Genomic DNA, 288358 nt, shown 5'->3' with positions numbered 1-288358 from the left:
CTGTTAGATTTTGCACATCTCTATAAAGAACCCTGACTTTGTGTTCAAGATTCCTGGACATACATAACTACACAAAGGCCCACTGTTCGTACACACCTCTTTTTAACAACAACATCATAGATCCCATCCTGCTATAAAAGCTGCCAAGTTAAACGCAATGGATGTGATTTATGAGATGTTTGCTTTTCTTTACATTTCTGAGCATATTTTACACACACACACACACACACACACGCATCTTTATTGATTCCAGTAGGTTCATTTTGCTGGCATGAACTCTTGTGCAGGCCTTGCGTGAATGTGAATATCTGCCTATATTGTTGGATGCATAAACATGTTTTCTCTGTGTAGAGGTGTGATAGGTGTAGGTGTAAGCATGTCAGATTTATACCTTATCTGTAAGAGATGTAGAGAGGGGGGTGGGGGTGGCGGTTGTTCTTGCGGTTCACCAAAATCCACAGCAGACTGTGTTGTGAATAATGCAGTGCCCTAGGTAGAGATACAGCCTTGGGCATTTTTTTATTCCTTGCAGTGTGAGTATCCCGGGAATTTGCATACCAAGCAGCTATTTTGGTGTGAATTGTGAATACGCTACAAATTGGAGTACTTGAGTGAGTCTGGCGCTCTTAAATAGCTTTATATTCTGTTCTAATATACAGCAGGCTTTATCATAATATTACCCTCGTGTTGCAGAACGGATTGATGATAGTAAACCGAGACACAGGTGCAACAGACTGAAACATGCTCCAGGTGCCAAACTCCAGTCAAGGTAGAAGCTCTCTCGGCCCTGCGTGTAAAAAGGCATCGGCCCTGCCGGGGGAACGTCCAATCACACTTCTCACAATGGGAGACTGGATTCGAATCAAAGAGCCTTGAAGTCCTCTCATCCTTTGTGTATTGGACGCCTGAATATGAAGCTGCATAAAGAAAAAAATAATAAAAAAACAAGCCTTTTTGCTCCCCCTCCTCTTCTGATGCAGTGAAGAACATGCCTTCAGCAGTTCCTCAGAATTCAGAGGAGATTTCCGCTGAGTAGCTCGACCTCACAGCCTAATCACCAGATCTAAAACTCTCGCAGAGCTCCAGGCCGCACCAAGAGGGATAAAGCCCCCTCCTGCTGTTGCTTCCTCCGGCCCCACATGCTAGGACACAATTAATTCATACTGCTGGCAGTCTCAGAACGTCCCAGTAGTATAACTCCCATCCCTTGCGCTCATTTTCTGTTCATATTTGCATAATATCAATTTGGTTTGTAATGGCCTATTAGGGAACACAGTCTGCAAGTTTGCATAAATAAGAGCAAAAGAAACTGCAAACACCTGGCTTAAGTGACGCTTGAGGTCTGAGTACAAAGTGACAACTCTCATTGTTCTGCGTGGAAGTGAAGGAGAATGCGCTTTAAGTGGCAAACTTTCATTGAACTTGGTGTAGCAGAAGTTTTCTGTGTGTGAAGCTATTTCTAACGGAGACGGAGCAGGACCTCTGAAGGCAACTCTCCGAGGAGAATCATGTGTGTGTGTGTGTGTGCGCGGGAAAACAGAGAAAATGTTGATAAATTTAATCACAGATAGGCAAACTGGAGGTGTGCTGAGCGAGGGAGCGAGCGAGCGAGCGAGTAAGCAGGAAAAAAAAAAAAAAAAAACTTGCCGCTTTCCCCTGGATGAATAATCATACAGTCCTGCCACTCCGCTCCTCCGCGAGTTACTTCTGAGGAACACGCACACACAAAATAGGAGAGGGAGTCACAGTCAGAAACCGAGACAGACAGACAGAAATAGAGAGATGAGGAGAAATAGAGCGAGAATGATGAGATGGGAAGAAACAGAGCAACAGCGCCAAGGAGAAGATTAGGTGAGGGCCAAACTAAATCAAGACAGCAATCCCAAGGCAGCCAGTCACTTACAGTGGAGCCAGAATCTGTATTAACAAAGCTTGTAGAGATGAGTACAGATAGGCTCGCAGTACGTTGCATGACTAAATATAAACCGGCTGCTCTGTTCGGATTTAATCTATACCAATAGCAGCGAGACGGGAGGCAGTGCGGGGAAAAAAAAAAAAAAAAGAGGAGATGATGTTCGACTCTCTCCATTTATCGTCTTTTTTAAAACCGGAACTCATGCATCTGTATGCCAAGTCGTGTGAATTGGAGGCGTGAGGCTGGTGTGTGTGTCTGTGTGTGTGTATTGTGATGAAACTGATCTCCCCTGGGACTCCCTCGCTGTGGGAAGAATAATGAAATGAGTGGGGTGTGACTGATGCATGAGCGACTATGCAGAGCACATTTACAGACGGCGAGTGTTTCTGGAAATGTGCGCTGACGCCCAAAAGGAGTAATCCTCTTTCCTCTTGTTGCTCTTCCACAGGGAGGTCAGAGATCAAGACCTTCCCCCTCGGGATGATTGCTCCAGCCAGGAGAAATTTAGTTTCCTGCGCACAAAACACTTGAGATGCTTGTTGATTTATTTTCCCTCAGCCCAAATGAGCAGCAAATACTTTCTCATCAACATTCCCTGTATACAAATACGGTCTTAATAGACTGACTGCAACTGAACCGAGGTAGATATTTATTTTGATTGAAAACACAGATCTGTCTGTGTAGGCCTGGGATTTTATTTTTCTCCTCGTGTGGATGTTTCTGCAGGTTTTTTTTTTCTTCTCCTTCTCCGACCACTTGAATAGCAGCTAGCAGTTTCCGTCATGTATCCATCAGTGTTGCCAGTGTGTTTCAACCTCTCGGCTCTGTATTTTCAAAGTACCCTCAGTCTCGTCTCGTCACGATTCTGTTTATATCCCACTGAAGATCAGGCTCCATGCTGCGGTTTCGTTGAATGACAAGTGTTCCTATCCTGAGTCCTATTTGTGGTTATGTCTGACAGCAAACATGCTTTGTTTAAGCTTAAGGAAAGATTGTGGCTTTGGTTATACAAGACACAAGTCATTTTAATGTCATGTTAGCAACATTACATTTTGCTGCATGTATAAATTCCTCATTGTTCTTGTACAAACTTACAATCAGAGTGGTTTTGCCTTTTCCTTTCACAATGTGTTCGCAGTTCCAAATTAGTTTCTGGCAGACTGTGACAAATGATGCTGTCATGAAAGGTATAATGAAACATTTCTAATTATTGAATGTAATACAGATTATTACTGGAATTAATTGATTAGTCTTTAGGAAGCGATGAAGTGGTGAGCACCGTCACCCACACTGTGAATATCCCCGGGTAGTACCTGCTGGGTGACGGGACCTGCTGTGTCGCCTGTGCACGCTGCACTGCTGTTGGTGGGGGTGTTTCTCCAGGAAGTCTGGCTTCCTGCCACAATCTAAAGACGAGCTTGTTAGGCTGATTGGAGACTCTAAACTGGATGCAAATGTGAGTGTGAATGAGAGAGTGGCTGCCTGTTTAGTGTTGTTATTATGTTTGTTTTCTGCTGCTCCCAGACCTCACTGAGTTTGATTCCACCCGCCTGAGACCGTCCTTTCATTCATCTGTTTTATCAAACTTCATGTGCGAGGAGGCTTTAGTTGCTTCTGGGGAAACCAACACAGACACATGGAAAACACGAAAACTCGACTTTCACACATCGGAAAAGGCACCTGGAAGCTTTGGAGTGGCTGATCAATACACCAGCATGCTGCCAGGAGCCTGAAGTGACCTGAACACTGTACGGCTCTCGGTCTGCATGCAGCACATCTGCAGCCTCCGCCTGGCCTGCAATGGGTCAATAAGACATTAAGAATGGACTATTAGTACAGATGATACATGCAGTACCACGGCTTTACTTTAATTCTTCTCCACTATTTGTATCGTGCTTTTATCTGAAGATAAGAATTTAAATCATTTTTATCAAACAAAACACATGAAGGAAAAAAAAAAGAGCATTGATCTTGTATGAAGGATACTTTGCATTCATCCTGAATGGAACTGATGTTATGGTTTAGGAGTGGAAAATGACCTGCCCGAACCTGATCTAAAAAGTCTCCCCATTTATTCATTAATGTGTTTTCAGATGATCTGAAGTACTCCTTGTGTGATTTCCCATCTCCTCCCAGAGGATAATTAGGTCTGATGTACTTCACTTCACCAGGTCACCTTTGATCCACCTTGTTTGCGGCTGGCTCACGCTAAACAACGCTGCAGATGTTTGACCTCCAAGCTGAATGAGTGTTTGTAACTTCTCTTTGGAGCTGTTGGATAAGCTTCCTCAAATCCCTCTTGTATATTTGACAGTGGCAGCCAATATCCTGACTAAACACTGGTAGCCGCTTGCTGATGCAGTTACAGGAAGATCAGATCAAAGCTTTGCTTGCATATTCAAAATATGCAAATGAGCACAGTGTGGTGGTGCATTTTCATATGAGAAATTACCTATGCTAATTAAATTACTCTGGTGTGTGTACCAGATTTGCAAGATGGCTGAATGAACACAAAACATTCACAAACAGTGACTGAAAATCTACTTTTATATTTTCCTGTTTTTAGATAATTCAGGAAAATGATATTTTTTCTTTTTCTTTAGGTAGAATTTGAATCCACCACAAAAAAACAAAAAAAAACTGTGTACATCTGGTCACCCAGCGTTCTGCAGATTTCTGTTTACAGTCTGCACCTTTTGCTTTGCTTCTCTTTGTTTTTCAGAGTTCCCCAAACACGCTCATGCTATGAGGATCACGAACTCTGTGCAGTCACCTCAGTGTGCTTCTGACAAACTGAAGCTGAAAACTCCAGTCACACACACTTATATAAGGAACTGCTGCTTTGAGAGTTTTGGGATGTCAATTTAATACGAGACTGTTGTTGTGAAGATCAGAGGGCAGACTCCAGTGAGGTGACTCACCTTGGATACAGGCAGAAATATGAAGTAATGAGGCTCATCAGCACAAGAGCAACAAAGTAGGAGAAAAATGTCACAAGAAGACTGCACTCGATATAAAGTTTGGTTTTTGTTTTTAACGAAGACATTAAATAATGCAACTCTGTGAGGTTTTAGAAAACAGATGGCTGAATATTGATAAACTGTGTGAAATATGATGTTCATTCACTCTGATGTGTGGAGCGTCGTGATTAAGATTCATACTTATTAGCGAGAGGAAAGCGGTTTGCACCCTGAATGTTTTGGTTCCACTCTTGTTTCACAGTGAGAATTTCACTTGTTTGACTCCAAACTTCAGAGATCTTTCTGTAAGGAGTTTGCATGTTCTCCTTGCACAATGGCTCCACAGAGCATACGTAGTAGTAACGTTTCCGTTGTTTCATTTTCCCCTGTGTCCACGGAGCTGGAGTCGGAGCATTTTCAAAAAGTTGTGTTTTCAGTGACTCTGAGCAGTGTTGTCACATAAACGGAAATCTAAAAAGTTTCCCAATTTCACTTGAAAATGTTGTGTCAGTGGAGCCTCACTGTGTAAGTTTGGCCACCTGCCTTCATTGACATCAGTTTGCATCAGCTCCAGCTTCAGCACAACCCTGCGCTGGGTAAAGCAGGAATGGATGATGGAAGGATTGATTTCGCATCAAAATTCAGACAGGTCGAAAGTATCGGGAAGTTTTTTTTTTAATGACAGCTGGGTGGATTAAAGTTTGGCGCAGATGTTCTTATTGCTGCTCACTATTTTAATTTCTGCCCGAGCGTACACATCCCCATCTGTGCTGGATTTAGCTTACAGGAAAAATGTTAAAAGATGAAGAACATGGTAAACATCAACATGTCTGTATTGGCACAGAACACGTCTGCTGGTGGTATTTAACTCAAAGTTGGAGTAAACTTCCTGCCGGGACCTTGGATAAACCCAGTCTTGACTTCCAAGCTTGCAACACTTTCTGGATCCCTCGCTCAGTGACTTTTCGACGACCTTTAACTTCCCCGTATCTTTTTGGCTTCTGAGATTTAGTTAGTAACCAAACAACAGGGCTAACTTTTCCCGAGTTGGGTTTGCAGCCATCGCATTTTCTGTGCTACTCATGTGGAAGTGAGGAAGACGGCAACAGAGTGCCACACAAAGAGAGAAGAACACATGAGGACTTCAGTGTTTTATTCTGAGCAGATTTTTTTTGTCCCCTGGCTCCTCTTTTGTCAAATCCTCTTGTCATAGCATTGCTTTTAAAGATCTTGTTTCTGACCAGGAGTTACAACAATGTTAATAATAACCCTGTGCATTGTTATCATAACCCCGAGTACTTGAGGCCACAGATTTCCTCTCCTCCTGTCCTATTTCTTTGGTGTTTTCAAGCAATTTGCTGCTGGGACTCTGCAAGGCAGCGCATAAGAGAAGACAGGCGACAAAATGGGCATAATGACTGACCTCAGGGGGGAGACAGAGAGAAAGAGCGCTGAAACTGTTAAGACAGTTTTAACCTCATCAACAGCGAGGCTACGTCCGAGGCAAGCGAGGTGACTCGCAGGCTGATTAAAAGACAAAGGTTACTCAACAACTTGAGTGCTGTCTGACACAGAAATACAAACAAAAGCAAGAAAATTGCAGTTTGACTGAGATAAGAGGAGTATCTGAATGCCAAGGGTGAAAAGAGAATTGCTGCCACTGATTTTTTTTTTTTCCAGTGTTTTGATTAGAGTCTGATATATGGCAGTCATCATACACACGCCCGCCTACCCAAGGGGGGTTGCAACATCGTGACCTTTTTAATAAACTACTGAGCGTATTCCTCCGACACATAAAGCACTTCACAGGCGATATGAGTCCCCCACATTCAGTACTGCGATATGCATAAACGTCATCGCCGTGATGCATGGATGGAAGAGGTTTCAGAACATGAGACGGTATACCTTCCCACTCAAACACGCAGAGTTCAAAGGATTATACTCATATTCGTGTGTGTCCAGGCCATACATTTAGTTTTCTTTCATAATGAAAATGATTAAAACAACCCAAAAGTGTAAAAATGAATATTGATGTTAGTCACATTAGGAATTTTTCCTCCCACAATTCATGCAACATAAGCGCATATAATGCAAATACACACAGATGGACCATACTCCCAAAGATCCACTATATTTGTCAAGTTAATTCTGTTTTACTGTGCCGTTAATCTGCAACTTGCTTTTGTGCCTTCTAGGTCATTTGGAAATATATTTAGATATTTATTTTGACTTGCTTGACAGACTTTTTCAGTCATATGTGGATGAAGGACCAACTACATGTAATTGCTATTGTCAATGCCTATTGTGCATAGCCAGTATAAGGCAATTACCGCAATTTCTCTGTACAATTATGGCTAAACCCACAATGAGGCTGCAAGAATTCTGATATTTTGCTCACATCAGAGCAAATTGCTGCACCTTGTAGGTGTACATAGATGACTCACCCAATGTATTCGCAAATTTCTGCATGCATAAATGAATATATAAAGAAACATCAGGTGAATTATTTACATGAAAACATGCATTCAGAGGGACAGAAAGCACGCCTGCAGCCTGTTTCGCACATGAACGTATTAATGCGGGTGCAACACTTCCGTCGTTCATAGACACACACGTGCCTGTGCAAACAAATGCTTTGTGGAGTGGAGATAAGATGTGACAGAACGTCTCTGGATTTGTCGCATCAGCTTAAACGTCCAAAAACAGGCACAGCAGATGATGACAGGATGAAACAGGCCAGAGACGTCACACTCTTACAGTATTTTTCTCACAGTTCCAACGACCTGCCGCTCCTCTGCTGCTAACTCAGATATCAAAGAAATAGACCATGGTTTCCGTTTGATGTTGAGAGATGTGTGAAAGGAATCAAAGGCTTTTCAGTATGCCAAGATCGGTTTGCAGGCTTTACGTCCTGCAGAATAGAATTGTTGGAAAGGTGTAAGTATGTTAATAGTTAAAAATAAACATGTTTGCTAAAAGCTGTGTGGGGATTTGAGCGAGTTTTGTGTCATTGAGTCAGAGCATGTCTGAAAGTGAAGCAGTTGGAGGTTGTTCCTGGTCAAAGTATATTAAACATGGCAGAAGGAAGGGGAGGTAGTCACATGGCGACACCGTCATGGGTGGTGAATGACGATCGATGGGTGTGGGGAGCGAAGCCTGGCCTGTGTGGTCGGAGCCGACAGACGAGCTTCTGCAACCCAGACGGCTTCAAAACATCGTTCTGGCTCTGATTGTGGCAAAGTGCTGATCCAACAAGACGCCACCATGCAACCTACAGGACGAAATTGATCACACTTGCAATGCAGAGCCTCGTGTTTTCATGCCCCTTTTTCACATTTACCATCTTTGACTAATTCTAAGTATAGCGGGTGTGTGCTTGTGCAACAGCTTATTTGTGTGTCACCCTGGAAAAAGGCATCTAGTTTTCCCAACGCTTTCTTGGCAAGGGATTTTAATAAAGTTTGGGTGTGAACTGCCAGACATGTTTCTAATGAAAGACACCCTTGACCAAGATTAGTAGCACAGCCTGATCCAGTCGTTTTGTTCCTCGAGACAAAATACGTTGCAGAAGTTGTCAAAAAAAATGTTCTGATGCTGCCTTGGTCTTCTCGTATTCGTGTAAGGAAATCAAAAAAGAAAAGAATAAAAGATTTTTAAGAACCTTACTGGATATTTAAATAGACTCGTCCATCTGTGTTTTGTGCCCCAACAACTTCCTTCGACAAGAATTGCATCATATATAAAAATGTCGTCCTGCTAGTGTCCAGACATGTTTAATGACATCGTGTTAACATGCAAGGCCTGTGATTGCTTCCTTTTTTTTATACGCCACTTGGAAAAGTAGATCGACAATTTTAAATCCTGCTTGTTGGCCGTTAAAATTTCACTTGAAACATCCTCCAGAAAAAAAGGTTCTTTTTTTTTCATCCCACTTAAAGCCACACTTTCCAATATCACTATTTTGCCCTGAAAGACTAATAAATACAGAGTTAATGGCAATTTCTACAACTCCAGGACTTCTGCCGCAATAATGTGACCAAATGAACTAACTGGCAATTTAACGGCGTGGTCCAGTCCTGCAGAATGTACTGTAAGCACAGTCCATGAGGGAATAGCTAATGGATTCCCTCGAACGGCTAAAAACGAAAAGGGTGATGTGAAGGTTATTGGCTCCGGCTCCCTTCTTTAGTTATAGTCGTAATAAATATCTCCTAAACAGAAATATATATGAGCACCAGCAGCTCAATAATTCTGGTTCGTCTCTGGGGAAGCATTGTCTCAGCCGGGTTTAGCTGCAGGCGTTGTGCTTGTCATAGGAAAAGGGATAACATATGCAAAACCAGGGACCCCATTAGTTGACTCTTCTGCTCTCCCTTCCCTGTGGCGTTACACATCTGACAGAGAAGAACTGCAGTGGTACTTCGATCAAGAGTCAGCCAAGCGAACAAATAAGGCTTGGTCATCGAACCTACAACTGAGGTTTTACAATTTCAGATTCATTATAACTTTTAGTATGGTAAAAACACAATCATTTATGTATTTAAACTAGAATGCAGTGAAGTGAGTGTCTTTGTGGAAGAGATTTACAGTGGTCACAAAAACCTACAGAGAAGTCCATTGTTTGGAGGTAAAAACCCACAGTATTGTCACTATGAGGCACAGAACTGCAGGCAGACACAATTATTATCTCACTGCTGATTATTGCAGAGCATTCAGCAGCTGAACAGTCACACCAGTCCCTCAGGAGTTGGCACACATTAGAAATAGAACTAAAAGGCTGAGTATTGTTGTCAGGTGGTCCAGCCTCCACGTAAATGACAATGAACCTCAGCATCTGCCAGATACATAGCCGTTTAACAGAATGAGGGGGAAAAAAAATACAATTCAAGTTCTTCTTTCCTAAATCAACACAAGTGGTGCTCATAATCACACCAGAATCTATTTTTGTCAAAAAACATTGCAGGGTTAGCCGATATGATTTATCAGACACATAAAAATGGGTGTGCCGAGAGTGTTGAATATTTAATATTTTGGTATGCGGTATTCACAATGGGGGATGTGATGTTGCAGTGTTGACCACTGTGCCTGCCTGCAAGAAGCATTGTGGTGCTTGATGGGATTTTTTTGGTTTTGAGCTTGCATGTTCTCTCCGGTAATGCAGAGAAGGGTGTCAAACATATTTTAATTCAGGAGTCACACACAGCCCAGTGTCATCATTAGTGGGCTTCACTGGTAAAGCAGTGCCATAATATTGTGCATTTAAATGTTAAAGTTTTTCTTTTCTGTGGTGCAGAGTGTGCATAATGAAAGTGTCTGCTTTTATAAAACTGAATTTACTGCACAAAATGACCACAATCTCAACATCAAGCAAATTGTGTTATTTGCTGTTGAATAAAGGAGATCACAATATATCAGCTTTTTTAAAAAATTCTTGTCAAAAGAGTTCAAAAAGGAGGTTGATACCGTGATTAAGTAGATATTTTCAAAATCTGCATTTAAGTTTGATTTCTTCATTTTGCTCTCTAAATTTGAAGACAAAACTCTGAACACATGACATTCTCCTCTAACCGGCCAGTTGCTTGTTCTGATCTACGTCTGTGATAACTTGATCTAAGAGACACTGAGAGGAAAAGGTCGACGGAGAGGAGAAAGTGCAGAGTCGATCTATAATTTCAAGAAAAATACCTGTTGTGATTTGGACGAGCTTCCTGTTGATCAGGCCTGCTTTTAAACAGTATGAAAAGCACCAAAAGTTTCACAGAGCTTCCTAATAGCTAGTCCTGCAGGGCCTTTATGTATTTTTCTGTTTTTATTGCTCACAGTTTCCTGCAGTTTTACATTAAAATCTAGTTTATAGCCTTAATTTGTCCTCATTACATTTATTATTTAATGTTTGACCCGAACACTTCTCTTAAACATTGCATCTGCACATTTTATCCAGTAACTTAAATGATGTTCTTGCCCTGAGTGTGCACCCTGCTTTCACACAGAGATATGGATAATCATGCTCTCTCTCTCACCTCACCTCCGCAGACATTACATGAACCACGCTGTTGTAATGTTGGCAGATTCTTTGGTCAAAACATTTGTTTTACTTGGTTCTGGCAGTTGGAGGCAGGAGTGCAACTATAAATGAAGCAGGCCTTATAGTTCACATGTCTGCATGAGATGGAATAAACACACAATTCCCATTAATCTAATTATAGTACCCTGAGATCTGTGTCAGGCAGTTGTGAGAATGGCTATTTTTAAACCTCTCCTCAAACATTGACAAAGTGCAGAGATGATATCGAGTCTGCCAGATGAGTTTCGACTCAAAAATAGATCCTTTGAGGAAATATTGTCTCTCCTCGTAGGTTTTGCCTGAAATGTCCTGCAGAGGCTGTGCAGCTGTTAACCCTGTGCTGGTTCCCTCTGCTCTGTGGCATCAGCTGGCCTGTGAGATTCCTCCAGCATCTCTCCTGTCTGAGGAACAAAAAGTTTCAGTGATTTTCTTCAGGGAGAAGTTGGGCCGAGGCCCTCAGAACATCCTGTTTTCTCTCTAAACCAGAAGGTGACCGGGGTCACTGCTTTCCTTGGGTTCATTCGGAGGCTCTGTTGGACTTGTATTGACCGTGTCCTTCTTTCTAATGAATGTGAAGGCCGTTTCCTCTCCACCACTGCTGTACTGGAGGGTTTCACCAGAGTGAGCATGCAAAGACAGGAGCAGACTGACTTTCAGTTCCGGCTGCTCGCGGGGCCTGTAGTGTTCAGAGGACATTTGGATATTCCTGCTGGCTGTGCCGGACAGACTCCGTCCAAATAGTTCCGCAACGCCAGAATTTCTGCCTTGAGACAGGTGGTGGACCTGAACGCATCCCAGCTGGACAAATCCTGCCGGTCTGGCCGCTCGTCTGGGACTCAGATTCACACGGATCATAAATCAGTTACTGAAACACAGGAAACATGAGCCGACATGAGCTGATTGTTGTTTGCTGTAGAATATCATTAATCTATACGGCTGATCGTCACAGTCTTTCCTCACGCTGGAGAGAGCGTATAACATTTAACTGCCTCTTAACATGATCCCTCAATCCAGAATGAGCTGATGTTCAAGACTTAAATATAAACCGATAAGGCACACGGACGGTTATATGGGGCGAAGTGTTAAATAACGTCACCACGAGAGCTGTGACAGTCGTCATTAATGAGTTGTTATCTTTAATTTGTTGCCACTCAACCTCGCCATCTTGTAACTTTCACTAATTATAGTTACATATTGCGATCAGAGACATGTTAGATGTGTGATCACTTATGAAGATGGAGAGGAGGATTGTATAAACCACCTGCCACTCTATCGGCTCACATATTTAAGCCTCAAAGGTAAAACTAAGCTGCTTTTCAATTACGTTTCAAGAAAATTTGTGTTTGGGAGAAAAAAAACAGACATGTCAATAATTGTAATTATGTTACATACTGCACAGGAATTCACTGTCTCAATGAAATGCTTTTTTTATTAAGGCCACCAATCAGCTGCGACTGGAAATCAATAGGATATTAGCCTTTATGCACTGCGGCTCTGCAATAATCTAAAATATTTAACTGTGCACTTATGCTTTTGTGTGACAGCTTTTTAAGCGCAGGACGCATCGCGGATCCAGAATGAAGTTCACTCAGTTATAATTTCGCTTGAATTAAATGCTGAGGCTTACAACAGGCCGTTTAATAAGCTTGTGGTATCTGGTTGTTCTAATGGATTCACTTTTTTTTTTTTTTCTCTCCGCCATATGAGCATCAATCAAGTTGGCAATAAGAGAGAGAGAGAGACACCTTAAAACGCATTGTGTGCATCTGGTCTGAATATAAATGAGACTGAGCGAGTGACAGTAATCATTTGTGGCTGTAATTAATTCCTGTGTTCTCAGATTATAGCAGCCCTGTTTGAATGCATGTTTCAGTAATTTGGTGCACTCTGGTCTTTACGTCACCGGGAGAGGTTGCCATGGAGACAGGTCACAACAGTTCAACTAGCCAATAGACCCCAATTACACAAAAACAAAGCAAACCGGAGGGTCATAACAGGCCGGGCTTGTCGTTACCGCTCGCTGTAGATGATACAGAAACTCAATTCAGAAATGATCGTGGTTCAGCAGACGAGAGAATGGAGCAGCTTGTGTGCATGAGTCACATTATATAGTACAGTAGAACTCACATCAAGGTGCTGACAACCGCACAAAAATACCTGTACAACATGCATTCATAAGAACTGCCTGAGAAATGGGTGCAAAAACGTCATGTCCTACACACAAAAAATGTATTCAAGGTTGAATGATTATTTTACTAACCCACTCAGTAAAATAAATGTAAGGGTTCTTTGATGTTCTTTGGTGGTCCTGCCCCTGATGCTGCTGCTGCTGCCTCCTGCCTGTGGGGACGGGGGCAAACAGTGAGTGTGTGAGGTGGATACACTCCTTCCAGATGCAGAGTGTCCTCTTCCAGCATCTGCCGGTGTAAATGTCTGTGGTGGAGGGCTGCCTGCTCCCCACAACCCTCCTGGCAGCCTGCACCACCCTCTGCAGAGCCACTGCTGAGGGAGGAGATGATGTTGTGGATGCCGACAGTCTGTGATCTGTGGGTAGGTGGTCCAGGACCGAGTCGCAGAGGGAGGAGCTCAGCCAGGATGGTTCCAGTTTCTCTAACCAGGGTCTGTGGGATCATGGTGTTGAAGGCTGAGGCAAAATCCAGGAAGAGCAAGTTTGAAATTCTTGCTCTCCAAGTGGGTGAGGGCTGTGTTGACCACGGATGAAAAGTCATCATCAGTGTAACGGTTCCTCCTGTAGGCGCACTTGCTGGGGTCCACAGACTCCTTTATGTGAGCCATAACCGGAATCTCAAAGCACCTGATGACTGTCGGGGTGAGGGCGACCAGCCGACTGTCATTCAGGCCTGTCACTGTGGGGATGATGGTGGCAGACCTGAGGCAGGTTGGAACAGCTGAGAGGGAGGTGTTGTAGATATCTGTCAACACCTCAGACAGCTGATGAGCACAGGCCTCCAGTGCCTGCCCAGACATGTTATCAGGAGTGTAAATCGGACAGGTGGTGAGTTCAAATATACATCTTTTTTTATGTGAATCACAGAGTAGCTGCTAATCAGTGCAGCGATTGTAGCTTAGAAAGAACTTGGATTAAGGCTGCACTTGTCTTGTCTTGATGCTTCACCAAAGACAGTATGTGACCACAATACTGACAAATGTTGTGTCTATACTATAAGCTTGTGAGCAAGTTTTTGTAAAATGTTTCATTTTTTTTTTTTTATTACAAAGCAACACCCAAATTAATTTCTGGCAGCGTTGCCGACGGGTAAACTAGAGACCGATTCTCATTGACTTTTAGCTTGAGCTGTTCAAATCCCTGCCAACTCCCAGTAGGGATATCCAGGGTCTTAGCTGCTTAATGCTGGACAATGTTCACCAGCTTGTTCTCATTACTGTGTGTCCAGTCAGTGTTTGGACACTCAACATTATTTCCACATGCAGAAAGCTGCTGGGAACATTTCAGGGTGAAGCCCCACAAATAAGAACCATCCGACGCTTGGTGAGAGCCGACATCGAAGGATCAAAAAGGGACGTGGATAGGAACACTTGGCCGCCACAAGCCGGCCATCGATCATCTGATCTCATTGAGGCTTTATGCCCACTCTCATATCCAAGGATATGAAAATCACAGCTGCTCCCAGGGTATTTCCACTGCATATTGTACATTCAGGTTCATATTCTTGTTATTCTAATCTAATGCATCTAATCTATATGCTCTCTTAATTTCAATTTCAGATTCCAATTTCACTGTTTCTTGACCTATATTATTTAATTTGTTGTTGTTATTCTATTTGTGCGATATATTTCTAATTTTTAATTTACTTGGTGATAGATTTTGGCCGATATCTTCTGTTTTTATTTTTGAGTAATATACGTTCACACTGCGGCACTGTAGATTTCCACTCTACTGTATGTCTTGCATGCGCAGCAGTAATTGGCGATACAGCTCACTTTGACTTTGAAACTCAAAGTAATAACAAAAAAATGACCTGCAAATCTTTGATCTTGGAAAGTGACACGCTTCATCACAGTGCAGTGCACGTAGGCCTACTGTACAACACGTTTAGACCGGTGTTCGGGACAGAAATCTGCGAGACACCTTTCAGAAACTGATGCGTTAATAGATTATTTTTTTTTCATCAACCCGGCGCTAATTACAGAGGTATTAAGGAGATAAATCCGTATTCGGTGTGACCACGCTTTGAATACAAAGCAGTTCTAATCAACACATTAGCACACAGTATCTGAAGGAAGTTACATGAAGGTTGTGTTAAAAGTAATCTTCTGTGAACGGAGTCTGGTTCAGATCCTGCTGTCTCTTCATGTGAACTCAGACATGCATAAGTTAAGATCTGAGCTCTGTGGGGGGCAACGCTGCGCAGAACTCCTTGTCCTTTTTCATGTGGAAGGTACTTTCTAATTAACACAGACTGGACATTTTCCTATCGGTGTTATATTACTTGTTAAAACATCTATAAAAAAAAACATACTTTGTCATACTATTGAATGCTGTTATACCATTTGTTCGCCAAACAGTGAAATTAAGAGGATTAAAACTGAAAGAGAGAATTGTAGCACAAATATAGACTTAAGTTATTTATTTAGTAGGCTTATTACCATAATTGCCACTTTCTTATTGTGTCAAGTAATATTGATCCCAAGAGACACAAAGGTCAATTATGTAGGGATTTTAAATGCTTTGATAATAAATATGTGATTGAAACAACAAATTTTAAGCAAATTTCAGGGCAAATGTCTCAATTTGTAACACCACTTTGTCTCACAGCAGTTTCTTCCAAACCAAACCAAACCAAAAGTCACCTCTCGTTTCTGTGTATAATACTTGAAATAGTTTCTTTCTTTCATGGATTTGTTGAGCTTTGGTGACAGTCAAATGCATCTGTGGTGCAGAGTAGTAGCAGGGCTTGACTACACAGACTTTGAAGTCTGATCAGTTATTTTTAGTGCATATATACATTTTTTTTTCTGGATGTAGGATTTGTTGACAACAGGAAAATAATCGTGTCTCTGCATGAATGCGATGTATGTGGATTTTTTTTATACTTGACGCTGTTTCTCTAACGTTTGTTCTCCTCTATTTGATATTTTCTCTGTCTCCGTGCTTCTTTTCAGCTCCATTTTCATGTTTCAATTGATCTGTAGCCCTGGAAGCAATCTTTTTTTTTTTTATGCTAAAGAGACTGCACGAAGAGCAGAAAACCATTTTTATAAAAATGCTTTTTGCCTTTTTGATATCCTTTTGTGTGGCACGGCTGGCTTGCATCCTTCAGGTGCTTCCCACATGCTCCTGACATCCCACATTCAGGTTATGCTCACAGAGCTGCAGAACAAATTGAAAAACTGGTATTCACATCTTAAAACTGACCTTGTCATTGCCCTGTTCAAAATACTTTCAATTCCACAAAGCTCAGAAGTTGAGCAGAATATATAAATTAACAAAAAAAAAAAAAATCTCTAAGCCTCTAATCAGACCTTTTTTTTTCAGAGGTTCACAGAGACTCACACGGCTGTTTTTTCTGTGACAGATGTCACACACCGCAGCAAGCCACCAAATTATTTTTCTCAACTTAGCAGCTTTTTCACAACTCTACGGAGTATTTAATCTGTAGTCACTGACCTCTTTTCAGCTGCAGCCGGAGGCGGTTTTCTGCTAAAAAAGACCTGATAAAACCTTAGTGTGACACCTGCTTCACATCAAACTGCCGACAAAGTCAGTGATCACAGGGGCTTTCAGGACAGTCACATTTCCATCTGAGCGGTCACATTTTGGACTCAGATTTTCAGGAAAAAAAAAACATCCTCATATCAGCGAGGATGTTACACCCCGCTTTCTGAGGGTGCCACTATTTGCAAACACATAACAGCTTAAGGTGTAGAGGAAGTGTTGGTATGCCAATGTTACGTTTGAAACTTTTCCCAGTCTCCCCACGAGACTTCATGTCTGCGTGTAACGCCAAAGCAGCGGAACATTTTTTTTTTTGTGCCAAGTGATTTTGCTGTGTTTTCTGATGAGTTTGCTCACAGGGCAGTAAGGCATAAATATTAGCTCATGTACTAATGGAGTCCAAAAGCTTATTAGACAGAACTCTCGATAGTGTGGGGAGATCTATCTAAAGCATATTTCCAGGGTCTTATTCTGGTAAAATCTAAAGGAATATGGAATTATAATGCGTGTTTTGGAAAAACCACAGAGAAAACTCCTGCAGTCCTGATTTAAGTCTGTGATATTCTCACTGTGCAAACCACATCACCTCCATACCGCTTCATGTTTTGGATCACGGGGTTACAGCATTTCATTCACTTGCTTCTTTACTACACGTGTTAAAACGTTTAAACCTGCAACATGTTTGATGACTTCTGCACAAGTGTAGCTTATTATGGCTTGTGGGGGTGTTGTATGCGCGATTTATCTGGCTGATGAAGACCTAACCCATCACATTTGATCTGAGGAGAGACTTTGTAGCATAAAAAGCCTCGGGCAACACTTTTAAGAAGAACACTTGTCTCGCTCTCCGATTTTCCATATCTGTCTCACACACACCCGTACATATATTCTTCTGCTCCAACGAAGGACCTTTCTTCAAAGGTTCAAAGTTTATTGCGGAGACTGTTTGATCACATTTTGATCTGCCTCATGAAAATGGAACGAGGGAACATATAATTTTCACTTCACTTGCTTTGACGGCACAAGCTTAAAACCATAACCCATCAACAGGAGACAAAAGTTTATTTTATATTCCCCCCACTGGAACTCATAAAGTTTTCAAGCTTTGAGGATGTGAAATGTAATCAAACCAGTCAATTGTTTCTATGTTTATTATTTCAGTGCATCACAAATTGCTAATGAAATCTATGATCTGATAAAAGACTCCTCATTAACAGCAAATCAGAAACATAAAGAGGAGACCTTGTTTCAAAAAACCCAGAATGTCTGTTGTTTAACTGAACTAAGTAGTCAATGGATTAACCCCACCAGGTGCAAAACAGCCCATCCATGTGTTTCACATTGAATATGACAAGCCTGTCCGTCAGCTGGCTGTGGGGTGACGGAGGGTGATGCAACCCGAAACAGCGCCACATGCTATTGTGTGTAATTAAGTGTTGTGATCTACCAGTGAGAATCTCTCTCCTCACAGCAGCCAGTAATGACTGGAGAACCGGGAGAGATGTGTTGAAGTCTCCTGACTGTGTGGGTGGTGCTGGTGAATATTTTCACGCTTGCAGACATTATAAATTTTGTTGATAATTCATGTGCAGTCAGAGCACAATTAAAACGATGTAACCAGCCTACCGGGTAATGTATTGTCAGACCAAGAGTTGTCTTTCCACGGTTTAAAATTAAATATTAAAGTAAATGATGGACGTCAAGCAACTCTTGTTATTGCTCCCTCTGGCAGATGAACTCATTTGTGTTTCTGTAAATTAACATAGCAATGCTCATCAGGTAGGCAGAGGAGCATTGGATGCATTTCCATCAAGAGTTGTTCTTCATTCCAATTAATAATTAGTGAAAATTTGACAATATTATGATGTGGAAATTAATAAAACATAAATTATATTTTATTGATGGACATATCTAATCCATTTATTAATTTGAACAGGCATAAATCAACCTGATTCCCTGACAAGAATGTCAATATAATTCTGTCCAAATCACTGAAGATGTTTGTACCCACTTGCTTAATCTGTAGCCGAAGGCAAGTTATGGGGGATTTCATGAAATATTTGCAATAATGACAGCTTTACACTACTTAAAACCGGCTGATAAATCCAATTAAATGAGTGTAGCAATTCAAGACCTTTTCATTTCATGTGTGCTGTATGTCATTCAATTATTCTGCCATTTATTGAATGGTAATATTGAGCAGTGATTTGCGTTAAAGTTCACCTTCAGGAAAGAATGTATGAGTTGGATGAGAGGTTATTTGTGTCACGCAAACCTAGAGAGATTTTTCTTTTTTCTACGCAGTTGATTTTAGTTAAAGTACAGTTGGAACTTGTTCCAGACCACATGGAAAACGTTCTCCAAGCAGTATTAACAGTAGATGAGACAATGATCAACAAACAGGAGAGCTTTGTTCGGACTGCCGGAGAGTGATCGGCGTCAGAAATTTGACGGAACCGGTTAATTAAAAGGAGTGAAACTAATTATTTTGTCCGAAAGCAGATAATTACTTAAAAAACGCAACCTCTAAACTACATCATATTTAAAGTTAGCTGTATCTTGATGACAACCCACCTGATGATACAATGACAGTGCCATGCACTTTGTACTTGTTTAACTGAACCAGGAATCATTTCTGAGGCTGTTGCAGCTGCATTAGCAGGACGTCTGTAAGATCAGGAAGGTGGCTGGTTGACTGCCTTTCCTTTTGGAGATGCTGTCATCATTCCAGTTTGGCCTTTTTCATACTCAGGCAAAAACTGAAGCTTGTTCATTCTTGCAGCTTTTAGTACTTCAAGGAAAAAAATGTTCAGTTTTGATGTCGTTCATGTCACTTTAGTCATAATATTTGAACTGATTGGTCTGTATGAGAAAAACGAATGTCTTGAATTAAATAGAAAACAATAAGCTACTTACTTCAAAATGATGTCGAGCAGAAGCGGAATAGAATCCAGTCTCATATTCAGAGTAATTGCATATTGTATGCGTATTAATATAGATTGATAATCACTGATGCTTTAGAAGTAAGATGTGCTTTTCATGATTGAAAAAATAACATGTGCTTGTTCTCTGGGCACTCCAGCTTTGTCTCACAACCCAAAGACTGAAATATATTTTCAAGTATGTGGTGCGATGAGCCTGTCTGGGCTGCGCTCTGCTTCTTGACCTTGTTCGAGCTGGGAATGTCTCCAGCTCTTTGGTATTTATGATAAAGCGTGTAGCATATGGACGGACAGGTCGCACCTGTAAATCCGTTCTCTATACATTACACTTTTTTTGATAATTTAGGGAAAAATAATGTTTACAATTCTTCCTCTGAGTTTTAGTTTCGGTGCACCCTCATCGTGACACTCCAACACCTCCTGCATAACCTGACTGGAAGGTGTCTGATTTGTTGTGAATGCAGCCTAAAGCCACTATGGGAACCAGGTGGTGCAGAAGTGAGTGATTCTCCCACCCACCACACTGATCTTCACACCCTTACGTTCCACCTTAGCACATGAAGAGCACACTACTTCCCACACTAGTACCCAAAACTGTATTCTTTTCTCTGCCTCGGAGTCATACTTGCATCAGCTGGGTAATATCAGTTGCTTTATTTATTCTTCACCAGAGGCATGTTTTTTTTTGTGTGTGTGTGTGTGTGTATTATTTTTATTGGCTTCTGAATATCCTGACATGTAGCAGAGGGAAAAGGACAGATGTGAACATGCTCATGAATGATTGCTGAATTCCATTCATCTGCTATATTTTGAGGGTCTTTGGTGTAACCTGTTCTATTTCATCCCTACTGACCGCCACATGCAGTGCTGAAAGCACTGGAATGTTCCCCTTGTGCACGCGCAGTTCGAGTATGTATACCAACAGCTTCACTTGTGACCCCTGGGTGACCCAGGAATGACCATACGTTAAAACAATGATGTCAGAAATTTCGTGTTTTAAAAAAGTAACTTGTATTTGTCACAGACTGCCAATAACTTCATCACTCTGTAGAGTCAAAAAAACAAACAAACAAAAAAAAACATTAATAAGCTGAATTATGAAATACCTGACAATAGCTGTCTGGAGTTAATGTAGCTGCTATCTACAATCACAAACTTGTTACACAAACTGTCTTTTAAGACAAGAATGTGTATGAAGTGTGGAAAGTAAATTCGAATAAATGATTATAATTCTGTGTTGTCAACAATTTAGGACCATTTCAATATTGTGAATGATCACTTTTCCTGAGAAACAAACATATAGAAGCGCTGACTATGCATATTTTCAAATGTTTGTCAAGACCTCTGATCTGAAAAGAACCCACTTGGACCGAACCTGGACTTGGACACCAGAACTTACAGTTGTTCCTGGGTCACTCAGGGGTCAAAAGTGATGTTATTGGTATACATACTTGAACTGCGCGTGCACGAAGGGAACATTCCAGTGCTTTCAGCACTGCCTCTGGCAGTCATCCGGGTTTAGTGGAACCGTAGTTACATTTGTAACTTTTGTTACTTTATATAGTGTGAAAACTATAAGGAAACACTTGGATGGATTGTTCTTTGAATTGACTGGGATTTATGAAAAACATTCTATACTAGGTAGCCTTGTATGAAGCCACACCTCCCTCTCCTCTGTATGTGCTGAGCTTTAGGTATTGTTGATTCTATTAAGATTTCATTTTCATGCACGTTTGCCTGAGTTCCTGTTTTCTGATGTTTTGCTCGTGCAAAGAAGAAAAAAAAAAAAGAGTCACCTAAAGGATCTTACCTGAAGGTTTCCATGTGTGTACCCAGTGATAAAGCTTAGCTGGAAGAGGGCTGGAAGGAGCTCCAGACCTGTGGGTACATATTTATATGATAAAATGGACAGATGAGTTGAGTTTCTGGAGCAGCATATGGATTGTCAGGTCACTTCAGCCGGTAAGCACATGGCTCCTCAACAGAGTGCGGACACTTGGTGGGGGTGGGGGTTGGAGGCGCAAACACATCCTCATTCTTAACACATTAAAGCTTTTAGCTACCTATAAGCTACTGTGCATTTATAACCCACGATTTTCCACATCTCTTTTTGGGGAATAATAGGCGCATAAATTATGTCTGCACATACAGTCATGGTCACACATTTGGGCGCAAAGATAGTCAACCACTGCAGCCAAAAGGGGGTCTCTGTCGGTGGCACCCGGGCGGGTGGCGGTGCAAGTCTGTCAAGTCAGCCGGAGCCCAGGGTGCAGCGCTGCACAGCAGAGATAGCAGCATGCGCGCACACACACACACACACACACACACACACACACACACACACACACAAATGCATATATACAGATCCCAGTGAGTGGCTGACCTCCGCCGAATCTCTTGCTGAACTCGAGCGGGGTTGACACAGAAGGGAAGGGGAGACATATTTAACGCGCCACTCTGGATCACTCTTTTTTCGGTGTTTTCTGAGACTATGGTTCCAGTAGCTGTTTTTGTTCCACCCCAGGTGGTAATACGACTTAAAACAGCACAGCCTTCAACTTTAGCAAAGTGCACCATTTGGCAGCAATTTTGCGGAGACACTTGAAAAAGACCACTCCAGTGGTTTTCAGACATTCCCTGTCATTAACTGCACCTCAAAAAGGAGAAAATAGCAGTCCTGTAATGTTTTTTTCTAAATATTCCTAATTTTGATTTGTCAATAATTTTTCCACATTGTTAAAGATTTTAAAACACAATAATCATCTAACTTGAATCATACCTAGCGTTTTCCCTCACTGGCACATTACTTCGACACACTACTCTCTCAAAATTGATAGAGATTAACTTTTTAAAATTGTACCTTTGGTGATTACACGTTTGACTGATGTAGTCACTTTCATGTTTTTTATTCCACTTCTCAAAAATCTCTTGTTCATAAGTTGTTTTTTTTTTTTTTTGACGCTTTGTTTGTGCCCACTTGAATTTAGAATCATTTTACTGATGTGAATGCACTTTTCTCTGTCTTCTGTTCCCACTTTAGGCACATTTGTACAACTTTCTTTTCTTTATTTTTCCACACAGTTGTGTCCTTGTCACCCATTCTTTGCCTAGAATGCAAGTCACACTCTTGATTGTTTGCCTCGGAAAGAATGAAGGCTGACAGCATTCTGCATTTTAGTTTTTGGGAGAAAAATCCTGCGAATAAGATACAACCTGAGATACACGAGTTAGAGCTACATCTCCAAAAAGGTTCAAACTCCCTTGGGATACATATTTTGTTCTCAAATCTAAGTTGTATGCATTACAATACTGTTTTTCTTTTTTTTTTTTGGCAAATGTTACTGAAACAGAAGCGATTTGTGTCTAACTGTAGAGAAAACAATAAATATGGCGGTCTTAAGACACTTGATAACACTTTTTTTCAACCTTTGTGACAACATGGCTCCAAACTATTGAAATTATAGATCTGTTGTTGTCAACATTCTTTTGAGCATATTTATCATTGGCACATAAAAAACATCATTACAGCAGATGTACCAAAGAATGGTTAAATAATGTAGCAATGGTGTACATGTAATACATTATTGATCCCCACAGAGACGTTATCTGCAGGTCGAGGTTAGCCACGGAGCAGCAGCTGTCTGAGGAGATGTACAGCTTAGCTCAAGGACACCAGTGCACAAGGAAATTTACTTAAATCTGTGATCGAACGTACAGGAATGGATCGACAGTTCACATCTCTGCAAGTTACTGTCAAACTGAGCATGTGCTGTCGAACGAGCTTCATCCTGCAGGGACCCATTCTTTTATTCCAGCTTTTATTGTTTTCTTATATCAAGGTTATATTTCACCCTTTTTGTCGTGATCTCAGTGGAGCCGAAGCTCAGCTCGGCTGGGTTAATACCCCCAAGTGAAAATCAGATCTTACTTTTCCCCTATGATTCATTGACAGATTTCCTGATGCATTCGGTTCATAGTGTTTAATCTGCAGTCCCAAGCTGCATATCAAGCCACAGATGGTAAAAAAAAAAAAAAAGGAAGAAAAAAAAAATAACACATTTCTTCCTCTGACTGTTCTTAACTTTTTGACTGATATTCAAAAAAAAGGAAGTCGTGAACTGGATCAGTTGATTCTCTGCGGTCTGCAGAGACATTTCTGAAAACATGGAAGCTCTGTGGAGACTGGCTTGCTACCCTGTGCAACATCTGCTACTCCCGTTTTGCCAGCGTGAGGCTTTTACAGTGTTACAGCATGTTCAAGACCGACTCCATCACTTAAGCAAGTGAATGCTGCTGAAGCATTTAGAGCTCATATTAATTCTGAAAGGATGTTTCCACTCAGCCCTTTACCAGGAAGGACTGCTGACATCTCCACTCTTGCGTCACTCCTTCATGCCTGCCTCTGTAGAATCCACTGACCCCTCTTCTCACGTTGCCTCGCCTCTTTGTGGGTTTTTTCATCAACGCTGTGAATGAGCAATTAATGTGTAGAGATGGATTTAGAGGTAAATGCCTCGCCTTGTCTGCTCGCACCCCAATGACTGATGTTGTATTGACCTTGCTTCTGTAATGTGCCGTTACTTGATTGATTTTTGTTTTTCCCGGGTTTCTTGTTTATTTTAGGTGTCACAGTGGTTTGATGGTGTGAAGCAAACACGGAAGACACGTTTCCAGATGGACTAATATAGATTCTCATTACAGCTCATATGAGAATTCCGTTTTGAAACCACCTTGTGCTTTTTTCCCCCATTGCTCCGTCTTTCCCGCTTGCTCAGTTTTCACTCAAGAAAGCCATAATCAATTTAACCTTGATCCAGCTGAGAGACCTGTGAGGGCCAAATCAGTCTGCAGTCAGCTGTAAAATGCAAAAAAAATGATCAGTTTTTGTACAATATCTGGAAGACGCCTTTACTGATGTGAAGCCGAAGTAACTTATAAAAAGTTAGAAATATGGACTTCAGAGGTAAATGCAGTAATAGGGATCACTATTACTGCATTTACTTCTGAAGTCCATATTTCTAACTTTTTATTTTACACTTTTTGTACCATCCGATGTTTCCTTACTTTTGCTTTATGCATACATGTCTGTCTCTCACACACAGGGAGGACATGCATATGTCTGTATATTAGGCCCAACCCAAAAAAACAGAACTGGAACCGGAGCTATTCACCTCCATATGTTGAAAAAGGCCTTGGAAATTAAATATCCACGGTTGCGAGGCACAGCGCAAACCTGAACGGTTAACATTTGTCTGAATCTAATTCACTCGTATCGACTGCTTTGTCCACATTAAAAGTTATTGCTGCTGGATGAAGAAAGCCATGCACAGCCAAGTATTTTACTCCGCTGTTCCACAGGTCATGAAACAGCAGCTATCAAAACAACAAGAGCAACTAGCTTATTTAAGCCTTTTTAACTCACTTAGGATGAAAATGTTAACGAGGTAAAATCAAATTACTCTGAGAAAATCATATCATATGAGACTGAGGCAGATGGTGGGGTGTGTGTAGTTATTTTTCTGTGTGCAAAGTCCTTGTGTCTGTAAGTTTCCTGTCTGTGCAGGCTATTTAAAAAGTATAAAAGCCTCATCATTTTTAAATGCACATTGAGCTTGTCATGCGGAAAACACCAAACAGTAACTCATATTTATATTAACAATTGAAGAACATTATAGCTCTGTGGGTCAGTGCACCACGCTGATCCAGACTGAAACAAGCTTGTTTCGACAATTATTGAGTGGATGGCCATTACATTTTATCCAGACAGTTGTAATCATTGCTCTCCTGTGCTGCCTGATGGAATGTGTCAGCAGCTGCCGGATGCTCCTCCCACTAATATTTTCCCTCATGATAAACTGTGACAACTTTGCAGACTCTTCACGCTGTGATTAAAGTCTTTAAGGTGCTAATAATCAGATTTTCCCACTCTTCTGTCTAAAATGGTCCCAGAAAGTTGCACCTAAATGTGTCTGGGTGTGTAGTTGAAAAATCAAATATCACAAAAGTCTTTATTTTATCACCATGATTGTCGTCATTTTATTGTAGTAGTTCAGTTCAGGGTCTACAAACATTGCGGTTTGTTGATTCTTATTGTTGGGGCTACTGAGACTATTGACACATTCAAACTAATATGAAAACACATTTGTTCAAAACCAGAACAGGTTGCCTGTCCATCACTGGGCAAACACAGAGGGCTCTATTTTCACGGCGGGGCACAGGGTGGCGGAGGGTCGTGCACACCGAGCTGTGGTGAATTGACTGGCGCTACACCATGCAAAACTACCAAGATGGGCGTGGTGGCGCACCAGGGGGAGGTGTCGACAGATACAGCACGGCGCAGCCATAGTTTCATACGCTGAAGGAGAGCTGAAAGCTTTCTACTTTCACCTTGGTCTATTCACGGTGCAGGCGGAGTGTGCCCGGGCAAGTGGTTGAAAGGCGCGCAGTGTGCACATGTCTACAGGACCTCACAGGTAGGTTTCCGGAGTGTTAGTCTATTCTTTGTCACATGTTACACAACATAGTCTTACACTATGGATTCCACTTTGACCTCATGGAAGAGACTTGAGATGAAGAGAGGCTGAATTGCACACAGCAGAGTGCAAGGGAGACAGAGCACCTCGCTGCAGCTTTGTCCTTAAATGTGAGTATTAGGCTACCGTTTATACACGTTTTGGAAACAGTTTACTCAGACACATTAAAGATACGCAAAATTATCCATGACACCAATACATTTTATTTAAACGTGCCTCCTTCCTTTTCGTCCTCACAGGGTTGGACTGCTGGTTGGAGAAGGAAGGGGGGAGCCTGAGGAGAGCTATCCTCCACTGGTCCAGAGTCTCAACGGCAACCTGCGGCAGATGGGGGAGCATGGATATCCCCTGACAGAGGAGGCACTCGGCTGCATCCACCAGTCTTACGAGGCTGGAGTCAATAGAGAAGAGATGGAGCTCCATGTCGCAGAGCCAGGGTTTTCCTGCCCTTGAGCCGGGCATTCAGAGTTTCCAGCTGCCTCTCCAGCATCTAGAAGCCCCCATACTGGATTCCAAGAGAGGTTTAGTCCTCGCTCTGAACGCGGACCCCTCTGTCCCGAGAGAAGCTGATTCCCTGTGCCCTCCCTCTACTTGGTTCTTGGGTTGTCCACTGAGATTGGATGCAGAAACTGGTTATTTTGCACATGAACAACTTATTCACCTTATTCAAACTTATTCACATCTTTGTTTTTGTGTAATCAGGAGTTACATGCCAAAATGATCATGTGTTACTCTCTTGGTCCATGATTGTGACGACATGAAATAGCATTGCACTTTTGTCCACAGCACGTTTAAAGGTGAGGAGAGGTGTTCATCTCATTGGTCATCATGACAGTCGGCCATTTTAAACCCAGTCATGCCGTCTCTCGTTCCTCTTTGCCACTTGCGCTGGTGGAAGGGATGGAGGCATGGATGCGCTGGTGTGCGCCAGACTGCTCCTTCCCCCAACATTGCAAATTGCTCTGGACACACCCTGTTGGTGCAGTGCAGGGCAGGTGTGCTGTGCTTGCACCTGGTCTCCGAAAATTGAGCCCAGAGAGACAGACACTCATATTCACACCTAAGGACAATTTGCAACCCCATAAAGAAATGCCCTGGGCAGAATTTGAATCTGGACCTTCTTGCTGTGAGGCAAGAACACCAAAACCACTGCTGCAAGTCGTCATGCAACGTAAATAATGCTATTTTTAAAAGAAGTGCAGTTATTTGAGGATTAAAAGGGGATAAATCCTATGGCCATTATGCATTTGCTGCATTATTTCTTCACTGTTGAATGAGACATATGCATTTGCGTGTAAGTCAGTGTATGTTAATTAGAATATGGAGATTCTGGATGGTGATTTGTCTGCGAGTTAAGCATTTGCATGATGGGCGACACCAGATTATTAGACCAATGTGTAACCTCTGAAGTCAATAAATCTGGCTTTATGGTCACTTGTCAGGAGCTGTGGGACATGGGTGGTGGTGGTGATGGCAGTGGCAGTGGTGGGGTGTCTTATGGCCTGGAGCCTCTTTAAACAGAAATTGAGGGTACAGTAGCTGTCTCCTCTCAGGGCAGGAACAGTATATAAGAATATGCATGAGTTCTTTTATAATCTGTCATGTCCTTTGGCAGAAAGGTAAGACTGTGCTTATCTCCTCTATGTTCTTTCTGCTGCCCACAAGACACCTGGTACCTAATTTGTTTCTGCCAGAATGGCCTTGACAGGTGAAGCCAGATTTGTAATGGATGCAGAGTTAATCATATGACCGGACAATATTCCATGTGGAAGTCTACCCTGTTGGTTTCTTTTGTATTTGGAATTCAGAACACGAGACGAAATTTCCCTTTGGGGAAAAAGCACATATATGGGATCCTTCAGCACTGAGTGGACATAATAAGATATACATATGTCTTTTAAAAACACAGAGCACCATCATCTACTATATGAGCTTCTTCGTGTCATTTCATAGTGTAAAACTTCAAGTCAAAATATTTCCAGGCAATATAATGACCATCAAATGCTGTAATTTCCAAAGGTTTATGATGTATGCAATATTACATGCAATGATTTAACATATCCAAATAAACAGAGACAATAAAATGCCAAACAAGCTTGTAAATAGTTATTGGCTAACAATAGGGGCGTTGTAAAGCAAACATCTGTCACAGACAGTATGTCACAGCTTGGCGTCTTGGTGTTTTCACAACATTACTCGCAATTAACAACATATTTGGCCGGCAGTATTTGGAAATCACTTCCCTAAATGGTGTTGAAAATGATACATAAGCTGCAGGAAATATTCTGTGCATGACACCCATTGAGAGTTGGCCTGTTAGGCACCTGACCTCAACGTCTTTGCTCTATTGTCCCGCCATTCAAGGGCTCTAAAAACACCAAATACGCTCCACTGCACTGAATGATCACCTCTAAAGCAAAAATCAATGAGCTTTGTCTCGTTTGTCACTTTTCTTCCTCCTCCCTCCTCTCACCCTCTCCCCATTTACCTCTCTGTTTCTCTTCCACCTAATGGAGTGATGATTTGGAAAGTATTATGTGGCTCAAAATCGGCTCAGTGAGCTGCGCACAACTGCACGGCCAGCTCTTTGATGGATACCCTTGTTCTGATTGCCTGAGCTTAGTCCTGTATGTGGAATAGCTTGCCTGGGCCCCAGCTTGACAGAACTTCGCTAAGATCAGGCTATCTGGCTACTGTAGGGATCAACGGCTGGATAATGAACCTCTCTCACAACACACACACACGCACACACATGAAATACACACACTTAGACACACATTCAACTGGTCCGTGACAGATCATCTTTTCTCTCGCTCTCTATTATGTTGCCAGGTCAAGAAATAGTGATAGCAGATGTTCTGCTACGTTAGAAGAGAGAAAAGTTTACATCAAGCTAATCATGAAGAAGATTCTCATTGTTCCGTTCCTCTGGAATGCTGTTTTTTTTTTTTGTTGTACATGTCAAAATCAGAATTTTCCAGAATGTTTGGCATTCATGGTGTTGTTGTCATCGTGCTTCAGCTGGATTTTTGCATCGTTACATTAGGCAGGTTGGACCAGGAACAGGTGTAGCTCGAGTTACCTTTAACAATTAAACATTTTGCCAAGTAGGACCAACTGGAGCTTGCTCTGAGTCCGCAAGAGCACACCAGCTCACCAGCCATGTGGAGCCAAGGCTACTACCCACTCAACATGTTCGCTATCCACAGCTTCTTTGTTGGCAAATTAGGTTATTATGTCATGAAGATCTGCCAATCTATGGATTAGCATTCCTGCCTGCCTCACTTTCAGATTTCTTATTTTTCTTTTTGTATTTATCCACCTTGGATGAAAAGCATGTTCAATAAAGTTTTTACAGCTGACCATTGTCATCCACTCTCTGTACCACTTGGAAAAACAGCTCCTGTCTAACATAACACTCAAAGGTCCATCAGAGTCTGACAGTTTCAGGATGTATCGCTTGTTCTCATCTCCTCTTGAAGGCAATGGTCCTGCAACTTTCTCCTCTTCCTCCCAGCATCCTCACGCCATGGATTGACATACAGTTTGATGATCAGTTCATGTGGTCCATTTGCCCACTAACAGGAGATCTGTCATGTGAATATGACACGCCGCTCAGAGTATCTGTGATACCAGGGCTGTTGGTGGTCTGAGCCTCATTGCGCCTAGCAGCTACCCGCCAAAACCATTTCCTACTACATTTGTAGATGTTAACGTCGAATTCTGCTTATGTTTAATAATATCCACAGTATTGTCAGTTTACAGAAAAATGGTCATTAATAAAAAGATTTCCCCTAAAAATCAAGTGATGACAACATCAATCAAATCAAGAGACAGCTTTGGAACTGATTGTCCTGCCTAAAGGGAATAAGACACACATAACACGGATGAAGGGTGTAAAACTGAGTGCAATAAATGCTTTAATCTGACAGAAATTCCAATCTGTGCTTTTGGATTGCCATCCTTCTTGCAGTAAAAAAAAAAAACAAAAAAAAAAAACAAAAAAAAAACATTTTCTCATGTGAAAGTTCATCAAACTGTGAATAATTAGAGGGAAGCAACAATAACAGCCAGAAGGAATCAAAGCAGTTATAGGTTGTGTGTTTCTGCAGACATATTTTATCAGAGACTGTTTTTTGTTATGCGTCATGCTTCAGTTGTCAGCTTTGGTGCGAGGTGGTTCAAGTTAACAAGGGTCCGTATCAGGCTTTGCCAGCATACGTCTCAGGACATCACCACGATGATGTTTTATCTGTTTGGAGAGACAAATGAACACCTACATTCATTCACTTGTTACAGCTTGTATACACTTGCTTTTCTTGCTCAGGTTTAATGTAAAATCTCGACCAAGACAAAATGGTAAGGTGTGAACGTACACATGCACACACACAGCCAAACACTCATTTCACTTTTTTCATACAGCACATGTAGCACAAAAAGCTTTACAGTTAAATATAGTGAAAGTAAAAATACAAAGATACACACACACACACACACAAACACACACGACGGCTTCTGGTTATTTTCTTTTGAAGGCAAAATCTTGCTTTGCTATAATCTTAATATGGGGAATAAAATCAAGCTGTGACTCAAAGCGAACGTCCAGGTTCCTCACACATTGCAAGGTTTTTCAAATCCCACTCTGGTAGTGAAAGCTTCTCTCCCTGGCCTTCAGAACTGATAACTAAAAGGTCAGTTTTGTCCTTGTCGAGGTGAAGGACGTTGTTTGCCATCCATACTTAATCTTAAAATGTAAAAAACAGTTGAAATGGGCATCTATTTCATACTGTGTCATCAGGAGACACAGGAATGTACAGCTGTGTATCATCAGCATAACGATGACAGCTGATGCTGAGCCCTCAGAGGATGTCTACAAGTAGACGCATATAGAGGTCAAAAGCACTGGACCTGGAATTCAACACTGGGCAACTGCATAACTACTTTCATGGGTTCTCGAGGAGCAAGTATCCATCCTTACAAAAAATCGACAATCGGAGAGATGGGAGGTGAACCAGTTTAAGGCAGTGCTGGAGAGTCCTACCAGGTTTCGAATAACAGACACAAGCACTCTCCTAGCCAAATTGGTAAATCTAAATTGCCTGTAGATGTGTGTGTGTGTGTGTTAGTGTGTGTGTGTGTGTGTGTGTGTGTGTGTGTGTGTGTGTGTGTGTGTGTGTGTGTGTGTGTGTGTGTGTGTGTGCGTGCGTGTTGTTCTGTCTGTATTTGCCCTGTGACAGAGGAGTGACCAGTTCAGTGTGTACCTGGCTTTCAATCCCTTTATTAGCTGGGATTGGCTACAGCACCTGCAACTCTGAATTGGATAAAGCTGTCTTGGAGCTGGACAGATGGTTTAAGAATAAGTTGTTTGACATATAGTTGGGAATGTCAAAAACAGTATTTCCCACTGTCTAGGCTGCGGATTCTTGAAATTTCAGCATTGTACAACAAAAGGTCCACACTCAAAATGTTTAGGGTATGACGAAATACCTTAATTTTATCTAATCAGCTGAGATAAAAGCATAAGGGAGATCTCTGATATTGGCATTCATTTGAGATTGGTGTGCTTTTGGCTGATCTTAAATGAGTTGTAAAGATTTCTTTTTTTTTTCTTTTTAAATTTTATACAGCTGCATCAACCCAAAGGGATTTCCCCCATTAAATACACTTTCACATATATGGAAGGTAGCGGCCATACTAATGACTTTAACGCCCTACACTTGGCAGTCTTGTTTTCAACACCTCAGTAGCTCAGCGGAGTGACTGGTAAACTTTTGAGCGAAGAACGTGATGTCTTTCAAAAGTCAGCTCATTTGCATTTTATCTCAAGGGGAATTTTCAAGAAAGAAAGCAAATGAAGCACAGCGAATAATAAAAAACAAAAGAGCAATGGGTGAGAATACACACACACACACACACACACACACACACACACACACACACACACACACGAACACACACGCGCACACACACCCACACACAAAACCAAACAAATCAAACAATAGCGGAAAATGAAGAGCCATTTTTCTTAGCGATGTGTACTTTTAGACCCATTCAGACAAGCTCTTTTTCAGTAACATTTAATGGCATCACTCACAGCAGGGTAGTGATTGACAGGAGTCGGTCTGTTTTCTTTGTCGTTGTAGTAGCACAGTTGGTATTTTTCTTTGTAATCAGAAATCAGACAAAGGACTGTAATCGGTCTTCAATCGAGCTGTAAATCATTTGGAGTGCAGATGCACAGCAGCCGTTTGAGTCAGCCCACGGTGTGAAGTAACTTCAGTCTATTTTTTTGTTTTTTTTGTAACTTAATAAGATTATGCATACACTGGCAATAAAAATGTTGTTTGAAGATGGATGTTTTTTTTTTTTTTTTTTTCTTTTCTGTAGATGTAGGATTTTTTAAAAAACTTCAATTTCTACATTTTCATTTTTTGGCAATATTAGGGACCTTTTCTGTGCACTCACCTTATAACCAGACAGTGGCGACATGCTGACCTGTCTGGAATTTAAAGCCACGCAGTTGAAAACACATCAGAACAACTCTTGATCTGCATCATACGTGATTCTGCAAGCCTCAGCTGGACATTTATAATTGTTTGCTTGCTGATAATCAGTTTTCAAGAGCATATTTCATTATAATTGGGAAGCTATAGAGTCTGTGTGTGAGTAGAGGTTGACAAATAAAGGCATAAGTAGAATGGCTGTATTTACATATTCTCAAGTAGCAATTACAGGTGTGTAAGGAACTGGGGGTTTGAACTTGTGACTGGAGGCAGAGAAAATGCACGACTCAAAGGGAGAGATTATTCATGACTCGTGCCACGGCCAAGTAATGCAACAGAGGCGACGCAAACAAATGTGTTAGAGGTGTGTAATAACGAGGTGACGCTGTGTCTGAGTGGAGATCATGTCAGCAAACTGTGCTGGTTTTGGATTTTGCCCTGCTGGATAGTAAGTCAGGCAGGGTCAGTCGACATCCGTATATCAATTCATCTTCTCTGCCTGTAACGGACGAGGGTTACGGAGATCACACTAAGCAAAAATGAAAGGGCAGACTGGACACCCTGCATGATCCGTCACAGTTTTAACAAATAAACAAGCACAAATCCACACAGCCATACCTTGAAACTTACCCAAGCAAAACAAATGTGACAGTTTCACAAAGAGGGAGCCTGACGGCCAGCAGACGAGCCAGCGGCATCCTGCTGTGAGGCAACAGTGCAAATCACTGATCTATTGTGCTCCGTGTAGCGCCGTGAAGTTAATATATGGAAATACCTTATTTTCCCAGTGCGTGAGGTGATTTCAGCAAAAGCATTCCCATGTTAGTTGGCCTTTGGCTTGTCAGCCCATGTATTTTTCCCCTTGATGTCTTATTCGGCTGTGGCAATTAGGCTCTGCAATGTGTTGGGCGATTTCTACGTTGGCTCGACCAAAAGAGAGAACAACTTAACTCGTCACTGTTTGAATCTGGATGCTCGAGTTTAGTTTTATTACAGAGAATCAAGATGCATTGAAGAATCAACCAAGCCAATGGCGGTGTACTAAATACAACAACATCAAAGTTCAGCAAGGTGCCGTCCTCTCTCCATCACACCAGACATCAGAGATACACATCCAAATTCCAACTTTGTACAACAGATACAGTGTGTAGAGCTGGTCCCATCAGCCTCCTTCTGGTGCCAGTAGTTGTAGTTTTGTTTTCCTTACAAAAATCAATTTCTGTTGATCTTTGAGACATGGTGAGTATTGATAATCAACAACTGACCCAGACAGACCCTTATCATTTAAAATTTCCATCACAGTTGTCTTTTTTTTTTTTTCATTCTGACAATCAACAATGATCAATTATTTAAACTGACAATTACTTTCCAGCACATTGTTTGAGCAGAAGCTCAGGGATTTGCTGGGATTTAACACATTACACAATAAACTCCATGTCCTCTGGAGCTTCGCCAGTAAAAATGACAAATGGAGGGTATTGATTACGACACCTCATTATCAGTTCAACTGTCAAAGCTGCCTGAATGTGACAAAACCGTATCTGGTGGTGGAAACAGGTGAGACTGGACAGCTGCAATCAGCATTATCACAATCATTCATTTTACTACCACTATTTCCATTAATCCCAGAATGAGTGAAGAGGAAGAAAAACCTGTCACGAGAGAAACATTCCGACCCAATAATGTCACACACTTCTCCTAGAGAGGCCAAAATAAGGTCCAAAGACAACTAATTTTTCTTAAGGGTATTCAATTCACCCCATATAACCAGAGATAATAAGTTCTGTCCATGTGTCGTTCAAGCAGTGTTGATAGTGACAGTTACCTCTCTTTGACATTCATAAATACCGTATGATTAATAAGCAAATAAGTTCCAGTAAGAAGCCGTTCCTGTGGTGGGAACATAACCATGCACTTGATTGCCACAGACTTGTAACAGTCATGCATGATTACCCCCTTCACTGGGAAGGGAAACTATAGCTTCAATCACACGTTTTTCCGCAAAAAAAAAAAAAAAAAAAAAAAAAAAAAAAGGGAGGGGGGGGGGGGGGGGGGGGGGGGAGTAATGAACCCGTTCCTGATTCTGATTCTTAGAAATAACCTTCTACTGCATAAAAACAGATACAGTGACAAACCTTATGGTTTGTTGGTTTAGAACCATCTTTGTTTATTGGCTCAACAGATATTGTGGGCTTTGTGTAATTACGCTTAGCCCATGGTAGATGTGCTGTTTTATAAAAGCTGATGTCTGCATGCCCACTTCAAACTAAACTGACTCTGTATTTGGTAGAAGAATCCAGAAAGTGTTTTCCCTCACACAATGTGAAGTTACTCTTGTTTCTGTTCAATAAGTCATTAGTGTGCATGCCAGTGCATTCATTAATATAACAGCAAAAATGAAATTATAACAAAAACTTACAGTTTGATAAGTGTACATTCAACAATAGCTCATTGAGGAGAGGGATCAAGAGAGAAAATAAATAGCACAGATGCTATTAATGACTATAAGACTCCAATTTGTAAATGCAAGTAAAAGATAACTACACTATAAAATAATAAAAAAAAAATGTGCATTTCACTGATGATAGCACAGCAGAAATTATTTTTACTCTGGTGTGCAAACAAAGACACTTGACGTCATATTTTAATTTCCAGCTTGGAAAGGGAGCAATGCCATTTTTCATCAGGGAACCATGACCTTAGATGTTTTGGCGCCGACTCTCATCCTGCCTGCTTCACACTCCGCCACAGATTTCTCCGCCGCATACTGGATATCACGATTTGATGAATCCGATACTATCACATTTTCAAACGGCAGTGCAAGGCACGTCTGCAGTCTCCTGAACCGTTTCTCATATCTGCGGCTGCGCCTTGAGATCCGCTTGATAAAGATCAGGAGCAGGATCAGAAAATTGGGACGGCCCTCGAGGCGCCAAACTCCCACTGCTGGACTTCCAGCCAGGAACGCGACAAAGGTCTGACTCCTGTTACATAATAACTCACCGGCTCAGAGCGGCGTGAGCAGCACAGCCATAAACCTTCCCCACACGTGTGATGAGATTTATGGTTAATTGAGATTTTCTTTGTAGCATTCATCAAGCAAAAATCACTCTTTTTTTTGCTGTGTTTGTGTGGAGTTTACAACCGATCCATTGTATGGGGCTGCTACTTCTTTTGAAGCTTTGCATGCACATATAAAATTTTCAAGAAGAAAAAGAAAGGGCTTTGATGTTGTACCTTGACATTCATTACTGAGTCTATTTAATAGGATTTTGAAAGACTTTGTGCGTTTCTGTTTTCATTGTTAATACTCTCCCCCACAGAGGAGTTGGTGATTAGAATCTTTCAACTGCAACATAAAAAAAAAAAGACTGAAACAAGTCAGATTTTCTTATGCAACACTAATAAGAAACTTATCTTCCTGCAGCTGCCATCAGACCACCTTTATTCCTCAGTGTACCAATTAAACACAACAAGGTGTGTGTGTGTGTGTGTGTGTGTGTGTGTCCTGCCAATAATTCACTCTATTTGTATTATTGGCCGCTGCAGACTGTGGTTATGATTAAGCTGCGGCTTAGAGAGTGCGCCATTGTCGACCTGCACAGAAAGTTGTGTTTCCAGCCCTTCAGAGGAGGAAGTCACACTGCCCCACATCCATTACCTCAACCTTAAATCATGTCCTCGTCCTAAAATTTAATGATTCACATTGTGGGGATTTGCTTCTTTGTCCCTGACAGGAAGGCGAGCCTCCTCAATGTGATTGTGTAAACAGATTTATGGTCCCAAAGCATGAGTAATAGACACACAGCAAAAAATATTGGAGGCGGTTCATCACTCCTAAAGGATAAATTCAAACGTCGTAGGGGTGGAGCACGAGGGTGGCTCAGGACCGCATCGGTTAAAGATGTTGCAATGGCGTCGTCCACTCACCCTCACACACAGACGTCCATTACCCTCTCCGCCACAGAGAGAGATCTAAAAGCTGGATCATTTGGGTGCTTCCTGTTACTGCTTAGCAACATTCAAATACATTCTTTAGGAAATATATCTTTCTGAATATCTTTTTATTCATATTAGATGTAATTTATTTATCTAAAAGTGCATACCGGATATTATCTCTACTAAACATTTTTCGATTGGGTCGAAAGAGCCTTCAGGTCAAGCTTAGCCTAATTTGGCCATTTTCAAGCCAATCGAAGACCCATTTATACTATTGATTATGTGCCACATTGTGACTTGAACCGAACTCTCACATATTGCCAATATATTTCCTGAAAATAGTGATCAAACTGTTGTCGCAGCACTCCAGTTAAAGCAGGACGGGCTTTAAACAAATTTACAGCATAGAGGCCTTTTGAATCAAATATTCCCCTGGGCATAAGTATAAATGAAACACACACACACAGCACAGAGACACACACACACACACACACACACACACACACACACACACACACACACACACACACACACACACACACACACACACATCCGTCACAGTCATTGTGAATAAATGCTGTTATCATCTGTCAGCAAGAAGCGAGTTGCCTGCAGCTAAAGCAGACATGGCGACAAAATAAAATATTATCCTCCCACAAAAAGCCTTGGGCAGGCCAAAAACACAAGGCACCCATGGTCAATTACTGTGTTTAAATTGGTTTTATTAACAGCAAAGCATTTGCAGTCGTGACCGTACTGCTATTATATGACTAGGATACACACTAGTTGTCTGTGTTTCATAAAAGCAGGTTAAAAAAAAACTGGATAAACATTTTATCTGCCAAGATTTATGGTTCTTCCAATAACGGCATTATCCTGGTCTTAGTACGTTTGCCAAGTATCTCTTTCTGTTCCTGCCTCGATACTCTTATCTTTGGCTGGAGTGTTGTTGCCTGAAAGTTAAATAACGTATGGATGGACTTAAAACAGATAATGAAATACATGTAGTGAACTGCACCACCAGATAAACAACGAAAACACATGACCATCATACTACAACACAAGATTGTTTAAGCACTTGTGAAGAAGTGTAACGACTTTGAGCTCCACAGAGAAGTTCAACTCTTCGACTCTCTGTGAAGAGTTTGTGTGTTTTCTTGCTGTACAGGTACTCCACAAATCATGCATATTAGGTTATTTGATGACTCTATTTTGCATGTAGGTGTCAATATGTTTTGATAAAGCTGGTATAGAAGATAAATGAATATGTTCATTTTTTTCACACTGATGCGGAAGTTCAACTGTCACTGCAGTGTTTTGATGTCAGTGTTCGTTCCACCATTGCAAGGAAATGAAAATCTGGTCAGAGAAGCCCTCAGAGTGAAGGTGAAGTTAATTGTTCAGAATGTCAGGATTTATTCGTGGCTTACAGGTAGAAATGAATTTCCTTCACAGCCTTACAGGTTGGGACTAGAGGTTTGAAATTGCTGCAGCAACGAGCCAGCACAGTGGTGTGGGAGATCTCGAGCTCCACCGCTGCCATGTTTGCTGAGAGGATGGGTAATGATCGCTCCCACTGCTCAGATGAACTTTTCCCCCTGACAGAATAAAAACTCAGTCTTGTACAGCATGAGCTTTATAATGCCGAGCACGATAACCCGACTTGGTTAGGAGCAGATGAGTGTATAACCACCATACATGATGGCATGAGCTCATATGCCATCATGTACATATGCCGTGGTCACACACGGTTCACCTACCAGTGCACTCATTCTGTGGTTGACAGATGGACATGTTTAGTAAAGATGTGATATTTCTATGGTAATTATGAAAAAAAAGAAATAGACCACACCGACCGAGGAACCCACTTTCCATCTGCATCAGGTCATTTACATTTATCAAAGTTTTCATGACTTTGACGTCACTGTTAACTCTTCTCAGCCTGCATTCATTATGATCCAAGGCCTTCCTCAGCGTGATAACAACCTGCTCCAATCATGTTTGTGTCACAGAATGGATGTCTTGGCTCCTTGTCATCAAATGTAGGTTGACGGTTAATGTAATATCCTCAAAACACCAGACTATACCATACGCCAATTAATTAATCCAGTAGAGCACAGCTAGGCCTATTAAAGCCTATTCTAATTAATCAGATGTGACCAGGATACTCACATACTCACAAACCCCAAATTTAAAGGATAATTACCCAATTGGGTGTCAGTAATATGACTACATTCATATATATATATCTGCATTTATGTAGGGAAATGAGGGCTATTACTGAATGATTTCAATATCAAAGAGACAGACTGACTGTGGTGCCAATAAATCCAAGTGTCTGAAAGGAAACATCTGCACAGGAACTCAGGTAACTATCAAGATAAGTTTCTGAAGTAATGCAGTAGGAAGCATCTATTTTGGAGCTATAGCAAGGAAATCCAGTTTGGTTCCATATCAAATGATGCTTATTGTGCTACATTTTGTCATTAGGCTTAAGGCTCTGACTTCTTTAAAGCAGCTTCATGTGCCAAATTGAAGAGAGAAACCCCATCGAGTTGAAATAAGAGCAGAAACCGAGCTGAATACTAAGACACTTGTCATATCTGTACTTCATAAATGCAGTTTGAGAGAGAGGAAAAGACCTTTTAGATATATCTGTGAAGACTCAGTCAGAGGATGAGAGAGAAAAATGGGATGTTGGAGCCTTGAAAGTTTGGCAAAGGAGAGGGGGAAATTGCAGGAATAGATAGACACTTCATTAGTTCATTACACGGGGCCAACTTTCCAGAGTGCTGAAATCCATCCCTGTCGACTTCTTATCGGAATGCAAGTCAAACTGTTAACCCACTTAGACACAAGCTAAAATCTCCAACTAAGGAAATGTATGCTTTTCTGTTTTATCTTCTTTTATTAAACATTTTAGAGTCTATTTTTACTTGTCAGTTTTTTTTTATTTACTTGTAATTTTTTTTGTGCATACCAAAAACATGCTTCCCTCATAAAACCCAATGACAACACAGGCAAATGAATTTGTAATTTATTATTGAACCAAAATGTATTTTTATGCATCCGTACTAGAACATTTATTGTTTTGATGACATCTGAACATAAGTATCTATAATCTCTCCTCATTTAAGTCCAAACAAATTCAAAATTTGATATGGAATTTAACAAATAGATTTATGTGTTTACTTGTTGCTTGTCTCTGTCTTATTATTTTATCTCCTTCTGCCCTTTAACGTCAAATAGTTCTGTAGAAAGTCTCCACCTCTGAGCCTGGTTCTGCAGACTTTTTCTTTTCAAAAGGGACTTTTTCTTTTCCATCTTCGCTTATGCTTGCTCATGTGGCATAAAAGTGCCTTGAGACGACTCTGTTCTATTTGGCACTCCAGAGATAGAATAGAATTGAACTGACTGAATTTATAGAGTATCACTGGAATTACAAGCAAGAGGATTAAATTTTTTTTTTAATAAGGCTGTCAGTGTTAATTGCATTAATTGCGATTAATTAAAGAAGGGCTTTCAAAAGATTAATTTTCATAATCGCAATTAATCACAGAATTAGAATGGGCTGGCAACTGACAAAGAAAAGAAGAAGTGGAGAAAACTTAGCACTCAGACAGATCTGATTGTCATGACTTATGAATGCAGTTTGTTTTTCATTTTACTGTCGTTGGAACATTGTTTTTTTCCTCTTTGTTCTACCCCTGTGCAGTTCAGGTGAATTATGAGGATAAGATTCTTCATTTGAAGCTTGAAAATGTTACAGATATCCTCCTGTGGCGTCTATGTTTTGGACTTGATATTTATCGAAAGCGAAGAACAAGTTTTGCCCCAGTGTTACAGATCACTTGCTTGCTGTTATTCCAAGCTAAGATGAGTATGATTGTTTTACTAATGGTGCCATTATTTACTTTTGAAGTAGCATCAGATATATCTGATATACTGAATCTGTCAAAGTAAGCACTGTTCCTTTATTCCTGTTAGTATTTGAAGTTGTTTCCTCGCTCTAAGTCATGGTTTCATGACCACACTGTTGTAGCAGTTTGTTTAAGATGTATTTTTGAAGAAGACATGTGGGTGTACATGGTAATCATGATTAACTGTGGAAATCATGCGATCAATCACACATTAATCTTTTGACAGCCCCATTTTTTTTCCCCAGACTCAAAACTAAATCAAGTTGATACAAATTGAATTAGTGAATACACACTAAAAAACATTGTGTAAAATGCATATATGCATACATGTAAGTATATGATACTTTGTCCAATGTCTTTTCTTACAGAAGCACAGTGTCTGCAGTCATAATTAAGAATTAGGGTACTTTTGCCAGCTGAATGATATTGAGCGCGAGCAGACGTTGTCACCTGCGGAGCTGCTGCCACAATTATCTTCGGCGCTCTGTGTGGTTCTGGTCGGCATGATAGTAGTTTGTGATGATATTTTAAATGTATGGACGGAGGAGCATAGCAGGCTGCTGTCAAAGCAATTTATCCAACACCTCTGTACTGGATTGCTTTGCAAAGCACAGAAATGAAGAACTTTCATAAGCTTTTTAGCATAAATATGGTTTGAAGTTACATTTCCCTCGGCATGAGGCTACAAATAAGGATAATTGAAATAATGGATGTTTGCAGGGCAGTAGCAGAACTTTTTAAATGTTAGAGCTTCTCAGTGCGTCACCATTATGTTTGCTCTCTTGTTACCTTTGGTAGTTTTTCTTTAATGCCAAGTTCAGTAATAAATCTCACCGACCTGTTCTTGAAATCTAAAATACTCAAAGGATTTTGTTCTCATTTGTAAAGGATACCTCGTCGCAGGTAGATTTCTGCATGTGTATCTGCTAATTGGCTCCCCTTTAAATAACCCCATTCGCTAATGAGTGTCTTGCAGGCACAGCTGGAGTGAAATGTAGCTGACACAGGCGTTGGGTTCAATAACACTGCTCCGGGCACCCAAAACAAATGGCTGAACAGTTGCTATTAGCTGTATAAATGGTCATCAACATCTCTGCAGGCGAAACTAGTGTTTAGCAGATTCTGTTAATGCTCGATAATAAGGAGTCTGTTGGCTACAATAACAAGGATTTATTTCATTATGAATTCATGAGCAGATTTTGCTGGAATGCTCAGATCCTCAGAGTTGCAGGTGGTTTCATTATTTTTCTTTTTTTTTTTTTTTAGCTCTTCCGAAAATGCAAATATATGGATATGACCAGCGCATACTTTCGTTTGTTTTGTGTCCTCACTGACTGGACACTAACAACAGAAAACACTGACTTACATCTAATCATCGTCTTATATTTTTTGATAGTTGTTACCGTTCTATCTGCTGTCAATATCTTGACATAAAGCTGATGAATGTATCCTGAAGAGAACTCAGCTTCTCCCTAATAAATTCAAGAAATCATTCTGCACTTTTCAAACTGCAAGTATCATTACAAACGGTCTTTTCTGTAGAATATAGAATACATACGCTTTCTTTTCTAAACTGTTTCTGTATTGTTATTTTCTCATATGGTCCATTATGAATAGGAAAGCATCCATATCGTATGAGCGATGGAAAGCTTTGAAAACAATACCTGGGCTTGGTTGTGACTAATGCTAACTACAGATCAAATCCAAAAACAAGCCTCGACCTTGTGTGTAACAAGCTTTAAATTCATGAGCGAGTCCACGTCTGAAAGCTGGCTGAATCCAGAGCTATCTCTCAGCTGGGAAAACTTACAAAACCTACACCCATGGCAGCTGTCAAAGTTCTTGACTTGACACCGGCACAGATCGACTTTCTGTTCCCACCCTTTCAGACCTCATGTCCACCGGTGTATTTTTTTTCCTCCTTTATGATCATTTATATATTTATTATGGCGTACATATATTCCACTCTGGTTTAGAACGGTGTGATGTTAAAATTTTCCACATAGTCAACAATTCACTCATTGAAATTCTGAGTCTGTGATGGAGGTTGTGCTTATTCTCCCATAACATGATTAATCTATAATGTTACCTCAGGCTGTGTATTTGGAAGAGAGAGCCTTGCTTATTCACCTCTACTGCTGCAGACACTTATTGCTATTCCCTGCACATTTCTGCTTGACATGAATGGATTTTCAACTTGTCTGGGATTTAACCCTCCTCCAAATTGGTGCAGGGGTTTCACATAACTACATCCAGGATCACAAAGAGATGGACGGAGCCCGTTGCCCAGTGACAGACCCTTCAGTCAACTCATATTTGCAAAGAGACGTCTCCAGCTATTATTCTTCAACAACCACATTATAAATATGCGAGCCTACTTCTGTTGTTCTGAAGCTTTGATGCAACACACTCTTGATTCTTTATTTGTTAAACGATAAATATTAACATGCTGTATGCGTGCCAGCGGCAAAAATAACAAGCCTAATTTTGTTGACACACAGCGTATCTGATTGCTTGCTGCTGCTGATGTCCAGTCCTTTATGTAGACTGTAGATATGTTTAGCTACAGACTGAAGTGATTAAGCTCCAAGTGGTTGAACAGCACAATACAGTAATGGGAACTCTCCAGGTAGAAGCATGAATAAAAATACCAATGTGACAAGAAAAACTTCCTTTACTGTGTTTAAATGAAACACTTACGCACAAGTTAATGAAGTGATGGTACATAGTTAGAAATACCAACCAATGAAGCTGGAAGCCGTCTGCACAAAAGAGGACCATGTAAATAGCAGCCATTGCACAGACAGCCTCCAAATCATGCATATGAAAATAATTTGAGATTAAACTGAGTGATGAGTCTCACTTGAATGCAAATAAACTCCTGTGTGGATTAAAAAAAAAAGAAAAAACCTGTGCTGTATTTTTTTTTTTTTTTTTTTTGGATTCTAAGTCTATTATTATGGGAAAATGAAAAACAAGTTTTTTTCACAGAATATGATATTCGTGAGAGGTCACTGTGCAGCTGTGGTACTTATCTATTCATGACTAACAGCAGTTTTTTTGGTTTTGATACTTCTCAATGTGACAGTCTTTTTTCACCAAATTCACATCTTGGCCTTGCTCCAAAAAGGAGGAGGAAAAGTCTGTCTTTTTTTTTCACTTCATTGCTCATAGCCATAAACATTAATGACTCAGGTTTGTGTGACAATGAAATTCCACCTTCATTGCTTAGAGCAGGCATGACCTGCTCGCCAATGTCTCAGTGACTGTTTGAGGCACTTTTGAGAGTAACTTATGTTGACACCCGTGGAGATGCATGAGGTGCACTTGTGAACTCCACACTGAGGAACAAAACACCCATAAACAATTTCTAAATTCCTAGCCTAGTTTGAGGCTGTATTTGGACTAAAGGCTGCACAGGTATGAAAAAAAAATGAAAAAAGAAAAAGAATAATGAATCTACAAAATTGGTGATTATTCATTGCATGGCCTACTTTCCATGAAAAAGAGATTCTGTTTATCTCTTCAATCTTCTTACCAATGCATGGCAGTCACCTACTCTTTTTCTATCCTGCTTTATTCAAATATTTGTCCATAAGTAAGGATTACATATTACCAGACATACATTATTTAAAACATTCCTGTCTCATATGATAATGCATATCATATTTTTTTAAATTTTACTCTGCCAGCGAGAGCAGCTAAACGTTTTCTCAATGTTTCTTAAATAATGATAATGACTGCCAGAATGTTGTGTTCCGATCCAGATTTTGATGCATGTATACAACCTGACAGCAAGGACATATCCCCTTTAAAAAAAAGACTCACCTACAAATCACAAGTAAAACATCACCTGATAAAATGTTTATTTTTCATGCTGGACCACAGAAATCATTGAATTATTAGCATCATGTCCAGTAAATTGCCTTTTCCCCCCTGTTCTTGAAATACATGTGCATGCTGTTACTCAGCATCACTCCACCTTGTTGTTGTTTAGCACATGTTTATTATTCTCATGCTGTTTTTGCACAGGTTGCACAACATGTATTTACTTTCTTCAGTGGGAGTAAAGAGAGAATAGAAGCAAATTTACACCACAGGCAACAACAATAAACACGATACCTGCGTGAAATGTCTGTTAAGTCACCACAGAAAGTGAATTGATGAAATCTCTGCAACATATTGCTTCATAGATCAGTGAAATTAGGTGATTTATTCCTCTGCCGGGATGTGATGAATTTTTGATGGTGTTTTGGATGTCTGTCAGCTTAAATCCCAAATCTCTAGGTTAATCTTCCTGTTTTGATCCCCATTGAAAAGGAATAGATTGATCTACTGTGGTGCAGGGACTATAGCTGGACAATGATCCTTCCACACTGCATGTTTCACCCCTTGTTGTGAAATTATATAAATTTCCCTGGATGGCAGTAATATATGGGTTGGATTAACCAAATATCCACAAATAAATATCAGATGTTATTCCCACATTTGAGACATTCTGAGTGTAATTGGCACAGTTTGTAATCAAAGGCAGTGTGTTGTAGTGTGTTGTAGAAAGGCTTTTCAGCTTTCATCTCACATGTCTTATGCAAATGATGCAGAAAATGATGGAGTAATTTAACTCAACACCACGCAGGAAAAACAACAAGAATCGTTATGAAAAGATGGAGATGTTTTGCGCAATCACAGCTGCAGTATCCATGGATGACCAGTGGGGGTGGTGTGTGATTTCAGAAAAACTTTGGTGGCATTTTATTCCTCGGCTTCAGAAAATCCACAGAGTGATACAGAACGTGTGAAGGCGAATGTGCCGAAGGGCTGCGAGGTGTGTCAGGCATTATCATTATTATTATTATTTTCCAAGTTGTGTGTTTTCGAGTGTCCTGAGGAGGGAAACACACAAAGAGTTGGATCGCTGGCTGCTGGCTCTACAGTTGTTTGTTCTCAGGTTGGAGAAGGAGCTGTCCACTCCCCGTGGTGCTGAAAGTTTAGGCTCTGCGCTTCTGACAGACGTAACCAAACAATTAAGAGATATTTCCGTTTTTATTCCAGCCACGAGAAATATCCTTTAATTGTAAGATTAAGCCCATCTAGAAACTCCTTTGGTTCTTCTTTACAGCTCTGCATACGCCGCGGCAGTGAGTCAACATTGACACCCAATAGGAATTACTTGCACCTTGGGGATTAATTCACAAACATGCATACCCTTGATACTGCCTCAATATCACGTCCCCGTGATTGAAAAAAGAAAGAAAGAAAGAAAAAAAAAACACGTTCGTGGATCGAGTACAGAAACCAGCTATCACAAAATATAAACGCATTTCGGTGTTTCTTCCGCTGCAAAGAAAGAAAGAAAAAAAAAAGCGGTAACTCCGTCCAGCTGTTTCCCGGTTCAGTGAGGCGTTGCGGCTCCTGTCACGTCTGTTCCTCATCCATCAGCCCTCGCCGAGCATCACGGCGTGTAAATCCTTTTCTCCGCCACATCAGCCGCGCTCCGTCGCTGCTGAAGTGCGCGGCGAATGCGCCTCAGTCGTTCCGCTCCTCCACGTCTTTCCCCCGAAAACGGAAACTTCTCCAAAAAGTAAACTGCCTGTCGACTTCATGCAACCCGATTCGTACGTTTTTTTTTTTCGGGATTGATCGTTTTGCCTCGTTGTCTTTTCGTGTTTCTGTGCAGGATTTGGGGAAGGGTTTTTTTTTTCTTTTTCTCGTCCTGAGAACCTCCGATCGTGTGCTTAATTATCGGCTCTCCGTGCGTCTTTCTCCGGCTCGTCCAAATCATTTCTACCCGGCTTGTCGGGACAGCAGCCCAGTCGTGAAGTCTCTGCAGTCACGTGATTGAGACAGGACCGAAGAGTGCGTGCTTTTTTTCTGGAGTGTGTATGTGAGTGTGTGTGTAGTTAGAGGGGTGTCCCTCCTCCGCATTTCTTTCTTTCTTTCTTTTTCTTTTTTTCTTTTTCCGTTGCCGCTTGCCATGCTTTAGACGCCGGAGCGCAGGGAGAGAGGCGAGAGTGAGAGAGGTACCGCCGGTCTCTCTCACCGGGATACCTGTCTTTTCAGTCTTACCTCGGGTCCCCGTCGGTTCTTCCTCGTATTTTTGAGCCCACCTTCCTGCAGTCGGCTTGTGTTTTTGGCTTGGAGGAAAAAAAAAAAAAAAAGAAGAGTGGTCATTTCTGTAGGGTTTCACGTCTGCCAGGAGGAGGATCGTGGTTCTGCTTGGCTCTGGGTTTTGATCATCTTTTTCCCCCCTTTTTTTTTTTTTTTTTTGTCTTTGGGTGCTCCATTTGGACAGTATAGGACAGTCGAGCAGAGCTTGGATGAGCTGCCTCACTGAAATCCCGAGATGGAGTTGCTGCTGATCTGCCTTTCCCTGTGGATATTGCAATCCAATTCGGCCAAAGCGGACTCAATCATTCATATCGGTAAGCGTCCGATATAACAACATGCTGTTTGGGTTAGGCAGGTTTAAAGGGGTGCGGGGAAAGAGCTCAGCCTGCTCATACTGCCTTGATCACAGGATTTTTCAGTGAGAGGGCGGGATAAATAGTGTATTCAGCTTGCATCCTGTGTTTAAGTAACACTTTGACTCTCAAATGACTTGAAAAGTTGGTGTTTTGTAAATGTCCATGACCCCGACCTTTGGTGGCAGGGCTATTTTCATCGCATTCATGCGTAAAACCTAGTCTTAGGTGTTTTTCTTGCGTAGATTTCCTTCACTTTTCGATGGCAGATCACTGCATTCATATTGGCTTCAGATCTAAACCTCTCCGCTGCCGGTGGCCTGTAAATTGCGGTCTTCTTTAAATATAGTATATAAAAAAACATCGATTTCAAAGGGCAGAAAACCTTGTTGCGCTGAAGTCTTGGCTAAATAAATGTCCAATAGGCAAATTGCTGAGGCTTTTTCATCACCAAGCCTCCTCTTGTGTACCCGACAAGCCTCAACTTTCACCGGAACGTGACTGCAATGTCAATACGAAGACAGAGGGAATGTCAGTGGAGTTTCGTTTTAGAGATGCAAACCGCATAGAGCCTCTTTGTACTCAAACTTCAAACCAGAGCTGTAGAAGTGAGGGGGTGCTTTAAAGCCACTCTGATGTTCAAACAATCCAGTGTTTGTCCTTAACCGTCTCGTTACGTTTCATTTCTATTGCAAGTTTTGCAACACGGATCCGTTCTTTCTGTTTTTTTTTTTCTCGTTACGCACCCTGAATAATCGCCTTCATTTGCGCCCCCCCCCCCCCCCCCCCCCCCCCCCCCCCCTACCACCTGTCCATTTTGCAGTCAGTCGCGCACAAAGAATGGACCTTCTAATCCGAAATAAAAATGTCAATGTCACAGTGAGCAAATTTCGTGTCGGTGCTCTTCCGCTGCTGCTGCTGCTGCTGCTGCTGCTGCACAGTTTACTGCAACAGTCTGGCAAGCAGCAGGTGCTCAGTCACTGGCTTAATACATTGGTGGGACTCCTTCCAGATAATATTGGCTGATGCCCCGCATAGCGTTAGGGTACCCCAATTATACGTCTCGGTTCCGGAAAACCTTTTTCCGTGATGTATGTGTTCTCCCGATAGCAGCTGATGCCATTTTGATAAACAGGGGAGGAAACTGGGAAAAGAGAGAGTCAGTCCAGCCTTCAGCGTGCCTTCCAATGCAAGGCCTGCAAAGCTCAGTGAGAAAGATGCAATTGATCTTGTTGACAGCAGAGACATTTAGTTTTGCCTAAAGAGATCAAGTAATGGCGCTTGTGCAGCGAGGCCAGGTCGCTCTCCGTGGTGCTGAAATCCCATCAGGATGCGCTGGAAACACATGCATGCAGAGAGAGAGAGAGAGAGAGAGAGGGAAAAAAAAAACATGCAGTACAATCCACTCTGAAAGAACCCTTTGCAGACAATTTTATCTATTGCTCAGTGGGGAGATCCATTCACTCTGATCGACTTCTTCCACTTCCAACTCCATGCAAAGTATCACTCCTGCAGAGTTTCCCCCCTGGGCCGACTCTCCAAATGACTTTTTGTTTTATTCAACAGGAGCCATATTTGAGCAAAACGATGGGCGAGATGACGAGATTTTCCAACTTGCCATCTCAGACTTGAGTCTGAATGACGACCTTCTGCAGAGTGAGAAAATCACACACTCAGTAAAACTTATTGAGCCCAACAACCCTTTCCAGGCTGTGCAGGAAGGTAAGAGTGACCCCCTCCTTTTTCAGATACATATTGAAGGATATTTGCTTTTCTGTTCTGTTCCTGTCTGTTCTTCTTGCAATCAGACAACAGGTTCTGAATGTACTGGTCTTTGAAGCCCCGAGAGAATGCTGCTCTTTCACATTTGCTGCTTCATCCAGTGGAGCAGCCACTGGTGATGCTTCGCATGTCTATACGATTGAGGGAAATGGCTGTGCGTGAGTGCACGTGAGAGTGCGTATGTGCGTGGAAGGTACCACCTGCACAGCTCTATACCTCTTGTACCAAAGCAACGTGTCATTTGTGGTTGAAAAGCTAGGTGGAAGCATTGAGTTAGAGCTCAGCTGCTGAAGATAAGATGTTATGTGAAATAAAAATCACTTGGTATGATCAAATGTAGTTCCAGCACCGATTTTCCACTTACGTAATGAAAGGAGAGGGAAGTATTTTCAGTTCTTTAATGTTTCTCTGAATGTTTTTGTCTATGCAAATGTATTATCCCACAACTTTTTCCTTGAAATGTTTTGTCTGGCTCATTTGGATTCCCCACTGTAAGTACACACCTCTACACGTCAGAGGGAAGAGTGGCAATTAAATTATTTTAGCCAAGGTTATCTCCATCAGACTTTTAAAGGTAGTCCCATATACTATTGACTGCAAAAAGTGATTAAAGACTCTTCAGCTGAAATGAATCATTAAGACTTTAATAGGTTTCTGGAGACCTTCAAATGCTGTTTATGTCCCCTGCACTTAGTTACTGGCCTGTACTTTTGTCCCGAGTTACACAGAGGCCTTGATGAGTCATTGCTATTCATAGTGCCCCTGACAGGCACAGAAAGATGATAATATGTCTTGCCTTTTGCTATAATTATCCCATGTCATTTCGTTGTGGTCCTTAGCAATGTCACATAAATCCAGAATTCCATTTTATATTTTGCTTCTGTAAATTTAATTTCTGATGAGGCTTGCATGAGGCTGAGCACTCATTTGGATTCTCTAAATAGATCCAAAGTGCAGAGATATTCTGCTAGCTGCAGAGATAAGGAGGGGAAAAAAATGCCTCAGAGACATGCATGAATTGTTGAATGTATCAGTCACTGATGCTTGAGATTTAGTGGTTGGGTAATTAAACTGATTGGCTAGCAAATTATTTGTTATTTGATGAGTATGAACGACCTACTACTTGATTTAGTCACAGTGGTACGGTCAAAGAGGTTTACAGCTACACTTGGTGATGAATACACATACATGGACTCAAAGTAATTACCCAAACAAAGGTTTCAACAATGCCCTTGAGAATATTTGAACACAGTGCCATTTCTGTACAAAGCTCGTGTACTCAGAGGTTGTTGATGATGCACAGCTTGTTGTTTCTTATTGAAAATTATCCACTTGTTTTGTTTTGTTACTTTTCCCCCCCCCCTTCGTCTGAATGAAAAGCCTTTTGTTAGACTTGGCTGTGTGTCATTTAACATGCTTAATTATTGTTTGCAGCAAAGTTCCTGATAATCAGATATTCACAGAAGTGGGTCATTAGGGGGCTCTCAGTTTGTGAGGGGAGTGGGGAATAACGTGCAGTCGGTGACGTGACGATCAGTGGGTGGCCTCACATTCTTGCGCTCGACACAAAGCAGGGTGGTAAGAGTTGAGTGACAACTGGGATAAGTTAACCTTTTGCTTTGCTCTTTTGTTCACTGCCATCCCACTGTGAGTGGCAGTCGGGACCTTGCCATGGCATGTCAAAGAGGGAGGAGAGGGTAGGCATAAACAGAGAGGGAATGAGAGAGTGAGTGAGGGGAATAGGGATGAGATGCTGGAGGTAGACGATGCTGCTGGAGAGGTGAGGGGACGCTAAAGAGATTGAGGGTGAGAAGAGGAATGAGGAAAAGCTTGTCCGTGACTACCAAAAGCAGGAGTGAGAACGCTGAGAAAAAAAAAATGGAAGTGCGATTAAGGCCAACCTGAGTCGACAAAAGAGTTAAAATAGCAGTGATGTGATGAGTAGTAGTTGCACTGTCACTTTTGTCCTTATTTACGTTCTTTTGCCCTTGTGCTAGTGGAATATATATTAACAAGGATGTCACATAGACGTAATATACGCGGAGACACTCAACTATTCAGCTCTCCCACACTCTTATCGTTTAAAGATGACAGCTCAAGGCTCACCAGATATACCGCCTGACCACACAACTGGCAGATGCTGTCCTATTTATAGGCTGGTGCAACTGGCGAGAATGAACAGGGCAATTTCAACACCGGGAGCCAAAAGTTAGAAGAATGCCTGTCTCACAAGTATTGATATCTGTCAGTTATGATTTTTTACAAGCTTTCAGCCGATGATACTGTCACAAGTAAAAATAGCTGTAATTTCAGGGATCAGAGCTAAGCAATGGTCCACAGATGTGAGAATTGCCCATAGCACTTGGTTTAAGTTGTATATAATTATAAAACACCCTATTGGTAGGTTGAATTGAATTCTGTGAAAGTATGCAAGTGTAACTGGATTTTTAGATCAAGTGACATTATAATTATTAACATCTTGAACATACAGCTGAATGTTTCATATATGTAGTATTTCTGGGGAACAGCTCAGGGAAAGCCACAATAATTAGAAGCGGAATGAAGTTAGTACTAACTTTAGAAAACAGTTATTTTACTTGTTGCTTCAACAAAAGTAACCAATTACTTCTGAAGTTGCACACTGCTTTTAATTGTCGCTCTTATCTTGGAGGTCTTCAAAATGAACTACCAGTCTAATGAGTCACTCCTGCAGTGTAGCCGGACTTACATCAGTGAGCTGGAAGTCAGTGGTAGTCACATGCTGTTCTGGTCTGGCTGAATTAACCCTTCATCACTAACAGCTGGTATGTTTAGCTATATGCGCTCCCACAAAGGACGATACAATCCAGCAGTGATGCAGAACTTGGCATAACACTTGTTATGTTGTCTTGAAACAATCTGATTAATGAACACAGTGACAAAAAAGAAGAGAATACAACCAATATGTAGACAACAGCAGAAAACAAAAGCAATAAAGGTTTAATTAGGACTCTCAATAGTTTGGTGGTATGGTCAGTCTGCTGTTGGCAAATATTGAACCTTACAGCTGCTGGAGGGAAAGAAAATGGTTGTAGTCTACTACAACAGTAAAAATAAACAAACTTGAATTGAATTCAAGTGAAACTACTAATTTCATGATGATAATTAGTTATTGTCCCATCACTGCTGATTGTAGTTGTGTTACAGTCGTTCCTGATTCCCACCTCTCTGAGGAATGACATTCATGAATGAAGTTGTGAGAGCTGGGAAAAGTAGCCTAATGTGCATTTTCACTGGTTTCTTCCACATTGAGATTTGCATCCCCAGATTTTCCGCTTTGATTTAAAAGTAGAAGCTTGCCCTCAAAGACTACATAAGCACATCCATAAGAAACAGATCTTTGAAAACTTTTTTTTTTTCTCTTTCGCATTTCATTCAGTGGAACTGGCAGAAAGGGGACGACAAAGTTGCCACCTTGCTGTGTCATTATGTAAATCCCAGCATTTACATATTTCAAGAAAAGTTTCACTTTGTAAGGTAGATTTCCTTTCCCCTGTAGTTTGCTGTGTGAGCACGGAAGGGATATGCAAAATAATGTAAACATCTCATAAAAAAGGCCATAATGTCTGAAATCACTATAGCAGCAGATGCACGGTCAAACCTGCATGCTTAACAAAACGTAAAGTCACACTCACAGGCTGACTTTTGGCACCGGGGTAATCTGAAACAATTGCATGTTTCCTTTTAGTTGATTGTGTTACCTTCCCAACATTTGTATAAGAAAAGAAGAAGAGTTAGGCCTTTTTCCTACATGGCAATGTAAAGTACATTATACCACTTTAACGGTCTTGATGTGCTTCAAATGATGAGCCACATTCATCCACTCACACAAAATCTTTCACACATTCAGGGCAGCAGCTGCCACACCATCTTGCGAAAACTTAGAGACTTCATTGTGTTGTCCTAACGCGGAGGCATTGGAGAAAATGTTTGGCTATGACCAAAGTGAATAAGATCAATTTGTAAAAATATCTGCTTGTGAAAAAAAAAAAAAGAAAAAAAAAACTTGCCAACTCGTCTGGGCCAAACCATGCAGCGATGAAATTATATGGTTTGCATTTGAGGGCAGAAATAGAAGCACAGTCTGAAAAATAATGACAGCCCACGACCAGATGAAACTAATCAAAATGGATTTCTTAGACAAAAGGGGTTATAACTTCAGCTTAGCTGACATTTAGTGTGCCGTCTTTGTGGCTGTAGCTTGAAATAATTATTGTGAGACTCCCGTGTTATTTTGGTAGAGACCCTGCAGCTTTCAAGTCACCTTTTAAAAAACACATTTGGTTCATCGTGAGGAGAAAAAAGTTTCCAGCCCCTCTAATGTGCTGTAATTTGTTGAGTGTTTTGTTCCACTGAGTCCTTGTAACACTCCACACCACGAGTGACCCTCCCTTTTTATCCAGCCTCTGCCAAGGTAGTGGCAAGGAGGACTTAATCCTTTGCTGTTTAAATGCCTGTAAGCCAACAGATATCGAAGAACGTGCATTGCAGCACTTGTCTTCTTCTCCGATTTTCCTTTCCCCAATCTGCAATGACAAAAGTGAAAATAATCTCTCCTTTGAAAGTGTTGGGGTGTGTAATATAATATCCACCATCAGGTTCTCTACGTATGACAACTAATTACTTGCTGTGCCCTAAATATGATCTAACGCTGCCCTTTCACTATTATTGTCCCAGTGAATTTAATAATGCTGCATAAATCTTAGTAATGGATTTGTTTGTGTTTTTATGCCTTTTTTTTCCAGCCCCACACAGAGGGAGGATGATCAGGACATTTTACCAGCCCTGTTAATTACCCAACAGTTATTTTAATCCATCATAAGCTCTTCATTGGTCTGTAGAAAGGCTGCTGGTCCCCCTAATCAGCTAAGTGATGTTGTGGTGGAAGTATACCTTTCACTTAATCCCTACACAATGTGAGGGTCACTTCTCTGCAACCATGTAAGGCCAAACTTAAAGTGATTGCTCGTGTTTGCATGAAATCTACACAAGTGCTTCACTCCATGGTGCACAAAGTGATTAGCCAGGCAGAGTTCAGCTAATTTCAGCCACTGCGAATTTATTAATGAAAAATCCAGTAATTCCCAAATACACTGTAAAATTAACAAGCTAGTTACACCTCCAGCAATTTATGACCCCTTTGCCTCAAAATGCTGAATCAGACCAGCTAATTAAAGCAGTTCATGCATATCTAGTGGTACTGTGGCTCAGCTGGTGAAGCTGATCCTTTCCAAATCTTGAGATCAGTGGTTTGGTCTCCAAACCTGACGTGTATTGGGAAAATCACACAGGGTTTTTCCCCCAGTGGTGTACAAGCTCTTTCTTGTAGCAGCTATTCCCATTGGTGTGTATGAGATTAGTCACGTAAAGCACTTCAGTAAGAGAAATGCATGTATGTAATAGATCTCAGATAATTGAACTGTCATTTATAAGTTTGAGCTACACAGGCGAAGCTGACAGTTTACTCAAGATATTTAAAAGTGACTATCAATATCACCAAACATTTGATTGAATCAGCCTCTGTCTCTCAGATGACCGTGTTTTTCTCCACATTTCAGTAGTTGGGGAATTATTAAATAATAAGATACATCCAACTGTTGGGTCATATCAGGCTGAAAGTTTCAAATAGGTATAATCTTGAATCTTGGTTTTCTTTCTTTATCTTCTTATGCAGTGGTTGGGTTAGGCTGATATGGAGTAAGTACCAGCATGGAAAATTTACATCAGGATTTCTCCCACTGCTGAATTACTTCTGTCTCAGCGGGAAAAAAAAATCTGTCCTCTGATCTCCAATAGTTCTCACTGGGACTTCATTTCAAACAGTGTTGCTGCTCCTCAACGTGTAGAGTCTAAAAACTTCTGTAATGAAAATACTGCAGTATTCATGACCTGTCTGTCACGCCTGTCAGTTCATAGCCGCATTCCGCTGTTTACAAATTACAGTTGTGTGTCCCAACAGTTGTCATCGACACAAAATGATTGTGATGAGTGTCTGTGTTCACAGCTGGAGGATGCCGCTAAGCCTTCATCATTTATTGAGCAGTGAATGAGTGAACAAAGCAGTCTTTTTCGGATTGGACAATGTGTTTGGCCACCAGCAGTTGGCTTCTGTCAAACTTTCGGTTGCTAGTAGAAGCCACTTCTGGCTGAGATCCATCGCGGCTTGACTGACATTGTTTAATCCACCATTTTGTCACTTCTGTGTTCAGACAAATATTGACAGGCATCCACTGAGGTACTGATTTTTTTATTTGGGAGACTTTGTATAGCCGACTTGGCGCTAACAGTGCTGCCTCCTGTAGCGAGTGAGCAAATGTTGAATTAAGCTACTTACCAGATGGATTAGTTTGTTTTGTCTTGTAACTGTTTGACTTGTTTTTCCTCATTTAAAAGTCTCTGTCACTGGAATCTTTTTTTGCACTTTTTGCAGTTTTAGCATGCCTTTCATTGTCGTTTAACCTTTTCTGAAATCTCATTGCATAGCGGTTGCATAGTTCACACGGTTGTTACAGACAATGTGGCATCGGATCCGAATGGCAGTGCTACAGCACGCCGCATGTGCCAAATAAAACCTACAGCAAATACAGTTTTGAAGAGGTGGTTTAGATTTGCGTACATGAGTGAAATGACACATTCGCACACGGTGAGAATGAGAGCTTCCCCGACTGATGCAGACCGGAGGATTTTTATCTTCAGTTTATGTCCTCCGGCTTGTTTTGAGCTGAAAATCATAGAGAAAGAGATTCATACATTTCCGCTGGATTCCTGTGGATTTCGCATAACCGATGGCAGAGCAATAAAGAATGTGCAATTAACAGCGGATCAGAGAGGTGTGCTGGGAAGCGTTAGTGTTTTTAGGGATGTGTGTCATGGAGCTGCATGCTCTTTGCTCTGCTTGTCTCATTCTCAGCCCACTGCCGCAAATGTACAGTCGTTTTATTTATCTTCATTTCAACTCATTTCTGAAACAGATTTGAAAGGTAAAAGACTACTTTCCTTGCACAGATCATCTTTTCTCCACAACACATCTGTTATGTTAAAAGGACCACACGGCCCTGTGTATTATACACAACTGTACCTCTATACCTGATCCATTCATGGTCACACAGTGTGGATGGCACAGAGCAGGCCCTGTGGGACCTGCAGGCTCACAGTCACGCTAAAGAATATGCATTCCTGAGGCTTTTCTGTAGAATAGCTAGAGTCAGCAATGTCTGGCAACTGCTGAGCAGCACCTGCCAGAGAGAGAGCAGAATACAGAGGAGGAGAGACACGGAGAGGTCAGGGCTGTTAAATGCTCGGTAGGCCTACAGGTTTTGTCCGCACTGGTGGTGAGGAACAGCTGGCCAGCAGTGCCCTCTGACTGTAGGTTGCTTTGAAATTACATAACCTCGACATCTGTAACAGATGCCTCATTTGGCAGATCGCAGAGTCTTCTTGAAATGAGCTCGGAGACCTTCGTAAGTACCCAATTATACAAAACAAAAACCTTGAGGAATTTGGTAGTCATTTCGGTTTTACAGTTAAAGAACCTAGTTCGCTGATTAACTTCAGGAAAAGCTTCAATTCACTTTAAATGCCACATCTTATCTGTATTCAAAGAAATCATCTGCGGCATTCTAAATGTCACCATGAGCAGGGATTTTGGTAATCTTTTAATTTGCGTAAACAGAATTACATTTTTGCAGTGTCACGGAAATAAATACTTATATAGACTAAGAGATATTGAGGGAAATGCACTGCAGACTTTATGGTAGGCTTTTCAGGAAATGGGGGAAGTTATGTTTCATCTGCAGTGCAATCAAAATGACTGTATTGCTGTAATTAGAGTGAGTGACGCATGTGTTAGGGCTTTGTTCCTTTTTCTTTTTTTTTATTCATCAACACTCTCCGTGTTTTCTCATTGGCAGACAGCTGAGGGCTGACTTCAAAGTATTCTCGATGCTTTTCACACTGGCATGTTTGATTGAGGATGTTTTCGGGGGTCATTGTGCATCAGGCTGACGAATGGCTTCTGGGTGGTATGATAGCTGTCGCTCCACGGAGGACAAATGTAAGGAAAAAACGCATTTGAGACGGGGTACTTTTTCACAGGAGAAGTACATAAAAGTCATCATCAATGTCTGACAGTTTTATCCTGCCGGAGTATTGCTAAATTCTAAATTACAGGGCATTATTTGGGTCATTTTGCACTGTCAGAGGGCGACTTCAAACTGGCAGGAAACATTTGTCCAGGGTGTCATCTGTAATTGTTGGAAAGTAATTTAGCATCCACACGGATTTTCCAATATGACAGCATCAGATGTATGAGGAATGGTCGAATGTGCCAAAAATGTATGTCCTTTTAGAACACCTGCACATGCGCCACACATAACTCATGGGCCTGCCTGTTATACATGCACATTTACACACAACATATGTTTTCCCGACCACAGGTCTCTCAGCCCCATTTCTTATTCATGTTCCTACCTTCTCTGGTGTGACAGATTTATAACAAGCTGCAGAGAACACTGTGACAGATGTTAGTGCTTTGCCACGACCCCAAACAGCCCCCAACCACCACTGGGGATTTGCCATCAATACTACTCTACCTGTTAGAATGAGAGAGAATGAGTGAGAGGCAGACACGGAGAAAGAGGATGAAGGGAGGGGCCGGGTGGCCCAGAGGAGATGTCCTGTCCAATCAGATTGATGCTGATGAGGCTCTCGGCCTCCGTCTGTTGTAATATATCTCTGTCCTGCATGTTACCGGCATCATTTCTCTTTTTACACGGTGTTATGTTTTGACGCTGCTGAGTTGCCTAAAGTATGCCGAGATGACAGAGATAGGATGCAGAGGGGCAGCAGAGTGGGAGTACAAACGCTGGGGGAGGATTTGTTTGTTTGTGCTTCGTGGCATGAATGTGTGTCTTTATGTGGTGTTGTAATGTGCGAGTGTCTGCGCCGGTCTCGCAGATGCCAATTTGTGTTTGTGGATATGTTTGAAATGTGGTTTCTGCGGTTTGGTGTGAGCCTGTGTTGGTTATGAAAACAGTTCGGTGATGGAAGCTTGTAGCTCTTCCTCTCACTCACTTCTGACGCTGACTAGCTTAGAGGGAAGCGTGTATAATTTACTACCCACCACCTGCACCATTGGCTGCTAGAAGACTTCATTCCAGCATGGAAGACAAAGAGCAGAAAATCAGTCGCTGAGTAAATCCTATTAGAGGCTAAACAGGAGTCAGCCAAAGAAATGTTGTGCGGCTATCTGCGGCGCCGCTCTCTTTGTAGACAGGAAGCAAAAGGTGGGGGCTGGTGGAGTGGGGTGTTGGGGATGAGCATGAGAGTCTTGGTCAGAGTGGAGGGGTGACTCGAAGTGAACTGGTGAGCCGGCATGACGATGAGAGGAAAAAAAAACAAAACAAAAAACACAGAGCCCGATGGAAATGACTGAATACAGAAGGAAGAGATTATGTGGGGGGAAAAAAACACGAGCAGAGGCTATGAAGTCTACGGCCGTATGGAGGACAAGAGGGCTGCAGTCATTTGAAACTGCAGCCTCGGTTCACTAGCCTCATTGATGAAGAGATGCCAGAATGTATTTGGGAGCCATTGTTTGCATTACTGCCCCGTAGACACGAATACCAAGTGGAGCCATCTGTCATGAGAAACCCTCCTCAGTCTTCCTCTGACTCTCAGCCTCTCTCTCTTTGCCATGGGTCCTCTACGATGCCCAGGCAACATGGATTTTATCCAAAGATGAGGCTAAGCTAGTGTGTAAGCTCTCTCTGAGTGAAAGAAAAACCCGGCTTAAACCTCATGAGTGAAAGCCTAAAAGAGTTTTGAAGGCGAAACATGCAGATATCACTCAAAAGTGGGTCAAACATACATATATTTATACAAGTATACATCAATCCAGCTGATGAATAAAATGTTTATTCTGCAGTTAGTTGCATAAGGGTTGCTAAGTAGATTTGCTCTTGATTGATTATTTTTGCTCTTCATTCATCACTTTTTACATGGCTTGATCCATCGTGTCAGCTGAGAGTAAGCTCCCCTCTCGAGCATGAACTGGTGAATATATGATTGCATGTGTTCAGTCAAAAGGAACCTCTTTGGTTAATTGGCCTGATGACACAGGAGCACAATGAAGCACTTTCAGATAGAAGGTAACGGATCGGTCTCATATGCTGTAAATAAACCACAGATGGAGAGGTTTTTAGCTTCTCAGATGCACGCAAGTTTTTTTTTTTAACTTCACCTACACAGTAGTTCAACAGGTCAAGTAGGATATCATCATCCAGAGAAAGAGGTGCAGAAGAGAGCAGTATTAATGAGCTGTTTGCGTGTTTAAGTCTTTTCAATGCCAAAGCAATGTGAATGATTCATTCTTTCAGTGGATCGAGACAGAAAAAATACATTATCTTACATTATCATGTCACCTCGAGATACACAGTTTGCCTCAAGAGAATTTCACTCTTTCCAGTCACTTCATGTTTACTTTTCAAGAAGAAAAAAAATATAATCATAAAAATAATAAATAATGGAACTGCTCTCATCATTGAGCATTTAGTTAACGTCTCAGGGTCTGTATGTGTCCTTGTAGGTATGGTATATCATTGTCTGCTTGGACATGAATTTATTTGCTTTTGTGTGCCATTATAACAACCCACAGCACCTTCTCTGTGGGCCCAGTTCAAGTGCAGACAGTCTTGGTGCTTGAATAAACACAACCTCCAAAGGTCGAGGAGTTCAGGTTGATGCACTCGGAGCGAGAGCGCAACTGGAAGTACAACCTATTGTGTGGGAGGCGGGTGCGAGCAGGGTCAACAACAGTGTTGTGAGCACAAACAGGATGCCTCACACACAGGACGGTGGCCCAGCTGTTTCGTATTTACAATAGCTATACCGTTTATATTGCTTGAAGGACAACAATGCCTGTCCATCTGTCGACCACTTTGACCTAAACCTAAATAACAATGATGCACTGCTGTACCGTTTTATAGAGATGTTTATGGCTCCCAGGGGTGAGACATATCAGCCGTCGCCATCCGATGGTATTTAGACTTTGAATGTAATCATAAGCTGGTCGTTATTATGATGGTCACACATTCACTTTCTTATAAGTACCACATGTTACGACATAGATGGTCCTCCAGCCACATGCTCGCATATTATTTTGACCAAATCACAACTTTACTTCCAGGTTGGGACGGTGCAGGCAATATTGCAGTGATGGGCAATCTTCATGCTTTTGAAAAAAACCGAGGGTATATTTCTGGATGTGAGCTTCCCATGCCATTGGCAGTCATGCTACCACATGCCATCAGAGATGCTGGCTTTTTGAACTGTGAACTGATAACAAGGAGGATGGTCCCTCTCCTCTTCACAGGACACGGCCTCCTTGGTTTTCAAACTGAATCTAAAATTCTGATTCATCTGACTACTGAACAGTTCTCCATTTTGCCTCAGACCATTTTGAATAATCTGTGGCCAAAAGGCGGCCGTGGAGGTTTTGGATTGTGTTCACATGTGTCCTCTTCCTCGCGTGATGCTGTTTTAACTCAGCACAGTGAATTGAACAGCAAACTGCCCTCACTGAAAAGGTTCTGTTGGTGTGTTTCCGTGCTCATGTATGTGTTTCCACCACATAATCATATCTGTTCTTGAGGCAGCATGTGATAGTTGCTATCATCTAGTCGTGACTTTCTTGATATAACTGAAAAAAAGGACGCTTTTTCAAGGTCTATAAAGTTTTACATATTCTGAAAGTGTTCTCTCACCCTTTGGATCGGTGTCGGCCTGGATCATGATAGAAATTACCTTGAGTGTACAGCATTAACACCGTGGGGGGAACAGCTGGGGTGGGGGCAGTTCCCAATAGCCATCACTTACCATGATAATGTCCATAAATGTGCAAACTATATATTTATGAGTTCAGGATGTGAAGACACATGATGATTGGATTTACATATTTTAAACATTTGCTTAAACTCCCACATGAAGCTGCTGCATAATGCATTCTCTCTCACATGGCATGAATTTCATGTATAAAATAATACCTTCACACTGTTACCACTCTTTGTACTGGTCCTCTTTGTAGCACTTGATGGTTTTTTTTTTTTTTTTTTTTTGGAAATTGTTGTTAGTCTTGTAAAAATGCACCGACCAGTGTCAGCTAATTATATTTTCGTCACGCTCTCATTTGTGAAGTATGATAAGCTATTCTACTTCTTTTGGTGAGACGGGAAAAAACAAAACAAAAAACTGAAAATTTAAACTCTTATGCATCTAAAATATGAAAATCGAGCATTAAACCACAAAACCGCATCACATTTAGTGTGGAAAAACTGCTCTTTTCTTCATTTTTGCCCATTTGATACAGCCTTTTTGCAGATAGATTAAAGAAAAGACTAAAAAAGGGAAATTTCACATGTAACTTCCAAACGACGGCGTGACCAGCCTGGTGTGTGGTGCGTTCAGGAGCAAGGTGATTGAAACTATATTCATATACACACACAGCATTATAAATAGACTTGGTGCAAGTGATTTTTTTTGAGGTTTTTAGCACCTTCACCACTGGCCACGAGAGAGCAAATATTGTGTCTTGTTCAACGAGAAGGAAATGTAATGAAATGCTGAGATGAACCGCGGTTTTTAAAAGGTCATACAAGGAGAACACAAAAGTAAGTTTCAGTGTGTTGAAGCTCATCCTTCCTCATATACAACAGTATTACAGTGAGGAGGAGATGCCTAAAGGTGCCATGAAAATATACAAAGTGTTAAAAAAAGAGTAGGAAGAGAAGAGAAGCAGATTGCCTCAAGGGGGAAAGTAGAGGAAGAGTGGTGGAGGAGGAGGAGGTGGTGGCAACATTTCAGATCATGTCTCTATTTTTTCCTTTTCTCCCAGACAGCAGGAGGATGTCTATCAAGCCGATGTCATAATTTCTGGCAGTGCTAGCTTCCTCCTAGCAACATCCTGGCAGTCCGTGCAACCAGGAAGAGATGGTGGGAAAATGAGGCCTATCCCCATTGAACAGTCGTCCCTCACTGACTCACGGCATGCCCACTCGCTGTCATGACAAAGCCTCTCTTTAGCTCCACAGAAATGGAAAATGTTGGCCACAGTCACGTCTATTTCGGCACAAACAAAATATGTATTTGCTACGGGCTCGGTGAAAATTCACCACGTGTGTGTTTGTGCATGTACAGCAAATAAAAAGGCTAACCCAGCTTCAGAATGTTAATGAGCTGCAATTTTTCAAAACCCTGTAACAAGATGTCCAGATACTCCGGCCAGTAAGGACTGTTCTCATATCAAGTCTGCTGCATGGTATTTTTCAGATTGCACTGGGAGTGTGCAGAATAAAGCCATAATACAATGCATTAGTCGACATCGCGACCGGCCCTTACTCCAGATAACAGATCTTCTCTTTTCTACCTGTTGACAAACAAAAACCAGACAGTGCTTGTGGCATGAAAGGGATTGTATGAGAGGTTGTATTTTGAGAGCTGATCATAAAATCCAACTGTCATCCAGCCTTATTTGATCTTTATTTTTAATCTTTTTTCTAACTTGCCAGCTTAACTCAGCTTTTTATAATTTTTGGTTTTCAAATGCTTCATTAATGTCCATTGATCCATATCTGCATCGGTATTTGTTGTGTTGGGGCCACATTTCACGGACGAGCCCCCAATATGTTGCACCCGTTGAGCCAGGGTGTTCAGGCCCTATTTTCACCTGCCGGTGTTACGCAGAGTTCTGATGGATGTGATCCACGGACACCTGAATCAACCAAAGAAACCAAAGTTATGTAGAAGGAACAGTGACTTTGTGATCGTACCAGGGGGATAAAAGCCTGCTGCAGGCGCGTGGATGTTGCTTTTAGCAAGCCGTTCAAAGGATCTGAAATTCAGGCATCTCGAACGCTTTCAGTGGCAGAGAGGATGATACACTATGGGAGGACCAGAGAGCGAGGATAGCTTGAGAGAAACTCGTGTGGGTGGAGATGTGTGCGAGGAATAAGCTGTGTGCATCAGATAGTGTGTAACTATTGAGTTTGGCATTTTTTGCTCTGTTACGGGTATCTGTGTGCGCGCCATGTAAAAAAAAAAAAAAAGGGGGGGTCATCTTTTAATCACAATCTCATATTTGGAACAATATGGTACATGAATCAAGTCTTAATTTATTTGAGGGGTTTAGAAAAGTCATTAGCACTTTTTCATCATCTAAGAAGGAATGGGTTTGAATCGGTGCCAGTTTTTCTGAGGAGTGTGCATGTGCCCCCCCCCCCCCCGCCCAATGTATGCGTGGGTTTCCTCTGGTTCTCTCCAACAGCCCTAAGACATGTATGCAGTGACTCTGAATTGAGTTTATGTGACTGCTATGAACTGGCAACCTGTCCAGGCTGGACCCTTCGTTTGCAGATAGCCGACTTTGATCGTCTCCAGCTCCCTGCAGTATTTCAGTATCTTAAATTCACTACTAATCCGCCTGTGTATTGGTACACCAAAGAAACATGCAGTAAGACCAGGGTGATTTTTGAAACATCTGCCATGAGAGAAATGATTTTTCCCTCTCTTAGCAACTCAACAGCCACAAGATAACCACCAGTCTCTTGAATGGGCAGCCTGGACATAGTTTTTAAGAGCTGAGGCAGAATCACAGGGAATTAACATTCTGTCTGTCAGGGAGGCAGCGCAGTGAGCAGCGGTCCACACTTCACATTAGCCAGTCTCGTCTCACAAAGGCTTGACATGGCTGAACGCTGCTCTGTGGTGGTGTGCTCAACAGAGGGGATTGGTGGAGTGGTGGAAGGAATATTCACTTTAAATCTGTGTCACAAAAAAGCAAGAGAGCGAGCACTAATGACCACGCTCAGTTCTCTAACCCTCTGAGCCCAGAGGAGAGAAAATGCATCAGCCTGAAAGTCAAAGTTGCTGCATGGTTGTGGGCAGCTGGGATTTTCTTTGTTTTTTTGCCGCCTCTCCCGGGATGAATGGTGATGGAATCATTTCACTCTGGGCTTATGTGCTTTCTTCTCATTTCACCATGTCAGGGGTTCCTCTGAGATTGGCCTTGCTTTCCATTAATTTTGGAGAGTTTGAAATACATATGTGTCTCTTGAGACTGGGCAGTTATTTTGGATTTCTAGTTAGTTAAGCAGAATTAAGTGCTTACACTAAACTGATTTTTTTTTTCATTGTGGTAGTCTTTTCTGAAATTGTTATGAACAATATTAATGTGATTTCTCCAGGATCCGAATGAACCTTAACACCACTTGCCAATACCTTCATCTACCCACTTAAAAAAGAAAAAGAAAGCATCCTCTATGCTCAGTCGTTTTCAGAACAGACTGTGACAGTGACTCTGGGAGCATTGCGACCAACTAGTTTGGGAACATTTTAAGGGATTTTGCTTTGTATATTTAGACAAAAAAAATGGTAATCCCTGTTTGGCATTGAGTAAATTGTTTAGAGCTAATAGCAACTTTAGCTATGAGCCAAATCAGGATTGTGCCACTGTTTATATTCATTAATGTGTACACAAATGTTAATACGTTTGTCTGGTGGTGCGCATATGCTTCACAGAGGCTCAGTGTCATCCTTTAAGCGAGGGACAGGCTCATGGCTTTTAGGATTTTGCTTTAAACTGTGCAAATCTCTGATTAAGTGTTCCTCTAACAGAGGACAAGGTCTCAATAGGACAGGATCTTGAAATGTGACATCAATAATCTCGGTAGTCCTGTAATGCCTCTCAATCCTCCATTTTCTCTGCCATCAATGCCTGTCCTGATATCGCAGTTCCCCTTTAAACTAACCCACACCACAGCCGTTATTACCGTTTCTAATCTAACGGCCTATCTTTGCTTCTTTTTTTTTTTTCTATTGCATTGTATTGTCACTCTTCTTCAGTTTTGCTCTCAGTGCTTGCAATATAAATAGTTTACCCGGCTGCTGAAAGGAAAGAAAAAAAAAGACTAAAACTTAAAGGGTGCTGCTCTCAGCAGTAATGGGTTACCTTTCGTTCCAGTTCTGGTGCCAATCAATGTTGTGCTTGAGAAGGAGGGAGCTGCGGTTCGAGGGTGCACGAGTGTCATTCGATGTTGTTTGACCCTGGATAAGCTGGGCAGTGTCAGCTATTGATTAAAGTTGATTGTTGCTTAACCGCAGACCTTGAATTTAAACAGAGGTATTAAATATAAAGTATGAAGGTCTCCTGCAGTGTTCCACTGCCGGCAAACTGTAGCCCAATAAATACTGTAGAATGTGCATTGTTTGTTTTGGATGCACGCCATATTTTACACAATCTTCTTTGTTTTCAGAGCACATTAATTTCCATCAGGGCCAGGGAATCATTGTCTTTTTTGTTTATTACTATTATCACAGTTTCAGTGAAATCATTTGACCATTTTTTTGTTGTTTCTGTTAACACACCATATTTCTTTTTTTTCCAAATCAATGATTCATAGGGAGGTTTCGCCATTATTTTCTAGCCCGAAGATACAATAGACTAAATAAAATACAGCTACTTTATTGACTGTATCCAGATCAACATTAAAGCTGCGTTTAAAGCCTCTGATGCCTGTTAGTGTCTACAGGGAAAGTCAGTGTTAAAAAAAAAGCTGGTTTTTAACCCTGAAGACAAAATACGAGGTCAGATCTTTTGGATTTGTCTTGTTTTGGTCGGGGACGGGTTTCGCCTCGTCGCTGGCAGGACCAATCCCTTTCCAGTTGTGGTTTATATATGAGACTCTGTTACTTAAGCCACAAATTTACTTTGGCTTCATTGTAAGCGCAGTGGCAAACAAAGCTAATTTAGTTTGTCTCTAACTGCTGAGAGACTGAAGGTGGCCTTGGATGGCAGATAGTCCACGACTAGTTTAATGTGTCGCAAGCTGCACAAGTGTAATTTCAGCTCCAAGAAAATGGAGCAAATGTGTGCCTACTCGCAGCGTCGCAGTCGCCTGTACTCATTCATGTACTGCTGTGCATGCAGAAAGGCTGGAAATTTAACTTTTTTTTTTTTTTTTTTTTTTTCAACATTTTGGTGAAACAGCAGCACAGAGTTTCCGTATATTCCTGCGGGGATCGGATATCTCACAAGATAACTCTGTAGTCACTGTTCCCCAGACTTTTTGTTTTACAAAACACTCACTTTTTAGACCTCTGTGCTAAAAGTCATACCAGCAGCCGCCTCTGCGTGAAGGAGATCCTCTTTCATCTGCTTTCTCTGCCTGAGGATTTCATCTCAAGAGCTCAATTCTTGAACCTTAAGGCTACCGCTGACTCTCTAATGATGTGTGCGTTTGCTCTTTGTACACAGACTAGGTTAAGGCCGGCAGCTCTCTGTTCATGGAGCCTGGAGAGAAGTTGGTGCCCGTCGGGAATAAAGTTCGGCTCGCTCTCACCTCGGGTTGCCCCGCCATCATTGGGACGTGGTGTCAATTCTGGGCTCATTCCTGGACTCGTCATTGGCTCGCAGCATAGCAATGCTGTGATTAAGTCTGATCAGCAGTGTTTGAGCGAAAGGATCTGGCCGCGCCGTCTGAATTGATGATTCCCCCCCGTTTTGTTCCCCATGGGGTTCTGGCTCCTAAATGACCTCACCTCCCCTCTCCTAATGATCAAAGGAAGCCATGTCTTTGAATCCACTCAGCAAAAATCACTGCAGTCCAGAGTTCAGGCCACACAATTAATACAGATCCTTTGAAGTTCCATTTTATTACATATATGATATTTGAGGAAGTCATTACAGTCATCCTTGATCATGAATAATGAACACTGTCCATGTGGAGATTGGGACAGAGAACGTTCTTAATGGGAGCCCTGTGTGGCTTTCTATTGCTTTTAACAATACAGTATTAAGAAAAAAACATTTCTGTCTTTGACTTTACAGAGGAGGAAAAAAGCTTTGTAGTGGTCCTTAATCAGATTTAGAAGGAAGTAGGTTTATTCTGTAGATGTTGGAGAAATGATGCTATATTGTAGTCTTGCATTCATGTATTTACAATGTAATCAATTTTCCTCGAACATTGTTGGAAATAGCTGCATTAGGAAACTTTAGTCTAGCTCATCCTTATTATGAGTCACTGAGATTATTGCCGGTGACGGTCAATACGGTGACCTTAAATGGGTAATGCTCAGCTCTTTTATACAAGCACAAGAGCAGGACAGTGATTTTCAGTCTGGGAGTGTCTCTCAACGTGTGCGGTTTCGTACATGACCACAAATGATCAGTAGAAAATGGAAGAAAATATCTAAAAGGAATTAAAAAAAAACAGATTAATCACAGAGTATGTATTTTAGGACATTGTTGTGAGAATCCTTGTAAGTCGAGTTGATGAATGGACCAGAAGCATTTGCTGAGCGTAATTAAGAAGGGGCAGCGCTTTCTCAGTTTTTAGCTGCACACTGAAAATATAAAAAAAAAAAAAATCATAGTTTGAATTCACCTTCTCATTTTTTAATAACATATTTTTAAGCGGCAAATCAAGTCGTCTCTAATGCATGAATAGAAAACAGCAGGTGATCTCTTGAGTCTTTCTCGGTGTCAAATCTTTAGAAACACACTAGTTACTTATTCACTATTCAGGTTTCACAGTCAGCTCTTCTGAATTAAATGTTGCTATCGTTTAAATGACAGGTCATTTTTTGTATTAAAAAAAGTCTTTCATATGAATAAAAAGTGGTTAAAAGTTACCTTAATGTGACAGCCTGCTCATTAACCAGCAAAAATAATATTTTTTTAGGTGCCCCATCAATTTTCTTTGTTTGTGCTGCAAGTAATTGATGTGAATTAATCAGTGTTTCAAGAGACAGTAATTCTGGGCATTAATGTCTTTTTTATATTTTATATTGTTTTGTACTTGTTGTTATGAAACTGCTTTAATATAGAACTATCTTTTTTAATATTGCTTTTAATCCAAGAATCCAATTGTTTTTGTAATGTTTGGCAAATTAAATAGAATTTAATGGTGAAAAACAAAAATTAAACTTCCCACCCACACTTTATTGGACTGAAGCAGCTTTAGTTTCTCGGCCATGATGATCCATTCGCGTTGAGTCGATGGAGATACAGCCCTTCTGGTATTTACCTCACATTCCTCATTACAAAGGACAAGATATAACCTGATGAGTGTGACCTTTCCATCACACACGGTAATTGTGCCAAAAAGGGGAGAATGACTTTTACTTTCGTCATCAGGAGAGTGGATTAGTTGCCCAGAGGCCCCTTCTGGTTCTCACACGTAGAGAACAAACTTGGTAATGGCAAACCTTGGTTGAGGCTCCAACCTCTAATTTGCAATCCTTCATCTGTGTTACTGAACACCGCTGACCCTGTCGGGAACAGAAAAACTAAAAAGCAGCGTTTCTTTAGCTGCTGATGTGGTCATGGATGGTTTTACATTTTATACTCCTTTGTTCATGTTCAGTCTCAAGAGGCAATTTCAGTATCGAGGGAAAAAAGATTCTGTTTCTCTTGTTTTCCCATGTTTTTCTGTTTTAATCTCTGTCTCGCTGTGTGTCCCTCTCAGTTCCTTTTTCCTGTGCAATGCTGTGTTCTGTTTCTGCATTTTCCCTCATCATGTACCGCTCTGCTCATATGGATTAGTTCTAAAGTCGATTTCCCCAAGGGTTGAGGGAAAAGCTAAAGACTGCGAGAGGTCTTACACAGATGATAGCCCTGCCGCTATCGCATACATCAGAAAACAGGTTGATGCTGAGTAATTTAACTGTGTGTTGCACATGAACTCCGTCTAATTCACAAGATGCCCGCTTTTTCTCTGTCTGATGCTGATGTACAGCCGGCGCAAATACCTGCGCCCCTTTCTGCTTTCAAGGGAGAATAAAGTACTGGTGTCGAGCCATAAGCTTTCCCAACATGATTCATTAAGGGATATATACACCCAGAATCTTACAGTTTATGTCCAGTAAATGTGTTCAGTTCCCCAAACCCAGCCGGTGTGTTGGGCACAGAGACAAACACACTCACATTACACTTTTACACACTTTTATAGCATGGTTTTCAGTCTAAAGGGGTTTCATAAAGCGATTTTACAACATTCCACCCTCCGACTCGGCCCCTCTCATGGAGCCATTATTGTGCTGTTTGAAGCCGTGCTAATATTTGCCCTGGGTTAATAACCTCGGTGTAACATTCATGAGGTCTCAACCTTGCTATGCGTGCTCCAGTTTTCAGCTTTTTATCTGGCATTGAAGATATATCATCACCATACCAAATTAAAAAAGAATAATCTGTTTTGAAAATACAGATCCAAAAAAAACGTTAACATGTAGTGGACCAGATTTATTGAAGGTGCATTTTATATTTCAAATCGGTCATGAAATAATCTAATCCAGGGCACACGGGGGTTAAAAAAAATCAGATTGTTCCTGCGTAAATCCTGCCAAAGGGTAAAACCATGTCCTTTAGGGTGGGAAATGAGTAGTGATTTATGTACAGATCATGCAGCCATTTGGTATGGGCTATTATCCTGCATATGATTATCATTATTCTCTTTTGCCTGTTAATCATGGCAATCTCCCAGGGTATGTTGGCAAGGTGATCACATTTAATCTGGCTGTGTAAAGACCACTCCACAGAGGTTGTTTTATCACTTAGAAGAGGAGGCCTGCATTATCCAAATGAAAAACAAGCTGGAGAAGATGCTGATTTGTCACAGGCTGATTAGACCTCTCTCCGGCACTCCTCTTTGCTCCTGCAGGAGCTCTTCAAGGGCATGGCGAGACACTCGGAGGCTCTGTATACACAACACTGCTGTTTATTTCCACATGCAAACCGACAACCCTGAACATCTCCCACCCACCGAAGTCTCCATGTCCTCTATGATTGCATTGCTATTACCATATGCTCCTTTGCTTCGCTTTGAAGTGCACAAAATTATGTTTTGAAAGTGTTATGTCACCATGAACTAAGGTATTCATGTTGAGACGAATAATACTTTCATGGAAGCTTTTAAATGAAGAGGCTTGAGGGAGCAGACAGAGAGATATCAAATAAACAGCACAGTGGGTGTCAGACATCAAAATTCAAAACAACAGGCACAAAACAAATGGTAAACGAGAGTGTAAGGAAGCATCCATTCTTTTTCACTTATTTATGAATTGCACAGAGCTGTCAACATGCCCATGCTGTTCCTCTGTTTGTCTTAAGACGCTGTGCTGTGAGAACGATTGTCATCGCTCACACTTTCATGTGCGTTCTATAGAAACATGACCCCAAAGATTGACGTTGTTTATAATGATTATGAAGGGTCGTGGCGGCGTATGACTCACAGACGATGTTTATATGTCTGTGTGTGTGTTTTCAGATGAGCTCACCCAGTAGGACGAGGACATGATCTCACAGTATAACAGGACAAATTACCAGGTTGCATCCTGCATGAAAGGGCATCTCTGTCCTCCTTCCCTGAGGGCTTGATGCTTGCATAATCCATGAAATATATTATGTTGGAGGGGGTCATTTTTCTCCCTGGAGCAATCACAAAGCTCAGCTGCACTAATTACTCCTCACCCTTCTCCCTCATCACTCACCAACAGGTTGTGGAAATGAAGCCCCCATTCTTCCTAGTCTCCTTTTGCAAAAATGGCTCACTGGAGCCGGAGGAGTGAGGAAGCCACTCCTCATTTACAGGTCTCTGATTTTTGTCCTCACATGAGCAAACATCTGCATCTCCTCCACTTTAAAATCCTTGAACAGACACTAAGAGCCTGAAAGATGAGCACGTATTAGACTGGAGCTGCTGATCAAGCCAACACTCCAGTTTGACGTATTTACGAAGTGCTGGCAATTAAGACTTGGAAGTTTCTGTTGAGATAACACGTGAACGCGGTGACAAATATCAAGGGGTAAACTTTCAACCGCTCTTGACATCAACAGATTATGTTTAAAAGTGTTAAGCACGGTAGTAATGTGACACTCATGCACAAATACACACAGTGGAAGTCAACCGTGATGTTTCAGGAACGGTTGTCATGTGAATGTTTTTCTAATGAACTAATCACTTTTAGACAATAAATAGTGTCGCCTGTCTTTTTTTTTTTTAAATTTATTCCAGCAAGAAAAAAAAAAAGGCCATTTGAAGAATTGCTGTGCGCCTTCATTAGAGATGAAGCGATTATTCAATTAGCTGAATAACACACGCAGTGATGAGTCAATACCAAAAAAAAAAATTGTTCAGCCATTCCCAGCCTGAATTCTTTGCGTTCATCCTGTGACCTTCTACCCTCTATAACTACATCAGCCTCAGAAAATAATGGCGAGGGACGATAATAACCTCCCTCCGGGGAACCTTGGACTCTGAGGATATGGGTCGATGCTGGCAGGGTGTAAGAGCTTATGAAACTCTTTATGCGGCATCTCCAGCGGTGCTTTCAGATGAGCAGTGCAGTACCAAGTAAAGCAGAGACATTGAGCACAACACTTAGAGCGTCTATTCACTGAGCTGAAGTGAACTGAAGCTGTAACAAGCTCCATAGTTCTTTTCATTCTGAACATGTGATTGTGAAATATAAAGGCATGCATTTAAATGTATTAGTCATACGAGTGAGGATTACTGTTTCAAAGTGAAGTGCGAACAGTGAATATTTGCCACATGGTGTCATCTAATGGGGATCCAGTGCGATCCAACGTGCTCAACTTGATTACAACAAAAAAATCTATTCAAAAGCAATTAAAGCAAAATGACAGGCTGCTGCTGAATCTCTGGACTTTACTTTACAGCTGACTTCAGATTATTAGTGCGACAGCAGTTTCTGTTGTAAGCAAACCACTTTCGACCATCAAAGTGAGCTGAAGAGATTGCCTGTTGAGTTGGGGTCTACCTCTGCTGCAGCTGTGAAATAGAATGTGCATATCTGTGTTCCACTTGTGCTTCTTCCCTGGAGTGTTGTTGCTGAAGCAGTGGTTAGTAGTAGAGTGAAAATCTGGCCTGGATCTGTTCAGTATATTTACATGTTCTCCCCATGGCTTGTTTTCTTTAAGTGCTTCCTTCCGCGCTGAAAAGACCTGCACGTCACGAGCCTAACTATAGTCGCAGGTGTAAATGCGTGTGTGAATATGTGCTCATTGTCAGATAGGTGAGGCTTTTTCTACTCACTTTGCTAGTTTGGCAAAGGAAGGTGGAGATGGAATATGCTGCAAATGCAAAAAGGCTTTTATCAAATGACTGCAGGCTCAAACATGACTGTTTACCACTGGTGTTTGATTTATAATAGTGCATTTATTTTAAAAGTATTGAAGATTGGTACATTTTCACACATTTTTTGAACTAGTGGTGTCATATTTCTTGAATTAACCAATCCGTGCTTTATAGCACTTTATCTAATTCAGGGTCAAGTGAGGTTGGAGCGGATCCCAGCTACCTGTCTGTGATTACTATTGCAACAACACATCATCAGTAGGGTAAAACTAACCTGTCTCACGACGGTCTAAACCCAGCTCACGTTCCCTATTAGTGGGTGAACAATCCAACGCTTGGTGAATTCTGCTTCACAATGATAGGAAGTCACCAGTACACTGCAAGGCAAACTCACACACTCATATTCACAGTCTCAAATGACTAGCAAACACTCAAAACCTGTTTTTGGAATGCTTGAAGTGCCCGCACAAGAAGTAATTGTTGATTGTGTCAAGAAACCTGTGCTGGACAGTGAACAGTGGAAGGATCAGGTAATGCAATTCCACTGTTTCAGGCAGGGAGGAGGGCCGTGCCACAGCTTGGTTTCCTGGAGCGATGGGCACTCAGGCGAGTTTAAGTATGCAGTGGGACGTCAGTAGAGGTGGTCAGAGAGAGAGAGGTGACCTGAGGGGATCCACACTAGAAAAATATGTAACACCGATTTGCTGTGTCCCGATCCCTCTTCACTGTTTTCATTCCTTTCGCTCACGTCATGCTGTTTTTCTCTAGTTTGTCGTCATCCCTCTCTCGGCAGGTGTGCTTTCCAGCTTTTATTTTGCTATCGAGTTTCTTCTGCCGATCCCCAGAAGCTCACTTTCTCCCATTGAGAAGATGACGGCTTCTATTTGTGGTCCTGGAACAGTTGTTCAGGTGGCAACGAACCATTTTCTTTCACACATTTCACAGTAAATATTCGCTTCACTCGTAAAATTGACATACTTCATTTTCCCACTTGGTGGTGTTTGCACTCCTGCAGAGCCTCCACGCATTGATGGATTTTAGCAGCAGTGGACTGCTGGTATACGGTGAACTCATTCCTGGGTTCCATTCACAAAACATTAGATGACTAAAAGTCGCTGCAAACTCTTGAAATATTTTACTTTAAATATGTAAAATCTTTCAGTGTAAAAACACACCAGAAAGGTAAATCTGGCCTGTCGTACACCTTATTCTATGTGAGTTTGGCCTCATCTACACATTTTCAAATGGAAATGGGAAACTTTACTTGCATTTTAGAGACCATTTACGTGGTCAGAACCACTGAAAATACAACTTTTTTCAAAACAGCTGGTGGAATTATTTGAAAATACTCGTAGATGGCAAAATGATGCTACTGTGCATGCGCACCGTAGTTAATAGTTCCTCTTCACTTGCGCGAGTAGATGGACAATAACAACAATGTTTTCCTCCAGAATGTCATGAGTCCTTGTTCATGTTGTCCTGTTATGGCAATCCAACTTGGTCTTCAGTCCATATGCACAAACAAACAACGGCACCCATTAGTGGCCCAACATGAAAAGTACATTGATTTTAGCTTTCCTGCAATTGCCAAAATGGCATCCTTTTCAAACTTGGCTGCAAAAATGCTAGATATTATTTTGTAGCGTAAACGGGGCCTCAGTGAACAATGACGCATCTGCTTCACAGCGGCCAGAAGAGCAGATCTTCAGAGGCTCATAAGGTGACGTCGCTAGAAGAGCAAAGGCTTTCAGTGCAATAAGAAGCCAGTTCAGAAGTAAATTAAAGCAATCCAATAACAGTGTTAATGAGTCTATTAAAATTGATAAATAAATCAAAAAAGCTCTTCAAAGCCTAGTTTCACTGGCACTGTGTATAACACACAGCCACATCAAACGAAACAAGCCGAAAGAGTTCTGGGGCCGCTGATCGATTGCCAGATAAATGTGATCCTATTTGAAGCTCCACTCAGTTAAAGCACGAATATTTATTTGGTAAGTCTTTAAAGCCTCTTGGGCATTGATACATTTGCGATATACTGCTTTACAGACACAGCTTTTACTTGTCAAGCAATCACTGCGGACCTCTTCATTCATGAAACATCATCTCACCCACTAAGCTGGGACTCATCCCCACCCCTCCTCCAAGCGTGCCCGCCGTCTGCATCTCGGCTCATATGTGGAAAGCTCTTAAAAGAAATCTCTCAGCTGGGAACTTTTAGTGTCATTTAGTCTTCCAGTGGTGAGATAAGATCTGCCGCGGAAATGACCCAAGGATATTGTGAATTGTCAATCTGGTACCATCTTAGCTGTGATTTCTCAAGAACTAGAGAGGCTGATGCAGACGGGGGGGCAGTAGGTTAGAGGGTCTGAGGAGATTAGAGTTGATGGAGCGCAGGGACAACAGCCATGTGGTCGTGAGTGTCAAAGCCATTAGCCAGCTTATCGCCTCTCCTCTAGTGTGATTAGCTCAGTTGCTTTTCCACCTTCTTTTGCGAAGACCTTCAAAACCACTTGTAGCCCCACACACACTTCAACACTTCTCTTTCTTTACCTTGTCTGAACTGAAACCTACAAAACATCGCTGCAGAGACAGGAGGGGCTGTTTGGGTCTGAATTCACTCTTGAAGAGTGATTCTTGGTTCTGATGCCATCAATTGATGCTGTAGCTCTAACTGCTGATGCTGCTTTCAGAGTGATGCTTACGGTATGTTCTTGATCTCCCATGGGTCTACTGCATGTCTATTGTATGTAATATAAAGGCATAGAGCAAGGCTGTGGGCTAAGATGTCTGTGATGCTGCCTTGAAAGATAGCAACAACAATGCTACTAAACTAACATCAGCCTCAAAGCCGTGCTGTTAGTGTGAGTTTTTAAAAAAACATTCATGCAAAAAGTTTTTTTTCCAGCATCATTAAAATTGTTATCTTGAGATCGCAGCAATTTTTTTTATTCTAATTGTTAAAATTTGTAAGTTTTTCAAAATGTGCAGTCTGCACCACAACAAAGAAAACCTTTGTTGAGCGTAAATTTCAAGGTTATTATGACACTATTATACCGGTCTGACCCACTCAAGATGAAACTGGGCTATTTGTGGCCCATGAACTGAGATGAGTTTGACGGCTCTGGCATCAAGGCTTCACTTGGTTTTGCAGTCATTTGTGTTTTATCTTTGTTCCGAAATTACATGCATGCATGAAATGCATGAACTCTGTCACCCCCTAAGGGCATCTTAATACTTGGAAGGAGCCTGAGAAAGTTAAATTACTCTCAAGCTGAATAACTTCAGCTTTCAACACTTTTTATCTAAGTGCCAGCTATTTCACTGCTCGTATTGATGGTGCACACACATACATACACATGCTTACATGATAATGTTGAGAAACGTAATAAGAATGATTTATTCCGTGAATATGTTACAATGAATTGGCACAAAATATGCATCTGCTGCAGTGCTGATTAGATAATGGACAATAATGAGTTATTGTGTATTAGAAGCATTTGTGTACGTGCCAAGGATTCACTTACATAGTTCTTTGTGGGCCTGTAATGTGGGATCGTGTAACTGAATGTGTGTGTGTGTGTGTCTGTCTCGCTGACTGTGTTCTGCTGCCGAATAAGCGACTGACGACTTTAAAGCCTTTGACTGTGAATCACCAATTGGCTTTCCCTTGACACAACGATAAGGCTGTTTATAAATTAAAAAATGAAAAAAAAGAAAAAAGAAAAGAAATGCTGCAGTCCCCTTTGCTCATTTCTGCTGCTGTTCCTCCCCATCCACTGGAGTCCACTCTGACTAGGCTGAAAGCAACACGATCTGAGGAGCCGACTGCTTATGGCTCATCCCACCCTCTATCTCTGTATTGATCACTTTGCTGCATGAGACCCCCCAATCATTTAGATGGCTGGATTTATTTGGATTAAAGTGTCAACAGGCAATCCCACTGGTGTACAAGCAGGAATGTGGACATTCACACACACACACACACACACACACACACACACACACACACACACACACACACACACACACACACACACACACACACACTCGATTAAAGGTGTTGATGCCCGTCGGAAAAAAAAAAGAGCAGATTTTCACTCTTAATGTCAGCAGGATAACTGCACCACACAATACTCTGCCTTTTGAGATCTGACAGATTAGATGTCTATCAAGGCAGAAATACTTGTGCAGATATATGGCGCGGTAATATAGTTTACTGCCAGTCTCCAGGTGTTCGAAAAGAAGACACCAGCAAGAAACTTTACTGTTCCATCTGTCTGCACAGAGGTTGTAAAATGGAGCCCAACTCGAGGCAAAACAAATTTTATCCACGCACATTTCCTTTTGTCGGGACATCACAAGGTGTCCTGGCTACACTTGTCCTCTGCTGTAATGTACTGCAGAAGATAAAACAATAACACCTAACGTTAATTTTCACTGCACTTGGCAAGTAAGTCACCTCGTAAAAATCGCACTCATAAGTTGTTTAAGCGACTCTCCTATCCAGACTTGCGGTTGTGTTTTATAGCTCGGTGACCTCCAGCGGTGCACCAATCAATCCCAGCAATTACTAAGCAAAACAAACCTTTTGCTGTGTTATTGTGACGTTATAGAATGATTTCTTAATTATTTATCTGATTCCTATCAGCCTGTACTGGTGTGAGTCTATATGAGGAGGTAGAATAAAATGACTGTTTAACTTGGATGGCTGTTCATCAGGGACATTATTTCCTAAAATATCTTGTCTGAAGCAAAGTAAATATGAACAATCTTGTTGTTTTGTTTGTTTTTTTAAACTGTGTCATAACTCATTCTCTGTTTTGTATCTTTCTCTCTTTTCTAATTCTTTTCAGCTTCTTTTTGATTGAAATTCCACTTAGCTTCAGTGGTTTCATTGTTCCGCGTTTGTTTGTCGGTTGAGGCACAGTTTACTTACTGATACGCTCAATAATTGAAGGAACTGTTTGACATTTTGAGGAATAAAGGCTTATTTGCTCAGTGTGTATATGTAAAATACACACGCATTTCTCAAATGTCAAACACTGTTTGACATCTTTTTAAAAGTCAAAGAGTTGGCTGTGCCAAGGAAACTACATGCTAAAAAGTTTTGACGACAGCAACACTGCAGGATTAATTTGCGACAAATAAAGTACGAGAACAAGTATAGAGAGGCGATATTTCCTAACCTACCAGCAACAACAAAGCGGACTAAAGATTGGGATATGTTTCAATCAATTAAATTCTGTAAACACCCACACAGTCGTCAGTGAAAATCTAAGCAGGCTACTGAAGCGAAAACACCAGCGTGGGTTTAACATGGGTGTAAATGATGTTTAAAACCATTCAGTCGACATTGTTATTTGAAGTCCTGCTCCTGAAAAATCTAATTTTCTCCATAGCCAATATCAAACTTAGGGCTCTGATTTTAAGGGCACCAATAAACCTCAAAATTTAAACTGTGTGAAAAAAAAAAATGACAGGTTAATCAGAGCAAAAAACAAACAGAAAAATAAGCATCCAGCAGGGAAAATATGCAACCTCCGAATAGAAAACCTCCTATAGCAACTGATAATGTAACAATGTTCATTAACATAACTGCCAGTAATTAATATTTTGGCCATTTTGAATGTTATAAAGCCAATGAATTGTAAATAACATAATAAAGTCGCTAACATTGTTACATCCAACAAGCATTTTTCTTCAGTTAATGAATGGGACAACTCTGCTATTGCCAAGACTTCACTTTGTTGAGCTCTAACCTCTGCATTGCCACACATGCTTTTTAATGTAAACTGGAGAATAGCACACAGCCTGGAAAGTATTTTGAAGGCTGTTTTTTTTTTTATCTTCATCCATGATTATGATCCCCCATGCCACATTATGCCACATCTCAAAGCTGAACCATTTCTGTATGCATTTTCCAGGTCGTATGTTACATACGCGAGACAGAGAACGGTCAGGTGACAAGCCATCCTTTATATAGTTTTTAATAAAGGAGCAAGGGGTTGCATGAATTATTTATAAAGCATGAAACTTGCGCCATGTGGATCAAAAATGTCTGAAGTGGAGTGCAAAAAAAAAGGGATTAAAATGAGCTCGCGTGCAGGGCGATACGGAAACATGGTGCCGTCTCTCTCTCTGCACTCTTCTCTCACATACAGACACAAGCATCGGAGGCTGAAGTCTGTTTCATAATACCCCCCAAATGTCAGAGAGCAGCCGATGACAGTGATGATGGCCGTGATGTGATTGTCACGGTGATGATAAAGCGATCTTTCACTGCGACGCACCTTTACTGTTCAGAAGCAGACCCTCCTTTTAAGTGTTTGGAGCTGTTATTGAATACCGTAGCTTTAAGGTCATAATCCTGCAGACATTCTCGCTGCCATAAACTATGTGGATCTCTGCTGTTTTACTGCATATTGTTTGGCCGTATGCTTATTGTTTTATATCGTATTCCTCGTGCCCATTGCTTTGCCTTCCCTGTCTAAGTAAAACACTGTCATGGGACAAATAAAGCTCGACACAAACAATGCATCACTTAATAGGCACTGTGGCATAAATGTTATTGGCCACTCCGGTGGAAGAATGATCTGTCAGAGGGATCCTTGTTAACGTACAATATGTGTCACGACAAACTATTATAACAAAGTGGAGGAAATGTGTCATGTGTAAACAACATCCAGAACTGCAAGACACTAATTAAAATTAATTAGGAAGTTACATGAAAGCATGAAAGTCAACCGGTCAAAATAAAATTTAGTTGAATTTATTTATTTATCTGTTACGTTTCGGAAGGGAAACATCCATCTTTAAAAAAGAGCTCTCGTTCTTATGACCCTCCATTTGCCTTTTTCCTCTACGCGTTTCCACGTCTGCCTTTGACCAACTTCTTGTGAGTCATATCCTTCTTCCTGGCACAAAGTCAAGCCTTGAGGTACTGCATCACCCACTGTCAGTGTGGGTGGGGGGCCGAAATCAATCACTGTGCTCCTAATGCAGTGCTTTTTGCATACAACGACTGCTTTAAGGTTGATACAGTCCATTGGGAAATCATGGAATGCACTATTTATAATGGCGGTACCTGTGGCGTGTTTCCCAGCAGTTCTTTTATTTAACTTATCTTTTGTGATTGCTTTCATGACTGGTGTAGTATTATTTTCATCACACAGTATGCATTCAATGGAGCGGGAGGAATAAAAGTTAACCTTTGGAGTGTCTTTATTATTAACTGTCAATGGCCAATGGATTGGAATCGCTGGCGGGGGCGGCCCCGGCGGGCCGTGCGTCAATACCTGTCTTGTGTTTATTCCTGAAGTCCGGCAACTCCCCTGAATTTACCGGTGATGACATTCATCTTAGTTGTGACCTTTCACAACATGGCCAGTGAATCAGATCATTACACTTCAAATCTCTTGTGCCTCCATGCTGATAAATTACGAGCCCAAAATGAAATTGTCATCCTCCTCAACGCCCATGCCCGTGTTTTGTTAGAGAGCGCGAACGAGATGGGCTGTGTACCGCTCCCCCGGGGATTCAGCCCTTGGAGTAACAAGGCTGTCTGATCAGGAGAAATGAGTACTTTTTTTTTTTTCTTGGAGGCTGGACATTATCTGAGTTTCATGCCGTTCTCAATCATGATCACTCCGGCATATAGGGTATGTTTGGTGTTTACATTTTACGTGCCAGCCTCATACCACGTATAGGCCACTCTGGCAGAATGAACTTCTAACTTGTCAATTATACAATGGATTGGATAGAAGGCTGTCTTTTCTCTATGGATTTTCTGCTGCTTGCAGGAGCTCGGATTGATCACATCCAGCAGTTACTTGGAAACGGAAGCGGGAACACGGGTGCTGACAGGCAAACAGCCGTTAGCAAACATACACACATGTATAAATAAAAAGAACCCCTGCATGCACGCATCCACAAGCAACGCTGTCAGTCTGCGTGAAGTGGTTTTAAAAGGTTATATTTCTATTAAAGGATTGAATGTTGCGGATTAACGTCATCTTTTCACAAAAGCGGCTGAGGAATAAACTCATAGGAAAGCTCTAACTAGTTGCTCGCGCTTCAGCAGCGACTGATGCGTCGTTCCTAACCTTCAGGCATCGCCTTAAATAGAGAAGCACAAACTCGGCAGGTCTGTGTTTGCTGATGATATGTCAGACATTTGTGTGCTGGTCCATTGATTGTGTTCACGTATAGGCTTGCATATGCATAGATAATTCTAAGTGTCAAGCAATTACGTAATTATCCAGGAGGTGAAAAGCAGGGCAGGCCAGCCATGCTCAACCCACTGCAACATACACACTCATCAGTGATTGCAAGTGCTTTCGTCAAGCCATTACGCTCTCATCACTGCGTTGCATTTTCTGTTCCATTTTTTTCTTCCTCAGTTGTTATTTTCTGACCCTCCGCACATTCTTCTCAAAAACATCCAATGCATTCTCAATAGGTTGTTTTTTTTCTTTAGTTCATTCAAAGGAAGGCTACTCCAATTATTTATGTGTTTATGCTTTGGACAATAGATTTATGTCTCCTGAATGGTTCTAAAAATCTGAGATTTAGATGAATGGTTGTCAGGAAAGGTTTCATAAAGCAACAGCAGCAGAATTAGCTGCTAATCAAACCTCTTGACAGGAAAGTGGTGATCAACATGTCCATCTACGGGAGTGTACTGCATTCACAGCAGAAAAGAAACGTTTTCTGAATTAACACGTTGAGGCGTGATAGCTGCATGGGGCTCCAGTGGTTAACACACTTTTCTCACAGTGGAAACATTCCCATGTTAAACCTGTGTGTGGTTATATCTGCAAGTTATTAGTACTTTTTATGAGGGGTTTATTGATCGCTTTTGACATTTTTTAAGGACTAAAGATTCATCATAACTACATGCATGCACATTCATCCATGTGTGTGTGTGTTTCCTTGTTTAAAATGCATACATTTATTATCCAAGGTGAGACTTACTCACACACCTGCTGCCTGAGGGTGGCTTTGCATAAAGAGTAGGTACCGCCCACTCTGTCAGTGTGCTGGCCTTTGAAGTGATTCGAGCGTCTGGTTATTCCCCCTTAGCCCAGCGTGGCTTCTCGCTGTATCTGCCTGCACCTGATGAAAAGGCTACACTGCAGCGGGTAATAGCATGTCTAGACCCAGCTGAGCTTTTTTTTTTTTTTTAAAAAGAGGTAGAGAGAGTGAGAGAACGGGAGATGTTTAATCACCTTCCCCCAAAAATCACTACTTATTTATTCAGCCCGAGATGACTTTTGTGGGAAGCGGGATGTTGTCTGATGTTCTCTGACACGAGCAAGAGGCACAGGCAAATAAGATGAAAAGGGGTTTGCTTCAGATGTTCAGGATCAAACTACTCAGATATTTATACAGTGAATACACAGGTAGCCCAATTAAAAACAATGTATGACCTGCTTTAGATTTAACTGACAGTAATTGGACGGTCTGAGAGGAAAAGTTTGCTGTTTTTAATCAGATGACAAACCTTAACAATAAGATGCAAATAGACATTTGGTTTAAAGGTTAATGAAAGAAAAACAAGAATGTAATTCTCACCTCTAAGAAATAAACACTATCTGCGGTGAAGCAATTTGATACCTTGACTGTAGGATCAATAAAGCCAATCAACTGAGGGGAGAAGTATTAATGACATTAACAAACTAATCAGTAACAAACTCGCATCCTCGCCTTAATAGGCCCTGGCTGGTCGAACTTCCGAGTGTCTCACAATATATGAATATGTTTGTTAGTGTTTAATTATTGGTGGATCTAGTTAAGAATACAATCAGGCATTTGTTCAGCTTTATTGTGAACCTTGAAGCTGCTGCAAAATAATCAAGAGGTTAGAAGAGCAGATGAGCGCTAAAAATACAGTATTTTTTAACATGCAAACAAAACATTATTCTCTGTAAATTGAAAAACTTACTTTAATTAATAAAACCTTCTCTGAGTGTTAATTATCTGAAACAACAAACACACTGCAACAGTGAAAATATAGATATTGTTATCGTGTAAACCCTGCACCACAACAGAGAAATCTTTCAAATTTAAATTAAACTTGATTGCGGCACTGTTCAACCAGTTCGGTCCACTCAAGATAAAGTCATGCTGTATGCAGTTGTTTGTTTCTGATCGGCTCCAATACCCCGAGATGTTAAGTCGGATGAATTATTAAAGACAATAGATGGATGTAAAAACTCATCCAAATGTATCCTCAGCTTAATGGAAAAATGTCTCTGCCTTCAGTGGCAGAAATGCTTTGATTGAAACTATAGTAAAAGCTATTTTTCTTCAAGAGCCAACACTCACAATTAAGTTTTATTTTATTTTGAAAATAGTTTGGCTTATCTTCAAACTTTTGCTTTTCCTTCTGTATTAAAAAAAAAACAGATCAAGGAGGTCTCAGGCTTTGTTGGCTTCCCGGCGCTGGTTTGCAGGGCAGCGAGACCTGTGTGTGCAGCGGCTGCCTCTGTTTTTCATTGACCTATGCCTCTAATTACAGTGTGAAAATATCAGCTGTCCTCTCACGTAAATGCCGTCCCAGAGCAAGCAAAGTTTAATCGAAACAGAAGCCCTTGCCTGATCTGACACAGAGGTTATGAATGCTGATGGCAGTGATGGGCTGGGAGGAGAAAGTGTCCACATCATTTTGTCCTCCCAGCGCAGAGAGAATCTGCATTAAAACATTATTCATGAATTGTAAGGAAAAAAAAAAAAAAACATTAAGATATGTTGAATTTCAATGAATTTTGTGTCATTCAAATGCTTTTAAGTGACTTCCAGATTAAGCGTGATTGACTGTGATGTCAGTCTGTGCAGAAACTTGGGGACTCCCACTATGTGCTTTTCCCCCAGTGTGGAACGTATTGACAGTCTAAATAAAAACCCCCCGATGCCACTGCAAGCGACTACGCTTTCAATGGTATGCCGTGGAGCGCAAATTGCTTGTCAAAATTGCATAAGAAAGCTGAAGGTTTTACATCAAGTAGGATGTCTTGTCAGAATTTACATTTAGAGAGATTTTCAGTGAGTCTCACATTGATATATGTTTTTTTTTTCACTGACGAAATCTCAGAATATGAAATATGCAGTCTGACCTGTATTCCCACACGAGGTTTTGCACTCGCACACTTAGCAGGATTATCTTCTGATGTTGCAGCTCAATCAGAGCAGTCGTCCTGATAACAACACATAAAGGCCTGGGTTTCTCGACATTTGACAGCCCCACAAATCAGCAGCCAAACAAGCCTGCTGCTCTGAAAAGAATTCACTTAGCATGAAACCAGGGTTTTCTGTCCAACATATGAGGAGATTACTGCGGCACTTGAAATATATGTATGTTCGAGTGTGCCTGGCCTGTTTCTACCAGCAGGAATATAATCTAATCTAAAAAAAAAAAAAAAAACTTAATGGTTTCATGTCACAGGTTTCAAAATGTTACTTTGCATATCAGCCTCTCTTTCTTCTATCCATTTCTAACTCTGCAAACCCAGCATTTTTCCCCTCTCTTTTTTGAGGAGGTTCTCATGCATATCAATGATATTACAAGCTGAATTACTAGATCGATAGTGTCTGTCATTGTTTGAATATGCTTAAACAAATGTCACCTACCTTAGTGCGCACTCTCTTGTAAAGAGCATGGGGCTTAGTCGTGAGATGGTTGGAGCACCAAATTCCTCTGTAGTTTCTGTGTGGGAGTTTGTGTGGTGAGCTGGTATAAAAAAAAAAACCAAAGCTCATAAATCTTTCCAATCAGTGCTTCTGCTATTACAGAAAGCCCTCCTTCACCCCTGGACGGCCCGCTGAATCTGTTGAAATGCTTCTTCTTGATAAAACTGCAGCGCGGCCGATGCACTCGGGGAAGGAGGTTTTGAATGTAAATTGAGAAAAATATCTGATGCTGCACAGGAGCCATCGTGGAAACTGATGAACTTCCATACAGAGGCATTAGTTACAGCTGCAGTCCTGCTCAAAGTGTGATGAAAATCTTCATCTCTCCAACAGCAGCGTGCTTATTGATAATGTACCATCGTGCTTCAGTGGCTCCCACTCAAACACCCAATTAATTCCTCAAACAGGCTCCATGGCATTTTGAGCATAGCATTTTCTCAATACAATGTAATTCATCAAAGCTGTAACTGGTTGTGCGCTTACAGCTGAAGGGGAAGAAAAGCAATTATCCCAAGAATGGATTTTAGTAATATCAGCTGTTTACTTTGCATATATTATTGCATCATGATGAAAAAAATAAAAATAAAAACCCGCCACCTTTGACTATCCTTCCATCTCTTTCTCCTCTCAGCTCTGTCCTCCTCCCACCCTCACGCATTTATCACTCCATCCCTGCCTTTCCTTCCAGGGAAGCGTGGCCTCACCTGGGGGCTATGATAACACAAGGCAGAGTCATAAAAGGCTGCAGAGTGAGGATGGAAATCAGTAATGGTCAAGCGCTTCGCGAGAGGAAATGCAGCAGTGTGTGTCGACTGCCACAGGGGCAGGTGGAGGTCTCGCTGGTTGATTTCACTGAAGTTCGACCTTTCTCACGAGGGAGCGCGTAGCGCCGAGTGTCTGCTAACCAACTAACACAGCTAATCCCCCAAGATCCACAAACACCACCCTGAGCGGGAGAGGCTCAGTCACATGAAAAATGTCTCATGCTGAGTTGACACAGCCGCGTTCACACTTTAGTGAGTCAGGCACTGGATGTGTTTCTTGCTTACACAAACACAGTGTACAAGGTATCATGGGTATTTCTGGCTTCTTTTCCTGTCTCATTCATTTGTGGGTTTTCCCCCCCAGTTTTTTTTTTTTTTTTCCTTCCCAAACTGGGATACCAGATTGTGTGACTGTTGCAGTCCTGCATTACTACAGACCCTACTGTCAGCCCGAGGTGGGCTTCAGACAGACATCTGCTCCTTCTATGACACATGGCGCTGCCAGCTGCTTCTTTTCACCTGCAAGTGATGAGCGGTGCCGGGAGGATGCCCCAACCGTCGAGTGGGCGCCAGTAGTGCAGTGACAAAAACTGAGAACCCGTGGCGTTTGCCAGGAAGGATCCTCGGGTCTTGGCAGTAGTGGACAGGAACTTTACTCCAGTGCCACCTGTAAGCTGATCACAGCAATTTCCAATTCATCTAACTCATTCTGGCGCGTCAAACCAGCTTTTCTTCTTCACGTTGTGACACTAACAAGTACAGCTCCCGAACTGATAAAGCAGTGTAGATTCATTCAAAGTTATCCTCATGACCAAATAATCCCACCTGATATGTGCTGCTGCCGGCTGGTTCAGGCGATAAAGTTGGGAAATGGCAGTCACGAATAAATGATTGTAACAATAGCAATGATAAAGTGTATTTAAAAAGCACTGACAGGACCTGCTTTACACGACACAGTGAAATAACAAGAATGAAAGAGGAATGTCTAAAAAAAAAAACATAATGAAATAACAATGTAACACTATTGGTAGCTGTATAGATTTAAGGCTCAGGGCCAGTTTAAACACACACACACACACACACACACACACACACACACACACACACACACACACACACAGCTATACAAAAAAACTAGAATGCTTTAAAAAGATTTAAAAGACAGAAATAAATCAAACCCACTGTAATCATAGTGCTGTTACAGTATTTGTTTACATCAGGCGGCTCAAACATGCCACTTACACAACTACAGCAACTATTCAAGCAGGGGAAAGGAGAAACATTACGGAGCTTTCAGCAAATGTTGACAGTAGAGATATTTGCATTATTCTGTATTTGTTGGGCAACAAGGCAAGAAGTGCAAACTGTGCTAACAACAAGGTTTTTTTTTTTTCTGTCTTCGTGTGGGTTTGTGAGCTGCAAAGGAAAAACGCCATCCCTGTTGGAAAAAGTCTGGAGAGACGTTGGCTTATTTCAGAACTGTATCTACAGTATAATAAAGTAAATTATTACATTTGGTTAAAGATAACACTGCTTTACAAGTAAGAATTGGCTGACTTTTTTTTCCCTTTGTGGACAAATCAGCCTTCAGACCATTATCAGGTTTTCGGTATATTTTGCCTTGCATGAAGTCAATATGCTAACCTGCTGTATGCTAACGAGTTCAGATAACAGCTCGTGTCAATATCGCGGTCCAGCTGTAATTCAGGTTCGATGTGTCATGATTTTCAATAATCCGTCACTGCACAGATATGTGTCGAGTTCCTTCCCGTTTCCGTATCTAATCACATATTTGCATCAGGAACAATAGTTTGCACATGAAATAAAAAAAAAGTGAGCACTCTCACAGAAGCACACTCGGGCAAACACAACCTTGCATGTATATTGTATAATGTCTCGGTGACACCACTACAAGTAGGACATTCCCTGTAGACTAAAAGCTTACTGATGTTATGTAAAACAAGCTGATGAGAGCAACATGGAAAAAGGGAGAAAAAGAGCGGAGGAGACATTTGAAAAATGAGATTCAATTCCCGGCTCACGACGACACTCAGCTTCTGGTTTAATGCCGCTTTCTCTTCAGTCTGTAAAAGGAGGAAGATGCTGTCTGTTGTGCATGTGGCTTTAGATGAAATTATGACAATGGAGATTTCCTTATTTCACTGAAGCAGGAAAGTTGATGTATGAATGGAGTTAGTCTTCTCTTCTCTTCTCTTCTCTTCTCTTCTCTTCTCTTCTCCTCCCTCTGCTTTCTGTCACAGCTTTGGCTCCTGCTGAAGACAGATAACAGGAACTGGAGGTTTATATTTGCTTTATTGAGCGTTAGATTCACAAGTGTGTATACAGTGCTGATGGATGTTCCTTATGAGCCGTGGCCAGTTTGTGTGTGTGTGTGTGTGTGTGTGTGTGTGTGTGTGCGAGCTGGGGTGTGTGTCATAATGTGTGTAGGTTGTTGAAAGTGATCTGCTTAGAGTATAGAAAGCTGAGGGTGAAAGGCAAAAAATAAAAGCAAGTGGGAATATGTTCGTGTGTGCTCAACATAGGCAAATGTGTCCACAGAGATATAAATGACAGGAAACTGGCTTGGCTAATTTGTTATGTAACAGGAAGATATCAATGACATCATGAGGGAAAATTCAATTTTTATCCTGTTTCACTATTTTCGTTAAAGTATCCCCTGGCTTGACTTCCTCTCATATGTCCTCATCTATCTGAGATTAGATAATAGATAATCTTCCATCTCATTTTTACGAACAGTTCGACAAATTTACATGGTCTTTAATTTTACAAGATAGCCTTTCTTTTATTTCTGATTAAATCTTCCTTCTGCAAGGAATTATTCATTTTCTATAAGGAACCAATTTCTCTGAACATGTTCTGTCACCAAAATGACGGTTAATTCAAAAACTCCTGCGGCTGATCAGACATCGTAAGTCGAACGCACTCATTCATGCCACACATCATGGCTGCCATCTGCTCGGACATGCCTGCTTGTTTTAGTGCCTCTCCAGAGAGGCTACCATCACTCTACTTGGCGCAGGTCCTTAGTGGTGTAAGGGCTTAAAATGGTAATAAAATATGCAATGCGCGCTCAATAACACAACACATAAGGCCCATAAGGGAGTCCGTTCAGGGCTATCCATCATTTGCACTCTTCATGTAGCTCCATGAAAAAGAAGAAGAAAAAAAAAGCTGAATATACATAATAATGAACCATAAACACCGGCGGTGAAAAAAAAAAAAAAAATGAAAATAAAACATTCATGTGTGCAGGAAACTGCCACAAAGCAGCTCTTCAAACACATCTGAGAATAAACATTTGGACAAGAACACTGACAGCAGTACAACACCGGCAGGGCAGAGTGGAAAGTCAGCAAGCGGAGGATCAGATGGCGTCCTATTATGCACCATCGGATGTCTCCATAAACCAGTGATCAATTGCATGGGTTATGGCGCCCCGCTGGGTATCCTGTACACCTGAATACGAGCCACTGCCAGTCGATGGGCTTCGAGTTCTGTCAGCTTCAGAAAGCCCTATTGCAGCGGTACAAAATAAAGCGGCATTACCGAACGTAACTGACAGCGAACACTCAACAATACGTAAACACAGCTCGATCCCGTCCTCTGCATTTGTTATTCATTCAGCGTCAGTAGACAGTACCTGTGGGTGGTCGTCACTGAATGAAAGGAGAGGATCTGCCTTTTATGTCCAGGTAGTGGGGGTGGAGGGGGTACACAAAATCTGTCTCCCTCAGGAGAGAGTGATTTATGGTTCTTTTCCAGCAAATCGAGCAATGACATCAAATAATTAACATAGAAAAAAATAAAGTGCTGCATCCTCAGCATTGTTGTTCATTTTTCTATAAAGATTTCTTCAGTTGATGTTAGCTGGGGCCACTGTCTGAACCTTGCGTTTTTTTAAAGGCTTTTATGTGGATTTTAGCCTTCAAACAGATTTATTTACAAAAGCCTGTCTGCAGCTGAGTATATTAAAGATAAATATCTGTAAGACGCATTGCAAAAAATCTCATGACATCTTGGGATGTGTTCACAAAACATCTTTGCCCTAAATTTAGGGACATTCCTGTTGATGAAGGCTGACCCCCTTCCTAATGTCTAAACCCGAGAGTAACACACACTGCATCCCAACACCAACGTTAGCGCCCGTGTCTCTGAGAAGTGGAAACTCCTCAGGAAAACTCACAATCACTTAAATTCAGCAAGTAATTAGCATTTTCAAAAAAAACAAAAACGGCAATAATTAACTTTTGAAAGCTACTTTGATGGTGGCAACTTCATATAAATTTAATTTTTCTCACCAACAAGTATAGACAGTTCAAAGCCGCCTGATGATTTGCACAACCTGGCACTAATAAAATCAATCTGAAACACTGGAGAACTGCTGCCATCTGTCAGAGTGATTGATTAAAACAAAATGCATTGCTTAGTGTTCAGTTTACCTGACAGAATATGAAGCGTGGACCACCACTGAGGTAGTTATGTCAGTTCCCACTGCTAAAAATGATTAATTATTAGCTGCGTTTGCACGTTCAGTTGTTGTTGGTCAGTCTGACTTCTTTCAGATTGAGAGATCAGATTGATGTTCAGGTTTATATACACCTGATCAATCTTATCATTATTTTTCACTTTTTTCTAAATTAAATTACACTATTCCTGCTCTTCAGTGTATGATGAGGAAAAGACCAGCAGGGCTTTTTCGCACGATGTAGATATATTTGTCTCTTGCATTCCAAAGTATAAAATGAGTTGTCCCTTTTGCGCTGTTGTATCTTTGGCAGACGTAAGGCGTGTGAAACTCAGAGGGCTCGTTCGCAGTCAGTTTGGATGAGAATGAGAAGCCGCGATGTGATGGAGATAAACACCGCGCTGAAGAAAAACTGAACAAAAGAGACAACAAATACTTCTTGATTGGAGCTGACATACACTTTGTGTCATCCTGTGCTCTATCATCATCAATTGTATATTTCCAGTTGTTTGCATAACATTGTTTTTGTGGACATGCCGGATTTCATAAATGAGTTTGGAGCAGTTTCACGCGTAGCTGTTGAGAAATGCTGGCAAGAAGAAGAAGCGAGATACGAAGAGACAAACATTCAGATGATGTTCAGGCTGTGGTAATCCAACTCTGTGAATCAGCTTCCCATCTCTGGTGGGTTTCTCTGGGATAATCTTTTAATAATTACTTTGACAAAGATGCTGAGATCTCTGAGGGCCACATTGCACACACCTGCTGCTACTGTTATATTTACATTTATATTTGAATTTTAGCTACTGCATTTTATTTATTTATTTATTAACTTAGGATTTGTCTTGTTGTGCATTTGCACTTTTTACTGGTGTCCATGTTAAACGCATAGGGATAGTGAGAAACGTAATTTCGATTCCTTTGTATGTCAAGTACATGTGAAGAAATTGACAATAAAGCTGACTCTGACTCTGACTCTGACTCTGACTCTGAAAGACATTTGAACTCCCTGTTCTCATTATTGAATGGCTTACATGTCAGGCAGAGACATGCGCCGTACAATTAACGCATTTGGAAACTCTGGTGTGACAGAAGCCCTGGACTTCAACTTTAAATCCATCTCATTCCTTCTCCCGTCCCTCGTAATGGTCATTATGTGACTGTATAGAACTCAGCTTCTTTAGATGAGTGTTAAAAATGTTGTTAAATGTCTGTGAAAACATACATGTGCAAGCTAATCACCAGCAAATCTGTCATGTTTTAATGTTGCAGAACGCACTGTATATTAATAATAGGAGAGACTGGGCTCGGAAAATGGTTCATATGTATCTCTCATGAAACCGTGTCATGCAAATAAGAAACTAGAAGTCAGCACAATCCAAAAACACAGCTGTCTTCTTTTGTTTGAAGCATTTTGAAAATGCATAAAAATTTTAAAACTCTTGCAATGACTCAACATTTTAAATTCTATTTCAAACGCTGAAAACAAAGTTCTGTTGACACCAGCTTGTTATCAGCACTCCGCTCAAAAGAAAGGAGAGATCTGAAAGTAACATATTCTCCAATTCGGTGAGAATCTTCAGAGAGGTTTTACTGTAGAAGAATCCCAGTTATTAACAGACTGTCTAAGATAATCCAGGACTGGTGAGGAGCTGAAGATCAATATCAGACAAGAGCAGGTTTCTCCCAAAAAAACTCCAATAACTTGTCTTCTCAATTCATTAAGATTTACAGACTGTTGTTACAGAAAGAACAAAATGATAAACAAGGATCTGGCCCAACTTTTCTGCCACGTGTCGCTTCCATCAAACAGAAAATGAACTGATGCTTTCAGTATTTAATAAGCCATTTCAGTTGTGAGTGAAAATAATCAAACAGAATGTGTGTCATCATCTTCAGGATTTGCAACATCAATTGTGGTAAAAAAAAAAAAAAAAAAAAAAACCCAAATAGCATGCAGTTCTGTTCACGTCTAAGTAATCCTCCCAGTAACGTCACAGTGTTGTGGCAGAAGCAATAAGGCTGATGAAAGCAAGTCCAAAAAATGCAATTTTCTCTATAAAGTAAAATAGAAAATTAAAGGCAGAAATATAAATGAATAAATAAACAAATAAATAAATACATCTTTTTTTTCATGTTCCATGACTTCAGAAAAACATTTTATTTTGTACAATTTCTGTTCCATTTTTCTCAGCATAAATAAAATAAATACAGTAAAAACTTACTTAAGCTTGGACATTCAGATTTATACAGAAGATCGGAAGATATTACACATGCCCTGATAGCGTTGTGACGGCACAGCCCACAGCTAGCAGTATTTCCAAACAACTTTATAGAAAAACAATCTGTAAGTTGTGAATGATATCAGACTTGGCAAACTGTGCCATTCAGATCATAAATGTGAGGCACTTTTTTTTCTTAACGCTGGATCATAAGTGACTGCTTTGCCCAGTTTTAGCTCTTCTGTTCTTTACAGGCGCTTGTTCGTCAGACTTGCTGCAGTTTTACTCTCTGTTTACTTTTTATTTCAGTCCAATATGCAAACTTTGTGGAACTCATTATCTTGAAAATGCAATCAAATTGATCAGTAATTATTTTGTTTTTGTTTTGTGACTCATTGAGGACATGCTTATGTTCAATATTACAGTTTTTTTCTCACTTCACATTTCTGAGTATTATTTTTTTTTCTGCTGAATGGTTAATCTCCAATGAAGTCTATTAGAATATAAACTAATTAAAATAAATTTGATTGTAGGCTTATGCCGTTATGCTATGAAGTGAGAGAAAAGCTAATAGTGAAATGAGAAATTATAATGTTGGCAGGAAAGCGCCACGATCAGTGTAGAGTTACGTTGGAAATAGGGCAAAACAATGATGAAAAACCTACTTCTTGTCAACTTCAGTTCACAAAACGGGAGAAACCGAGAAGTTGAATAGCAAGAGACAAAAGAGCAGCACTTCAAGAGTCACATCTGCATCATTCTGCAGGCTTTTGTTATCTCTGAGTGCATTTCATCTTGGAAAGTCAATGCCAATGCTCACTCTACTTTTTACTCAGAGCCAGTCACTTTCCATTTTAAGCCTACGGCTTTCTTGTGTTGGTGAATTTTCTCTTGATGTAACATTTTCTGATCCCCTTTCTCAGTCTCCTCAGTTGTTGCCAAATGCTCTTGCAAGTTTTTTCTTCTGATTGGTGAAGATAAAACCGCCAAAGTGGTTAAATCGTTAACATCATTTCAAGCAAGACTACAAACTACATGTCAGTCATTTTTTAAATATAACTTTAATAAAGGTGGTTTCCTTCACAGTTGCTGGAAATCATGTGAGATGAAACTTTTACTTTGAAACGCTATAAGCTTGCGGAGTATTTATCGAGGCCACTTCATATACAGCCATAGAGACTTGAGCACGCCATAAAAAGAGGCAACTTCAAGGAAATAAAAGTGTTTCAGTGCAACAACTCAAAGGCTCGAATCAGAGTCTGAAGAAACTTACTCATGAAAGCCCGCCTGTGCCCGCTGCACGAGATTTCGCCATGGTTACACAGCGGGGAGGAGCCTCCCAATGACAGGATCTGAACGGTTTCTTAGCTTGACTTGGTGAAACACGAAGTGGAGACCAGAGCGGTTTTCCTATAGCGGGGCAGCTGTCCATTTGTCTTGCTACATTCTCAGGCAAAATGTACGAGGTGAGCCGAATTTCACGAAACAATGCTGTTTTCAAAACTGCATAAAGATGAAAACGGAAGAGGATGTGAAACAAAATGCAGTCATAGAACTGTAAAACTCTCCAAATCAAGTCACAAGCAGCCTTCATACATAAACAGTGACATCTTTCTCTCATGAATGGAGGTTTGCACTCGACAATAGCATGTTAGAATAAAGTTTGCAGGTCTAAAACTTCACAAAGCTCATTTTAAACCTAAATCAAGTCGGATTTTTATTTTTTTTTAATCTACACCTTAAATTATTTTTTTAATTCAATGATTTGCCTTGTATAAGCTACGGCTGTTTGAACAACCACATAAACTTTAACATGGTCTCCTAATTAAAAAAAGATTAGTGTCAACCACACGTAGCTCAATAAAGAGCTTTATCTTCTGGAAATTATACACTTCTGTTCATCCCTATAGAGGATAATGGTGATGTTGATGTTCGCATTTCATCCTTTCCTCATCATCTAACTTTATTCTGCAAAGTAGCCTTGAAAAATGTTGAAGATTCAATATTGTGTTCCAGTTTCCCATTTGGCGGTTTTGCGGTTCACACTGCAAATTCTTCACTGGACATGAGTCTGTGAAGAAAAAAAAAAAAAAAAAATCACAAAACAAAGAGCTAACAAAGGAAAAAAGATGTGTTACAATTGTTCGAGTTTTAGCAAATGTGTTATTACAGTTTCACACAGTTACTCATGGCCAGTGTTGGCTGCCAAACACATCGAGTATATAAAGATTACTCAACTTCCACTGATGTCTTCATGATAGCAGTCAAACTGAATTCACTTTATATGTCTGTAAGCAGCCGGAATTATTTAATAATTCTGTGTAACTGAATAAGTGCAGTGAAGCTGGATAAAACGTGCAAACTGACCTGAAAATAGGAAGTTATGCCTTCGGTGGAGGTAATACCATTTAAAACATGCATGGAAGCAGCCTTGTTCTTTGATGTTTGGTTGTGTAACACTGCTAAAATAACGGCCCACGCGCCACAAAACTTTCTCCTCACTTAATAAGTTGGCTGCGCCGAACAAATATGAACAGCAAATGGTATCTCTGCTTGAAGATCACACCTCAACAGAAAACTGGCGTGTCCACCCATTCGGAGCATAATCTCCCTTCATCAAAAGCATCTGAGGCCTCTCTGCACCTCAGACTGCCTGCAGCACTGCCCCATGCTGTGCGATGCAGCTCTTTTATGGTCACTGCAGCACAATTATACACTCCACACTGTCCAGTGTGTGAACGACTCTCATTTGTTTTATTCAAGAGGCATCTGACGAACCGGTGGTTACAATGAAGTTGCAAGACGCAGAAAATCCTCTGTACACAAAAAATGTTTGACTTCAACTAACGCTGCCATTGTGTGACAGTTATGCAATGTCATGTATGATCTTTGATCTCAAAATAGGCTGCATAATTTGTACAGTTTGTGAATGAATGGCATTTTGGAATCAGCTTTTTTGTTTTTTTGGGAAACCTGAAGACGTCTGTTCCCATGGGAGACGTCTCCAGCTGATTGTTGCGTCACTGAGCCTAAGAAACAGGTGACCTTTGTCTCCAAACAATGGGCCTGATTGGCTGAATACTGAGCTGTACCCCAGGGACGCCCTCAATCAGTACAGACGGAGATCAACGTCACGACTTCGGGCTGCTGATGTGGCGCCTTGAATTCATTCAGTACATGTTATTTCTGCCTGTAGATGCTATTAAACACATGGAGAGACTTTTGTATTAGTCACATTTGGACAACAATAGGTTGATTATATAAGTGTATGATAATTTCCAACAAAATGCTGGCATTTTGAGTTTCTGACCATCGTATCTATTTAATGATTGGTTGCAAATGATGCATTATTGTACCAAATAACTTTGGCACAGCAGCCATGAAGGCACAGGTAATTGTTGCTTCTGCATTTACCAGCCATATATTAATTTTGTTGAATAATAATTAGGACTTTTTGCTATTTTTGAGAAATGTGTTCACTGTATGTCCGTTTTCTAGAAAAAGCCATGTTTGATATTTGAGCACCAACATATCAGAAATGTAACGCTGACTCTTCCCTTGAGCAGTTTGACAGTTTGTTGGAGAATAGCATCCAAAGGTAGATTTAAAGCATCAGACTGTTTGATTCTTCATGTTTATTTATTTTCCTACCTTCTGTTCTGTTTTCACATATTTATCTTTTGCACTCAGGTTGGTCAGATTTTCACATTTAGTGCCACTTTTTATCCAGGAGCAAATCCTTTTTTTTTTTTTTTTTTTTTTGCAGAAAAAACATCACTGGTTGATTTACGGTCAAAACAGACGTGTACCTGTAACACACACTGTACTATGCCCCCATGAAAGTGTAGTCTCTGTGTCTTTCTTCCATAAAACACCTTAAGTGACTGAATGGAGAATATGAGCCAGATAATGGAGTTTCCAGGTTACTAATGGTGAGTAAAATTATATTTTTAATGTAGTCTTGCTGTGAAATAGAATGCATCCCCTGCTGCTTTTGCTATGTATGCACAGCAATACAATAATAAACAAATTACACACTTCTGATTGTGTTGCTTGAGGAAATCGAATTCACTGAATGATTAACTGAGTAAATCTGGAGATAAACTTTTTTTTTTCTCTCCATATTGAACTACCTTTTCCAGTTCACAGAAAGGGTTCGCTGAGATAAATCATATCAAGTGGAGTCCGTAATATTTTGTAGCCATGATGTAAATCCTCCCGAAACTCAAGAATGCTTGAGTTTCCTCGCTGAGGTTCTCCAAACATGTAAAGGAGGCCCTTCGGTCCCACTGGATGTGATCCAGTAACCTTTTACACGCCGAGAATAACTTTATGTCACCACGCGGTAAAGTGCAGAACACCTTTCTAACACCACTTGTTTATTTCTGGTTATTTGACAGCTCATTATTTTTAATCAGCCCGACCTTGTCCATTATCACCGGCTTTACAGAGTTTGCGTTTGTTTGGGCATCCGTTTGTGCTGCCAGTGACATTTAACACGACCCGCCCACATGGTCTGAATATGAGCTGTTTTAGCAGCTTTGGAGAAGCGGAGATTTGAAAAGCCTCGTGGGCGACGGAGGAGAGCGTAATGGATAGGAGAAACCGTGAAGGCAGAGCTTCCTGCAGGATTGTCAGAAGTGGTCACTGGAGGACAAAGAGCATTTTTCTTGGCGGCGAAACAAACCGTCCCCTGTGCGATGAGCTCTGTAACTGCAGGTTTCTTGCCTCTGTTGCAAAACCGCTATTCGCTACACAAGTGTTTGCTGCCTCTCTCGAGATGCAACCGGTGTCCGATTTTAGCGCCTCTATTGCTCCTCGGCCATATGAGAACACCAGATTGATGTGTGTGAATGTGTGTTTGGCGTGATTGGCGTTAAGCTTCCTTCACCACAGAAACTCTCCTGTGGTCCATTTGGGCCTGACGGTTGCTGATTGGGTTCAAGTGCTCCTCGACTGCAGATGCCATTTTAAGATTGCTTTTATCCCCCCTTGAAACACAAGGACAGATAAGAAACAGACTTTTCTTCTCTGGGGATTCAAAAAAGGAGAAAAACACTCTCGCACGTAAACAGAAATACATGTACCCAACACAAGTTTTCCTTTACCTCTATTCGTTCTCCCTTCTGCCATCTGTCAGGTACCGAAAGAAAAAAAAAAAAACACATGCACACACCTAGAGAGAGAAAGTACTGCGACTTGTATTTACTTATGCAAAGGTAATTCGTTTAATAAAGAAAGAGATGTTGAAAACGATTGGTCTGGAAAGCCCTTTTAACTCCCCATTCTTCCACCGGTCCGCCATGACACCTTATCTTTCCCATACAGCAGCATGCTAATCAAAAGCGGCCGCGCCCTGCTATCTCGCCGGGATCGCCGGCTTTGTCTAAACCCATTTCATGAATTAAAAGCAACACCTTATAAATTAGCGCAGGTGTTGTGTTGGCTTTGAAATCTACTTAACATGCATCAGAAGATTAGCCGTGCTGCCAAAAAAATAAAGTCCCGCAAGTGACAAAACAAATCCTTTTTTCAAGGTGTGAGAATGGTGACCATTATGCCAAACAGGCTGCCTGCTATAAAACTTTCATCCCCATGAACAATGTGCATCTGTTAAGGCTGTTCACTGAGCTACAAATCTGACACCACCATTGTAATAGAAATCACCTCTTGTAAGCTCGGGGAAACATCAAGGCTTACCAAGAAAATCCTTTCTCGAATGAGCTACTCAATGAACCAAAATATGTTTTATAAGCTTGTTTCAGAGAATATGATCACTTGGAATCAAGTCACCTTTAAGATGTGGTCATTCGCGACTCGGGAGACGAAGCAAAGCAGCTGAAACAAATCCCATCAATCCTCAATAAAGGACAAACATTCTCATGTAAACTGAGCGGAAAAGCAGGATTTATACTCGAAAAAGCTTCTTTGAATGATGGAGTGACACTGTGTTATGACTATCCTTCAGATTTATTATTCTGATTCAGCCTCACACTGACGTTTTTATTTCACTTAAACCTTCCGAGCAGCCTTAAATGAGATGTCTGAAAATCTTTTGTATTCATAATACCCAAAATGTGTTCAGGATTTTTCAAATTTGAAGATATTTTCAATTTGACTTTGAATCAATGTCGGAGTCTGTTTTATTTGGTTGTTTGTGATCACATCATGTTCACTCTGCGGCAGACTGGTGCTTTAGAGAGTGAGAGGGGAACTTGGCGAACCAGCTAACCTGCGCCACATCATGTCAAATCAATTTTTATTGGTAATAAAGTGTAGCAGGATTGAATCCTAAAACCAGCAAATAAACATGGTTCCACTTATGGTGACTGGTTCTAAAGGTAATAGAGTTTTATATTATGTTTTTTGACAATCTTGAAGTTTTAAAAGAAATTGCAGGGGCTAAATTATACTGCAGAATTTTACTTTCATCATCTTAGGGCACAAAAAGTATCCTTCCTGCTGATATTATGGAGATCTGGGTTAGTTATTTGACACAATATATTAGCTAAATGCAGGATATTGCATAGTGCTCCAACTCTGGTAGCAGATGGTGGGAGTTTGGTAAATCTGCATATCTTATGACTATGGTGTAGCTGTTTTTTTATTTACTCCCGTCAACTGCTAATAAGCTTTAAATATCTAAAATCTGTTCATATACCTTGTATTGCTGATAAAAATGTCTCATTTATCATCAACAATCCAAAAGCTAAAAAAACAAAACCCGTCTATTTACTCCATAGGGAACGTTAGACAAGTGGCAATTAGATGGATAATGTTTAAAGTGATACTTCAACATTTTGGCAAATTGGCCCATTTAGTGCAATTCCTTAGTCATTTCAAACAGCATACTTACTTTTTTTTGTGAGGGCGAGCTGTTGTTTATTGAGAGGCGAGTCGGGGAAGGTTTTCGGGACGGACACAATGGAGGTGAACGGTATTTTGTTCCCTCTCATCAAACTCATCAAATACACAATCTAACAACCCCAAAACACTTTGGTGGACACGTTATAATCTGCTCAGTCACTACGCTGTGAAATATTAATGAAAAATTCCGAGATTGAGTTGTTTATGCGAAGATTGCTAAGACGGAACTACTTACTAAACATGGTGTCTGGGCGTAGTGATTTCAAATGAAAAAGTAGTTCCCAGTATTTGCTTCAGTGTCGTAACGCTACAATATTATTTGTTGGTGTTCCACAGCGTAGTGAATGTGCGGATTATAACGTGTCCACCAAAGTGTTTTGGGGTTGTTGGATTGTGTATTTGATGACTTTGACGAGGGGGAACAAAAATTCCATTCACTTCCATTGTGTTCATCCCGAAAACCTTCCCCGACTCGCCTCTGAATAAACAACAGCTCGCCCTCACAAAAAAAGTAAGTATGTTGTTCAAAATGACTAAGGAATTGTGCTAAATGGGCCAATTTGCCAAAATGTTGAAGTATCGCTTTAAAATCACATAAAACAACAACAGCAAAAGAGCATTAAATGCAATATTTGCAAAACTATTTACATAAAAACTAGCTTTCTATATCGTAATACCTAGTTTGTTGAATAAGATGAGTAAACTGTTGTTATTAATATTATTATTTTTTAACCTTTAGCATCCTGCAGAGTGGTAATTGTGTTTATGCTACATAAATGCGGTTTTACTTTGGAGCTTTTTCCACTTCACTGGACTTTTTTTCTGACGTGAATACTCTCATGCAGCATGGATGCCGTTTGATGAAGCCCTACTTTTCTCTCTCTGGGTAGACTGTGAGAGAAAACTCTCGACTTCCTGCAACTTTGAAATCCCACGATGTTCTTAGAGGGGATGCTCGTCAAAAGAAAAATAGACCACCCATGACACTCCTGGGATTTGTAGATGAGCGTTCAACAAGGTGTTGGCAGGCGCCGCAGCACTGTGTGTATATCACACTATTTTATATTAATAAAATCCGAAATGCTTTTCAGGCAACTCTCACCAATTCCCAACTGCGGAGCCTCAAAGCAATAAAGACAGTCCACAGGTGGGTGAGTGGAGATGTTGGTTAACACATCAGTTTGAAGGGGGGAAAAAAAAAAAAACATCTTTCAAAACTGCAATTCAAATTCACCGATATTCAAGAAGGTGTTGGGAATATCTCTCTCTCCTTACTCAAAAACAGCTTGTCAAGTTGTATGACTTTTTGATAATGCGGTATTTTGTGACTTGAAAAGCAGGGAAGAGTGATAATGGGCGACACGTCGAGAGCCGGGAGTGGAGAGAAGTGTTGACTGGATTCCAGAACATCTGTCGTGTCAGGAGTCAGATATTTATGAGGAATACATTTCAAATGAGCCACACGCACTTTCCCTGCGCGCCCTGTATACTTCTGTCTTGTCCCCATTTTATATATTTATCTTCCGGCTCCCATCGCGCATAATAGCATGCATGTCTTGAATTTTCCTTCTCTTGTTCTATTTTCTTCGTCTGACTGTTTTGCATATGTTTGTTCTGAACCAGCCTCTATCTCTCATCTTCATGTCTTTGTTTCTCTTGCTGCCGTCCTAACCAGTTATTTATAAGTCTTATTGTTCCACTGCATTATCCCATCATTTCTCTTTACAAGTCCATCTCGCCCTTTCCTGCCTATTTTATCTTCCCTTTCTCTTTTTAATAGCCCCCGGATGTCAGCCGCCTCTTATGGCTATCGTTTTCCACTCTTTCCTCTAGATTTTTTTTTCTCTCTCTCTGCCTGTGCTCTATACTTCCATCAATGAGGATTTATGCCACTGCTGGGAGCGGCACGTAGGAGATAGCCGGGGAGAGGGCGGGGTGAAAGTGAGAGGAGAGATCAGAGTGACCATCAGATGCATGAAGTGCCGGAATGCAAGGGTGAATAGTAAACAAGAGAGCGGTCCCAAGGCCGAGCTAATTGAATTCCACTCTGCCCTCTGCGTTCGGTTAACAGCGGCAGTCGTAGGGAAATAAGAGAGCGGGGAAGATAGAAGGAGAACAAGTTGGAGAATGGGTCGAGAGATTGAATAACAAATATTAGAAAGAAGAAAGAGGGAGAAAGAGAGAGATAGCTCCTCTGGCCAGACTAATTGAATTCCGATTTTCCCTCTGAGATTGGTTAGCAGCAGCAGGCAGGCAGACAGGCTGCCCCCAGCATGGATCAACTCTATCCAACCAATCACACTAATACAGTGTTTATGTCCAATCCAGTGCAGCCCGGTCAATAGCTTCTTCTCCAGCGCAAAGCCAAGAGGGAGTTTACAGGAGCCAAGGCCAACTTAAAAAGGGATACATAATTGAAAAGCCCCGCATGTCAGGTGGAGCTACGATTTCACTTCCAAATCATCTCCCCTGAAAACAAGGTGTGGAGGGAATTGCCGGACTTTTCATTTATCCGGGAGACTGCTCGAGCATCAAGCAGTGGTTTGGAGCAGCGGTTTAAACCACAGAGAGAAGGTGAAATATCTTCATCGAGGTCAGTATCGGCCGCCTCTCTCCCTGGAGGCTGCGGCCAGTAAGAATCCAATCTCTTGAAAATGTATACAAAACCATTTCACCTTGGTCTTAAAGGATAAGTATGGTGATTTCCTCTATTTTTCTTAAGGTCAAGGATCCCACATAAAGACCAAAGTTGAACTCACTGCGCTGACATTTACAGTTTGTTACCAAAGCTTAATAATAATAAAAATCTGCTCTGTAGCGCTCCATTGATTTTTAAAAGCCTCAACAGTTGTATCAGTTGCTCAGTGAGACCCACACTCTTTTTTTTTTTTCTAGAACAATGAACTTGGAGATTGCAGCTTTTAGAGCTGTTTGAACTGTTGGGTTGGTAAATGACTGTATTGATGTTTGTGGTATTTTCTTGGCGAGCCTTTAACCGTCTGAAAGCGAGCCGGTTTTTCTGTTGAAAATTATACGTCCTCAAATATAAAGTGTACGTATCTCCAACCGCAAGGTATTGCAGTTTCACGATGAAATGACGGAGCGCTGGGATCTGAAATGATGCCACAGGAACTTTGGTATTTATTAATGCAGCTGGCTAGCTGTAAAAATAGATTAAATATATTAAATATATTCTTGAAGATGAGGTTCTGTTACTTTACTTATGACGTGTTTGAAGTGAGCTTATGGGAAGAGTCCACCTGTGTCACTTGTGTGTTTGTATATGTGTGTGTGTGTGCGTGTAGTTTATAAATTTGCTTGCACACGTGTGTTTGCCGTTTCCTAATCGTGCATTTGCATTTGGGAGTCTCGTCTGCTCCTCCGCTGTGTGCCTCCAGCTGCGTCGTAAAGCACGAGGGTGTCGCTCCCTATGCTCATTATTTGCCTCTTTTTCCTCGGACTCCTCCATCTCCCTCACTGCTCGACGTCACTACCCATCACCACTCAAGCTTTATGAATATTTAACTTGTCCTCAAGCCTCTCTGCTCTGCTCACTTCTCCTTTAATTCCCATGCTTTTTCTCTTATCCTCTGTCATACCTTTTTGTTGCCGCTCAATACATTTGTCTCTCTCTGTCTCTTGCTGAAACTCTTGTAAGTCGCTCCTTCCTTCCTCTCTTTTTAGTCCTACTTTTTTTTCCCCGTCTCTATCTTTCTTTGTCTGCCTGTCTCTATCTGTGTTACAGCACATCATTTGCTCCTCTGTACAGTGAGGGAGGAAGCTGCTGCTACACACCCTGCCCCTTAACGCCCAGTCGTTGTTTCTTATTTAATCTGTTCCGCTTTATTGAATTTAATTATTTCTAAATGATTAACTCAGAGTTCAGGGTTGGGTGGGGGTCCGGAAGGACATATGTTGGGAGATAGGGTGGAAGGGCCACTGGAAGAGAGATAGTGGGGATTGTGGCGTTTTGTTTTGGAGCCAGGCAGAGTAAATAGCCTGGTATGCACACTCATCAGTCTTTGATTCCATTACTGCGGCGTGACTGCAAATGCATGCCCCCTCTCCCACCCGCCAGCTCTCCTCACCCTCAACTGCACCAAACACAATAGCAAGCTGCACGATTGTGTGTGGTCACCAGAAAGAGAAAAGGCAGCATTTGCATATATATTTTTTTTTTATTCTATTATTTTTGTTTTGAAATAACATCCCGCGTGTCAAAAGAGTGTGCAGATTTCCAATAAGTCTATTTCTCAGGGTGTCAGTGCACGTGTTTATTTGTGTGTTTCTATGTGACAGATGCAAAGGAGAGGCAGCTACTGTTTACCTTCCCATGGCCATACCTCAAAAAGAGGTATTCATTACAGTGCCAGGAGGCACTGAAAGCATATCTGTAATGGTGCTCAGTAGGCTGTCAGCTCTTTATATGAAAATGTGACTGGTGGAGAAGCAAAGACCAGAGTGATGGGCTTTCACACTGCAGCAGCACCCCTCCAATCACAGTGGAAATACATAAATTGAGTTGCATCCAGCACACACAGAGTCAGGGACAGGCATCAACATATTTCGGCAGGCTAATGCGTACAGTGCACACCCCTCTGGAATTACATTCGTGATTTTCACCCATAACATTTACCAAATATGATGTACAATTCTAACATAAAGAAAAAGGGGAAAAAAAGAAATCAGACTAAAAATAATCAATGTGTGTGTGTGTGTGTGTGTGTGTGTGTGTGTGTGTGAGACACATGCAGCATTGGAGATTTTGGATATTGCAGATGGGAGACAGACAACTGTGACAATTATTTTTGGTTATAGCATAAAATATGTGGTTTGATGTTGTACAGTCAGAGAGGTTTGCATACTGCTTCTGTTACACTCACATGACAACACAATTCAGTGCATTCCAATTTTATCTCCATAGTGCCAAATACACCGTAATCATTTCATTCTGTTCTATTGTAGAAGAGAGGCTAAAATTGGAGTGATGCGATCTCCCCTGATAGTTCCTGCCAGTAACTGAAGACCTCATAAGCAGTGATTATGACACCCTGGTAATAAGGGATTACAGCAGCCTACTCTTGAAGAAACAAATTTATGGATTAATTTTTCCGCATCACTCTGAGTCAACATGTTTCTAATTTTAGAAAAATTACACCGGTGAATAAAGGAGGTTCTGCAGACCTTTTTAAAGTGGGAGTTGAAGGATAATTCCTGGTCCAAAGTAACTCTTAGGTTCCTCACAGTGTTACTAGAGTTATGGTGTTAAAGTAACGCCATCCAAAATCACTGTATCCTTAGATCATTTCTCTCTCAGATGTTTTGGGCTAAATATAATAACTTCTGTTTTATCTGAGTCCAAAAACATAACATTGTTGCTCATTTGGGCTTTCATGTCTTTAAAGGTGCATTAAGGAGTTTGCACGTTTTATGCGAAACAACGACCCCTGCAGGTCTTGGGCATAACTGCAGCTTAGTGAAACACTGGTGCCTGTGGCTTGTGTCCATGTACATGCACGGAAGAGAGGAACTCCTTCCTCGCTCTTTAAGCAGCGCTCGAGTAAAATTTAAGCTTCTTTTACCTGCTGGGGTCTGTGCTGGAGCTGTGGCAGTGCTAGAAGCCGGTCTTTTCTTACTTTCTGGAAGCTCCATCCTCAGTACTGCTCAGTTTATGCTCGCTAAGCATCTGGCGGAGTAATGGCGGACAAAACGAAACTTAAGGAAATCAGGCCAATGGGAGCGCGCATTACGTCACCTCATCTCAAATTCTCCCCAAAAAAATTCTGGTGCCGGACCGGCACTGCAACTTTCAAGTGACAATTTAGCGCTGTTAGCGGTACTTGCGATGAATATATCAGAGCACATTGTACTCATCATTGAATATTTGTAACATATTTATGGTGGAAAATAAGTATTTTTAAAGTTGAAAAACTCCTTAATGCGCCTTTAAGATAAGTTTGCTAAGACACGTTTGACACGTTGATCACTATCATCTGGTTTCAGACAACCTGAGATCATCCTCTCTGAGATTAAAAAAAAATTCATACGTAATTTCATGAAATACTCTGAGCATAGCGTATCATGATATCCACTCATAATAGATTATTTAACCAAAACGAGAAAAACTGTTAATTTGGGTTGAGAAGCACATTTCTTTTCTTGGCAGTTATTGGTTGATAGATCATTTGTTCCTGGTCCTGATAACCACTTAAAGGTTAGACTGAAGTGCCATTTTCATCAAGTTCTCTTGCTGTAACTGAGGAAAAAAAACAAAACAAAAGAAAGTGATATTTTTGGATGATAACACGAGTGGGAGGAACGCAACAGGTGCGGCACATTTTGTTAATGAGTGGGCTTATGGTTGCTCGAGAGCGAAAAGTGTTCTTTTAGCTTGCCAGACTCAGTGGTTGAAGCAGAAGGTACTGTGCTGTAAAATTGCAAGCTCGAGAAGATAACAGAGGGAAATTGAGAAAATTAATAGCTAACAGGTGTGGCTTAAACAAGGTAATGATAAATGAGGGAATAGAGGAAATGATGAAGTGTTCTTCTGCTCTGTCTTTTCATAAAGTGCATTTATTTATTTACCCCTTGTGGCTCTGCAGTGATTTCACATGCCGCTTCAGTACTAAACATACACTTAGCTTCCTCGAGGAACGGATCGGCCAGTCGATGATGGCCAACACTTGTTACGTGTTATTTTGGCTGTGAAGACTCGTGCAAACATGGATTTTCAACTAGCAAGGTTAGACGGGAGGAAATTATATAGAGCTGCTGTCACCTTGTAGCAGTGGACGACTTCATGGTGCCTTCAGCGCCTGCAAAGAGGAGAAGAAGTAGAGGAGGCGGTTTCCTCGTGACCATCCTCTCACCTTGTGAAAGATGTTCTGCTTTGAGTGGAACGCTGAGAAATATGACTTTGCACAGACAGATATTCTCACTTGTCAATATTTTGTGCTGTTTCTTTAAAATATATCCTATAAAATATATTAAAATAATCCCTATCATTGTCACAAATGAACTAATAACCTAGGTATAGTTATAACATTTGAGGCTTTTATTAAAACTTTTATGCAAGTAATGCAACTGTATCTAATTATGGTTTTTGTGGAAGCAGTCCGTCTTAGGTTAATCCTGCAGTCAGCGCTTCAATTTCTCTCTTTAGACTTTTGATTTGGATTATTTGGTCATGTAAACTGGAGCCACACCAGCTAACTGCCCTGGAATGACAGGATCGTCTGGTCTCGTTTATCTTCTCCAGTCCTGCAAATAACTCCGAAACGCCTTTGATTGCCGCAATGTAAACAGAAGGTTGCTGACATCTTGCAGCCTGCGGCTACTCAAGCTGACACGTCAGCTGTACGCGAACTCAAACAAAACAAGAAGCCTGTAAGAATATGACAACCCACAGATTCCTTTTTATTATTAAACCTCGACCATAGAAATGCTACCCTGCATGATGTCTTGTTTCCTACAGCGATGTACAGTATTTTTATTGATGTCTGCAGCCGTCGGATGCCACCTAACAATCAAAGTATGAAGGATAAAACCCGAGTGCATGTGGCATTTCACAAAAGATAGTTGATAGCAAAGTGTATCTCATATTTCTGTCATAGTGTGCTGACTATGGATCTTTGATACTACGCCACAGTTGAGCATCTGTCTCATATCTAGCTGCCAAAGTCATATCATCGCCTCTATTCACAGTAAAAAAAACTACGTGCCATGAATAATATGTGTTGAATGTTCAATTTTCATGTATAAGTAGAAAATTAATATTTTGCCCTTCAAGTTATTGTGTTACAATTCACATAAAAAAAAAAGGTCAAGCATGAAATTTTGAGCAGTTTGTCAGAGTTCAACAGGGGTTGAACTCTGATGCGAAAATAACATTTCAAATTGGGCGGCACTCACCTACCATGGCTTAAAGGACGAAAGTGGACATCATGTCTCGGCAGCAAAAGGACCAACTAACCAAGCGGTCATAATGTAACGGCTGATGGCCAATATAAAGAAGTTGAAAATGTCATGGATGTTGCTCGAACAACAGCGTCCGCTCTGGTAATTCTTCTAACTGGCAGCGAGAGCTCGATACGTGCACAGGTATGACTCAGAGCGGTCATTCTTCGTGGAAGCGGGTTTATCGTTTGTGCACTATATCTCTATGTCAGTTAAATCAATCCAGTGAGTGGCTTATATGCCGTTGTTTGTGTTGAATCAGGATTCAAAGGATTTTAAAGGCCTAAAAGAGCTGCAGACACGTCGGGTTAAGGCTGCAGTACTGCGGGTGAGAGATTAAACAAAGGCCATGTCAACTCGGTGTGCTGATTACACTCTTAAGCAGAAGAAAGCGCCAAGGTCGGTGCCCCTGTTTCAGATGATCACAGTGTTTATTATAGCTTCCTCCGCGTGGAAAGAGGCCGCAGCGTTCTCTGTATTTCTGCTGATCTGAATTTGCTGAGGCCCAAAAAAAATCTTGGTTGTGATAAGCTTTTATTGCATTCTGTTAGGAAGCATTTATTTATCTGTATCAGTTGCAGTGACTCGAAGATGTTAAGTAAAAAAAAAAAAAACAGAAAGAAAGAGAAGACATTGTGAGAACGAGGGGATTTCACTCCTTAAGACGATAACCCATTGTGAGGGCTCAGTGTCTCCACACAACCCCATCCATTATAGATTGTTATTGAGCTGAAGATCATTTTTCACCTGAGATGACACAGCGGGGATTTCTCAAAATGTCAACAGCTCAGCGTGATTGCTCAGTGTGACAGAGCCCCCCTCATTTCATAAGGAGCCTGGACTTACAGCGGTGCCGAGCCAAGACTCCCTTTTTAAAGTTGCTCCGATTTATAGAATGAAGATTTACTTTTGATAGCGCTAATGGAAAGGAGGTCCATTCGAAGTTTAGCATGTTTTTTTTCTTTTTTTTCTTTTTTTCTGCACCTCTCGGCCCTGCCAGAGGATACAGCCACTTACACAGAGCTACGCTGGCAGATATATCCACTCGCAAGCCTGCAGTGAACTTAAAAACCCCATGGCACTCAGTGAACCTCCTTAATGCAGTTTCCTCCCTGACCACCACTGCTTTTAATCTCTGTGCTTGATCACAAATAAAATTCAGGAACATGTAGTTAATCACCACAGCAGGGCCGGCGTGCTCTCCCCTCACAGAGCCTGCTTATTGACTCCGGCAGCACCAACAATCATCGAACTAAGCTTTTAATCTAAAACACAATTACCACCTATGACTCGATGGTTCCAGGCAATAATGTTTTCTGTTACTCCATGGAAATGCTTCTATGGCCCTAATTTGCACACTCCATTGGCCAGTTAGGCTAATACGCTGAAAGACGGGGCAAAAATTTATGCAATCATTTATTCGTGCATGTGTACATAATAAAACCGTCCCTTTATAAGCAGCTCTGTTGTGATTACGTACTGAGATAGACAAAACAAGCATTAATAGATAATGCACATATTGCAGTCCAATTGCCCTGGGTACAATGTGACACAGTAAAAGTGGAGTTCAAAACAGAGTGGTTTCAGTTTGGAACACTGAACTACTGCTGACAATCACAAGGATCTTGAATGCATCAACAGTCCCAAAACAAGTGGTAGTTTTAACTGTTATTCTGAATTGATTGGCTTGGTGGTGGGACAGAACAACACGGCACACACAATAAAAGATTAATAAATAAATGAATAAATCAAAACAAGCTGCTTTAATAGGTCGAATCATCATTTTATGCCATTTTCAACGGCTCGCCTCGGAAGGGTTTGCTCAGGCGGCTGCAGAGACGGGAGTGTTTTTCAGAGGTCTTGTAGTTATCTGTGAGAGGTTGCAGGGCAGATGGGAAGTCAGATAGTGCCACAGGTAGCGCCTACATCCTCCCTGCTCTCGCCTTGATCCGTCTTCCACACATTTTATCGTCTTATCTCTGTGGGAGCTGGCCCCCCTGCCCCATCTCTCTCGCTCCATTTTTTTTTGTTGTATTCATAGTGAGACCTCATCATACAGTATAGTCACTGGTCAAAGATTAGCGCAGTGGCCCTCTGGACTCCAAAACCTTGGAGAACTGTGGAAAATAACCTGTCATTAAGCATGAATAAATGCACGTGACACACATTCACAGCCCGCCTGTGCACGAAAGTAGAAAGCGCTGCACTAAAATTCTCATCATATTAGAGAGAAACTTCATTTCACTGCACGGTGAATGAACTGACTGCTTTCACAACATCATAATGGAAATTTGAGGAGGTCTTGGTCTTTTTGCGGTCCCTGACATGCCTGTGTGAATGAGGTTAATGAGATTTTCATCATGCTTCATCTGGAGCAAACAGAAAATAGCTTTTTACCATCTCCAGACATACTTTCCCCATCCCATATCAGAGTTAAGCCGTGTTTGGACTTATATTTTTGGGCCAATTTCTAGCTGTCACTTAGCGTTTACTGTCTTGCCCAAGGACACGCTGGCAGAAGTTGAACCCCGTGAGCCCTGTTGGGAGGACAAACCACTCTCCCACCTGAGCCACAGCTGAACAACTGAAGGGATATATTATATTTTACTCTTTCAAGAACCTTCAAAGAAAACAGTCTTCATAATCGTGGATGTCATCGGTGAATACTAAGAATTCCAAATCTGCAGTTTGATTTTTCAGACAAAAAAGAAAGGATTACGTGAACATATTACCGTAATTGTAGCAACAAAATATTCTATTTTAAAAAGGACGTTGACGTTAATATCTTCATTTCAAATGATTTGTTGTTTAAAAAAAAAAAAAAAAAAATCCTTTATTTTTATACTCCAGCATAGATGTGCTCTCAAAGCATCTGAGAAAGGTCGTTTCAAGTTGTGGCACACAGATCATGAACTCTCAGGTGGAAAGCAAAGTTTCTCTTTGAAAAACTGTAGAATGGAAGCGTGGGTTAAATCCATCCCACACTGAACAGGCAAACTCAACACTTTTCCATGCAACAACCGATAATGTTAAAATATCCTTGAGTGCAATAGCTGTAAATAACAATAATTTCGTACATTTTCAATATAGAAAAGCTAATCATGCAATAATATTCCAATAATGTTATGACGTTGTCAATTTTTTTTTCTTTACAAACATGATCAAGAAAGTACATATCCTCATTGAATAACTCTCCCATCCATTACAGCTTTTTTCATAAACACACAGCACAAAGCCAGTAATACGGACTCTTATTTCCAAGAAATGTAGCCCTTTCCATGTATTATTGCATTATAAGCTCAAGTTATTCCATTTTGAAAGTATATTTTAATGGTACTTCAGTCATGTAAAAACATATTACATTACTCGAAAATAATATCACAGTAATGGAACCAATGCCTTATTACACCACTGGCCATTCATTCTGGCATGTTTTCTTTTCTTTTTTCTTTTTTTAACAGTGAAGTAGGCCAGAATTATGACATTATTGGTTAAAGTTTAACGTTTGTTCATTTTATTTAAGCAAGGCACAATTACCAGCATTACAATTTCTTTAAAAAAGTTTGTGAAATTGTTTGTAGAACTATTTATTGATTCATGCTTTTATGAAAATGAGTTTGCATTGCAAAAGGTTGATTCTTGTTTTGGACACTTAAATGTGGTCAAAATGCAAAGAAACATTCATAAAGCTCTTAAAAACATTTTAATCAAATCCCACCACCCTTTTTAAGAAATTCATCTTGATAAACAGCATGTGTCAAAAAATGTGTTTGTGACTAACCGAACATTAGTTATCTCAAGTAGAAGAAAAACATAAGGTGCAAATAGATTTCTTCCTGAATTCCTCTGTGGCCGTGCTTCAAAAATAGACTCCTTCTAAACAACATGAAGGTGCACACAGTGGAAATTATTGAACAGCATGTTTCCAAATTATATAATCTGATCATGCGCCATTAAAAAATAAATAAATAAATAAATAAAAACATTAACTAATTAAGTCCATCCTTCACGTTCCCCATGGGTGGATAACTGGGCCCACAGGTGTTCCCTGACAGCGGTAAAGTTGTTTTTGACAACCTGATAAACATGTGTGGGAGTGTAATCGACTCCTGCTGAATACAACAGGTCGTGCATATTTGTCAAGACTTAATCTCTCACAAATAACAAAAAAAGAAAAAGAAAAAAAGAAAAAACCCCATCCTGAAAGCAGGATAACGCTGGGGGCAACAAAGGATGCATCATGGTCACAGTCACAAGCTGAGCTGAAAAGAAAGGCGCTCTCACACATTCACACAAATAAATACTTGACTTACTCATATCTTCACAGGCACTCACATCAACATCAATATAAACTGCCTCTGAAACCAGGGGAAAAAACTAAGTAAGTGAGCTGAAGAAGGCATGTGGCAAAAGTATTTAGATTTTTTTTTTTTTTTAATCTTTAATACAAAACAGAAAAGGCAAACGGGAAAAGAAAGAAGTCGTAGAGAGGAGAACAGTCTGATGCGAAACCACCTGCAATAAAAATTCTTAGCTTAGAGGCTCGTTCTCTGATTAAAATTAAGTCAATAAGCTGCTCTGGCGGTGTTTGTTAGTTGATAAAGTGGGTCTTTTGTATTCAATGGATGCATGGATCCATCAAAGGAAGTGGAGATAACTGTTCTCATCAGAGATCATAGAAATCTTTAACGGAGAGAGGTGTTTTCATCATCTGGCTCTTCAAACTGATCAACACATTTGTTCCTCACACTAAGACACGGGCGGTGTATCAGCAACACAATAGGCTTCATGAACATTAAAGAAACTCATGCTGTTTGAAAGGATGTTTCATTGAATTGTTTTATGTAGAAAAATGCAGTTGTTCCCACCTTCTGTAAATCCCGTTTAATGTGCTTATAATTTCACATTTAACATTTGCTTTGACAAAAAGCTACTTTGAAGCTGCAGTGTTCCGTTACTCAACATTAATCAGCAGCATCCTTTAGCCGTCCAAGTAAAATTCAATTTGCTGTTTGCTTAATAGTGAAATCTTTCCTGGACGTGGAAACCCTGACTTCTCTGTGCTGAAAGATAAAGTCACATTTAAGCCGCTGCTTTTTAGACTAAGCTCTACAAGGGATGTTCAAAAGGTAATTTAGGCCATTTGGGAGGAAGCCTTTTGTTATTATTAATTTTTTATTGTTATTTTTTTTTTTTTTTTTAATCCATGATGTGTGTCAGTGAGTTTGCGGCTCGGCCCTGGAGAGCAGTTGCTCTGAGTCCTAATGAAGAGCAGTATGTCACCGGCCATATGGCAGGAGTCATGGTGTTGGTACAGCCGCTCGGTGCCAGCTCGGATATGTTGTGGTGACAGTTGCACACGTGTGTGTGTGTGTGTGTGTGTGTGTTTGTGCTTCCATGTACAGTATGTGCACCGAGCACAAGTTCCTGCTTGTGCCCTTGTTTGTGTCTCGTTTAAAGCGCACACGTAAATGTGCATGCATAGTTGGCAGCGGTCTGCGCCGTGCGCCAACAGGCCTGGATGGACAAAGCTAACAGACGGCCTGGTTTTTTATCAGCAGGGGTCAGCGGCCGAAAGTAAAACCTTAGAGGGCCTGCTGGGGAGACAGACTGTCAGCCGCATCAAGTAGACAAATGGGGCTGCCAGGAGCCTGGGGGCATCCAACAAGGTCAAGGGTCATTAACTGTACATAGATGCATGTGAAGTGGATAACTATTACCGATATATTTGCTTTATTTTATTTCTTTTTTTTTATTGTGAATCTCCAGCTTCGACTTCAGGCTTTTTCATTATTGATGAGCATTTCAAGAACTAAATGTGACATCCTAAATCTTAAAAAAAAAAAAAAAAAAAATTAATAATTTTACATGGTCAATAATTCCCTTTGAAGACAGTTTACTGATGCTCTTCACTGTTGGGACTTTTACATGTTGCATCTAAGGGATAAAGGAGATGAGCAAGAACGTTATTTAGATTTAGAAGAGTAAAACCAAGCAGAATCTGTAAACACACTAATCTCCATTCTTTTCAGTATTGACTGAATCTGCATCAGAGTCACATCGGTGCAAGATAAAGAAAGAAAATGACACAAAGAACAAAGCTGTTTGTTACATATTCAAGTGCTGCACATTATACTTGAGCCTCTGTGTCATAACCCAGGCATTGCCTGGGTGTATAAAGGACATAACAAATCGACTGTAATGCCCTAAAAGACATTAACAGTAATGACCTTATTCATTTGACACTATTACAATTACTTAGCCCGGAGGATCGGCGGCTCGTCTCGGCTCCCCTTCTCAGTGTCTCACTTTTTTCTCTTTTTCTTCTTCTCCTCACTCCATCTCTCTCTCTCTCTCTCTCTTGCTGTTTTCTCTCTGGTGCTGCCTTTCAACTCTCGGCTTGATTCACGGGGGCTTATGGAGCATGCATCATTCTCCCAGGCTCCATGTGTCTTCATCAGGCAGAGCACACCGACAAGCATAAACGCGCACAAACGGACAACAATAACATGGACACATTCATCTTTAAACACCTTTTGAGATTTGAGGATGAGCCGTGAAAGCAACTGCAGTGAATGAGCACAAAACTGGGTAGAACTAATTAGCTCCTGTTTTGCTGAGGGAGGACGGAGGAGAAAGAGCATGAGAGATGAGACGTGTTTAACAGATGATCTATACGCAGGGTGCTTTGCAGTGATAACCCCCACTGAGAGAAATTATTGCCATAAACAGAGGCTTGCATCTCATAAATGTATCTACATTCATTTGACTTGACGGCAGGCCTCACGATGCCATCTTTGGCAGTAGGCAATATCTCTCTCTCGGTAAGAATGGAGTTAGTATTGATTGGCAACCATGATGAAACTGAGAAAAATGAGTGCGGCGACCAGAAGAAAGAGGTGAGAACGAGTTTGCCATCTGGCGTGAAGACAGAGACCAGCAGCACCTCGACGACCTCGGCGTCTCTGCGTTCACTTATATTTGTCCAAAATGCTGCGTCACCCGCGGTATAGTCATAGAGAAACAGGAGGGAGGAAACGACCATAAAAGCTGACGCCAGGCATGCAGTGATTATGATCCGTCCTATGAGAGTGATTCCTCCATAATGTTCACACTGCTCCAGGATAAGGTTGCTAACCATATGTCGAGGTCTAAAGTTAGCTTCCTGGCAAGAGATTTCCTGATATTCTTATGAGGATTTGTTCAGTTACAAGTTATTCTCGCACTTCCCGTATTTTCTTAAATCACACAGTTATTTACTGTAAGAATCAGCTCATACAATAGAAACAAAAGAGGCTTTCAAACAGATGTGTGAAATCTGACAGTCAGCAGCTGATAATGGCAACGAGAAGAGAAGGTGGATTTAAGGCTTCACTAATATGAAAATACAGCTTTCTGTGATAGCTGATGTTGTAGACATCTTTTTGAGGTTGTTGTTTGTAAGAGCCGTGAATGTTGACACATTTTCTCACTGGATTATTACATTGGTTCAAATGCTGTAAACTCAATTTCATTCATAACAAATTTATGTCTGTTAGAGAACCAAAGAAAGGGAAGAGGGTGAAGAACTGAAACAGTTTTAGGCTTGAATTCATGAACGACACCCCCACCCCCTGAAAAAGAGAGAAAAAAACATTCCAAACCCATGTGCAGCGAGCTGCGGAGTAGTTTTCTTACACCTTTGGGACCACACCATATGGGTCAGTCTTTGATCCACGGGGATGTTAATGAACCGTGCACACCTACAGCTTCTTCAACAGCGCAACGGTTGGTTGTACTCTGGTGGAGAACCTTTAATTCTCATACTGTTCAGATTTTATGCCTCCACAAAGTTGACTCATGCAAATAATTCTCTCACTGTAGACATTATTAATATGATCATTTAACTCTGAATGTACAGTGTTTCTTATAGAGCGTCAAGGATGTTCATTTTTATTCTTTTTTTAATTTTATAATCATTAAAAAAAAAAAAAAGATCAGCTATCACAGAATAACTTGACTTGTTCAAAATTGTTAGAGAAGAGAACATAAATGTAATTTCAGGATTCCTGGAGTTTATTTTTTCCTTTATTTGACTCACAATAATCTTTTAAATATATATTAAAATCATGATAAAATTTCATGTTCAAAAAAGACACAGTAATGCATTTTTTCTGCTTTCTGCTTTTTTTCAGCATCATCCATTTTCCCTGATGCCAAAAAACGAAAAGTAAAAAAAGATATGATCCGACATCCAGCTTTACCTGGAAGCCCGCCAGTGTTGAAGGTGGTTTTGTTATCAAGGATAATCAGTGTTGTTTCTTTTGTTTTTTGGGTTTACTTTGAAGCGCAAAAACCAAAGAAACATTCTCCTTGTTGAAAAGTGAACTTGTCTCCTGATCAACCAGTTGGGCTTTTTCATCACCATGTTTCAATCCAATAGTCCCAAAATAATCTGATAGAAATGTTGACATTACATTTGAGTAATGTGTTTAATTGGATTACTTATGATCCATGGAACCACAGCTATTCAGCTCACGTCTGATGTTTGCAATGAGTGTTCTTTTTTTTTTTTTTTTGAAAGCGTTTTGTGGATCATGCTGAAAAATCAATTACTAAAAAACAGGGATTAAGTGTACATCATCTAATGATTTATTGATTTGTTTTAGCCTCAAAAATAGCTTTAATTTGGTATTTCTTGTAAACAACTTTACCTATATTATAATAAACTAACATTACGTGTGTAACGTGTTATAGTTTACAGCAGAAAACCTTCAAGTTCTGAGGCATTGATAAGTTAAATTATTAATTGCATCGTTCTTTTCACAAGCTGACCACAAAAGAAGTTAATTCATGCTTAACTCAGCTTGCTGGAGCCATGTTATCAAAGACATACCACAACAGTCACTAATTAGCTCTAATGATGACTGACACTAGTCTTACATGCGACACAGACACACATGCGCTATGAGAAAGACTAACAATGCTCTTTTATTTCAGGCCCACAGAAGCTACAAAGCCCCTGCTGCTTCCGTTCCACAGAGCTTTAATCGAGTCTATTACTGTTCCTACTGTGGGATTTTTTTGCTGGCATAGCAACCTGGGCTTCAGGGAGAAGAATGATCCCACAAAATTGTGAAACTGGCCTGGAGGGAAGTGGGATCACAGTTTTGTAGTTGCAGGGGATTGACAAAGTGTGCCATTATCTCTTTGGATCCCCCTTACTGGTTTCTGCTTTAGTCTTGTCAGCATTATAAGTAGACGCAACTCCTTCATACAGATCGTCGTGCGAACTAAAGAACTGAAGAAGCAGAGGTAAAACACTTCCTGCTGATGTCAGTGCGATGAAAGTGACGCTATTACTGGAGTCAAGGAAATAACTAATGCGCGGCGGCCAGTCTGTCTGATGATGACTTTTGTTTTGCTGTTCTGTCTGTGTGACATTTACGCTGGCGTCTCAGGAAAGATCTCTCCCGATGCACATGTCTGATGCCCGATGCTGTTTGCTGGAGCGCAATCTGTGGAGGATACAATCTGGTTGCCAGTTATCTTAGTTCAGGGGTGTCAAACGTGTGGCCCGCAGACCAGATCTGGCCCACAAGAGGTTCCAATCTGGGCCACAAGATTAAGTTGTCCAGATATAATGAGTTATCACCTCAACTGCAGTATATTTATTGGACCCCCAGGGGCACACAGGGGCATATCTTATTTTCTTTCAACTTTCGGTTGTATCATGTGGTGAAGCAGTTCAGGTGATCAGGATTACTCTGTTGAAATATGTCTACGTGCCAAAAGTTTCGTGCCTTTGAAGATGTAAATAATGCAACAGAAATCTGTACGAGTATGTTGTAAGGCATGTGATGAACTGAGGCATGCTATTCTTGAAACGACTGTTCTTTTATTCAGATTTCAGGTTTGTCATGTGTTGTTACGGGATGGATGGATAGATGGATAGATAGATAAAATAACGAAGAAAATATTTAAATCATCAAAGTGTAGTTTTGTTCGGTCTTGTCAAAAAAAAAAAGATATTTTGTTTTTAATCATCAGTGACCCATCATTCCTTGCTTCAGCCTTGGACCTCCCCATGAACCGAACACGTAGTGTGTAAAGCTCCTGTATCAGGACCAAGGTTTAACTACACAAAGAAGCTGGTCTCTATTATATAATTCTCTTCAGCTTCTCTTAATATTTTTTCTCAGAGAAAAATAGTCAGCCTTATCAGTTTGAGCAAATTTTACCATTTTAAATATTTACTTTAATCATTGTTTGCTGTGTCATTTATCACCAAACTGCACAAATAAAGAAATAAACCAGACTCCTATAATGAGGAGACAAACAAACAAGATGTGAGCTGAACAGTGCAATTGTTTGAGTACAACCTCACAAAGAGCAGCCTTCACGACAACTCTGGGTTTAGTTTCAATTAATTAGCAATTCAGCATTTCACATAAGAATAATTAATAGTTGGATCATAAAATACCATAAAACTGTTAAGCTTGTGTTTTTACTGTCTTTACAAATCTTCCAAGGCTGTCTGCACAAATACATCTCCGTGCATCCAGTGGCACAGTATACCATGTTGTTCTGTTTCTGAATAGCGGGAATGAAAGCAGGAAAAAAAAAAAAGAAAAAGCAAGAAGACACAGACACAGATTATTGACAATCCCTTAATTGCCTGTGTCATCTCCAAAAATTAGTCTTGACTCATTTCTCATTCCGTTTCAATTGCGAGATAGCTTCGTGATCTCAAGTGCAAACGAGATAATCAGACTAAATATGACGCGGGAGATCATTTGGGAGTCGCTCATTTCCATTCAAATCCACCACAGAGTACTGGAGGCAGGCTTGGCTTCAACTTATGGCTTTAAAATCAAGCAATGTTTGATCAATCTTTAATTTTTAATTACTTCAGTTATGTTCATCTTCATCACAGACATCTAGTTTGCTTTTTTCCCACTTCAACATATAGCTGAAGTTATTTTGTCAAGCCCTTTATCTGAAAGCTGCGCCGTGCAACAGACTCACAGTTAAAGAAAAGAAACGCTTGAAGCTCTTACAAGTCAGCACATTAAAGTAACATTTAACAGTGACGCTACAAAACCTCAGTTTTGCTCTAACTACTGCATAGCACACTTTGACAGATTGTTAAAAATGACACTGTGAGTTTTAGCAGCTGTGTGGGAAAACAGCTGCTCCACAGAGATTTTTTTTTAAACTCTGTTCCTTTGCCTGCACAAAAACATATGCACAAAGAGCCAAGAAGGTCTTTCAAAGTATCTTTACCCTATCTGCAAACAGCTGGCCAGCAGCTGTAAAGGCACTTGGAAGTCAGAGATGGCTTTCTGAAATTCAAGATACAAAAAATACCAAAGAGAAAAACACATGGTGACGGGATAATACTCTTCAAAAAACCATTCAATAAAGCATGAAGAATAACTATAATTATGAGAATAAATCATAATTTCCAGTTTCTATGAAGATTATGGCTGGACTAACCATACATTCCGTGTTGTCACAACTCTTGCGGACTGTAGCTGAAATATTTGAATAGATTTACTTATTTTCTGCCACTGTTTGGACCTTTTATCTAAGACCCACTGATGTATGAGTCAAACACTCCCCGTCGCTGCTCATTTGCTATATTTTAAGAAGGAGCCTCTATTTTAAGGTCTTTGCAGAAGCACAGTCCTGCCATCCCAACCCCAGCGCATGAGGTATAAATGATATAATTATGGTAATTTTTCCTAATGCGACTTGCCATTGTATTATAACTGAATCACAATGCTTGAAGTGAGTATGTGGAAATGCTTTACGGACTTAAGTTTTGTTTTGCAGTGCGACCGCTCGCTAAGCGCTGCAGCAGCGCGCCCTAATAGAAAGAGTGGTCATTTTCTAAGCAGAAGAGGTAATTACCTGCAAAGGATAATCACGTCAGGAAGGAATAATCACAGCTGTCAGCTCTGATATTGTTGCATTGTGGTCACGGTAAATTAGTAATTGGGTTTAAGAGGGGATTGTTTGAATACGAATGCCGACTGGTGTTAGATCTTATTGTTAAAATAATTTCAGGTGTGGCTGATGACGCCGCTTGCTTCCTTTCAGGAATTCACTCTGCATTTCTCTCTGTGTTCAGTGTGTGAGTAAGTGACAGAACACTTGATGCCTTGCTTCGCTCTTCATGTCTTTTCGAATTGGCTCAGACAAAATGGACCGGTGTGAAAGTGAAACAAAATGCCATTTACTGCTTATGCTAATTTGCTAATCCACAGTTTATGTGGGCACACGGAAAGTACATTTTTGCATCATATGTGTTTGTGCGTGCACACATAATGTTTTTTATCCATGTGGCTGTGTCACGCACAGGCATTTTTATGCATCTGTGTAGGTGGCTCCATGTGTCTGCTCGAGATTAATCTGATGGTGGGAAATTCAATCAGACCCTGCTGTTGAATGCACCCTGTGAAGATTCATCAGGCAAGCAGGGGACATTTACTCAGCAGCAGCGAGGGGACATTCTTTACAGCACAGACAAAGGGGAGGAGGAGCATGCCGGCACTCTGGACTCATTTCAGAAGCCCCCATTTGTGCAGGCATGGTGCTGCGAGCAGAGAGCGCAAAGAAATGACAAAGTTAACAAAAACAGTCAAAGTCACAGCACATCTATGTGAAATAATGCATGTCATTTATTCATAGTGCTCCCCAGCTTTGGTCATGCTTTGCTCCTGGTAAATTAAAAGGCCTCACTTGTGCTGTCATGTGGCATTTTTATTATTTTTTTTTTCTCTCTTTTTTATCTCTGGTGCTTTTTTGCCTCATTCTGTGCTCTGCCATCAGTGTGGAATGGATAGTCCAGTGAAGTCAAAGAAAGACTGATAGAGAGCGAAAAAGGTTAAAAGAGACGCAGTCATGAGAGCCGGTCGTTCTCTCATCTTTTCAAATACCAGCTGATAATCTCACTCAGAGACGTAGGGCATTATTGAATAAGCCTTCAAATTCTCTCAAACGCTCCTCTGCTGTCTATTAAGTTTGCAGAGCACAATAGAACGCACTCAACCAACAAACCATCTCTGTGCTTGATAGCTAATCCTTTAAGTTGTGATCGACTCAAATTTTGAAAAAAAAAAAAAAACCAAAACAAAGATTTGACACCAAGAAAGTAATGAAGGAATATTGGCCCATTGTTATTTCAGTTCAAAACATTTTTCCCCATCTGTGGTTTGTTGTCTCCGTTCAAGCATTCAACACGTAGATGATGTTTCAGGTGAGATCTGGCTGCCTGCGTGCTTCCTCAGCTCCGACACGTGGAAGTGCATAATGTGAAGTAGCTATATGTAAATGTGATGGTTTTGTAATCGCTGTTGAGATCAGCGATTAGATGTTTAATTCGTCATTTACGTTGCGCTTATCTGGTAAACTCCTGGCAGCGAACTGCTGTTGACCTGCGACATGTTTTCACAGCTGTCATTATGTTTTACTGACTCTATTCCAAGCTATAGCGCCAAATTCTACTTAATGCATAGACATCCCTTACGCTTCCTCATTGCCTTTTACCATCTAATTTTCTTCGCTTTTTTAAAATACTGTACACAGCCAAGCTTCTTCAATTTTTTTTTTTTTTCCCTTGCAAAAGTAATCGGGTCATCTTCGTACAAGTTCCTGCAGCAGATAATTAGCTTGCTTGTCAAGTGAATATAACTAGATGAACATGCGGCTCCCTGCAAATGAAATGAAAGTGTAACCATGGATATCGCTCTATGAAATCAACTTCTCGGCCAATCAGTCAGCTCTGCCATTTAGTGGCGGCTGCCGGAGTCGACTTTGCTTCAGCACTCACTCGTTCGGGACCACGTCGTCGCTGGAGTACAAGGGACACAATTAAATCCCAATGTCGTTGCCATTAATGATGCTAATGTATTCATCTATCGGGAGATCTCCTGGCCTCGTCCAGCTGAGGGTTAGCCAGTGCTTTGATCAGGCTGCGATGGTGAGGGCTCTGCACATGAAGGTAGCATAAGTCAAAAGCTTTTGATGTGATATAATATGCATGAGGCAGGCATATGCAAAGAGTAATACAAAAAATCCAAAATTAATGTTGATCGTATTTCACCCTAAAGCATTAATCCCATGTTTTTACCGAGAACATGACTTTTAGCTGCAGTGTGCGGATGACACAAAGCCTATAGATTTCCAAAGAGGCCGGTGCCTTGAGTGGGATCCAGATAATGCTTATGTAAATGTTTCCTTCCAGTGCTATAGGATTAGGATTATTCAAATGAGCTTGTTTAAGACCCTGCTACTTTTGCCTGAGACATTGCACAAGTCAGCGAGGGAAGTAATTGAATTAACAATGTGAGAATCATTAAGCTATCCCACAGTAACGTATAGTGTGTCGCGCTGTCATCAGTATGCGGGGAACATTCATGAGCGAGCATCGGCTGAGAGAAGAAGAAAAGGTGAAAACAATAGGCACCATCTGGGTCCAACTTTGGTCCTTGTTCCTCTCTGCTCGCCTTTTCAGTCTGAAGGTAACGAATTCTGGGAATTAAAATCTTCAGCAAAGGCAGACTGAGGAAAAACAGATGATGAGTGGGAATAGGTAACGCTCGTCTCATTAGTCTTCCCCTTGCCTCTCTTCACCTTCTCGTGAATGCTCAAGCCGCCCTCTGTTTCTGCGGCCAGTTTCACAAAACAACTGTGCCAGGTACATCAGAAGTCGCTTAATTGCATTTGTTTTCATTTGTCTCACATGAAAGCAGAGTCATTTTGCTCCCCAACCCCGTTTCTCATAGAGTCCATGGGGGATTGGTCACAGAGGGTTTGTGCCCTCCTCTGAACAAGCTATAAAGTCTGTGCCGGTCAAGCCAAAGTGCCCGGTGAGACATGAGGTGCTGGCTTTCAATCAGGCGCTTCTTTGATTAGAGAACCTGTTTGATCACAGATTTCCAAACAAAGCAGGAGAAAGGCAGGATTGAGTGGTAAACAGCAGCCTGCTCTATTGAGACATTAGAACTTTGTAAACACATTTTCAGTTGGATTTTTTTCATCTTCACACGGTAGAGCGCCGGTTTATCTGGTTTAAACAAACTCAGCCTCATGCAGGGGCTAATCATCAGGGGCAGGGTAATTCAACACCATTACGCTAAACTCCACAGTGGTAATTGTAGATTCAAACAGTTTTACAAATTAGAGTCTTTTTTAAGTTATAGTTAATTCTCATGGTTAATTGACTTTGTAGGATGTGTATCTTATTGTGTCAGTCTAACTGAACATATTTAGGTGGCTACAACTAGTGAGCTACTATTAAAGAAATGTATCAATGCTCGTATCAAGGCATCATTGGCACATCTATCCATCTCCCATACCGTTTTCCCATACCTCGCTGACGATAGACAAGGTGAAGTACAAAGCAGACGGACCACCAGTCCAGTGCCAGACGGTCTCAGACACACCAACATGCAAAGCTGCTATAATTTAGAGTGAGCTGTCATGAAATTCATGCATGTTTTTGGCCTTTTGGAGGAAACTAGAGTGCTTGGAGAAAGCCAGTGCATTCACAAAAGATTCTGCACACAAATTGAGTTCGCTCATTATCCAGCAGGCTTCATCAGTTCATGCTGTTCTCTCGACTAGACTGGCAATATCCGAGCCCAGAAAAGCCCCCGAGTCGGGGCTCGAACAGTGAGGAGAGAGTCATCAACGTCTGCAAATCCATCGAAGTAAAGATAATTAGAGTCTCAAATGCAAGTGATGGTTTATGTTTGTATTTGTGGATGAACGTGTCTGTATGCAAGGCCACGCCTTGAGAGAGTTGAAGTGTTTATCACTCTTTCCAATGCACATTTTGCATAAAGCATTTTCCCTCAGAAGCATGAGAGGTGTTCTTTTCATGCCTTTTCTGCTCACAATCATTTCTGCCTCTAACTTTGAAAATCTCATAATGTGGTAGTCAAAGCAGGTTATTTGCTAACCCGTTATTTTCTCCAAAGTTTTCTTTTCAGTCTGATAACCTTTCTCCAGTTTGTGTTCTCCTAACAAATAGGATTCAAATTGAATGTGAATGAATTGAATGTGGCTGGAAACACGCGGTGACATTTGATGAATGTTAGTTGTGCTCTGAAATTCCATATATTCTTTTTTTCTTCTATTCTCTTTAATCGAGTCATGCTTTTGCACATTCGGTGCAAAGCAGGCAGGAGGTTGGAGATAACATCATCATGAGCGGCTTATTTTTCAACTTGCTTTGAGACTCTTTGTAAATGACAACATGATCAGCCCTTTATTCTTTGTAGCTTCTTTGAATTACTTCCGATGCTGATTTTAACTTTCTAAAATAAAGATGTTCTGTTGATATTCATTTACAAATACTCGAAAGTCATTTGCAGTGCAAGTTCAGTCACACCCTGGCCCTATGCACCTGCATTCCTGTTGCGTTTGTATGTTGTTTTTGCAGCACAGCAGTTTTGCCTATGCTCATTTATCACTTTTTTTGAAAGATAGTTTCTGTTCTGATTCTCAATATTGCCTTTTTAACCTTTCTACCCTCCATAAAATATTTTTCTCTGACCAGCGCAAAGCTGTTTCTGCATTCTGCAATAGAGGGGCAAGATTGTGTTTGGCCATCAGCGTACTGAACAAAAAATCTTGTTATATTGTAAATTTACATCATTGAAGTCATAACTAATAAAAATGTTGTCATTATACTAAAGCTCTCATGTCATTGTTGAGATAATGCTATGAATCATAATTTTTATGGAGACATTTGTGATATTGCTTTGTTGTACTATTCCCCTACAAACATTTATGACAAATCAGGTTTATCTTCATCAACTTTATTTATAAAGCACTTTATTGAAAAAGTGTTTCACAAAGTGTTTTGACAGAAAAAGAATTAGAATGGAATTAGGAGGTAGAGAGATATAAAAAAGCACGGCATTGTCTAAAAGCTCGCCTTTTAAAATGAATCTTTAGAGCGTTTTGAGGGGACAGTGCATGTTCTGCCAGACTCTGCTTATCTAAACGGGAAAGTTATTCCAAAGTTGAGGGGCAACTATGGAAAAGGAACGGCCACTGTTGGTTGTCAACTTCACATTTGGGACAGCCAGAATGGCCGTGTCCAGCGATCTGAGGTTGCACACTGGCTCACATTGGGTCAGTATCTCAGTGCTGTGGCCAGCAGCTCGGCCCAGACATGACCCAAACACTATTAGTGGAATTTTAAAATCAGGTCTAAAATGGGCCAGAAGCCAGTGCAGTGAAGCCTTACCCTTACTTACCAGGGTCATGAAAGTTATTAATAAAAATATCGATGCACTTTTTAAATCTTAAATGGCCATAATTATTGGATATAGCATTACATGGCTGGTAAACAATATTGCTTGTACACAGCACTCCTTCGTGACACCAGGACCACATTCAGGAAACGACCTGAAGCAAAAGAAGCTATTTTGCTTTTAATCAAACGTGTTCACTGAAGGTCAAAATAATGCTGTTCTGGATCATTTACTGCAAACCTCCCTCTGCTGTCTCTTCACCACATAAAGTTATATGTCATTGCCGAGCCACTGACTGAACGGATGTGATGTGCTCTCAGATCAGCACAACCTGTATAGATCCATGCATGTGCCTTAGTCTTGATCTTGGAAGAAGAGGTCGGTCAGGGATTGAGCATCACATCAAGTGGCTCTCCACTCTCACTCACCCCGACTCGAAACTGCAGCAGCACTCACAATGTTTGTCGTCGTCATCCCTTCCCCGAGCATGGTAGATTAGTGTGTCAGTTACTGAAGAAGTCATCGCTATTGACACTGTTATCTCTGTAAAACATAACATTATGAGACGGACAACTCTTGTGGAACTCTTAAGAACGATGGCACAGATGATCTATCTTCTCAAGAACATTTATGACAAGCATAGACCGTAATTCCACCTCACTTATAAAGTACAACTGCTGTCTGGCGGATTCAGAATAGGGTGTGTGAGAAGTATTAAGTGCATAGTTTCTCTGGAATTTCATTATTCTAAAAGAAAGGAAAGCATCCAATGAAGCCAATGTCATCTTTGCTATTTCAAAGGGAACTTGGCACTGTTGAATTTCAAATGGCCAAAGGGTAACACCAGTGACAGCAATTACAGGGAAGATGAATTAAGGAAAACACAGCAATTAATGATGCGGTGCCCAACAGGCACTTTCTGAATCTATCTATCTATCTATCTATCTATCTATCTATCTATCTATCTATCTATCTATCGATATATATAAAACTTGGAACTCTAATACTGAGCCTGAGCCAACAAGCTGCTTTTCATTTTCACGTTTCAGCTTAAGGACAATATTTGTTTGTCAGAAAGAGTGCGCCTTTTGTTTTTCAAAGCATCAAAACAATTTCAGGCAGTTTCTTTCTCTTCAGCTTGTCAAGCACATCAAACATGAAATCAAGCAAAAACAGCACAGCAATCATGTCCTGCTTCGATAATGATATGAACAAACAGTGAAAAGCATAATAATCCATTCCCATTCATTATTTTCTTCTTTAAATGCACATGACAGTTCAGCGAGGCGAGCCTTAAGAATATTTTGATGGGACAAAGTGAACCTTTTTTTTTTTTTTTTTCTTTTTTTTTCTAATTTCCCTCAGGGAGTATAGGAGTTTTTTTTTTTTTTTCCCTTAAACTGGTGAAAAATGTCAAGCAGTAACCTAGAGAGCCGTGACACTGGAGATCTCATGGCGAACTCTGAGGAATGTAGCTGCCGCCTGCCACATGTAATTACACATCATTGTGTGACACTTACTGTAAAATTAGCAACATGCAGCTGCTTCCGCTCCGTTTTCACTTCCGCCACGTTCCAGCCTTCCTGGGGTTCACTGATGAGGTAGTGCAGCCATAACTAGACTTGCGAGTGTCTTTTTTAGATACTCTCAGACAGGTAATGTCCTATAATGTGGACGAGACAGCGTGTCGAGTGATGCGATAAAAAAATGTGCAAGTTAGAAAGTCAAAACTAATTGTCAGGTATTCACATTATGAAAGCTGCTTTGTAGATGTAGAATGCCCTTTATATATATATATATTTTTTTTTTAACACATCTTTACACTTTGCACAACCACGATAAATCACTGATGATTTGAGGGCGGCTGTCTCCCAGCAGTCTTGTGAGGATTCTACACGGACTGTCACAGGCTGGCAGTCAGCCAGACTGGAAGGAATCCGTTCCTTTATTTCCCTTGTTCATTTGCTTGTTCATGCCCTTTTCCCCTCTGCGCTGGGATAATCTGGCCTGACAGAGTGGGTGTAACATTACATAAACCCTTGAGCCATTCTGCCACTTGCTAATTAACTCTGCCCATCAGCCATTGCTGTATGAGGAGCTGCATCCGGCGCCATATAGAGAGCCGATGATCACGATCAAGACCGCAAGATGGATTCTACAAGAGGCGCACGTCACGATCGCTTCAGTCCTACTTGTGGCTGATTCAGAATGGCCAAGCAGATAAGCCTTTTTTATAAAAAAAAATACATAAAGCCAAGCTTCAAACCAGCCTCCCTGTCACACAGCGCTCAGACTTTTCAATGACACTATACCTCCTGTTGTTTAGGACCCATTTACAGTGAAATGACCGATGCACACACACATCCATCCAGCCTCGTAACACTCCAGCGAGGGGGTGTGATGAACAGTGCTATTGTTGCCGCCTGTCGCCTTTGTTAAAGAGAACCATCACGGCAGTATTAGTAAGCATTCGCGACCTGAAGCGCCATTTAGGAGGTTCATCATAATTAGTTGGGAGTGTTGTGGAGATGACAGTTTACAGAAATCTGTTTTTTTAAGGATTTAAAGTGTTCGTGTAGGTCGAGTTGTACTCATATCAGAGAACACCGGGGTGTCGGTCATTAAGGTTCACTCTGCAGAGGAGCTGTAACAACTGGCTAATTAAACATGACGTTGAAGAAAAACAAATACGGAGGAAAGAGGTAACCAGCAGCTACGTATTTAGCTGATTGTTTAACTGTTGGGAATGAAAAACTGGGTTTTCTAGCAATATCTGTTAATAAATTATTCATTGACTGCAGCGTAAATACAGTTCACAAATAAAATTCATGTATGATCATATGTGAATTTACATATTATATTTACACTCTGGTAGTCAGAGAAACGATCCATAGCTCTCATTAGTTCTGTTTTGTCCACAGATATTGAGTTTATCAGAATGCTACAGTAAGAGAAAAATAAGGCTGTTGTTTTCTTTTGCTGTCTGTCATTCTTGAGCCTCTGGTTATGCTTATTTTATTCATTAGCTGAACCAGACGTCTTATTATCACATCCAAGTGTTATTCATGTGAGATGTTTTTTTGTTTTTTTTTTTGTAAAGAATAAACACTTTCATCTCATCACACTTTTGCTTCCAGATCTGTGCCCAACATCTCGCGAAAGAAATTGGACAAGTTCACAGGCCACAAAAGTTGGAGAGCCAAGCCACTTAATTACACAATGCATCTCAGATACTTTAGATTTAATGTGTTTGCCAATCACAACCACCCAGTTTAGAGCTTTATGGAAAAGTTTAGGAATGTAATAAAAAAAAAAAAAAAAACAACCCCACTCAATAGTGAACCACTCGATACCATTTGAATACGGTGTATTTACAGGAGCTACCTGCTTTGATGAAGTGATTCAGACACCACAGCATCATTAAAGAGCACGCCACAAAAGCTTCGGCAACACAAACACGGCGGCTTCAACACAGACGAGAGGGCACTTGTGCAGGAATGAGCTGAGTCAGCGCAGTAACCGAGTGTTGGCTGCTGTCCGAGTGCCTCAGCCGAGGTTGCTTCACAGGTAAAAAGTGGTGAAAGCTGCCATGGCCGTGTCTCCATCTCTTTGGAAACACTCAGGAAGAGTGTGACTCAGGCTGCCTCGGTCTGACATGCACAGACGGATACCCTGAGGCCCTGTCCCCTGCTTGGCCCATTGTGAGACACTGCTTACGCTGGTAAACACCTTACAGTAGATATAAATAGCATTACAGTCAATAACTTTTTTTTTTTAGGTTTTTTATCCTTACATTGAGATATATGCAATTGTATTTGTGAAACAAAAGCTATTAATCTTTTCTTGGAAAAATGGAACGGAATCAGCAAAGCATTATCTAATTAGATAATGTGTTGTTTTTTATTCTTACTCTATTGAAGAAACAAAAGAGGAACTTGATGAGCAGAAACAGACCAATATGCAATTCCAGTACAGATAATGCCACTTAATTGTCTCTTTGTTTTGCATGTATTTTTAAAATGTTATTGTTTTCCTAATTATGAATTGTGAATGTATTATACTTTTTTCATAATAGGTTCAACTGTGGTTGACATGCATCTCTATGCTGCAAAAGCAGAATAATGTGACACTTGCATTCATTGTCTTCATGTAAAGTAACCCAAACCGACAGGTTGCGCACACATGTTTGTCTTACCTTTGTATGTCGTGTTCCGTTTCCTGGAAACTGAGTCGCAGCATGTGCAAGAAACTGTCTGACGCATAATCAATTAGGCTTACCCATTAAGTTAACAATCGATCCCTTTTAGTTCATTCATAATGATTGGATATTGTCTGTACATGAATGTCTAAACTGTGTCGATGCTCTAAAAGTTTCTTCATGTTCCATGTCTCTGAAAGCCCCGTGTGGGATGCATAAGCTGTCATAGAGAGGTGAAGAGTGGGCTCTGTGAGCCTGGAACATGGAGCAGCTTCTCCCGGAGTCAGAGGTCTCCGGTTTGACAGTGGTCGTGTTAAACATTATTGGCATCTCCAGCCGCTGTTGGCACAAAGCAGCAGTCTTAGTAAAGTTGGCAGCATAAGAGGTGAGGCAGCTTTAAAATAATGAGCTGCATGAAATGTAAAACATCCACTATATGTTCTGTCACATTTATTCCCTCCCAGCTTCTTTTGCTGAGTGCTTTTTGGGTTTTTGATCCAATTCGATTCACTCTTGTCATGAACGCTCAGGAAAGAATATTATTCAGTGATGAGTGAATTAGAAATACTGAATGGCTCTAAAAGTATCAGTAATTCCTGCAAATGACTAATAAGCAGTCATTGAGACAGCATTTGCTTCTTTGAAAGCTGACTTTTCGTGAGGTTGACATTGGTTGTAACACTAGAATAAAAACATCTCGTGCCTTTCGGTAAGTGTCCTTAGTTACTGATCTCTAAAAGAAATGTGAAATCTGTCATGTAACTGTTTGTTAAATTGTGGGGAAGATAAAGTGCATATATATTTGTGCCTTAAGCCTGACAACACAGGTCAGTCCTTTTTTATCAAACTGGTTAAGCTACAACCAGCGTAACTGAGGAAAATAGACAAAAATCTGAGAATCATATGGCAGGATAATGGTGAAATCATGCATATGAACCATTCATAAAAAGATATGTTCTTCATTTCAACGCTTCAAATCGACAAATGATTTTTTTTTTGTTTTGTTGATCTAAACAGCTGTCAGCAACTATTACTTATAATATGAAACATATTGGGATTCACCTTATTCAATCAAAAATGACTGCTTGGCATGGGCCAAAAAAAACAAAATAAAACAAAAAAAAACATGTTTAAAACAAGGTGTTAGAGCAGGGCTGTCAAACATAAGGCTCATGGGCCAGAACTGACCCACTAGAGACTTCAGTCTGGACTGTCAAACCACCAAGCAAATTGTAAAAATGTCAAAGAAAACATTTATTTATTTAGTACATATTTCTTAAAAGTATCTGGCAAAACACAACGCTGAGATGTCGCTGTGAATGTGTCACTGAGCCAACTTGCTCGAACCACAATCTTTGGACAAGTAACCAGGAAAATTTACCAGTGAGCTTCATTTGTCAGAATTTAACCGCATGCAAATAGATTTTTTTTTTTTAATTCTAATTGCACATTAATAATAAGTCAATAGTTGAGCATTTTATGTTGTATCATGTCAAGGTACTGCAAAAGGGCTTTTTTTTTTTTTTGTAAAAATAAATTAATCAGTCATTAATATGCACACGAACACCCCAAAATAATTACCAAGCTGAACTGAGAATCATGGGAAATTCGTGACATCCTTCATGATACCCACATTAATCTCGGATAAATCGCTGTTCACCTCGTTTTTTTCAGTTTTAACTGAGATGTAGACACTGCTCATCCAGATTTATTATTTTATTTTAATAGTCTCAGCTTTCAGCTCATCAAGGGACATACTTGTCAAAATTAGTTTAGAGAGCTTAAATTGTATTCATCACCCCGGATTGAAAGATTAAAGCAAAAAGGAGACGACGTATACATGTACATAAATCTCGATAACTTGTGCAAGTGTACTGAAAAATGACACGCTGTTGGCATTATCTGAGTATTTTTACATGCTGCAGATTAAAATATATTTAACCTTCAGAATCCTTCAGAGAAAACATGATATCCTCAAGGTGGAAATACTATACAGAAAAACCGTCATTCTTGTCGGCTGGCACTTGAATTTGGTCTCTTTCTCTATTGTATCTGCAGTCAAATAAAACTATGAAAGACTTCACACTCGACATAATCGTATTCTCCAGTATGAGTGAACACCTGTGAGACAGTCTCAAGATAACGATCGCAGAGTTTATAAAAAGTCCAACTTAAAAGTCCCAACTGAGACGCTGAACCAGATCTGTTCATGGTGTCGGATCGTGTTGAAACACGCCACCCTGACTCATCTCTGCCAAGGTCCAGCCATTTAAAAGACAAGAAGCTTTTCAAAAGCAGAGTAATGTAGGGCACTCATTTCAGATATCAGCGAATCTGATTGTGCACTTTTGTTGAATATTATAGCTGATAAACTAACGGCGGGTGCGAAAAAACACTTCAAAATAGGATTCTTACACCCGTCTGCTCGCTCTTCATAACTATGCTGTCAATTTAGCAGAGAATGCGGTCTGCAATATCAAACCATTTCAAAACAAACATACACATCCGCTGCATGTAGTAATGAATGTGGGTAATACTTTCCAAATTGCTTTGCAGATCAAAAAAAACGTCCAAACATCCTTCCGATGCAGAAAACTTAGCAGAGGTAATCTTCCATTCATCAGAATCCAATCATCATGTAGTGCATAAAGCTTTTCTTTTTTTTCCATTCTCAATCACACTGAATATAATTTGATTTTTTTTCATTCTAATACAAACAAGGTTGTCCATTTGAGTTTTTGACTTGTCTTCCTCTCAACCTGGTAATATATTCACAGTGTCGTCTTTTCACATAACAGGTGAAATGCGTGCATGCTCACAAATACATTAGGAAACACCCTCTCCAATCCTTCTCCATCGTGCCTCTCTAATTCGCTCCCTGATCAGTATATTGACGCTTGATTTTTTTGTTTTTTTTTTGCCTTTCTGCTTGGCAGCGCTGACAGTGCCGTGCCTATTCAGACCAAGGCAGACTGCCGTTACGGGGGTGGTCACAGCCCACCCCGGTGCCTCTTATGACAACCTAAATTAGACTGAATGAGCATAATCTGGGAAGCCTGCAAAGGGACAAGTAGATTTTTCAATCTGTTGAATTAAACATGGAACTGGCTATAGTCCATTTCGTGCATGTGGTAAATACCTTCTGTTCCTTCCCGATGGAGGTATTGATGGTGCCGCTTGTTTATAGTTAATTCCTCTTGGGGAAATACCAAAGATGCAAGTAATTACTGGAAAATGCAGACAGTTTGACTATAAATAAACTTCAAGTTAGAATGTTTATAATGTGTGAGAAGCTGAACCACAGAAGCACTCAAAATGATCCGGGTTTTTCTTTTGCTTTTGTTGCCATTTAATTAGTTCATCTAAGTATTATATGTCATGTAATGTTTTACATGATTTTTAAGCATTATTTGTGAGGATCCTCTCATTTTTTCTCTCAAATTATAGCACAAGGCTATAAAAAAAAAATCCAGTAGCTTGTCCGACTTTAAAAACATTACACATTCTTTTAAAACCATATATTTTTTTAAATAAGTCCATCCAATGCAGTGCCTACTTTATAAGCCGTGACTGGTTGTTTTTTTGAAGTTCAGTGTGCTTTAATTCGACAGAGTATTTATCAGACATTTCCCTTTGTACTCCAGTGATGAAGAAAATGACTTTGCTGCTTATTTGCTGTTTATTTCTTTTTTGTTGAACCGCCATTTAGAAAAATAAAGAATATCACATACTTTACCATGCTTTCCACATGCACACACATAATGTCTTGCGATAAGTCTCTGTGATCGGTCTGTGACATGAAAAGAACCGTGTTGCCATTTTCCTTCAAAGCCTTCCTGCCTGTAATCATCTGAAAACATCTCACATAATTAGCTATAACAGCCAGATGATTACACACAGGAAGGCAGATAGCATATCTGCTCAGAATATGTTAATCTATTTTTACAATGCCGCTGAAAAGTATTTGAACATGTAGAACTCACATGGACGTGTATATTTTACATGAGCCGAATCTAGAGAGTGAAGTTTTTGTCCTTTCTGAATGATATTGGATAAAGTGTTACATGATCCGTCTTGTATTCACACCAACGGAGGCTCATCATTGTCCTGTCCACCCTCAAATATGATCCATGACTATCCTCCTCTGGCTGGCATTAGTGAAGCTCCGACAGGTATTGTGCTGCTTTATTGCCGATGATGAATGTATAGGAAGTGAAAAGGGGGAAACTTTTCTTAAGTATTTGGCTTGGGTTGCACTTCTTTGTTCATGGACATGCTCGCGTTTTAGTTGATCCATGTGTTTGTCATGCTGCTGGCGCTGGCTCGTGTTGTGTTTTTGTCATTTTGTTAATTATAAAGGGGGTACAATGAGAGAGTGAAGCAGCCCACAATTACAAATATCTAATAGCTGTCCTTGGCTGAGGCTCGCTACCCTTGTGGCCACATGTTATCCATTTAAATTGGCACGTTGTACTGAGCCTGGCTTTAATCATCAGCTTTATCCAAACGCTGCTATAAACCCAATATTGATTGTTTACTTTGTAGTCAACCAGTATGAAACTACCTGCCAAAATAGGATTTTCTGGACATTTTCAGAAAACGATTCACAGTTTAGTAATTAATTTTGTATTGTCATCATTTGTCGTTTAAAATGGTAGCGTCTTCACTTTCATGGTTAGAATCAAACTGTGACAGCTTGCAGTGAAGGGGTCAAAGGTGAGAGTAGCTACAGAACAAAATCACGCTGAACTACTGGCAGGCTCAAGGATCCACACACACAACAAGCTTAATGCAGAGCCGCCCAACACAGACGCTCACGCGCTATTAGCACATAATTATGCTCTAATTGTGATTAATCATGTATGCATCTCAAAGTGCATGCACGTACAACTGTGTGTATGTGTGTGTGTTTGTGGGCACGTGTTATTGTGCGTGTGTGTGTGTTTTCTTTCATTTCGTCAGGCTAGACAGCCGAAAACGAAGGTCAAATTCAAGGTGTTTCGAAAGGCCCGATGAAGGGAAGAGAAGGGAGGGGAAGGAAAAGCTTCATGGGGCTGGATCCGGGCCCCACAGGACCTAATTGAGCACTGCAATGACAGGGCAAGTGGGGAGAGAGCAAAGAGCACTTACTCTCAGGCCACCACTTTTAAAAGTGGTGCGATCAGATGTGCTGATAAGAGCAAACAGAATAGCGTGGCTCAAATAGGAAGAGCGTCTTATCGCCTCTCAGAGGGAAAGAGTGAACGAGGACGAGAGGAGGGGAGGGAATTCTGTTCAAGCCAATTTACTTTATTATTCACAGAGGGAAATTCAGATATCCCACAATGTCTTCAGAATCCAATGAGTTATTCATGCTATAAAGTGTGCATGCTGTGCTCATGGCAATGTTTCAATATATTTGAACATGTAGCTTTTTCCTTATGTTAACATTTAGAGCAGATATGTGTTAAGGAGAGACTCGGGAGCCACGTGAGACCATTTCCACATTCTGTGTAGCCTGTGATGGACTTGTGAGATGGGAGGAGGCCTTTGACCAGATTTGATCTTGGTATTAATTGTGATTACTGCCTAAAAAGGGGCCGTGGTCACATCTCTCACATGCTGTAGCTTTTGTCATTGTCTGAACACTCCAAGTGTTTTTCACGATCCACACAACAGTGCTGATAGAAATAAAACAAGCCTTTGTTTTCCTTCTTCAACTGAGTTTACAGTTAAATACAGTGTGTTTGAGTCCAGCTCTAAATACAGTCTTTGGTCCATTCTACCCAGAGGTCCTCCGTCCAAATAAACAAAAATCAACAAGCAGATGTGTTGCTGGTGGATTTCAAGCTTTTCCTGTGTGCTGGCAAACTGTGACCTGAAACACTGCTCTGTCAACTGGACTGACTTTGCACACAGGCAAGAGATGAGCTAAACTCAGCATATGTTAATGTAGGAGAAGGTAAACAAATACACAGATGGTAAGGGAGAGACAGAAACAATATTTAAAGAATGGGTGCAGAGACAAGAGGAGAAGCTGAATCTGCTCTGAGGTGAAGATCCAGAAGGACACAAATGGAAAAAAAATCATCAACTGTAAACAAGAGAAGGCAGAAAGACAGAATATTTTGAGTCAGAGAGTTGAGAAAGACATGAGGTGTGCATATCCGTAATTAAAGAGCTAATCCCCAAAATATTGACACAGTAAATGTATGGCTTGGCACTCTGGTGGGTCACTGGTAGTAAATACAACTTTGAAAGAGGACAGTGGAGTTTATGGACCGAATTTCTATAATGTCAGCAGAAAGATGGAGGGGGCTATCCATCTTCTTTATCATTGTCTACTTAACCAATTCAGGGTCCTGGGGATGGAGCGGATCCCCGCTACCAGGTTGTCAAGTCCATCACAAGATCACAGGGCAAACAGAGAAACACACACACATTCACATTTACATGGCATGTCTTTGGACTGAGGCAGGAAAACAGAGTAACATGAAAAAACAAACATACACAGGGAGAACATGCAGATCCTACACAGACTGGACTCGGTTAAGACTCAAATCCATCGTCTTCCAGTTGGCAGTATTTTCATTCTTCGTAAGGACATTTCACCTTGCTTTGGAAAAGAATTGGATGTTTTTGATTCTCGATACGAGACTTGACAAAATGGCAAAGGACAAAGATTGCGTCTGTCGCAGACCAGGCTATCAGTCTGATAATTTCATGATTCCCCAGGTTGAGCATAATGATTTCGTTTCCACACTCAAAATCTGCACCGCCTATAAATCGAACTGGCTCTCCAATCACCTGCATCCTGCAGAGCTCCAAGCTTCATTAGATCATAAAATATTTGTTACCTGTTGTCGCAGCGGTCTGCTCCATTCTCCTTTTCAACAGGAACTGTGGGAGGGTTTTGCACCAACCTATTTGCCTTATTACCTTCAAGGACAGTTGAGGCTTCCTTTATCATGATGCAAAGAAATGGTGCAAAACGCCTGCAAGCAGGTGCATCATCTCATGTGAAAATAAAGCAGTTTAACTGCACTCTGCACCTTGTTATTTTCCGGTATCCTCATGAGTCAGGCACCGTGAAGCAGCAAACAGGCGTCGTATCAGCTGAGACTGCCAGATTTTCTGTGATGTGTGCCTCTTCCCAGATGCGCGGTGCACCTGAGGAAGAGAAAGTACCTGTCATTTATTTGAGCAAAAAAGCCTCTTCTTCTGCAATTTGCATGAACTTGCAAGTAATCAGTGAGGTGCTTATTTCACATCCATGCATGATCATATGAAAAATGATTGTGCAAAAACTGTGTAATGCAAATTTATACTCGGCTTTAATGTTCTGTACGGGAAGCTGGCGGTAATTGTGTGCAACCAGGGTAGTTTAGAAATGTTCTCTGCGGCATTTAGAGTGATGGAGTTGTCTCAACACATTGACCTTAGATGGTATTTTTATGCCACCAATATTGCAACTCCCCACTGGATTCAGTGCTTCGGCTCTGACTGCCAGCCGGGCTATTGTACCTGTTCACAGTACCTACAGATCCAATAAAACACAGTACTTGCAGAGCACTGTTTGGAACTTAGGAAAAACGATTTCCACTCCGCTGAACAGGGTAAAGATTGCTTGGTTTCGGACGCTTGTTTATTTGAAATTTTAGCAGTTGTGAAAGTGCAAACATCCTGTTGCTTTGATTTGTTCAAATAGCGTGTTTGCTGGACAACTCATCTCAATACACTTTGTAATTTCATATGTGCAATATGTTTTTATCTTTGTTTTGTGGTCCTTTGTTTTTATACGACAAACTGATTTTTAATTCTAACATTTCAGCCTACCTTCCAAAAAAAAAAACAAAAAAAAACTGGAGCAATCGAATCATTGAAAAGCTTAAAGGTTACATAAAGATATTATAAAGACAAAATACGTGCCAACCCTTTCATTTTTTAAAAATGTATTTCTTGAATAAAGAAGGCTTCCTCACTACCTTAGATGTATTCTACAACTGAAAGGCAGCGTTAAATCAGTTAAGAAAGGGCTTATTTCTGACTGATCATTGTTGGAAATTAATTTTCTGAGATGATAACCCCTCAAGCATTTTAACTCACTTCCACATGCCTCTGATTCAGCTTCCATCAGAGGAAACTCCCTCCTCCAACATCTGTACTATTAAAATTTATGATGAAGTAGTGCTACTTGTTTTGTTACAGGCAGACACTCTTTAAAACAGTTCACACTCAGCAAATGTTCAATATTCAAGACACTTCTCTGTGGCAATAAGGGAAATTAGAATTTTGAAATATTCACTTGACCTTTTCAAGTTGAGCTGGAAGTACAAAGCAGACTGGGTGAGAAACCGTAAGAAGACATACACTAATTTCAGCTGAAAGCATAAATTACTTTTCAGACAAGTTAAATGAAAATTACTGCTGTAACTCTGTAAAGTCCTGAGCCTGAGGTGATTAGTTAAGTGTAAGTTTTCACAAACGTCGGCTGGTAGTATGAGATTAAAAGAAGTTTTTTTTTTTTCTTTTTTTTCAAAGTTCTAGCAAGGTGTTCATACCAATTATAATCAAGACTTTGGACTACAATGTGCCATTATGGCTGATATCAGCCTGGACTAAATGATTAATGACTGTTGAAATATGAATGTGGGAACATTGACATTGATAGATGTCACTTTGCCAGTGACGATTTAAACTCATAATAGATTTGGTACAGTGCTTGACTAACTGCGCGTCTCTGTTTTCTCTCCTTTTCCCATTATCTTTCCTTCCACTGCTTCCCTCTGATTCGCTGCCATTATTCTACATCAGGTAAGACAGTTTTAAAGTTCTCTACACATGCACACACACTCTTTATGAGACTAGCCTGTTCGCAGTGCAGAAAAAAAAAGGAAAGGCATTGGTTTTTCCAGTGCTGCTGCAGAAAAAGACATCATTTCTACTCTTGGACCTTTTGTTTGCCCATCCGCCTTCGAAGGTCCACGCACTCACCAAGGCAGCACTGCTGTTTTCCCTGCTGATATGGTTTCAATGGTGAATGGAATCACATTGGCCCACTTTGTCATAATCCCACACTAAGCCACAACACTGCGAGGAAGGGGGGACTCAGGCTCTCCCCATATGTGCACATAATTACATTTTTTTTTTGTATGCCTAAAAAGCAGTGTTGGTTGTTTCCCGGTGTTTAATGAGATGCACAGCCTTGAAAGCAGGTGGGGATTGGAAAACAGATGCAGCCATACATTATGGAGGATCGAAACATACCAGCACGAGTGAATGTTGGTGAGCCACTTTCTGTTTTACCCCCTGTGGTAAAGTAAGCAGCTGCCTATCCGCTTTTGGTTTTGGACGGTATGTCATGTGGTTCAGTAAAGAATCAAGGGCGTAAGCACAAAATAAGATCCGCGGGAGATCTGATCCGGTACATGGGGACTGTTTGCACTGGTTTGCAAAGAAATGGATGTTTTTCACTTGAGCCCACAGTGGCATCCCACTTCAGTGAGGACAGAGTTTGAGCCCATATTAGGCGGAGCATATTCTAGGGGAAAATGTGTTCATGTTACTCTTCACTCCGGATTAAGGGCTCATTGAATAAGCTGTGGACTCTTAATTGAGATGGCAAAGCTTGAGGGACTGCTAAGTCTTGCTTAAGCTAACAAGCATTTAGAGATAGTGGCTAAGAGGGAAATGAGGTGAGTGATAGAGATGGACAGTGAGACGAGGTAATATGCTAGGTAGACGAATCTGAAAAGGATTAGATAAAGAAGTATTTACTTGTGGGAATATTGACCGGGGAGGGAAACAGCAATTCCAGAAGTCAAGCATTTTTAGAGTGCATGAATCAAAATGATAGAAAAGGCCTGAAATGGGAATGGGTAGATCAGGGTTAGACAGTGAAGTGGAGGGAGGTTTGGGGTTGCAGATAGAGAGATAGGAGCTATTGGAGTGTGAAGACTCTGGATTTCTCCATCAGTATTCTGTCTCTATGACTGAGCTCAAGGGGCCTCGAGCAGCCATGCTTCCACTTCTACTCAGTCTCTTTCATACATACACATGTGCACATAAGTATGCCTGCAAACACATCAATGCCAAAAAGGAAAATCACACACATCCACACACTTAATACACACCCTTTTGTAGTTTTTTCCCTTTTACAACTTAACTCAAACCACTAGAGCACAGAATGCACTCTATATTCTGTATAAATGTAAGCCCTGAACTACACTGCGATGTTTTTTTTTCTTCTTAGGATCATGCCAAAGTGAAAAGGCTGTTAGCTAAAGGCATAAATAATCTTACGGGTGAAGATGTACTGCCGAAAGTTTGCAACTAATGGATTTTAATGGAAACCAGTTTTTGTGCTTTATGTGGACAATAATTTTTAAGTGTGCCCCATTCGGCTGTATAGTAGCTTGCTTTTAAAAATCCCCAGATGCAGGAAATCACGTCAAAATTCTCCAGTGGACGTGAGCATACTTCCTATCGTGTATACATTCCACATTCAATTTAAGACCCCCAGTCCCTGCTTACAGTGAGGAAAACCTGAAAACTGAGATTTTTTTTTTTCGCTCAGCAACGAGTGCAGACCACGACACAGGTCCCATTACACTGAATTTCCTGTGGGTGTTTTCTTGTGTAATGACTTGGCAATGCTTGGCTGCAGTGTTTTTATTGCTTGTCTTAATTTCTTATTTTGATTAATGCGCCATAACCATACCATTAAACCAATAAAAATGGCTTAAGGTTTATGTTGGAGGAAAAACTCCTACTCCTCTGTGGTTTTGTGCTTCAGATTTTAATTTTTTAGGTGCGAACAAACCTTTCTTGAAAAGCCAGTTCTGATATGAGACACATTACATGAAGACTTTTAATTGATCTTTGTGTATCTCACCCTCTACAAACTCTGGCAAAAAATAGCACAACTTTTCTTAAATTCCTTAATTTACGTTCCAGATTCAAGTCTTCGAGTGTGTGTATTTGTGTGTATTCAAGGTTATTTTGAGATTTATAAACAAATCCCTGCTGCTGGTGTGAATGTATATGTATTGCCCTGTATTTCTGTGTTTGCTCTGTGATATACTGGTGACCTTTCCAGGGTGTTTCCTTCCTTTGTCAGCGAGAATTGGCTCAAGCACCCCGTGGCCATAAGTTGGATGAATGGCTTTGGAGGAAGGACGGATGGATGTTTGGCTGAAATGTACTGAAAAAGCAATGTGTACGGCCACCTACTCTTTCTTTAAATCGCCGGTAGAAAACCTGAATTCCCTGCCATGTAGAAAACTCCGGTCTCAGTGGTTATGTTGTTTACTGTGTTTTGTGAAACTACGTACTTGGTGTGACACAAAGCTCACCCAACAAGCCGGTGCTGCTTTTAATAGACTAAGTGGCATTGTGAGTCAGGGCAGGTACAGCCTGACAACCTGCACTTGTCAGCAGCAGACTGTGGGCAATATCATTCAATGTAGGAAATTGTGTCCGGCTTGGTTTTGTATTTTGTTGTATTTACTTTACGTCATTTCTTTTCATGCAGTGTCAGGCTGTGATTTCAATGTTGTGGATCTGTGAAATATGGGCGGGTGTGGTGTTCAGCATGTCGCATATTGGGTGGCCACTCATTTCTTCATAAAAACTACATTCGGAGATGATTTATTTGTTTTCCCAAACCTTTCCCCGTGAACATCAAGGATATCTGCTGATACAGGCTGGACCAAAGAAAGTGGAGAAATAGTTTATATAGCTTTAGATTAGAATCTCTCACTGGTATATCTTTCAAACATCTTCTGGCTGTGAGTTCAGTATAACCAAGGTGTTATATGCTGGGAATGATAGCAGGGAAATACCTCCCTCTCCAGTCTTTCTCTGTTTTTTTACTTTTTGCTGTTTCATCTTTAGACACGTCAGTAAAAATTCTCATTTCTTAAGTGTTGCTATCGGATCCATTTGCAATGAAATTTGATTTGTGTGCACAACAAATATCTATCTATCTATCTATCTATCTATCTATCTATCTATCTATCTATCTATCTATCTATCACATATTCTTTGGTCAATCCTAAAGTGTAAGTTAATGCATCTGAAAACATGCTTCCAGTGAAATTTAGGCATTTTTTCATTCCCCAACATGAGTTCTCGATAGCAGCTACAGCATCACTGAATCACTCAGTCAGATTGCTTAAATTCAAAGCGTATCGACACACAGATGATTAATTGTTGCTCCGGTAGGGAAAATCGGCAAAACAAGCTCCATTTACCATCCAGACTGGATTACTCACAGTCATGTGCAGACTGATGAACAGTGACTAAATTCAAGACATATGACTGAATTTATGATCATATATTGGCATGAAGATAGATGACTGAGGCATTTTCCTGGATGTAAGTATCTGTGATGTGTTGGGAGGATGTGTGTGAGCGTTCTGCCATGCACTACAGTCTCTCTATGTGTGTGAAAAGTAGAACAAAATGTTCCAGTTGGTCCAGACTGACAAAAATATGGGCTTAAAAAGTAGGCTACTCATTTATCTACTATTGCTGAATAAAAGATATGATTTCTAAAAGCTGTGTGTCACAGTCGTTAGTGCTCTCACCTCCCAGTGAGAGGGTTGTGGGTTTGAATACCGACCAGGCCTCCCAGGGCAGAGTGTTTATGTTCTCCGTGTGTGTGCTTGGGTTTCCTCCGAGTCCTCTGTTTTCCTTCCACAGTCCAAAAACATGTATGTGAGGTTAATTGTTAACCCTGTGTGGTTGTCCGTCTCTGACTGGTGACCTGTCCGGGGTGCTTCTTGCCCTCACCCAGCTGGAATGGGCTCCAGTAACCCGCAACGCAACGCTGCGCAGAATAAAGCAGAATAGAAGACGGATGGATAGACAGCATGAAGCACTTCAAGCCTGCTGAAGCTGTGAAGATGTGCTATATTAATCAACTTCCTTTGCTTATACTGAAAGTAGATTCAATAGCAATTATAATTAATTATTTGACAAGTTGTTTACAGTTTTGTCTGATTCATGTTACTTTGACATACTGTACGTACTTAACATATTAACGACGCTTAAAAAAAGAAACCAAAACATTTTGCAGTCATCACAAATTATACAAATCGCACTGAGTTTAACAGCCATGAGCTGCACTTTCTCCATCTTTCTTTCTGCCCACAGACTACTTATTTGCACCAAAATGCTTGACAGCGTTTCTGTTTTTTTTTTTTTGGTCATGTATTGTTAGCTTTTAGAGTGATCCTTAAAACACACTTCAGCTGAGCTGAAAGTTTGTGTGTGTGTGTGTGTGTGTGTGTGTGATGCCATTTTAGATTGATCTCAAGACACAGGGCAGTACCTTCAGTTAATCTGAAAAACAAAAAAAAAAAAACAGTAAAAAGAAGCAAACCGCCACAGGGGGTTAAGAACTACGAGATTCGTTGCTGAGAAACTGGAACCAATTCTCAACATTTCAGCCACAACCAGGTCCCCTAAAAACAAGGTTGAGCTTTGAATCAGTACACTATGCTGGAATCATTATAACAGAGATTACAAAGAAGGGATGTATGCACATGAACTTTACCAGGTTTTATTTCTTAGAACAAAAGAAAAGAACAAAAAAGCAAAGATAAAAAAAGACTAAAAAAACATTTGGAAAAAAAAAGTCTTGTTCTCTGCTTTCTTTTTTTTCTCAAAGGAACTGACGACCTTATTGCACCTGGATATGTAAAATGGACTAACATGCCAAAAATACCCTTGATCCCCTTTTCACCGTAACGCCGTGTGATTGACATATCTCTCACTGTCAGCTTCTAATGCGTGCTAATTGGAGTGTGAAACGCCTTCAGCGTATCCGCAGTTATTTACATGATTGTTCCTTTGACATATCAGCGTGCATTAATAAATCAGGTGTGTTTTTCAGTGACCTGCCATAATGTTCACTCAATCTCTGGGGTGCATGCAGCAGAAGAAAAGCATTTAGATGGAGCCATTTTTATTCAGCACACCATGCGTGTAATTGACCTCTTCCTCACTGCTTCCTAATTTTTTATTTTTGCATTTACTTCATTTCTTATTTTCTCCTTGTCACATCTAATGAAAACACCTGACTTTTCTGAGTGAAATTCAATATATTTTAAATATATTACACATTCTAGGAAGCATATGGAAATTTCAGCTAAATTGATATTGACGATGACTGGACTGAGTTTGAATAGTCTGGATTTTTACATAATGACTAAAAGTGACTTTGCGTCTTAATACGAGGATCATGAGGGCAGAACCAAGGTTATCTTTTTATTTGACTTGAATTATATTTCTGATTGCAACTCAGATTTGATTCCTATTTCGTCCAGCAGCAGATTTCACCTCTTGCCATGGCTCAACTTAATTTTCCAGCCAGTATTTTTTTCCTATATCCTTTTTTTTCCCCTAGAGAAGACGTATGCCATGATATGTGCAGCCTTGGGTGACCTCTTGTGCAGTTGCTTGGTCATGAGAGTCAGAGAGGTCTATCGAGCTCTTCTTTCCTGCTCTGGATTCGCTTCTCGACAGCGACCCATGGCAGAGGTTGTCACATACTTTAATGATTAATTTTTCTCTCAGAAACCTGTCTTCAACAAACAAAACCAGACAGCTTCTGCTGTACAGAGGATTGACTTAGTCGGTCACTATTGTAGGCACAGCGAATAGAGTGAGATGAAATTAAAAAGACATTTTTTTGACATTGCAATTAAATACAAGTTTACATTTCTGTTATCTTCATTTTTTCTTTAGAAATGTTGTTTTAAGCTCTTACATATGTTATGAAGGTCAGTTCAGTATTTACCCTCCCTCTCTGCAGGCCGATTGCTCACTAAATGCGTTAAAATTACTCAACATGTCGACGGCGTCTCTCGTCTGCAGCGGCCGCTCGCATGCAAATATTCATTGTGTGTTCTCCGCTGGTGACACCCGTCCTGTTGGGGTAAATGAGGCATTGAAGAAGGGGTGCCGCCGACTCGCTGCCATCTCACCCACCAGATGAGACGGCTTCAGGAGACGCTGATGGGTTAATGAGCGTTTGGCAGCTTGCTATCACTGTGTGCAAGAATGTGTTTGTTCTTTTTTTTTTCTTGTTTACCAAAGCCGCTGAATATTTTTTGGAGGCTTTTTTTTTTTCTTTTTTCAAAGCAGCCCAACGCTCTCGGTATATGTCCTTTGCAGAAATTAAAAATAAAGAAGGAAGCGTGGAGTTGGTCCATTAGCACAGTGGGATGCAGTCATGCCCCCACCAGGCTGGACACACACTGCTGAGGGTTAGGTGTGGCGATGTGCAGACTTTTCAGTGGATGCTCATTATACTTGTGGTGTTGACAAAATACAGATCTGACCCTTATGACAACTTTTTTTTTTTTTTTTTTTTTGGGCTTTGTAACACCATTCAGAATTGTTGACCCTGTGAGTCAGAGTCTTTCCACCACGGCCCGCAAAGGACGCGTTGTGTGACCGTTCTGCTGGGCAGCTTGTTATCCTCTCCGCTTTGCTGGATACCTTGTTAATACTGGTATACAAAGTTTTTTTATGACGCTATTCAGCATTGCCCGTCCAGACTGCGGTGTGTAATGGGTGCAGGGTGGAGCTTTGTGGCCAAATCCACCCGAGCTTTGAATAAAACCCGTTTTGTTGCTAAAGTGAAAACTTTTAAGAAAGGAACACCTTTGAATGTATGTCCCTATCTGTCTGGGATTTAAAGTCTTCGTGCTTCCACCTATTGTTTGTGATCTATAACAGTTTATTGTTATTTTTTTATAACATTGGATTTGTTCAAAATATTTCAGATTTTATACTTGACTTATACCGCTCGACTTATGTTCACTTCCTGCTGTGTTGAATCACATCCTGCACCGTACCGCAATTACAGGAAGGACTGAAAGGTGCTAAATCAATCTGATGTGTCAAATGTGAATGTTGCAGAATCATTAGCTATAAGGTCATGAGCTGAGACTATTGTTAAGATGTGCTTCGCAGCTTTTTTCTCCAGGGTTGTTTGTTGGATCGGTGTAAAACACCTTCATCACTTTCCTCTAGATCTGCTCCTACAGTTCAATACAAATCAAATCTTTTTCAGAGTGACTATATATTACGTTATTGTCCACTATTTATTACATGTTTTTCTGCGTGATGCAGAGGCAATTGCCGTCTGCTCTGTTCTGACCTTTTTATTTCCATAGTCATTAAGATAAGTAATATTGTGTTTACTACATCCTCTGTGAACCTATTTCTTATTTTGTCTAATACAAAGCAAGCAAGCAAATTGGTGTACGCAACTGCTGGTATGGAAGAAAAAAAAATCTATCATTCGACGAAAACCTCAGTCTGAAACAATCAGACTTTTGCAGAGGATGATTTCAGATACAGAGGCTGGATCATTAGCAGAAAATAACTACATCCCTATTCCAATATGGGCTTTTGCCACATTTTCACAGCAAGTATTTAAACCATCCTGTTTCAATCTTTGATGACAAAGACGGCAAAAACATTAATTAATATTATGAACAATGTTCCTTATTTTCCTGTCAGACATTTCTGTCTTGTCTTTGGATTCTTTGACAATTTCCAACAGTAAAGTTAGGGATTTATTGATGATACAGCTAGAATACACTTGCTGAAGTTTCATATACTTTTTTTTTTTTTTTTTTTTTTTTTTTTAATATAAATGCAACAATCAATCATCATACGGGTTGAACTGTGTGAAATGTCATCATAATGTGACTCTGTCCTTATGGCTTCCAGGCCGTCTTCCTCAGCTGAGTCCCTGAATGACTGTCTTAAACTAATCTAAAAGTCATCTACTAAAATTAAGAGATTATGAGTAAGCCAGCTGGACCACTGGCTCCTCTCCACAGGTTACAATACCATAAACAATCGCGGTCTCTCTCTTCAACTTCCCAGTCTCTCCTAACAACCGTTAAAACAGGTGGTTCCTCATTTGCATACAAGAATTCTGCAGACAGAATTCTGACAGTTTTAAACATTACAGATTTGTTTTTAAACCTCCAGATCGTTTTGGCTGCACCCTCAGGTGCTTTGGTGTCATGTACACTGTCAGCTACTCATTGATTGCTAACTGGAACTTTTTGCACTGCTGTGAAGTGACGTTTATCCAGCTGTGTGATGTAGAGGTCTGTTAATGAACCACTTATTAAAGCACTCATGGGGCGAGGCAGCCGATTTGGCTTTTTTTTTTTTTTTTTTTTCACAAAATCAAAACCTTTTTCTTCATTTTCAGCAGCCTCCAGTCTGAAAGCCTGGTATTCTGAATTGTTTTGTCACGTTTCGCTGCAGCGGTTTACCACTGCTAAATCGTATCTCTGCGTTAAAGTTGCAGCCACTGGACCTCGCAGCCATCTTAAAGGGTATTGGCCCACATGCGATTCACCCAGAGCTGCAGGTCATGGCTGCTTGGGTCCAGAGACTCTCATTCTTTACAAGGCTGATCTCGCTCCTGTTGGATCAGTGATAGATCTTTTTGAATCACAGCTCTGTTGTAAAGGCACAGGGCGTGCGTTCTAAAATTCAGTTTAACCTCTGTGTAGCGTATATAGCGCCGATTTCACGAGGAGAGTTCAAGACTTTACAGTAAAATAAACGTAAACTTAATGATTTCATGAGGAACTCTTTAGAACAAAGACCCCGAGGAGAAGCCCTGAAAGAAGTCATTTCAGAGGTGGGTGGGCGTTTGCCTCGGCTGAGTGTGGAGAGGGGAAAGTGACAAGGGAACAGAGCCACAAAGAGCAACAACAAACAATAACTAATCAAAAGAGAACAACAGTACCTGCCAATGGCTGACATTACAAGCGCTCATTATTAACCACAGGCTGTCCCGGCGCTTTTGATTTCTTTTTGTTTATTTTCAAACGGGCCCATCGGTTTTCACATTGGTAATTTTACTTGAGGATTTAAAGAAAGGCAGCCCTCCCTCAGCAACAAAGGTGGGAGTTTTCAATGCCTTGAAATATGAGGGTATTAGTCTCGATGGGATTTCAATTATGGAGAGTCAGTTAGTTTACTTAATCCCTGTCACTCCCATCCTGTCACCGCTGACAGAGGTTGGCATACATATCTCATAACATCCCTCCTCGATTGTTTGTGATCTTGATAAATAACAAAAAGTGCCAGAAGGAAGAGAAATACATGTGACACACAAAATAACCAGGTTTCGATTTCATTGGGATCGTGAATTCAGTGCAATCATAATATCGCCATCATAATATATACAGTATCGAAAACTATCGACAGAACTGTGATGAACTTAATGTTTGTGAGTACTGTGTATTCATGCTCTGCATGTAATGATATTTGTTCAATCAGATGGAGTTTTGTTGTGTGAGCAATAGATATTTTAGTTATTTCAACACATCTGGTGATAACAAGCAAGTCAAAAAAACAAAGCCTAAAATCAATACGATCAACAGCAGTTTTTTTTTTCCTGATGGAAGGTGCAAATGCTCATGTTATTAAGCACAAAAAAAACCTCTCAAACAAACCTATTGTTATATCCTAAGATTTCCAAATACAAAGGCATTAACATCATCTACAGATTTATTTTATCACGACTGAAGTACTCCACATTATTGCATGTAACATCAGAAAGTGAAGCATTTGTATTTAAAACTATAATTTAGGAAAATAACTTTTTATCACTGAACTATATATGAATTATTTTAAGCATGGGGCTTCTGATTGATTCTTGTAGCAGCGGCTCCGTCTTTTAATGTAGGTTTTTTTTCTCTGTCGTGATTCTAACTGGAGTGGGCTGCTTAAGAGCGGATGCCAAAGGTCAGCTTGACAAGTGACTTCAGTTTGTGAGTCAGCAACACAACCGGGATCTGCGCTGATTTTTCTGTACTGACACTTTCTGACAAATATCTGATTTATATTTGGAGTAGTTTGGTTTAATGCCACTTTTTAAATGGCACCGTCATATGAGTTGAGTAATGTTCGCACAAACACAAAAATACAAAAAATATCTATGGCATTGGCAAAGGGGAAATTAAATGAACAAGTGTTTACTCTCCTGATAATGAATCTAATTTTGAAATGTGAACAAAACAGCATAAAGAAACTGAAAAGAGCGCTTTGAAACATCAAGGTTACTGAAAATGAAACTTTCCCTTTTAGTGATCCCAATTATGAGCTTCCACATCAAGAAATTCCTGATGCACTGAATAGCTTAACTTTGCCTTGCCTTTCACACTGTGCAGCAAAGGCTAACCTGTGTTGGCAAGGTGCGATGGTTTCACTCTTCACTGCACCTGGTGGGCAGCCCTCCGCGTGCATTTTCTCCCCCTACTTCTTCACAAACAAGGCTGACACTGCTTCAACACCCAGCTATTCATCTTTGCTAATTAAGTCGGACAACACGTTAGTCACAGTTATGCTGACTATCAATCACGGCGGAACCCCATGAAACTGGGGGGCGGGAGGAGAGGCGCATGATGAATGTTATGTCCTGAGTGTCTCTTGGTTGGTCAGGATGTTTGCGCCTTTATCTGGTCCCTGTTTTGCAAGCAGGAATAAATGCATGCTTTAGAGTAATGAGACTTTTTTGTTTGAATAAAGTTTTTGCTGTCAACTTTTTTTTTAAACTTCCACGTTATATTATATCATATGCTAAATAATAGAAATAGAAATTATTGTGTGCGCATGTAGAGATGCGCTGATGTCTATTCGGGTTGTCTGTGCTCTAAACCCCTCTGAGAGAAACATTTCATTTGATATATACACATGCAGGAGAAGAAAAGAAAACAGCTGATCAATGGATGATTCACATTGGGTTGGCATGTTAACACCCTATTGAAGCAGTGCAGAAGTGCAATAAATAAATGCACAATTTCCATCCATCTATCCATCCTTGCTTGATAAAAATCAGGTTCACTGGCACTGCAGGTTGCCACAAGGTCAACAAAGCGATCAGCACATCCATCCACACCCATACACCTTTACGCCTACAGACAGTGTAAGATCAGCGGTTAGCCTCATTGTCATGCCTTTGGATTGTCTGGGAAAATCGAATTACCTGAAGAAAAGCCCACAAATACACAGAGATAACACGCAAACTCTACACAAATAGAAAATAACCTTCTAGTAAACCTGGTTTTTATCATACTTTAGGGAGATGCTCACTACTGCATCACTGTTCAGCCATTTGTTATTGATAATAGCCACTGAAGCTCATAAACCAGACTTTTTTTGTTTTATTTTCTACTAATGTGACATGAATGAATAATTGATCATATTAATCTAGTTTCTTTTGGTTTGTTTGGCCTGTAATCACAGTCTCATTGTACAGTGTGGCCTTTAATGGCACAGTGGAAGAGTGTGAAGAAGCAACAGTCTGATGTAAAGACACAGAAGTTATGCATTTCCCATAAAACATTAGAGGAAAGCCTCAGGTGTTTTCACGCTCAGCCCCTGCGCTGAGTCTCATCACAACTGTTGTGCTTCATCCGGTGGAGAGACTTAGTGAGAGAGAACCTGTCAACAGCGGTTGCTTCCTCTTGGAGCGCTCGATTCCCGTCTGGATGTTTGGTGGATGTGTGCAAACAAATTTACAAGCAAGTAGTGCAATTGAGGCACAAATAATGAGGCACATAAGCAAAATAAATATTCCATCTGACATTGTCTGAAGATACCATCTGTATGCTTGAAATGAATGTTTTTCCCTTTAATGGCAATTCTGTCCAACATATGCCATCTTGGCATATCTTGCTATGGATATGTTTTTAAACAGTTTCTACATTCACCACCCACAGCCAGGATAATTAGTGAAGAGTGTTCTCTAGATGAAAGCATCAGTGTGAATCTGGGGAATATAATAACACCTTGCTCTTGTTATTCACACGGCGGCGCTCGAGCCAGATGGAGGCAGTTAAGGTGAAGTCTGCTGGGAAAGTGAAGGGTCAAAGACGGTCATGGATCATATACCCTTCAGCATGCTTGGGAGACCTGTGTAGAAGTTCATATACAGTTTAAGATATGGTCCAATTCAGTTATTTAAAGGCTGAATTTTTGTCTTTGCTTTCACTTCAGTTCCAAGTGTTTTTTGATGGACAACAGTACAGGTTGTAAAATGAGGCCTGCTTGTTTTAATATTGACTGCATTTTATTTAGATTTATTAGCGTTCAATCTATTGATTTGTTTTCTTTTTGTGTGTGTTTTTCCATCTGGGAATAAATTGAGTATGTTTTCAATCACGGTAAACCTTTATGGCTGTGTGTGCATGCAGCATGTCAAAATGCAGAACTTCATACCTGTGTCACACCTGTCACCACATTATGGACCAAGATTCAATGTGAAGACTGATGAGCATTGACATTTATTGTGCATGAAGGAAGCTTTAATTGGAAATGATGTGTTGGATTAGGGGTGTCAAATATAAGGCCAATGGTCCAAAACTGCCCTACAAGAGGCTCTAATCCAGCCTGCCACAAAAAAAAACAAAAAAACAAAGTGAATTGGAAAAACTTTCACATAAATCACATAATTTTTTTTAAACAAAATTGTTATGAGCAGTGGACAAAGCAACAGACTGACGCCTGAGGTACGACATCGGTGACGCTGCCATGAAAAATCACTTCCTCGTTGCTAGAAAATTAGCATTAGCCTCAGAGCCATGCTGTCAGGGTGAGTTTATGAACACATGCATAATGCAACAGTTATAGGAGACGTTAACTTGACATTTCAGTGTGTTTCGCACCAGAAGGTACCATTAAATTTGAGATTGTTGTCAATTTCCTTAGTAATTGCTGGTTTAGTGAAAATATTGACATTTTCATCGCGAACAAACTTTAAGGCTTCATCTAAAAGGTTATTGTGAACTTGTTTGATGAAATTGGGCTGTATGTGGCCCCTGAACTAAAATGTGTTTGACACCCTGGTTTATATAAAGAGTAACCTCATTATTGCATATCAGGTAAAGGCAAGGTGATGTAGAAAAAAAAAACAGTGCCCATAAACTGGAAGGCATTGCATTGCATGTGTGGTATTCAGCTGAGAGGCCTAAAACGATACACGAGTACTGAAAGAAAGGATAATTACTACTGTCTATCAGTGCTAAAAGAGAGCCATCATCACCAGAGTCACACAGAGTGGTTATACGGGAAGTGGAGTGTCCTCCTGCTCTGATTCTTTGGTCTGCAGGTCTTGCTTTCATTTATATCTCTTCCTCTCTTTCCATCTGAGCCGCAATCCATCTTCCCCAATCAGCTCAAGGTCAGTCCATCAACACAGCATAGAGAGGCAAAAATGGGGAGTGAGATTGAACTGAGGGGAAATAAAAGAAGCAAAGATGTGTACTCGTAAAGGCTAGTGTAGCCGGGGTCGAGCAGTGATAATATTAACGGGGTAAAAGTGAAACTAATAAAATGACAGTACAGTCACGCCGGGTCACACAGCGATGTCAGTGGTTTCTCCTTGTCCCTTTGAAAGTGGGCTCATCATGATGGCGGATTGACGCCCCCCCCCACTGGTCTAAAGTGTAGGAGAGGAACCCCCACTTACACTGTATGGTCTCTGGGATCTGACCGCAGGCCATGTGATCTTTGCTCTCCTTCGTTTCAGCTCTCAGCGGGTCGGCGGGGGCAGGTCGCCGCGGTGACATCACAGGAGGTGGGACAGTCCCGCGCCATCCATCAACGCTAAAGTGCCTATGAGAGCCCTTTAATATTTTACTAATTAAGATTGCTGAGTGCTCAACTATCATTTACTCAGGCTAAAGTGGGCCAGGTTCACTGGAAAGTGTTAAGTGACATTGATTGGCCCACCACGGCCTCCCCTCTGTTATGGCTTTCAGGTGATTCACCCTTCTCCTCCGCCGCCTCGCTGTGGTTGACGGGGGAAACCATAGCCGTCTACTGAATATGTAATGGATGTAGTTTGTTTCGATCCACCTCCTGTTTGACTCTGACCTTTGGCCTCTCATTGCAGCAGGGATGGATCGTGTCCTCTGCCGGTTGCCTCTGAAGCAGGATTTTTCTCCTCCGTTATCTATCGGGTAATTGATTTTGAATGGCCTCAGGTGGTTCCAGCATAGCGTCCGTCTCTGGGACTGTTAATTTTGAGGCTAACAAGCTCGGAGATTTGACATCGCAGGACCGTCCGGTCTCCTTTGTGATGACTAAGCAGTTTCTAATGCAGAGGCCTCCTTCTTGGAAAGAGTCAAAATGCGATCACACACTGAAAGCACTAAGCCAGCTTGGCTCAGCTAAGCATGGCTTTTTTTTTTTTTCCAAAGGATCTACAGTTCATACACCCTCCGTTTTTTTTACACTCAAATCCTCGGCTTAGTTTTCACCTCTCAGCCTTGACACAAATAACAGAACAAGCCAAGATAATGCAGCTCTCTAGTGGAGGGGGGGATTGCTTGGCAAACCAACAAATGCATAATAACAAATTTTGTAGTGTTTGGAGGGGGAACAAAGGGGTTTTTTTTTCTTTTTTTTTTCGGAGGGACCAGTTCTTTGGTGTTTGATTCCTTTTGCTGAAGCGGGCTGAATGTAAAATTGGGCTTTAAAAAGTTTATGTCAAACTCCATCTGATGAGTCAAAGCTTTCAGCGTTTTATGTGTTTAATTATTAAGACCGGGTCATGGGAGTAATTTGCTGATGCATCATTCAGGATTTCTGACTGCTTGAATATATAGCCAATATTAATCACTGACGTCTGTGTCGGAGATCAGGTCGTAATCCTCAAACTCTTTTTGCAACAATCTTCCATTAATGCTGCAGAAATTCAGTCATGTTTTGATGCTACTTAATTTTTTTTTACGTCATGGTGCATAATTTAAATTAAACTCAAGACAAACATTAGAAGTAAAGACAATGACAATGTTCACTTTATATTTGTAACTCCTCATTTAGGATTATAAACTTGTCTCTTATACCTTACACTGTTTCTCATCTAGTTGTTTTGTAATCGGGCTATGAAAGTGTTGGGTCAATTTCATGTTGTGGGTTATAGAAGAGTATTTGAAATGCCGTTTAGTCGTGGATGCATGAAGTGGGGATATTCCTGGCAACGCCTGCAGTGGAGCCAATGGATTTACTCCATATCTGTGAGCACAGTTGCAGTGGAATTATACCAGTGATATAAGTCTGTCAGCATATTTCTGCGGTTCAGAAGGAATGGGGATTTTTGCCTTCACAATGTGGAAAAAAGAAAAAAAAAAAAAAACAAGCACATGGATCACTTTTGTCACATTTTTCAGGACTGAGAACTAATTAAAAGAGAATAATTGCATGGAGCTAATTTGTGTTGTAATAGCCAGACTTCTGATTCCCCTCGAATTACTGCATCTTTGTACTTTGATGGACAGATAACCACCAGCTTCTGTGTTCCCGTTGGCCCGGATCACTCGGCGAAATAGGTGCAGGAGGATTGATGGCAGGAAAGTGAAGAACGAGAAAGTTAAGGATTAAAAAGGAAAAGGAGGATTAATTGTCTGTCGTCCTAAGATTGGCTTTCAGCTGGCAGCTCCGTGTTGCACAATTTCATAATGTGGAGATGAAAAGGAGCCTTCATGTCCCACATTCATTCCCGTGCTGATGAAAATGACCCCCACCCTCAGAAAAATGTGAAAGATATTGAAACCCGCAGTGACGCCGATATGGAAAACTGAAAGTCTGATGGAAGCTCAAAGTACAGTCAAGAGAGGAGTGAAATAAAGCTGGAAAAGGATTACAAAATGGACGAGCTGGAAAAGAGTCTAATTTCAGTCCCCACTTGACCTGTTCAATGAACAAGAAAAAAATATATATATTCTGATCAAATTATGAGGTACTGGCTCACAGTTTGTGAAACGTTCCCACTAATCCCTTCAGCTCTACAGATTTCTTTCTATTTTAAATTATTGTAATCTTGTTGGTACAGCTTGTGATATGTGACAGTCTACTGAAGGCTTTCCCCCCATTGTGTGACTTTGGAATTACTATTGAAAACACAGAAGTACTTGAGTGAGAAAACCATGTCTGTTAAATCCTATTGGGATTAATTCCCACTAAGTGCCCCTGTCCAACCAGCTGGTCGTTTTTAGCGCTTCTCAAATATTGTCCGGACCGATCTTGAGCACATTTCTGTTCTGTGGATCATATGGCATCGATACATTTCTTTTTTTTTTTCAACCATTTTTTTTATTTCTGTACGCAGAAATTTATCATGACGACATGGTTCCAGTGTTATCTACATGTGTGAGGGGGGAAAAAAAAACGGATATATGTATAAGCAAGGTAGACAGGAAAAGACATCAGGAGGCAACATCCAATAACACATCAAACATTTCTTAATGTTCTTGCTTTTATCTCTTTTCAAAGGAATTATTCAAATGAAATCAGCAGCAGAGAGAACCTGGTCTGCTTGAAGAAATGCAAGGAAATGTGAGCGAGTGTGTGTGTGTGTGTGTGTGTGTGTGTGTGTGTGTGTGTGGTGGACGGAAAGTAGTCATAAATGCACCTTATCAGAATTCTACCGTCATTTATAGTTTGAATGGCAGCGACATGAACATATAAATAGCCGGCGGTGAGAGCTTCTCACCGATTACTCTGAAAAATAGGAGAAATTCAATTATAGCTGTTCATGCATGTGTGAAAGGGTTTGGAGGTGAGGCATTCTTGAGTTGTTTCAATGGCAGCAGTGGGTTTAAAAAATTCAAGCTAAGTTCTCCTTAAACATAAGAACGATAAGAGAATTAGGAGAAAATGGTACATATTCAACAATCCTTGTTCGGAACACAGAGCCGTCCTCAGAGTATAAATTTTATTCCAAACATCACCTTTTCAGGCTCTTTAATGACGTTTCAAGTGATTGTCCAATTCAGCCGTCCTACATCTCACTCATTTGTACTTCTTTTTTTCTTTTTTGTTAACTTGTTATATTTCAGCATTGTAATATGCACAATAAAAGACTGGAGACAAATCCTTCCAGTTTTATGGGAGTGTTATTTCCCTCACTTCTGAGATACTCATTTGTGGGCAGTTCTCTTGTTGCTAATAGTCTGCTGAAGTGTATAATCGGGGACTCAGCGACCTTTATGAGAAACTCCCAACTCTCTCCTCCTATACAGCCACACACAGGCACACACACGCGCATCAGTGTGAGACTATTAATCCAGGGAGTTAGTATGTGATCCTCTTATGCCACCTTGTTCATATTTTTCATCTTCAGGTTCCATTTATAGATGAAACATCAGATTTTAGGCGCCGATGTTTGATGTTGAAAAATACATCGATTCGATGAAACCTTTTACTTTACTTTTTAGAATCAGTGTAATAAAGCATCGTGATTTGGTAAGTTTAGAAAATCCAAAAACTCTGGAAAAATAACTAAAAATCAATTTTAATCTTTTAACACAACTCATTGATCACATCATGAATGGGGCTCTCGTCTGCAGGTCATTCTGTTGAATGGTATTGAAATGAAATCGCCTCAAGCCTTTCTACTCGATGGGAAGCTTCTTACAGGCCAGAGAATCCTCACAATAACTTACTACAAGTATAAAAACGGGAATGACTTTTCATAACTTTGCAGTTTTTGTCTGCAAAATGACTCATCATGAGTGACTGAGGAAAAGCCAAACGGCTTATTGAGCCCACCTTGCCAAACAGTGGATTCTTCTGCTCATTTCAGCTTTCATAACATTTTCCCATTAATAGTTTAATTAACTCAACTTTGATAACTCCAACAGTATTATTAGAACGTGTCGATTCAATTAGAACAGTTTCTTAACTTTCAAAGTCCTCATTTCCGACTGCATACAGGAAACTCAGTCACGGAGAGGTAACTTTAGCCACGCTCTTAGTCGTACCTGTTGATATTAACTGCTTTAAATGCGCAATTGAGGAACTTTTACTTTTGCAAAAGTACAGGAATTCTGAAACCAAAAACCAGTGATGGGTTTTTTTTCTCTTGCACAGTGGAAAGTAATCCAATGCTTTGATACAGAATACAGAAGACGTGACTTTGCAATATAACAAGATATATGAAATGATTGACATGTACCAGGAATATGGATATAGAAGGTAATTTTAATGTGATGAAAGAATCCAGTTAACAAAAAGCCAACAAAATAAGACAATTGATTAGTTTCTCCGATGTTTATTACTGAGGTAACACTGAATGAAAGGCAGGGAACAGTCTATATATTAGCATTCTTGTTTGTTTGCTGGAAGAAGCTGACTCCCCAGAGAAAACCCACGCAGGCACAGAGAGAACATGTAGACTCCACAGCAGTGCCAACTACTGTGGACTTTTGTCCGCCTCTGCTGACATATTTCTGTGTTCTTTTATCTGACCTATTCATACCTGTGTGTCAGATAACCTCGAATGCTCTGTAACAAATTTTGTTTGCACGTCTGAGTTATTTCAGATGGCTTCTGGCCACGGCTTCAAAGGGGCTCCATGTGTGAACTTCTGCTTCCCTGAAAGAACGGCGCTGACTTTGAATTAAGCCTCGCTCTGTGTGTGCTCTTTTAGAGTTAGAGCCTCTTCCGCACCCACACAATCCCTCTGCTTCCCCCCTGCGTGTCCATTGTTGTTTCTTTATAGTTAGAGTCATATTGGTTCAGTTGCATGCGTTCACAAACATACACACACACACACACACACACACACACAGATATGCAAATTTACATATACACACATTGCTGAACTCTGTCACTGCGTTTCTTGCCTGGATGACTGTGTAATTGAGTTTTGGGGATGCAGTCTGGCACTTCCTCCTTATGTGCAGCTCCCCTCATTACAGAAGCCTAATTGGGATTAGTGCAGCATTTTGTTTTGGCACTGCTAACGAGGGCTGTGGTCACTGCCAGTATCTAGCTCGGCCCCCACCCCCCCAGCTCCAGGACCAGAGCCCTGTTGTGTATTCGTGTGTGTGTGTGTGTTTTATTTTTTGATTTTTTTTGGGAGGAGGTGAGCATCAAAATTCTCCACCAAAAAAACTGCTTTTGTGCTTAAATGTCAAGAGTTCACCTGACCTTCAGTTTGCTTCAACTTTGATTTTTCTGGTGGTGAAACTGACTGGGAAGACAGAACGACTTCTTATAATTACATTCTTAAACCAAGGCTTTCTAGTGTGGTTCAAAACAGTTACACCCTCACTGCGACTTTTCTTGAAATGGCATAGAGAAATCTTTCTTTATACAAGGCAAACGTGTCAAACATAACACCCAGGGGCCAAAAATAGCAGTATTTCACCAGTTTGGCCCACTCAAGATGAAACCGGGTTGTATGTGGCCCCTGAAATAAAACGTATTTCACACCCCTAATATAAGGACATGTAAGGAATTTATAATATATCACATATATTTTCGTGATATACATTCACATTGAAATGGACTGCTCTCTCATAACAGCAACAACACTGAGGCTGTCCATAATGCTGGGTGCTTTAGAAATATGATGTCTGGTTACATCAATATTTAACTTCCTAAAGTTTAAAGAAAGAACGAAAGAAACGTAACGAAACTAATCACAAAGAATGAGATGTCATTAGAACGTGGCTGAGGGGGAGGCACCTCCGCTTCATTTAACCATCATAAAAATATCCAGGGAAGTGGGAAGAGTTGTCATCTTAATGAAGCTCCTATCATCGCTGTCACATTACTCTTCCTGGCCTGTTTAAGTTAGTTTGCTTTATTCACCTCTGAAGTTAATAAGTACTTTCAGGTGTGTAATGAACCTTATCATGCATGAATGTACAAATTAGAAGACTGACCTATTTCCCACATTGTGTTCATGTCATTGAAACTGTGAAGTCTACATGCTCAAGAAATGTTTAGTTTTGGCATGGATATCTTCGACTGCTAAAACTTTCAGAAATATGGAAAACATATTCTTTTTTTTCTTTTTTTTTGCTGCATAGAGGCCAGGGACTGAAAATGGTTGTCACAGCCGCAGAAGCCGTGTTCGACGTTCAGCTCTGACCGAGGGGCTTTGTACTGTTCCTCTCATCTTTCACCCTGTATTTTTTGTCAGCTTTTGTATGATCCACTGTCAAGGAAGGAACTCTGAAAGAAAACTGTCATTTCCCCCCAAAAAAAATACTATATCTACCAGCTAATGAGGTTGTGTGAAACGCTTTCTCTGGGCAACACTTCCTTTCTGTTATTTTAGCAGAACATGACTTCGTTCTGTCAGTTTATTCATCCAACCATCAGTTCAGTGTTCTAAACACCAGTTGAGCTGCAATGCTGTGTAGTTTGCTTTTTGTTTTTCCTTTCCTTGTGCGTGCATCGATTGATAAATAGAGCAGATGGGGCTTGTTTTTGGCGTTGCTTTGATCCATCACTACAGAAGAAGTGTCGCCTTCCAAATGAACTCCTCCAACAAGTGACGAATCTTTGCTAAAAAAGAATAAATATATAAATAAAAAGTTATTCGGCACCACAGTATGCCTACTCATTACTTGTAATGAGATTTTACCCACAACATTAGGAGTTACATCTCATTTTAGACAATAATGACAAACATGGTTGAGGCATCAATTTCACATTTTTTTGAATCTGTACTCAAATGAAGATTTTTCTACATCAAGGGTATAGACACACAGAACACTCTGGCTTTAAACTAGGTTTTGTCTCATTCTGACCCCATTTGGGAAAAAAAACCTGGATTATTATCAGCAGCTTCGTCAACAATTCCTTGTTAACTGAAACCACTTGAAATGACTCGGAAATTGGATTTGAAGATATTAGGATGTCCCGGGATCAATTCTTACCACAGTGTTATATTCTGTTGGACAGAGATCAATGGTTGTTAGCCATTTAAAGGTTGGATGAGGATCAATTTGCAAAACAATTTAAATGCACATGACAGGCCAGAATACTGACAACTGATATCTGCAAGTAATACCCGCGGAGAGTGTGAAATCCAGGAAAAACTGAAGTTTATGCTCATCCGTTGCCAAGTTATGTGCTAGTAGCTGATTGGCTCTGGGGGTTTCTTTTTAAATCCTTCACAAAAAAAAAAAGTTGGGCTTTTTCTCCTGTCAGTCTTGTTATTTCTGAAAATGAGACGCTGAGACCTCACCTTTCTCTACACCTCCACGACATCCTGAGCCAAGCAAGGTTTTTAAAGCCGACTGATGAGAGAACGAAAAACCTTGAACCTGCTCATTACTGAAGAATCTCACCAACCAGCGAGCTAATCAAAGAATGCTCCAAATTGACTCCCTAATACCTCCGAATCAACACCGACATGCCTCACTGTCCTAATTTACACCAGTGACATACACTGTCTTGGAATTAAACTTGGCTTGCACACGTGGCACGCGATTGGTAAAAACATGCCACGTCCATATCTTCACTTTTTGTTCTTGTCTTTCGGGAAATAATTGTTATTATTTATTTAGAACAGTTTGATCTTGTTGGGGTTCAGTCTGTGTGTGTGTGTGTGTGTGTTCATTATATTTGGCTCCCTCACAGAAGAGTAACTGCAAAGTTGAGAAAAAATCTCACAAAATCTGCTGAAATCATTCCCGAAGTCGTCAAAATAGTGCATCATTCCATTACTTAAGTCTTATCAATGTCTCTCAGCGGGTCAGATTTCTTGCAAACAACCCGTATGTGCGCCTTGTTAACAGCAAGGTTTTATCACTGCACCTCATTGATTTGGTTTGCTGTTTGCAGATTTGCTCTCTCAGTAAATATTGCCATGAGCCCACTTGGGATTTCAACAGGTCTGTTTTTTTTTTTTTCCCCTGAACTAATTTACTTCACATGCTGCTTCTTCTATTGTCTTTTGAACTATGTGATGTAGATTTTGCATTGCTTCATGCTGTAAAAAATATGCCAAAGAAGCTCCAGGGGAATAACCCCTTAAATCCTGTGCAAGGAGCAAATATCTTTACTTGGCACAGGGGGGAGTGAACCCTGTTGAGAGCATGATGCCGTTGTTGTTTAGTCCGGTAGTCTGAGCTTCTCTCCCAACAATTGAGAAGCTATTTCCAGAACGGTTACTCCTAATGTGTTTTGAAATAGCCCATTTTGTCAACGAGGAGACGATAAGAATGAGAGCAAAGTACATGGTTAAGACATTTTAGCATGCAAATCTGTTCTGCCACTCGATTCCTGCAGAGTAGAAGGGTCATGCAGAGAAGGCGCCGTGCTTGATGAGGTTCTCATAGAAATATCGATCACTCAGAATGACAAAACTTAAGTTCATCTGTTGGAAGAGAGCAGCAGTCTTTTATGATAAACATTTCAGCTTTCTGGATCCCCCACATAAGATGTCGAGCTTTTGGAATTGGAATGGCTGAAAGCACTTAATTAGACCCTCTAAAAGTCACATGTTGCACAGCCGAGCTAAAGATACTATTTGAAGAGTTGAAAATAGTGCTGTCATTAAATTACCCAACCGAGTCCATTGTGACCTCGAGAATCCAGAATTATCCTCTTCTGCTGAAAGTAGGCACAATTTCTTTTCTTTTCACCCTATTCAGACAATTCAACAGAATCAGAGTGGACTCGTGTTCCTTTCTGATAAGTCACTTACTGGGACTATTTTGTCCATCGCTGCTCAGTTGTGTGTTGTGATTCTGCATGGTTGCAAAATTCAGCAAGTCCAGGTTTAAAGTAAGTTACTTTTCTTTTCTGTGTCCATGATTCACAGATAACCAATCCTTTTGACTTTAAAGTGCTTAAACACATGGCTAAAACTGAGCCATCAGATCGTCCAAACAAGCCTCATAGTTTTTGGACACTATTTCTTAGGAATTATGCAGGAATTACAAGGTTTACCTGTTTGTCAGAGCTCTATCAGTAGCTGCCTGACTTCCCAATTCATTTGGTGCAAAACTAACAGTCAGCATGTTTCAGGCCCTGAGAAATGTGTGTTTCACAAAATTGGAAGATTGTTTTGCAGATATGAAAGATTTTCACCAGTTTATTGTAGGATCACTGTAGTCACAAGCCGTGTTGATGGCAGTTTGAAACCAACAGTATTTCCTTCCAATGAAAGTGAATGCAATGGACTTAATTGTTTCAGTGTACTTAAAAGTTAAGACTGAGGTTAAATTGTTTGTGTTTTTATTTTTATTTATTTATTTTTTTTAATGAAAATTGGCATTCTAGAGCTGTAATAAAAAGCTGTCTCTGTCTCACCATTCATCTTCCATACCCACCAAACTTGACTACAACTTAAGAGTAGGGCCATTGAGAGTTGCGCAAATTGGGCGTTCTTATCTTGACTCAGATCATTTTATCGTCACCATGTAGAATATCCCACGCTCAATGCCAGCATGGACAAACAGTGTAATAGAGACCAAGTTAAATGGTTACTCACACCAATGGCAAGGCCTATAACTGCCACAGTTGTGTTTTGAGTAAATTAATGGTTAACTTTGCAATCACAGTGGTTTCTAGTATCTTTGCACAGGAAAAAGAAAATTATTATTCATCTTTTCAATTTCCAATGTGCAATCGAAGCCTCAATTTACACAGGGCCTATACTGAGCAGTCCATCACAGGGCTCACAAAGGCTGTCAGATAATCACACACATTCACATTTACATCTACAGACACTTTTCATGCCATATTACAAGGGCAATTTATATTTCTCAGAGAATGCCCTATTAGTCAATGCATTGAAACCTCCTCCACTATTCACCTTCTCACTCCTATTAAATAGACAAATGTATAAATTTGGTCTGAGGGTAAAATCAGACACAGCATTGATACTTTATGGGATTTTGTTTCACTATTTCATAAATATATCAACATTTAGGTAACAGTTCAACTTATTTTGGAAGTTCTTTTTCACCTTGTCAACAAGGGGTGGGGATGTAGATCTGTTATGTCTCCCATTCATCTTGATATAACTTTGTTTAAAACGGAAAGTACAAATCACATAGCCACATTTCCCAAAAATATCAATCTGTCACCATTAGGTGTAATACATCTGTAAATAGTACACTTAATCTTACTATACACTAATTACATGGAACATTTTCTGTTTTAGTTCATTAAATCTTTTTGCCTGAGAACCCAGAAGAAAATGATGACCACAAGAAACTGCAGTAGATTAATGTACTCGCATTGAGCTTGTGTGTTCTTTTAGCCAGTTCAATCCTCAAGAGCCCATTAGGTTTTTTTCCTGGTCCTGCCAGCGGAGTCCTGAAGCATTTGTTTTGACCTAGCAAATTAAAATGTCTGCTCTTATCAATGCCCTCGGGGCTGGAGGGAAGGTAGAGGGGGATGTCGTTGTCTGTCCTTGTCAGGTCGGTGGTCTGTCTTCCATCACTCCAGTTACCACAAACCTGCTGTCACACAAAAGAGTCAGTGCGTGCTTCTGATTGTGCGTGTGTGGAGTTTGAGCTGACGTAGAAGACAATGTTTCTGATGGGAAATCATTTTTTCTCTGAAAACAGAAGTACTGGTGTTTCTTATGGAAATCTAATTTATGAATGACACATAGAAAAGATCTCTATGTTCTGCTTCTTTACATCTTCAGATACTCAGACGAGTCCGTCACAGCCATAACAGCCGCACTCTGGCTTTCGGACTCTCCTCTGCTATATTTTCCAACTCTCTGGGCGGTGTTGGACAAGAAACTACTTCTGTATGCTATTTTAGTTTCAATGTATTCTGGCTAAAACTGTGTTATTTTTAGCCTTATTTCTGGGTTTTTGCCTACTTGCGTGCATTTTTTACTGCCAGCAAAGTGGCATGCCACTGCGAATGTAACTCCTCCCAACGTTTTGTGTGTGTTTGTTCGTGTGCGGCTCTACTGATGTATGTTTGGGGCGGCAGCAGGACTCCTAATGAGGATGTATGGCCCTCGGTGCAGAGTGCCATCCGGCTGCCCGGCTGCAGAAACGCATACAATTTCACTCACAGTTCCCTCTCTCTCTCTCTCTCTCTCTCTCTCTCTCTCTCTCTCTCTTTCTCATTACCCCGTCTTCCATCTGCCACTCCTCTAACTCTGTGGTTTTCTGTCTCTTTCCTCCGTAAGGTAACATCCTTCGATTTTTTTCCTCTCTCAGCCCGGTGTTTTTTCTTCGTGTTTCACTCACAATCATCCTCCTGTTAGCATGTGCCTTGGTAGTCGGTTCATGTGGGTGGAAAATGTGCTGGAGGTCGGTCAAAGGTGAAATACCCGCGCTACATATTAATAGACTGGCTGCTGCTGGCGCCTTGACTACCTCATTCTGAAAAGCAACTCCCATACGTGTTGATTTGTTCCTTTTGCATTCATCGTATCATTTCTCCCATCATTTCATGTTTTTCTTTCACCGAGCAGCCATTCGATTCGCGAGAAGCCCCTCATTTCCATCATCCTTCAACCTTTTTGCTTTAAAGCCCTGTCATGTCAGCGCCGTCTGCTCGGTCCTCAGCATCTCCCTGTAACCGTCTTCCTGGTCGGATATTGTTGCTCTCCCTCTCATCCTTGCTCTGTTTATTTTAGTTCTTTCTCTATGCGTCTCCCAGGATCGATTTAACAAAAATGTGGAGTTGTGCTATTACCCTACGGGGACGGCCATTTGACAGATCCAGTTCCTGGCAGCATGAGTCGGGCAACACAATGGAGCAGGGATGAGGGGAGATGGTCACTGACAGCTAACAAATAGGCCCAAGGGACTCCGCAGGATAAGATGGGCACGTTCTACAGGCGTTAAACTCCTGATCTGTTCACTGATAGTGAACGAACAGGAGTGGCAGTGAATGAAACAGATATGAGTCTGATAAAGGAGGCCATTGTGGTGTGTTAACCAGACGTGTGCGGCGCACTTCTCCACAGCACATCAAACACGTCAAAAGTATTTTTTTTCTCAATTTGTATTCTTCTTTTTCTTTTTTTTTTTTCAATGATACAGCTATCAATTCCTTTGCTTTATCTCAACAAAAGATCTGATTCAAAGCTCTGGGAAGAATGCCTAGAGCGATCGATGTTTCGAACAGGTAGGCAAAATACAACTTAAGAAGATGTAAAGCAAAACCCCAGGCAGTAGATCAGAAGGAGTCTGAAATAATCGTAAACGTAATCCTCTGAAGACCTCCAGTCGCAACACAAAGGAGTTGGAAAGTGACAAAGACTTGAAATGCAAATGGAGAAAAGGCATCGTCAAATGATAGCTTTTGTTTACACGTTCAAATGAAGCTATAGCTGTGGTCGTTAATAACAATGAACTGTACAAACACTGACGTTTCAATGAAGCAACAATATTCTAGTCGAAATAGGTGCACGGATATTCAAATAGAAAGTTTAAGAATCAGTGTCTTTTACATGTGGCTCTCAAGTATGAAACGACCAAGTCATAGGAGAATATGTGTGTGTTGATAACTCCCAGGCTCAGTATTATTCACCGATGGATTGTTTCACACTGAGTCTTAAAATTGGCTAAATCAACCAACTGATCTTGATTGAAATTGAACTGGGACTGTTAAACTGGAGACTGAAGAACTCGTTTGTGCACCAGGCAATCACTGAATTAAATGTGGCACTCAAATCCAGATCAGTTACTTGCAAATAGACCTGCCTGTGTCTGTCAAAAAAAAAAAAAAATCTAGTCCTGTCTGACCATTAGGCAACGTCTTCATGATCATCACCATCGTTACCTTCATCGTCGTCATCATCAGCACCATCTCTGATCCTCTCACTGACTCTGTCTTCCAGTATACATTCATCATTATTCATTTTTCTGAGGTGATTGATTCTGACAGGTAGATATAACGTTCTGTCAATTAAGCATGATTTTGCTGCCTGGTTTATTCGGCAGCATTCAGGTGGTGTCAGCTGTCCCCCTTGGTTTTCTTTAAACCAAACGCCTTGCAGTGGGAATGTAAGGAAGCTGTTCTCCCCCCAAAGGGTGGGGGTTGGGGGGCTGTAATTTTCACCCATTAGTCACAGCTGAATTGTGCACCAACAGGTGCCTGGCATGTAGGGGTGTGTATTGAAATACTTAGGTTTGAGTAGCCGTGCAGGCATGACTGAGTCAATCATTTTCCGTCCATTAGTGGCGCCGATGCAGCTCAGATCTTGCTTGCAGTGTCATCAGCAGCTTGTTAATCCAGGCCGCCACTTCATATTGCATCAAGGCCTAATGCATTGTTTTATCTATTTTAAAACTGAATAGATGACAAGTTCAAAGATGGAAAGTATCAGTATTCCGTATGAATACAAGGTGCAATTTTCCACTAAGATTTCCCACAAGAGTGAAATTTAGTCGCATAAAAAACAATGCGTTTCAGGTTTGTAGTCTTATCTGCTGAGCATTCAGGAGGGATCAGATGAAATATCACATGTATATGATGTACAGTACATCATAGGAGGCTTCAGGCTACTGTATGGGGGCTGAGGGCCATAGAGGTGAGGGACATTTTCTTTCATCTTTAATGGTTAGGTATGAGACATTGGATTCTTTTCAGGGTTCACGCTCTACTTGTGAGAGGTTTTCAGTACAGAATGTCGTGGGATTGAAAAAACTGGCAACACAAAGCCTGTACAAGAGCTGCGTGGAACTAGCGTATAAGAGCGTGACCAGTAAGTACACAAATGAGGTAGCAGCTGTTTGATGGAGTGAAGAATAAGGGTTGTTGTGCGACTGGTCCAGTACATCTTGAACCTTTGTATCTGAATTGCTTATTGAACGTTTATTGTATGAAATTGCGTGGATGCAGGTGCACGACAATACAGTAAGATGAGCTATTCGCGAAATGAATTCACATACGTTTTCAGTGTTTTTACCCAGTTTGAGGGTGAGTTGAGATTCTCCCAAGCAACAACAAAAAAAAAACACCAAAAAAAAAACAATATAATAGCAAAATAGCAATAAGTCCTTCTTAGGAACCTCAAAATGGCGTATTTGTTCAAACAGGGCAGTTTTTTTTTTCCTTGGGACTCATCCAGTCTCCTCTGCTGAAAATATTCCATATATTTCGTCATCATGACGATTTGTCTCATTTGATTGTATGTGTGGAAAGACTCGTGGTTTGGAATAATCCTCTGAACCGTTGATTCCCAGAAGATTTAACCAATTCAGCTGATCTCAGGATCCTTGGGTCTCTCCGCTCTCCCTCTCCTCTCACTTTGAATTCAGGGCTAAACAACTACAAAGCCAGTGGGAAATTGAGTGTAGTCTCCCTTGTTGCACTTATTTGCAATACAGAGGGAGGGAGACAGAGATATGCAGGGAGAGAAGGATGGAATAGAGCAAATGCGACTTGCAGATGAAGCCAAGAATTGAGAAGTACACTCACAGGGAGTACAAGATATAAATCTGCAGGGTGAATCGTTGTTTTCCAGCCCCAGTCTCCTGGGACACACGCCCTGCATGTGTTAGATGTTTTCCCTGGTTCAGCTCACCCTGGCTCAAATGAAAGGCTTGTCATTATGCTTTATAGGAGCCCGTTAACGACACATTCCGTTAATTTGATGATTCATTTCAATCAAGTCAGGAGGCACAGGGAGACCACAGGGAAATACGATGTGCGAGGATTCCCACGGAATAGGATCGGGGAATACTGGACTCTGGAGGGAGGACATAAAGGAAAACGAAAGGCAATTTTAAAAAGGGGGGAAAAAAAACCTATTGTAGATGTACCTAAAGTGTCTCATCTGCCAGGCATTATGTATGTTGAAAGCAGAAAAGCAGAATACTAAGTCAATTTACCCATGTCCTGTAGATTTAAAGACTCTTTGCTGTACTATCTGCATACTTTCAATTATTTGCAGACAGAAAATCACGAGGTCAACTTGAGACCTTCATTAATTCCCCTTAAAACCTTGAATACAATATTCCAGAGCTGGCAGATAGCATGCAGTCAGTGCATATAGAAGTGGATCTCATTTAGCTGTGAAATACTTCAAACATTTTCCAGGGGAAATATGTCCACAATTTATCTGGTCCATTGCAGCGTGGATAGAAAGTATTGAAGGACTGCTGGTTGAGAGACAGATCAGTTCACAATAAATTAGGGAAAAGAGACACTCCAGAGAAGGTGCAGGTTGTGTATAGAAGCAGACGGATTCTAAAGAGCGGAATTTAGAAACAACACTTGAAGATCTGATCCGGGTCTTCAGCAGATGGCACCACAGGTCTTCAGGGTCATTCTGTGACCACTGAAGCAGAGTCAAGAAGTGTGATTCAGCAATACGCCACCTGTGTCTCACACTCCCAAAAAATGTACGTAAAGTGGGCAGCAGGCAAACAGTCACAAAAAAATAACAGATTCAAGAGATTTCATCGGTTTCATTCACTGACACGTTCAGTCACTACATGTAATTGTTGGTATTCTGCCCGGTTGCTTCTGAAAATATCTTATAAGAAACTGTTTTATATTGATTGATAGAATCAGAAAAAAAAAGAGCATATACAAAAAATGATTGTAAAACAGACCTTGGTTTACTTTCCATTGAACCGACAGCCACAGAGGGGCCCTGACCTCAAACCACTGAGTCTGTCTAATGGGCTAAAAGCCTTCCAAAAAACACCATTTGTGACATTTCTGCCAGTTGCTGCAGCACCCTAAGGCAAGAGTGAAATGCCCGGGGGGTATTAAATGAATCTTATCACTACTGGAGGTAGTGGGCTGAAAGGTGCATTGGAAGAATGGCTGTGTTATGATTTTAATCAAGGCAGAGTCCCCGGGGCTGAGCAGACGAGAGAGCAGCCTTGCAGGACGGCGGTATTAGTTCACCTCATACTGACACTTCAAAATTGATGTTATCAACATGGTAATAGACCTACTTTTGCCAGCTCCCTTCATGCATTATGGGGGATGACAGCTTACTTAGGGACAACATAAACTAAATCATATTTCCCCTATACTCTGTCTGCTAATGTTTACCTCAGCACCTACAAGCAGATGGGCTGACCTGTGTTTCTAGCAACGCCGCCGGTGGAATCGGCATGCTGAAAAATACGTGGCATTGAGTCCCTTTGAGCAGCACCGGCATGAAAAACATGAGAGACATTCAAGTTCGTCTTCGATTAGAATAAACGGTTCTATTATAGCAGTGACGGAGGGCAAACGAAGGGTGAGAAACAAGATATGACGGTAGGAGGTGTTTTAGTGAATTTCATCAGTGGTATGGGGTAATTAACTTTGAAAGTTGTCGTAATTACTGGCTTGTACGCTAAATTGGAGATGCTGTATGGAGGATGAATAAAACATGTTATGGCGCATGTTAAAGTACAAGTGGGGAATGTGTATGGTGCACTGTGAATACTTTTAACTGCTGTTGTTACAAAAATAGCACAATTTTAAAGCATTTTATCTATTAAGGAAAGCTCCATAATTTTTTATTAATGTTGTTTTGATACATTTGCCAGGGTTTTGGCCCACTAGTAAAAATTAATGCACTCTGTAATAGGCTTATATAACTTTCCATCTTAGCAAACACAAAACAAGAAATTACTTTTTTTCTTTTTTTTTAATAAATTGCAAATTGAATGGGTGACATTAGGTGCAACATATACGTACAATGTAAATTACACTGATCAATACCACTGATTACAGCTCCGGGTGTTGACACTAAGGCAGGACAAACCCTCCAGTGAGTGAACGCATTCGGTAACGTCAGCTCGCTTAGTTCTTTTTTTTTCTTACACTAACACTTCTAAATTCATTGTAAGTGGAAAAATCCGGCTGATTTGTCATTCTTCACATTGTTGTTAGTTCTGTTCTTCACTAGCTGTTCTCCAGAGTGATGCATTTAACTATAAAATATGAATCTGAACAATGAACAACAACTGTGCTTTAGTTAAACACGGTACGCATGAATAAATCTTTCACAGATATCGAGCGATGAATGTGTGAATCTTAAGCTAGAAGTGGCAAGATGTGTGTGATTTTGTTCAAGATAAGTCTTGTAAATGTCTGTTCTGTTTTTTTTTCTTTAGTCCAAAGACATTTGTGCTGTATTAATATTTGATTGGAAGTTTTCATATGTAGTGTCGACTGTCTTGTGCCACTCAGATGAACTGATGCATTTGGAGAAATCTCCAAGTTCATTCTGCATGCACTTTTGACTTTCAGCTGATCGAAATCACAAGCTGCTCAGTGGGGAATGTTGCCCATTTTCTGCATGTTATTGCTTGCTCAAAGAAACAGATTTATGGAGTGATTACAATGAAAAGCAGCAGCAACAAAACGGCTGAGACAAACTACAAAACTACACAGATGCTGTGTTCATAGTTTAATGTTTCAAACATCTTTCATGCTGCTGTCAGGAGGAGTAAATAAATGCCTGGATTAATAATTGTTCCCATCCCCCAGTAAACAGGTTTCAGTGAATGACATATATGTAGCAGAGAGCAGGTTTTACGAACATTTTATAGTGTCTGCAACAGTTTGACTGTTTCCATTCAAGTCACTGTGAGCGATCACTAATGGTTAAATGTTGGAGGAATAAAGTTAAACTCTTCTAAAAATGCAGATGAGTTATCGTGAACTTGAAAAAAGCACATGCATTTTAACTCTAGACCAAACGAATAAACAGCATAGGTGTACAATAAGTACAAAAGGTGCAGCGCAGAGCCAGGAGCCACCATTTAATGACGGTCTGCTCCCAGTCAGACAAACACCATCATTTTTCTCTCCCTGCTTCTAAACTTTTTTCACATTAGCAGGCACTTGCTCGTAAACAAGCACAGAAATACGATTATAATGGAACATTCAATGAATCATTAAATAAAATGTCTTCTACACTTTCGAAGGTAACGAGCACAAAAACCACTGACATTTTAGTAATTGTAATTGCATTACAGATTTGAACAGGTAATAAGTTGCTGAAAGTATCTGGGCTGCAGTAACACTGAGCTCTGAGAGGCATTATTACCAAACCTGCGCACACGTAAGAAGTCAGCAGATGCGTTGATGGTGATGAATTAGGAATTAAAGGAGAAATAACGTGCAGATGCCTGTTTACGGTAATACAAATTATGGGGATGGGTGTGAAATGTTTGTGTTTTTGCCTGTGAAATGATTAAACCTCTCTTTACAAGCACACGCAGGACGTGCAGTTGCTGTGTGTGAATTAGTATGCATTCAAAAAACATTTGCAGAGAGAGAGAGAGAGAAAGATGCAGAGAGGGAGTACATCTGTTTGTAGCACCTGCTTGTGCAATGTCCTCTGCAGGACTATAATATGAAATCGTGTCACATTTGCTGTAAAAATACCACAAAAATGTGTTGTGACGTCTGTTCAAATATGCTTTAATTCATATTATTTTCTCTCGCTTACTGAGTTGGCCGTTTTCATAAGGGCAACTTAAACACGTCCGATGATTCACTTGTGGTCAAGCTGTGACTAAAAAGAAAAAAAAAAAGAAAAAAAAATATTGCTCAGAGGCGGCAGGTTTTGTTTAGCCAAGCATCTTTCTAATAAATAAGTGTATTATCTTCCAAAACAGTGTCGCGACATACAGGAAGACACACTCCCACAGCTCCATCCATAAAAGTATGGCTAGCATCTTGAATGGGCCTGTTACCAGGGAAACAGCTTCTCAAGTGGTTGCCAGGGAGTTCCGGCATGTTGTAAAGGTGACATCATGCACACCCATGTCAAGTTGAAGAGGACAAAAATAGAGGATCTATGTTTTGGAGGCCATCTTCACCCACCGTCGTATGTAGCGTGCAACAGGAGAGTCTGAATGCAATCTTCCACCTCCCTTCACTGTCGGCGCCTACAGGAGGGCTAAGCTCTCTTTCATTTCATGCATGAGGGACCTCCCTTCCGCGTTTTGTTGTTCCTCTGTTCACTACTCATTTCCCAAAAGAGGAAATTAATAAAAGCTGGAGTGCAGAACACAACAGAACAAAAAAAAAAAAAGGCAGACAATTAGGAAATTGGATCCCAATTCAAGAATTGATTAGAAGTTTGTTATGTAGGATATGAGACAGCGGCAACCACTGAATGTACTCAAATAACTGCATGAGCAGCATACAAAGGTTACAGGTTTTAGTGTTAATAGTTTTCAATAAATGTTTTGTCATGGCCTCTGTAATGAAAGATCATGAATAATTAGTAACCTTTAACCCACTTCACTGATAAGCATAAAGTACATTTCTGACAACCTTCCCACATTCTTGACACCTTTTAAGGAGAATAGTACCACATGCTACCAGAACGAATGTCTTATTGAAAAGTGATAATTATGACATGGCTGTCTGCGTGTCGTGCAGTGTGAGCGCACAGAAAGGAGAGAACGAGGTGCTGCGACACCTGTGCAAACGCATTATTCGTTTGCATTTGGGAGTTAAAATGACGTTGGTTAACATACAGCATCGTTGATCGCATAGAGGACCTTGAGCATGCTCAGCAGTCATGCAGATGCCTGCACAAAAACATAGCAAGGAAAGCACTTTTGGCTCACATGTCTACTAAAGCTGATCCCTAATGAACTCGGGAAGGTGTGTTGGTGGCAGCGTGATGCACGCTGTGTCACCTTGGCATTTATCTACAGATGTTCATTTGAACTTTAAAATCCTGCTGGTTGTTGGGTGTTTTTTTTTCCCCTTTTCTTTTTTTTCCCCTCATTGGACAGTAGTGTGGTGCAGTAATGGACTTGATAATAGGGATCTGTCTTGTGACAGCCATTACTGGCTGAGTTTAATGCGCACTCTCAAGGTAGGATGTTGACATTTTCAGCTTGGCACAACCAAAGGCTGGGCTCGTCACGCATGCTGCTCCTATGTGCTCAGTCTTTCAAGGATAATGAGCTAATTTGTTTTTCAACAGGACAGTGCTAATGTTAAAAAGGGAGCTGATTTCTGGGGAAAAGTCTGTTCCTCTTAACAATGAAAACCCATTTCCTTAATATGACAAAGAAATCGTCAAGATTCCAAGTACTTATCCAGCAGCCAGATTTGTGGTTGACTGTTTGGGCTTTACGATTTGATGAGACACTTGAAAGCTCATTCGGTGATGCGACGAGCCAACATGTTTAGTTGTGTCACACAACATTGCTAAACAGTGATTTGTGAATGCTTTCATGCTTCAAAGGAAATGGCTGATATTTGTGCGAGTGAATTGATTTTGATTGGCAGGCACTCATTGATACCCTCCGCTAGGAGGATAAGCAACTGAAGATCGTTTCTCGAGGAGCTGACATCTCACATAGTGCCAAAGCACACCAAAGCAAATTTACTCGAAGTTGACTGAAAGGACAAATCGAGGCAGGAAAAAAGTACACAAGCAATAAGGACAGCAAACTGATGGAGGAAAATGGAGGAGCCTCAGTGAGGATGTTCAAGGGCTGGAATCAGTGAATGAAGAGCCACAACATGCAGAAGTGTACATGGAATGAATTACAAGTGTAATATTCCTCTTGTTAACCAGTGGCAATGCCAGGAGCATCTTATCTCTGCAAGAAAAGAGAAAAAAACAGCCATTGTTCAGTGCGCCAAACTCCTCTTCACACATGGAAGTGAATGTTGCATTTCATTTGCTGCGCAGTGTCCACAGTCACTGATGACTGTGTGAGCAACATCATTTGCTGTTGTTGGTCCAGTGCTTTTCACCAAATCCAAAGTCAACACAGCAGTCCAGGACACTTGATTTGAAAACACAAAAGGCTCCGTCTAGTTCCTTTTCCAGCAGGATTTGGCACCTGCCCGCAGTGGCAAAACCATTCTGAGCTGCTCAGCTAATCATTCAAATAAATGGTAATAATACTTTGTCTTTCAGTGCATTTTCACCCAATACGTATCAACACTGACACACAGCAGTTGCAGCAGCTGCCATGCAAGCTGCTAATGCACCAATGGCAGCGATTTGGGGTTTCGTGCCTTGTGCAAGGACAATCAGACACATGGGAAGGCAGAGAGGGAGAGCAAACTGCAAACCCTGAGTCAAAGACAACCCTCCCTCCCAGAGATGCATCGCTACTGACACCAGTATGGGGTTTTGTGTGCTAGGCTTTATGGCATGTAATAAGTACTTTTCTCAGTAAGTTGTTCAAAGTTAATACTTGTCCATAGGAAAAGTTGCAGGTTTGCATCCCTACTCAATACCATCAGAGCTAAAGTGGCCCCTATTGAGCCACAGCAGCTTCCCCGTTATAATCCCTCAAAACGTACCTCTAACAAGCAGCAGGAAAAGATGATAATTTAGTAAAAAAAAAAAAAAAAAAAAAAAAAAAAAACCTCCAAAATTTTTTTCTGCAATAATGAATTTGAGTATGCACAATTTACTTAAATCTCCCAGAACTGCTTGTGTGAGGGCAGCCTTTGAAGAGTGTAACACTGCTTAGAGTGGAGAGCAGGTTTAATAGATCCTTTTCTCACGCGCTTCTTTGTTGTTTGTTTACTGTTATTCAGACCATTAACCTCATCTGAAGACCTTACTTGTGCTAATTGGAATTTCATTATTATTTACTTGTTTCAAAAACTCCTAAGTGCTCCAAGAGTTTAGAAAAAAAGTCCCACAGGAAAAAGAAAAGTATTTAAAACGCACTGTGTAGATTCTGTTTGTAAAGAGACACCTAAACTCAACAGAGGTGATAAGAATCGACATGAATAGCTCTGCAGTCTAAAAGCAAGTGGCTGACAACACCCCTCAGTTCTCTGTTTTTTGTTTTGTTTTTTTTGTTGTTAAAGAACTTGACAGTAATGTGGTGAGTTGGATCTTTAGCAGTTGGGAGGCTGCAGGAAGCCCCTTACTGTCCAGTTCTTGTGCCAAAAGCCTCATTACTCAGGTCTTGTCTGTTCACCAGCTTGATCTTTTATTTCTGTTTGTCTAAACTCAGCAGAATGAATCAGCAACATAAGGCCATCCAGCTGATTTAACACGTAAGGCGAAGGCTGTTCCTCACTATGAGTCAGGTCTCAGTTAAATGACGGTGGTGGGTTTACTTTGTAAAGTAGGTGGATGTCCATCTGCCATCAGGCTTTTATAAGAGCACATGTCCAGCTTTGTTCAAGCTGTGGGAACAGGTGGCTGTGATCCTGTGTGCCAGTGTGAGCTTCAGTAGAGCTGGAGGGGTAACACACTGTGGAAGCTGCGGTCTCTGCACGCTGAACTGCAGACACCAGTCACAAGGTGAAAATACAGCGAGTACAGATACAACTGCTGTATAGCATTGTTGTATTTTAAGTTAACCTGTAAGGCATTCTGGGACACGGCCAGATCAAAAATGCTTTCATTTCCTGGATTTATTTATTTATTTATTTATTTTCTTCCGAATCAAGGAAGAGCAACACAAAGTGACCTCGATATGGAATATTACACTGCAAGCTTTCCATCTCAGAGAAGTAAACATGCACACAGCAGAACTGAAACATAGCCACAGTCCAGTCTGTGTCGGTTTCTGCTTTTACACAGATATTGCATCTGTTAGCACAGACGCAAGTAAGAAAGTTAAAAAAAAAAAAAAAAAAAAAGCATTAGTGAAATGTGGTGGGCAGACTTTCAACCACTTGGTCATCACTTGGTTGTATTTCAGTATTTCTAACTACCTCTTCATATTGATATTATATAAACTGTGTTAACAGAGTCTTAACAAGTAGTTTTCTGACACATTTCACATTTAAACTGGCAGCAGGTCAGAGATTTCATTTGGTTAATTATAATAGAAACGCTTTGGGCTTGCACTTTCAGAATTTTAAAACCTATCCTTTGTTTAAATTGTTCACTTTATATTTTTAATTCCCCCCCTGAAGAGCTGGCACGTAAATTTGATCATCGTTGTTTCATGTGTTCATTTAAAAATATATTTGGAAAAAAAAGAACTTAATATAATTACATTATTACGTAGATTCATATCCAACTACTGCAGCACAGAGGAGGATGGCATCCCTAAGTGAACCTATATTTCGTTATTCATCATGTTTCAGGCCTTGCTTGAGGTCTGGATGGTCACACAGAGACATGAGCAGGTTACGATAAGCAATCGAAAGAGAAAAAGAAGGTGTCGACACTGAGGAAGAGGGTGAAAGCCGAGAACTGCGGCCAGAAAGACACAAAGGAGACAATGTCGGAGCAAGTGACACATTACCAAGCGTGAGCGTGAGATGTTTCCTAAATCCTCACAGTCTGTCGCTGCTCCAGTGGTGAGGGAGTTGTGATTATCCTCTGAAAAAGCTCGCCAATCTTTCTTGATAACGCCATCCAAATCAATCATCTCAAAACCCAAACACATGTCTGCCAAAAAAAACCCAAAAAAAACAAAACAACTCCGCTCCCGATAATTCACCTGTTTCAACATTCAGCTTACTACAGCCAGTCGAGTACCCAGTCCCAAAAGGGAATAACCGGATGTTAATTATAAGAAAACTAATCAGTGTGCAAGTAAAAACAAACGACAACAAATGTCCATATCATCGAATACACAAAGAACAGTGTGATGCACAGTAAAGTGGCTGCATTAGTCCTCTGAGAAGCAGCGGCTGCGCTAAGTTGATGGGAGAACAGACGACAGAGAGTCGAAAGCACTCTGCAAGGGGGAGAAAAGGAAGCAGGAAGAGAACAAGGAAAACAAAGTGGTGGGGATTCATTTAAATTGCTTAATATAAATGCAAGTTTTATATTCAAACAAACATCAAGATGCTTGAAGTGAAATCTGAATCTTTGATGCTACAGCCGGAGACTCCCACATGCGTCTGCTCTGTGATGTACATCAAAAAGCTCAGCGCTTTGGGGAAAAGGGTTAAGTCGCTACCAATTGTTCAACAGTTGAAACTGATGCCGCAAGACATGGCAGCCAGTTGTATCACATTTTTTTATTTTTTTATATCATAGTCTGCTGGTATCTGATTCACTGTGAGAACAGCAGAGAATGAGTCAGCACTTTCTGAGCGTGGGTGCGCTTTCCCACTGTTGTTTTATCTTTAACATACATTTCCTCTTTGCTTGTTTACAGTGTTTACTGAATGTATAAGTAGTGAGGGGCAAAAGGTCAAACTCTTCTCCCATGCTGCGGGGAATTACACTACAGGCTTTTGTTTTTTTTTTTGTTCAGTTAATATCCCTCAGGTGCCAGCTGTTAAAAAATATCCCCAAGCATGAATTTCACAGTGCACAGTACAGCGGCCATGTCATTTTGTCAGTTCTTGTGTCATAAATAATAAGTGCAAGCTTTCAGATTTATTTAACCGGGAGACACTGATGAGGGAACATGAATGGACTGCAGAAAACACTACGTTTCATTGTCTATCCCAAAACCATTCACATTTTTTTATTTTTTGTACATAGACGAGTGACTTAAAGACAAAAATCGTGGGCAGAATGAATGAAAGAAAAATCCGAAATGAACTGTTGCATGTAAGGCTCCATTAGACTTCACGTGGAGTCATTTCTCCTGCGAGCCACTTCAGCCCTTCTCTGTGCAGTCAGGTAACAATTGTAAATGTTTACGCTTGTGTGTACACAATCAGCGTTGAAAAATGATTTTTGAGGTCAACGACTCATCTTTTCACAGTCACATAGTGTGCTGAACAGGAAAAGAAGAAAAAAATGTTGTTATAGAGAAAAATAGATATGCGACATTGTTCAACACAGAGGAAACCGGTCAAGTCTCAAGTCACTGTCAAAGTTTTGCCTGAAAAAAAAAGCATACGACAATACAAATGCAGCTCACTGCAGTGAAAAACAAATGTTTCCATTATGACACCAGAAAGTTTCAAATATATCTGCTAAATCAAACTCCAACTTGCACCGCGAGCACAGAGCTCCCAAACGGAATAAATTAGCAGGGCCATCAACAGAATATGAAAATAGCTATCATTTTATCAAAGTGCCAGTATGCATGAAATTATGGTAAACTCTGTTCAACAGCTTAAAATTCAGTGTGTGCAGATAACCAATTATAACCAATTACAGAAGGGCTGAAGAAAAGAAAAGTTTGTACAAAACACTGAAGAGCTGGAATGTTTCACCATGATGAGGGGACGGGGGAGTTGTTCGTTTGTCTTTAACTGCTGAGGTAGCTGTAGGAAGCTGGTGCAGTGGCAGGATTTATGTACAATAATTTAGTTAAAATGAATGTTAATCCATGGCCAAAGAGCAAACAGTAACAGTTATTTGAATTTCAAGCTCAGACTGGACAATGAAGAAACAATGAAGGAGAGGATGATGAATTTTTCCAGCCCACCTCTTCGACCTCTTGCATTTGTTTGGAATTAATTAATTTCACTGTTTCATAATGCCGAGATACACACACACACACACACACACACACACACACACACACACACACACACACACACACACACACACAAATCAAGTGAAATTTTTTAACTTTTGTTGAATTTTAGCTGTCGTGCAGAGTGTAATGTTTTCAAACCACTGTCAAAAACAGGGGAACCACAATTTTGCCGAAATGGACCTTCACATGTGCATATATCTGTCTGCAGGTGTGAGTGGATCAACAAAAAAAGAGTCCAGCGAATTTGTGCTGCTTCTCCAGTGAAATGCACCTTTGCTACACCATCATCTGGGTCATATCTGAACACGTTTCACACTAGACACTGGACCTGCGTGAGGAAAAAAGACCAAGTGCAGAGCGAGCCTGAAAGTTTGCAAATTACAGGTGTCTGCAAACAAGCACACGTGGTTGTTCTACAAAAATACAGTAGTAACTACTGGCCTAGCATCCAAACTAAAGGATCTCCGAAGCTTCAGATGTGCAGGGTGCCGATTTCATTTCAAGAAAAAAATCAATTTCTTTTAACTTTAACTGTCTTTTTTCAGGATGTAAAACTTTTTCTCTGTTAAAAGTTCAGAGTGTTTATATTACAGATCTGCTACCATCCCATTGAAGCTGTTAATGCCATCTCAGCCAAGCCAAATTGAGGACACTCTTGTTAGTTATGGCAGAATTTCTGTAAAAGTCAAAAGCCATCGTCCAGTGAGCTCTTGCTTTGGAGTGGAAAGTTGATTCGGTTTTCAAAATCAGAGAATATAAATCTGAAGAAGTTGAGTAGCACTATGAACTTTGGAAATAAGTCCGCCTGACTTTCAGAGTGTTAAAGGTGTCTCGAGCCATGAGATGTCTAATCATACGTTTGACCTTCAGATACATTTAAATGGAACATCGTGGCACGCTATGATGCCGTTCCTGCTTTTTTAATGTGGAGAATATGTCAGACGACAGCCTCATGATTTGAGTCTCGTCCTTTGACAGGGACAGTGTAGATGTGGATTATTTTAGACAGAAGTTGTCATGGTCTTTCATTGAATTGATTCCTGAACTCTTTGAGCACATGACTTTCAGTGAGACCATGTCCTTGCACCTTAAAGAATCTGCTTTAAATGTCACCACCCTTGGAAATACATAGCATCCCTGTCCACTTCTGCTGCCTGTCATTTGTCTGTAGGGTATAATTTACAGCAACAAAATCCCAATCACAGCTCAGACGACATGAGCAGTCTCGGCGTCGATAGTATTGACTTGGATATGTACCCTTATCATCGTCTGACAGCAGGAGCGAAGGCACCGTGAAGGGGCCACGGATGTTTATCTTTCCAAAAGAGAGCACAAGACGGTATTGAGCGGCTGAAGGAGTGGGAGCGATGCAGAGGTGATTCATTCCAGAGGTGCAGTGTTGCCGTACACTTAAAAGTTGAAGTAAGCTCAGGTCCAGCTGCCACACTGTAGTGATCTCTCCCATTTCTTTCCTCCTGTGTGGTGAGGAACTGGTAAAGCTGCCAATACCGTCGTGTTAAAAGCCAGTTCTTTGCTGAATATGACATGGATCGTTCACGGCTTTTATGAATCCGAGGATTAAAAAGTACACCGTGGGGTCAGTTTTCCCTGCTGGAATGTTTAAAAACCATCAGTGACTAATTTATCAGTAGGATATCTCAATCTTTGCACTTCATGCTGTTGTCAGCATTTGTGAAGGGTTTAATTTGAACCTATTAATGTAAATGTAGAGTAGATGTTGAATTTATTCAACTGATGAGCAGGGATATAACGTTGCCAAAGCCTTTTAAAACGCGCAGTGATTAATATAACAGACGGCATTTCATTATGAATCACAAAGTACAAGTTGTCTCAATTAGATCAGCGTTACACCATTGTCACTGCAGGGTAGAGTGGTGTTGACAATATTGCAGCGTTTATCTCTGTGGTGACTCTCTCCTTTGAATGAGGGGACTGCGCTCAGAGTCAGAGCAAACTAAATGAGACCGTCTTATTTAGACTGTGAAATCACTGAGACAGACCCAATTTATGCAATATTCACTACAGCAGTGGTGTGGTGGTTTGTTCCATCCCTTCAGATTACATTGGTAAAATGAGGGCAAGACACTGATGACATCCAGTTTTCATGGGAAAACAGATTGTGTAGCAAAATGCTGTAATATCTTTTTTCTTTTTCTTTTTTTTTCAGCCTGGTGTCTTGATGATAATTTTCTTGCTCCCTAGCCCATCTGCGCATAACTTAACTGGTCTGATGAGGCGAGGACTCGAACAGAAAAATGCCATGTGCTTGTGTTGATCAGCCCTAATCCACATGCCAGATGTCCTTTAAAAAAACGGTTTCAGTTGCCGGCACAGGAACACGACAGATACGTCTTGCGCTTTCGCAGTCTTTTCTCTGGTTCGCTGCTAGTTCGTGGAAAATATGCATGATCTGAGCTATGCGGTGTTGATTAAAAGTAGAAATTCATACACCTCTTCCGAATTCATCATTCACTGATCAACTGCGCCATCACTGAGATCGAATAATGACTCCTTCTAAAGTGAGCTCGGAGGATCATCTCACTCTCCTCAAAGAAAGCAGCTGTTGTTTGCTTCACCCTCGTCTAATAATTTTACCTCATAAACGCCTTCAGAAAACTGTGTCGGTTTTCCTATATCCATTCATTAGTTGAAATGAATATTAAGACAGCATGATTTGAGCAGTCATTATCCTGGCAGAGCTGTACATTTATGATGCATGTGTAAGAGCAGTCCTGTATGCCGGCGTGTCTGATAGCTTGCACGGAATGAATGATGGCCACTGTCCATTTCAGGGGGAACATTTAAGAATCATTATTCCACCATTATCATCCTTGCCAATGACTGTACAGCACTCCCCCGTCCTGTCAGTTGGCTGTCTGCTGTATAATGGGCCTGGGGTGTCCATTATGGAGCTAAAATGGCTGCAGATGCACTTTAGCCACAGCCTGCTAAAAGTAGCTGAGGGATAAGCGGAAGGGGCCACGGCTCTTAAAAGAAAAGTTTTAGCAGCAAAGAGCTCATTTTGCACTGGCAGGCGGTTCGACATGTGAAGTAAATGATAAATATGATATTGCGCCAGTGTTCAGGAAACATTAACAGGCACATAATGCCAGGTATCAATCACTCTGACTACAATCTCATTTTATTACAGTAACTATGGCAGAGTTTCATCTCACTGCACTCTGGACTGTCATCACTAATTATAACACTTATCAATCCCTCCAGCAGATGAGCACTTCTAACTTTTTTCTTTTTAAATGGCGTACTTCTCATTAATGTTCCTGGCCCTTTGCATGATCTTCCTGTCTGATTTAGCTTTCTCTGTCTACTTTTGCGGGTTTTCCCATAAAACCTAAAGCAGGCTTGCTAGCTTAATAGTTTATTCCAATTCCAACATCGATGTGACTTTGTGGTTTAGGTTCACCAGACATTTAGAAACTGGCAAACACAAGCCAAAGACATGAAGTAACTCAACTTACTGACACTGTTATCCAAAAGTAATCAGTTGAACTTACATGGAGAAACTCACATTTATTCATGTTTCTTGCACATAGTAATGGAAAATTGACGAACAACAGAATCTGACAATCTGTACATTTTAAATTTGTGATATATTTATCATTATAACAATGTCTGATCTCACGTTTGCTGTTTATCTGGCAGTGGAGCTTCTGTAGTTTTCTGAGTAATAATAATTCTTCTGACTACTTTTTCTTCAAAGTAAATCCCATTTTCTTCAAAGTCATAGTGAAATATTTGTGGGATTTCACAGATAGAGAGCTAGATTAATACATTCATCCATGTTCTATTCATGATCCAACTTTAATTGTAGTTCGGTAATTCTGGATTCCTAATACTGCCAGTCCTACAGTTTTCTATTGAGAAGAGCTTTTCCATTTCACAGTGCTCCACAGAATGTATTTGCCTAGTGGGCTGTTGCACTCGTTGGCGTGCATGTATGCTTTTTTCTGCCGTCTCACGTGCACATAAAAACCATAACACACTCTGCCCTGGAGAAGAAAATTGCCATTCTAGCAGTCTCCAGAGAATTCTTGAAAAAGGCTACAAATAATCTCTTACATCCCTTCGCTTCCCTTCCCTGACTTTCCAACCAGCTCCAAAAACCACAGCGCATCTCCATCATCTCCGAAGGTCTCAGATCCCCACTTTCTCTCTCCTCCTCTGCATGTTATCCGGCTTCCCTGTACTCCCATCACTCATGATTTATAGTGCTTTAATGTACTCTTCTGCCGGCAGTCAACAGATGAAATTGTCATTTTTCACATTAATAGTAATTCCCCTCCACCCATACATTCAAACACACACACACATAAACACGTTTTTTTTTCCCCAGTATCTCTCCATTTAGAAACCTCCCTCGTCCTGCTGGATCATCCTTGCCCCGTGCCTCAGCTCTTTCCCTTTTCCCTAATGCCGAGTTGTCCTCTGCCACTTTCAGTTTTCATTACTCATTCTTTCAAATCCCAGGTAATGGAGGATTTAGCATCATGTGAGATTTTGTACATGTATATTCAAGACGTGTCCATCCTGTGGTGCAACGGTGTAATCATCTCAATTCGGTCTCACAACTGCAGAGCTGTAGCCCTCTGCTAAATTCTGCAGATACGGTAGAAGGCTATATAATTAGGCAGGATTATAAAATGCAGTGAGAGCACGTTTAATTGCTGTTTTGTACAATATGCCGAAGCCGTTTATGCCGAAATTATAAGGGCCCCGCTGTGTGAGGAATAGTGAGTTGAATTTTAAAGCCGTGGGTTGCTGTAGCCAGTTCTGTGTCACATGCAAAATTAGACAAACTGTGTAGTTGATGGTTATGCAGCTCACAACAAAGGTAGAGCTAAAAAGTAAAAGTCAATGGAAATTCAGTATTATTCATTCAATGGCTTTGAATTCAATTTCATATCACTTTCTCTTTTGCAACACTTCCCTTTCTTTCTTTTGCTTTTTTAAAGAATGTAAGGTTTAAAACTATCATGATGCGTTCTTTTTGAAACATGGCAGCAAAAACGATGATTATGGTTGAAGAGAAGAATCTTTTTTTTTTTTTAACCTGATTGTTTTCGTCAGCCCTGCTTATCAGCAGTGGTGTGTCTTACCCACATACACTCAAACACTCAAAATTAGGAATGTTGGGAAGCAGAGCTTTAGCTTTCTCATTTTGTGCTTTTAATCATTTATCCTCTGTCATTAGCCATTTATCACCACTGACACAAAACAGTCTTTCTTGTTCATTTCAAGCTTATCAGAGATGTCGAAGGTGACATTTTCCCCTGGGAGATATTTGGCATTTCATTCGACCAGAGGTCTCTAAGAGAATATAAACTGATTTTACCCAAATTGAACATGTAAATAAAAATGTAGGGATGTTAAAACCCATCATAGATATTCAAAGCATGTGTCTGCAGCCTTAATCCCAGCTTGTCTATAGAATTTCATTATCTCTATGCATGGAAGTAAGAGAGTGAGAATGAGGGATAATGTGGGACACTATTTAGATAAGACCGGTGCAAGGAAAAATTCCCATTGAACCTTCTGTCCATCTTAAATACAACTTTTTTTATATTCCTGGTGGATTGAACAAACTCATTTACCACTTGAGGTCTTTTCTTGACCCTCGGAGAACTGTTCACCACCCCTGAAGCTCTTTGATTTGTCTGCTGTTTTCAAGTGGCTGATACCTTCTGCATTTGTCCCTTAATAAGCCATTCCTGTTCCCTCCTCTAGTATTAGAGGCAACCCCCCACTGGATCTTTCAATGCAGCACTATACTTTAACTTTTGGTGCCAGCCCCCTACATTGTGCTTTCAACTTCTGCGCCTTAGACTTCATCTTTAGCAGGAAACACAAAGAACATTCTTACATTGCTAAGCCTCGTTGAGTGCACTTTCTCATCTAATATGCAGTGGTATTAAAAGTTCTTTATAATGATTGTGTGAATTATTAACATGTTGGCAGTGAATATATGTATATACATATATTTTTTTTCTTTTTTTTTTTTGCTCCTTTGTCTTTACATTTCCAATTCACTCCTTGGTCATAATTCCTTGCTGCTTTATGTTTCCTGTGTCCAGCCTGCGAGCTGATGAACCAGGGGATCCTCGCTCTGGTTACGTCCACCGGCTGTGCGGCCGCCAGTGCCCTGCAGTCCCTGACGGATGCAATGCACATCCCCCACCTCTTCATCCAACGAAGCGGGGATGGCGCGCCCCGCACCGCCTGCCAGCTCAACCCCAGCCCGGACGGAGAAAGCTACACGCTGGCCGCCCGTCCACCGGTCCGGATCAGCGACGTCCTGCTCACCCTGGTGTCCGAACTGCACTGGCAGAAGTTCATCATCTTCTACGAGAGCGACTACGGTGAGTCTCAGACAAATGACAGCGGGCTGATTGGCAATTGTCTCCTCTAAGCATGACATTTGTGTGTGAGATAATCTCCGTGCGTTCATTTAAATGTAAATACTCAAGAGCCATCTCAAGTGTCAGGGGAAACTCGGAGCCGAGGAAGCAAAACCGAATTAACACTGAGAATTCATCATGTTGAAAAGAATAAACCAAGTGGGTGCTGAGATGAAAGAAAGTCATCATTCCCACGCACACACACTGTTCTTGCACACTCCTAAAAAATAAATCAAAAGTTCAGTAGAAATTGGGAGAAGAAAAAAAACAGATCTCGTAGCTGCATTCACCATTAGCAGCATCTTCTTGAAAAGACAAGTCTCAGCATAATTGGCTCATTTGTGACACCCTGGTTCTGTGAGGGTGTGTCCCAGCAGGACTGTCTGTATCCTCAGACGTTCCCCGTTTGTTTGGTTATTCTCATCACGGTGCCCTTATGGAGCAGACCTTTCCTGACCCACATTTGGCTGAAGGCACTATGGATCAGGACATGATTGTCAAGGCAGTACAGGAGCAGGAAGATGAAGAGACTGTGTATTGCTGCATTGCTGTTTCTCAGATACAGACTTTACCTCTGCTGGCTAATCCTTTTTACTGCTCGGAAGTGTGCAATCTAGAAGGCAGTATAAATCTGTTTTATTTTCTCAGAACTGGAAACAGCGTGATATAGTGTAATGTGAAGCTCATGCTCAAGGGAACACAGCCGCCCACCAGCCCCTGCAGGTTCCCGTACCGGTCTGTACGTCCCAGCGCTCCATGCTGTGTTCGCCTGTCCAGGGGTCTGTCCTTGCATTTGTTTGCGACATTGGAACTCTTTGTGGAAAGTGCACGGTCAGCATTGAACCGGATTGATTTAAAATCTCACCTATCTGTTTGTCCATGTCAAATAAACTGTCCTTCTGCCTACTTCCCCCCCCCCTTCCTTCCATCTGACTAGCTGTCTCCCTGACTTGCTAGTTCTTACATGTCTGTCTAGCTCGGTCACCACGTGTCTAACCATCTGTTTCGCAGTAGACCTTCCTTTGTGACTGGCCTGCTTCCTATCTGTACGACTAGCTGTCTTGCTAACAATCTTTTTTTGTTTTTCTGTGTAACCTGGGACAGAGTCAATAAAGTTCATATCAGGGCTCTATGGTGACTTTACCATCTGTTGCAAGAGTTCTTTTTTAATTTTTTTCCCGAGTCGCTGAGAAAGCTTTCTTATGACTCCGGCAGTATGTTTGGGCTTGCTGTCAAGCGACAGAATGAATATGGGACTAATTAGACACCTGGTGATAGAAGATGGACAATAGTACAGAAAAAAAAATCCAAAGTGCCTCAGAGTTTTACACTGTAATGTATGTCGAACGCATGAAGGCTTGGTTTAACAAGCCAATGTTCGTGCTAAAAAAAAAAACCTTTTTTAAATCTGCTAAATTAGGTGCTACAAAGTCAACACCATTGACATTTGTGTTCATGTTACACTGTTTAACTCTGCACTCATTTAATTAAGGAATGTAGCGGCTAATTAGGATCCTCATCACAGAAGAGCCAAAATAGATGTGGCGCCTGCCTCAAAGCGGGACTACAGTGACCCGCAGCTCGACTCAGAGAAAAAGAGCGCTGTCTAAAAATCTGTCCTGACACCTAATAAGTTTTGAATCCATACTTGCCACATGAGAGCAGAGAGCAACAGCTGCAGCAGTTCACTCAGTCCGCCTCATTTATTATATATTTTATGCGGCAGTGTTTGTCACAACACTGCTATGAGTAGAAATGCAATAAAAATGTACTTGCGCAAGCTTCACTTAAGTTATCATTGCTTTCTTTACATGTGGTGTGTGATCCCCCCCATACCTGACTTTAAAAAACAGTTTTTGACAGTTTGCCTCAAAAAATAAGTTTTTTTCTCAGCAAAAACTCAGAAGTTCCCGAATGTAAGCTGTAACACAAGCAGCCCCACATGAACTTTATCATTTTGAAGAGTTTGACTGAAATTGGGAATTGTTCAAAGACGTTAAGAAGATAAGAAGTCAGATGCCTGATGCCAGATTTGTGCATGAAGGCTTTCAGAATTTAGGCTGTTTAATAAGCGTAATTTGGTTAGGAAGCACTAATATCAATGTTTACAGGCGCTGCACACCCATGCCGTTGCTCTCGCTCTGTCTTGCTGATTAGTTGTCCTTTCACTTTCAGATCTGTTAGAAATCTACCGTGAAATCTAGGTGACAAAAGTTTGAGTACCTAAAAGATTCATAGAGTTAAAAGGAGAGACCGAGAGATGACTGTGTGCACACGCAGGGCTTCAATGACCATCCAAAGGAAATGTTTAATCAAAAGACATGCAAAACTTCTTTGATGCGGTCCAACATTGGCCAGGGGATTGTGATCAGGGACTTGTTAAGGAGCTGGAACTGTTAAAAGGCTAGCAGTTCTCAAAAAGTAGATTCAGAAACAAAGTAAGCTCACCCTCATTAAATTCATTATTGTCTAAGTAAACAGCAAAAATTGCTAAAATATGCATACGCCAAAGTTGATTTTTTTACATCATTAGAATAATAGTCGAGGATTTATATTGACACTACTATTAAGGGCTTTCCACTGGGGTTCTAAAGAGATCTACCCTCAAAGCTGCAGCTTTTCCAACATGTCAGTCCAGTTCTTAAGCGTGTGTCTCTCCTGGTGTTTTGAAGTAACATTAAAAAACTATTTCAAGGTTGAGGCTAATAGGCGAGAGAAAGTCGTGACTTACTTAGTACATGTAGATCAGGTGGGCTTCATTTGCAAATGTAGCCCGACAGATAACATGAGGCGGTTTGTCCAGATTATGCGGACACTCAAAATGATCCAATCAAATGAGTATATTTATTTAGGACCTTAAAAAATATATAGCTTTGGAGAAAACTTTATTAAGCAGGTGTGCTGATTATATAATCGTCCAGAAGCAGTGGTATAAAGCAATGGGTACATATCCTTATATTTTAGGTTAAGGGGAGGCACGTGCCGGGGTTCCCCTCTCAGCCCTCTGTTATTCTGTCTGGCAATGGAACCAAGGCAATAGCAGCGTCCCAGGAGTGCCGTATGATGGTTCTGTCCACAGATCGTTTATATAGGTTGAGACTATTCTTTTGACGGTGTCGGACCCTGTTATGTCAAGGCCATCATTGTTAAATGCATTTTACACCTTTAAGTTCTCAGGATAAAAGGCAAACTGGGATCAATCAGACTCTCTGCCCTTAAAGTTTTGTCCCACTGCACTCTTCCAGCCTGGCAGATTCAGATAGTCCAAGGAACCTTAGTATTCTCTTTCCCTTGTATTGGATGATGTTGTGGAGAAGTTAGGTATTGATGTAAAATGTTGATTATCACTATATTTCTCATTATGGTAAAGTTATTGTCAGCAAAATGAACTGTTTCCCCAGAATTAAGTACCATATCTGCTTTAATCTCTCCCATTAGACAACCCAGGCAGTTACTGGTAAAAATAAAATCATATGTTGAAGGAATTTCTCCTGGAATGGAAACAAACCATGTGTGAACATGGGAAAATTACAGAGGCCAGTCAATGCCAGTGGCCTAGGGTTCCCAAATGTGTTATATGACACAAACTGTGATCACAATTGAAAGGACTGGAAGAAACCCTTCTTTACAGGGCTGGATGACTGAAGTGGGCAGAGCTGCTGCATACGAATGAATTAGATGCTCGACAGAACAGAAAAATATTATCTAAAATGGGGCTGGTATAATTTAGTTATTTCATCAGTCAGCTTATTCATAATCTGTGCCGTCTTCTAGAATAGGTTGAGATGTGGTCTGTATGTTTAACATGTTGTTTATGTTGATTTTAAACTAATAAGTGAATAAATATTGCAAGTTATAAAAAAAAATATGAAAATGTATCCCAACACATTAGTACTTCAGATATTGTTTATCGCCTTGCCTATTACTGGTTATATAATGATGGCCTGCAAACTCTTCCAAACTTTAAATTGCCAGAAAGCTTTTTCATTACTAAGCGATGACTACCTATAAAGCAAATGCATCCTGCAAAGCATTAAATAGTATTAAGTAGCCATTTAGTTAACCACCTTGTGATTAAAGCCTTAACTGTACCTCTTTTAAAATGATTTTGTTTTCATTGTACCACCTACATTATCGAAAGCAATTTGAGTTGACTTTAAAGATGCTATAAAATAAACCGTTTCCTTTCCTAGGACAAGCATTTTCTTTACTTCTTTAATTATTTGCCTGTTGTGAGCCCACCCTGCGTGGAACGTGCAGCACAAAGTTCGTTCAGTTTGCTGAGCTCATCATAAAATAATCCTAACGTATTGGACTGAGTTTTTGTTCGATAAAGTGTTTCCTTGGTAAATGTTAAGAGTTAGGTTTTAAAACTTTTCGAAATTTTCAAACTTTGATTTCTGAGGTCCTTTTATCCATTGGTTGCACTGATATGAGAGGAAATCTTCATCTAACACTATTAGCATGTGGTGATCGGTCAGGGAAAGGGCGATGTGACTTGGTTTTGCTGTATTTTACATACTTTTGTAGAGAAAATTGCATTTTAGAAAGTTTTAGCTCCGGCTTTAGCGCCCATCGCTGCCAAATCTCCTAAGACCCGGTCGGTTTAGAACATCGCATCCCTTCAAATGCACGCTGTCAGATCAGTGATAACTGATCAGTGGAAATGAGATTATGTAACTTCACTCACAGCACAGGAGCTCAGATCAGGTTCTCAGTGTGATCTTGTCAAATCCTGTCTTCTCTCCTCAGCTTCGCCTCTGTTCAGCATGCAGAGGGCAGGAAGTACAACTTCCCAGCATCCCCTTGTATTTGTCACATTCCTCACCCATCACCAGTGATTGAAGCATATCTGCTCTCATGCTTGCGCATCTTCTATATTATTATGTGTCAATCTTTTCAAATTGTACACACAGCGGTGACGTGCTGAATAAAACACCATTCTGAAACGTTTACCAAGGACACCTGCGACAAGCAAATACAGAAATTGTGATGCAGCTGCTTGGAGCATTTGTATTAGTGAATCAGATTATTTAAATAAATGTGAAGTTTAATTTCACACTGATGTGATTATTTTCTAGTTGTTCTGAAAAATCATAATTTGTCTTCAGCTGCTGTCCTGTTCTAACAAGGCCTGTAGTTACAGCGCTGAGCAGGTGTGTGAAAGCTTTTGACAAGCAAGATGTAATTATTTATTGGTCTTTAATTGAAAGGACACAATTGAAACAACTGTGGCAACAAGGCTCATTTGTACATTAAAGCTGTCGGTTCTATACACTATTTGTTTTATGTACACACAAAGGTAAGCAATTAAGAAGTAGACACGGAAAATAGGGAGAAAGATTTCATTTATTTCTCTTATTGATTGTTTGAAGATCTAAAATTATATTTGCTGCATGATCTGCTGCATTTCAAGATCTAATTAGCCTTTCCTGCTATTCAAACAGTTTATAGTCTGTCTGCATGTTCAAAAAGGTTTGTACTCATTTTTGTGATTATTCATGGCATGTTTCACTGTTTTATTCCCTTTCCTCGAAGACGACATGCATAGAAATGATATGTTGATACGCTTCAAGAAATAATGGACAGATTTGCTAAACACGAGTGAAAGTGACAGCTGTAGCTACTGCGTAGTAAATAATCACTTTATGTATGACAGCTTGCATCTGAAGTGAAGAAAAGAAGACCGTATTTTCTGTTGTTTGATTCCGACTGATCCTGTTCACAGCACTCTGATAAACCCAATTCCACTTTTAAATCATATCTGCTCACTTTAACAAAGCACGTTAAAAACCTTCCATAAAAAGTTACAGATATTGTTTTACAGCTTCTGAGCCACCGGTCATTCTGTGTATATATACACAGCTAAAAGATACGACAACACTTTGCTGCTGACTCACAATGTTTAGTTGGTTTGTAGCAGTGACTTTCCATTTGCTGAAGAACACACTGTGAATACCTCATGTTTGCTCCCACACATTGGGTCTTCTGAACATGAGCAAGTTTTATGTATTTTACCCGTTATGCTTTTATTTTTAAGTATCATATAGTTCACTATAATAGATAAAAACCATATAGAACAAATGCAAGCCAAGCTATCTTAATCTAGCAGACATTTGACTTGTTTTGTCCGTTGTAAGATAAGGCTGAGGATTCATAATAACATTGCCTAAAGATGTGGTAGTATTTAATAAATTAGACACAATAATGCTTTGAATTAAAAGAGAAAAAAAAAGCAAGGCAAACAAAGGCACTGCCAAAGGATCTTTTCTCATCCACCATTAGACTTTCCAATTGGCTGTGACTATGACAAAGCACTGTGGTAATTTAGAAGCATCTGAGCATTCAGTCCGCTGTATCTTATAAAACAACTATCTCCAGTAAAGAGATTTCTTCAGAGGTTTTGAAAGATCGGGCTGTTCTTGTATTTATTCGTCTTTTCATCTTTCCTCTTCTCCAAAACTCCTCACTAAAATGCACTGTAGGAATGAACACGATGAGAAAAGAAATTTAATTTACCAAATAATGAGAAGTATGATTGCAGCACCAAGGCCATCTTCATATGTGAAGTGGGCGTGATGGTTCAGTGATGGATTTCTGGATCCAGCTTGATAAGGTTGTCTTTCACAGGGTGTCTGTGTCATCAGTTGTTGATGGCGCATTAATCTGTATGAAAAGTGCCCTAAATCTGAATATTGCACTTGCCTGCAAATTGGCAGAGTAATTTGTCATATTTTTTTTTAAGGCTGGGCTCTCGTGAAGTGACAGTGCATTCAGGCTGTGCAGAAGGAGATTTTATTTCATGACAGCTCAGACAACTGGCCGCCTTGACCTTGAGGCCATAGTATAGCTCAGTGTAATGAAGTGTGTCATGGTCGCCAATTCATTCCCGTCTCCACCAATGCATCAGCTGCATTAAAAGCACATAATGTAAACAACTCCTAAAGCCTCGGCTCTTCTGGTCCCATTTGTCATTGTGCATTTTCAACACATAATTTGATTCTCTGTTGTGAGGCAGCATGTTCCATAATTTCTTTTACAAGCAACAAACGCAACCTTATTCCCGTGCTACTGTAGCTCCATAAGAAGCGGGATGACAGTGTATTACAACATAAAGCATCCTTGTGCCATTTTACCTTTTATGCCTTCAGGCAAATAAGAGAAAACAAAATTACACAACAATCCCATAACAGGCCATTGGTATCAAAAAGACTCTTTCAGTTATTACTTTTGTTGTTGTTGTGGTTTGCTCATTGTTAACCCCTTCCTTTCTGCCTTTCTTTTCCACTTTGTTCCATCCATCTATAGTGAATCCTGTTTAACTTCCTTTCAGACACCTCTGCTTCTGCTGATGTGAGCTGCGCTCGCACAATGCTTGAACTCCTTAGAAAGGACAATACATACACTGTGCAAGCTAAATCCAATGAAAATCTATTGCTTCTCGTGAAACCTGTGGCTTCGCCATCAACGACCAGGCAGACTCTTGTGCATTAGGAGTATTCTGGAAGAAGAGGGTTATTCCTTCTGTGGCAATTGTGATTTCATCTCATGTTATTTGATATGACCACGGCCTCACGGTCAACACTGGTCCACACTGTGCTCTCTGGGTTGTGACACAAAGCAGCTATGCTACAAAACTATTTAACTCAGGAACTGTTTAGAAAACAAATACCCAAATGAAAGCAAATCACAGAAAAGTGTTGTTGCGAAAAGGATATCCATTTGTGGCAGAAACCCTGAAATCACTGTATGTTGGGCCAGTAGTGGATGCTGTTGGTTGTTTTTTCAATGAAACCACACATGAATGCACAGAGAACAATATGCTATAAGCACTGACAATGGAGAGTGCTCATTAAAGAATGACAGATGACCAAGTTGGCTGCCATTGTTCTTACCACCCGTCTTCCTATGCATGTGCAGAGAAATATTTACTACGACTATGGTGTGCATTTGTAATAGCAGCGTTTTCCAAAGGTTGCATTTTTCATGGAGACTGAGCATTATTAAAGAGTCGTGTTTTCCCCTGTTTCCATGGAGATTGAGTCTGACTGTTTTCTACAAGTTCCACTTTGGGAGCAATTTTTAAAAAGTTGTGTTTTCAGTGGCTCTGAGCGCTGTTTTCATTTTGGGACATTCAAAATGCAACTGAAGATTTCCATTATTGTGGCAACAGGGCCAGGGTCAGTGATGCCAGTCTTTGTCCGAATCCTCCATATTCCCGTGTATCTGCAGAGACTTCAGTACAAGATGATGGCTTTTCCCTCTACGGTTAGTCATTAGAGACCTACATTCAAATTTAACTATAATCCTATTAACGTGAAAGATGCACCGAAGCACAACGGGACTGTTTGTGCTTTTTAGTTAAATGGCTTGTAAGCTTTGTTTGTATCGCTATTAAATGTGATACAGTATACAAATGCAAAGGGTGAAGCTCAGTGACCCACATGAGTCCTAAACTAACGCTAAGGGCTCATGTCAAGCTCATGTTAAGATAATAACTGGTGACTTTAGAAGTGTAGGTTATCTCTATATCTTTTTAAATCTTGTTTATGGTGTGCTTAGCAGAGCACTTGCCTTTGCTAGTACCTAAATGAAGGTCTGCTATTGATCCTGAGGGGTGGGTGGACAGTGGACAGACTATCTGCAAACAAAGGCTTGGATAAAATTGCGTTGTCATTTTATCATAACAAGGAGAGCACAAAAGACGACTGAAGCACGCTTATAGGAAATCTTTAAGAAGGGTCGATTTTCTTGAACATCAGTGGCCCTCTTGGCAGGTCTGTCGGAGTTAACCTGCACTTAGTAATGACTGTGAAGCGGCTACATCTGTCTCTGTCCTCCCTGTGGTGACGGTCTCTCTGTTAGAGCAGGGGAGAATTAGGCTGGTATTAGGTGTGAGATTGATTAATCTGCTTTCGGTGCCAAGTAAGAGGTGGTTCCTAATGTAACACATGCATTTATACGACAGACCACGAGTGAACACAGACAAACACAAGAGGGTATTTTCTGCTCTTTGCAGATCTGCAGTGTGCAAACTGAAAGTGGCATATTTCAGACGGTGTGCTGAAGATGTGTTTTGTGATGGCACACTCTGTCATGCCTTTTTCCTCTTTTTGCTCTATTCCAATGCAGTTCAATACAGATTTTGTGCAGAAAACTGATTCAAAATGTCAAATAATTTCACAGCTGGATTATACATGGGACCTGAATTTAATTGGCTTTTGTTAAGAAGAACATAACAGAAAATGGATTAGAGAAAGAAAGGTGCATGATATAAAAAAGATTTCTGGAAATAAAGGACATAAATAAGAAGTATAAAGGTTTACCTCTTATACATGTATTGTTGAGTAAAAAAGGGCACATATTAAAAACAGGAAAATTACAAATACATTTTTTTTAAAACAATATTTCCCCATTTATCTCAAAATGAATAACTGGCTCAGTTAAAACACGGCCACATTGAAAATGAAGGGGTTACAACCTTAATAGAATTAAGTGAATGTTTGAACGTAGTGTTGAAACTGTAGCATCTGGCCTGTAAATAGTAGAGGCATTTGTTTTGAAATAAAAGACTTTGGTCATGACCCGTTCTTGCAACATTCAGCCAACCAAGAACATTGCTTTATTACTCAGCCATTGTTGAATGTTTGGGTTTGAAGCTCCAGCAAATATTGTGATTGCATCCAGAAAGGGGGAAAAATAAATCCACCCGAGACTCTTTTTTTTACAAGGCAAGTTATTCAGTGTATTTTTTTTCTTTTCAAAATTGTATTCTATATTATTGCCAATTTCTATCAACATACTTTCTTATCGTCTCCATTGTGGCATCCCTGACTGCATTCCTTGCAACCACATACAGTAGCTTTGTATCATCCCAAAAGCATGTCAGCCAAATTTAAGTAGGGCAATTAATTTTATTTCCCTCTTGGATTAAAACTCACACGGTGTTGCTGCGAGCCAAAAAAATGAATGTTCTGCACACTATCTTTCGGACCATTCACGGCCCAGACTGCGATAATAATTCAGTCCAACCTCAGCCAGCTCTGCACGGCCGCAGCAGGAAGCTCGCTGGAGACGTTCTGTTGATGGTGCTCGCCTTCACTTTCTACAGGTTTTGACCAACTGAATAAAATGTGAATCTATATACGCATGGTCATCAATAGTCTAACAGAGGACACAACAGCTTTCTAGAAATTGCAGGCACAACTAACATAGCAGTGAAGATTTTTATATCACAAAACGACAGAACTTTTTCATTGATTGAGGTATATTTTAGAACACGCTTTTTCTTGTTATATTTTTGATATGGAAACCTCTTCATAAATCATAAATCACAGATCTTTGCCAATAATTTCTCTGATCTGAAGGCAGATCCTCATACTGATGCCTGTGAAAGCATCATTGTGAGGAGTTACCATGGTTACAGGTGGTACTCTGATCTCTGGCAAGGTTAATGGCGAGGCCTCGGTGTCGCTGTCCCTCTGCTGTGCAGTCATACAACAGATGGACCCTCGGAGTGGAGTTAACATTATCATTCCCTCAACTGTGAGTTGATCCGCTCCCTTCCCCTCACCCGCTATTAGCATTACCATTTGAAAAGCTACCTGCTCCCTCATTTAACACCAGCATCTTCCAGAGAAACTGGTGTAGTGACTGATTTAAAAGATTTGAAGCGAAATCATTCAACGACATTGCAAAGAAATGTATTCGAATTTCAGCAAATGCTGATAACAAGCTTGTGTATTTTCTCTTTTATTTCCACAATTATATAGAATATTATAGATATTACACCACATTTTTGTTCATGCTATATATCTCTTGTGCATCATTCATTTATCCAACTAAAATATAAATGACATCCTAACAAAGTCTGTGAGCACATGCACATGATCAATGACCTGTGCAACGATTGACCTAATTAGTGTTCCAAAACTATTCTTAAATAAATTATTTGCATGTATTTTGCATGTAGGTGTGTGTGAGCGGCCTGTGTCATTGTTATATAAGACCTACATTTGCACTTTTTGACTGAGTAGGAATTAATTTAGAGAACAAAAGATGTAATACTGTAGTCCTGAAATTTAAGAGAAAAAACTCAACTGTGCAGCACAGCTTCTTTTTGATCATTTCCATTACTTATAGACTCTCGTATGCGTGGTCTGTTTTCTGTTTGCATATATGTAAGAAATCTTTATATGGTGTTAATGGTATCTGTCAGCTTCCTATAAAAGCAAGAATCAAAAAGAGAGAGCATATGTCAAAAACTTGCCTGGTAGGTCTATTTCAACAATGAAAAAATTCTACAGAACAGACAGAAAGAGCCGATCTGGCAGATGTTAATATAAGCTGTGCATTGGATGATATTGCCACTGTCAGACTTGGATTTGGCAGAAGCTTTGAGAAAAAAATAATCATTAACAGATTCACTGTTAAGAAGACATGAAATATGGCGCTAATAAACATACTGTAATATATTTTTGTAATGTAGAGTTTTTGTTGTCCTTTCAGCGGGAGAATATCATATTTGTCTTAAATCACTGACACAGAGCTCAGAGTTGTTTTCAAGAAAACAAAAAAAGCACTGAAGCTCAGGCAGTCATTTTTGTGCGGTCTCATGCACGTCACGTGCTACTTTAATTAATTTTGAAGCAGTATAACATTTGAAAAAAAAAAACCCCAAAACAATAATATATGTTGCATATAATTAACTTAGGTTATACTTGCTAGAATAACAGTGATTACTTCAACAGAATTGCCTCGATTTAGAGTAAACAGGCTGGCAGCGCAGTCATTTCTCTGGCTTTTCTGCTTGAATTGCAACACAGCTTGACAGCTCAGTAAAAACCTCTGAGCCCTTTGATCATGATATGCTCATTTCTGAATCGCTCCAATCCAAGAGGGAGCCCCGCTTTAGTTTCAACGGGAGCAAGATAGTGCTGAAAAGAACGTTAGAGCATCTTCATGGGGCATTTCTCAGTCTCTCTCAATCTACCTCAGCTCTTCGCTCTTGAACAGATACTGTTGAGCCGATGATGAGTGCAGGACCGACGGACGCCAAGAGGAGCGGGCAAGCCACCAGTTGTAAAAGTGAGAATGAGGATTTTGATGGAAAGGACCCAGAGAAGGGTTGAGTTTTAATATCTAAAACTTTCAGAAGCAGATTTGTGTTCAGAACTGACGCTTGGGTAAACATGTCCAGAAATCAGACCTTTAATTCCACGTTAATCCTCTTTTCTGCAGGGCTGTCCATGGCTGACACGGCTGCCCCGTGGAAAAGCCTGCTATGGGTTTGGAACGCTGACTTTGAAGTCCGGTGTTTCTATCGGAGTCCTAGAGAAGTTATCGCTTGATGGTTTTCCCTCGGCTGTTCCTGGGATTAAGAAACTTTTGTTTATTTGTGACAGTGTTTTTCATTTCATTCGAGTTTTGACCCGGCAGAGTTTGTCACTTGTTGGAACTGTTGATCACTCCGCTCGATCTCCCATTCCGTTGATCCCATGTGAAGTCGTGAAATAAGCCTACATATTGTATCTGCACTGAAAACGTCCCTTTTTTTTTTCTTTTTCATCTTGCAAGGTTTAACTCTTTCCTGAAGATGTGTGCAACATTCTTTCATGTCCAGTCCAAACTGTTTTCCATATCTCCGGCTGCACATCAGTCAGCAGAGTCAGCTGTGCTTTGTGGATGACTAATAAGACGCCTCCGCAGCCTTTTTATTTATGTGTGTGAGTTAGTGATTTGTTTGCCTACTGAGTCACCAGAAATTCATAAGTGTACCCATTTATAGCCCCTGGGTTTTATAGAAACGAAGCAGGCCACACTGAACAACAGTGCCGGGTGGGAATTTGTTCATATCTTGCTACAGTCAGAGGCAGAGATCACAATAGATGATCTGATCACGAGAATCCCAACGCCTGCAGCAGCAGCAGAGAGTGGAGAAGGCATCAAAGTCTTTCTTTCACTGTTCATATTAAACGTCAGTATAACTGATCTCTCAACACTGTGCTGTCATGAACTTGGATTGTGTTTCATTTTACTACCCGGTTCAGTGTTATGAGGTCTGACAAAAGAGATTTTATGATCCCACTGACATGACTAAACAGATGCCTTCCTCTGCATCTAAATACACATTTACCAATACAGATACCGACCGGGCACTTCATTAGATAAATCAGTTATTGACGGAAACTCAGTGTGTTCAAGCTTATCTGTTCAAATCAAGCATGTGAGAAGGGAAAAGAAAAGGTGATTTAGTTGACTTTGGTTGCTGGTGCCAAACCCGCTGGTCTGAATATTTCAACTACTGCCGAGATTTTCACACACAGCCATCTCTGGGCTTTCAAGAGAATTGTCTAAAAAAGAAAGAAATATCCAGTAAGGAGCAGTGGTACAGACCAAAATGCCTTGTTGAAGCCAGAGGTCAGAGGGGAATAGCTGGACTGGTTCAAGATGATAGAAAAGAAAAAGATAAAGCGAATAGCCTCTGGTTTACCAGCGCAATATGCAAAAGACCATCTCTAACCGTGCAACATTGTGAACCTGGAAACTGATGGGCTGTAGCAGCATGAGACCATGCCGGGTTTCTCTCCTGTCTCATAAGAACAGGAAGCTGAGGTGATAATGTTCAGTGATCTTTCCTTTCTATGATGAGTCTAATTTTCTGCTGGTCGGGCCAACATTGATCATGATCGATATGAAAGCTGAGATCCATCCTGAGGTGTTTTTCTTGGTACACTTTTGGCTAATTAACAGTCACTGACTATTGCTTAATTTATGCAGTTTACCTGAGTAATGTTGACCATGCACTTCCCCCTTTATGACCACAGAGTATTGAACTGATGAATGCTTCCAGAAGAAAACGCACCATGTCGGGAAACTTAAACCACATCAGAGTGTTTTTCTGAATGTAACGGCGGGTTCACTGAATTCAGAAGGCCTTCTCAGTCACCAGACTTCATTCAAATGACAATTTTTGATTTTTGGGATGTAGTGGAAGAAGATACTGGCATCGTGGATGTTCAGCGCAGGAATCCACAGCAAATATGCAATGTTGGCACAATGTTGAATCAGAAATTTGGATCACAGTGACTGAACAGAAACAGAGAAAAGATGATCATCTCTGTTAACTTGTGTGTGTGTGTGTGTGTGTGTGTGTGTGTGTGTGTGTGTGTGTGTGTGTGTGTCTAAGCAATTATATAAACGGAAGTATTTAGTTCTAAGAGTGTGTTCTGCCCTTTGGCTATATTTTCCAATGTAGATTTTTTTTAAATTATAAAAAGAGGACATTGTGGGTCACGGCATTTATAGCCCATTTGTCATTTTAATAAAAGCCAAACACACCCGCCCCTATATATATTTAAATAGATAGCTAGGGATGGATGAAGGAACAGAAAAATAGCAAATTCAGCTACACTAAAAAAAAAAAAAACAGTCTGGCTTTACAGATTTTTTTCTTAATGTCATGCTTTAAAAAATGATTAGAGACGTACCCAGGCAGTTTAGTTGTACATAAGTTGAGGCGAGGTCAGTGTCAAGTGCAGTGAGCTGAGGTAAGATATGAATGTATGAATGAAATGTATAAATGTCGAATAAACCAGAGAGGAAAGTCTAGACCAGAGCCAAACAATGCATCTCAAAAATATAGAAACCAAACTGCAATGGTAAGGAAAGTGAATTTGTTATTAATGTACAAAATGCATTTGTCCTCTAACTAAAGGAGAGATTTCCCAGAGCTTTTTACCATTGTGTTCAAAATGCACCACTGAGGGAAACCATTCCAAATTGGGGACAAAAGGAATTGTGTGTGTGTGTGTGTCTGTCTCTGTCTCTCTCCATTTCTGTGTGTGTATGTGTGCAAGGAAAGACTTTTCAAAACATTCCACAGTAAGAGTTTGGCCACGCTTCAAAATGATGAATGATTTAATTTCATGTTTTGTTCTGCCCTTTGAGCAGTTTTACTCAGAAAAGATTCCAACTGCAACTGTGAGTATTTATGCTGCCCCCAAAATAAATTGCAACACTACAATTTCGGGAAAAAAAAAAAAAAAAAAAAATCAAACATTGCATCTAATTCTTATGATTTGTTTTCCACGGTACTTAGTCATATTGCTACCTCAGTTCGCTCCAAGGTAGAGGCTGAGAAATGGGGAGCGATGTACCATTGCGTTGCCTCTGCTTCAACCTGGTCACGGGTTTTCTTTCTGGCCTGATTTCCCGTTTTGGCCTTGAGCACTAGAAATATGTGAAGTTTCCTTTTACATATCTTCTCAAGAAAGCTGTGACACATCTTGACATTGTGCGCTTATGCATGCATGTGCGAGTAGTGAATTGGTGTATCTATAGCCCGTTTGCCTTTTCTTGACTTTGCGTATTCTATTATATATTCTCAGCACTTAAGCGCTGGAGCAGTTGATGACTCATCAAACCTTCAGAGATCCAACGGGGGAGAATTTACCACACTCACACACACACACACGCAGGAGCATCCATTGGGGATCAGGAAGGCAGCCTGGCCTTAACAATTTTGCCTAACCTCTCCTTAACAATGCAGCATGACTTGGCACACGCTGGGCAGCTGTTCCCCCGGTGACTTCAGGGATTGGTGCACTTATTGCGAGTGCTCCGCTGCACATCACCTTTGATTTGGGAGTGCAGCGCAGGCTTTTTAAAGTGGTTTCCTGTATAGTGAACGCCGACACACACACAAATCTCTGGGGACATCAACACCTGCCTGCAGTCTCATATCCTGTAACCCCCAGGAAGCAGAGAGACAGGGCCGCTTGTTGTGTTTTGTCACGCTTTAGAACAGGAGCACGCAACGAAACCTGCCTTGAAGCCTTTGGAACGAAGCCTAAAAGTATAGAGTGGATATGCAGGTGTTGAAAGTGCATGTTGTTTACCCACGATTCTGATTAAATTCTCCAGGAATAAAACATCGTGTAAGACAGCCCATGCCTGAAGTGTTATCCTTTCTCCATCGCTCTGCTCGTGTGTCACTGCCCATGTCACAATCTCATGCGACTGTTTTTTTTTTTTTTTATTGTTTTTTCCTCCGCTTCCATCAGATATCCGTGGCTTACAAAGCTTCATGGACCAGGCATCCCGGCAGGGTCTGGACGTTTCCCTGCAGAGGGTGGACCGCAACGTCAGCCGTGTGTTTACGGACCTCTTCAGCACAATGCGCACGGAGGAACTTAACCGTTATCGAGACACCTTACGGCGGGCTGTGCTGCTCATGAGCCCTCGAGGAGCCCAGGGTTTCATCCATCAGGTAGGTCATACTGCTTTTTGTCTTTATTTCACAAAAGCGAGGCAGTAAACAAGCAATTAAATAAATTATAAAATAAAGCTCTAAGCTCTAATGGCGCACTGTCTCAAGAAAGACAGCATCCCAAAATAATTGCGTAATGGAGATAAACTGCCTAACTCTCATCACCCAAGTGACCTTTCCCTTCAAAACTGATGAAAAAAGATCCACAGGCCTGCTTTGCACCTGCTTTGAGATCTGACACCACCCAAAGCAGATGGCAGGGATCAGACTCGAATGTGTTTCACCTTTGATGATGAGTTGGCCAGAAAAGAAACAATATTCCGCATCAAAACTCGCAGGAACATCTCCGGACAGCCAAAATGTTGTGAGCGCAATAAAAGATTCATTCATTTCTCAATGCATTGCCTGAAAAGGCAGTTTTGAATCAGCGGCGCTGCATATGACCTCAGGCAAAGTAAAAAAAAAGTTAAAGTAAACTGTACGCAGCCACAAAGGATCTGTACCTTCCTTAGCACAGGCCAGCGGACACCATCCGGTTTGAGAGGTTTTACTAACCTGTCCTGCATTTGCACTTTTCACAGCAGCTTTGCTAATTATAGCAGGTGGAATCAGGGGTTTGTGTGCTGAGGAGAAAGCATCGTTTTCCCTTTCATCTCACCTTGCAAAGTTCACTGCTTAATTAGTTACCCTTGTCTTACAACATTTTAAAGATGACACAGCTCTGTTAAAGTATCAAGCAGGTTTGTCTGTTTTTCTCATTAGGACTATTAGAAGTGGAGGATTTGCTCCAGACCTTCACAAGGTTTTTCTTCATAATAGCCACTTGGTCGAACCATGTTGAATTATTGTGCGGTGTAGAGCTTTGGCATTGTTGGAGATTAGGCATGCGTGGCATTGGCAATGTTGGAGACAGAGAAAAATATGGCAACATAAAAGTGAGCTGAGTGGCTTGTTCTGCCCAGCAAACACATTACAGTCGGACACTTAATCTTCAGCTCATCTGGCAAGGACAGTGAAACACTGATTACAAAAAAAAAAAACATAAAATAAAATACACCAAAGACTGTCCAACCCAGAAGAAAAATGTGGCCCTCAATCGGACTGATAGACAAAGAAATGTTAGTGGCATTAGATAACACAACATGTGTTATCATTTTGTTATTTAAAAAAAAGAAAAAAACTGAATCAGAAAATATGCCACGTTACTCAATATTCTTTTAAATCATGTCTGTGAAGAGGAGCAGTCCTCAGTCAAACTCACTTTGATATGTCGCTTTGCTCACTATTGAACTCATTTCGACCGAGAATGTAACTACGAAGACAGCCAATATGATATGTATTTCGATCATACAGAAAGTGGCTGATTTTTTTTTTTTCTGCCCTTTTATATTTGAATGGATATGATCGCGATGTTTCCAGAATGTTCCTGTTCAGCAGTGCGGGTGCACACATCTTTAAAGTTACCTTCAGTGTGAACAGGGCAACAACAGCGAACCTGGCTATTATGTGATTGTCTGGATAAAAGAAATATTAGTATATGCATTTTCATTTCAGCCTCCAAGCTGGCTTCATTTTCTGTCACAAATGCTCTGCACCTGGTTGAAAGGTTAAAACATAATTGACCAAAAACACACAAGAGTGACTACACCTTATTATTTTAATGTTTTTATTGTTTAAGAGTAATTACCTCAAATGAGGAAACCCCTTAGAAGAAGAATAGATTTCGAGTTTCATAATAGCTGCTTACTTACTAGTATTGTTTGCTAAGTGTTACATATTATTAAGGACTTGTTGCTTGAGAAATAAGAGAAATTTTAATAAAAAAACAAAACAAAACAAAATGACAATTGTTTTCCAGGCAACAGAAGGTGTGAAATGTCTCTGCGTAGGAATCAGATCAGCGAAAGAAGCACTTTATCTTTTGTTCTTACAGTTTGCCTATTTCCAGGACACCATGCTAGATTTTTTTTTTTTTTTAGTAGAAACCTTTTTCATATTTCCTTCAATAAAAGGTGCCTTGAAAGACTGAGCCTTTGTGCTGAGTGATAACTTTTCCACAAGCCACAATAAGCACATTTATCCATGTTTCTTGGTTAAAGATGAGACAGAGTTGGAGAACAGGTAGAGTCCGTCAGAAAACCTTGGTTGATGTTTTGGTTTGGTCTAATAAAGAAATCCTCAGAACTGTATAGATCCATATCTTTTACTTTTATTGCTTTTGCACCTCAGCTTTGCTTAAAGATACTGGAGGATAAGAGAGAATCCCTCTGAGATATGTGAAGCGACCATGCTCTTTATACTGAAATCCAGTTGCTCACATGAAATCAGCGAGGTATTATGTGCATGGCCTAAAGCGTGTACAACTCTTACCGTTTCAAAAATATGGTATGAAGTCTAGACCATCTCTGTATTTCCACAATTTTCTGCATTGAACAATTCAACCATTCAATCTATTGTAAGCAAATATCACAATTTAAAAAAAAAAAAAGATTAAAATTGCATTAGATATAAGACTTTACATTCCGATTAGCTTTTTGTTGGTTTCCTGCTATTAATCTGAAAGTGAAGCATCAACAAATAAATCTCAGGTTGTGAATACACTCCAGCTTTCAAGTTTCCTTAATGGCGTACTGCTTTGATCTTCTCCTGTGTGCCCATGAATCCTCCTTCAGTGCCGGCGCTCGTGCACGTACCTGCATGCATACGCTCGCTCTGCCGGAGACACTTTCCCTTCACATAAGATCTCATTTAATTGCAGACAATTACATGCCTTATTTTTACCTTTATACAATTAACATAAGGCATCTTTGGGATGGAGAATTAAGCACGAATTCACATTCAGCGCGGCCCCGGTCGCTCCTCTGAATATGTTAATACATTAGAAGTGGGAGAGATTTGTATATTCATCAAAGCTTCATTAGTATCTCGGTGACTGTTGTCACGGAGTGTTCCCACTCCTTGCCAGAGGACGCAAAAAATGTAAATATGCTCAGATTCAGAATGGAGAATGAAGATGAGGCCTTGGGGAATTGGGTACTCAGGAAATGCAGGATCAAAAATTTGTCACTGTGATGTACATATTAAAAGAATGTGGTCAACGACTCGCCGGGATTAACGGTTTCAATCATCTCAGTGATGGGTGCGTGCCGGTGTGAAAATGTGTGGAGAAGCAGTGGAGGTGCTGTTTACTTCAGAGACCTGCTCTGTTTCAGGCTGTTGCTGACTTTGTCGTCAGTGTGCTCCAGAGTTTGTTGAGCTTTCATTATTATTGTGTCCTCTGCTCTGCTGTACCCTGTTCTTATTTATTCTCACCGCACACATACATGGCTGGGTTATTGAACAGGCTCTGAGGAGTGTGGAGAACAACTGCAAAGAGATGCAAAACAGAAACCAGATACACAAAGTGTACAGAGATCCAAAAGGACTTCAGTGAAAACCGAGATTATTACAAACGGCCGAAGATAAAGGCTAAAGGGCCACAAGGAGAACCACGATAATTACAGAGATGCAAAACAACTACAAAGATGCCCAAGACAACTGCAAAGAGATACGAGATCACCACAAAGAGATAATGTAGCAATATAAAAAGACCCCAAAGGGCTATGAAGAGATGCACCGCAGCTACCACAAGGCACAAGACTCCAAGAAACAGGTTCAAACTATACAAAACAGACATGCAAGCGGACTGTAAAATGCTGGAAAACTCTCCAAATCGCAACAAATGATCTGTCATATTTTGTTTACTTATAGATGAGCATAATTAAATATCTCACTTTGTATTAAGCGTATTAAAGGGCGTTTTCGGCCACACTGACTCTTTGTAGCCCCGGCCACATAAACTTTGTTTCCATGCATATGAATCAGCAGAAATCACACATTCTTTTCTGATCTACACTATTCTTAAGCTGCTCTATTTCTTTCATTTTCCATCACGAGTCACTTGTCACTTGTCCTGTCTCCTCTTGGGCTGCAGTCATTCCTCATGCCATGAACAAGCCGCATATGTCATTGACAGTGACTGCGGTTTTTTACGCCGCAATCTCGGGCGCTTGTTTTCTCTCGGCGAGACAGTTGCCATCTCGTCTCTCGTTCACTTCAGGAATAAGAGGATGTAGCGTCTTGTGTCAGTTTCAGTGTCGCCTCGTTCCTGACACCCAGCCACTGTCTGTTCCTTTGAGTCACGCAAGCCTTTTAGAAGGCCGTGAAAGTGAAATTTTAAGCATTCAATGGTCCTTTTTCTGCGTCCTTGGATTGTATCTGTACGCATTTGCTGAATCACTCACTTAAGATGATGCACATTTAGGTGCAAAATCTGACACATTTTATGAGTTACCAAAGTCACTCACCAATTAATTGTCAAAGGAGAAGCTCCAAGCTATATATCTTGGAGACACCCGAATTAGATTCTTGGCTCTCTGAGCTTGGGCTTTGAGACATAATCATTCATTTCCACCAACACTGATTAAAATGCTTTAAGCAACTGGAATACCTGTATCGAATGTGAACTGTGAAAATGACTAATGCGCCTTTATAGTAAAAATAATATCCGCTTACCTTAAATATTACACTGATGCCAGCATGTATTTGCTGTCTTATCTTCTCAAAATGAGGAAGGTAGCGACTAACTCTAACTCGCAGTTATGGGCCTGGGAGAAGTTTGATCTGACATTAAAGAAATGGTGTTTTTTTTTTTTCTTTTTAGCCTCTGTAGCACTTTATGCTGCTATTTTTATGGCGGTGGCCTCCTAAAGTTGTTGATGTGAGAGAAAGCAGAATAGGTGGTGTCAGCTGCCATGCCAGCTCCGCGGGGCAGTTGATGGATTGAGCGGAGGGGCAGGCTGAGGTGTAGCCCGTGTGCGGCGCCTACACCGAGCTCCGAAAGTGACAAGCACTGCTGCCTGCTGCCAGGTAACGTGAGAGGGAGAAAGAGATGCCGCTCAGGGTGGCAGCGGGGTTAAAGGAGGAAGACAGGAACAGAGAGAGAGGGAGAGGCAGCCCGCAAACAGGAGGTGCACAAAGGCAGCGGGAGAAATTAAGGACAGGAGGGAGATGGATGTAGAAAAGAAAGGTCAACAATGAGAAAGAGATGGAAAGCTACAGAGGGCTGCTCCGACATAATAAAGCAACTCTGTATGAAACCGTAATGGTTGAGTTCTAATGGAAGGGATGGGGCCGTGGCAAGACAAAAGGGAAATGTGTTGAGAGTCTGTGTGCTCCGCGATGAGCACTATCCATTGAAACTGCAACCATGTAATACCAGGATAAAAAAAAAAAAAAAAACAAATAGATAGGACATGTTAAAGTAATGGAGTTGGGCAGCTTTAAACATTTTTTTAATTTATCACATGACATATAAATATTTCAATCTGACATTAAAACAGATGGAAACAAAAAAATTGATATTGATGTGAAAATCTGAGAATCAAAGGGTCAAAGTTGCTTCCAGGGCAAAATCACAACTGCAAGATAATATAAAACATGCAAAATCATCCACACAAATACCACAAAGACCGTATAACTCAAAACTCCCTGGAAAAGCAGCATCATTCCTCCTTCAGCACATTTCTAATGATGCACTTAAATTCAGGGACAGATAATAGTTTTCACAGCTTGAGATCTCTTCAAAAAACGTTCTATGACCAACGCACAGATCATCAAAGGACAGTTTTTCTACATTCTGCTCAAACTTTGGCTACATTGAAAAGTAGATCAATACAACTTTACCTGAATCACCGACATCCAGATGGTCACAATATGAATTACTGACATGAAGCCCAGAAAATTTCACAATATATTTCAGTTCTGCAGACATGGTGGTTCTGTCTCAGTTCGTAAAGGAGGTCCTCTTCAAATCCCAAGAGCATTGTATTCAGTTCTATCTCTATTTCTGCCTTGTCTGTGTCAAAATGCCCTGAGGGGAAACACTCCAGGTTGCATCCATTGGTGGGAAAGCAACTTGCTTGGCAGCTGTCGCCATTGGTGTGCATAAATGTTTGCCAGTATGCCTGAGCTTTTAAAGTGCATTGAGACAAATGATTTGATTTAAAGGCAAAGTCAATTTCCTCTTCTACAGATTACATGAGAGGGATTTATGTTTTCGGGCAAGAATGTCCAGCTAGAGTCTGAGATGAGTTTAGACAGAAATGGAAATTTCTCCTGACTCAACTGTGCCATTGCGCCACAAAGCACCTGTCTTTGTACCCAAACATGATCATTATTCAGCTTTGTCACAGAAAAGCAGATGTCCTCAATCTGTCACACTCCTTTTTTTTTTTCTATATTGGATTTCCCAGCTTGGATAAAAGCTGTGTTTAAAGTAAATACGCCCTTTAGTGTCAGTGGGGCTCCATTTGAACTGCCAAACACTTTAAGACTTGCAGTTGTGACCTTCACCTGCCAGACTCCTGGTTGTGGATTGCTTTATTTCACTTTTAAGTTGTTACTGGTCCCCTTGAGTATTTTTGCCTTTTCTTCACGGACCTTCATTTCTGCCAACAGACACATGTTGTTCAAGACCAGAATATTCATTTCAAAGGGTACGAGGCAATATAAATGCCACCACCGAGTGGATATACTGGAGCTGTTTGTGTACTCCTTCAAGGTCTTATCTCCTGTGCAGAACTGAGGCATAAAACTTACTTTTTACTCGGTTGACCTATCCCAAAATAACTCCAGCAGAGCACAGGAGATCTGGTGTGATGCTTAAAGTGATTTATTTCAATAGATAACTCGGAACATATTTCCTTTTTGTCATCTCTCTTTTTTTTAATTTACGAGTGACAAATATTCAACAACTGCACAAAGACGAAAATGCTGTTTTCTCCAAAACCAATGTGCAGATTCACTTGTCAGCCTTTGAGGCCATCAGTTTCTGATTAAACACGGACAATTGTGACACTTCAGTTTCTGACGCGATAAACACATTTGCCCTTGCTATAAATTGTGATGTGATGCCAAGGACTCGTCAGTCCTATTGTCACCAGCGCGTTGAGGATGATGATTTAAAAGCAGCCCACTCTGACATGCTATTATGGGGTGCTTTGGAAAAAGATAGCCGTGGTGACTTTTCTTGTTGGGAAAATTTAGTGCCGCTAACATGACAACTTTGTGAGGCACGACACACACACACACACACACACACACACACACACACACACACACACACACACACACACTTCTCTCTTTACCCATAAGCCTCTCTTGACTGTAAGCTTTCACTGTATCTATAGCAATTATTTCGTCAAATTAAGTGTCACAGGTTGAATAGCAGTGTGTGGGGGGTGAGAAATTAAAACAAATGTTTTGAAAAAATATGTTTTCTTTAATTTTCAGGTGACAGGTTTAAAAAGAAAATCTCATGAATTGCTTTTTTTTTTTTTTTTTTTTTTTTTTTTAAATGGCACTGATTGAAGTTTTATATGCCACTTTTCTAAAACCAAATATCATTCCATTTTGTTGGCAGCTGCTTTCTATGTTATCAAGCTGTGGCGAAAGTCTAAAACCATCTTCCACCTTTAGCAGCTCTCAGCAAGAAAAGTTAATAACCTTGGTGTCTGGACTGTCTTCATTTCCTGCACCCTATGCTTTCTGCTTTGCCTACTTTTTTTGCAGTTTTCCTGCAATTTTTTTTTTTTTTAACCGTTGCTCTGGATTTTGACAGCATTTCTTATTTTCACAGATGACACATGTTAAGATGAGATGTGTTTATCAAAATAAGAGTTAGTCAGCCTGATTCTAGTGGATTGGTCTCCTCTCGTCGTAAAACAAAAATAATTCCAGCATGCAGCACAGTTGTGTCTTGGCGCCTGCACTTTCCCTCTCTCCCTCTCTCCGTCTTCTCTCCCTCTCTCGGATGGAATAAAGCTGGCCATGACCTGGAAGTGTTTATCGCAGCATGATTCATTAACCTGACACAGAGAGCATGGTGTTGGTGCAGGGGAGCATAGTACTGGCACAAACAACATCCTTTAGGTTTGTGCACGCACAGAAGGAAACCCAGACACATGCACACCTTCTCAGCGTCACTCCTCACTCCTTCCCCAGATCTATCACTGCCAGTTCAGTCTACACCCCCTCCCTTAGCGCTAATGAGTGAGGCTGGCAATAATTAAAAAGCTCCAAAAAATACTGCTAGGACTGATTTTTTTTCCCCCTTTTAAAGATGATATGAAAAACACTTGCAGCCAACCAGAAGATTGAATTACAGCGACTCCGAATACCAATGAAGGCCACTGCTTGGTACCGAATGAGTGAAATCATGTGAAAAGTTCAGGTAAATAAGCTCATGGTGTTGTCGATCAAAGCGACACATAAGCCAAGGCTACTACTTTACAGCGAGAGAGCGCATCCTTAATAGAAACAGATCTCGACTGTGAAGCATAAACAATAATCTCGACTGTATGAAAAGAGTCGAGGTGCATTTGGAACGTGCATTTCACGTTTTTAATTATCCAATGGATCAAAAAACTAATGAGAACGATTCTCCCGTTCATTATTTAGAATAAGTGACCGTACATAAACAATTTTAAAACTTATTCCTGTTGTCTCTGGATGTATAACTATTGTCTAGATGTAGAGCTATGGGACAGTCACAGCAGACATGGAAGGTTTGTCACCTAGCTTGAGTGAAAATATGATAAACTCTCAAACTTCTTGCATTTGACTCCCTTTGCCTCCAAAATGTTCATGAAATTAAGTTAAATGAAATGAGGTCAATTGAGATATATTGAAAATTATCGCTCTCATGTGGCTTCGGTGTGGAAAACTCCTTATCTGAGATGATCTCTTCTATACAGCTTAATGTGGTTTCCACCGAAGATGGAGTGCAAAGCGCCGAGCTGCTTCAGATGGAAACACTGATATTGTGTATAATGGCCATGGATCACACTGAGTTCGTCGATGCAGCTTTGCCTGGTGTGAACCGGGGATTAATGTTGCATTTGCAGCTTCTGTTGGCATCCCTAAAGAGAGAAAAAATAAAGTTGATCCTTTCTACTGCTAATATATGATCAGATTGACACAAGCGTGGTACATAACTGGCAGTCAGATCTAAAATCTGATACTGGCATTGCTATTTGTACCTGGATATAGTGACTGGACACTTTATTCAGTAAACTTTCACAATCTTTTGTGACACTGTGCCATAAATCCACCATGGATTTTGTATTTGTAAAGGTAATAGTGCCACATTTTGCAACAGTCTTAGGCTGGATCGCTGCCCCTCGCCTGCAGGTTTATGTGGCCAAGTTGATACAAACCAAATCATCATGATCCGTAATGTAACTCAGCACCAATGCAAACTGCATTTTAAATGTTGATTAAAATCTCTCTGATTATTACTTTTGCGAAGACTGATGTACTGGATCGCATTAGATCGTGCATGAGCACCTAATGAGGTGGCCAGTCGGTGTATGTGGGAAACGGAACGGTTAAAATGATCTCATCTGCAGTTTAGAACTGCCGTATGTCATTGAGAATTCAGTTTATGCTGCTCTTGTGCACACTCAGCCAGTCGCATGGCCGTAAACTCAATTTTGCTAATTTATGCATTTATTCTTCGGGTTCGGAAAGCTGTAATTTTACTTAACCACGGATACAAAGAGATAATAGGTTTTGACACTGGGTTTGTGTAATAAGTGGTTAATTTTACAGCTCTTGTTAGAGTTACCTGATGGTGTTATAGCACAGAAAAGTGCCCTTTATTCCAAAAACTCCTATTTTTTTTAATCAATGCCTCAGTCCTCCTCACCTTTTTTTTAATGGTTTTTACAGCAGAGTGCACAGAGAGGAAATCAGCTTTACCCTTTCTAAAACGTGATGAGAATTATGTTTATGCCTGAAAACTTGACAGCGAGTTATGAAGACAACTGAGTGTGACAGTGACCTTTGATGCTAAAACCCAAATAAAGGTACAGAGGAGCGCTTCAGAAAAAGTTTTCTTGGGGTGATTCTAACCTGCAGTGAATCGTTTTCTCTTTCTTCACCGAAAATTAAGTCAGGTTACGTTGTGACTTCCAGTTGTTTGTGTTTGTTCTGATGTGTAAAATAGAGTGAAAGTGTGTTGTAGCTTCTAAATAAACCAACGTCGTGTTGCATAGTGATCATTCTGTTTGCTTTCTGTGTCAGGAACAGGGAATAGAAAGGATATGAGTTGACACATGGAGTGGTTAACCAGCACCAGCCACTGGTGACTGGTATGAAGTTGTCAGAGCTCTGTAACCTCAGCAGTTGTTTGTTGAACGGTGGAGGTGAGAAGGTGTGTGGAGTTTATCTCGCTCACTGTCTGCTGGTGTTGCTCCCCTCTGGCTTAACGCTCCCACCTCTGGACCCCTGTCCTCTTCCCCTGACCCTCGGTGCTGCTCCTCTATTCCATTTTCCTCCCAATAACAGCATGACAAATTGAGGCTGCCAGAAAACGATCTATCATTGTCCTACATCTCATCCTCCGCTGCCCTCTGTTCCCTCCTCTTCTCTCTTTTTGTCTCTCTTTCCCCTTCTGTCCCTGTTACAGGACATTCCCTCTTTTCCTCTTTGTATTATTCCCATCCTAATGGTTTCATGTTTTTCTCCTCTCTACACTGGCACTTTATCTTTCTGCCCTTGCCTTTTTTTGTTTCTCTTTTTATTTTTTTTGCTATAACCTCATCTCCTATGGTGCGCTCTCTTATTGCACTGTATAGTTTTATCTGTGACTCCATTTCTCTTGCTGGGTTCATTTCTGCTCACCCCCTCTCTACAAGCTTGTTTTCTTTGCTAATATTCTCCTTCCATTTGTTTTGCCATCTTTCCGTTAGCCACATAAACAGGTACATTATGCTTTAGATTTATGCACTCTTTATGCCCGCTGTAGTAGTTTAGTAATGTGAAAATACTCACAGGAGAAACATACTGGGACTCACTGCAAGTGTCATTTTGCAGTCTTCGTATCCTCTAAATGTGTACACGAATCCCGTCCCGGGCCTGGAGCGAAGCAGTTTAGTTGGCCGTGACTAAATTTAGCCACTCCGTGGATCTTCTCTCTAACAAGTCCCATGTTTTTTTATGGCGCGTGGGGAACCTGTAATGCAGACAGTGAAAATATTAATTGCTCTGCATGACGAATAAATGCTACAGTTTGTCAGGTGAATAATAGATGACTCCCCCCCTCTGTCTGTGATCAATTAATGGAGCCTCCCAGGAGCTTGTGCGAACAGCGTTCGGTGACATTCAGCAACCGTGACTATAAAATATTCAGGATGATTTTGCCTACGTGCACAATAGGTTCCCTCCTCTGAAACTGCAGCACGGTGTAACAAAGTAGTTTAGCGAGAAATCTAAATAAAACCATTTCATGGCCATATCTCACGGGTGAGGTGAATAATCAAGAGAAATTGTTGTATACCCAAACTCTGGTATTAAAATTGAAACCGGGGCAGTTGGCAAGCTCTTTACTTGATGGATTGTTATTACTTGCACCAGTATGAATCATCTGCTGAAGTTAAAGAGCTTTTCATAAATAATTTGCCTTTTCATAAGTAATGCTGGAGCATTGAAACAGCAGTGTATTTGAGGTGATCGCTTATTCCCTGCATTAATAAATGCTAAAAATGAGGGGAAGGGTCCTTGAAAGGGTAAATCTGGTGTTGCCGATGGTGAAAGTCGTCGTGATAAAAGTGATCATCCTTGCGATAATGAGCACGGTGATGAAAACGCTGGACGATCAAGCCAAACTCAGCCGTTTTGTTTTCGTGTGACAAGAGAATGAAATATTGAAAAGATCCTGGTTTGGAGCACAGACCTCTCCTTAGTTTCTGTATTTCAGTGGCAGTGCCCAAAACGCATTCCTGCACTGACAGAGAGTGATAAACTTTGATTAATGTTTGTGATTATGAATCATGCTTACCATTATTGAAACAGTAAACCTCTTGGGCAGTTTTTATTTCTTCAGGAGGGAGAACGGTTAATCTTGTAAAAAGGTACCCAGTGAAGTCTATCTCATTTATCTGGTGACCTCTAGAGTTATACATAAGTGTCAAGAGTTCTTTAAATAGCAGGGCTGCTCATGCACAGCCAGGTTTTTTTTTTTTTTTTCATTTTCTTTTTTTTTTTTTGTTTCAGCAAGTTCAGCTCCCAGAAGGATCGGAGCCCAAAGGGCAACTGATTAGCATTTCTTTAGTGTGTTCGTCTGTGTCTGATTATTATTTTCACTGTTGTAGAATCATTTCAGCAATTTCTAAACTCTTTTTCTTTGCTTTTTTTTTGTGTAACTCATATCCTTGTTTAATTGGAGGAGTCATAACACAGCTACTTTGTCTGTATACGTTAATGGCTTTATCTCTCTGTATAGTCGTCTCCCTGAAGCATAATATAAGATGCAATTATACCAAAACTCCACAATATTGTCGGAAAGTTCTGTCTCTGTGAAATTGTTGCTGTGGGCTCAGGATTATTGCCCAATTCCCAAATGGCGTACTCAAAATACAGTACGAGTTATAAGGGTAATTGCAAAGCCAACCACTTGGAAAACAAGTACTGTATTGGTACCCAGCACGCAGCCTTTCACAGCCCCAAAGCTCTGGAGAAAATGTTCAATTAAAGTACAGCCCCGGTGGAAAGAATATTAATACAAATGCCAGTTCAGGTGTCCTTTCATTCCCTTTCTCACCTGATTCACTTGCCTGGATTTACCTTTTCACCATATAGATAGGTTACCGTCCGACATGTGGACAAGCACATTCATTTATCAGGATATCTAAATTGCAGGTCTGAGTTAAAAGATATAGACATTTAGGCCTGTTCACATGTGAAGATGTGCTGAAGTTGTTATACATGGAGGGTTTTTAATCTGGAGTCAAAAAGGTACATTGCTGTATTTATACTATGCCTAAAATGAAAAGAAGATCAACTTGTATAAAGCGGCTTCATTTGCAATCAGCAGAATAGCTGCTCCTTTATTTCCCTTTGTTGCCAAAGGCTTATTTCCATTATACATGAATTTGAATACAACAATAAACTTTTCATTTTCGTTAGTTTTCCTGTAACATCGAGCATTTTCTTTTTTCATCTTGTTTAACATCTCAAAAGAATATAACTTTCCACGTATCTTTAATTATGGGGTTATGAATACTTTTCTAATCATTTAGTCATCAAGTGCTTCACAGCACAAACCTGCTGTTCGGAGAAAAGCCTTTCCCATAAACCTGTGGGGGTTTCATAAGGCTCTGAGTGATTCTGCAATTGCATTAGTGGATTTGCATCGCATTGGGAACATTGTGTGAAATCTTTAACTGACTTTGAGTTAAAAAAAAAAAGGAAAAGAGATAAAAATCCCAAACGAAGGCAGCACTCATGATAGAATCACTGTAAACGTGAATGCATAAACGAGCAGCGATTTCACACCAAAACTGTTGCGGGATTCATTATGCCGACTCGTGCCGGTTATCTCCCGTTTCATTTAGGTGCAGTTTGGATCTGATTTAGACTTTATCTCGTCAATCCTCCCGTTTAATTCAAGTCTTGAGCATTGTACAATTGGACTAAATTGGAGAGGGCACTTTTTCTCCTGCTTCCATCCATCTGGCCCTCTAAACTTTTGTTCACCTTTCTCCCAGAGGTGATGCCTATGGCTTTCACGAAAGCCTTTTAACTCGAACAGACACACACACGCTCTCACCAGCATGACCCAGCAGGTCTCTATGGTGCTGTAGTCAACCACTGGCTGTGTGACTGTGGCTCTGATTTCATCCAGAGCAGATAAAGAACCTGAAGAGTTCACAGGCCTCCCAGGCTTGACAGGAAATAGGCAATTGCTTTTTCATTGCCGCCATAATCAAGACCTTCCCACAGAGCAAAAAACGTAGTCAGAGTTGGAACAGAGAGGTGGCTGAAAAGTAGTTATTATCCAAAAGCACACAGACTGGATGGCATTTAAGTAAAGGTTTTCCTGCCCTTTCTGCTTTCCAGAAGAGTTACCACCCACCTTGTTCAAATGCATTGGATTACAAAGATTTTGACAAGCACGAATGCCCCCCCCCATCATGGTCTCTCTTTCCTGCGAGTCACTTTACTATTTTTTTTTTTTTTTAAAGTTCTTCCCTTCAACTTCTAGGGGTGTGGTGCAGTGATTTGTGCTCATTAACAAAGTTGAAGTAAGGAACCAATTTGTAGTTTTATCTCTTGTGGACTGCATCCCACACACGGTGGCTCATAAAGGCCGCTCCAATTGGGCAGTGGGGCTTTAACTGTTTCGCTGATGTCTGTTGTGAAGGTCACCGAGGATTACGATCAGATAAAAAGTCAGTCCAAGGGCTTTAGAGAATCTTTAAAGCATTTCCCCAGGTGGCACATACATCTTTAATTATTTGTGTTCAACTAAAAGTATCTTTGACTGAAATTGTGCATAGTTGTGTCTAATTGATGATCAACACTGTTTTGAGAAAATATAAAGCTTTCCGTGTTATTACATTGAGCAGACCACACGCTTCAGATATGGTTTTTCAAAAGAGGACGTGGCAGCCTCTTTTGTTGTGACCATTTTGTGTAATTACAGCCAACCAATTAAGGTGGACATTTCAAAGTGTTTGGAGATAACTGTCGCAGCGTTTCATTAAAACATCTTTGTAAGCGGCTCTTGAGACTTTTCTGTTATGGCTGTAATCACTCAAGAGGTTTACATAATATTCTTTTCATATTGCTCGATGAGTGTCTGAGCAATATTAGTATGCTGAAATACATGCTGTCAAAAAAAAAAAAAAAAAGAAGAAGAAGAAAGGAAGCACGAATCGAATAAAGGATCATCTGATTGTTAAACAAAATGTGACACAAACATCGAAAGAAGCTGTGGCTGCATATTAATCACAATTTATACTGTAATGTGCTTCCCTCTCGGCTTTGAGAGAACCAATGAAGCATGCAGTGAAGCCTGATGAGAGACGCCTTGCAGGGGAAAGGTTAGAGTAGTGCCGTGAGGCTTCGGGGTGTGTGGCGGGGCGGGGTGGGGGGGGGGGGGAGTGGAGTGGATGGATGAAGAGGAGAAAGTCTGCTGTCCAGGATGCCCTGTAGAATCTCCTCAAGATCCTTCTCTCAAACAGGCCTTTTCAGCCCCCTATTCAAAAAGCAGTAATTGCATCATTTTTCAAGCCCCTTGCCTCTGTCTGGCTGTGAAGCTGGCCCCATTAATCAAACTAATGGAGAAGTAAGTGATTTCAAAATATAGGCTTTGATCATGCACCCCCTATCCTCTCCCACGTCTCCGCCTTCTCCTCAGCTTTGGGAACCCCTCTCCTCCCACCCTCCCATGTCTTTCCTTTCCCACAGCCTTCCCCGTGCACTTCGCTCCGTACTGTACAAAATAAAGAAAGGTTACTTGAGTGAAAGATGAAACTTCGTACAATTCCCCTTTCAGGCTCCCCTTAATGTATGAAAGAGCTCTGCTTTTGCACATCCCGGCGATGCTGCGGCTCTCCACCTTGATTAGAGTCGACGTTCAGTGCAGCCGAGGAACCAAACCGCGTGTGAGAGGTTGGGAGAAAATAGTCGCTCTAAAATCATTGTGGCCTATTAACAGGCAGTATGTCCCAAAGAGTCACAGTTCAGACACATTTATTGATCTTGATGAGACAGATTAAATTAAAGTGCTCCTCAGGTGTATTGAAAAGCTTGTGCCAGCCATAAAGCAGTATAACCATTACTTGAGGCCGCTACCAGAGCGCGCTGGCAAATTAGATACCTTCCTAGCAAAGGCATAAACCACAACTTACAAGATAAATTCTCTCTGTATCTCTGATGCAACCACAGTAGTCAAAGGAGGGTAGGAATAATTTAAAAAATGCTTCATTTACAGTGTTTTTTCCTAATTTATTGTCTGTATAGTTGCAGTCTATTCAAGCTTTTCTCTAATTGCCCCAGGATGGGGTTTACTGGAAATCCATGTCTCAAAAAGTACTAGCAGCGCTCAACAAGTAATTTTAACAGTATGCATGTTCTCCTCGGCCGATCGTTTCATTTACAATGTTGATTAAACAAACTGTACCAAAAGATTTTGTGAAACAAACGTCTTAAGAAGTTCCCTCTGTCTGGTTTTTTCTACTCTATTCTATTTCTTGGCAATATCTCCCGTTGTGTCATCACCACCGCCTCGTCTTTCTTTCCACGTACAGCGAGCGTTCATGGCTGTCAGCGCCGCTTGGCATTAGCATGATGTGAAAACTTAAACTTTCACACTCCCACTCTCCCTAACACGTCTTCTTTCCCATGGTGTTCAGAGAAGACATACCTCACCCTGTTCCGCAATAATTAGGATGAGACTCATGTTCATCTTTGGCCCCAGCTGGCCTCCTGCAGTTACCTCTCATGCTCCCACTTTTTCTTTTTTTTTTTCCCTCCCTTTATTTATCTGCCCACTTGTCTTGCTTACTTGCGCCTAATCAGGCAGAGTTTGGTGTGCAGGAGCGATGTTTTTACCTTAACCTTTGATACTCGGCAGCGTGAAAAAGTTCTTGATTCCTCTGAAGAGGAGAAAGAGAGTATGAACGCAGGGCCATTAGGCACACTGCAGTGATTTATAAAATAGCCAGAGTTATACGTGTTTTTTTTTTAAGAGAAAGGAAAACACTGGTACCATGTACCCAGTATGCCTTTTTGTCATTTATTATGGCCTCAGTTTTTTGTGTTTTTTGTTGTTGTTGTTTTTTTCCGCCTCAGCCTCTGTCTTCACAGCTCTACACTTCAAAACATCCCTGTTTACTGCACTAAAGATTAGAGGCGGTGTGAAGTAACTCTTTTGTAGTATATTAAGGGAAAAAAATGGCATCAAGCCATACAATCCAAGCCTGAGTACTGTTATGAGAATCGTGCGTCACTATCAGCTCATCCTTTTATTTTGCAGGCAAAAGTATGAGTGAGATGTATATCTGCACAAATGGACCATACCTGTCTGAGCCATAAGCGTCACCATTATTGTGCATAAAAGCTTGTCTAAATATATATATTATTGTACAGAGGCAAACAGAGCACAATTCAATGTTCCCTGATCTTTTTTGACAAACACATTATATTCACTTGGCTGAGTGTGAGATGTATATTAGTGTTACAAAATGCAGGCCCGTTCAAGCTCACCAAAAAAATGCATAAATAAATATCATTTGGGTGTGCATGCGGGTAAAGGGATAGTCAGAACAGCACTCAGTCTGAGAGATGCAGAATAACAGACAGTCAGATGACACTCGGGGATGGACTTATCTGGCGTTTATATTATTGGAAGGTCAAATGAAACTCAATGTGGTGATCGGCCGCACCTGCCAAGTACCTCCAAGCATAAAGGAAGAAAGTGAAAGACCAAGTGCTCTCATATACTGTGCAAAGTGTACAGTTGTTACCCTGAGATGACATTTTCCAGAGTACATTTTGTGTATTTTTAGTTGATCTTGTTAATGTGTTAAAAAAAAAAAAATACTACTGGGTGCCAGGAAGTTAGAAAAGCATGCAGAAAGTACTTGCTCAGTAGGTACTGCTGCTTTTTTGTACATGTTGTCACGGCGTTCGTGACTGACTCTTAAAACTCTATTTTACAAGTGTTTCATCAGCGCTGTCCTTCGTGGCCTCACACGCTGCATTACCTTGATGCAGGTCACCGCAATTAAGTAGACGGACCGCCCGGCATTTATAAAATATGTAGACTTAAAGAGAGAGTTAAAGGAGTGAAAAACAATGACAAGGTGTGGATGATGTGCTGTAGAATCTTGTCTGACGGAGTCCTTTTCATCTTGTCTTGACTAAGCTTGTCATGTCTTAATGCCACCTTTTGGGGTTTTTTTTTTTTTTTCCCAAGTTTCTCGCCACACTTTTGTTTTCACCTTCCTTTCCTGGCTGCCTTTTGTGAGCAGTGACTTTGAGGTCTTTTCAGCAGCGCAGTATGAAAGCGCAGCCCGAAGCAGAGATTACAGGAGTGGAGTCCTCTGAATGAGCCTGGCTACCTCGTGGGCAGCGCTTCCTCAGAGGCAAATCCACAGAACATAAAGGTACCGAGGGGCTTTTTGAGCCGTGGGTGTCTCACAAGGTCACCGACATGGGTGACATAGCCACGCAGGGATGTTACTCTGTAGTGATTATGGATTCTGAGACAGCTATTAAAGTATACTGCAGTGCTTCACATGTGATTAAAACTGTTTGTTAGTGGAAAAAAACATAATGCACCAATTAGGTTTCAGCCTGAAGAAAAACCAAGGAGTCTGACTAAATAAGTTGAAGGATTGCTTTTGTTCCTGCTTTTGTAAAGAGCTAACTACCCTCCTTGAACGCAACATTGACTAAAAGGACGTTTAATTATTTATACGTTTCCAAATAAAAATGGCTTACCTCTCTTAAGATGTGTTTTTCGGGTGTGAAGTTCAGTGTGAAAGGAAAGTTCTGTGATTCACTATCCAGAGCTAATGGCCTGGGATAGCACAAAGTGCTTTTATGGAAAACAATTATTGTATTTCATTCACCTTAAGTCGCTCAACTAATGTTCGGTAATGGTGGCAATGTATTATTCAGGTGAATTCAAATAGCATTCCTTTGCTGTCCTTTGCTCCCGTGAATCACACATTTATTTATTTTCTTACTGGGTATCATTTGTCACAGTCATTTTGAGTTGAGTCATCTTGTTCATTTGTCCGGTTCCAGGTCGTTTGCCGTTACTTCTCCAAAGACTGTGTTTTCTGATTGATAGCACCAAATATCTGCTTCAAAGACAGCCACAGGGATATCTGAGAGACTACGGATTTAATAGTCTCAATGTTTTCTTTTCATTCAAGTAAAATTTATCAAATTGTATACTGTATGTGTGTTTGTCAGGTGTAAACATGGTTTAGCATCTGCACTATAAAGAAGCTTCACATAGAAAGGAATAAAATCAATGAAAAAAAAATCTGATTCTAAGAATTGTTGTCCCTCGCACTGGACAGCGTTTCAAAATGTAAACCATCCCTTTGTCCTTGCATTGCAGCTGAAGCCAAAGATGAACAAAATAACTTCTTTTTTTTTTTCATTAGGTAATCACTTTCCTCTCTGTTAATTATCCTCGGTTATTACATCCATCAGCTGAGCAATAAAAATTCAATTGCAAATATCATCAAAGATCCACAACATAAATTTCCCCAAGGTGCAGGGCTTTAGTTTATGTTCAGCACATCCCCAAGGGCGCCCCGCAGAGAAGAAAAGTCATTCATCCACTGTTAAGGCGTATTGTTCAGCAGCAGGACTCCGGTGTCTTGTTGAAATCCAAACTGAGGCTGCATAACGTTGCTCGCAATCTCACAGTGCCGCTCTGTTACTGAAATAGTTTGCCGATCCATTCGTCAGACTTGAGGTCGGAGACTCATCTGGGTTTAACCGCCGACGACATCTAATCAATTTCACCTGCATTCTTTGACGATCTTTAGTCTTTACCTTCAAAACCAGTCAATTAGTTCTGCATTCTCCGTTCAAAACAAGTGATGCAATATTTAATTTCCAAAGTCTTAACAATCTTGTACTTTGATGCTTGCTTTCAAAATGGGGGAATTATGTCGGCTTTAAAAATACAAATGAGTAAAGAACTGTGCAATAATAATCAGAGCTGAGCTAATGAAGTGTTGGCGAAGAGGGGGAGTCTGACAGTTTGAATATTTCATCAAAGTGCTTGCAGAGAAGCATCAGAGCAATAAAACCGGATCCAGTTTGAGTTGGTTTTGCCTCCTCTCATTGTGAGGCAGGCTCAAAACAGGTGGGGGAAATCCCCACATGTGCCTTGTCCCTTGCTCTGCACCGTTCAAGAAGTCGACACGCCTCTAAATGCCGATGCCCCGAAGAGTCCCGCGGCCTCACTGAACGCCGTCACTCATGGAGCTTCTTAGCTCGTTATGGTATTCGTAAAATGTCACACCTAGTTCTAATCCTGTTAGCGGGTCTCAGAAATCTCCCTCACAACATTACGGCTCACAATAAGAGCAGCAGCCCTCAGAAGTGGTGTGTGGCAGGGGACGTTGAAATGCAGCCTCTTCATAAACTGAAATGATTACTGCAGCAGTATTTTAACATTCACCTTTTTAGACATGCAATTGTCTGCGGTATCAATGTCTGCCCATCTTTACCTACTTTAGAGGCAATTTGGATGTACAGAATTGCAGTAGGATCCTATATTATTGTCCATTATTGGTGATGCACCTTGTTTTTTTAATATATATATATTTCTTCTTCAAACCATTACATTATTCCAAAAACCAACAACAAAAACAGGGCGTTTTATCGCTGCAAAGCTTGTTTTCTTAATGGGCATGTTGTACCAGAAATAAATAAATATAATAGTACAAACAAAGCCTGTATTGTAGCCATAGGCGCAAAGCTAATGTTAATCTAATTATAGTTGATGTAACAAGGCTAATATGGCAACTGGCGAGTCCCCTTTCGGGGACATTAGCGATTCACCCAGTGTCTATATCATAAGCCTGAGGGAAGCTAACTGCATGCAGGGAGAGAAGCTAGCAGGCGGAATGCCATGCCAGGTGGGAGTCATGATTTGTTTTTAATGTGACACACATGCGCCATCTTCCTGGGTGGGCCACCTGGTCCTGAATACTGACAACGCGAGGTCAGGAGCGATTTGTTCAGCTGTTGTGTTCTCTCCGAGGACTACAGATCAGCGGCGCTACCAAGTTCTCTCTTGATTTTATCGGCCGCTCTTTCTTTCTTTTCGACATTAAGACTCCAGTGATGAGTTGGTACTAATGAACACGTGTGAAGTTGGAACCGGGTTGTACCTGCATGCCGAGGGCACCTTTTTTTTTTTTTTTTTTGTCGGATGCTGCATTGATGGAGCGGATTAAGTGTTCTGGAGGAGTGTTTCCACAGCAACTGTAGCAGGTCCGGGTTCAGAGGGACTATTGTGAATCTTTTATGACAGACCTCATTACTCCTTCCTGTGGTCTTTGCGGGATTCTAACACACAAAGAGCACAGGTGGTGTGACGGTTACCAAAACGTTTTCATTGTCCACACTCTTCAAATTACAGCCAAATAGTGAGCCTCGGTGAAAGGCACCCACTTAAAATCAGCACAAGCCTTTGGTTGCTGTGCACTCAGACCTGACCTTAAAACCATGGCGCACTGCTTCGAACAAGGAAAAATCTGTTGAACTGGCAGACTGAGCAAGAGGAAGCAAAGATAGAAGAGACAAAGGGACACAAAGTCACATCTGCAGTCACTCAGTCAGTTGTTTTTTTTTTGTTTGTTTGTTTTTTTTACAATCTGTGCATGAATGCACCACTTATCTGGATGTGAGAACGTGTATTTTAATGGAGGAAAATTACAGATCAGCCTCGGTACACAGTTGGACATAATTAAACCTACATTGTGCACCGCGTTTTATCACCGTCCAGGTAACGTCTCAAGATACAACTCAGGTTAATCCAGGTTGGATATACATTTCCTTATATTTTGATTAGTCAAACCTCCACCTACACAGTAGCAAACACTCAGTGGGTCTGGATTACTGCTGCTTTACATTTTCACTTCTCACAATCTGGAGATGAGGTGTTATTCTTGTGAATTCAGTACTTCCCATAATGCTCCAGCAGTGGTTCAGCCCATGTCTCTGTAAACACATCTGCATATGTTTCATGAGGTCAAACCTGTTTCAGCGACGCTGGCTGTTGCCTCAGGTAAACATCCACTACTGAGTCACGATATGCCGCAAGCACAGATTGTGACCCACAAGTTCGTTTAAGCACTGTGGATGTAGAGCAAAAAAAAAAAAAAAAAACAATCAAAAGATACTCAACAAAATAATTTCTAATTTTTGGAAGGGAGTGTGTGACGATCGAAATAATTTATTCCACGCGTAGACTTTAATCATATGAATAAGATAAGCATTTGTGAGGAAAATAAGTAAGAATATCTTGATGACTTTGTCTTAATTTAGAGAAATCTGTAACCAAAAACTTATTCTGCAACTAAATGACAAGCAGGCATAAAAGTAACGCACTGATTAAAGTGATAATGGTTTATTTTTCTTCATTTGTGAATAGGCAGATTGTTCTTTCCACATGCTGATGCTGTAGATACTTGTTCTCAAAACATTTAATTTAGATGATTATCTTAGCAGTGATATTGCATCGTATTCACTTACATCAAAGTTGCAATCATTGCACAGACAAGTCTGCATAAAGGCCTGTGGGTCTGCACTCATTATCTTGTTTTGTTCTCTGCTCGTGGAAGGTGCCACAGGTGAAACTTACGCTCCAGTTTTTTGTTTTTTAATTGTTTTTCTTTCCTTTCTTTCGGTGAAGATGCAGAACTTCTCGTAGAAGTAAACAGCCAATCATCACAAATCATGATTGTAATTAGTCTTCAAGTACAGTTTGGTTTATCTGACTGCACTTTCACTCGCTCATTGATGAGTCAAGCATCAGCTACAGGTTGTAATAAATCTCTCTTTTGATGGAATTAAACTCTTGATTAGTTTGTAATCACTGTCATCAACATCAAATTAATTTTCAAAAGGTTCCCATTACTTTTGCTTCAATAAGATAGAAACTTTTTTTTTCCACATCTCATGATTAAGTGGAAAAGGTCACTTAGATTCAGTCAAGAAAAGATGCTCCAATACAGAAAGCAATCCATTTTTTCTTCAAGTAATGTGAATAATGCCAGAAGATCTTTTTATGTACTTGACATCTGGATTTTTTTAGATTTTATGGCTTTCGAAGTGTCATAGAGTATGTGAAAAAAAAAGTGCTTTTGAAAAGATAACTTCATCTTTCAAAATCAGTATTATTGTGTGTATTTGATGGAAGCTGACGTTAAATCTTTGTTTCTGATTGGATGGCTATTGGAACAGGTATAATAAACTGTCTGGGAGATTCGTTTCAGAATTCAGAGAAGGATCACAGAATATCTAACACCTATGTTTTACCACAATTGAAAGATAACGTAACTTCTTCTTCTTTCTGATTAAATCTGATCTTGATTTCATCAAACTGAGCATATTTCAAGACTGATCTTATCAACAGCTTTCGCGTGAATACGCTTTCAGACAGCTGAGTGTACAGTTCATATAGTCTCTGCTTTTTAGCTTTGAAAATGTGATCTGCTCTGTAAAAAAAATAATCATTGTTTTGAAACAGTTCACACTCAAGCACTCTCGTCTTTCCACTTCCAGGAGACTCATCCTCCCCCCACCTACTGTAACTTCCTTCCAACCGCAATCCCTCTCAATCCCTTTTCAGCTGTCATGGTTTTAAATTGGCGTTGCCATTCTCTGGCTGCATTTGTGGCGGAACTACTGTATAAGAACAAGCCTGGGGTACTTTGCCTCTCTGATGGGAGATCTTACTGTCACCAGGCATTGGCTGTATCAGCTGTATGGAATATTCCTCAGATGTTACTCCAGGCTCTTGTCGACGCCTCCTTCTGCAAAACCACATTGCTCCTTAGAGTTTCACTGTTACATCATATCCTGAAGTGAATAGAAGAAAAGAAAACACACAAAGCCAAAATTACTCTGCCTGGATGTCGATAACATTTAGGTTCTCAAATGGGTTTCCAGGCTTTGGATTGATGCATTTCAAGCAGAAAGGAAAATCTTTGCTGAGTTCGACGGAATCTAGAATACAAGCAATTAGGCGTGGAGCCGATTAAGCGAGAGAGAGAGAGAGAAAAAAATGCAGAAACTGTACTTACACACAAGAGGCTTTTTGTGTTTTGAAGCCACGTATTTATAATCCTGATGAGCAGCTGCCCGAGAAACTGTCAATTCACATATTGAAATGAAGGTCGGCCTCAAGGCAACTAACAAACAATGAATGCGGTTTTAGTACGCCAATATACTGCATGTGGATTTACTCTTGATAATCAGAAGTTTTTCCCATCTTTTGTTTGCTTACAAGGCTCTCGTAGAAGAGTTATAAACAATAAATGAGTTCACAAAGTCTACCCAGACACTTATGTTTACCGAGTCTGTTGCTGAGGCAAACTCACGCATCAGTTTGCAAACATCACTGAGCCGAACAACACTTTAGTTGTTGGTGCTCGTTCCTGTTGTGAACTAATGCTGAACTTCTCAAGTGCCGGGTTCCACCGCGCCCAGGGCTTCAGCAAAACACTGGTTCCCAGCTGGTTGCACATTAACTAACCCACACCACGGCACTGGAGTTTGTTTTTACCGTCATGGCTTCTGACAGATTTTGTCTGGAACAATGAGTGCAGTTCAAGGAGCTGTCATCCCTCTTGAATGTCAAGCTTATTCTTCAAGGCAGACGATAGTTATCGTTGTCAGACTTTGTTTTGGGCCAGGATTACATCATCTTAATTTGAACACAGGGATTATTCGCACATGAAAGGAGCAAGGTGATATTTCCTCGTCGTGTGCAGGCGACGGGAACGTGACGTAGTGGCCTTTCTTCTCTTTTAACCGATGGATAGGCAGAGACTCAAGAGTTTTGGGTCTGGTTCAACCCATGAAAACCAGCTGTGGGGTTTTTAGGCAGCAGTTCCAGTCCTGATGTAATTTTTCAAAAACAACTTCACATCTGAAAAAGGACGTATTTTTGTTTTTCGCAGCTGATTAGCAACTGGGAAGCTGATGCTGAAAGCGCTGAAATTCATACATAGCATTGAAACACTTCCACATAAATGTATTCATTACAAGTATGCTCCATTTATAAAAATAACTCTCTCTCGAGTTCATTTCCCAAAACTCCCGTTTCCAAGCCCACACACATACTGTGTGTGCACGTACGTGTGTGTGTGTGCATGCTTGTGAGAGAGCGAGAGAAAAACCTAAATTTTCAGTCAGTTTCTTCTTTTTGCTCACCTTTTTACCTCATGTGGCACCACAGCTCAATCTTGAACACTGTTCACGTCTACAACCGCAATGCAAAATGCACAGAAACACACCTGCCTTCCAGTGTTTTTGCTCAAGGACTTCGCAGTACACCAATAAAATTCCTCAGTATTTTTTTCCGACACCTGTCACACGAAACTCCACTTTCTGTAATAGAATGTAGGAAAGATAGAAGGGCCATTTCAGCTCCTTATTTCCAGGATGGATAACTTATACTTGCATACGTTTGATTTTGGCTCAAGTTTACATTTTGAATAACATGTTAAGAGTTTATCCAGAGCAGGAGAAACCTGGGATGTAGAAAGGAAACAGAGCGTAAATGAAATACTTAAATGCTCTCAGGGACCCACAGTGGTGACCTGGGATTTGAACCTTTTAATAAACTACTGCTTTAATAAGTGTTATCATCAGCTTTTCGGCCACCTGTGTCATTATTATGAGTATATAATTATGGACTGACCTTTGATATAAATATCCTGTCATTAACTCATCATACTTATATTTATTTAGCACATGTAACATGATAGCTTGAATTTAAAACTGGCGTTTTATTCTGTTTTGTTGTTGTTATTTTTTTTTTTAGTCATTCAAATTGTCTTTATCTTATCTTTCTCTGTGGATTAGATTTCAACCTCTTTTAAGTGAGCATTACCTACAAACATGTTCACAAGTTGCATTATTTTGTCTCTGCTGCAGGACATGGCGCATATAAATCCTGTTAGGTGTGAAATGGTGACTCTGACCTGATTAGAGGCACTAGCAAACTTCCTTTTGTCTGCTTTCAAGGCAAATATTTCAGAACTCATAGTCTTGCTGTTGTGGCTCAACCTGCCTGGTCTTTCCGAAGCGTGCGTCAATGATATTGGTCAGTCCATTTGATTCTCAGGGTAATTTCTGAAGGCTTATGGTCCAGCTCTTTAATTTTAAGTGTGGTATTTCAGCCATGCAGGTAAATATTTCGCTGCCATTGTATGGTTGTCTTGCAGTTTGATGAGATCAATCTGGCAATGAGAGGAGCATTAAAATGAAATCATGACTCTTCCAAGGTTAAGATCGATGAGCAGCCTTTGGGTGCTACACTCTGCACCAGCTATTATTGATGAGCGTGGTGTAGTTGAGTAAGATTGCAGCAGGATTTTGTCGGTTATACGACAACCCTTCAGTCTTCATTGCTTTGTGTGAAAGAGCTTCATTTAGACACTAATGATAGCAATTTGCAGAAAAGGGCATGCACTGACAGGAACCATGACAGATGCCAAATGTGTGTGGTCTTCTGACAGGTGGAGTGACTCCATTACGACACGGATGGCGTTGATAATCCCGAAGGGATGTATTTTCACCTGCACTGAGAGGTTTTAGGTCGTCGGGCTCATTTACATACACTTCAGAAACCAGATTACAGCCTGCCTTCTGCTTTAACTGTGGTTTTATGTAAGTGGATGAGACAAGGGGTGCATTGCTGTGCAGAAAAAAAAAAAAAAAAACATTAATACATTCAGAGATGTGTGTGATTCTGTTCAATATGTGAAAGCCAAAATGCTCACAAAGCTGCCATTATGCGTCTAAATATGGTCTCCACCTCCTGACATTTGACCATTCATATAATTTAGACACAGTTGCAGTGTGCCAAAAAGCTGGCAGCTGTCGTGATATCGGCCGTCCTCCCAGCAAAACAGTGAGGTTTCATGAAAAGGAAAACAAAATTGTGGTCATACAGATATGGTAACTTAACTTGAAAGCTGTGAAACAGGTGATCTGTATTGCTTTTATTTTTGTCTGAGTCACAACAACATGCACGTCATGTCAGCGCTCGGTCAAGACAGCACCCACTTATGTGGGCTCCATGCTGTTCATCACACCATGAATAGATGTTAGAGGGCAAGCCAAAATTAGTCTGACAGTGAAAATAAAACTCAGTACGGGGCATATTATATGCGTTTAGACTGATGGCTTCATCGAAAACCGAGGATCACATTATGTTTGAAAGCTGCTTTGTCTAAAATGCTACAGGCAGTGTGATGTTTCTGATGTTTTTCCTCCTTTTTCATGTTTTAGGACATCTTCATTAACAAATGACGCTACAGTGAGACCTGATTGCTGACTGACATGCACTTTTGTAACATCTAAAAGAATTTGCTCTGTTCATTTCTCACTTGTTCTCTCTCTTTATTTTATCACTACAGGCTGTGGAAACCAACCTGGCATCCAAAGACAGCCACTGGGTCTATGCCAATGAGGTAAGGCCACACACACACACACACACACACACACACAGTACATCTCAAGACACCCGAGTGAATTTGAACATTTATTTCAGTATTTCAATCTATGCTTAACTTTTATGTTGTCAACGCTGACAAATGAAAGCCTGCAGTATGGGACGACAGGCAACTACATTTATTATTGATTCAGATGAGACACTATTTGTTCTTACTTTATCCCGGCAGCCGCAGGGACTGGCCTTTTTTTGATATTGTATAACTGCCTTCTCTTTAATTGTTGATATTAGCGTCTTTTTTTTATTTTTTTTCCCTCGGTGGATCGGTCCTCTGGAGGCCTGACATTGACCTAATTGGTCTTCTGAAGTGGCTGTAACGGCACAAAAATTCAGACGCACTTTGTGAATACAGAGCAATGGGCTCACGGGGATCTTTAGCGCCTCAAATCTGCACTTCCACTGATTCAAAGTGATTTGGAGATGAAGCAGGGTAGGATTGGCCGGATACTAAAAGCAGTGGATAAAAGATGTTAGATAAAAGGCTGCTCCCATAAGATTCACCTGGAATATTAGCATTGCTGGGCTTAATAAGGGCTCTCTGTAGCGCACGTACTTCCACACATACACACACGTCCGTGCCCACGTTTTTAATATTTCTTTAAATTCGCTCTATCCGCAGAGACCTTTCGCAGCCACCCACCTTTTATTCAAGGAGGTGTCAATGAATATAAATGAAAGACGGTGTCCTCTCTTGTAGGAACATGTCACCAGGATCCTAAAACATGACACATATTGATTCATAATCTATACGGCATGATAAATGTGTCTGTTTTCCCTCTGACAATCGTTTTATTTAGACAGCGTCTGAAAAATTGAGCTTCAGAGGGAGAAGCTGAAGTCTCCCACTGTGCTGCAGATGTCGAAAACACACTATGGCAGCAATGTTTATCTATTAACTGCCTGTAAAAAAAAAATAAATAAATGAATAAATAAAAAATAACTTGTTTATGAGTTAAACAAATTCTCTGTGCAGGAATTTCCTCAATATTTCTGTAGTTTGTTAATGAGGCTCACTCCATTCCGACAGTCTGAGTTACCTAATTTTCAAATATAATGAGCAGCTATCAAATGGAGACCTTGTCACATCTTTGTCATGCGTTTTCAGCGTACACATACCTGCGGTATTGATTCACAGAAGCTAATGAGACTCCGGGTTCTTTGAAATCACTTTCTGAATTCACCAGCCTATAAGCCGCATTGTTGAGCTGAAAGGCTTTTGGAGCCTCTAACAAGATGTGGGCTTAAATTTGAAGCGGTATTCACATAGAAATGCATGCGTGCCGTTCAGTCAGTAACTGCAGACGGCCACGAAGAAGTTAGTTTTAATTGTATAAGACCCTGGGAAAGTATAAACTAATGGAATGTTAATTTTCGAAAGTGCTTGGTTAAATGCTCGATGCAGTGCCGCTTGCTGTGCTGTTATCTCTCATATAAGGAAGATTGTGTTGTTTGTGTTCCGCACACAAAACTTGCCTCAGTTTTCATTTTCTCCTTTTACATTTATTTCCCATTTCCTTTTTACTTTTTCTTCTCTGCTGAGAAGGTGAAGACGCTCCTTATCCTTCGCTTTTTTTTCCCCCCACGTCTTTCATTTCATCACCCAGAATGAACTGCCGATTAAGCTGGCAATCACCTTGAAAGCGGAATAACATAGACATGTTGAGAACACTAACAAGAAAATTCAATTACTACTCATGCCGACCTATTTTTATTCTGAGACGTTGGCCTCCAGAGCTCTTCCCATACACACACACACACACACACACACACACACACACACAAGCAAAACAAAAAACAAATATAACATGAAAACAAGCTGCTGACAGGCCCGTCTTGTTTCCTTAAATTCTGTTTTACGCCGTTTCTGACAAGTGGAAGCACCTCATACATTGAATCTAACTGTAAATGATTTATTCACAATGAATGCTTATCTCTGAAGGGGAAGAAGACGTAAATGTAAGTGCAAAGCTAATTTGTTTCTATTAGTCTGTGATTAGATTCATAAGAAGCTCCTAACTTGCCTTATGGCAAAAACACCCTGCATTTATTTTTGTGTGTGTCTGTGTGTGCTTGTGAGTCTTTTCAGCCCATGTTAGAAGGTGTAACACTCCTTCCGAGCAATTTTACGATCTGCTTCGCCGAGTCGCTTTCATTTCGTAGCAGCAGCCGGTCTATTCTGTAATCCCAGCCGGTAATATACCTAGATACTGTTTTCTGCACTCAAAATCTTAAAATCCTGTTAGTCTGACCAGTTGCAGTAAGACTGGATCACAAAATCCCGCAGGGGGGAAAAAAAAAAACAGCTCCCTGTTGCCTCGTTCCCCTGAATGCACCATCAGTCCCCGTGGACAGTTGCTACTATTCATCCGGTCACCTCAGAGCTGTGACATACATTTTAACCAGGTGATCGCAGGGCTCTGTGTTCCCCTCCCATCCTGACCGGATCCCCCGCTCTCCTCCCCGCTAGGCCCACAGCAAGGTCTCGCACATCATTCAGCTATCAGTGCAGGCGGTTATGCAAATCTGCAACATGTGGCACGATAAATCGAGTTGTCAGACCAGAAATGTGATCGGGGCACACAGCGAGAAGGATGATGTGTGAATATGATCAAGAGGTGAAAAACAATGTGAAACAGACAAACAAGAGGAATAAAGCTGATGTTTTTTACTTGGATGAGACTTTTTTTTTCCACACAGTATATAACCGTTATGCTTGCATTGCGTTATAGAATGATGACATTTGTTGCTTGGAAAAAATGTAAAGTAGATTAATTTAGCGGCTGAAATTGCTGGAGCAACAGATGCTGCAATGTCCTCAACTTTGATCTCCGTGGGTCAAACTCAAAACTCATGAAAATCTCTCAGTAATGCAACTCAATAACATTTTGCATTAGACTTTCCCGGACTGATACACTTTTTATCACACTGCAGGCTTTCAGCCACAAAATGAAATGGCTCAAGCGACTCCACTCGTCATGTTGTCACCAGTGTTCCCTCAAGAGACACACAACACATTATCAGCCAATGATTATTTTCATTATTGATTAATCTGGGGGTTATTCGCTCAATTTTTCTCTAAAACTGACTGATATAATTTCCAAATGCCTAGGGTGACATCTTCAGATGTATTCTGTGACCAACAGAGGATATTCAGACATGAGGAATGAGAAAAAGCAACCACAGTGGAAGAACAAGTTTTTTTTTATAGTTTGTCAGTTTGTCAGAACATTTTTAAAACAACATCATGAAAATATCCCAGAAATGTATCTGGAGATTCTTTACATGTCTCAATTAATTGAAAAATCACTTGATCTCAGGTATTCATCTCCTTCCAAACAACACCAAAGTAAAATAAGCTGAAGGCGTAGCAGTATATATGACCACAAAGAGATCCTGGTACTGGATTTTAAATGTTGCCCGACGCAATGTTTAGGAGGGAAAAGACGAGGTTAAGTATTGGTGCGTGAGCAGGGTGTGTGCACGGAGAGGCAGGCAGGCATGTGTCTCGCTAAACCACCCACTAAACCGGGATGCTGCAGCTGCTCGCACACAGACGGCTGTCTGCTGGTGACACCATCCAGTCAAGTCAGATGGATCGCACTTCCTGGGAGGATTTGCTGTTGTTTTTTTTTTTTGCCCCTTTCAAAGGCAAGAACAGTGACACTTGAGAATGTTTGATGGATTAGGTGGTTGTGCCTGCTGTGACAGTCGGAGTCATGGAGGACAGTCATAATGTGACTGATGCCCTGGGTAACTGCCCATCAAGCAAGTGAAAAGAAAACCCAATTTACCACAATTTCAACCACAACAAATCATGGGACTGAAAGGCGGATTGCCCAAGAGACCATTTAAAGCATTAAGAAGTATATAATCTTCGATTGTTGTGTTTGTTTGTCAGAGGAATGTGTCGCATATGGCATTCATCAGGACTTTGGATTCTCTGTTTGTTCCTTATATCATTAACCGCAATGATCATCCATGCAGAAATCCAATTCACGTGTCAAAAATTATGTATTAACCCAGTAGCAGTGACCACAGGAGACGTCCAGCGTGATGGTTATAAATCTGAAAGACCCCAGACAGCCAACTCCTTTCATAGACCATCGTGTCTAAATGTGACTGCAGTTACATTCACAGCTACGAGTATTTTATAACATAAGATATAATAGGTGGGTCATTTAAATTATACACACACTCATACACCACAGCAGTGAAATTCTGAGTACCAACATAGGAACAGTAGTAATTTTCACTGTACGGACAGATGGATTATCACTGTATCACTGATTCAGTTTACACTGGTGATAAACAATGATCATTGTAATGGAATGGACGACAGAGTTGTTCTGTAAAAACAGCCTATAGATAGTAATCAGTTCCATGTCATTCCATCTTATGTCATGTGACAGACGTCCTCTGTTATGTGATTCCCCTTTAGGTCCCTGTTTTTGCAGTTGAGCTGGATTGGTGTATCTCAGTCCAAAACAAACTGACGAGCACGTTGGTGGCTGAGAGCGGCGGCTATACTGATGCCGATCAAGCGGTGAAGTGCAGTTTGGCATGAAATTAGGTTGCATTAGCGCCTGCTCAGACCATATGTTGTGGCAAATGTTTGCTTCACTTGAGCCTTTCCATGCTACGCCGTCATGAATTGTGAAGAACCAAACTTACAGTAGAGAGCTCAGTTTGTCTTGTTGTGTTTCACGTTTGAAGGTACGTTTGGATGGAAAATGTTAATCGAGAGAGGAGGTGGAACAATCCTGAAACATTTCACATTGGATATCTTTTTTTTTTGTTTTTTTTTTTGTTTTTTTTCCGTTGTTAGCTTCCAAAAACAATATCAACCCACTGAAATTCAAAACTCTGGAAAAATATAAAACTTACTAACTTACCTAATTATAACTTACATATCCATCGAAAAGACTTCTGGGCTTGGAAAATAAGACAGTTTTTTTTTGGAAGTGACGAAGTGCTGCTAAATCTGCTGTTGTGGTTTCCTTCATAAATGAGTTTTCATTGACACTGCGTCAGAGAGTATTCATGAAGCCCTGTAAAATCCTTGCTTAATCATTACTAACTTAATTCACCAATTTGAGAATTAAACAATCATCAAATAATGGTGGGAGGTACAAATGCAGGATTCTTTTGGGTTGTGCAGCAACCAAAAACAAGGCAACCTCTATACAGTTTTCCTACACAATCCCTCGCTTGATTAAAATCTGCCATAGTTGAGTTCCATTTTGTCATCAAGTTAAAATATAAACTCTTTTGCAAAGCTTGGTAAATCATATCATGATGTAACTGCAGAAATAATATACCATAAAGTGGTCCACTCAGAGGAATATTTCAGAAATTGTTGGTTTGTTGGCTTTCATCAGGTACGATGACTTTCCCCCACAATCCTGTAAGATTTTAGGCTATTTGATGACTGAATTGATACTTGCATCCCAAAGTTGGATTCATAGGATTGGATGGATGGATGGATGGATGACCTTCAAATCATTTTGATTTTGGATCCTTTATCGTTGTTGGATTGACAATAAAAGATGCTGTGCATACTGGCTGCGCTCAGTGCACTACGTAGCAGCAGCATTGCTGATAGATGTTCATTGCTGCTACTGACAAATAAGCTGCATAGTCTGTACTTGTATGTTGTTTTCCTGTGATTGATGCAAATCAATGCAAAGCAAATAATACATGACAATTAATGCAAAAGCTGAATAGAACATCCAATTAAGAAACCCTTCAATTTTGCATAATTTCTGTAACCTTAGAATTTCAATTGTTTGATGTGCAAGAAGAAAGCTTCAATTTCACACTTGAATATCACACCCTCCATAATTTATAGGTCATGGTTTCACACATCACCACAGCATGCGCCTTGTGATTTTCAACATTTGAATCTTTTTCTTGCACAAGAAAAAGATAATAGGATGCCAATTATTCCCTCATAGCACAAGATGATTGCGTGATAGAGGAACCTCGAGATTATTTCCCGACCATCCATTATTTTTTCTCTGCAAAATAAATTTATACCCCATTAAAGGACATGCACCTACTGTGTGTGTCTTATAGTGAAGAACAACTCAGTTTCATGTAATGCCACAGTAATTTGCTCTTCCTTTGTTCAAGGCTCAATACTTATCAGCAGAGTTGCCTCCAGCCTCAAAAAGCACCTTAATTTCCAATTAAATGACATGTTGTGTTTGATTGTGATATATTTATTTTAATGCGTAATGGACAATTAATAGCAGTGACTGAGCAGCACAAATAAAATTATTTTCTGTACGTCAGTTTGATTTGTTCGCATTACTGTTTTTGGTGGTCCGCTGAAATGTTGAGTGGTTTTACACACGGCTTTACGCAGAGCTCAATCATTTGGAGTAATAGGTTTTGAGAGCAGTTTGCGTGTTGTCAGCCGGTGTCAGAAATAATGCTTTGATTTAATTTATAGGCTGTCAACCAGTACCTCCAAAAAGAAAAAAAAAAAACCTTGAAGTAGATTTAAAATGCATGGGATGACCACTGCGGTCACCAGCCTTGAAGTAAGTGATAATTTTTGTGTGCAGATGGTCTTTGGGAAATTGATGGTGGCGCTGTCTAAATGGTGGCTTAATGGTCGGTAGTTTCTCCTCAAACAGAGGTTAAAAGGCGCTCATTTTGTGAACCGCGTCCCATTGGTCAGCGTCACCGCCGGGTCAGGTTATGGCATAACTGTCACCTCTGATAGTGACAGAATACTCGCACTGGATGGCACGGGAAGGTATTAACTCGGACGTGAGGGTTCAGCTCTGTGAACCATGTGACATAATTTGTCTGATTAATGTGTCATGGCAACTCATGAATATTCATGAGTTCCACCTGACTGACTGTGAAGAATCAGAAAAGAGAAAGTAGGTGAGCCAGAAATCACCTGAGGAGTCTTGTACTCATGCTGAGCAAAGACGAAAACTGCAACGAGTCGGACGACAACTTTAATGTCAATTTCTTTTACTTTTTGTGAGCTATTAGTTTGGCAGTTTTATCATATGAGAATGTAAGGAGTGATTGATGACAAAACCAGAGGGGGGTTGATTATAACAGGAGATGGTAGGGGAGGTGGAGATGTTTTCCCAGCATGCCTCAGTCCAATTTTTGGGAACAAATAATGAGAAAGTTTAAAACACATAAATATTTTTATTAAAACACACATTTTAAACTGTCTGCAAAGTTGGCCGGAATGTGGCTTTACGAAATGATCTAAAATCAATAGGCCAATAGTCTGAAGCTTTCTGACACAGTCCGAAATTAAATTAAAAAAAAATCCGACTTGTTTAATTTTTTTCTTTGGACTGTGGCAGACGGGCTGGAGGTTAATTGTACAAGTCGGAGTCAGTCCACAATATGAGGCAAGAGTCTGGAGGATCACTGCCAGAGGTGGAAACAGTACCACCATCGTCTGTGTGTGAGACTGGCGCCTGTAGATATCTTATAGAACATAGTGTTTTATAGTGTTCTATAAGATATCTATGCTTGCGCCATCGTCTGTCTCTGCTCACGCCAATGAACTCTCTCCTTCCCGTCATTCATTTCCCGAACGCATTTTCTCTTCTCTGTTTCAGTCTTTTTTCTTTTCTTTTCTTTTTTTTTTTTTTTAACTCAGTAACGTTTGTCATGTAAAATGTACCGGAGTACATTACTTTAAACAAACTACTTAAGTAAAAGTAAAATTACACTTTTTAAAAAGTACTTGAAAAAGTATAAGTACACAAAAAAGCTACTCAATTACAGTAACGCGAGTAATGTAATTAGTTACTTTCCACCCCTGATCACTGCATAGTCATTCCTACAGCATACAAGGTGGCTCGCAGGTGTAGGAAAAGGAACAATGCTAAATTAGATAATCGCAAATGATTGTGTTGTATTACGTGTGACCTTTCACCTGGCTTTTTACACTGGTTTACACATGCATACGTGGTCATGCAGGGTCATGCACAACTGATGGTGAGTGTGAAAGCGGTATAAGGGTGAAGACAGGGTACATCCTGGTCAGATCAGTCAATCGAAATTCAAGACTAATTGATCCAAAATCATACTCTTTTTTATTGAGCAAGCGTACACACAAAACGACGAGGGAGAACATGCAAACCCCACATAAAAAAGGCTACAAGACTGGATTTGAAGTGGGTAATGGTATGTTTTCAATGGTATGTTGTGAGGTGAGAGTGCTTCAATTAACAACCAACGCTAATCAGAGTGCTCATTTAGCATTCGCAGCTATTAAGAAGTATTAAACAGGTGGGGATCTGTCGACCAATATGCTAACAGACCTCACCCTGAGTACATGTAACTATAACATGCCTGAAAACAACAGAGCTGAACAAAGGGAAATTGAACCACAAATTTAACAAAACAAACAAGACGGTTCATTAAATGAAGATAAAGATGAAAAGGAGACTGAAAATGAGTGATGGAGAGATAATAGCATAATTAAATCCACCTTGGGTTGAAAGAAGAGAGGCTCTATTCAATGGCAGAAGAAGGGAGAAATTTACATTGAGTGCGGGCAGACACCAGCTGTAACAACAAGGAGGTCGATGCAAAAAGGTAAAGATCAAAATGTCCGATTAGAAAAGGAGACAGCAGGCATGTATTCATGGATGTGAGGAGCGGTTTCGCCGTGGCCTGGAACTGCTTAAGTTTCTGACCCGTCAGTAACCCCGTGGCTTTATTGTCAGATAGTATATGAACCCAACGTTTCCCAAGAGACTCACTGTCTGCCTCAGCATTGACCACTGTCCGGCCCGGGAGACTCGCAGGCAGCTCAGTGTCTCATGAATATTGATCCCATCCTCTCCACAAGCGTCCCCCACAGGAGAGGACCAAGGGTCACCTGCACGATTATCGTGAAGGATACACTTGAAGCAGTCATTGATTTGTCACTTTGATGAGAATGATGGAATAAGAAAGCGGCCTACTTTGTATATTATATTAGCATATTTGATGAAATGGATAATTGCATTTAATAAAATATAATATACATAATAAAATATATCAAAACATGATTTATAAATCACTGTAGCACCAGGAGTCCTTGCTTCCTCGCAGCTGTTGTCATTTCACTGGAAATTCTTCCAACTTATTGTAATTTCTCTGTACTCCTAAGTCATCTAGTATTATACAGCTCATTAAGATTCTCTTATCTGAATTTTTCCGTCCGACAATCATGGTAAACAAAGTCTTCCTGTGTCTTTGCGTTCAGGAGGTGAGCGACGCAGACATGATGGAGCTGATCTACGGCTCCCTGGGGAGGATGACCATCATTCGACAGATCTTCCCCCTGTGGAGGGACACTAACGTCCGCTGCATGAGGAACAATCATCGCATCTCCTCTCTGCTCTGCGACCCGCAGGAAGGCTATCTGCAGTCCCTGGAGGTAACAGCCACTTTGAGGTTCACTAATGAAGCCCCTAAATATTGCCGCGATCGGACCGGTCTGCTTTTATTAACGGTAAATGTGTCTCCCTGGCCTCATCTTCTGCCAAATTAAATCAAAAAATATTAACAAGATCTCTGATTTACCTTGTTAAAAACGATTAAGCAACCGTCGGTCTAGAAGGTTGTAGAAATACGCCCTGCGCATGTATGGAATGAGTTGGAAAAAACAAAAAAGGACAGTACCAACTATTTAAATATTATGGGAATGATTGAAAATGATAAAATAAGATGTAATGCTCAGCCATACGTGTGACAGGTGTAGTAGTTACAAGAAATACGTCAAGATACGGCCGTACTTTCAGATTATACTTTCTAACTGGCCTGCCAAACAATTTTCACACGCTGTTTTTATTTCCAACATACATTACCATAATACGATTTAATAAGTATTACTTGGCTGCAGCACGAGAGAGTTTAAAGTAATATCACATAGCTTTCTTCTTTAAATTCTGTGTTTTGTTTGATATGTAGAATTATTCATTGTAAGAGTGTGATGGATGTTGTTCCCATGGCAATAGGCAAGAGTGGAATATCTAATACAGAAATAAATACACATAGTACACAAATAGACACTTGTCTTTACATGTTTAATTATGAGCCAATTATGGAATTATTTGTGAAAGTGTGGGCCCTCAGTCATCACCATAATGAAAGGTTAATCACTACACATGTCCTCAAAACGTACTCGAAAGTCTGTATCAGTACTCTGCATGTATTTCCTGAGTGTCCAAAGGTTGCATAAGGAAGATTTGAAATCCTGCTTTAACTAACAGAAGTTTTTTTTCGCATACATTTTTGAATGAGAAATATAGCAAAACATAAATAATGATTCAGTGAGTTTCAAATAACCATATATCCAACAACATCAGCTGCTTTCAGATTAAGAGCTTTTTGGTGTTTAATCCACAATCTGAAAGCCATATGATGAATGAGGCTGCACTGGCCATTCCAGGAGTGGCAAAGTTAAATTGTTTTTGCTATGTGGGTTTTATCCTTTCTGCTTTGAGTATTTATAGGACAGTGACCCTGCTTGAGGAGCAGGTAGCATGTTTCATCCAATTTTCTCCAGCAGCCAGCAGGACTATCACATAAAACGAGCGCGGTGCGGCTCCGCTTTGTTCTCGGCACATCACTTATGCTGCGAAGGGCCATGAGCGTGATTCCTGTTTGATTCCACACATTCTTCACAGTTTTAGTGGCAACTGTAAAGCAAAAGCATGCAGCCAAGGTACAGGGCAGTACACGCACACATCTGCCGAACGCCGGCTGAATACAGATGTTAATTGATTATGGATGCAGCTGAATATATATTAAACTCCCAAGGTGAGATAATTATGAGGGATATGAATGCCCATGAATATAAATCACTGCAGCACGGTGTAACTGGGGAGTAATTGACAGTACAGAGTCAATTATTGTTTTGAATAAGTGACAAGCTTGTATGTTTTTATTGACATGTAAAATCTGTTTGAAGCCGGCAACATTCCCGGATTGTAGATGACCAAAAATCAATATATTACTTGTTAATATAAAATATGAGATAGGACAAGCTTAGGGGGATTCTGTAGTGAACATTACTATACGCTGTAAAGCAAATTCTGTTATCTCTGATTGGTATTAGGGATTTTTTCAAACAGGGACCCAACCAAAGTTAAATTTAGTCAATGACAAAAGGGATCACTGCAGACGATATGCAGTGGAGCTTTGTTATCTCTCAAACACAATGTCATTCTCCACTTTGGGTCTTCAAAGTGACCTTGCTCGCCCCACCACTTATTACTTTCTATACAGAGTGAGGAGTGCTTCCTTACACCTCTCAGACTTTTTTCTTTCGCTCAATCCATCTGGAGCGAAATGGCTGTGCTCCCCGCAGCTCTATTGAAATGTTCACATTGCTTCTCGTCCATACTCTGGACAGATGGCAAAACCATGTGGCTAGCGCACCCACAGTCCTCAATAATTCACATGAAAGAGGGTTAAATATGGGGTAATGGCAGTTTAAGCATCCATCAGAATAGTAAAACAATGAGGAGTGGCTCTCTGCGCTCATTCCTTTCTTACCCTACCGGCTGTGGCTGACCTCAGACGCTCGGAGCTGCCAGGTTACATTTCTTCCTGACCTTAGCTCTCGACTCGGTGACATTGCGGCAAGCGGAGTTGACTTGTAGGTTGTCTTGCCACCGAGAGGCTTCGAGAGAAATATAAACATGTCACGGACTGAAAGCCCGGAGTGGCAGCTTGTAATGCTTCCCTGAGACGATCTTACTTGACTCGACCGAGAGGAGCCATCAACTTCACTGTCACAGTAAGACATGAGGCGGCGGACATGATTCCTGACAGATGCACTGATGGCAGTTCGGAAATTTGTTAGGCAAATGATTAGTGAACCGGAAATAATGACGGTCTTCATATCGCACCGCTGGAGTATTGCTACCCTCGCCTTTTGCTCGTCTCATGCGCATTGTCTCGCCAGCTGCTGGAAGCCACATCCCATAAGTGTGCAGCAAGTCACCCCCAGTGCTTGACCAGAAAGTTTCCTCCAAATACAGAAGTGGGCAATTGTGTATCAAGACAGAAACTAGGTCTTCATCATGGCACCAAAAGGTTGCAGTGACATTGTCAGGCAGGAAAAAAGAAACAGTTCCCACTCTTTCTCCAAGTGCGAAGAGATGGCTTTATTATGAAGTGAGACTTTCTTACCTATCTTCCAACCCTCACAGACTGCATCCAGACTGAAAGACGAGTACTTTTGTGTCACAGATTTCACTCAGAAGGGTTCACCGTGGGGCTGTGTGGGATTTCTTAGAACCCTCAGAAAGTTAGATATCTTGTGACCAGTTTGTGCCGTGTTGGATTCTTCTCTATAAAAGTGCCTGCAAATGACTGTGTTGCACCTGGAGCTATATAAACAAAGCCAAATTGAATTGATATCAAAGTTTAAAAGATTTCAAGACCTGACTGCATCATTTTGGGGTTTTTTTTTCCCCACCAGGTTTCCAACCTCTACTTGTACGACAGCGTGTTGATGCTGGCCCACGCCTTTTACCGGAAGCTGGACGACCGGAAGTGGCACAGTATGGCCAGTCTTAACTGCATGAGGAAGTCGACCAAACCATGGAACGGAGGGTGGTCCATGTTGGACACTATCCAAAAGGTATTCAAATTAAAGAAAAAGAATTCGCTGCTTTGCATTTGCTGTTGTTTGAAAAGACAATAATAGCGTTGTGTCATGAATCACGAGTAGTCCCTCATGAGAAATCTACTGCCAAGGTTTTGACAAAAGTCTTAGTTTAAGTTTAAAGGTGATTTAAAGAGTCAAAACACTCCAGCAGAAAGTGCGTTCGGCTGCTATGATCCCGGCTGGAGACTGCGATTCAGATGCAGTTATTTTTAAAATGCCCTCAAGGAAGCTGAATTTTAAATGTGAGCTCCACTTTTGGCGTTAGGATGGATTTGTGGCAGATTCCAGGCTTTGATCTCTTTATGCTTGTGTAACTCTTTCGGTTCACACATTCGGGGGGTGGGAGGTGTCATCGGCTGGAAGTAGAAAGTGGCTCGATGTCGTCCATTTCAATCTGATAATGGAATGTTTCATTCCTGCGTGGGGAATCATGCTGGTTTAATCTCATGTGTGACATAAGATGACCAAGTGGAGCACGAACAAGCAACAAACCATCACATTGTTTTGTTGATGTCTCTGAAACAGATCACTGTCTGAAAATGTTACCATTCCAGGCTTCAATTATTCAGAAACGCTCAATAAATATAATTTTAATCTAATCAACAAAACAGCATTCATCTGACAATATCTAGGTTTCCTTTGAAAATCTCACATTATCCAGGCTTGCAGATGTACAATTAAAGGGATAATTTGCATATATTTTATGATGTGGCACATGAACAACACTGAAAACCTCCTGCTGATAATTACATGTTGTAAAACATCACAGTAGTCCAAAAATGCAGCCTGAGATTTCCGTTTATATTCGCACTGTTTACTCTGACATTTTTCTTCGAATACATTATCCTCAATAAATGTTTCATTTTTTATAAAAAAGCAATTAACGCAACATAAATATAATTTTGTGAATCACTCTCAAATGAAAGCCTTGCAGCGATTCTTAAGCACAGGCCTGTTGTACGCAAGGTTCTGACCTTGCAGTGTTTTTCTTTTTTTTTTTTTTTTTAATCAAAACAAACTGAATAAAAACTCACAAATACAATAAAAAGCCACTCTTCTCCTCTTCCACCCCTGTGCATCTCTCACTCTAACTGTGTTCTGCTGTTGTTGTGTCAGGTCCGGATCAGTGGGCTGACGGGACCGATGGACTTCCGCGCTGAAGGCTCCAATTCTCACGTACAGTTCGAGATTCTGGGGACCAGCTACAGTGAGACGTTCGGGAAAGATGTGAAACGGGTGAGTCACTGTAAAATGTACACATCTCTCTATACATTTCATAAAGTCTTATCTGTTTGTGTGTTGAGGGAAAATCTCTTAAAGTGTTTTTCTTGTCTTTTTTTTTTATTATTACATCCCCGTCGAACTCTGTTTTCTCCTTTCACCAATGTTGGGGGGGGAAGAATTGTGTCGGCGTAATTTATTCCACAGCAGGGTGCCACACCTTTTTCCATCCCCGACTGCATTATGTCACAGCTGTATCCTCCATGCATTCAGCCACATGGCATTCAGTGAGAGCTTCTCCACAGAGGTGCATTTCACAAGCTTTTTGTTGGTGGATGGCAATTTTGCACGGACTTACATAACTGTCCATTCTGTAGGTGTTGCGGGAACAGCAGGTACTGACAAAAAAGAAGCTTTCTTGGACATTGTTTTAATGTGATTTTTTTCTCTCTCTGTCTCTGAAAGAAGGCAGAGTGATAAAGTAGAACTTGAAACATTTGTCATTTTTCCAAAGCAAGCCTGCAAACCACTTAAGTTTTGATGGTCAGTTGTATTAGCGCCTAGCAAGGTGCCAGTTTTTCTCTTTCATTTTCTTTGATCCATATCTTTAGTCAGGCAGGATAATGTCATGCCAGGTTTGGCTTAGTCGTCCGAACAAGAACTGAGGCCTGCAGGGAGTGTGTTCTTAAGGATCAGTTTTGACACTTTTAAAATTGGCATTATGTTGAGTTTGTAATAATTATTTGGTTTTTTGCAAAAAATACAGACACCAAGTTTACTCTGTGCCACAGCAACAAAAGAAAACCTTTTAAAGTTTAAATGTAATGTTTTTTATGACATTATTTCACCAGTCAGGATGAAATTGAGCCCTATGTGTCCCCTCAGCTAAAATGTATTTGACATAGCATCCTTTGTAGAACACCATGGTGTCAATTCTGCAGGTTATTTGGGTTTTTTTTACAACCAAAAATGATGAGAAGATGTGTAAAATCTTCATAACCTGTGTATTAATGACAGTTGAACACACTAATATATCACATGTGAGAAATGACTATTTTAGCATTGCACGTGAAAAAGGCCACTCAATGTGGCAGTTGATGTGGAAATGGTGAGGACATGGCCATGTTCACCACTGTGTAGCATTCATTCATCTTTAAACAACAGGTCTGATGCAGACAGGCCAGATGGCGTTGTCTTTGCGGAGTCTTGTCAGACATACTTGTTTGATGTCGAAGAATAGTGAAAACCCACTGACATTTCCATTACAGCCCGTATCTAATTATTCTGCTACACACCTTTGTTGAAATCAGGGTTGCAAATACAGTGCTGCAGTCTTATTTCTGACGATGCAAAATCCTTGGATTTATTTGTGTTGGAACTACTGTGTGTGCTGTATTAACTTACCTGACAGGTAAAACAGAAAAAAAAGTCGTGTGTGCTCTGATCTGTGAGCACCGTGGTCACAGGGCTTAACATGAGTCAGTGACATGTCAGGTATACGGCTGCCCTCTACTGGAGCTCCTGAATTAAACAGCTCTCTCTGCTCTAATCTTCCATTTCATCACACCAACCATTTTAGCTTGTCATGACCTGAGAGTTAAATAAATAAAGCCCTGTTCTCACGGCTGAGCTAAGTGTGTATATCAGGCTCGGCTGCAGAAACAACACGATCACTTCATTTTGGCTTGTTTACTCTGGCAATTTGACGACCACAGAACTTTACATGCAGATGATGTACAGCGAATTGCTTTAGAAAAGCATCATTTGTGCCGTCATCTCTCACCAGTAATTCATTTGTGTCTATTTGTCCTGATTCAGTCAGAGGCTTCTCGCAGAAATGAAGAGGAATTGAGGTTCTTGGCAATCTATGTAGAGCAGGACTGACCAGAAGCAGTAATGAAGATTTAATCACCACTCAGCCTGACTGAAATCATGAAGCCTATTCATCATATTGTGACCATTAGCATTTGCTCGGAGGACAGACAGACATACAGACACAAACATTTAAAAAAAAAAAAAAAAAAAAGCACATTGATGTTTGTCGGCGGGATCACACATTGTTGCAGTCTGGTGCAAACGCAAACCGCCCAGTCCCGGTGTGTATGCGCAAATAAACACGCCTTGTACACACCGGTTGGGACGGCAGACAGTGGGAGCATGTCACCAGGCAAACACAAAATGAAGGCCGGGGAGTACGCTAACATGTGGGCGCGTGTATCTCAAAATCATTAGAGACACAAGGGGACGGCAAGGGCAGATAATGGGGTTGCCAAATGCATTCAGTACTGTTGTTCATTACCTGCCATGTCTCAGTGCCAGAGCCATTCAGTGTGCGAAAACACAGCTAAATTCATGCACCCCTCTTCTCTGTGTCTTTGTAATAGGTTATTTATCTATACTTTCGGCGGTTTCCTTGGCCTGCTTTGTGCAAAATGCATGACGACGGCTGTAAAACACGCCGCCATTACTTGATCTCCACATGCTCCCCCTGTTATTTTCAAGTGGAGTGTAACACTGATATCATGCTGTACTCCAGCTGCCAACCCATATCCATCTCCACAGAGCCGTCCTGATTTTGTCCTTTTCCCTTCTCTTTTATCTTTTCACTCTATCTTCCATCCTGCTCATCCTCTCCTCCCTGGTCACTTTTTTTTTTCCTTCTTTTCCTAACCTTTTCTCCTCATTTCTCAGCCCCATTTTCCTCCCTCTCCATCATCATTTATCTGCATTCAGACCATTTTCTTCCCAGCCTGATGGTTCTTAGATGAGGCGTCTTTCTGGTTAGAAACTGTAATGAAGACTGAAATACTATTTCCTGGATGGCTACTGTGAGTTTTCTCCACCATCCAGTGCTGATGCAGAGTGATCGATGCTGTTGTTGTTGTTTTGGTTTCCCAGTTTGCTCTTATTGATGTGTCAGCTCGTCTCTAAGCAGATATTGCTAATGACTTCCAGCTTACACCAAGCTCTCATGGAGAAAAGTCAATTCATTTGAATGTAATTGTTCCTCCTACCCAGGCATGCATGCGTCACTCCTCAGTTATTTTTCAAGCACTGTCACATTGGAGGAATTGTACACGCACACACACACACACAAAACTTAAACATATGTGAGCTTCACGGTGTGCATACGTGTTGCAACGGCCTTCTGAAAATTGCCGTCTCTCAAATTTTCTGGTGGCAGCGTGTGTCACCATGCATTTTTCATGATGTGTAATGCACAGTAAATTGTACTATTGGCGTATCTTTGGATGCCATTTCTGAAGACCCTGAGCTGTTGGTGATAACGTGAAATGGCGGCCTGTAATCCTCCGTTGGAAAGTGGAAAAACAAGCTCACGTTGAAGTGCAACATGATGCCAGCACGATGTTTCGAATAGATCTGGAGTTTCAGTTGCTTTTCAGATTTACCTCATTAATATCCTCCATGTTTCTCTGAAGTAGTTTTGTCCAATTTCCTGAAATGATACACAAGATCACAGTGTCAAACATAAGGCCCCTGGCCCAAAAAAGGCCTGTGACGGACTGTAATCCGGCCCACAAAGCTATTAAGCAAAATGTGAAAACTGCAAAGAAAGCATTGAAATTTTAACAGATCGTTCTTCGAAGCAGCGGAAATAACAGCACTGAGACCCGAGCTGCAATGTCTGACGCTGCCATGAAAACTGGCAGTAGCCTCAAAACTATGCTGTCAGGATAAACCTGTAAAAAAATGAATGCAAAAATCTGCAAATTGCAACAGTTATAGATGTTTTTTGGGATATTTCACTCTATTTTAAATAATTAAAATTGGCTTCATGTAGAGATTTCAGTAACTTTTTAGTACTAATTGTTCAGATTTGGAAAAAATAAAGACTTTTTAAATGCATACTCTGAGCTACGACAAAGGAAAACTTCAGCATTTATAAATTATGAGGCTGTTATATCAGTGTTTAAGATGAAATTGCGCCGCCTGTGGCCCCTGAGTTCAGTTCAATACAGCACATACAACAGTTTTCCAGTATCAGAAAAGGGTTGTTGCTTGGATCAGATGACCAATGCATCCGATTTTCCATCATCACCACAACAGCTATCTTTCACGTGATTTTATTTATTTATTTATTTATTTATTTTTATATACTGACAGTGATGGTGAGAAACCATACATCACAGAATGTTATTGTACAACGTGTATTTTAAAGAAACAAGGCAGTAGCTGATTGCCCGTGTATCCCTTCTCCCCCTGAACCCTATTACTCAATTATTCACAAAGCACAAATGACATTAAATAACCTCGAAAGGGCACCTCTCTGCTTCCAACAATAGATCTACAGGGGGTAGATTGGGCTGTTGATCTAGCAATTAATTTGCATTGAGATGTCTGCCTCCTTTCCTGGTTCCCGCCGTGTGTTGATCCTCCCCGAACTGCTGGGGTTCTCATCAGGTGGATAAAGATAAGTTGAGTGAATAAAGTGGCTCAATAGCGAAAACAGAATACCAGAATTATTATTACATGGATTTACATATTTATTATGCTGTTGCATTGCTACAGTTGCTCCCCATTTCTGCCTTCAATATATAATTGCCCATCACTAACATTATAATTAGGCGTTTATGTTAATGTTATTGCAGGCTGTTGTACATGCTGCCGCACACCTGTAGAGCTGTAATTCCTCCATACACTATTTACATCAACAAAATCAAGTAATTATTCAAAGCTTGTTATTAGCAATGATTAATTCTATTATGATTACAGTTATCATCCAACCCGGCTTTGGAAAGTACAGTAATAAAACATTCGAGCTATATTGCCTTGGATAAGTAAATCACAGTAACATTTATAATTCTGTGCTGCGATAATACTGCAGTATGTTCTAATGTCATTGTTTGTGAATTGCTTTTCTCCACAAGTGTCTGCATTAAGAGGGAGGCATTAAACCGGACGTACCCGCTTACGGCCGCTCCAGCTGCCCCGCTGCTCCGCCTGAAACGAAATCCTCCCGAGAGTCTCAAATGATTCGATGAAATGTGGACAGTATCTCTCAACATCTCCTAATGTATGCTCTCTCATGCCTCCCAATCCAGCTTCTAAACAATACCAAACAAATGCCACCAGCCTCACTTTTGGAGTTTATGCCGAATGCAGCAGATTTTCTACAGCACCTGCTCTTTGTTGCGCTCGCATCTTCACAAGGTGAAGCGAAGCAGATTTTTCCAGGCGTAAGTGATTCTATTGAGTTGGGACCAGAGTCGGTGCTTTACGCAGGCTCACTCTTCTTTCTTGTGTGCAGATCTCTCTTTTGTCGGTAATACAATATATGCAAAAATGGAAAGGAATAACAAATGCCTTTTACACTGCATTGATCTCGCTGTTGTTACACATGCTGCGCTTAGTGCTTTTCTCTAATACAACAAACTGCTCGGTATAAGAAGCGATTACAGAGGATGAATGCAAAAATGACAAAAAAAAGAGAAAAAACAGTCAAAATGTGAACATCAAGAGCGTTTATTTGGATGGTAGTTTCCTTATTGCGGTTTTTCTCCCTGAGTGTTTCCTGTTTGAACTCACTCCAGCTCAATTCCTCTTTGCATCTTTCTTTTCATTTCCGTTCCCTCTCTTCATCTCAATTTTCCTATTTTGCTGTCTGACATAGTTTCTCAGAGTGAATCTTGCCTCGTGTTGCTTATTAGAGACTTGAGTGATAGAATGGCGCCATGTCTGCCAAACTCATTTGGAGTATATCAGGACAGATAAGATGGCTCTTGTCTTGACTAATTTCTTTTTTCTTCTTCTTTTTATTCTTTTTTGCTGTATTTCTGGTGATTGGAGATTACATGGCTATCTCCACTATTATCCTTTTCTAGATGGAAGAAGAAAAAGAGGAACAGGAAGAAAATAAGTGACTGTTGCGTACAGGGCATGTTATGATACGATGGGTTTTTGCAGAGGAGCAGAAACAGTAACAGGTCACCGGTTTGGCGGTGAGACGTGCTCATGTGCGGGATATCAATTTCACCTGCTGCAAATTTAAAGTCATCACATCAAAACAACCCAGCAATCGTTGCTGCCCATCATTGCCAAGTCAAGCCGTTCTTTTATAGTTCTAACAAATTATAACATGACGCGATCTAAACCACTGCCTCCTGCTGGGTTTTCACTTTAGTTCACAGCTTCCTGCCCGATGTCACAGAATGATACCTGGCAATTTCTAAAAATGAATGAAAATGGCCGCCTCTTCTCTCACTATCACCAGTTAAGAAGTTTACATTGTTTCGCCATCAAAGCAGTTCGCTATAGCATATATTTATTCCAGGATAAGTGCGAAGACACCTGGTGCTACCTGTACATTAGACAAGCTCTGACTCAGTGGTATACACGGACAGATACACACACACACACACACAGTCATGTCAGTCCGCTCTGCAACAAAAGAGCTTTGCTCAATAATGATAAGATGCCTGCTATTGTGACAGGCTCGTCGAACTCTAAGTGCCTGACTGGCTCGACTCGCAGAATGGATTCGACTCTTCCAAACTATAGATGCAGCTCCACGGAATATATGTCTCCATGAAATTGAACCGAGGGCTTAATGTGTGAGAAAAACTGAAAAGTGAAGGAGGGCGATTTGACTTCCCTTATTCTCAAAATGATCATTGGCATCTACTCAGCCTCATTACAGACCATTTGTAAAATAGATTCACTGCTATTACAATGACTTTTTAAACTGCATATTGTCAAATCTGTTTGGCTTAGTTTCCGCTCATTGTGCTGGAAGTTGAAAACAATGCATGTGTTTACAGATACTGGAAGGATCGTCTCACATGTAGAGACTACACTGTGAAACAGAAACTGCCATAATCTACGTGGAAAGGTTGAGTCTTTTTTAACATTTTGTCTTCCCTTATTCTCCATACACTAAAAATTATGTTCTAATTTAGTGGTTGGTTGTCCTCATCATTGAACAGCTCAACTTGTTTCCATTCAGATCAACAGATCAATAACATTTTGTGCAAAAAAGGAAAAGTTAAATTGACATATTAGAATTATCTGAAGTTGGTGAGAATTTTTTTTTCCATTCTACTCATTTTTCTGTGGTATTTTACTTCGTCCTGTCGTGATGGCCGACCTTATTCATATTCATATGATGACTATCTAAATCTTCATTGACCTCATTGAGCTGACATTTCAAAGACAAAACTTGGAAAAAAGTTAGAAAACCATTTTTTTTACAGGTCTGGCACCCAGCAACAGGATAGATCTGGATATAGTAAATGCACCTTCAGCTTCCAGCGCTGTGTCCTTGCGAAATGTCTTTATATTTCATTTGTAGGAAATAGATTTACATTTTATCGTAAAGCAAATATTGATCTGCCAGCACTGCTTCTTCAGCTGGTAATGGGAGAACGCGGTGTGTCTATCCATGTGTTCCATCCTCGGTTACAGGGTGTGTGGCTTTCCTCTACGTGTTGTTTGTGACCTTCCTGGTGGCGTGCGGGTGTGCAAAGCTCTGTGAAGTAAAAGGCTTCCTCTTTAGTGTTCTTCACATTGCCCGGCAGAGATTGCTCAGCGTTGCTGTGTTTTTTTTTTTTTTGTTTGTTTTTTTCCCCAGTGAGGACAAAGCTGCTCATGAGGAAAATAGCCCCCTATGAAGCGGGCAACAAAGACTGACACTTTGCCCTAACACACGCTCAGCAACACAAGCACACAGGCCGGCCGCAGACACAGCCGAGCCAAAACATTCTGAACACTTAACGTGCCGATGAGGCAAATCCTGCGACAAAGCGTCAGCACACCGGATGTGAGGCAAATGGGCGAGCGGAACGACCACCGCGCTGCAGCTCAGGGGGTCCCTACGGTCTGTCAGGATATGTTTGATTGGATCAACTTTCGGGAGATGTTGCATTTCAGACTCTACGTTATATCAAAAACTAACAGCTGACCATCCAGATAACGTTCATGCATCTATAAAACACTGAGTGGGAACATTTGTGTGTGATAGCCTGCATGCAGAGAAACTGTCAACACACACCTACATAAGTTGGCAGCCTAGTCGTATGATTCACTTCATTAGTCAGTTTGAAGAGAAACTATGTATAGCAACGCAAGCAGCCTCTTCCTGTTTGTCGGATCAGTGCTTGGAAGAACAAAAGATTCAGCTGACCGAATGAGGCATACGCTCCTGATTTGGTATTCTGAGTTGCGCGTCTTTGCTGATCCCTGTCGTATCTTTTGTAATTGCAGTTTGTCCTTGATTGTATAATTGTTTGTAATTTCAAGTTTTTGCAAATAATGACAGAGGCATAGATTGTGTCCACTCATTTTGATTATTTCACAGGAATATCAAGCATGTTCGTAATTTGGTGCTGTTGGAAAAGACACAAAGGACACATTGGACCCATCAATTTAGCAACAACCTGTCTCAGATAACAGTAAATAAGTGGTCACTTACTTTCAAAAATAAAATTTATTCAGTGATTGCTCCCATTTCATTTCATATTAGTCCTTTTGTATTGCTTCAGTGTCGATTCTTCTATTTTATTTTCTTATTTTTTTCTTTATTTGAAGTTTTTCTTTTTAAGAAAGTCTGCTTTACTGCCTTTTGTAGCTTTAGGTAAATTCAGTTGTTAACATGTGTTGTGTTTTTTGACTTTCTGATGTTTTTTATGTCAAATGATATAAAATAAACTATAATACTATAATATTATATTTAATATGTATTTAATATTAAAAAAATCATTTGGCATACCCTCATAACTCTGCTCTGTTTCTTTCCATTGTGCAGTGCGTCGTGTTTGTGTGGAAAAAGGATGCTTGTTATGGTCAGAAGAGCCTGTTGTTTAACCTTGGGCCACCATTCTTGTCCTGTCAACCTAAATCTCAAAAGACCACTCCAGATGACGTGTCAGATCCTTGAGAAACCTTGTCCTGCTCGCAGCGCTGATTAAGAATTTAACAAACATCAACTTCTCAACCTAAGACATACCTCAGAACGTTGGCAGCGTGGAATGGGAGTTTTGAAACTGAGGGATGATTTAGACTGAAGGAACAAACTCAAAATAGCGTGAATCATGTTTAAAATCCCATCTGTTTGGGTTTTAAATAGTACATATTCAATGTAGTGATGTGCAAATTGAGAAGTTTTGATACTTCCGATACCGAATGTGCTTCTTTGAGAATCAATTTTTGTGTTGAAAGATTGACGTATTAGGAAACTAGTTATTTAATTCATCCTAGTTTGAAGGGATATTTCTAATGAGGAGCTATTTTGATGGACTACATCGTCCTCTGTGCTTGCTGGAGTTGAGAGTATCTATATGGAATCGGTATCAGTGACACCAGCATTAGTTTTGCTTTGGAAACAAATTGTGTTTTATCATTGCACATCACTAGTTTGTATGATCTGCATGAAGCCTTCTTAAAGTTCTGATTATGTGGTACGTTTTCTCTTTCCTTCTGTAACCATAGCCTTGTTTTACATATCCATCACTGCCTCGGTCTGTATGATTAGCGGTAAGGCATGGTGCCCTTTGCTCACCGAGCGTTGTCAATAACACATTTCAGTCTTCTGCTTTGAAACTCGAGGAGACGGTCTTGATAGCATGCTAATGGACAACTCTTGTTGTCTTGGTAACCAGCTTAGCTGTTAACTTAACCCCTCGTTGCTGCTTATCACCACAGAATGAGTCACATAATGGCAACTTGGATCATGATCTGAGGAACAACATCTCTTTTTTTTTGTTTTCCAGCACAGCATCGTGTGTTTGATGGATTTATTAATGAGGTGTTTAGCACTTTTGTCCACTGGAGGCCGGCTCCATTTTCTGTTATTACAGGCTCTTCCTCATCTGTGTGATTTCTCTTTTTTCTTCTTTTTTTTTTCCTATTAGCTGGCATCGTGGGACTCCACTCGTGGTCTGAATGGTAGCCTGAAGGAGAATCGGATCGAGAGTGGTATGCACGGAGTGACGCTCAAGATCGTAACAATACTGGTGAGTTGTGGGAGTACACTGAATCCATTAACACCTGGACTGAGTTGGCAAACTCCTTGGGGGGCTTTGGTGTAGAGAATGGATGGATGGATGGATGGATGGATGGGTGAAAATTGAAACATTTTAATGAATTCCCTATAAAAAGATAATAACGGTAGGGCAAAACTTAGTCCTGCTCTTAACATTATTGGTCAGCTATTTCTATTACGTATTTAAGCCACTTTGACTTCAGAAAGTAACACAAGTGGAAACTAAGATTTTCAGAGTCTTACATGAGAATTTTTTTCAACATGAATAAAAAGAATTATACAGAATAAGCATAAATTATTCTTATTTAGTTTTGTTCTCCATGATTCACTTGTTAACAGTACCCTGTTGTTAGATATATATTATGCATTTCACAATGAAAGCTTCTCCATCAGAGGAATCTTTAGAGGAAATCACACATGAAAAAAATGCAATATAATCACAAGAAGATTTGTTCCTCCTTCAAGGAAAAATAAATTGGCATAAATATGAACACAGCGAACAGTTGAAAGGCTCGTTGCTGAAACATGATCAAACACACACAAAACATGGGAACCGACAAATAATTTCTGGTCTCTACAATTAAACAAATCAGGAGAAAAACAGCAGATCCAAGAAAGCTTCAAGAAGGTTTCATGACAAGAAAAAAAAAAGTAAATTAAAAAAATTAAACAAACTTTTCTCCCCCAGCTACAACAGCTCTTCATTAACACTTAACATTGAATTACATTTAAGTCAATGAGGTTCTTTAATTCTTAAATTGTATTTGAAATTTGACTGTATACGGTATGTCAGTCCCAAAGAGACGAGAATTTAGAAAACAAAAATATTATTCTGACCTTGAGCTACATAAAATGCCTTCAAGAAACTTTTCAGCTTCTTGATCTCATGTTTCTGAAGCCTTGTTATTGAAAGAAATGAACATCTTTTTCAGTTCAAAGAAAAGTAGTGTTTGTATTTTACCACTACTAAATTGAGCATTTAAACATACAACAAATGTGTTGATGTAATATTTTTATGAGATGTTCTTCAGCAGTTTTCATCATGTTTGAACATAAAATGAATATATTAAAAAAGCATAATATAAAGCAAAATTATTGCTTCAAGTAAACATGCATACAGAATGACATTATCATTCTTGCATATAGCTGTACATCATAGCAGCTCTTACATTTGATTAATTTCATTTGACATTGTGTAGTCAGTGATTCTTTATGAGACCCACGTTGCACAGCGTAGCAGGTAATAGGCTCCTAATGGCTTTAAGATTGCGTTCTCTTTAAAGATGCTTCAGGGTTGGAGCAGATGAGTTACAATGAATGTTGTCGCGGACATTTTGTTTGGCATTGTAGCTCAACTGAAAATATGAAGACAATCATAATGACAGAAGATGCCAAACTCCATCAACACACACTTTTCCATCAAACACACATGAAGTCATTGACTACATCAGACGTGGAGCTCCTTCACTCCACTCAAATCGTCTCTATATTTTCCTCAAACTAACTTTTCTACTTGTTCCTGCAGCAAAGCCTCGTCTCTCATCCCCTCCGTCAGGAGCTTCACCTCCCCCTCTTTCCATTTTTCCTCTTCTTCACACTTGATTTACCAGCACCATATTTATTCACATAAGTTCTGCTCAGCTCTTTCCTGGCAGTGTCACTTAATCAAGTCATTTGCCCCTGCCCGCTTTAACCCCCTCCCCCTCTCCCCCTGCCCATCTCCCCCTCGTCTACCTCTGCTCCCTCTACTCCACCTTCACCCATTTAATTCTGCCCTGACACTTTCAACCCATAAAGAAGAACCATGGGTGGGTGCAATAAATTTAAAATGGCAATTTCCACGTTGATGAACCATAGCAGTTGCCATTGCGCCATGTGTTACGGGTCAAGAGTTGCTAAGGAAACTATTTCATTATGATGAAGTTTAACTCCGATCACCGAGAAGCTCTTCATAAAGGTGTCACCCCACTATTCTTAAGATGACTGAATATGTCCTCGCTTCAGTCACCAATATGGCCCTGAGGAGGTTTTGGTGCTTCTTAATAAACGACAACCCTGTGATTGAATAGACACCTTCTCTTTTCAGAGTCTGAGCCTCGGAGATAACAGTCCATGGACTTTCACATCTCTCTGCATCGCCCGTTATGCGTCTTTAACCAATCCAATGGTATTTATTCAAACAGGAGGAGCCTTTTGTGATGGTGGCAGAAAACATTCTGGGCCAGCCCATGAGATACAAGGGCTTCTCCATTGATGTCCTGGATGCCCTCGCCAAGATACTTGGTTTCAAGTATGACATCTACCAAGTTGGAGATGGGAAGTATGGCTCACCGCTCCCTAATGGATCCTGGAATGGCATGATTGGAGAACTTATTGGCAAGGTTCGTCAGTTCCCTTTTTATCCCACTCAGTCAAGGTCCAGATTTGGGTCCAAATAATATTTCTGGGAATCTGGCCACATGACGCTGTTTTGAAATCAGAGCCCATTTTCAAGGCAGAGCAAAGTGGAAAAGATCAGACAAACATAGTACAAGCCAAAAGCCTCTATCCGCTAAACAGTTTTTTCCAGTGGGTGGTGTCCCCCTTTGATTGAAGCGTGTCTGATTTCAGCTGTTTGAAGGAATGTTTGACAAACTCTGACATGGGTCGTAAAGACGACGAGCTATTCACTGGAGTCCAAAGCAAAACTATGTTTTGGTGGCCAGTATCTATAATCAGGGTAAATAGAAATCCAAGAGGGACTTTGGGCAATTCAGGAAAACAGCACAGCTATAAATACACATATCACAAAGGCAATATGGTTCAACTTCAAGTGTTGGACTTGCTTCAGTTCAGTTTTCAGTGCTGTTTAACTCGAATCTCTTCGTCTCAGAGATCTTTCTGAAATGTAACTGTCATTGATATGGATGCGGTTGTTGTAAGAGTGGAGGATGTAAAGTTACAACGCACTTGTATTTGTTAGTGCCGAACAACATTTAAAGGTGCTAATATGTAATCGTGACTTTTCCTTCCCAGCGAGCTGACTTGGCTGTGTCGGCCATCACGATCACGCCGGAGCGAGAGAGCGTGGTGGATTTCAGCAAGCGCTACCTGGACTATTCAGTGGGGATTCTGATGCGCAAATCTGAGGAAAAGATCAACATTTTTTCTCTACTCGCACCATTTGACCTGGCTGTGTGGGCCTGCATCGCCGCAGCCATCCCGGTGGTAGGCATCATGATCTTCCTGCTGAGGCGCATTCAGGCGGTCCGCTGTCAGAACAACGCTGGAGGCCATCCGCCACCTTCTGTCTCCACTTCGCTTCAGAGCGCCATCTGGATTGTCTATGGTGCTTTTGTGCAACAAGGTGGGTGCTGAAGCTTGAGTTAGTCAATGACCTAATGACCAAAAACCGCTTCTTGTCTTGCCTTCCGCGGCTCATCAATGGACACCAAGCAGCAGTCATGCAGTTCCAAAATGTCAAAGTCTAAATGAAGCAGAGCCGAAAGTGGAGAGGAAACACAAAAGACTGCTCCGAGCGATTAAGGAACGAGCAGTAAGACACATGTTCAATCAACTGAAACACATGTGGATGTCACTAACAGCCAGTGCTGATTCAGTGGAGACTCAGCTTGAGGCGCAGCATTTTCTAAAGGTGCCCTTCTCAAGGAGAACATCCCATTTTTAGCTCTGGTGGAGATCCAGGTTTGTCCATTTTGAATAAATGACTGCTTCAGCAACTGATGTTAAAACCTGAGCTGCATCTATCAAAGTCTGGCAAACTGCCGGCATCTTTTTTTTTTTTTTTTTTTTGTTAACCCAACACCCACTATATTTCAAGAGAAGCTAAATTCATGTTTCCGCTGTCTTCTTTTTTTTTTCCGTCCTCATTTCTGGCTCATGTTTCAATGTTGCCACTTTTCGTTTCAGTCAAGTGGATTGCTTTTTGTCTCGGGAATGACGTAGGTCACTTTGATATGGATCTGACTGCTGATGCATACGGCTGCCATTGTCAGAGTGCGCACACTTGGCAAGCACATCCACCCAATGATTTCTTAATGATATGGCAATACTTGTGAGTTTTTATTCTTTGCATGTTCGGCGCAAAAAACACTGCCCAGCCCCAGACTCTGCCTGATTCACATAGGGACTGCCTTTCTTCTGAGCTTCTGAGGGGTCACTGCAAAAACACTGAATGACCATAATGCCCTTCTCTTATGATTAAAGGGATTCATCAATTAGCTTCAGAGATGAAGGGGTCTGCGAGACAGTGTTGCAGTCAGGGAAGATCCAGTAAAGTTTCAAGACGCACATTTCACATTCAATGACCTTAAAAAATCAGTCAAAGCCATATGCAATAAAAATGACTGATGCCAGAGTGCTATGTGTCCGACAAGCCGCCGTTTTTTTCCCCCAAAGCTGTCCTGAGGGTGCAGCCATGTTGATTGTCACGCTTTCAGACAAAAATGTTTTCATCACATTTGATATCCGGGAATCTTTCAGATGACATTTATATAGCTTTCCTCTCCAAAATTACAACATGTGCTGACATTCTTCTCATGCACCTCATAAGCTGTCTTGGAGTCTTTGGGCAGAATGAGTTCATTCTGGAAGAGAAAGAGTGAAGATACTGAGGGTAAGCTTATGATCCACTCATTTAACCCAAAATAAAGTAACCAAGGGGAAAGATGAGATGGGAAAAGATGAAGAAAGCATGAATTTTAATGACCAAAAACAAGTTATTAGGGATATAAAATAATATGTAAACGTATGCAAGTCACATTTCAAAACGGATGAAGTTGAATCCTCATTTCTTTTGACATAAATTATTAAAAAAATAAATGTAATCACTTTAAATTATTCTGAGTGTCCAACAGTGTATTGCAAGCCCAACAGGCCCAAGCTGAACCCCCCACAGATTGAAACATCTGGAATTTTCCTTCAATGTTTTTTTTTAGATGCTTTTTAAACTACTCTTAGAGAGAAGACACTCAGCTGGAAACCGATAAATTCGATGGAGAACTCACCAGTGACATCTGTTGCCGACTATCACAGCCTCATTGAATCAACAGTATTAGCTCAGCCGTGGGTTAGTGAAACACATTTGGCAAGGACCATGTCCTCAGTAACACTACAGGATTGATAACAGCCATGTTACATCCTTACTTAGAAAAAAAAGTAGTGTAGTAGATATTGAAGGTTTTCTTTACCCTAATGGCTCTTGGGCAGTATAAAAACAATAACTGAAATATTCAGGTAAAGCTATCAGACCCTGCTAACAATGAAACCCACCTCAATATTCTGCAACATTACACTTTATACGTCCTCTCCTGGTATTTGTTCCAAATAACTGATTAATAGACCATCATTAGAAAAACTGTATTAGTGGCTGTGTGGTGTGGTAATTGAATTTGTCCACAGAGGACTTTAATCAGCACTTGTTTTGATTATTGATCACATTTTCTGTCTTTTTTTTTTGGGATTCCTTTCTTTCTTTCATTTCGCCCAAATCTGAATGCACTGTCCTGGGCTTTGGGCTTCACAACAATTCATTAGCAAAGACAAAAAGATGTCAGACAAATCAGTTAAAGTAAGTGTTGTTTGTAGTTCTGAGGCAATGCAAGAAAACCAATGAAGATGGAAATGTGTGTGCTTGAGGTCAGGTTTAACCCTTCATGTGTCAACCTCGCAGGCAGCGACTCCATCCTGGGATCGGTGGCTCTGCGTATCGTCATGGGCAGCTGGTGGCTCTTCACCCTCATCGTGTGCTCGTCCTACACCGCCAACCTGGCTGCATACCTCACCGTGTCGCGAATGGACAACGCCGTCCGGTAAAACACTTTTTTTTTTCAATCTTGTTGTTTTATCACAGTAATATTGAATAAAAACTGAACTCCATTCCAAAAAACTAATTTAATTCGACAAGATTAACAACCTTGAATAGTTAAGAAGAGCCCTGCACTAACTTGTTCAACAAATTTTCAAAATCATTTAAACCTTGAGCAAAATCACTTAAACAAAATGTCTTTATATATTTACTCCATCAAAGATATTTTCCACTGTGACGTGTTTAGACCCAGCTGAGGCAACTGAAGTGGTCTCTCTTGGTGCATTAATGGATTTCATGCAGGCACAAAAGAGTTTTGTAAGCCTACATTGCACTCAGCCGTACCATGGAGTTTCTATTTAAGGTGCATTATTATCTGTAGTCGTTATGTGCATCAACCTTGGATATACAGTGTGTGTGTGGATATAGTGCGGTGCAGCTGATATCGTAGTAAGGGCGCCGTTGCAGAGGAACAGGTAGGTGTTTGGTTTTTCAATGCAGAATGCAACGCTCAGGGATGTCTCGAGGCAGTGCGTAGAGCATTTTAAACCATTTAAACAATGGGAACACCAGCTACAGGCTCGGTTGGGAAAGTATTGGCGTGCATCAGTTATCAGCTTCACTTGGCACAGAATCTTTCTGTAATTTTTGACCTGCTGCCTAACAACTAGCCTGTCCTCAGTCCAAATGTTATTTGTAAGTAAATCCAATTTGGTGTGCTGTCTCTCCCCAAAGAATGGGCCAAGAGAGATTTGATTGCATTCGGTCTGTCTTCTGCTGAACAAATAGCCACATGTGGACACGCGAGCGGAGGGGCCGAATGCTAAGCAGCACTCGGCCCACCTTGTCGGTGTGTTTTCTGTCTGTTGGAAGAACATTCGGGGAGACAGGAGTCCTTTTTTTTTTTTTTTTAGTGGCTCAATCAGTGCAGTTAAGCAAACAGAATCTAACAACTAAATTAAATTTAGTTAAGTAAATGGAGGGTAATGAAAACATTGTAAGCATATTTTTTTTTCCCTAAATTGGAACAATAAAATCACATACTGCACATGGCATTTTCTGTTTTCTCTTGTCCAGTGACTTAATCAAGCTACTTGAGTATAAACAGAATTATGATCAATCAGCCTGAGACCCACAGAAAGACCCTGCCAAGCCTGAAGGCTCAGGCCATGAACTATCTCGCTTGGTTAAACCACGACCCCACCGTTCAGTCCATCAAACGATTATGATTCCAAAACCTGCTTGATCTCCGCAAATCCATTCAAAGCTGCAGCTCTCCGAGGACTTGTTCTTCTTAACTCCACAGACATGCATCCGTCATTTGTTGAAACGTGCGACATCATGCCAAGTTTTTTGTGTCATAGGATTCAGGTCAGAGTAATTAAAGCCTTCAGATAATCACATCGCTTGGTGCATGTATGTCTTCAGTCTTGTGACTAGCAAGTCATGATTGTCTTTTTATGATACATAAACACTAATATAACTGATCATTTAAAGTAATTTTTCTCCTCTTTGGTTCTCTATTGTTTTTTTTCCAAGATCCTAAAGGACACTGTGTAAATCTGACATATTTATAATAAATTTTACCAAAGTTTTTTCACACAATCCTCTCTACTTTAACTGTCTTGAATATTACTTTTTACTCTGGCATTGAATGGAGCACTTGCTGCCTAGGCATGATTTCCAAAGACACCTCTAAAGGTCATGCAGCGTGCATGCCTCCTTTGAGAGAGGTAACAGTTTTACACCACTGTGGAGCAGCCAGCTGACAGATGGTCATGGAAATTGCACAAAAAAATACTGTCTTTTTCTGAGATTCATGCATCAGAGGCACTGGGGAAAGACAGGAGAATAAAAAAAAAAAGCTTAGTTGTTACTATCCACATTGAAGATGACCAAATGATTATTATTATTTTAATTATTATTACTACTTTAACATTTGTGCTTTTTTTTCATTCTGTACTGTATGCAATGCACCCAGAAGATTCCAAGATATGAAAAACAGGTTCCTCCGTTTTTGTCTTGAGGCTATAAATTAATTGTGGATGTATTTCTTGAGTTCAGCTAGATAATTGTCAAAAAAAAAAAAGCCTGAGTGGAATATTTTCAGAACATATTCTGTTGTTTTTTTTTTAGGTGAAATCTTGTGTGAATCCTCCCACGTTGAGGAGTGTGTCCCCAGTCTCAATCCACAAGGAATGTTTTTAGCCTCGCCTGGTGTCTCTGCAATCTGCTGAAGGCTCATTAATGCTTGACATAAATCCTTCCTCCGCACTCATTGTTAATTGACTTGAAATTCCCGTTTGACACCTGGAAGCGTGCGGATACAGACGAGATGCAGTGCCATCAGTAGCCAAGGAGGCGGTGTTGAGATTAGAAGCGATTCAATTGTTAAAGTGTTCAAACAGCATCTGAGGGTTTTATTTGCAATTTTTTTACATTTTTATCAACATTATTACTGATGGTTGAATCCCTTTTCTCAAAAAAAAAAAAACCTTCCTCTATTTCTTTCAGTTTTTCTGGAAGCATTATATACAATATTTACTAAAACGTAGATCAGATATCACCGACATGTTTCATAAATCTTTAAAGGCTTATTGACTGTCGCAGACCCACTATTTTAATCCTCTTTGCTCTGACTTGATATCATTTTTCAACGAATGTCTGTTTTGCATTATTATGCAGATGACACCAAATGATATACTGTGAGTTTACATTTTTATCAGTCTATCAAAGCACACTATTCATTTAACGGAATATGCAAAACAGATCTCCAGAGGTTCAAATCTTTGTGTGAGTGTGTTTGTCACAAAGGCAGTAGTAGTTTATTCTCCATCATACACCCACTGTTCAAGTCTTGGAGTTGACATGATTTGAATTTAAAAACTGAGTGGAATACATTTCAACTTCCTTCATTTTAATAACATTTGAAGTCAAGACGTCGTCACGATTTTTTGGACAGATCGACTTTTTTCCCCTCTTTACAAGTGAATTATCGACACTGCTGCGCAGCCAAAAAGCAACAGCTGGGGCTTTTACTGCCATGCTCTCATTTTAGATTCAGTATTCTTGCCCATGTTCCTCTGTGGATTCCAAAATGTGTGTCTACCCGATACATTAGTGCAGTGTGATGGGAACAATAAACAACTCTACGATTGCTTCAGCCAAGATTTACATTTTTAAGACTGTATTTTAGCACTGCATGGCTTTTTCCTCTTGTGCTCGCCATCAACAAAAATAAACCTTGAGGAAACTGTTGCATCTTAATACACTTTGTTTTTGTCCTAAAATGCTGCAACACAAGACTGATTCTTTGTTGTCCTTGTAGCTGAGTGGGAGCGAGAGCTGAATAGAGATCATCAGATTAGTTTCACCGTGTTCTGTCTTCCAGGTTAGCGCATGGATTAACACTAATTAGATGAACTTTTTGGCTGAACTTTACCACATTGATATCTGATTCTAAGTAATGTTAGAACAGCACAAGGCGGGAATGACTACAAATATAGTGAACTGGAACATCTATACTCCATTGTGCTGGGTGGGGCAACAATACACTTCTGTGCAGCCATCCACCTCAACGCAGACATGGAGGCCACATAGGAAAAGTAACCCATAACTAACAAACCCTAACCCAAAATGCAACAAAAGTTTACTATTTTCTCTTGAAAACGTGTCAACGGAGCCTGAATGTAGCATTTGTTAGAGGTTAGGATTTCTATATCTCTGATCCTTTTCAATATGTACCACCATCTGTCTCTTGTTTTCCAGATTTGTATCGACAAGATAAATTGCCTCATTTATTTATTTTTTATTTTTTTATTTTTCATTTATTCTGTTTACTCCAGGTGGTGCATTTGAATATCCATTGTGCTGATTCACGTTAAGTCTATATTCCTTTGACACTACAGGTCACACTGCTTCTGTAGTTACATAAAAGTAAGCTGTTAAACAAAATTAATGCTGCATTTTTTTCCACTCAGTGCAGGAAAGCTTGTAGTTTAATTTGACTTTATAAGCTGGAAACCATGCAACATCTAATCAGCTGTTTCTTTCTCTCTCACTTCACTTTTTCTTGTCCCTTTCTCCCCACAACAAACACTTCCGCTGCGTATAGGCTTCTAATTAAATGGTTGAATTAGTCCTGCTTCATCATCTGGAGATAAGCCACTTGATTTCTTCACTTTGCAGAGAATTGGACTGAAAACAGGTTTAGCAATATAAATAGTCTGGGTTAATTTCCCAACCTGAAAATGTACAGGGTAGCTAGCAGGGACGTGTCTTTCCAATACCGGTCAAGGAAGTGGGTCATCGCCGTGATAGATAGCTATTCAAATGACTCTGGAAAGAAACACTTATTGCAAAGACATTGGTATTCAGCAAATACGATACTGTACAAAATTGGAAATTATCTTTGCATATGAAGTACAGCTGCCGCAAATATCCATTTTTCCCCACACAGTAACTGCCTGACAGGCGTTGCGAGGAGAGTCAAATGGAAAGCGGAGTGTGACGCAGACTCTACAAAGGGTTAATGGCCAATTATTGGGATGAGCTTGATAATCGGTGAGGGAGACGCTACCTCTTTCCTTTGAATTGGGCTGAAGCGCCATGATCCAAGTCTCAGCATCACCAAGCAGCATGTTACAGGTGCAGCTAATTTAGCTGATAAAGACTATGCTGATGAGTGATTTGCTCCAAAGTGCATTGGAGAGGCAGATGAGGTTCAGGCGTCCTGGTTGGTTGGAGGAAACCAGACGGGAGATAAATCTTGAATTTTAAACAGAGGGAAAATTCTGTGTATGAAGGGATACAAGCCAAGAGGCTTATGCAGAGTAAATGAATGAAAAAGAGAGTGCTTGGCCGCAGCTGGAATTACTGTTTACCATAGTTTCCTTTCTGGTTCTCTAACACGTGGGTGTAAAAATGTCGAATCCTACATATAAAGTGGTTTCGTACATTCTCCCCATTGGCAATGTGCAGAATGTTTGGAAACTATTCATGAGCTATTGTGCAAAGCAGTGGCTGTCACTATGAGATTTGCTGGTGGGGATGCAGCCTTCTTTTTTGTCTACACTTCTGCCCTTTTATTAATCATTTTGACCACTAGGGAATATAATTTATCACCCCTTCCTAGAGATTAAGGTCACCTCACTATCAGACTGGACAAAACATGTCAAATAAATGATGTTATTTAGAAATCCTTATTAAGTAAAACTTCTACATCCAGTTCAGGGCCATGGGGCACAAAAACTGATTTGTTTGTGTCAGGATTTCAATATTTCTAAACACATCTCTAATTGAAATAATGTATAAATCAAGCATAGATTGCAGTGAGATGAGCACAAGGGCATCAGAACTTACTTTATTAGTTTCAGATTGTTTGTGCGTGTACAGTATATTTCCAAATTAATACATCAAGTGTTTCTCAAATCTGTGATTTCTTGCATCATAGAGGAACACAGTTGTGCTTATATAAGCTGACATATTGTCAGCAGTAGCAGCTTTGTTGGCAACAAACATTTACAACAAGCTGTTCATGTGCGACAAAAATGAGAATGGAGATCACAACAATACTTATTTGTTTAAATTACTGGGTTTTTTTTTTTTTAAAGCTCACAATGTGTCACCTTCTTATAGGTCGTTCCAGGATCTGTCCAAGCAGGCGGACATGGTGTACGGGACAGTGAGGGAATCGGCCGTGTACGAGTATTTCCGGGCCAAAGGGACGAACCCTCTGGAGCAGGACAGCACGTTCGCAGAACTCTGGAAAATCGTGAACAAGAACAATGGTTTCGATCACTCGGTTTCCAGTCCGTCAGAGGGCATCAAAAAGGTGAGGATCGATTTTCTTTACGCAAACTAAATGTCTCTTCAAATACAAATAATGTCATGATGGCGAATAACATATTGGCCTTTTTTTTTGACTATGAAACGTAACAAAAATCCATTATTGCAACATTTCATCATTAAATGATTGCAGTAGAATTGTAAAAATGTAATAGCTGCAACTATAGCCAGTGTTATTTAGCAGGGTAATGATAAATCAATTGGGCTGCATTTTATGGAAACCACTTTGTTTGCAGGTCAGTTTGCTTCTCAAAAACCGATGAAGTCAATAAATTCATCATGTTCATTCATTTATTGTAAATATTCATTCTCTCAGTCATGGTTCAAAAATATTTATTCTATTATATGGCAAGTAATTACATTCAGCATATCCAAATTTGTTGTGCAGTTGGCCATTTTTTCAAAATTGGTTGTTAGAGTCCTCCGGATTTTTTTTTTTTTTTCCTTTCTAATTTGAAAAACTGAAGTCTATCAAATTAATTATTTTATTAGATAAAGTCTATAAAAGAGACTGCAAATGAAATGGAGGCCAAATAACGAGGATTTGTTGAATAAAAATGTGCAATATTCATGTCATAGTTTTTTTTTGTTTGGTTTTTTTTTTCAGTTAAAGAAGCAATTGTTTTGCAAAATATAGATTCAGCCTTAAGAAGTATCATTTTCACTCTCACGCAGGCAGGTACAAACAAAGTGAGTTTGTTGAATTATTTCTATGCCTGTTTCTTAGAGGCCTGCGAGTAAGTGTTGACTTGAATGTAATGAATGTTGAGACGTGCGCGGTGTTAGATTAATAATTTGCTCAGTCTTTCTTTTCTCTTTGTTTATCACAAATACACATTTAAAAACCCAGACTGCACAATAATCCATAATTAGACAAATTACAGCAGAGTGTGACATGTGCGCTTGGCATTAAACAGCTTTATTATATGAGCAGATAATTGCATCGAGTGTAGTCAGGCCAGTTGGCAAAATACTGATTCATACATCAAAGGAAGACTCTTCTGTTTTAATTTGACTAGAAGTGCTATTTAAATGACTTATTATGTTGATCTTCATTGCGAACACTTCTGCATGTCTTTAAACCGGTCCACAGTATCACAGATTTGCTGATGCTCCAGCTTGTGCTTATTTATTAAAGGTGAGTGGAAATGAGAACGAAGTTTTCGTGGTCCTAACGAGATGCGTGCTGCAAAGTATTTTCATCTTTGTTGCAAGCGCAGTCTTGCCGGGGAAGATAGAGAAGGTAGGGACAGCACCGGGGGGGAAAAAAAGTCAGAGAAATGTGTTCAAAAACAATAAATAAATAAATGAAAGTTAGAACTTCAGCTCTGGATGCTCCACACACACTCTGCACAGTGTACCCTTCAGGCAACAACGCACTGTTGTGTTTGTGAAAAGATGCTACAAGCAGAGGAATGCAAAGGTAAAGGTGAAAAAATAAAAGGATGCAGCTTTTCTTTTTCTTTTTTCAACAATCCTTGTTCAGCATATGATACAATATGAAGTTGGACCAACTACATACTTTTAATTTTGAGTGGGCAAAATGTTTATGCTAATTTCTGTGTAAATATTTAGCTATTATTTGGCCTATTCATTGCATTGTGCCAGGGAACAATCATCCAGATGCATAGATTACCAGCACTGGAATATGAATCCTGGATGTTGAAAAAAAAAAAAAAAAACTTTTCAATATTCTGGCTAATCACAGACTGCATAATACATGTTTGTCTAAGAAGGATAAATGGCATTTTGCATCCATTTAACCTAACAAAAAGTTCACGCTTGTCTTCACTGTGCCTAATTTTTATGCGCGCACGATGGAAACTTTGTCAAACTTCCAGGCAAAGCGAGAGTCGTACGCCTTCCTGTGGGACATGGCGGTGGTGGAGTACGCCGCCCTGACAGACGACGACTGCACGCTCACTATAGCTGGGAACAGCATGAGCACCAGAGGATATGGCATCGCGCTGCAGCACGGCAGTCCGTACAGAGACCTCTTCTCTCAGAAGTACGTAGATCCCGCTATCTGACCAATCAAGTGCAAAAGGACGCACCCTGGACCGAATGCCGTTTCATCGGTGTTGCAAAACTGAGGCTGTGTTATGAGCTCAATTTATGTTTTCACTAGTTTCATTAACTCCAAGGTTTGTGTGCGCAGTTGAAATGCTCAAGCTTCACATATTTGCACTCTGTGTCCATGGATCTTAGCAATTTCTCCACTGAGCACACAAACAGCCACAGATATGAAAACAAAACACATTTTTTTTCTGGAGGGATGCTGGCTCATCTCATATCTGAATTTATTAAAAGGTGAAGGTGGAATTTCAATATTGATGTCTTCAACAATGCTTCACTTAAATATATTTTTTGCATAAAGCAAAGTGTTTTGTGTATTTTTCATAAGAATGACTTGAAAAAATAACAGGATGTCAAGACTTGATGTCAAAAGCTTTGTCGGCTGTGCATGCTCACTGAAAAAACTGAGTGAATCTTTATCTAAATGAGTTATGCGCAAAGACTTTGAGCCAGTGACTGTTGAACAGGTTGAATAATCACTCTGCAGGAAGGGAACTGCTCCAGTGGGACGATTTACCGTCCTGCTGATGTTTGCACTCAGCTGTCATCATGCATGCATTCGTCTTCGCTGTGCGCGCGCGCGCGCGCGTGTGTGTGTGTGTGTGTGTGTGTGTGTGTGTGTGTGTGTGCGTATGTGTGTGCACTAATGGACTGACTCTATTGTTTGATCATCTTTGTTTTAATGCTCATACAGTCTGAATTGAAACTGATTACGCTTGAAGTCGTGATTGTTTTTCTTTGCCTTGTTTTCGGTCTTTAGCTCTTGTTCACAATCAATCAACAATCTGGCTCCAAGCAGGCTGGAACTGAAAACTGCAGCGTTTAATAGCATTTTGCTCTCTGCGGATCTTTAATGAGCTAGCGGTTAATGCTAATTCACTGCTTTAGTGGTGTGTTTTTATTGTTTTTAATTTGTGAGCTTCACTATAATATCATTTAATTACAGTTATGCGATGATGGTGCAGCTCTCATTTACAGCAATTGCATTAATTTTTCCCATTAACCACCGTCCATGTGATTTTTTTCTTTTCTTCTCTCTGAATAGAAGTCATTGAAGGATGTGTGTCGTGAATCCCTTCCTTTCTTATCTTTTTCCGCAGGATTCTGGAGCTTCAAGAAAAAGGCGACCTTGATATCCTGAAACAGAAATGGTGGCCGAAGAAAGGCCGCTGTGACCTGCAGAGCCACGCAGACGCCCAGCCGGAGGGACGGGCGCTGCGGCTCCACAGCTTTGCGGGTGTCTTTTGCATTCTGGCCGCGGGGCTGCTGCTGGCCCTCCTGGTGGCCGCGCTGGAGACGTGGTGGAACAGCAACCACTGCCGGCGAGAGCAGCCCAAAGAGGTGACCACTGACAACTCGTCGGGCCAGGGCCCGGGCCCGGGCCTGCTAAACCAGAACCGGGCCATGGTGGCCACCTCGGGTCCCCCTGCCCCGCCGAGGCCCCGGTCGAGACCCAGACCCCCGGGCCCCCCGGTCCTGCCCAGAGATGCCACTGCCACACTCTACTTTATGGATCCAGCAGGCGCTGACGCAGGCCCCGATTTAGTAGAGCTGCAGTACACCCAGTTATAATAGGTGTGCCCCTGATGATAGTCCAGACATCATGTGATCAATCTACTCATTCCTTCTCATGATGGGAGAGAGGTTGGGGTGATTTTTTTTTTTTTGTTTTGTTTGTTTGTTTGTTTTAAGGGACTTTTCTGAGGCTTGTCTCTCATGCTGACACAAAGAGTGGTTAATTATGAACAATCAGTCACCGGTGCCGACATGAGAGAACCACAGATGAAAAGATAACGGGAAGCACTGAAACCCACAAATTCAAAACCGCACACGGAAATTGTACATCTGAGTCGACCAGGGCTTCAGCTGTGCAATAGCTCTCTTTAGCTAATCCATTCAAGTCTTAATGCTTTAGATCTTTGACTCTATCTTGATGCTGTTGAGTGGGCTGCCCCTCTGCATGAGGCGTCCAGACAACTAAGGCTTGACATGGATCCCTAAACTAAAGTGTGAGCAAAAGCAGATTTAAAAAAAAAAAAAAAAAAATCTTAGCCTTGACCTGCCTGTTTGGCTTGACAGTCCAACAATACTGGATAAAAAAAAAACACCCATTTAAGACCCAGTTCTGTCCTCAGAAAACACAGTAAATCAAACTCCACCAATGTTGCCTCTTGGTGCATAGCAGAGTTTGCGTTACTGCTGTCGACTGCTACTCCAGTCTTTGTGTGCAGCTGCTTTCATAATAACCACATACTGCTGTCATGTGAGATTTATAATAGACGGACACAGTCCTATTATTTATAAAACCCAACATGTGCCGAATGTGTTGTAATCACAGTTGTGTGCCTTATTCTCTGTGTTTGTAGATATGTCTACAAGCCATTTTCACCCAAAATCTATCTTTTGAACACACAAAATATCTGCGCTCTGTAGGCTTGAAACGCGACTGCGGAAGATGCCGTTGCAGAAATGGGAAGAAAAAAAACCCCACAGAATGTGAGGATGTTTGCCAGCAGCGCTGAGGTATATAAATAAAGATCAGTATGAGTCCAGGCAGATTTCCAGAGCACTAGAGAATTTATCCTCAGGAGATGCAGTAACCCAGCTCTGTCTATCTGCAATGTTTCATTCAGTCATACAACGGACGGTCATCATCAAAAGTAATGTTTTGGCCCTTGACTGTAACATATAAACAATATTTTACCTTACAGGTGTCACTGAAACAAATACTAAAAAAGGACGATCTACTAGAAAAAAAGAAACTTTCTCAGCTGCACTTTGTACAGTCTAAAATCTAAAAAACCTAAATCAAAGTAATCTGAGCAACTCCTCATTGAGAGAAAAGAAAATATGTTATTCTGGCTGTCAAACCATGACATTATGATCAGAAGACTGGCTGATGAACACAGACAAAAAGAAAACAATATATATATTTCAGACTGTCTGAAGAGAGGGGAGATGTCTCGCAGCTTCTTCGGGCTGTAAAAACACTTGTTCACAACAAATACATGGACTCGTCTTTTCCAGTAAACGCCAGTCCTTGAATTTTAGCTTCTTAATAAATGTTTATGTTTCTAAATATCAGTATTTGTTGAATTTCAAAAATCGGACAAAACAGTAATTTACTCATTTATAATTAAACCAAAGAAGCTCCCAAATAACATTTTAATTATTTGTGATATTTTATAGACTAAATAATCTACATTTTCTAACAAACATCGACACTCAGTGTTCTCTTTGAATAAATAGGAGGATTGTTTTCAGAGAACATAATTAAACAGTGGTGAATTCATGTCGACTGCAGCTGCTGTTATTTATTTTCAAGCCTACGGGAGACGACTGATTAATGTTTAGAAGATTTTGGGTGAAGTATCACTTTAATTTGTTTGAAGCTTTGCTGGCACCATGACAGCAGAGAACCACAGTATGTGGGCATTATGACAGCCACTTCGATTGAATCTCTACCGTAAGTCAAATAGTTTGATATTGTGGGAAATACACTAACATAGAGAAGTTAATGTTGCAGATTTTGTTGATTTCCATCTAAGGAGCCAAATGCCGCTGAACAGACATTGGATAACAAACGGAAGTGGAGGTAGCGGCTAACATTGCTTTTTGACTTTTACTTATTAACGGACACAAACAGTAGTTAAAGCCACTGTGCTCCTTATAACACCACAGAATATTATTTTTTTAAATGTGTATTATAGGAATCGGATCAAATGTTATCGGTTTTATAGGCACTTGTTGTGACTTGGCAGGATTACCAATCATTTTGTTCAAAAGTTCAGATTACTATTTTTCACAGAAGACATGCCACGCACACAGTCAGTATTATATTTGTATTAAAATATATGCTTTGTGTAGATTTCAACAAAGGAAACACTAAAATTGTTTCTCTAGTTATTTGCCCAACTACAACCACAGTATCCCTTAATCAACATGTATGTGTGTAACACACATCTAGTAATTGTCAGAAGTGCAGACATGACAGTATTTCCCAAAATGTCAAACCATGTCTTATATGAATTTACCTCTAATTAGTTGGAATTATATGTCAATGTCCGGATTGTCCCTTTTGCTTATGTTTGGTTGTCTATGATTTCCAGCAGGTGACTAAGGATTACGCTCTGCAAAGGGTTTCCGGTCCATTGACATATAATGATTTAACAAGCTCTTCACCGGTTGGGAGGAGGGACATGTGGACAGACAGAGAGAGAGACTGGGAAGAGGCCGAGGCTCTTGACACAGGTCAGGAGAGGCCTGGCGTACAGTAACTGATGGTCATTGGCTGTGACAGGGCAAAGGGGGCGGGGCATGGGGCCGGGCAGGGGTACATTGCAGTTGCTTCATCTGTCATCTCACCCCATGGTCTCTTCCTGTCACTCGTGTATCTCTGGTGTTGTCTGTCTTCAGTGTGGCTCGACTTAAATGGGTGCATGATGATGGATTAAAAGCTAAAAGGCAAGCATAGCAAACACTTGTTGGAAAGTGTGTGTTTGTTAGGACATGTCATGTCCTCTTTATTTGGCTTTACCCCCTCCTCTCCCATGTGTATTTATGTGCTGACATTTTTTTTTCAGTTGTGAATTTTTGATGATTCAGTTTAATTGAGAATGCATTTCTTGAATTGATTAAAACTAATTACCTGATTGGATTTTAATATTCTAAGTCAGATTCATAGATCTGTGTGTCCACTGGAGCCTGCTGTGTTAGCAGCAGATGCTCTTCATGCAAGACTCACCTCCTGCAGATGTGCGGTCGAAAACTGTCAACGCTTCTGCACGAAGTGACTTCTTCATTTTAGTTCATCTCCGAAGCAGAGACATTACCTTTTATGACTTCAGATTTAAAAGTTACTGTTTTAAGGTAATGTCTCTTTTGATGTTGGCTGCTTCAACTATCGAGTTTATTATTAATTTATAGTTTGATCTCCTGAATGGAGCTGAAATAAGCAGACATGCTATTTCAGCATCCTGAAAATTTGTGTGACTATTTATAGACGTGTTAGTTTTCAGAGAGTAGCCTGCATTGCATGAACAGAAGCTGACTAGTCCTGATGGTGATAATGGAACAACCATTATAACCTGTCTTTTTCTGTCTTTTTTCACTTTCTATCTTCACTCCACTTCCTCCTTTAACCCCTAACCCCTTTTCACTGTGCATTCATTCTCACTTTTATTCTTTTATCACACTCCTCCCTAATTACATCCATCGACTCTTCTTCCATTAAAACTACAATCTGCTCTCCTTCCTACCGGATTCTTTTATTCTGCACTCTCTCTTTGGCTCTGCCTTTCTCTTCGTCTATCTTTAGGACAAAGAGGTGAACCTGGAACAGGTCCACCAGCGTTTGAACAGCCTCCTGGACGAGGACTTGGCCCACAAGCAGCTGCCAGGTCAGTCTATCGAGATCTCTGCCCTGGACATTGGCAGCATGCAGCCCAGCCAGTCCCTGGAGGCTTTGTCTGTCCGGGACTACCCAGCCCACCGGGGGCCTCCGCCACTGTCTGTGACCACCTTCCTCCAGGAGAGTCATGGAAGGACACTGGGCGCGGCCGCTGGCAGGACCTTGCCCCTGCCCCTCAGCAGTGCCACCATGCCCTCTATTCGCTGCAAACACAGGGCGCCCAACGGGGGGCTCTTCCGGCAGAGTCCAGTCAAGACGCCCATGCCAATGTCCTACCAACCAGTGCCAGGAGGACCCATCCCAGAAGCCAGTGAGCCCAGCCACGGGACATCCATCTGAGCACGCCAAACATTCACGGACACTCCAGCTCCAGCAGCATAGTGGCGAGCTGAACAGAGTGCTGACCGCGAGAGGAGAAATGAATAAAACACGATTAAAAAAAAGATTTTTATTACCAGTGAAGAAGAGTCAGTGGGACCACACATGACAATACACTGAGACTTTAATGTACATATTTGTAAGTACAAAGAGAGAGAGAGACGCAACATTAAAAAGTGTATTTTGAATATTCTAAACAGTTGAGTTTAAAAAATATAAAAGTATTAAAAAAAAAAAAATGACTGTTTGAATGGCTTTGTAAATTTTGTTCTAAATGAATAAAGGTGACAATTCTTTGTGGTTGTTTTCTAAGTGCCAAGTTCAAAGATGTTTTCTTTCAGATCAACATTAACTGAATGTACTGTGAGAATTCATGAATAAGACGTTTCACACCTTCAAACACATTGGAAGAATTGATTTGTTTCATATGAAAAAATAAAAAGTATAAGATAAAAACAGCCAAACGTGTGCTTGAATGCATATTTATATCAATGTCGTGCTCTCAGTGACTCAGGAGTCAGTGACTCAGCTGTGTGTGGTGGGAGGCTTTTTTTTTGTTTGTTTTTTTTCTACAAATACAACTCTACAATTTTTTGCTTTTGGTTTTCACATTTACCATTTAAGGCGTTGAATGGGTTGATGTCAGGACGATGATTTTAGTAAATGCAATGGTCGTGGTACATTCGGCCTTTTCCCATCTGGGGTTTCTACAGTGGATCTTTTTCTTCCACACATTTGAATTGGCCCCAGTTAAGGGCTTAGCTAAAAAGTTCCTTTAAAATACTGCAAGTCACGCATCTGTTCCATCTGATGATGTTTTACTGACACTTGCATGCAGCGTGAGCATCTCATTTTTGACTTTATTTCAATTTCTTAAATGGTTCTAGAAGCAACACACAAGGCAGGTGAATAGAAACGAAACTGCGTTTTGGCCTAATATCAAGAATCTCAGTGTAAAAAAGCAGTTGGCATTCGCTGACTGAACGACTCAATTTACCGAGTTGTTGGCTCAGTGCTACAGATTCCTCTATTTCTCATTCTCATTCTCTGCTGCAGTATGGAAATGTTTGGCAAAACAAACCCCCCCCCCCCAAAAATCTGATATTAGTGAGAATATCAAAATTTTGGGGTCCATTTGTCACCAAAACGTTCGACTTCGAACTAAAAAAGATGCATAGAGACAACAATAATGTACATTTTTATCATAGCTTTCCATAGAAATTCTCAAATAAGGTCCAGGTTTTTCTCTAAAGGCCTCACAGGCTGTGAAGGTGGGATGATAATCAGAACAAACAGGAAAGAAACAGAAAGAACTAAATAACTTGACACTGGAATGAATTCATCGCCCACTTTGACAAGACCGCTGCTCTAAACAGACACGTATGAAGCCTTCATGAACAGAATGGACCAGTAAGGATATGGCCAACAGGAAAGATGGCAGTAACCTTGGAAAGAAGATTTATGTATTTGAAGATACCCTCATAAAGGGCTCATCTTTGTAAAAAAAAAAAAAAAAAAAAGAAAAAAAAAGGCTCTTCAATCTCTACAGCTTAAGGAATTTTCATTTCTTAAAAATACTTCCCATTGATACTGATATTTATAACAGTCAGTGAACCATTTCCAGTCTTAATAGCAATAAGAGCATAACCTCTGAGATAAATGAACCCTATTATAAAATCCCTTTGTGAACATTTAAGTTATTTCTGTATTGAAGAAACAACTGCACTAGTTTTGTTGGTTTTTTTCCTCCTTAAGAAGCACAAAAGAAAGTGTTCAGCATTACCTCCGGGGACGGAGATTTGAGCAAATGCAGAGATGAGGTTTGGTAAAGAAAACATTCTCCTCCGCTCGCCTGTTGATTTCCCTGACCTGCCGACTCTTGTCCACACACAGCTCACAGCTGATGTCTTTTCATAAGCTACACGATCCTGGTTCTAATCTTGCAGACTGCCGCTGCAGATCACAGCTCGAAACGTGTGGCAAGCCTGTCAGATTCAACCCAAAACCCCACTTTCTTGAACACCAAGCGAATCAAGTTTTTACATCTGAGTCAGAAGTCAAATATACAGCAACCGTGTAATGCAATGGTTTGCAGGAGTGCTGCATGTGGAGTAATACAGTTGCATGTTCATCCTATAAGGGCTATAAGGGTTTTCTTGTGGTTGTTTTTGCAATGCAGTTATGTGCAGAAGTAATTGTGTGCAAGGGTCGATCTCTTTGAGCTTGTGTTGGCTTCAACTGCTGCAGATATCATTCACATTAGGTTTAATTTAGAAGATGTGTGGATGAATTAGCTGCATTATCGGTGTAAATAATATTTAATAATATTCCACCAGGAATGCAGCTGAAAATGCACTGAGTGAATGCCCTGGGTCGGAGTTATGTTCACGTCTAGTAGAAGCAGAGAAGAAGTCAGTAACACAGTCCATCAAGAGATTACACCAACAAATCAATAAAAAACCCGTCTAATCAATAGTGTGTCTTTTTGGACAAGGCGTGAAAAATATTTCAAGAGTTTCTTACTTAGTGATGGATTATTTTAGAACTTCTCCCATGCTGAACGAATGTGAATGAATCAATCGGATCGGACTGAATTGAAATGAAAGGTTAATTAACATTCAAAGCACAATCATTTCTGTATGAGCAACTGCGTCTGGTGATGTTTGAGCACATGAAAACAAGCACAAACTTGATATTGCATGCATGTTCTGCAAACAGGACGCATGGAGAAGCATGTCTGACAGACAAGCTATCAACATCAATATAGTGTGGTTGCCCTCATGAATGTGCAATATCATGATCCAGATCACACTATATTGAGATAAGCTTCTGCTCAACAAACAATCTGATTCACAACGTCTAAAAATAATTTTTTTTTTAAGCTTTTGGGAAGAAGATGAAATTTGTTTTGCCTGTAAAGCAGAGATCCTGTTATTGGGGTGAGAGGTGGCTCACAATGACTTATGTGTGGACTGTGAGATATTGTCTGCAGTACAAATCCTGAAGTCTAAAAATCTTTTCTGGATCTGTTGCTCTTGGCCTTGACTTTAGAAACTATCGTCTCCCATATAGTGTTTCTCTTATTTTGACGCAGCCAGATTATCCTGTTGATATCCTCTGATATGTTTGAGGATGTCTTTCTCCAACATCCATAACTCCATGGAATCATATTTCATTTTGCGCTTGTGAGAGCTCAACATGCCACTGAGTCACTCGATGGCAAACAATTACATTTTCCAGCCGCTCTATTTCATGTAAAGAACACCGAAATGCCTGCAAAAACCTGAATTGAAAACTATTGCTTGCATGAGGTGAATCCCAATATCCAGAAAGTGCATGCAAACCGAAAGACCATGCAATCTTCGTAAATCAGGTCCTTATAGCAATGAAAAAGACATTTAATTTATTTATTTATTTATTTTTTTTAATCTTAAAAATCCTTGTTACTAATGCAGGGTTGTCAAACACATCTTAGTTTAGGAGCGACATACAGCCCAATTTCATCTTTAGGACTGGCCAGACTCTGGCCAGAATAAACTTTAAATGTAAGCTTTTGTTTCATCTGTTGCAGAATACTGATGACAAAAAATCTCTATATTTTCACAAAAGGAAAAAAAAATACTCCCAAAAATAACTGCAATGACAACATAAGGACAGTCTGGTCTGATCTGGTTTTGGCCCACGAGCCTCATGTTTAACATCCCTCTACGAAAGAATACACTCTGATGGGTTTTAATATCAATGACACTAACCTGAAAAATATCTTCACACGCAGCCTCACACACCTGACATGGGAGGATACAGGGAACAACAATCAGTATGACGAAGGGTTGAATAAAATGTCCACATGTTCAAATGTCAGAATAATCATTTTCCGACTCGCACTGTGCCGATTTCAGTGTTTTTGAGTCGTGCCAGGACAAAACAATTATTGACATTTTAAATTCAAGAAAAGCAGTCATGATTGTAAATGTTAGATTGACTCGATGCTTAACTTCAGTGACTACTGGCGCAAACGCAAAAATTTTCTCTGATCCTCAGACATTAAACTTTCACAAGGTGCTCCAGCCGCAGTCGTCATGGCTGGTACAGTGAGTCAGCTCTGCCCGCACAAGTGGAAAGTAGTTGCACAAATGCTTTTAGTCGTTAAGTCAACTGAGAATTATTGTTGGTCTTTTTTGAGTGTGCGCCGGTCGCCGTGACCAGTGACCCACGCTGCAGGTCGGGCGAGAGTGCGGACCGGCATCTGCCTCCTCTCACACATATGGTAGTCACCAGCTGTTTGTTTACACCAGAAGGCAAAGAGTCTCACCAGGAGAAAAACTTCCCGGAAGAGTCACTGCAGCAGAAAGAGGACACGATCCTTTACTGCAAACACATCCCACCAAGTTGGCAGCTCTCCTGTTTTTCTTTTTCCTTTCTTTTTTTTTTCTTTTTTTTTTTTTGGCAATCGTGGGTGAATGCTCGTCCAAGTTTTCTATCGAAGGTGGCCCCACTTCACTGCACTGTGCCCTTAATGATGAAAACGTCAAAAAAGGAAGTAAAGACTTAAAATTGCTTCCCTCGAGTTTGAGTGTCTGCGCTCCCAAGCATACTTGGACGGGGAGGCGCGCTCATGTGCGTGTTGAGGTTGCCGGTTTGCCCCCGTCACCCTCTCCTGTCCAGACGTCGTGCCTGGCGGAGCCGCGCTCGGAGGAACTACTGACCTTGTTATGAGAGCCGGGCTGAGTCCTGTCAGGGACATACTTCCTGTTTTTGCCTAACACAAACAGTCCACTGCCACCACTTTATGTCAGGACTCATCTTTTGACATGGCCCCTTTCACCTCCACATCAGATACAGAAGCTTTGCCTCTTATCTGAAGAAAGAAAAGAAGAAGAAGAAGAAGAGAAAAAAAAATCCAATTCCCCAGAGGACGTCATGACAGTCCTCTCGTCTGAAGAGATTATTGTAAAGGTCATTTTTAAATACATGTCCAAATTAAAAAAAATATATATATATACATATATAGTTAAAAAAATGCATAGTAGAATCAAATGAAACCACTTGCAAGTTAAACATCCGAATGGAAAATAGAGATAGAGTTACTGCTCAGGGGAGAAAAACCACACAATCAAGACCGTCTTACATGTAGAATCAAGATCGCCATCAGTTTTTTACATAGTACATTTTCACAGGAACAGGGACTCCGTAATTATACAATTTTGCCATACACGGCTCGCATGAATAGTCTGTATAATTAGCTCGTGTGGGCAGTATGAGGCAATCTGCTGTAAAATAACTTCCATTCTCCCTGCGGGAAGATCACTGGCCGTCTGTCCAGACTGCCTCTGCAGCCTTATTACCCATTCACTGAGCCTTAAAGTGCACACAGGGCCTTCACCTTATTGTCCACAGGGAAGCTCTTTGTCTTCTATGCCCGCAAAACTTTTGATTTTGATGAAGTATAATTTTCTCTGTTGAATGTTTATTGCCTCACCGGTAAAAAAAAAAAAAATTAAAGAATAAATAAATGCATGACTGTTTGATCACAGAACAGATGCCATCCATCATTACCTTCACGTTAATAAATTCATACATGGGTCATGATTTAATGCCATTTGAATGGTCTTGAATGTGATCGCTCACTTTCTTTTAAAAGCAGTAAGTCTTTAGGTGATGAAGACATCTTAAAAGCCCATCTGTTACCAAAAAAGCTATCTGTACACTGTAATAACTCACTCTAAAGAAGAAGAACAGACCCTGAGAGCTTTAATTGGAAAACATAAATTAACTTAAAGACGTGCCTTTGAAGGGACAGTTTGACATTTTCAGAAATCCCCCTAATTGTGGTCGTTACTAAGAGTTAGCTGGGATAATTAATAGCAGTCCCATGGCATTCATTGTACTGTCTGTACAGTGAATAAGAGGCCACAGACAAAAGCTGGCCACCAAAAGCTCAGCTTTGCAGATAGACAATAAAATGTGGATGAGAATACAAGAAATCCTCATATTCTGCAATGTGAAAGTTATTTTTTTTTCAACAAACATGATATGAAATATAAGTAATGATACAAATATAACACAAAAGCGTCAAAGAAATGACACGATTTAACACTTCTGTAGGGCATAGAAGAAAAACAATGACAAGTCTGCAGTGGATTGCAGCATTATGTTCTGCACTGACAACAGATTTACAAATATTACGCTGCATTTTGTGCAATTAAAAGAAAAATATCCAGTAACTGTCTCATCCACTGTATTGATGCATTGTCTTTTTTCTGATCAGTCTTCTGAATATATGTGATTTTTAACTCCTCCGTGCATAACGTAGTCCGAGAAGATTTAGATTTATTATAAAGCTGGCTGACATCCATTTTAAAGCAACCTGCAGGATAAATCTAGAGGAAAAAAAAAAAAACACTCAACCTCCACTTTTATCAGACTTAGTTTTGAAAACAATTCAGATTGAAGTTGTGTAGATTTCCTTCCAAACCTGAACAGATGTGAAGACGTGCTGCATTATGCCTCAGATGTGGCTGCAGATGGACAAATATAATGATAAATATTTTTTGGATTTCTCTCGCAGGTTTTCCACTGAACAGCGAGCACCTGGAAATGCATATGCACATGTGCAGGAAAGTGGCTCATCAGCTGTCTTTTGTTAATTTTCTCAGATTTTTCTCCTCCCACCAACTGCCAGGTGAGATAAACCGAAAGTTTCCAATGTTTCATATGTGGAGAAATATTTCATTTTGGAGCCTCTTGTTTTGCCACACATACACACACAAAAATCTAAACCGTTCTGCTCTTTAGCTCCTGACTTCTGTAAGAAAACAAAGTACACTGTACAATTAGCAAAAAGCCTCCAGTACCGTTCACCCATGGGCAGCCTGGAGTATTTTGTGCACAGGTAAGTTACCCCTAAGGTAAACACGCTAATGCAGCTTTAAATAATATTCACTAACAGATACACAAGGTTAAATGAGTTTAACAACAGGAGAGCAGAAGCAAGTAAAGCTCAGACTTTCAAACTTCAGGCTGTTTCCACCGTAATAATTTAGCATGCATTTCTTCTAATAAAACACACTGGCTGAGGTGATAAGGGTGAACAAACTAAATACTGAAAGTCTAGCTAGAATTTTGTTTTTTGTTTTTTTTGCCCTACTGTTTTTCTACCTTTTCCATTTTAATACATTTGAAATTCTGCTTTGTTTCATTATTGGTGTAAAGATTAAAAGACGGCCAGATGAACAAAAACGTCCACGGTTTTATTTATGGTCATGAACTAAACATGTAGAGTCAAAACTGGACCACATCCTGACAACAAGTAACACATCACAGTTTAGACTGTCAAAAAAAGCACGTCACTCAAACTATATTCCCTCAATAATCACCACTGTCTTGTTATTGATTGTAAATATAAGCTATTGCTCTGTTTGTCACCCGTTTTTATTAATCGGTTGTTGACTGCAGTACGAAGTTGGTAATTGGGCGTGTATAGTACGCACACATCCATGGTTGCAGACGGCTGAAGCATGCGCCCGTCCTCCGAGCCACGATAGTATCAAGGTTTACAGGCTGAAACTTCACATAAGACACAGCAGCTAAATATTTCAAAATAACCTTGACAAATATTCATAAATCTATCAGTTACTGCAGTTCATTCAATAATTTTGAAGGTATTTTTCACAAATACCCCCAAAAATCTGAAAAGTAGCGATCACACAGGAAGAAAAGATGTTTGTGAGCGCAAATGGTCAGTCTACCACGGCTGTGTGCAGAATGTTTCATGCACAACCTTCCAGAGCCTCAGTACAAACATTGGTGGACGGCCCAACTGCAGACATCCTCGTGAGTGGCATAAAGTATTCAACCACTTCTTGCAAGGACTAAACTCTGCTGTAATGATGGAACAACACAGATTATAACATGAGCGCCAGGGCTGGAGGAAAAAAAAAAAAAAAAAGTTTTTTCCCGGACACTTTTGGGCTTAGGAGAAATCCAAATCAACTTCCTTAACTGCACTTCAGTCTTGGCATTATAATAAGAAACGCTGCTTGAAAAATGTTGAATTTTTCATGAAGGAAAGGGCCTCTGCTGCGAGAGTACAGGTGTTACACAATGTTATTTCATATTGGTAAAGCTGCATAAGTGCTTTACTGTTGAATTATGTATTCTTCACTCCTTATTAAACTATTTGTTCGTCCACCTACAGTAGACGCTTCTTGATCTGAATACCTGCGCAAAATTATCCAAAGTTGGAAAGTAATTTGTGCTTTGGCATTGGAGGAAGAATATTTATGTGAGTGCATTTCCAAATGTGGCACCTAAATGTGGATGAGTGAACTTTTAAGCTGCCAGAAATACTTTTGAGTAATGTATAATGTATGGTGTTTAAAAAAAAAAAAAAAAAACTTCCCAGGCAGGATGTATAGAATAATTTTATAGCATAGAGGGGGAAATGTTCCCAAAGTAGGCGTCAAATTGTACACACGCCAAAAGAATAGAAATCTTATCTTATTTTGTGAGTTGAATCAATTAATCAGCGCTGCTTTCATTGAAGTTTGCCATTGAAAGGCATGTAGTAATACAGTAAGTGAAAACAAATTGGATGAATTTGTGACTAAATGGACCTGCATCACCTCATTAACTGCAAAACCAATAATCCATTGATTTTTGGAAATTGCTGGCAGTTGCCCATGACTGGTCTACATGCTACTTGTGTGGTCTATAAGTTAAAAAAGAAGAAGAAGAAGAAAAAGAAAAAGAAAAGGGTGGGGAGGTCTTAATAGCTTAGGAATCGATTTCTGTACTATGGGACCTCAAAATGCTGAGGTGCTGACGGGGGAAAAAGACAAAGACTCAAAAAGAGCCAGAAGGGAATGTCAAAAGCAAACAAGATGATCCTTAACAGCCATCAAATGGCTTTTTATATAACGGAGGTTATCAGTCAGCTTTCTCTGCTTTATCTGTTTCTAAACCTATCATTACAATAAATACAGTTGTTGCAGTCGAGCAAAACTCAAAAGTCAGTGTGAATCTTAGGGGTTAAGCAGTATCGAATCCCATCATTATTGTGATGCGCATATAAAACACACTCTGCGTGGCTGAAGCTTTACTTTATTTCTCTCTTCTGCTCTTCACAGCAGAAAACATTTGTCCACAACATGACGTATGTGCTTATATTTATTCAGCAACACAGCGTCATTAGGTCTGAGATCTGATGTTTGATTCACATATTCATAAATTGTGATTGTACCACAGATACATGTCCCATATATCAATTCAGTCCATACTGTTAACTAAAAGCATTTTTTTTTATCGAATAACCTGAACCAAATATCCATCTTCTATGCAGCTTGATCTGATTCACAGTCACGGGGCGTTGGAGCCGATCCCAGCTGACATCGTCACAAGGCAAACAGAGAGACAAACAATCACACTCACACCTGTGGGCAATTAGCCTCAAATGTTTTAGGGCCGCAGGAAGCGAGCGGAGAACATGAGATTTTCAAATTTATGCTTAACATCATATAATAAAGCTGCAGCGGTTATCACACTCACATCATGATGAAATCAGTTCATATCCATTCCCGAGTTCTTCACTCTGTCTATACATGGAATTTATCGAAAGGCTTCTGACTCTACAGCCAACTCAAAGACATTTTGTGAGTGTTTGATTACCATCATTAATTGTTTGATATAATTTAATAAATCATCTGTGTTCCTTGTTTCAGGAAACTGACCTCTAAAGGCAGGGTACATCATTGGCAGGCTGCCAGCCCATCATAGGAAAGGGATACAGTTATCAATTTATCTGACCTGCATGTTTCTGAACGGTGGAGTCTGCTATGCATGCACATAGAGAACATGAAATTCACACAGAGTGCAAAACTTGATGAGGGTCTTCTAACATCAACAGTTTTAAGATAATCCTAACACAGCGGAATATAACACTTTCTTAAGTGATTTATCATACATGATTGAGTTTTTAATGCATGATGAGGTCGTGCGTCTCTGTTATATTAAAGTGAACATAATTTGGTCTTCTAACTGCTGGATAATGAAGAAAAGCAGTCTGACAGATATTGTTAATAACCAACAGCCTCGCCCTTTTAATAAATCGTTCTAAAAGCTTAAAATTATGCAAAAACAATTTCCCATAGCTGTGGTCTGAAGCTCCCCTCTGAATCAACCTCCATCAGTCGGACGCCACCGATCGTGTTCGAGGTCATAAGTTGATGTCAGCTCTGCACATCGTGTCTGATGTTTCTTGTAGCCATCCATTCAGAGCAGACAGGGCTCCTCCTTTCAGGCCAGCTTGAGGAAGGGGCCAGAGAATACCTTGGACAGCCTGTCAGTCCACGGCTGAGCTAATTAATCTAATTCAAATAAAAAAATAAATAACACCGGACTGCTGTAATTGAATCATTTTTCAGTAGAGCAGTTTTAACAAGCCAGTTTTTGCTGCAGAGACCCACAACGCCGTGAATCGTCCCCTCAAGCTGGACTTCGAGGGTGACGTGACTGGAAGGAGGGCCCTGGGAGTAGTTTGGGACGACCCCAGTGGGGCTGGAGGACGTTTCCAGTGACAGGGTTTGTTTGGGCTTCCTTGCTCTCCATACTGCAGCCACTACTCCACATGGACGAAGCGGGAAATAAGACGGATGGGCGAATTTTAAGGAACGTATCAATATTTTCCTATATGTTTTTTTTTTTTTTAAACTTGCAAAATACAAGTGTTTATACATACTAATGGTTCTCCCACAGCGAGGCAGATCTACATGCTCCATTAAGAAAACATTCAATACATCTTGTGCCAAAAACAAAACACTTTCCCAATTCTTCATAATGAAGGAGGTGCATTCAGCATATTTATAAGACCCAAAGGACACATCATTTGTGCGTGATGTGTAACTTGTAGACTAAATGTAAACAAACTTTGTTTTTACAAAAACTCCACTGGGTCCCTTTAAAATGAATCTAGCTGGTGCAGTCATCTTCATTAATGTATTTACATCCAGCCAATAATGAGGCCAAGAGCAAGGTGTTTTCGGCCTGGCTGCAATCTGTATTATTGAGCCAGTGAACTCCAGGCAAACGCCAATGAGTTACTCAAACTGTGATCAAATGTGTGTTTTAGTTAAGTCTAGCTGTTACTGATGATTGGTTATCATTATTCCCATGACATACGACGGACCAATCAACGAAGCAGCTCATGCCAGGTCAGTCCTGCAGGGACCTCCGGCACCTCGTTTCCCCCTGCATCATACAGCCATCAGTGACCTGTGCATAGATTGTAATGGGATTAATTAGGATGAGATAATGACTCTGTTGTGGAGCCAAAACAATGCCCTTAGTGCACAATAGGGTCAGTTAACAACGACCTATCATTACCTCAGCTGATACTGACTTAGATAACAGGCCATTGTTTGCCTCTCAGGAAATAGACATTGTTTTCCCCACTGTTTTGCTTGACGCATTAGCTTTTTTGTACACACTCCGTTGTGTTTTCTTGATGTAAATCACAGCACTGCACCGTATCCAGCTTTGTATCGTGACCAGCCTAAGGCACACCTGTGCAATAATCCTGATGTTTAATCAGCATCTTGATCCGTCACACCTGCAGTGTAGATGGCCTATCTCAACAGAAAATGAAGTGCTCACTTACACAGATTTAGACAAATTAATGAAGAATATCAGAGAGGAAATGGCCTTTTGTGTACAGGGAAAGAGAGACCTTGATGTTTGAGTTCGGCTCATGAAAAATAGGAGCAAAAACTAAAGCGTTGCGTTTATATTTTTGTTCGGTGTGTGTTTTTGTGGACGGCATCAGAGGAGGAGCTCTCCGGTTGCGTCGCGGAGCATCCACATACCTCCACTGTTAAGTCAAATGAATGTGGCACATCCATTTTTCTCCCTTCATGTTGCTGAAAAACAAATTAATATTTATTATGAGGCCCAGTATATGTGAAGCTGCCCAGCTCCTACCTGGGCAGACCAGTATTAGCTGTGTGATAAACAACTTCTCACCATTTGATAAATAATCCAGGAGAAACACAGCATCCCGACAGAGCTATGAAAGTTTTATGCCCTGCGCAGCGGAGGCTCTCTCTCCCTCTCCACCAACACCAGACATATCTCTGCGAGCCGGCAGAATCCCAATATTTCTCTATTTCTTTCCATCCGTGTTTTTTTTTTCTCTCTCTCTCTCACTATTCCTGTCTCTTCAAATATGCCTAAAACGCCCTCTTTCTCTCTGACGAGTTTGCTCTTCAATGTTTGTATTCAAAGATATCCCCCCCCCCATGCTTGGAAAAAGATTCTTTTCAGCTCGCCAACAGGTTGTTCTGCACCCACACACTATACTGCAACCCTGTATGCTTCTTCGCCTGCATCGCACCAGTTACCAGTTAATGAAGAGGCTATTTCTAAAGCATGTGCCTCCACTCCGCAAACCAACAAATAGACAAACTTTGAAAGATGAATAATATGCTCAGCCGTAGTTTATGTAATTTATTTTTCAGAACAGATTGTTTGACCATCTGGTCAAAATCAAAGAAGTTGACGTCTGTGAGCAATTATTTTACAACCTCACTATTGGTTATATATTCCTTAGATGTAGTCCAAGTGTCCATTTATTGTAGTGAACTAATTATTCTTTAGAAATCATTTTACTTGATGAAATGAAAGCTGTGACTGAACCGTAGATGTGTTCCTTGAAACAAATGTCGCCATTCAGGAATTAATAGAACAGAAAGTAATCAAACCGACATTCACAGCAATTACATAGATAACACAGTAATAACAGTTACTTGTATTTACATGAAACTCAAAGTCATGCGAAGGTGCAAAGCACAGAGATCACAGTCTGAGAGAGGAGGACACAAAGAATGGGCATTCATGAGCAAGCGGGAGCAGTGAAGCAAGTTGATGGTATTAGTTGTGTTAATGAAATATGTTTTGTACTCAGCTGCTTCCTATTGAATGAACAGCTCCTCATTCAGTCCACTGAAAACCTGAAACCACCTCAAGCAGCACATATATGTTGACAAACCCCCCCAGACTGTAATTTGAGAAGTGCCGCTTCGCAGCACACTGCGATTACGCACCTATTTAATCAGAAGCAAGCCATTCCACGTGCGCGCACACACACTCACCCACACGCACTGAAAAACAACTCCCTCGCCATGACCTCTTTTTTAAGTTTCGCTCCGTGTCTTTGCAGCCTTCCAAGCATGTTTTCATGCCTGATTCATGAAATGCATTGGTTATTATCGTCTTTGAAAATGTAAATAACACAATTACAATAAAAGGCAGGATTTATACAGTTACTTTATAAGTAGTTAAAAAAAAAAAAAAAAAAAAAAACATACCGTAATTAGGTCTGTGTTCAGGTCTTTACAGGTAGAGCCATGCAAACTACTGAGAAGACATTCAAAACTATTTAACATGCCACGACTGCTTTTCAATCCATTACACATCAACACATATAAACACTATCATTAATACAGAAAAAGAATAAAACAGTGCAATAAAATCATTAAAGGGGGGGTTAGCTGAAGATTTCCAAATGTAAGGGGGAGTAACAAAACAGAAAGTGCAATCTATTTAATCGATGTATGTTAATACCCGATTTGGTTTCCCAGGTGTTTATTTCATTTAATGTTTCATTTTTGTGTTGGACTGTGATTTAAGTGTAACTCTCCTCTCCCGCTGTGTAAACGTTGGTGCACAGTCTTGCCTCGGCCAGTTGGTGTCATGTCAGCCACTGCGACAATCTCCTTCCAGCATTCTCGGAAGCCTACTTACATGCATGTTTGCTCAGTGTTTTCTGACCTTACCTGTTCTTAAGCACCTCTTTGAGATTCCCCTTTCCCGTATGTCTGCCTGATTGGACTGAATACTTGCCATGGGACACTCCCCGCTTTAATCTTATTAAAGCGTTTAATCCATCACTGGGTCTGAGTCCTACGCCTGGGTCCCTGATCTGGTATCATGCCAACATCCTTCTATTAGTAACTTAAAAGATGCGGCAGAAACCCATTCATCATCTCTTGAGCTGTCGTTGTCCTATGATCAGAACTTTTCTACTCAAACCCCCAAAGTATCAGACGGTCAATGCATGAAGACAAAGTGAAAAAAAAAAAAAAAGAAATAATCCAGTTAGAGGTTTCAGTTTTTTTTTGTTTTGTTTTTTTTGTTTCCTGAAGTCAGGAGTCAGGATATTAATATTACAGGAAATTCTTCAACTACGATAATTGCAGAAAACGGCATTAGGAATATGTTTTTACTCTGAATGACATCAAAATCAGTATTTTAATCTGATTCTGGCACCACGTCTGTTGATATAAGTTGAGTCAATCTCCCTGTCGGGTTGAAGCTTTCAGGAATTAAAAGCAATGTCTGGATTATAATATTTTTTTTTTTTTGCTTCAATGGAAACTGCAGGTTTGAGTTTGATTGAAAACGATTGAGTCTTGAACCCAGCCATCCACTCTTGACTCCACTGAAAAAGTATAACATCGTACTCAAACCTTTCGCACTGAGACTGATCGACTTGCCCAATTCGTTGACTTCTCCTTTCACAACTCCCCTCCCTTGTTCCATGTTGGGTTGGTTGGTTTCTAAGCTTCCTTTGAACGTCAGGAAAAGACAGTCTGGGCTCAAGGCTGTGGCCTCTCTGTGTGTCCTGGTTATTTCATCCCGAGGCTTTTGTGCATCTCAGATTATAGTGAACATATATGGATATAGTATGCATCATCAGTATGGCATTCATTCAAACAGAAATGCCTCATTCTTAAAAAAACAGCTTTACTGTTCTAATATTCCAGGCAATATACCAAAATCCTGCTGAATTTCTTAGCGAATTTCTTGATGAAGCAACTTACATCCATATCTGCGCCGTTCTACATGTGCATCAGTGGATTTATGTCCCACCAGATGGTTGGAAGTAAAAAAAGTTATGTGTTTTCCTTCTAGTTCTCATCATCCTTTCCATTCCAAACGATTATACATTAAATATTTCATGATTTTGGGAAGTCATCTTTAAAAACAGAATCCAACAAGTTAACTTTTCAAACAGAAGTGAGGGTATCAAAAAAGTAATAAAATGATTTTGTTGTGGCAATATCATGCTGTTGGGAAGAAAATTGCAAAACCACTCTATACTTACTCTTCAGGTCTATTTTAATACAGCTCTGCCAGACAGAATGAGATTGTGGAAAAGGATAGAAACAGTTCTTGCTTCCTGTGGCCTCCTATTTCTTTCACTGTCTCACCCCTTCCCTTTGTATCCCTTTATTTGTTTCTCAGTTCTCTTTATAACGCCTATTTTCAGTTAATTTATGAGTCTAATCTATAAATATGAAATTAATGACTCGATTAGTGCACCAAGGGAGAGCGGGGCTCACTAATAAAGCAATTTTCCAATTAAAGTTGGAAACCAATCTTCCAATTAACATGCAGATCTTCACCTAGCTACTTTGGTAATTGTTGGGGCTTTACAGTTTTGACTTTCCCCCCAGACGAAAGCCATAACAGTAAAAATATCCAGCAGTAGGAATGTGACTTTTAATTCATGCTTTAATTAGATTCATGCTATTAATCATGTAGATGGTGATAAAGACAAGTAGACGCACCGTGGATAGTCACCGATAACTCACTTGTAAGCCAAGAAAAAGCTAAATGCCAGAAGAAATGAGTCACAGAATAAAATGGATGCATCTTTGCTTTAAACAGCGGGGACATGTGAGGACAGGGGTGTTTTTACGAGTTCACACCAACAGCGTGACTCAGGTGACAGAATATTTCCCCAGATTGATCCAAAATCTGAACGTGTGATGGAATGCTTTAAACTTTCGTACAGACATTTTTGAGCATTAAAACATTTGAGGCAACGGATGAAATCATAGTTTTAGTGTCTGAGCGATCAATCTGTCCTGATGGTTAGTTTCAATACCTTTTTATTCCTATCCTTTAAAAGCTGCATCAAGCAAAGGTGAAGATTTGTTCCAAAACATGCTGCATATTAGAAAGTTATTTATAAAGTCATATGTTTAAAATGTGATCTACTCACTTCTGGCAAGGATTTCACTTTCATTGTTTTGGATGGGCTAGCTAACTGGGCTAACTTTGGCTCCTCAAAATGAGAGCGCGATTGGCTCAGGCCTGTGTCCATGTTGCTTGTGTGCGCTGGTTTCCTCAAGGTACTCTGACTGTGTGTGGTTGTTTGTCTTTTTGTGTTTGTCCTTTGATTGACGGACAACCTGCCGAAGTCTGCTGGAGCACCTCGTGACCTTGAGCTTGGATAAAGCAGCATAGGAGATGGACGGACGGATAATTGGTGAATGTAAACATAACCCAAACGTGTGCGTGGTCGTCTCTCTGTTTACTCTGTGATGGACGGGGTGTATGCTGCTTTCTCCCGGTGTCTTCTGGGAATGCCTCCAGTGCATCACGGCCTTGAGTTGGAAAAAGCGATGGAGAAGATGAATGGAAAATATCGATTGGTCTCAAGCAATGAGTGGTGACCACATAAACATGCTTACACCTTAAATATATAGATATAAATAGATCTCAAAGTCTATTTTATGCTAAAACAGTACGATGGCAATGCTGGACCACTGTTGTTGTTTATATTATACAATGTGTGAGATTTAACACCATGTCTGTAACACCATGTACGATAACATTTCCAAAACAAGCAAATGTTTATCTTTGAAAGGTTTCCATCCATCCAAGTTTCAAACCGCCTCATCCTCTGCAGGGTTGTTAGTATGCCGAGGGCAGGACACACCCTGGACAGGCCGCCAGTCCATCATAACACAAACACTCCAAGACAGACAGTCACACACACTCACATTCACACCAAGGGTCAACAATCGACCCCACGTTTTTAGACCACGGGAGGAAACTGGAGACACAAACAGGGACAACATGCGAACTCCATACAGAAAGACCCTCACCTTCTCACTGTGAAGCAAAAGTGATTAAGCATTTTGATATCGACTTATTATGTAATTTTTATTATTATTTTTTATAGCTGCTGAATACACAACTTAGGTTGCAGCTGCTGGAGTCTGTCCCTGCTGACTCCGGGATGAAGGGCAGGTACCCTGGAAAGGTCATCAGTCAATTACAGAGAGAAAACCAATCAGCTACGTGCACATTTACACCTCTACTCAAATTAAAGTTACTAATTACTTCACAAGTAAGGAGGACAAGGATAGACTGTACGCAGGTTAGGAAAAAGATGAAAAGTATGTTCACACAGTGACAATCCAGCAACATCCTTGAGAGTGACCATCGGTAGGTCTGATTGAGTCTGCACACGAGATGGAACACTAAAGCCATCATATTATTCGCCCTATTGCAAGTTATTTCAAGGAAGACAGGACCTATGTGCCCAACTCTCAAGTTCAAGTGTGAATCTTCTGCTGAGTGATTTCTGTCGCGCGGTGATTAATGGCATCCCCGTCTGCTCAGAAGTGAAATTAGATCTATGAAAAGACATTTGTCAAATTCTGCATCATCTAATATTAACTGATGCCTCTGCCAAACATATCTGATGTTCACAATGCATAAATCCGGTGAATTTGCCCTCCTGCTTCGGAGCAGCAGTGACATCTGTTTCCTTGATATAAATATTCATCAAAGCTGGTGAATGTACATTCATCTAATGTCAGGAAACAGGTAGACCAGTGCATCCTGGGATACACTAATCATATTGGAAGCTTTACAAAAAACTTGCACAATGACGAATTTTGTATAAGTTGTTTCTATTGCTCTGCATTATAAATGTTCAATGGACAATCCTGACTCAGATCTAGAAAAGCAGATTCCAACATTTATTTGCTTTTTTCTATTGTTTGCATTAAAAAAACTGCATAAACTAATCCACCAGCTCCTCAGAGTGCCTTAATGTGGTTGCACCTCTGTGTCCTAAAGATTGGATGGGTCAATAATGGAAAAACAAAAACCCAAATTTTTTTCTCCACAGTTTAATCAGCTTAGTTCAGTGAGACCAGGTTGTCAGTCCATTACAGGGCAAGCACAGGAACAGACTGACACACACACATTCACTCCTGGAGACACAGTTCATGGTCACCAACCTCACATGCATGTTTTTAAACCGCAGGAGAAAACAGAAGAAGCCCACGCACACATGGGGAGAACATGCAGACTCCACACAGAAAGGGCCTATGTGGCTACATAATACACTGAAAAATTCTTTTAGCATAGCTCCACAGAAAAAAAATAATCAATAAGTGGAATAGAAGTTAAATGTCAATGCCACAGTTAAATCAGTAATTTTAGATATTATTATTCATAGGGCTAAGCAGCAACTAGCATAAGCGTGACAGAACGAATTTAGCTGAAAAACACAAGGAGGAATTCCAAGGTCTTATAGCTAGAGGAATGAATGAGCTCCTGTGGTTTTCTGTCCTGAACGTTGGGATCATGAGTCTGCTGTTGAAGGTGCTCCTGCTGTTCACCAGGACGCCATACGGGGAGTGAGGAACAGGAGATATTGTTCTGTACTGAACACTGCAAGCCTCATGAGCCCCAAAAATAGTGATGAGCGTTCCTATACCAAGTCTGTTCAGCCACTCCGCCTGAGCCTCTGCAAACACGATCTTATGTCAGTAACACGTTTAAATACAGCAGTCTCATATATATGGTAATAGGTAATAGAGGAGAAATTCGATAACTGACCGGAGTGGTGTGAACATAGACTCCGGAGTAGTCTTGATTTCTGCAGAGCAAAAATTATTCCGACTTTAATCTGATTCCTTCCACTAACCTGGTTTCTTTTGGCGCATGCAAGTAAAGTCAAGTGTTTTCCTCATCGGGGACAAACAGCTGCTCGTTTCATTCCTAAGCGTCAATCTACTTGATTATCTGCTCAACTTGCAATTTCATCCCCAGACGATTCGAGAATCAGACGAGTCGGTCTCCCATGTGGGCCGAGCTCTCCTGAGTCGTCCTCTCACAGAAAACACCACGCACTCGTTTTCACAAATAAAAAGGGCCAAGAGGAACTGGACAGGGCTGGGGACAGTTCAAAATATTTATTACATGAAGTCTGAGGCAGCATTTGTCTTTTAGGAACGGCATCCTGAGTGACAAATTGAAAGTTCTGGAAGTAATGGGTGCGCTCTGAGCAGCACTGTTAGGCCTTGTAGAGCGGAGCCCGGCACATGCATGTCGGATGAGTAATGGCGTCAGGCAGGCGACGGCGCAGCTCCAATCTTCATCTCCAATGCGTGGCAGATGTGGTCACTCTGGACGAGGGAGGGAACGGAGAAGCGTTTCTGCAGCGAGTGAAGCTGACATAACGGGTATGGACACACGCTCACTTCGAAAAAAAAAAAAAATATATATATATATAAACGCGTCCATATAAAACAGAAATGTCTAACTTTACATGAAGCCCTTCACTGTTACTTTTCCAAATTCAAGATGTCTGCATCTCTCGTTCTTGCTGACAGTGGTACGAGTCACCCTGTCCTCTACGAGGCAGGCACTGAAGAGCTGTGTGTGTGTGTGTGTGTGTGTGTGTGTGTGTGTGTGTGTGTGTGTGTGTGTATGAGGGGGTGGAGGTTGCAGTGCCTCAATTCCGAGTGGCATCAGCTCTTTATGGCGGCACGCACATTGTGTCAGCAGGGCAGAACTAAACTGCCACAGGCTCGAGTAGCCACTCAGCCAATTGAATTCAAAGAGCATTTAAGGTGACTTAAAAGTATCAG

General features: G+C 40.6%; 1 protein-coding gene and 1 long non-coding RNA gene across 3 annotated transcripts; one reads left to right on the top strand and one right to left on the bottom strand.

The window, feature by feature from the left end:
* The first annotated feature begins 46205 nt into the window (after window positions 1–46205).
* grid1a (glutamate receptor, ionotropic, delta 1a) lies at window positions 46206–269083 on the top strand. Of its 2 annotated transcripts, XM_030106854.1 has the most exons (17): window positions 46206–46896; window positions 48502–48657; window positions 181524–181808; window positions 197912–198117; window positions 225138–225191; window positions 234474–234647; window positions 237702–237863; window positions 239007–239126; window positions 248978–249079; window positions 251292–251489; window positions 252124–252454; window positions 254780–254918; window positions 260552–260747; window positions 262603–262769; window positions 263938–264178; window positions 266947–267088; window positions 268155–269083. In XM_030106854.1, exons 1-17 carry the CDS (start codon window positions 46818–46820, stop codon window positions 268559–268561), a joined length of 3159 nt encoding a protein of 1052 aa, XP_029962714.1. In that variant the 5' UTR covers window positions 46206–46817; the 3' UTR covers window positions 268562–269083. The 2 variants fall into 2 exon arrangements, with proteins under 2 accessions (XP_029962714.1, XP_029962715.1); XM_030106855.1 differs by lacking the exon at window positions 266947–267088.
* LOC115399464 (uncharacterized) lies at window positions 74902–85317 on the bottom strand. The gene is made up of 3 exons (XR_003932649.1): window positions 85306–85317; window positions 75554–75560; window positions 74902–74983 (listed from the first exon to the last, which is right to left on the bottom strand). It is a non-coding gene; the product is annotated as an uncharacterized LOC115399464 (long non-coding RNA).
* Window positions 269084–288358: the final 19275 nt, after the last annotated feature.

The sequence above is a fragment of the Salarias fasciatus genome, chromosome 13 (genome assembly GCF_902148845.1).
Source record: "Salarias fasciatus chromosome 13, fSalaFa1.1, whole genome shotgun sequence".
Taxonomy (NCBI): domain Eukaryota; kingdom Metazoa; phylum Chordata; class Actinopteri; order Blenniiformes; family Blenniidae; genus Salarias; species Salarias fasciatus.
This window is presented reverse-complemented; position numbering and strand designations above follow the sequence as displayed.

Bases quoted from the DNA above. Each gene is read 5' to 3' on its own strand.
- grid1a (XM_030106854.1), top strand. From the start codon at position 46,818: ATGGAGTTGCTGCTGATCTGCCTTTCCCTGTGGATATTGCAATCCAAT. The intron at 252,455-254,779 runs GTGGGTGCTGAA...TCAACCTCGCAG, and splicing joins TGGTGCTTTTGTGCAACAAG to GCAGCGACTCCATCCTGGGA. The intron at 267,089-268,154 runs GTCAGGAGAGGC...GTCTATCTTTAG, and splicing joins GGCCGAGGCTCTTGACACAG to GACAAAGAGGTGAACCTGGA.